Source organism: Polyodon spathula, chromosome 14, assembly GCF_017654505.1.
Source record: "Polyodon spathula isolate WHYD16114869_AA chromosome 14, ASM1765450v1, whole genome shotgun sequence".
Lineage (NCBI taxonomy): Eukaryota > Metazoa > Chordata > Actinopteri > Acipenseriformes > Polyodontidae > Polyodon > Polyodon spathula.
In genome coordinates, this window is record NC_054547.1 from 26,796,562 (window position 1) to 27,084,919 (window position 288,358).

The 288,358-nt window shown below is 36.6% G+C and overlaps 1 protein-coding gene and 1 long non-coding RNA gene across 2 annotated transcripts; one reads left to right on the forward strand and one right to left on the reverse strand.

Annotated features, from left to right (window-relative positions):
• Positions 1–30,467: 30,467 nt before the first annotated feature.
• On the reverse strand, positions 30,468–180,993 carry LOC121327322 (ephrin type-A receptor 3-like). Its single transcript, XM_041271280.1, has 17 exons — positions 180,868–180,993; positions 165,030–165,094; positions 157,835–158,495; positions 104,859–105,014; positions 92,345–92,680; positions 89,636–89,748; positions 87,043–87,205; positions 86,600–86,708; positions 69,317–69,384; positions 68,814–68,939; positions 64,741–64,926; positions 48,021–48,082; positions 42,594–42,803; positions 41,187–41,336; positions 38,961–39,154; positions 37,413–37,550; positions 30,468–35,701 (listed from the first exon to the last, which is right to left on the reverse strand). Exons 1-17 carry the CDS (start codon positions 180,953–180,955, stop codon positions 35,602–35,604), a joined length of 2,925 nt encoding a protein of 974 aa, XP_041127214.1. The 5' UTR covers positions 180,956–180,993; the 3' UTR covers positions 30,468–35,601.
• Positions 180,994–227,752: 46,759 nt separating this feature from the next.
• Positions 227,753–229,796, forward strand: LOC121327339. The gene is made up of 3 exons (XR_005951549.1): positions 227,753–227,919; positions 228,512–228,869; positions 229,554–229,796. It is a non-coding gene; the product is annotated as an uncharacterized LOC121327339 (long non-coding RNA).
• Positions 229,797–288,358: the final 58,562 nt, after the last annotated feature.

Consider the following 288,358-nt stretch of genomic DNA (forward strand, 5'->3'; position numbering starts at 1 on the left):
CTATGTACTATGTTAATAAATCATTATATACGGTTTATAACCATGCAATAGTTACAGTTTACAATTTATAAAGGTTTTATAAAGGTGACAGTTTTAAGCCACCTATTCTACTTTGGGATGTTTAACCATGCAACAGCCATAAACAAAATTATGTTTTTATAAAGGGGACAGTTTTTAGCCACTTCGTGTACTTTGGGATGTTTAAGCATAATTATATGGCTAATGCATGGTTATAAACCCCCTATAATGATTTATTAATACTATATAACATAGTTATTAAGCATCTATTATATATTTACAAAACATTAATAAGCTGCTTAATATAAAGTGTTACCCCCTTTTTTTTCTTAAAAGTTGAAATCACTCATTTGTCTTCAGTGAGTGTTATTTTGCAACCACTTCAATGTAAAGACACTTTTAGCCAAAAAGGCAGGCCTAGGATCTTATTCTGAGAGCCTTTCTCAGGCAAGTTGATTTATTGGTGGCCTTTGGCTATATTTAATTCCAAACTAAGTATACAAAACCTGGCTACATCTTTTTTTCAAATCAAGTTTAACCCTAATTTTAAAAATACATTTAAGTGGTTCGAAAACTGGCTTTTGTGTAGTTCAGCTCCAGATGTGCATAGTCTGTGAAGGATGTTTTGGATACAGATGTACTGTAGCAGGTAGGACTGCTTACTAAGTACTCAAGTATGTGCTAATTGCATTCAGTCTACTTACCACATAAAAGTTGTGTTAGTTTGAGCTGGTCTAGATCAGAACTACTTATCAGGACTGCTCTCCGACATCCACATTTTTGTAATTTTCTAGTGAAGATAAGCCCCATACTGTTTGAATTCTCTACCAGTGTGATCTTGTATGGTATTTAATTTGTTGTTTTACTGGTTGTTTTATGATTTGTATTTTTTAGCCTCTTTAGCACAAGTAGTGAAATGTTTGCTTTGTTTGTGGCCACAGCAACACGACTCGTTGAGGTAATGCAACCAGAAGTTTTTATTCTTTTAGTTTTGTTTTTAACTATTAAATATGTACGGTGGCATTCCTAATGTTGTGGTTTCTTTTGTATTTTAGGAGTGTGTACAGCCACCGTTTCATATACACTGGTTTTCTTTACTGTTTCTGTACACCAATTCCTTGTGCAGTTTTCTTCTATATACTGTACTGTTTTAGTGTTTTGTTTTCAAAACATAACATCGTGTGTGTTTATAATACTGACATTGTTATTGCCAGTTTTGTTTTGACCATCAGCAAGACGAGTTGCAATATTATTAACTCAAGTTAGCAACTCGTGTATTAAACGATTCAGGTAAAGTTCATTGTTCCTCTCCCAGCATATGTAAGGCTGCTTTGGAGAGGTGAGTCTTTTGTTTGCTATGAATATACTCTGGCACATTTTGAGAATTAGTTATTTTTGTTTTGGCTTTGTTGGCACTGTTTATGTATATAGCACAAGTTTGATCACAAGTTATTTTCTGTTGATGCACATTTGATTTCTTTGTACACAAGTAATTGTATTTTCTTTTTTTTAGTTCACCGCTCCTGTGTGAGTTATATGCTGGGAAGGATTCGGGTGTCATTCTAAGCTAAACATCCTTGCTTAGTGCTTACTGTCTTTATGCTTTTAAACTTTGCTTTCTTTTAATGGCTTTGCACCATTTTGTGTTTTGTAATAAAGCTTTGAAACTACATTCTTGTCTGTGAACTCATTTAATTGAGGGGGCCTGTTGTGGGAACCTGATAATAACTACATATGAATTTGGTATATAGGGTGTCCCTCTAGCTTGACAACATAAAATGCACATTAGTGTTTACATCCTGTAGTGGGGATGGAATTGCATTCCCTCTACAGTATGTATCTGTTTTATAGTCTTCCTGGTCTGTGATACGGGCATACCTGCCAATTATGCTGTTCCATTCAGTTTAAATGCATGCAGTGAATTCCAGTTTTTCTAATGCCTTATTATATGATGAACTCTGAATCAGCTTTGATATTTCTGGTTGTCCACTTTCTTTGTCATTTCAGTAGCATTAATGTATGAGGCTACACAAAGGCAAACAATGAAGCAGTATCATGATGGCCACAAAAAAAGCAATACACTAATGGGCTGTTTCTGTAACTAAAACACGACCTGAGGCTTTCAAGCAGGCAATACACACATTGCTTCATTATTTCATTGAACGATATTGCCAGGAAACATATGGAGCATATGTATCTCATATACGATAACCAATTAATATAAATTATTGTAGTTTAGAATCTTAATTGTAAGGGACGGCTGGAAGACATTATGAATTGTAAATATATATGACTGCTATTGGATCAAAATTAAATTTATATTCAGTAAAATGATGTTCATCACTGACATTCAGTATTAGATTGCTGTGAATCCATTCCATTCATCAGCATTTGTTTGGTCTGCATTGTCACAATTTAATGATGCAAAGTTTCTACTAAAATACATATATTATTCCTAACAAGTAACGGACTACTAGTATTCTACTTCTGCCTGCATGTCATTGAAAATAATAGCAGGTTATAAGATGGCTTGGAAGTGTCCACCATCCTGCTTGATGCGTTCATTCCAGTCTTATATGGTAAAAAAGGGGACAACCAATGGTTTGGATCTCATTCCATTCCAATCAGGAAAATCAGTTACATATCCATAATTGGCCTTTTTAAAAGGACAACAACATACAAGGCATGCCTCACACCTAACCCTTGTATTGCATCAATACAACCCACACCTTTTTGTGTGTTGTTCCTTACATATTCATATAAATTGTTCTGAATATGTATTTGAAATAAAGAAGTAACTAGAATGTTGTTTGCCCAACATGGTAAATCACAGTCACATTAATAATTTCACCAAGATGTTAATAGGGTTAAAAATAACCTTTCTGCTTTAACCTTTCAGACAAACAAGCATAGCAAGAAAAAAAAAACAAAGCACAGGACAGCAGTTTGGAAGATTTAGTTCCCCATTCCCATGTCGGTCTTCTATGAAATTTAACTCTTTATTCAATTGAAAATATTTTTACACTTACTTCTGCAGACCTGGTAGGGTAGCACATCTGTTTATTGTTATGTTTGCTTTTTTGTTTTGTTTTACTTTCATTTTGTGAATAGTTCATTCATTTTAATTAACTATACATTAATTAACATAAGTAAGCAGAATCAAGTAGGATCATCGTTCTATGTGTCACTGTTGGGTACCTTCCCTAATTGTTTTGCACAAGTTTCATTTCAGAGAAAATAATTTGGTTGAATTAAGAACTGGCATTAGGCAGATGTCTGGTTAATTGGATAATCATCCACTGAAGGAATATTAAGGGACAGCCATGTGGAAAAAAGGGTGTGTTTAAGGAAACCATTGTTTGATTCAAACTGCAATTACTTTTGTACTTGACTGTATACATTCTATATTTTTCTCTAAGTGAAGGAAAATGATTTTTTTTTTTTTTTTTATCCCTTTGGTAATATTTTAAATTACTTCAACATTAACACTGGCCAATACAAGCACTGTTTTTCATGCACAATATACAACAGTGCTCAGGGATAGGGTTTTTAAACTTTGCTAGACAGGTGTATTTAAACATATTCTTATGACTGCAATACAAGCAGCAGAGCTTTTGCTAGCTAAACTAAGCTTCCTCACCGGCCACCTGGCCAGTAGGTGTCACTGTAGTGTAGTGAGGAGGAGATCTTCACAAATGAGTGGGGGGAGGGGAGAATGGGGGGAGGGGGAGGTGGGAATACCTGCTGGATCACCAGAGTCATTGTGGAATCCTTAGCTCAGTGAAGGCCGTCAGCTTTGAAGAGGCAGGAAGAAAATCTGTGCTCCCTGACTGATTTTATAATTTCCTAGTTTAATCATTTTTCAGTGAAGTACCAAAACCACATGTGAGGGAAAAAATGATGTTGTATTCATGCAAAAGATAAGCTGAAAAACTCACACCCAACAGTGAGTTTGCACAATGTTGTTATTCATCGTATTTTATTTATTTTTTTTTTCTGTTGGTGTTCCATATTTAAAATATTCAAATTCAAAATCTTATTTGGGGCATCTGCTGCTGTAAAAGTTGGCATTTCCAAGTAATTGTGATTGCAGGTTTTTTTTCAAAATTAACGGTGTTGCTCTCAGATGTTGAAGTATGGCTGGGTAAGTTCTTTTTTTTTTCTGCAACCTAATTTTACTTGAATCGTCGAAAAAAAATCACAGCCATTCTCTTATAAAAGAAAATAATGTAGTGATTTTCATTTTTGTTTTTTTTTTTATATTTTTTTTAAGACAGAACATAAGTACATCTGGACTTTACCTACTAGTCCAAACTTTGGCACAGCTATTGTTTCACTGGACTCATCTAATTTGTATTTAACGGTTAGGCTGCAGCATCAAATATATTACAAGATTTAAGGACAAGGTCAAAACATTTAGTTTAAAGTTAATAAATTATCCTTTTTTAAAACATTCTTCTAGGGAAAAGATACTATGCAAGCACCTTTTTATTTGTAATGCTCTCTCGCTCACTCTGTTAATGTACTGTACTGTATCATTTTTGCATCCTAATTATAGAGATTTGACTCATTCAGCACTACATGCTACAATTACTTTCTATAAAGGACATGAGTTCAGTGTTCTAGGAGCTGCTGTATGCAAAACCTTCTCTTGAGCTAAATGTTATAGAAAAATGATTACAGCAAGGTTTTTTAGCTTGATAACTATATAGAATGAACTCATGTTTTTGGTTGATGGTTTTCCTTTTTAAAAAGTCCTTGATGTGGGCCATGCTCACCAGTTACCGCAAGAGCCTCCCTTGGCTGCTTTCTACAAAAAGGAACTGCTTAGTACAACTATGTTACTACTGCTATTCTACTATTATTGCACTTTATTTACTACTGATGCTATCTTAATGAACTAAACAAACTTGTACATTATTTGTTATATCGGTATACACTACACCATCTATTCAGTAACACCCTTAGACCTTTAGCCTGTAAACATCTCAGTTGTACCTGTACCTAAGACAGCAATTTATGTGATCATAGGTAATGTACTGTCTTTAATAGACACTCATATATGTCTTTAATAGAGACACATTTTTGCTCTCCAATATTACTATCAACTAATATTAGTAGCTAGTATGGCATTTACCCCATTGATAATACTGGATGTAAATCTACAATTACACAGCAGCGATTCAGAAAGAAAACATAAACCTTGATAAAGTCTTTGTACAGCTAAAGCCATCAATTAGTTTTAATCTTTTAATCTAATTCTTATAGATATATATATAATATAATATATATAATATATATATATATATAATATATATATATATATAGATATTATAATATATAATATATATGTCTGCCAAAAGTAATTTTCACACCATGAGCTATGTACACAAAATGTTGTGGCTCCCCCTTTTCTGAAGTCAGTAATAGGCAGAAAAAGCATCAACAAGCTATTTATCCTTATTTTATAAGACTCCCACTTGGATTTTTTGGGGGGAGAATTAAATGTCTGGATATATCCCTGGTGCCCAGTTTCCACCTGGCTTGTTAAATAAGTAGAGTAATTATATATCTTGTTTGGAAGCTAAACAGTGGAACAGAGTGCTTTTAGCGTTTTTAGTGCCAGCTCTAAATTAGACATACTATCCAAGCTAAGCTAGTAGTGACAAAGAGAACCATTCAGTTTATGGAGGCATATAAAAAAATATAAACAAAGAATGATACAGCACTTACAGTGATTGAACAAACATTGCTAAAATGTACTGTCCAGACATATATTATATTGTAATGGCATGAAGCTTTCTTTGTTTCCATGGTCCCAGTTCTATTGTATGGATAGCGGTAGTTTAGGTCAGTAGTTCAGGAGTTAACTTTCTCCTTAGAAAAAGAAGCAGATGTTTTTTTCCAAGAATGTTTTTAGTGACCTTTTTCATATTCAATCTATTTTGGAATAAAACAATTCTAAACCTTTGTAACACAAGGAAGTTAGGTATATACATATTTAAACACAACTATTATCTCCACTGGTTGTTAACCAAAAGACATTATAATAGCATACTGAAGCAGGCAACTGCCTCAATTTATAATTCTCAGTGGCCCAAATTAACATTCATGTCATGTGTATTTTCTTTAGAAGGCTATAGAACTGAGTCAAAGTGGCCTGTGTCTTACTTGCATGACGCTTGGAATGCTTTTTACACATATAAAGTAAAAAAAAATAATGAAAAAAGATAAAAAAAAAGGTCCAATTAAACAGCCCTTTACCTGAGGCAAGTCCGAAATCCCCTCTCGATTGAAGCTTTCCCTTCAGAGTTTTAGTAATCACTTGCAAATAGAGGTCAAAGGGCCAAATGGAAGTCTTGAAATTATGCCAGATGGAGAAGTAAGAGCTATTGCCGCCCTTCGACTGACAAAAGAGCTGTTGTTTACTGAGATTTCAAAGGGGCTGGGATATTGCTTTCCAAGGCAACTGTTGGTTTACACTGCTTTGTTTTCAGTTCAAAACAAGAACAATTCTAAACAAGAAATGATCCTAAATGATTATTGGTACTTGGACAGCACTGCTTACCCTTTTCCAGTGACTGCAAACATTTTTAGGCTATTATCTGGCCAAGTTGATTTCTTTTACCAAAGCTACAGCTCAATCTGCCTTTCATCACAGGAATCATGAGGTAAACTTCAAATCATGGCAATGACCCCAATACTGCACCAGCAGCTTTTTTAAAATGTGAAATAGTCATGTTAATCAATCAACATGCACAATTCCTGAGTACTCCAAAATGTCACTTTTCATGTCACTTTTCATTGAGGGAGGAACAATCTCCACTGCCCCTTCTCCCTCCAATTCCATTGATACACTGGTTCGTCATTCTCAGAACAAATTCCCCTTGCAGTGCTCATCCAGGACTTCAGGCCATCAGAAGGTCACCATTATTAAAACAGTTTTGTCATTATTCACTCGGTAGCCAAACATTCATTCCTATAGATTTAGACTGTCAAAGATTGTTCATCAACAGGGGTACAACCTAGTCCAAAATCGTCCAAATTGTCCAAATCCTGCTGATTTACGCTGTAATGTAGCACCTGGGAGGGATTACTGGTTCTTTCCAGGCAGAATATCAGAAGGAAAATAAACTAGACCAGACTATTATGTCATGATCAAGCAATAATTCAATAGTCCCAACCCTTAGAAAAATAAACTAATAATTTACTACTGTGCATAAACTGGGTTATTGATTTTACTGGGACTGTTTGTATTCTTATTAAGAATGCAATAACAACAGCATCACTATACTATTGTTTAATGTATTTATTTAAATGCACATGTATTGTTGTAAATTAGCGAAGACAAAGTATATCTATATATAAAATGCTGTACCTACCTGCGGTGTAGCGGGATTGATACCACAGGTGGAAGCCACAATGGAGAAAAACAAAGAATAGACACAAAAAGTGAATTAAAAGCAGTGCTATGTGCTTAGTGCGTATTTCCCTGAGAAGGTAGTTAGTTATTCCGTAACCAGAATTGTTTAAAAATAAAACTAAACCAAAACAAATATGAAAAGAAAATACTTACCTGTTTGGTTTGCTAATGGCATTTGTTAGATCAGTGTGGTGCCTGAGCAGCGCCATGTCTGTGCGAGCCCTGTGTTGCAGTGAGGCGCCATGTTTATATGGGGCGTATGATGCCTGGGTTCACCATAAGTCCTGATTATAGGCGCAAGTGAAATGTGATATTACCATTCTGTATTGCTGCATGGCAGATGGTGCCATTTATAAATTAAAGGGGTGTTTTAACTTGTATTAAGTTAAATGTAACACTATTATTCTAGGTGGGATTTTAATTCAAAACCTAGTGACTTTATACAATATCTGATGGTTCAGAAAGTGTCCAGAATATATTTTCTTTCTGTTTTCCTGCTAAAAAAAAAAATACCAAAAAACAGTTTATTCATCCTGCATTTAGGAATTTCTCTTTTACTTTGTAAAAACTTTATTTTGTGTTTAGTTTCTTTGAAATTGTTTTTTGTTTTGACACTATTGGTTCAATTTCTGGAACTTAAAGACCATAAAAAGGATAAAAAATAAGGATTGCAAACTTCCAACTTCTGTTGTCCATGTGCTTCCCTGCAATACCATCTTTGACCACTTGGAAAATCCTAACAGTGAATAAACAAAACCAACACTCATAATAAATCATAATAATCTAAATGATACTAAGTGACAAATAATATTGTGAATGTGCAAATAAACATACATTAAAGTAACACCGTGTTACATGTGTTTATCCTCCACTGACACAAATTATATTTAGAGATAATCAACACTTTAATTTTAGTGCATTGAACAAGCATTTGCAGTAATAAGTAAGCAAATACCTTTTTTCCATAAATATTTTTCAGGGTCGAGCAATAATATAACCTTGTTAATTCATGAACATCCGCATTAAAATAAGCATTAATTAAAAGTGAATTTCCTGTCTGACTGTAATTATGAGTATAGTTGTGGGTAATTAAATACTGCTTGAGAAATCTAATTGAACGTGTGACCTAAAGGTCTGCATCTTTAATGCATGCATGCGCTTCTGTGTACGAGCAATCATCATTAAGGTTCTACCATCTGAACTACTGTAGAAGGAGCTCTCAGTTGGGTTTTTTTTTCGTGTGGATGGTGTTGGGAATGGTTGAACTTAATCACAATAAATGAGAAGAATAATCTGCAATAATGATGGGGTCATGTCATGTCCAATATGTTTCTGAAACACGCTGCATATTTTCCGTCTTGTTTTTATTTTTATCCCATTACGTTTTGTGTTTTTCAAATACTGTTGTTTTTTTTCCACCTGATTTTTAAGGGCTTCAGTTATAATTCTTTTGCCACAACATCTTGTGTTCAGCCACTTTGGATCACTGTTGTCCTGAAATCATAGCCAAAGCATCTTAACTTATAAAGAGACTTGTTTTAATAGGAACCACTCAATTATTTCATACATCATACAAACAAACAGTAAAATGAAAAAGGAGAATGTCGTGTGAAAAATGTCAGTTAGATTTCACTCTACAAATGCATCAAAAGTGCCAATATATTTTTTTAGATCGGCATAGATTTGAGAAAAAAAATGCACATCAATGATAAGCCCAAAGAGCAAAAGTTTTACTGCATTCGATACTATTGCATTTTAGAAAGATTTTCAACCAGCCAGAAAAGACATTTGGAGAATTGCTTAAATGTATCAATATTAATTTACATTATAAATGCGACAGCTCTTTTAATTTACCGCTACTTTTAGAACAGTTATCAAAACCGGTATCACAAACACCAAAACAGTTCACACATTTGCAAAACCAGTGACACATGAAGGGTGCACATGGAGGGTGCCTGTGATGACATCGGGGCAGAAGCCTGTCAAGGCTGGATATTTCACAACAGGCATTTTTTTCCCTCAGTACATTGCCAGAGAGAACATCCGCTGTGATGTTGATGAAATAATGTGGCCAGACAGAAATGAGACTCGTGGTGATGATGCTGAATGATGTCTACACTGTACATTCTTCACCAAACTGTAAATAAATTATTTCACTTTGGTGCCTTTCCCTGTTATTTATTTTTTATATTGTATATCTGAATACAAAAACGAACTAATATGAACACAAAATAATAATAGTATTGTTAGTTTTGCAAGCAATGGTGCTATTTACAGATACATCCTTTAATGTATTGACTTCAATATGTTTAAAAATGATTGACAATAATTTGCATGTTTTTTTTAAAGATGTAATCTTACTACACGTATCTGCATATTCTACAGCGAGAAAAGGCGATAAAACTTTGTAGCTGTCGGTTATGTCACCATTTTAGACACCCTCATTAAGAGCTGTATCAATGCATGTTTTGGTTTCAAGTAAATGGCAATATCAAGTGTTGGTTAAAGATATGATTGAAAATGTCAATAATCATGATGATTTAGAATCAAATCCCCCGGATCAGAGGTGAAATAAAGGCTTATGTGCATAATAGAAATCATGGCGAATACAGGAAGTGTGCTTGAGGTATTATTTTCTACTGTTTTGTCATAGGCCTGTAAATGGGCTTAGGTGGGTAAACTACTTACAGTAAGCTCAACACTACTCTCACAGGTGCCGATAAGGACATTGGGCCAAATATTTAAAGATTTTGTGAATGAGTGCATCTTTTATGCAACTCTACTTGCACTGTGAATATATCTTGCATGCATTCACAAGTCTGTGAAATTCAAAAGAGAAGTGAGGATATTGCTAATATCGCAAGAGTGTAGAAATTAATATATTTAAATGAATCTACACAGGAAATGAATTGCATTGGCAACTTTACTTTAAGAGACCATTATAATGATAGCTGACCAAAAGGAAAAAATGAAATAATATTTGACATTAACAATACGAAATGTATTAAAAACTATACCACACGACTCTGACTATAGTCTACATGTTACAAATAATTATCATTATATCAGTTTCCAAATATTTTTTTTAATACATCAAAACGCTTCCAAACCAGGACAAACCTATCAGGATGGGCTGTAAATCAATAAGAAATGCCTAATTATACTTCACAATTAAAGAAGTAGAAACTCATATAATAATAATGATTTTTAATATATAGAGGCTGAGTAAGAGTGCGGTATAGTTTTCAAGTTATTTCATACTGTTTTAGTGCCCTGTGAAGGCAGTTTGATTTTCTTCCGACTTTTACCCACTCCCTAGGGAACATAAATAGGGGTCTACCTAAATCGCGATTTTGCGGAAATCATGAAATTGAGGATTGACAGTGAAATTCACCTCTTTTAGGGGCCAATGCATACCTGACAGGTACAGAAAAAAAGAAACCTTGTTTAAATGAACTACTACACAATGCAAGTGACGCAAATTATGTATCTTCCTTATTCCTTTGCCGTCCTGTGTGCATTGCACTTAGAAAAAAAAAAAAAAAAAAAAACATCCTTACAAAGATAATGTTTTCAAAAAATTTCTCCAATCCTGTTCAAATGACAACAATGTTTTAATCAACCTGTTATTTGTGTCTGTTCTGGATTTTCTGTGACCTGTACTGTACAGTAGGGGGTGAGACAAAATCAGTGCTGCATTGTTTTGATTTAAGTTGCTAAAATCTAGTTTTCAGCATTGGAGGTAAAATACCAGAAATGGATGACAAAGCAAAAAAAAAGCAAATCTTCAGAATCACACATTAAATGAAAGGCTACTACAGAGACTGCTGAACAGAATGTAAAATAAACAACTTTCAGAAAACAAACTTGACAGTCAGCCGAGACAAAAAGTATTTCTGTCAGTTGTAGCCAAGTTAAATCAATACTACAGGTAAGATCAAGCGCAGCCTCCTCGCATCAAACAACCTGCTGCTTGCTTTTAAAACGCAGTTGGAATTTTAGACCCAAATAGGCATGTTTTCTTTATTTTGACTGGGTACTAATGAAATAAATTATTGGATGGGACAAATAACATGACCATGAATGTGCTGCATATATTGCCTTTATTAAAGTATGCCAGATGCTCTTGGGTAATCGAGTTTTGGGGCTGTTTCTAATCGATTTCCACATCTGAACAACTTGGCAAAGCTTTGCCTTACACTTCTAACCAATTCAGTGGATGCAGAACGTGCAGTCCCAATGTATGGACAAGCCCACACCAGACAGAGAATGTCTGCAGCAATTACAGGAGGATCCTGCATGCTTGCCTTTAACAAATGTCAGCACTCTGTTTTAGTAAGGAAGCAAGTACCACTCTTTTTAGGCGTTATAGTGCTCTGAAATACAGTCTACTTAGGTTTATTTAATGTTTAAACAGGTCTACGAAATGTCCATGAAATCCTAATTTTATTCTGCAACCTACCTGTGAAAGATACGTAAATTTACCATGATTTAAGTAGACCCCTAAAAATAAATGCTGTTTCAAGTGTTCCTCAGGATATAGATGACATTAAGAAAACATATTATGATTTGAAATTTGAGTTAAAGAGAAGACCACTTTAACAATGAAAGGGTGTCCCAAACAATTCTCATAGAGGTTGGGAGTCTCTCCGTCAGTGCCACCAATATCTGTTTTTACTGTACTAATTGAAAACTTATCTGGGATATCAACATCTTCTGTTGCTGTTTTTGGAGCTGCAGACATCTTAAAAAATGTGTTGACACAGGCATTTATTTTTTAAATACATATTTAATAATGAAAATAATTTAAAAAATATATACATTTAGGGTTCATTGCATAACCCCACCCCACACTAGCTGCATTGCTTGTCTTGGTTTAACCAGTGTGGAAACGGCTGTCTCGAATGCCTTTCCAGCTCTTTCCTCAATCACCACGTGTTGATTAAGGAAAGACAATGTCAGCCATGTGTGAGGCCCAGCTGCTCATCCAAAACCTTTAATGTCAGGTGCTTAGTTACCTGCACTGCTGGGTGTTTCTCTTTTGATGCATGTCTGATCCTTTAATACTTGATCACTTTTCAACTGCCACAACATGTATGCCCTCAAAATGATTACTTACCTCCTGCAGGCCCACTAGTGTGTGGTAGAGCAAAGTGGGAGCACAGCTTTCTCTGTCACGTGTGTCTGAATATTAACTCACCACATGAATCACAATGGTTTGCAAAACTATTTTGCTTTTGTACAAATTTGATTTCCCAAGAGATACAATGCAGCATCTCACCACTGCTGCACATTTAGAAAAGTTTATGTTTATGTCTTTGCCATAGTGACACTGTATCCAGACTGCCTGCAATCAATAGTCTAATTGAATATAAATTCACTGTATAAAATTTCTTTAGAAACCATCATTTTCATAAAATAATGAATTGTTTAGTGCAACTTTCTTATGAACTGCCAGTAAAAGTTATGCCTTTTGGTAGTGAATTTTAATAACCTCAGTAGTTGTTATTTACCATTTATATAATTGGAGTAGAGTGCATTTCTGAGTTGTGTAATTATTATAAAGTGCCTCAATTCTAGACTCAAAACAGCAATATAACAAAAGCAAGAGCTGTTAACTATCATTTGCTTGTTCATATATACATTTAGAGAGAGAGAGAGAGAGAGAGAGAGAGAGAGAGAGAGAGAGAGGATTCTGAATGATAATTAGCTTCAGTAAACCACAAGCCTTGTTTATGTAAGCTCCTAAGGCTAACGATCATTCACTATTCTGTTTATATTTTTAAAAGTAAATAACAATACAATTTGTACAGATTGTACTAAATTAATTAATGCAGGGATTATTTTACCTTCCAGATTTTTACTTTCATTTTCAACAAAATATGCTTCAACTTTGATTCCTTTCGAATGCTGTTTATGGCCTCTTTGTAACTGTCTTTTTAGAGATAACCTTGAACTCAGTCTGTCAGTTGCAGCCTCTGCTGTTTGTTTCTTTTTCAATGGTGGTGTTTATTAGTAGTAGGTATTTTGAGGGCGGCGACCTTCTTTGACCTATATGCTATATCTGTTTTGTTTATTTGTTATGTACACATATTACATCGATCTAAGTGTTTTTGAAGTTATGGATGTAGTTAGAATAAACAAAATGAGTCTGTCAGGGAAAGTGCTCAAATAAGGGCAGATTTTGCATCTTATAGAAAGTATTTCCAACATGAGTCTTTCCAACTAAGTGTCACATTGTTTTAATTTATTAACAAAACAACAGCAGTTGTTCACAGTCCGTGGATTACAGAAAGCCTTTCTTCTCTCTTCTCTCCCAGCTTTGAACCACTTTGTGGTTAGAGGGTTTGGTTCACTCTAAACTGCTGAGGCAGCTAGAACCAGGCCTGGGATATGTTTATGGAAATCAAGGTCCAATTTTTTTTTTCATGCACTCTTTACTAAATACATTTTTGAAATCCTTCTGCCCACTCTAATTTTTTCTGTTGAACAGACAAAATAGATGAGGCAGAACAAAGTATATGTATTAATGTTGATGTGGGAATACGCACAGCTGTCTAGAATACTATGAACATGGGCGATACATGCATATAGTGCAATTGTCATTTTTTTTTTTTTATTATTTTTTTTTTTTTTTTTCACCTATCACCTACCAGTTTTTGGCATTATTATTATTATTATTATTATTATTTTTTTTTTTTTTTTTTTTTTTTTTTTTATTTTTTTTTTATGAGGATCTGCATTATAAAGCTACGGCTGATGCTTTATGTTGTATGGAATCTGTCAATATTGTTTTAATTAGTTAACGCCACAGTGAACAGCCCTTCAATAATGAATCTGTGTTTAATACTGAGAAGCATTTGGTTGTGACAGTTTTTTGTTGCTCAACAAAGAGCCAACTCCTTTACTGGTACTCTTTATAACAAAATAAAGTTAATTAAATAACAAATGATGTAGCCTGACTTCTGGGAGGTCTATAAACATTGCTGCCATAGTCAGTAAAATAAAGTACACTCCGAATTAATTCTAAGATGTTTTTCTCATCCATGTTTTTCTTTGCACGGTTGGGCTTTAGTTTTTAGGCCATCCTTGTTAGTGAAATTACAGTTTATTTCAGGGCATTTTTCAAAACTCTTAGACAAGAACAAAAACCACTAACTCTAGTGACAGAAGCCTGTTAAACACACAAAACCTTGAGTTTTGCATTCTGTTTAGTTAATCCATTTTAGAAAACAACATAGTTGGCTCCAAACCAGAATTTATTAATGAAATACGATAACATTATTAGTTTAGTCAATGAAACAAAAGAAAATAACAGCATTATTGGAGTGAACTCAAGAACAATAAACTCATGATACATTTGTCAAAATACAAGGAGGACAAAATCTGCAACAGAAATGAATACAAATGAATTATATAAACATAAACCATACCAGTTTACTCAGGTACATCTCGCCTCTCATGTACATTTGGCCACAAGTTCTCATTGACATCACAAAAAATGATTTTGTTTGCCATGCACCTGGGAAAAAGACCTTCTTGCATGCTGAATTCATGGCTGACATTGTTCTTGGGTAATGTCATCACATGCAGCATCCATGGCCTGCAGAAGGGTGGCGTGCCGATAAGGTGGACGAAAGGCGAGTATGGTGGCAGGTACATTACAATTAATTGCTGCTGTGCTACGAACCATTCCCACACCACCACTGCGTGATGGAAGCTAACATTGTCCCACACAATGACACATGTGACCTCCTGATAAGCTTGAACAAGGTTATTGTGCAGCTCATCTAGAAAATTCAGTAGATGTGTGGAATTGTACGACCCAAGTAACAGTCTACGGGCCACCACACTATCGTCTGAAATGGCAGCACACATGGTGATGTTGCTAGCACGGTGTCCTGGGACTTGAGTTGTCGCACACTGGCCAGTGATATTCCTGCCATGTATTCATGTTTTGGTCAAGTTGAAGCCAGACTCATCAACAAAAATGTATTTGTGCCGACTGACGTTCGCATCCATCTCCATTACCTTCTGAAAATAGAGATGCACATTTGGGTTTACTTATCCATATCAACTCACAGTACTACCACAGTATTACAGTACAACGTGAAGCATTTTGAAAAGCACATATAAAATATGTATTTCTGACTGAGCAAGTAATGTAGATAATTGTGAAAGTCATGATAGATTTTGTAATTTGTATGAATCAAATGCAAAAGTGTTTGTGTTTCCGAAACAATTAGATTCCTGCAACTCAGTTTTGTGTTAAGACTTGATTTTACCAACTGAAAAAAACTGTAACACAGCACTCCATTTTGTTTCATATAACATGTATGATGCATGGAAAAGAAAGTATGTTTAAAACAAAATTGAACAGCTGACTTCAAAGCATTTGTCAAAGCATCTTGCAACACAGTGTAAATTAGAACAGCCCCACCCATTACCTCTGAGGTTGAATTTGAATGAATGCAAGATAGATTCCAAAGTGAGATAGGATAAGAAAAAAATCTGTAGCATTGAAGACGGTATTCAATGATAGAACACTTGTACAAATGAAGTTATCTTTTATGCAAAGAATATAACATAAAAATGACAATGATGCCCATAAGTATTGGCACTGTGTGATCTCAGATGCTCAATCACTTATGTAACTGGATGAATGTACTCTTGCTTGTTAATTAAACTACTGTCAATGACAATACACATATTTTAACCAGTTATCCAAAATAAAAATAAACACAAATACATTTTCAAAAGAAAATAGTATTGCCGCCCCCTGGCAGGGATGTGGCTTGCCCCTGTAAAGAATATGTTTTTGTTGGATTTGTACATAAAAATGTTTAATTTTTGACAAAGTGTGCCTAATTGAAATGAATGTTTAGCAGGTGTTCATTTGTCCATTGAAGAATTGATAATGAATTAACCCTGGTCACCTGTCTTTAAAAAGGGGCTGGAAAGCCAGTACTTTGTTCTGTACTATTCCATGCTTTGTTTAAAAACCAAAAGCCTCAATGACCATGTGTACATCCAGTGTGAGTGAACCAACATCGAGGACAACTGTATGTTTAACTGGTATCCTTTGGACAATAGGTAGGGATTAATTTAGCAGATTTTAATCCCTCCTCAGTGTATTTAGTTTATGCAGGGAGAAGGTTCATGCAACCTGTGTTTTAGTAGGAGCAGTGCTCTGTCTGAGCTTGGTCACCTATTGTTTTGTTAGCTGTTTTCTCACTGTGTTTTGTTTTTGCTCTTTTGTATTTCGCTATTATGTATACATTTGTATATGTTGTTCTGCACCATGGCTACCATTGTTGGTACCCTAGTGGTGGCCACATACTCTTGCCTGACGCCTTTGATTCTCACAAACCCTTTGTGTCTCTCTTGATCTCTCAGCAGATACCCACAATATAACAGAACACCTGTTACACACCCATTCGGTGCATATTTATACAAATTTGATACAACCTCAAATTTATTATAGTTTCTAGAATCTTATTAATACAGTACCAAAACATTGTGAGAAGGTATGCAAGGTATATATGGGTTGCAGAGATTATACAATCTGTGCAGTATCCACGGGATATAGTATTTTATATACTGTAGTGTTCTGTTGTGTTTTTGATAACATAGTATACAAGAAGTCTGTGTTATACAAGGGATTTAACCCAAGGCTTCTCATGCATGCAAGTTATACACAGGTGCGTAATATATGTATGTATTTACTGTAAAAGCTTTTTGCAGTCTGGGTCGCTTTATTACTGTAAACTACAAAGTACACATTGATAATTGCCTCTACTGTGTATTTAAATAAATAAATTGATTAATTAATAAATAAATAAACAACAAAAACAAGTCCCGCACGGGGGTTGAAATCCCCTGGGGAAGGTATATTGCGATATTGTGGAGGCGGTTGTTCACACATACATTCTTTTCCATCCATCTGTAGACTTGCTTATCTAATTGCCATTAAACTTGGTATTAACATTTTTTAGCATAAGTCATTGATACTGCCACATTCTGGGTATATAGGGGGATGTTTATCTATCCATACATGTTGCCATCTGTATGTCACACTTACATAATTGTGATAAACATTGCCATTTCTTACTCTATACTGTTCTGTACATACTGGTATAATATTTCATTGTCATGTTTTTCATCTTACTGACCCTTCCTCTAATTTTGAATGTACAGCCATAGCGGGGGATGTATGTTACCAACATATTTGTTATGTTTATTAGTAGTTTCTAAGTACAATCTTCATTTGTCTGATATTTAATAAGTATATTTGCTAAGTGTAGGGGGTCTCTTATTGTAATAGAAATCATTTACAGTGTACTTTGAACAGAGAAAACTGCTGTGCTTCGCTTTGCAAAGTGCCTTTAAATTACGGTTTAAAAGGTAGACAATACATCACAACAAATGACAGGAATATAATCAGAATTCCACAGTGCTGACTCAAACCACATTTCCCTGAATGACATGTTCCAGTACAGGTACAGAACAATTCTAACAATATTCTCTTTTCATGATGATACAGCTACATTTAAAAAATACAAGCAGGAAAGCTTTGTATGAACCATCATAAGTCATCTCTAATCTCTTAAACAAATACATGTGCTCTAGACACATATTTATGTAAATTAGTGAATCTTTATGGACAGGTCTTTAGAAAGTCAGGGGTCTTGAGTTGTAATGCACTGTGAAAATCCAATGACTTTCACCATTTGAGGGAATATTTTAATATTTTAATTAGAGTGTGCTATCAAATAATTGGTAATCTGTTTAGTAATAAAAACAGCCCCCAATGCAAGATTTTTTTTCCAATCAACGTAATGTAGAGCAGGTATGACATTTCAGATCTTTCTTTTTTTTGTTGTTGTTTTTGTTTCTTTGAGTTATAAGCATGCCCGTGATGTATATTTCAAACATTTTGATATAACAGCCTCTTGGTGAATTATTGCACCTATAGACCCATAATAATTATAATAATCAAATGATACGTAGATAAAGTCATCATCTCCAAAATCAAGTAATCTGCTCTTTATTAAATAGTGGTGGAGGTTGTATTTATGTCCCATTTTTGCATATACAAACCCTTCCCAATGTGTTGGCATGTGGTGTTAACATTATTTAATGTAAGGTATTGAGAGTATTAGATTATGAGGATATAGAGTTGTGTCTGTGTCTGAACAGCCATCCATATTTATGCTCTACTTACATTTTTACAAGTAGAGTATCTTGAGAACATAAGATTATTCCACATACTGTGAATCAGTCATTTAATATACTTTAACATGATGCTAACACCTCAATTGCTTACCTAATGATATCGAGGTCTTGCATACCATACCACTTATCCAATTAACATGAAACTAGTCATGACCATTTCTTATGTTACACTGTTTTTTATGTGCTGTTGATATATGCCATGGTCCTCTTTTCTCATCATACTAAAGGCTGTAATTTTGAATTTAGCACTATGGCAGAGGATGTATTTTACTGATATTCAGTGTTTTTTAGATTGAATACCATTTTCAATGTTCATTTCAACTTTTCATTCACATTTTTTTTTTCTCTGAAAGCTCTGTACTACACTATAGAGCTCCCACCCTCTCCAATCTCCAAGTTGGACTGTACCTTTTTGGTCCCTTTGCTTTATTGATTGTACAGAGTATCCCTGTCCAGTGCAATATTTACATACTGTATGCTTGGTAATTGGTCCTTAATGTTTACTTAATTGTGTCCATAGTATGAGCATTTTGTGAACACCTGTTTTTCTTTTTTGTAGAGAATAGAGTGCTTCTCAGTTGTGATGAGGTTCAGCCCCTCTCCATGGATGGAACTTGTTAAGGATTTCAGTGGACATGTACAATATAGTTAACACCCTTACTGTTCTTGTGCATGTGCTCAGAGATTAAGTCTTCCCAGCAGATGTGGCTCCACGTTTTGAGCCTTAACCAGGACTCCATCTTCAGAGGCAGGGTAATTGCCATTAGCCCAGGTCTCCTGAGGTAACAATAGGGGATCTGAAGTTCAATTCACTGTAGCCCCAGGTTGTTCGATTTACTGTAGGTCTCCTGCTCCTAACGCTTGAGGCTACTCAAAAACGAAAAAGCATGTTTGTAAAACAGCATTAATGCCCATAAACATCTTCCAGATTTCGCAGGGCCACTGGATGCATAACATTTGAAAATGTTCACCACAATACAGATGTCGGGTTTGCCATCAACTAATCATACAACATGTGGTATTATGCTGCTGTACTGCAGCTGGAAGCTCCTTGTACAATGTGTATGGTGGGGGTTTAATTACAGTACATTGACTCCTAGATCCAATGGCTGACACAACCCCATATACAGGTACCACCCTGGCCTACTCCTCCCACTGGGCTATTACAGGCACTGCACATACTGTAATGTTATGTTAAACAAATACCTGTTTAAATAGATTTACAGAATCGGGGCCCAAAAATGCCTAATAATAATAGTATCCCCAATGTTTTGCATTAATGAACTTAGTCACGTTTTTGTTATTCTCAAATGCTGTCATTCACAATCACAATTGATGATGTAAAGAATGAGTCATTCTATCCTAATTTAATTTAAACCGACATGGTAATCTTTAACAAAATAAGAAAGGAAGGTTTGCTTTGAATCTACATCTGCAAGTGATTACGGCCCATCTTAGATGGAGGAGATGTTTCAATAGACGGAGTGGCATCCATTTCCTTTGAAAACAGAATTGGTGTTTACATCATTCCATAATAAACTAGAATTAGTACTTAGGTACAGTTTCCTATATTTTCTTTAAAAAAAATTCTTACTGTATACACATACCGCATATATAAAGATGCAATGCGTTTTTAAATTATCTCTATCTAGACATTCAGTTTGATAATGTAAATGTCTGCAGTCTGTGTTATATGCAGTATTATATCACCTGCAAAAAACTGAGCAGCAACATTTAAATCCTACCCTTAATGACTTAATTGAGCCAATTACACCTTTGTTCGGGTATTAATTGATGTTTGGCACTTGCAATCTGCTGCTTTCATTTTCATCAATATTTCCACACTGCAGAAGGATGCTGAATCAAAATGTACTGCTATCCCACGCAAGCAAACTAACAATAAAAATCAACAGTCCAACACATTCAAAACAGCTTCAAAATCCAGAGGCATGACATTTACTTTAAATTACGTTAATCAATGAAAGGCATTTGAATAGCCCCACAGTGTGGAAAGTATTGTAGTGGTGGGGCAGCCATGTCCAGACAATGTGACAACATGGAATGTATCATGGAATGGGGAGAGGAATGGAATTGTACTTTAAAATGCCTTGCCTAATGTTAAGTGTGAGTGACAGTGGGAGCGTGCAAATCTATGGAATGTGTAGCAATGGTGTGCTGGCACCTCTCTCTCTCATTTACTTGGTTGCCGGATTGATTTACTCCGCTCGCTGCTGTTAACCTATGTCTATGAGAGCACAGTAACACGTCACTGAACAGGGAGGAGGAACCAAACACCAGAGCCAATGGCTGTGCTGTATGTTGAATGGACCAATGGTGTGGAGCAGGGGTGGAGCTACGGCTATAAAAAGTGGAACTGCTCTGCCAGCTGGGTGTTGTGTTGTGTGTGTGTCTGTGCGTGTGAGCAGTCCGAGGAGGAGCTAAAAACCATTTGTTAAGACCCAATGAAACCAGCAGCTGCCGCTGAAGGTCAAACACTACAGTATATACATAGTGCTTAAGGGTTCATGCAGGAATATAAACTTGCTGTCATCAATCTTCACCTACCAGTGCATTAAATCATAAAATGTGCTGAAGAAAATATTAAATGATATTTCCTTGTGCATGAGGTCTGCAGTTGATGAAATAGGCATGATCTGTATCAAGCATGTAATATGTAGAGTTCAGTGCATTCAGTTTCAAATTGAATAAGGAACTTTGATAGCCCATAACATTTTTAAATCGGAAATTCTTTGATAGGCAATATAAATTCCAAGCAGGAAACTTTGCAATATGTGGTTTTCTTGAGCAAGGGCATATGAGCTTCAAAGGATTTGATTCAAATCAAAACAAACCCGGAATGATGTAGTGTAGCTAAAGAGGCAGAAATTGTATGCAAGTGTTTTAGCAACATTTTAAGTTTACGTTAATACAGTGAATGCAACTACTTGGCAAGTCCTACTTTTTAAACAGAATAACATTTTTTAAGTTTTTAACTGGATCTACTTCTTATGCTGTACCATATAGCACAGTTTGATATATTGACAGATAGAACTTCAGGTCTTTATACCATTAAATCCTACATGCTATCTGTGTCACGAGCGATACCCCATACCAACCTATGTAAAGTTTTTCAACCTGGTAAGAAATATGTTGCAAGTATGCATTTTCTTCCACTTTATAATATAAGCAAGTGTTCCAGTGTACAAACCACATAAAGCAAAGGTTACAGGGACTATACAGTAGGTCTGACTGCAAAGCCATTTGCATGTAGACTCTAGAATGCCTGTCACACTGTATATGAATCAGATAGTTGGGGTGCATAAGATTCATGACTTAACTGATGATCTGAGTGATTACTGTTTATGTGATACTACAGTCAGGTTGGGGAGTGATCCGAAATCATATACTTTAGCTGGGGTGAAATGTGTTAACTTTTAAATACTGGAATGGTAATGGCTAGGGGTCTACTTAAATTCACAGAGAAATTAAACATTTTTTCACCTTAAATTAATAATTACCTGATTACCTTAATAAAACAGTCTGTTTTATTTGTTAAACACCAGCATGCAGCACCACCAGCACTTGCAGTTCTGTGATGTGGATACCCATCCATACACTGAGATTACAGGTTTTGCATCCATGGAATTGGTTGGAATTGTAAGGTTGTGTTTTGCCAACTTGTACAGATTTGGAAACCGATCACAAACAGCCAAAACAGTTACTTTTAACGGCATCTGGCATTCTTTGATAAAGGTCAGGTAAGCAACATGTTCATTGTCATGATCTTTCTTGATTGCTTGAATTAGCTCAGGGTCGAAACACAAAAAAGACACCTGATTTGGGTCAAAAATGCAAATAGCACTAAAAAAGTGGTCAGCCAGTTGTTTAAACCGAAGTGGTAGTGACTGATTGTGCTTCTGAATACACCCAGAGTCACGTTGCAAGATTAAACAACTATTTACCTGCATGTAAGGTTCCTATTGGAAACTGCTTCACACAATCCAGAGCTGAAACATATTTAGCTTTTTTGTATTTATAGTCGGTCATCTTCAGCCTATTTAACTGTTTAATAAGCTAAATGTGTATGCAACAATGATCCTTTCACTCAGCCTGATGACTGCCTCGCTCACTTAGTCTATATCATACAAGTCGACAGACACTCTGAATCAATGATCTAATATGATGATTAAAGTGATATCACATGATTTTAAAGAAGTAAGTCAACTGTTTTTGCATTGCGATAACCACCGAGAAGTTTTAAAACAGGGTTATACAGTGAGTCAGTCAGTGACAGAGGTGAAATTTGAACCAGTGACCTTGTGGTTACAAGCCCTGGACTTTAATCACTGGACCACACTGACGCTTGTATTCAATTTAATGGATCACTATGGAAATTAGAAAATGTTTTCTTTGTGAACCATCAGAGGTATCCTGCCAGGAGTAATGCGGCCATACTGCAGGTCTTATTGTTCAAACTACATAACTGGAATGGCCAGATTTGAATCTGAGCTTTCAGATCCAGTTTGAATATCAATTGGAACCCTGTATAATATTTTGGCCAACAGCCTGACATTTATTATTGCAACCCCCCTTGAGAGAATCCCTGTAAGCTTTATGAAATTCATAACCACACTGGCATAGAAAAGGCATCTGATGTGTATGAGGCATCAGTGTGCCAGATTGCCAGTAACCAGTAATCAGGCTGAATCTTATTAGAAATTAGCAATTGCCCTTTCAGTAGAAGAGGACAATACTTCTAATCCAGATTTTCTATACTGTAACAAAGAGCAAGTTAGTCACACGTAAAGTATCAGTTTATTGTGTACCATTTTGCTAATTTCTGGTATGCATGGCTATTGTACAGTGTGGTTCATGTATATTTTATGGACCATGCTGCTCAGTACCTACCTGCCATGTGCTGCGAGTCATGTAGCCTCATGCGAAGAAACAAAAAACCTTTTTCAGTAAGCTATTCCTCCCTGGAGGTCGGCATGTTAATTGTCCTTTTTATCCATTTTGGCAAGTATTCAAGCGAGGCTCGGGTATCCCATAATGGGGGTACAGCAGACATTAAAAGAAAACAGAAGCCCATCAGCCCTCAGATCAGCTGTGGCCTACTGAGTGTAGGACAACAGAGAATAAAGTCGTCGTGTCCCCCCCCCCGTCCCCCCCGTCAATGGGACAGCTTTATAATATATATATATATATATATATATATATATATATATATATATATATATATATATATATATATATATATGATTGGAGCAACTTGTTTTGACTGATTCAATCACCCTAATCCTGAGTAAATGAGGGGATTGCATATGCCAGTTCATTTGTATGATGGCCCTGGCTTTCAATGCATAGTCACCCAAAGATGAATAACTCTGTCTTACTTTAGCTGTCTCCTTTTGAAGTAGTATACCTTTAACTCAGCCTGCCCCTTCACCTGATATTGTCAGAAATTCAGAATAAGTTTTGGATCTGGATTTCCCTACAGTATTTGTGAGTCATCTTTTCAGGCTATGAGGAAAGTAAAGCTACAGGGTATTCTGCACGTTTCATGTATAGGTACATTTAACAATGTCCCTTTCCTTCTGAGACACTAAACATCACAGGACATCATTGTGTGTTTGAGAGCAGACTAATGAATTGCAGGCTGGGGGCAGGAACATTTTGATGCTTGATATACATTATGTTTGTGTCTCAAAACTATAACTTTAGTTATGGTGTTCTTGCTCTTAGCCAGATTAAGGAAATCTATAAATGATAATGATGATGATGATGATGATGATGATGATGATGATGATGATGATAATAATAATAATAATAATAATAATGTACTTTTTTGTTGTATGTTAGTGATATAAGTCTAAAATGAAGCGTTAAAATTTTGCAAAGAATTCCCTGTAAGTATCTGTTATCCCTATCAGATCTTTCTTATCATTCCCATGGTAATAGGATTTAATGTAGAAACAGTTCATAGTGCATTTCAGACTTTATTCTCAAGACAAAGGATGTACATTTATTCTAATCATCATCAGCATCATCACCATAGCCTCTTTTCCATCAATACAATAGTGATGAATTAGACTGTTCAGCTTCATAGTGTGGCACTCAATGACTTTGATAGATCCTGTTAGAAAAGCAAAAGAAAAAACAAATATGGCATAATGGCAGTTCTATAGACTTCAAATCATGCATTGACAACACTAGGTTGTAAAGGTTAAACGAAGCACTGGGTCAGTGACCTGTATTCCTCCAAGGAGATGAGCCCCTTCACCAGGGACTAAAACATCACTTAGAGCAATCTGCACAACAGGCTCATCCAGTTTCCATGACCTGCTAATTAGCTGTGGGAGGGAGGTGAAAGAAAAAAGGCTTTGCTCTGATTAAAGAAAGGATGCTTGCATTTTGCAAAACAACAAACAAAAAAATTGGACAGTTTAGGCATTAGAATAAGGTATTACCTTTTACATTATTTATAAATAATATTTTCTCTGGGTGTCTCTAGTGGAATGAAAAATGTGATTTCAATCTGGAAAATACAGAAGAGCTGGAAGCGCGAAGGATGTGAATTGCCAATTGTCTGTTCTATCTGTAATACACAAGAGGAATTGGGGATTTAGCCATATTGTTTAATAAAAAAAAAAAAAAAAAACTTTCACTTTACAATGTCTGTGCCCGAGCCTACTAGTTTCTAGCACAGCAGTTGACAAAGTCTGCTTGTTTTGAAATCATGTACAATACTATATGTAACTGACAGAAGAAGCTATAGTAACACACATGCCTTGTAACCCCAGATAGCCATGAAGTTCTGCTGGATATTAAATGGAGCTAATTATTGAAGAACTCCCTTACTGAGCACTACATTAACAAATATACATTTTTGCTTTACCTTTTTAGTTAGCAATACTGTTCCCTTATATTTAAACCCAAAGACAGCATGAACACTGTATATCTTCTCGAAAGCAATTTATTGAAATAAAACTAAACTGAACCCAGTTACATGTATTGATTAACTGTATGCTTGGCTTTACTCCTAAAACATAGTTTGTCTGGGCTTTGGAGGATGGAGTGCATTATTACAGTTTATCCATTAGCCACTTAATCCTTTACAGGGTCGCGATGAGCAAGAGCCTAACCTGGCAGGCACAGGACGCAAGGCAGGACTACACCCTGGACAGGACAATTTAGAATGACCAATCAAACTGACAGCACTCTTTGGACTGTGAGAGGAAACTGGAGTATATATGGGTGATTCTACAAATAGAGTACATTTTATGTCCCTGGGCCATATTTTGGGTAAATTATAATTATGCAGGTACAACTGTAAAGTTGTTCTACATGGATAATGATATTGTAGAAAAAGCCACAAAATAAATGCCTACAGGTCTTCCAATTGTACCTTCAACAATGAAAATTCATCAGCTCATCACACTTGCTCCAGGAAAGCTTACATATCGAGATGTTAGCTGTTTGTGCTCAACACAACAGGTGCTAGAATGTCAATGCTACAACACACAAAACTTCAGCTTTGCAGTTCAACCTCTTTCTGAATCTCCAGAGCCTGCTGATTGGGACATTCAATGGCAAAATCCAGATGTCCTTGGGAAACGGTGTGTCCTTAAGTATGGAGATGAGCTGTATCCTGGAATTGTACTTCAGACTAAAGAAACATATGTACAAGTGAAGTGCAAGCATCGTGTTGGGTCCAACAGATTTGATTGGCCCAATCGTACATATTCAATCGCACATATTCAAGTTTTTGTGGCATCTTAGTACTTCTAAGTCTCAGTCACTTAGTCACGACATTTGTTTGCAATGTTCACAAGTTTTAAATGTGTTCTTAAATTGCTGAATTTAAAAGTTAAATTGTTTTCGTGTTTTAAAAGATGTATGATACAAAATGTTGTTTTTAAAAATGGGACAATTTATGAAATAAATATTTTTATTTCACTGATCCCCTCCCACCACCCCCGTCCTGTCAATTCTGTTACCACGGTCAACTATGTTACTGTCACATCAGCTATGTTACCTTTGAATTTATTAGTCTAAAACGTATTCAATATAGTTCAGAGAAAAGATAGCTTGAGTTGATTATGAACAAAAATCAAACTGAATGATACAATGCCCTTCAGATTATAGAAATTAACCTTATATTAAGACTTTCATATAAAAATTGTAATACCTCTGAATCATTTCTGCAGATCAACAGTATTAATAGATTTTAAACATAAGTTATTTACTTGTTAACAACTAGCTTTTTTTAAACTAAGATAAGGGACACATGAACTGCCATATATCCATGAATTAGATATTTAATAGTAGACACACTTTGCCGAACAGTATGCTACATGTCAGTAACAGAGTTGACCAAAAATACTGTTTTCATGTGGATTTTTAGCATAAATCTTCTGGGTGTTTTGCTGTTGAGCTTTGCAAAGAGCAGTTTCTGTATATTTGAAGGTTTATTTTTTGAATAAAAAAAATATTTTGAAAAAATATTTACTCTTGTTTTTCCTTTTTCACATGTTGCAAAATGTACCATAATGGTAGAATCACAATATATATATATATATATATATATATATATATATATATATATATATATATATATATATATATATATATATATATATATATATATGTGCATTGTTTAAGAAAAGTCCCTGCAATATGAACACAACACTATTGTTTGTAATACCACTTTGCCTGTTCCGCCTTTGTGGTTTGGGGAGAGGAAAACTCGTCATCCCTTCCGTGGTCATTATGACGTCACCAAGCATGTATCATGTAAACACTAAATGAAAAATGATCAGAATCTATTCGATCAGTCAGACCTGCGTCAGCTTAAGTCCGAGGTGGCAGTGTAAATGCAGCACGGGAGAGCTGGATGTAAATAGCACCCGTCATTATGAAGTGAGTGATTGACTTGTGAGAAAATGTAGTGAAACTGATGTAAGTCTGGAGGTGAAGTTATTGGTTTTATTTCTGAGTTGAGAAAATCTGATTGATTTTTCCTATTCCTCCATTGTATTGCATATTTCATTTGGTACAGTTTTTTGTTTCCTGTTTGGGTTTTTGTAAATACAGTTTATTGAATATAAGTGAGTGGTATATATGCTTTTTTGTTCTCTAGAAACTAAGTGAATGGCTACATATTGGCATGGGGACCCTCATTTCTGTGTGTTTACCTGGGGTGAGCAACTCATTCGATCATTGTGTGATTAACCGGGATTGGAGCTTGTAATTATTTGTATCTAAACCGTTGGCAACCACGTGTGTAATTGGGGTTGGGGTTTTAACCTAGTGTAAAGAATAGGAATTAGTCAGTGGATAACCACACCGCTGTTACAGGCAGTCAAATGCACTATTCAAGAAGTATTTGAATCCTGCGATTTTATTTCAGTTGCATAGTGATGAACATGATTAAGAATGTTTTAAATTATTTGACTTTTGCTTGTTGGAATATGGCTGTTCCAGTCAGTCATTTATGTATTTCTTCTCAGGCTGTTTTCACTTCCATTTGTCCAGGGAGTGTATGCATACTGACATCATTACATAGCATGTACTGTACAAGTGTTGTCCAACACCCACAGTCAATGGTTTCTTCAACTACCACTCATCTTCAGCCAGATGAATGCACTTGGTGCACATGCATGTAATGGGGGTATAACATGCTGTTATCACCACTTGGATTCAGAGTCCTGTTAAAGCATTCAAAAGCCATGTGTACTCACACAATCTTTAAAGGAAGTATAAATTTAGTATGTATTGGTAGCATCATTCAAAGATGTATCCAAGTTGCAATATTCTTTAATGCGTAATTTTGGCTTACACAAATAGTTTTGCAAGTTCTAAACATATTAATACCCAATAGTAATATTATAACATAAATAAATAAATAAATACATTTAATCTTCAATACAATTTATTTTCTTAATTATAGCTTTTCAAATTATAGTGATACAAATCCCACATCATTCGGTTGCTACATTCATCAAACAGAAATCTGAAGAGTGCCGATCAGTGGTTATTTCTGCATCATTTACTGTAGACCAGCATGTATAGATACTTGCAATTCCAACTAGATACTGGCTGATCTGTTTTGTATCTAAAGAGATTAAGTTGTCACATGACTTGACTGTACTGATACATAGTAGCACTTGTGTCTCAGTGATTGGCAATGCCTTCATCTAGTGGACAGTGGCTGGTTGAAGTGTTTTTAAAGGCAATATCATGCAAAACATATTGTTTGCATGAGAATTATGCCAGATCTTGAATGCATAATTACAAGCTGTCTCAATGGAACTTCATACTTTCACGTTATTTAGATGTGATCACAAAACACGTATGTTAAAATGAAGTTGGCCTGGATGTATCTGGTGAACTTGAAGTATCACAAGTATTTATTTTATGATTTTATTTATTTTTTGGCAGAACCGGGTATCTTAAAATTGTGTTTGTTTCTAAAACATGTTTGAGAAGACTTGTGTGTGAATATTGGTTATGTTTAGTCTGATGCATTTCAGACAGTTTTTTTTAATTATTATTTTGTTTACACTGTGTTTGTGTATTCTTGTCCGTGCATTCTACCGTTGCTGGTATTGTCACATGTGAGCTTTGTCTATAAATAAATCCTGTGCGTCTGAGTGGCGTACCAAAGACAACCTCCGGTCTCTCTCCTGTCTATCAATGGATAACCACACCTCTGTTACAGGCAGTCAAATGCATTATTCAAGAAGTATTTGAATCCTTTGATTTTATTTCAGTTGCATAGTGATGAGTATGATTAAGAATGTTTTAACTTATTTGACTTTTGCTTTTTGGAATATGGCTGTTCCAATCAGTTGTTTTATGTATTTCTTCTCAGCCTGTTTTCACTTCCATTTGTCCAGGGAGTGTATCAATACTGATATCATTACATAGCATGTACTGTACAAGTGTTGTCCAACACCCACAGTCAATGGTTTCTTCAACCACCACTCACCTTCAGCCAGATGAATGCACTTGGTGCACATGCATGTAATGGGTTGTTGTTGAATGCATTGTGTTTAACTTAAGGTATAATTCATTGGTAGTGGTAGAGTGTATGTAGTTTTGGGGGGATAACATGCTGCTGTCTGTGAAGTTTATTTTGTGCACTGAATACTATCAGAGCTAGATTTCTCCTGACACGTAAATGCAGAGCACCCACATACTTAAGTGTGCTCTCAGTAACAAAATAATTATACAAGAGAACCTCTCCCTTTCTAGCTGTGCCATGCAATTACGCTGGCTTCAGCTTAGGAAAGGCTTACGTTGTCACCACTTGGATTCAGGGCCCTGTCACAGCGGGATTTACTGAAGCACGCAGAGTCAACAGATGTATCCAGTATATATCCACTGGAAGGAATTACTTGCTATTCAAATGTGTTTCAAGGTCTATATCTGTAAACAATGGGAAGCCTTGCATAAATCATGTTTATCTTACCTGTTTAGTCTGATGCATTTCTGCTAAAAAAAAAATACTTATTTTTGTGTAGCACAAAACAAGGCTATAAACCCCCTTAGGTTTTTGTTTTTTAAGCACAATGGGGATTGCATTGATTCTTGTATTGCCATATCCTGGGTCATTAATCAATTGGAAGAATGTATTTCACTTACCAACCAATAACGTTTCTCCAGATAACATTTCTAGTTTGCCATGGAAATGAGAAATAATGTCAAATGCTTTATTAATAAATATTAGTGGCAAGAAAAAACACAACATACAGAAATAAGGAGTCACACACAAAGCCTTCAGGTGATAAATAAAAAATATTAGCATATTTATTACTGCAACATGAAGTTCAAAATCAACACACTTTTAGCTAGCATTTACAAGCCAGCCATGGATGAACACAAGTCCACAGGGTACAACAAAACACAGAACCAAACCCCCCAAAATAATGAGCAGGAAACCTTTACAACAGAGGCAGAACAAAGCCTGGGGTTTCATCTTGTCTTTATTATCAACTGGAGACAGTTTTTAGGTGAACTTTAATAACCAAAATATAAAATAAAATAACACAGACAAGACAGACTAACCTTTATTCTACCAGTAATGCTAATTCTATTACAATTTCAAACTTTTTTTTTCCAACTATGGCACTGAAAGTAATCTTTGTCTTGGAAAGTCAGCTAATTATACAATTGTGGTAGCATGGGATGATTTTATAGGCATGTATTTTGGAGAAAGAATATTGGGCCGTAAATAAAGTATGCACCCTCTTTTCCACCCCTTTAATACAATTTGAATCTTATAAGTTATAATAACATGTATAACATTGATGCTTCGGCCTCTGACAAAAATGTTTTTAGATTTGTAATTTACCAACTACAAATCTGCCAAAAAAACCATTTTATCAAAGTTGTACAGGTGTTATATCTGAAGCCAAGTCCACACCTACCCTCTTTGGAAGCACAGCCTATTGTTTAATGATGTATTAAAGAAGGATGGAGCAGGATTCCACTTTCAAACAACTTGTACTGCAAGTGTATGCTATTTTAACTGCCCACCATGCATAACAGGTTTCAGTGGCAACCAACAACTTGGTTATCCAACTTCTCATGCAATAAAGTTACTTTGCTGTTTATGTTGTTGTTTTAATCAAGAGCACTTTTTTCTAGTTAGGGACAAGCTCTACTCATTTGTTTCCGTCTCTCCAAGGCTGAAAGAAAGTGGCTATGAGCACTCAACACATGAGCATAGCACATTTTATTAATTAATAAAATGGGGGGAAGTTTACAGCAGGTGATTGGGTTATAAAAAAAAAAAAAAAAAAAAAACAAAACAAACAAAAAAAAAAAAGATGCATAAACTTGTCAGCACAATTTCCAGGACTGCATACATTTAGAGTGATATCTATAATATATGTAAAGTGGCTCACAGTAGCAAACCTTGGGCAGGATTTTCAAAAAACAGTGTTTGAACTCGTGGTATAGTAATGAGAGCTTTAGTAGCAAGTGATTTTCAAACGAAATGTGTTAATTGAATCAAACCGTTAATGCTTTAAATTAAGTTGATGAGGTCATTAATGAATGCATTTCTCGTTAAAAAGCTTATTTGTCACATGTCACGTACATCACTTCCTGTCTCAACAACTAAATAAAAAGGAACTAGTTAATCAAAATCCATGTTAACGAGATCAAGAAAAATTAATGAAAGCATAATTTGCTGTTATGGAAACTACCAGAGTACAGTGAAAAGGCTCTCTCACCGCCAACCAGCTGTCAAATGTAAATCTACTTTTTTATGTATTTCAATATGTACGATTGTAGCCTATAAATAAATACATTTGAAGTGTCATTTGTGTTTGTAGTTTGTAATGAACGACCCCTGATGGCTGGGTAAAGACACTACAAATCCGTTAGGTGGGATTCCCTTTGCAAAACTGTTGTGCGGAAGGTCAGCGGTTCAAATCCAGACCGTGGAGAAAATAATAAATAAAAAGTGATTTATTTATTATTAAATTATTAATTATAAATTATACCAAATCACGGTTTTATTTACAATGAAGGGAACACTCTTTTTCTGACTTTATAAGCATTAGGCGACATAGTATAAGTTACCGTCATTGTTAATAAAAAAAAAACATGATTTGGTATAATTGAAGGATAACGCTATTAATAATAAATTAATCATGATTATAACAGCAGTTTGTAAGTATTCTGTAATTGTTTCGTCTAATAGTTAAAAAGTACAATGTGGAGCTGTCAGGTCTTGTTTTAAAAAAAATATATATAGCGGCACAGACAGTATACAAACGAAAATAACGCAAACAGAAGAAATAGTCAAAGAAGCACTGCTCATTAAGATATTTACCTTATTTCATAAATCAACTTAATTTCAGAATATTTAATTAATAATGAAATAGCCATAGCTACCGCTTGAAAATTCCAAAATCAATATTCCATACCAATTTTTTGATTAACACTGGAGTTATCATTTACGACCTTTTGAAAATCCTGACCTTTGAACTAGTTCAATTGAAACCAAGAGCAGATGATTTTATGCACGCTATGCATTTCTCACAAGTATTAGTCCCTTGGCCTTTACAGCAGCTGGTAAATTTGTTATGAGCCTGCTTTTTATTTAGGGAAATCTGCATCTGTTCCACAGATTGCTCAATTGCCCACAGCCACACACAGATACTCTTCGTCAGATTTAATGAACCATAACTGAGCTTTAATGTAATGGTAATTCTTGTAATTGTTTCTGGAATATTTTACAAGATGAGGCGCAACAGTGGCTCCTTTTGGAGACTACATTTATCTAAAAATGTGATTATTTTATAACATGCTTATTCTGCATTCAGATTTCTCAACAAATGTAACTTTTTTTTAGTTTGTTTGACTTCTGTTTGCTTGCATACAAACTGTAAAAGACCAAAGTATTCATAGAAGATTGTTTTCGTAAACATTTGCATTTCAATTCTGCACAATATGTTCTACAAGGATCAAATATGTACATTGTTTTAAGTAATTTTAACATTTTGTCAACCAAAATGGGCTGATATTGTATATTCCAGATTGAAGATTTGAGATCTCTGGGGGGACCATCTGAGTAGTCACAACTGCTTTGTATTAATACAGTTTTTGCAGCCTTGTATAGTATGAAGTATAGTTTATCCTCTTCCATAAAGTCAGTGAAAGCTGTCTCCCAAAATGGCTACCTAAATCAGCATGCCTTATCAACACTCATAATAAATAAGTCTTTTGTGTACTTTTTTGTAATCAGTTTTTCTAAATAAAAGTTAATTATACACATTCTACGGTTTTAAATCAACAACACTGTACATGTTTTGTTTTTTTTACAATATGGTACAAGTTTTTTTTTTTTTTTTTTTTTTTTTTTTTTTAGTCTAAATATCTGTGTGCTGTAATAGTACGGAATTAAAAAAGAAGACAGCACTTTTGCTTCTTAGTTCAAATCTATAGGAGAACCTAGAAAAACATGGGGAGATACAGGGCCTTGTTGGTTTACTTTTAAGAGACAAAACATGAAAACTTATACATGTAATTACAGTGTCAAGCTTCGTTTTCCCATTTCAAAAACCTGACAGCACTTGCATTTAATTCATGTATTGAATTCTCCAGCCTCATTTCATCATGATATTTCACTGCATGCTTATAAAGTTGGTGTAGTGGTAAGGCTTTATATCCATCAGTGGATAATGACTACAGTTAGACCTGCCACAAGACCGTGATTGCATGTGGATTTGACTATTAGGTTTTAGTCTAAAAGATGATTAATAGCAACCAAAACTGGATCTACAAGATGGCTGTGTTGTTGCAGTGGAGCCTCTTGCCTTTATTTAGTTTCCTCTGGGGTCTGATGATTTATTTACACCATGGATTTTTTTAAAGGAAATTTTGGTAGCTCATATTGCAGAAATTCTTGTTAGCAAGAAAGGCCCTGCCCCCATGCAATGATGCTCCTTAAGGGAATGCATCCAGGGAATGTTGTTGGAAAGCATTACATTCCTTTAAGTGCTGTAAGTCCACTACTAGACCATGCTGCACCAGCACACCATGTTGACATGGGGGCTGGTGCAGCCATTCCTGGTTCATCTCTTAACTAATGAGCCCCCGTCCAACAGTCCCCAGGATTTTTATAGCGAGGACACTGAAATTAGCAATACAATAATCAGTAACGTGTCATTTCTTTTATCAGTAGTTTTGCAATCAGAGTTTTATAATTTGGTACAGTTAAACTTCTTTTGAAATTTAAGAGATCCAACCGTGAACAAATCAGGGACATAACTGTGATTGCTAATGCTTCTATAAGGAGGCATAATCTGTCAGCTCTTCAGAGTAATGAAACTGTAAACTGTGGCCATTTCCATATGTTGCAGATATCTAAGGAAGGTGAACTACCCCTTTAAGTTTTTTTTTTCTTTTTTTTAATGAAGTTATGAAACCATACCGGTTCTGGGTAGTAATTTGTTTCAGGGTCTCAGGATTATATGATTTTGGTAGGTGTTTCATCATTTTATATATTCCCTTTAATTCATATTAGTTGAGAAACTGTTATACAGTGAAGATGTAATTTGAGGTGGCGTGGCTGGTAATAAGACTATTACTGCAATATATAGAGAACATGGCATACAAGTTCAAAAAAAAAAAAAAAAAAAAAAAACATACTAAAAAAAATACTCATTATTACTGTTTGAAAGATACAGGTTGAAAGATACATACAACTGTTTCGGTTTTTCTCACACATTTCATTAGAGAGTAAATGTAGAACCTCTTGTTTTCATCCTAATTATTTCTAGAACTTTGATGATCAACCAGATACAAAAACCAATGGCTCTCTGCAATCATGTTACTATAAACACTTTCATTTGTAATAGAAGGGTGTATCTTTTGATTCACAGTAGTCTCTAAGCAGGAAAGCCTTTAAACAACACAGGTTTATCAAGGTCAGAACCAAGAATCCTTCCCTTGGAGCAGATTACCACTTCTCCGATACGCAGAACTGGGGCCATCTGGTGCAATGAGGTTATGAAACCAGGTCCAATTGAGGATATCTAGTTGAGCTTTTCTTGTGTGCACTCTTCAATACAGAGAATCGGGCAGGGATCTCCTGGACTCTTTTAGCTGGATTCAAAATTTTAAAGAAATTTTAAAAAGGCAATTTGTTGCACATTCTACGATATACTAATTTCCATAATGGTGAGATTTAAAGTACTTTCGTCGGAAGTCTTCAGAGAGACCTAATATAGATCAGCCTTTCACTCCTTTTGTTACTGGTGCTTTAAGTGCACGGAAGCCAGAGTGCTGAAGAGTTATATCCAGAACAGTTTGATTGGTGAAGCTGTTAATTAGGAATAACAAGCATCTTATTGAGTTCATTTAGTGTTTGTTCTTTGAGGATAAAATTGCTAGGTGATGTAATGTTACAATTGAAGATGTGTTCCTTGTGTCCGGAGGCTCTCTATACTGGAAAGGATCTTCTTCTGATGGCCGGCTAAAACAATTCCCAGTTTACCCAGCTCACTGCAAATAAACATTAAAAAAAACACTTGTTAGTCAGTTACTGATCATCAACAGGTCACATAGTCATGAATGCACTGGGAACTTCTCTGTTGCCACACAAAAAAAAAAGTTTTGTGCAAGTGGTTTGAGGTGTTTACATATTTATCATGCATGAATTTCAATAATTTTTAGACTTTTAGGCAATAGACTTTTTAGCATGAGTACTCATGGCACTTTTTTTCCCCTTTTCTCCAGGATTGGTTCCTTCATATTTTCCCTTGCCAAGTCGTTGCACCTGCTGATAAGGACAGAAGATTCTGCTGTCCATTCAGTTGCATGGCCTGGCTTAAGCAGTGTTGGAGGTCTGAAGTTCCAGTCCCTACATGCCAATGTAATTGAGGTATGGACACTTGCCAAATTCCCCACTGCTGGGATACATAACTCACGGTGCACTAAAGCAAAGTACTTGAGTGCATTGTGCCCCCAGCCCATTGTCAGATAATTCCCCTTCATACTTGGCATAAAGAATGGCATAAAAATGAGCTACAAATTATTCCCAGTTAGAGATGCCAAACACAAAGGCGACAAAAAAAATGACATACAAGATTCATGACATTGTGCATATAAATACAATTACAATTGGCTATCTTGTCCAACATCTTTTATGTGACCGCTTTCAAAGTCCTTAATGTTCAGTCTCAGTGTCATATCTGATATGTTAAATTACCAAGGATTCTTTGAGTTTCAAGGCCCCTGCTGTGCTATAACCCAGGCACTTAACCCCATGCTGTTCACGGTCGACTCTGGGCATACAAGCAAGCTAATGTTTTGTCGAAACTGAAAAGTGGTACAGCTAAATTTATCAGTTGTCACGAATCACCAATGGTAAACAGTTCAGAGTACCACTGGCTCAACAACAAGTGCAGACTGAAATACTGCACACCCAAGATAAATGCAGTTGAATGTGTTTTATTATGTCATTTTAAGGACAATTAGCAGATTTTCATTGGCCATATATACTTTTAAGATAATTTAGCTTTACCCTCACTTTCTACCAAAAACACAAACAAATATTACATAGTTATTGTGGCAGAGCAAAGCTCTGCCCTTTATAAATTGGCAGGGATGGGGTTAATTTCCCCTACCTGCCTGGGTTTATTACGTTGAGGTGGCTGGGGTTGATTAGTTGATTAGGTTAATTAATGATCAATCAGCACCCAGCCACCTGACATAAAAGAAGGCCTCTGCTTCTCATTTGGGAGGAGGGAGCTGAGGAAGCAGGTTGGTGGTTTTTTGGTGTGTAATTTATGAATTTTGATAAATCCAGTGAAGGCATTGCCCAGCCTGGAAATTGTTATTTTTGTTAGTTTTGCTTTTTGTCTTTCTTTTTGTGTTTAAATCGCTTTGTTTTGGCCCTTGTGCCCTTTTATTTTTGTGTATTTATAAAAAAATAATTATTTTATTATAAATATACAAAAATAAACAGTTATTTTGAACGGTCTTGATTTTAATACTTTACATTGTATTGTTAAGAAGATTATACAGATTTGGAGTTCAGGAGGTTAGTAGAGCTAGAGGTACAAGGAGTGAAATCCTTACCTTATTTGTTCTGGTATTGCAAGTGAGCAAATAAGTGTCCTCAAGCCTGCTATATAGCTGACATTATGTAAGAAAACAAACATAGTAAATTAAAAATACGGGTCTGTTCTATCAAGGTTGAGTTCTTTCCTACCTGATGCTTATGTACAGCACTGATTCCAGTGAGACGTAGCCCGCTGAGGAAAAGTTGTCCTTGTATTGGCCCATCTTGATGGCGTCCAGCCATTCTTCAACAGTGTTGACAGTGAAGTCTGGTGTCGTAGGGTCTTGCCTGCAAAGAGAAGATCACAAGAATGATTGTTGTTGGTGGCTGAGTATCTACAAGAATGGGACTGTGATAACCCAGACCTACTGAACTATCTTTCAACCTGAACAAATGACCTGCTCTACAGATCCAGATTCAATAGAACTTCTGCTGACACCAGTGTATTCAACATTCACTTCAGCCCTCTAACTGGATAAGACTCAATGCAACAAGCTTATAGTCGCATACAGTAGACAGAATCTGTCATGCCAGTCCACATTTAGCCATATCTGGATATCTGTATATCTATATCTGTACAAGCATATCTGTACATGTATATCTATATCTGTGCATCTACACATCTGTATATCTATGTATATGTACATCTGTGTCTGTGTGTGTGTGTATATATATATATATATATATGTGTGCAGCTGTACATCTGTATCTGTATATCTAAATCTGTACATTTGTACATCTATATCTGTATATCTATATATCTGTATATCTGCTTACATCCCAGTAACAACTTAAGCAGATAGGCTGCAAAAATGGCAGTGGCGGCAACAGAAATATTTCTGCAATCAATTTTAAAATTCAAACCATGTCAACTTGAGTCGCTGGAAGGTTTATCAGAGGGACAAGTGTTTTAGTTTTTCTCAGGTAATAGATTGTCTATATACCTACTGTAAGCCTAATTTCATCTACGCCACCTGGAGATGGTAGGAGTCAAAATGTTGTGGGTTTTAAAAAGCCTTTAGTTCATATCCTCCACACCAAGGTGTCAGTTGCGACACAGACATCTGTTCACGAAGAACCAAATAGAGAAAAACTGGATTCAATTCACAAAATATGGATGTGAAGACTTAGAGATACATTCTTAATCTGTTTTTACCAGTCTATCATAACACCCTATTCTTCGTATCTAAGAGCTTCAGTGGTTCATGGTGAAATCTTAGAAGTCTGAACAAGCTGCTTTTTCAGAGAGTTCCCTCTAAGTAGAATTGATCTATTTCAGACAGGTTTTTCAATAGCTCGGAAGTACACGGTTTATAATGGTAGAGAGTTTCTTTGTATCTGCAGTATTTAAGCTGACAGCCCCTGTCAGATTTCATCATGACAGAAACTTTGCCCAGTGAGATTAAGTTAAAATATTTTCATTAAAGTGTTTCAGTTAACTGTAACCCACCGTCAAATCCTTTACTCCCACCAAGATCCACAACTGCACATAAAGAAATGTTTCACAGCACATCTGCCAAGTTGTAACCCCAAAACCTCTGCTTTAATAGTGGCAAATACATTGCTGAATAAATATTCACATCTGGTTCAGATTGGAAGTGATGGATGTTCTAAGTGAAAATATTTATGCACCCAGTTTCTAATTGGAGTAGCAATGACACAACATGCTTCCAGACTGATGGCCCTGTAGTCTCTTACCACACTGAACTGTTGGCTAATTGCTTCAGGCTGCTGGGGGTTCGGATCAGCTTGTCGAGGGTGTTGACGATCTGCCCGAACTTGGGCCTGTCGCTGCGTCCCTTCTCCCAGCAGTCCAACATGAGCTGGTGCAGAACGACTGGGCAGTCCATGGGTGCAGGCAAGCGGTAGCCCTCATCTATTGCTTTTATCACCTATGGAGAAAGATGGAGACAAGTGTATTTAGTTGAAGGATTCTCCGCAAGAATGTTTAAATCTACAAGGTAAATAAATATGAAGCTTTTGTCAAATGCCAATTTAATATTCTATTAACATGCAGCAAGACTTATTTTTCTATTATCTCTGCAATTCAAACACAATATGAGATTAACTGATTGTTTTTTTTATTATTATTTGTAATAGGTGTGTAATTTTTTCATTTATTTTAATTTATATGTAATACGTACACCAGGTAAATACATTATTTTCCAAAATGTTTTAGCTGGGATGAAATAAATGTTTTTGAACAAACCAAATGCCTGTATTATTGCAAATGCTTTTCATTTCCTGCATCAAGGAAGTTATCAAACAGTGACAAAAAAAATAGTTCATATTCTTGCCTAGAGGGGTTTCAATTATTTCTTTTTTTTTTTTTTTTTTTTTTACTTGAAACAAGTTTGTGCAGAATGCATAATCCCCAGTGATGCATTGCCCTGGGTTTGTGCAGTGTGTGCTGGTGTAAAGTATTGTATATTACCCATCTAAAGGATCACTGTTAGAACTTTTAACTGATTAAGGATGCTGCACAGAGCTTTGAACCAGTGTTCTGGTTATATAAATCACACAATGCAGGCTACATTTGACACACCTATCCGTTTATATGGTTACAGAAATGTTCAGCTACTATAAATATTCCTTTTCCCAGACCTTAGCATATAACATTAGTTTAACCCTTTGCGGTCTATTTATTAAGCCCCTTTTACACACACTGTTTCTCACTCAGTACTGCATTTCCACCTCCGCCCCACCCCTTGTTCACTGTATTTATCACATACCTCTTCATAGTCATGCATACTGATAAATCATCTCCTAACCACTCATTTTATCACCAATCTCCTCAATAATGCGATCCAAGTCAATATTTTATTACTATAATCTCAAAAATCTCTGCAGATGTCTTTGATATTCTTTGAGAGCTGGATGTGGAAGCAGCTATCTCCTTTGTTTGTGTGCGTGTTATCTCTGTATGTTTATTGCTCAGATACACCTCTTTCTTTCTTGGCTTTTCTTGGTTCCTATCAGTCTCACTCGGCCATTGAAAGGTTTTCTCGGCTTTTTCCGGAGAAAAAAATGACTAGAGACCTGTACTTGGTGTCTTTTTGATGATGTCGGACAAAGTCTGACATCGGCTTTGTCCGACATCGGACTGGAAAGGGAAAATTGTAATGTTGGACCTGGTCTGACATAGGACAGCAAAGGGTTAAAATGATTTTACAACATATAGAAAAACTGCAAGGGGCTTAGTCTCTGTCAACTTAAAACAAAAAAAATATATATATATATTTTCCAGGCTGACTCACAAAGGATCTAAGTTCCAAACATTTGGAACTCAAAATATTTAATCTTTTACTTTTATTTTTTTAATTGCATGCTTTTATTATTTTACTTCAGTCCCCTATGTGTTCCATTTGATCATACATTGGCAAAAATATGCATTCTGATATACTGAGACTGTGTGCAAAAATTGAGGCTGAAGTATAGCTCAGTAAATTGATAATACCCTGGTGGAAAGCTAGGTATTTCAAAAGAAAAAAAAAACATCATAATGAGACCTGATGCAGGGACCTCACAATGTGAATACAAAAGTGTGCACAACTGTATGAGACAGCGTGTATCTAATTTGAATGCATAGTGCAGGTGCTTTTTTTGTATTTAGTGCCAACTCTGTCCTCCAGTCTTTTCTGAACAGGGACCCCTCCATGCATTAATGGGGAACCTCCTGTGGTGGTTCAGGAAACGTGTATCAGAATATCGAAAAACAGAAAAATTGGAGACTCATTGTAAATGCCCTGTGGTACCATACTTTAATAAAGAAGCAACCCCTGCCAGCAAGATTTTACTGATGAGCAAAGGGCATTTGTGCAGAAGAAAACTCAAACTCAGGATTGTATTCATTTATTTCCATTTCTAACGGACAAGTTTGGGAATTTCCAACTTTCTCGTTCTAGAAAGGACTTTGGTACTCACGTCTTGATTGGACATTTCCCAGTACGGTCGCTCTCCATATGATATCACCTCCCACATGACGATGCCATAACTCCAGGCGTCACTGGCTGAAGTAAACTTGCGGTAGGCAATGGCCTCTGGAGAAGTCCATCTGATAGGTATTTTCCCACCCTAAAAAGTACAAGACAAAGCTTAATGTCTATATATTTGGCTGCATTTCTAAAAGGAAATACTTTTTCTCCCACTGTGTCTTCATTGGTAAAACCAAACAGCCAAACCTGATTTCTCCATTGACAAAACAGGATCAAGTTGTGTACACTAACCTGTTTATAAAATAATCCAATCTGATCACCAAGCCATTTTGGAAATTTACTGATTACATTTGTCAGTTTAAGTTTCCAAACTAATAGGCTTGTGATCAGCTTTTCCAATGAATACTTTATTCTAACCAAGATATGCTTTTACATTAAAATATGTATCTTCCCTTTAAATGCTTTAATTTTGTGGATGTTTCTTTTAAGCAGAATTAAGATGTCACACATACACAACAGAAAAATCTGTTTTGGTTAACTAGCCATAGGAATTCCTTACAAATGCCTGCTGACAAAAATGACATACAATATGTATTTCTTGAATAAAACCTGATTATTTCCAGATTTTGTGCTTTTTTTGTTTTACTGATTTTGACGAGGGGCTATGTAGCTTAAGCTGTTAGCCAATGTGATAAAATTATTTACAACACTGAACCATTCATTTCATAACAACCTAGGATCTGCTGAAACTAAAAGTAATTTCCATCTGATGGATGCTATGGAACAGAAGGTGTTCTTCGCTCAGTCGCATGTGAAGTCACAAATTCACCACTCCAGAGTAGAAAAAAAAAAATCCGCCTTTCATACTGAACATTTCAGAGCTTCTCAGAAAGCAATCTAGTTGGTTGTGAAAAAAAAATAAAAATAGTGTACATCAAGATACTATTTACAACACCACATCTAGTTTAATTAAATTATATTAATCAAGTGTGAAAATAAAAAGCTGAGCCCCAAACACATGCAACCATTGACCAGAGCCAGCATTAGATTTGGTGAGAACTGAATCTTAAATCAAGAGATAGACATGCAACTGGGTGATGCTGAAATGTAAATACTGCAAAGAACACTAATCTGACAATAAATGGTTGAGGGGCAGAAACATAAAGCTCTTGAAAGGAAGATGCTTGGCCTATTTCAGTTTGTGCCTTTTTTCCCCCACACTGAAATGACCACTTCAAATGTCGCCTTTCCATTTTAACCCAGGAGATTGATCACAGTACTACACTCACACAGTAATGTCTTTATTGAATGAGACACCAGTTCATTTTGTTTCATTTACACTGCTTACTCATTAGCTCTTTATAAAAAAGAAAGGCTGGACTGAATGATAACCTACCCTTGTAGTATAAGCAGCCTCTGGGTCATCCTCGAGCACTCTGGATAGGCCAAAATCAGACACCTTACACACGAGGTTACTGTTAACAAGAATATTCCTGGCTGCAAGGTCCCTGTGCACATAGTTCATGTCAGACAAGTACTTCATTCCAGATGCAATGCCTCTCAGCATTCCAACCAGCTGAATTACTGTGAACTGTCCATCATGCTTCTGCACAAGAGAAGAATAGGGAAAAACAAGCTTTAAATCTCCAACTACTAGATTGCCACAGTAATTGTTATTTCAGCTCTGGCAGTGTTCATAAAATATACAGTGGCTCTTAAAAGTATTCACCCCCCCTTGACTTTTCCACAATTTATTGTGTTACAACATGGAATCAAAATGGATTTAATTAGGAGTTTTTGCCACTGATCGACACAAAAAAAGTCCATAATGTCAAAGTGAAAAATAAAATCTACAAATTGTTCTAAACTAATTACAAATATAAAACAGAAAATAATTGATTGCATAAGTATTCACCCCCTTTGCTATGACACACCTAAATAAGCTCTGGTGCAACCAATTGCCTTTAGAAGTAATATAATTAGTTGAATGGAGTCCACCTGTGTGCAATTAAGGTGTTTCACATGGTTTCAGGTTAAATACACCTGTCTCTGGGAGGTCCCACAGTTGGTTAGTACATTTCCTAACAAAAACTACATAATGAAGACAAAAGAACATTCAAAGCAAATCCGGAATGAGGTTCTTTAAAAGCACCAATCAGGGGTAGGATATAAGAACATTTCCAAGGCAATGAATATCCCCCGAAGTACAGTGAAGTTTATTATTAAGAAATGGAGAGAATATGGCACAACTGTGAATCTGTCTAGAACAGTCTGTCCTCAAAAACTGAGTATCCGAGAGAAGGGCACTAGTCAGGGAGGCCACCAAGAGGCCTATGGCAACTCTAAAGGAGTTACAGTCTTCCATGGCTGAGCTGGGAGACACTGTGCATACGGCAACAATAGCCCGGGTACTTCACAAAAATGGCCCATATGGGAGAGTGGCAAAAAGAAAGCCATTGTTGAAAAAAACTCAGCTAGAGTTTGCCAGAAGGCATGTGGGAGACTCTGAGACCAAGTGGAAGATGATTCTATGGTCTGAAGAGACCAAAATAGAGCTTCTTGGCCTCAATGCTAAGCGCTATATTTGGCGCAAGCCTAACACCGCACATCATCCTAAGAACACCATCCCTATCGTGAAGCATGGTGGTGGCAGCATCATGCTATAGGGGTGCTTCTCTGCTTCAGGGCCTGGAAAGCTTGTGAAGATAGAGGGTAGAATGGATGCAGCAAAGAAAAGAGAAATCCTGGAGGGAAACCTGTTGAAGTCTGCAAGAGACCTGGGACTTGGGATAAGATTCATCTTCCAGCAGGACAATGACCCCAAACATACAGCCAAAGCCACACTGAAGTGGCTTAAAAACAAAAAGGTCAATTTTCTGGAATGGCCCAGTCAAAGCCCGGACCTCAATCCAATTGAGAATATGTGGAAAGAATTGAAAATTGCTGTTCAACAAAGATCCCCATCCAACTTGACTGGGCTTGAGCAATTTTGCAAAGAAGAATGGACAAAAATTGCAGTGTCCTGATGTGCAAAGCTGGTAGAGACTTATCCAAATAGACTCATGGCTGTAATTGCTGCCAAAGGTGCCTCTATCAAATATTGACTCAAGGGGGTGAATACTTATGCAATCAATTATTTTCTGTTTTGTATTTGTAATTAATTTAGAACAATTTGTAGATTTTATTTTTCACTTTGACATTATGGACTTTTTTGTGCTGATCAGTGGCAAAAACTCCTAATTAAATCTATTTTGATTCCATGTTGTAAAACAACAAAATATGGAAAAGTCCAAGGGGGGTGAATGCTTTTGAGAGTCACTGTAACTCTAAAACACAACAGGTAAATGCAGAGCACATCTGTGAGCTGAATAAAACAAACTGAAACTTGTTCTGAGAACAAACCTTTATATTCCCTTATTAGAAAAGCTATTAATAACTGTGTGTGTGTGTGTGTGTGTGTGTGTGTGTGTGTGTGTGTGTGTATGTGTGTGTGTGTGTGTGTGTGTGTGTGTGTTGAACTGAAATATATCACAGGAACTAATCATGTATACAGTACTGGTTTACCTTTTCCCTTTTAAAAAACTTTCGAGGTAGCAAGAACTAAGAATAACTGACAGCTATGAAAGAACAAACAAGGTAGTTTCCATTGGTTGAGTTTTTAGTAAAAAGGGTTTAACAGTTATATTATAAATTGAATTTGTTTACATTTTATTTAGTTCTTATGACCAACATAAACATTTATTCTGTATTAAAGTATGTTATATTGCATGAACTCATTGTTACAATTACTACTGATAAAGATTTGTATTTACTGTATGTATTGCTCACACTCTCCTAAATTTGAAATTGACATTGTTTGGCAAAAATAATTAGATGACTTTCAACCACATTTAAACCATCCTGAAATGGCAGTCCCTAAGGTCTCTGTATAGTTGCATACAGGGAGCTGTTCATACATGTATTTTTTTTATTTACAGTGTTTTGGAGCTGAAAATAGTATCCTACAATAATGTGCAGATAATGCCGGTTGTCATTAGGCAATATTATCCAACACAGGGATTTACTGTACCAGTGATTATGTATCCTATTAAGTAATGGGCCCCATTATGTCAGCCCACTGTATAATCCCTGATAATTCACCAACGTGGAGGGTCTTACTACTCTAAATCAACGTTCTTGACAAGGAGCATTTTTACATTACTTTTATGGTGATTATATCTTATACAAGTTGTTAAGGATTATGGATATGTTTTTCTATCCATTAGATTCAAAATATAAGGTGTACTGATTTCTTTATTATTATTATTTTCTAAAAAATAAAAACATATAAGAAAAAATGTCAGTCTGGACTTTGTTCTGCACAAAATGATATGTTGATAAGGCTTTCCCTCAATTTTAGAAATATTCACCTAGATCTAAGTGCTGCTTTTCAGACTGTGGACCACTCCATTTTATTAAATCGTATTGAAAGCTCAGTGGGATTGTCAGGAGGTGTATTGTTTCAGGTCTTATCTTTTTGATAGGTTTCAGTTCATCTCTGTTGGGGAGGTGAAATTGGCATTGTCTGAGGTGATCCACTGAGCTCTATTTTAGGTCCTTTTTTTACTTCCATTATATACGTCACCTTTAGGTGGCATTATCTGCAGACATGGACTGAACTTCCATCGCTTTGCTGATGATACTCAGTTACAATATATTTGTCTTTAAAGCCAGAACAGGGGTTCTGGGGTGTTATTATCTGCTTGTTTTGCTGATATCAGTTGGTGGAGTACAGTGCTTTTTCATGTTGAATTCTTATAAAACAGAGGTAATTCTAATTGTCTCTCAGAACCAACTACAAAATGTTGGTTTACTTGATTTAAACTTCATCAGTCTCTCATCAGAACTAAAACTTGAATTTAGACATTTGGGAGTCATCTATCAATCTATCAATCGAGACTCATATTAGGAAAGTTCCTAAAGTATCCTTTTCTAATTTGAAAAATATAGCAAGACTTAATATTTCTGTACCTAATGATATTTCTGAGACTAATGCATGCCTTTGTTTCATCTAGAATTGATTATTGTAATGTACTTTTATCTAGTATCCCAAATCATGTGGTGTCTCGCTTATAACTCATTCAGAACACTTCCACTAAAATTCTGACTAAAACCAGAATAGATTAACATATTAGTCCTGTTTTGGCATATTTGTACTGGCTCCCTAATATTTATTTTTGTCCTTTATTAAATTCTAATTTTATGACATTTTGGTTTTAGACTCTTAATTGTTCTTTTTCCACAAACTAGCTTCGTTTTTGCAATTAGAACCACATTATTTATCTTAATCTTTTTTAAATTTCTGTTTTATCAAATTCTGTATTAGCCTTTTCACTTAATGGTTAATTGTCCATTTTCTCTGTGTGGGTAAAGCGCTTGCAGATCCTTTTGATGAAAGGTGCTATTAGAATGTGAACTGCTTCTGTTGTTGTAATAATAATAATAAATAATAATAATAATAATAATACTTCCAAATCATTTTCAAAATGTGTTTGAAACTTTGAAGAATCAATTCTTGTATTTTTAAAATTGACATCTCTATTAGGAGGTATAGGCTGATTTCAGTGACTTCAGAATCTGCAAGGCAATAGTTTCTTTTTGTATTATACCCCTCATGTTATTTATCTCCTGACCTAGATGTGTGGGGTATATGCAGGTCTCAAGGGCTCTGCTATTGAAAATCGCCAGACATTCCTCTAATGGCACACTGACTGATGTCCTCCAATACTCAATTTGCAGTCTTGCTTTATCAATCATGGCTGATGTCAATAGTTGCTCAAGTACTGTAAAAGTCTTAACATATTGAAAAAACCAAAGATGTTTGATTTTGCCTGTGATTGATGCTTAATTGAGCCAACCCCTAATTAAATATATAGATATGGCCACAAGTTTTGCATCACCCTATATAATTAAATTATTTTGCTTCATAAAGTCGTATGAAACCTGCTGATTAATGTGACTTTAACATATTGAATTGCATACCACTTTGTAGTTTTCCATATACTTCACAAAAAAACTGACAAAAAATTTACAATGTGATATTTTGAAATCTAATATGACATACTGTACTACTACTGGTACACTATTGCAATACTGTTTTGTTGTTTCAGTTCAATTCAGAACAATAAACTGAGAGCATACTTACATTAGCTTGTATGTGAGCAATGGAGAATATTTATGGTGTTGCATTATACACTTTGGGGAAATATATATTTTAGCATATCCTTTTATTTTACATTTCTATTTCTATACATACTGTATGTAATTAAGATAGCCTTGCAACAAAAGCACAAGCAATGCTTTCGATAATGAAGTTATTATACAGAATACAGTGATGCCATTTGGCAATGGTGGGAGAGTAACTGTGTTAATATAGTGGAGCCTGAATCAGCTTGAATGCTGAGGTTAAGTAGTGATCTCATCTATTGCACTTTGATATAGAGGTAGATGAGTACTACAATTGTATTACCAAACTAAAACAGGCTGACATTTTGGTAGATAGAGTTTCACAGAATATTGACTTTGATCTGTAAAACAATGATAAAATACGTCTGTGCTCCGTGAAGGCGTACGCTAACAGATGGTTTTACTGATCAAGTTTTGCCAATCAGACAGCACAGCTTTTCAGGTGAAGAGTCGTCAGGAAGCCACGGCAAGTAGCCAATGCAGCGGATTTGGCTTTTGAAGATTGCTCTGCTTCACGAAAACTGCACTGACAAACAACGTCATGTTCAATTCCCTGCAGTTGCTTATGGATAAAAAAAAAAAACTGTACATGTCTTACCTTAAGGAAGGAATCTAAGGATCCATTCTCCATGAATTCTGTTATGATCATTACTGGCTTGCCTGTAATAAAAAAAAATAAAATAAAAAATACAATAAAGAACTGTGATTTATCACACCTTGTGAAAAAGACTCAAATGGAAACAAGAGAACATGTCTGCAATTCATTTGTGAAAGCTTAAGACTACAAATGATAGAAATATTACAGGACAGCATAGAAGTGATTCTGAAGAGTGGTTAAAGTTTTAGTTTTTAAGCTTATAGGAAAGACTGAAATTTCTTGAACTGCTTTGTAATTGGAGTCTTATCTCATCCCCTGTGTTTTTATTGGTGTCAATAAAGTAATGAAAGACAACAGTAGAAGAATTCATACTTAAATTCTTAAATGTGTAAAACCATGGAAACCAGAAGTAATGTGTGTATCTAAATTACAAATATTCTTTTTTAATTGCGCAAGACACATTTAAGTTAAGCAATGTCATACATCTGGTAATCTGGCTACTAACAGGGACTTTAATATTGTTTAACTTAGACTATAAATAGTAAAAGCAATGTGCTGAAACATTACATCAATAAACAAAGACATGGATATATTTTACTACTGTACAAACTGACTTGCAATAAATCACTGACAGCGACAATAACTCCCCATTTGATTCAGTTAATGGCAACGGCATATTAAAATAAATAAATAAATAAAATACAAAAAAAAAAAAAAAAAACTAAATGCGCCTCATTTAATCCATCCTCTAACTTTTGCCTGTTATTCATTATGACAGGGTTTAATCAAAGCTTTCAATAAATGTCAAGAGATAATTAGAGCGAGCAATCCACCAAGGATATCTTTGTCCTGAAAAATCATGAATGTTAATGAGTTCCTGTTTAAGGGAAGAGGGGGGAGTCAAATGAAGGGTGCTTTTTGATGGATTGGAGCAATGGAAATAGCAGAGGCAGCAGTGGGGGATTCCTTCTGCCAATGGGAATACTGTTTACCCCATCTCAATATATGTCAGCTGCTACACATCATGCAGCCGAGCACCTGTGCTTACAAATGATTAAAATGCTCCCCAGATTTCACGCAGAGAAAACAGTGTCAATCATTCAATCAAGTGTGTCTCAGGTTGTCAACATAAACCACCGGAACAGATTTCTTGATTACCCTCACGAGCTTCAACACATTTCTTCAATTCTATACTTTTAACATGAATCTGCTCCACCCCTGCCCCCCCCCCCTTACTCAACTGCTAATCCTATGCATGAAACCAACAAACTGTGCAGAAGCCACTGAAGAAAATAATAATATAGTATATATAGGCAAAGGATGTCCTATCCTTCACACAAAACGATGAGCATGTTTATAGTAGAAAATCAGGTGATGGGAAACGGTTGGTGTAGTTAACTAATCCACTAGTCTTTCAAATCATACAACAACCACAAGATCACAAGATTGTGACACAGTTGATGGTCTTTGCTACAGAAAACTGCCATGATTTAATACATGGCAGGTGCATTGCTGGCAAACAAACCTTGCAGCTGTCTACAGTGTATCTGATTAATATATATATAATGAGTACAAATACTAGAAACCAAGCAGCATAGACAGATGTCTTCACAGAAAAAAGGAACGCATGTGTGCAATGAAGACATTGATTTGTGCACAGTATTTGCTGCCTGGCATGAGTCAAACAGTAATGAAAGTATGCTTGGATTCAAGCTACCCATTTGAGGAACTGATTCCCAAATTCTCTACATAATCTGCATGTAAACCAGAATTCAACTGCATATGTTCTGAAGCCATTTCCTTCGAATCCGAGTTTGCATGTAAACACTGTACATTTGTTCTTCTGATTTTAAAACACTCAATACAAAATATTCCTGTTCTGTTCCCTTCATGCATTCCCACTATGGCCTAATATTACAGCTCTATGGGTTTCAAAAAAACAGTTGGTGAATGTACTGGACATCTCATAATCAGTCTGAAGTTTGGTTTGCCACACCCTTAAGCCAGCACCACAGGATTGGATCTTACATCTGTTAATAAATGGAGGGTTTCATTCACCATGGTCATTGATTCATCACACTTCATGGTCACAAAATCAAAAGAAAACCACAGGGTGCCTTGACTGAAATTAGATTATGTTGGGCTTCCAGATATTATTTAATGGTACTTTGAACATCTAGCCTACTTAATATATAAAGAAAGATTCCAATTGCCCCCCCACCCCCTCTCCAGCTCAAAAACAACAGGACCCCCCTGACCACTCACTTTCTGTGCTATGAAAAGTAGAACCTTGAAAATCATATTTAGCATAAGTTTAATGTTAGACATTAAATGCTGGTGTTATATAAATGTTAGATCTCACCTCCAACACAGTTTTTCTCTTCCCTCACAAGATAGCTTTATTGTCAATTTGCTGTAGTAATAAAACCACGATTATTCTGTCCGCTTTACATTATCCTATATATCTCTATTTCACCTGGAAAAGCTGCAGGTTTACAGAGCGGTGTACAATGTTACAGCTACATTTTACATGAAGTAGCTGTCTGGGGCCGGGACTTGTAAATAAAGGCAATGTCAGCCATGATGAATTGGCCTCATTTCTTGAATCTGAAGCCGCTAATGCTATGAAGCGTGTTCGAGACGGGGGAGGTCAATAACCACGCAAAACCAGCACAGCAGGAACCGAGAGACTAGGCCTCAACAGCCTGAGTAAAGGCTGTTATACATCACCCAAATTAAATCACTATCTCACAGTGATAAATGCCCTCCCTCAGCACAAAAAAAAAAAAAAATCCAATTCCCTTTTACTTTTGTCTCATAGACTAATGTGACTGTCAGTCTTGCTTCAGTTAAGCGACCAAAGAGCACAAAGACTGAGCAGGCCTAATCTCTGATGTCAGCTCGTGACTGGTTTATCAAGGTGATGGATGGAAGACCCAATGCCTTTTAGCCTTACTAAAGGGGTGGTCTTAAACCTGGATCAGATGGCTCTGTAGACAATGGCCTGCATATGCCCAATTTATGCCCGACTTGTTTAGAAATAAAGTTGTTGCTATTATGAAACATAAAGTCTCAAAAATAGTTAACTGCAATTTATACTTTACAAAATAGACTTTACTGTAAGAGGCATCCGTCCATAAGTATGTGTGTAACATTTATTATAAATTTTTACATACATCTTTGTGAGATGCTTGTCTAATTCTGAAGAAACGTGATAAGGACATTCTTTGAGTTATTTAACATTTTAAATTGGAGGACATACAAATTTCCCTGTCTGTATGTGTATAACTTATTCCCAATTGAGATCAAACTTGGTTAGAGTATTATTTAGCACAAGATATTAGGTGCCTTGGATAGTATAGAGATGTATTTAGCGAGAAGGTAAGCTGTGGTGTTCTACTGATGACTATTTTTTTTTTATCTACTGTTGGTCTGTGATATACAAGTCACTGACATTCTTGTTAACTTAGTATAGGGACATTAATTTAATTAATTAAACATCAACATAAACCTACATTACTCACTAAATTAATTTAATATTTTCAGCAATATTGGCTGAAACTTCAAATGAAAAGCAGTCATCTTTGATCTTGTTCACAGTGATAAGTTACGTTGCATAACATTTGAAATCTGGACTCCAATTTCAACAAAACTACATTCAAAAGATTAGGATGTTTTTCTTCAGGCTACTGTCAAATCCAAGTCTAGTCCAGTCTTCTAAGTGAAAACTCTAGATCCAATTTTTCACTACATTTTTCATTACAATTTCCACACAAGGTATCTACCTAAATGTACCTTCAGTTGAAGAAACTCACTTCATAATGTTCATAGACAACATATGTCCCATCAAAAAGAAATCAGAAAATGTACGTGCTTAATTTAAGGCTTGAATGACAAATGCTATTCTATGCATTTTTGTTTATCCTTATTAGCTGGAGCCTCTCAGAAAGGCAGCTTAATGCAGACATGCTGTACCTTTGGACAGTCCTAGGGAAGGTAAATCTCACTTGGTAAGAATACAATTACCAGGAGGATTCATATCCCACAGAATGCAATGAGAATATTGTCACGTAAAAGAAAAACAGGTCTCAAAAAAGGAAAAACCAGGCTCCCGAGATGCGTCCTATAGCCTGGAGGTCGCCGGTTCGAGTCCAGGCTATTCCACTGCTAACTGTGGACGGGAGTTCCCAAGGGAGCGACGCACAATTGGCCGAGCGCCGCCCGAGTGGACGGGGGTGTCCTCAGTTCACCGCGCACCAACGACCCCTGTAGACTGGTTGGGCGCCTCCAGGCCTGCCTGTAAGCTGCCCAGAGCTGCGTGGTTCTCCGAAACTATAGCTCTGAGGTAGCTGCATGGCAGCTCTGCAGAGTGAAAAGAAGCGGACAGCTGATGGCACGCGCTTTGGAGGACGCATGTGTCCGTCTCCGTCTCTCCCAAGTCAGAGCAGGGGTGGCAGAGGTGAGCCGGGTTGAAATAAAAAAAGAGAGAATTGGTCTTTCCAAATTGGGGAGAAAATGAGAAAAAATAAATTGCCATTTCCAAATTAAAAATAAATAAATAAATACATTTTTAAAAAAAAATTAAAAAACAAGTATCACAGTACTGTTTATACATAACTAAACAGACTCACAGTTTAAGTTCTCCAGTAAATATATTCTGTTTAATGAATTGTTTTAAGTATCACTGATCTACATGGATAATCGCATTGTGGAATTGGAGCCAGATAAAATGTTCAATATGGATTAGCTGAGCAATTTACAGTTTACGCCTTGATAGATAATCCTAATCTTTCAGAATTGTGGTCCATGGTTTAAAATCAATGCGTGACTGTCGGCGAGTAATTACAGTCACATATATTTAATAAACCTGTGCAAAATGTGACCAAGGGGTTAACAAGATAACTGATAGCTAGTTATCCCTTGGTCACCACTATAAGAACCTGGAGCTTTTGCTGCACAGGGTGAAGTGTTCAAGAGTAGAGAATGGGAGTAAGAGGAGGTAACAATTATTAAAATAAACATTTGCTACGTGTGCTGGTTTTGAACCAGCACGATACTTATTTTAGTTATTTTCTTGTCTGTCTATTTGGTTTGGTCAATGCGTCATTTTGTTTTGTGAGTCTTTTGTTTTGTTTAAAACCTTTTATTTAATAAAAGAAAAAAAATGAGCACATTTGCGCCTCGCCCCGTAATACTGCCTGTGTGTTCCATTCATTTCCTAGCCTGACGTCACCACCAGTCATCCTGGTCATGCCCCCCCACCCCCGAGAGCTGGCTGAACTGCTAAGGTGATGATTTATGACAGCTTATAGTCAGTGGTCAGAAGGAGGCACCCTGGACTAGACACATTGCAAAGTGGAGGCAGGGGAGGGGGAGGACCAAACGACAAGGAGGCATGGGCAAAGGGCTTTGTATAGGAACATTCTGATTGCGTAAGTGAGCCTCCTTTCAGAAACACCCATAGTTTCCATTAAATATTTGTTATTACAGCAGTACAACAGGGATCTGTCAGAAACTTTACCTGTCTAATCAAAAGTGATCATTTTAGCTGTACGCTAGCCATGTCAAATAGCATTTATAATTGAAGGAATCCTACAGGCATTCAGTAACCACAATGAAGCAGACACAGATTTCATTCATGGTATCCTGTGAAACAATCACACAGTTGTAAACTTGTTTTTTTGTTTTTTCTCTTTTTTATCTCAAAATTGCACTAAAAAGGCACGTCAATCTAAGCATTGAAAACAAACAAAACAAATACATGAACATGTATTAACTGCAAAACATTCCCTTTAAAGTATTACCTACCAAAGAAATACGGCTTGACTAAAGGCCAGCTCCTTGATGATTTCATTATGGAAATGCGCTTTTATTCAATGCTTCATGTTATCAAATTGATGTATGTCTGAAACTAACATGCTCTATGTATACCACCTAATTATTCAGAAAGCACCAATACTGAAAATGTGTTTAAAACTGGCCTGCAGAACAGCTATATAAAATACAGCAATCAAACCAAAGCGTGCCACTGATTTTTAGTGTGATTGTGATGGGTGTGCATGTGAGGGTGTCTGTTTACAATATCTGTGAAATAAGCTGTCAACTAACAAATTCTATGTGAATATGTTTCAAATAAGTATACATTTTTGATATTTGCCTTAAAAAGACTGATCTACCAATCTGATCTTTTGCATCAAATTGAAAATCTACGTTAGTAAAAGCGAACGGAAACAACACAGTATGTACATGCCTTTACATCATTTCATTTCACATTTGTAGAAAGTTAGAAATTACTACTGTTAATGAAAAAAATAGGTTATTGGTGCTTAAAAAGATCATCGAATTTAAAATGCAAATTCTTGGCAGAATATGTGAATGTACACTATACACTATGCATGGATTTGAAACAAGTTCAACATGGATGATAGTTACACAATGTAAATATCCGTACAATGTAAATATCAATAAATCACCTAAAGGTAAATCACCATAATGATGTATTTGTCTTGCAACAAAATGTAATTAATTATTTTTTTATATAAGTTTGTATTTATCCATTCATCCTAAAAACATATACCAGAACAATTTTATATACAAAAACACTGAGGCCCAAATTTATAAAGGGGAAAAACCGACCGCAAAATCCCATGCAATATGCGTCTTCAGTACGGCTGCACTCATCGTCAAAATAACAACCTATTTTATAAGACTAATTAGGTAAAGCAGGCGATTCCGCAATCAACCAATTTAAATACCCCTCACTGCAATTAGCAATGGAGAATTACACACCAATAAACAAAAGGTTTGGGTCAACCCTGCTTGTGTAGGCTACACATTCCAAAAGAAAATGAATGGCACACAAAGACCTCAGCCTGGTACTAGCCATGGTGATGAGGATGCTCAGAAGAGAAAACTGAAATTTATCAATATGGAATTGGAGATTTTGGTACAAGCAGTACTTGTAACACATGACGATCACCAGACAAATGAATAAAATATGGAATGTGGGGTGGCTTCTTAATAAACAAATGTACCTCTTCAGAGTTTGTAGTAGGTTGCTTATACATTACAACGCCTCATTCAGTTACTGTGCTTCGCATATTACTTCAACTTCTTATTTCGTATAGAATAATTCCAGGCATATAGACTTTTCAAACTTCAGAAACAATAAGTTTTATTTACTTACATCAACGGCAGTCAAACGGATGGATAACCCTTCCATTGTTGTACAGCAATATGTTCAGCAACACTACATCTGCATACAAACAGTCTTCAGTTTAACTGCAACATATCTTCTTAAAGTCTTATGCAGTTACAACTCTTCTATTTCTTATGTTTGTTTGTATTTCTTACTCTATGTATGATGTATGAAGCATATCTGAATGTTATATATGGTCGAAAAACTACAAACTCTAGTGACAAACTAACTGCGTCATCTGTCCCTTTTTTCACCGTTTTCTTTCCAACTCGAATTTAACAGTACTGCCTGAACCAGTACTGTTAAATACCAAAATGCCATATTACAAAAAATACATTATGTAGACATTACTGAAATAATGGTGGAGGATGAGCCCTTGTATATGAGACTTTTTTTTGTGTGCCTCGGAAAATCGCTCCATCTTTTCTTAATCTCCACCATTCTTTTAATAATGCGTGCACTCCAAGACCTTTTTAGATGCTTCTAAGAATCTTTTTTTTTTTTTTTTTTTTTTTTACACAGATTCTATATTCTCTATTTGCAGACTTTCTGTTTTGTCATGTAAGCTGTGAAACATGTACTGAAAACTGGAATTTGCAAAACAATATGGTACCGGTATAATAAACCGTAATTTACAAACTGACTTTATCAGAAGGGTTAAAAAATGAGCTCTTTGCAAAATATTATTAAATGTTTCTTTGTCTTTGAAAACAATATCTCCATCTTGCTGCAGTCAAGTCTTCCACCTTGCCTCTTATATAGCCTACTGTCTGACTGCAGCAAATTAGCGCCTGCTTTTCAGAGTTCTTAAAATAATCACACAGATACGAGGCCAACAATTACCGGCAGCTTTAAAAAATTAGACAGAAAATTTAATAGACCTCATTTGCAAAATCTCCTCCCAATTTTAGCAGTTTCGTTCAGAAATGCCCCAGAATTACATATGCATATACAGAATTACATATGCATCAAGGGCTAAAGCGCACAGAGACATTGCCCTCGCAAATCACGTGTTAATTGCGTGTTTATACCATTGAGTGTATTTTATAAATTCCATGCAAGAATTCAGAACCCTCAGCGTCCGTTTTATGGTTTTAAAACATGCGCAATCCTTTTATAAATTTGGGCCTGACTGTCCAATATAAGTGTACTTTCTTTACCATTGACACAATCCACTCCTAAACTCCTTTAAATTTCACATCTGTGGAGGCATGGCCTTGAACTGAGAAGGCTATCCTTCTTATTGCCTGCGTTTCTGATTTAAAAAAAAAAAAGAGAATAAAATAAGTCGATTTATTTTTCTTTACTTATGCCAGAATACAGCTGTAACCTGGAATCAGGCTGTAATTTTCAAATTTTAAGAGCCAATTTCTGGCACCACTAACCTCGGTGTCAATTGAGTATTGATTTTCCAATCTGTGTTAAACCAGCTAGCAGAAAATAGATGTGTTATATCCTGGGTCTGTGTTTTAACAGCAGTTTATTCGCAATTGTGTTAAATTATCTCATTCCCTGGTAAAATTGCTTTTTTCAGAACTAATCCCTTGATTTATTGAATGTGAATGCAGTGTCTAAGAGTCATCGAACTCAAGGTCTGGCCTGGTCTGTAGCATTTCTATAAAACACATATTGAAATAGAAATACCCCAATGACATCATAGTTTTGCCAAGTAGAAAAGAGTACCAGAATACAGCTTTAAGTGTTCATTTTAAGAACATTTAATTAGTACTTCATAAACTGTAAGCCAAAATAACGTTTCTATTTACATAACTAATAGCATATGTGCAACTCTGGGTTTTTTTCATTAGAACTTTATCTTTAGCTTGCAAGGTTATTATTTTTTAATCAAGCATAAATGCATGTAATTGAATGACTGCCTGTCAGAGTTAGAGTATTTTCAGTAAAATATGTGACTGTACAGCAGAACTTGTGGAAAATACCTTATTTACCAATTTTGTTAAAAATAGAGTAATCAGTTTCTAGTCATGGGATGTTTTATTTTAGTAGTAGCTGGTATCTTTTCTAGTAATGTTACTCTGAATACAAACACCAAAGAGAATAATTGAGATATCAGTGACCAGAAGAATATTGGTATATGTGTAGTATGTTAATAGTTGCAGATCCAGATTGATCTGATGGACTAAACCAACCATCAGACAACCTACAGATAAACCAACAGATGGATAGATAACAGGTAACATATATATATATACACACACACACACACACACACACACACACACACACACACACATACATATACTGATATATACTATGTAATACCGAATTACAAATGGTACATTGAAATTTCATTCTGTTTGATATTGTATTTTTAAACACTGAAACTCAGAATCAATTATTGTGAGGTAACATTAGTTTTATGTTGGGAAATATTATATTATATAATTTAAGAAAAATAACATAAACTGAAATATCTTGCTTGCATTAGTATTCAACCCCTGTGCTGTGGAAGCTCCCAGTTTGCACCGATGAAAGGAATTGCCCTAACGAGGACAAAATTACCTTACCATTGGCCTCCACCTGTGAATCATTAAAGTTGCTGTCACATTTTATGGATAAAAACCCCACTGTTGAAGGATCATTGGTAAGGCTGTGAATCTGAAGGAAAATGAAGACCAAAGAGCATTCTATAGAAGTTAGAGATAAAGTAATACAAATGCATAGATTAGGGAAAGGGTACAAAATAATATCCAAGTGTTTGGATATCCCAGTGAGCACAGTTGGATCAATAATCAGGAAATGAAAGCTGCATCACACCACCCAGGCACTGTCAAGAAAAGGCCGTCCCTCAAAACTCAGCGCTCAAACAAGAAGGAGACTTGTCAAGACATATCAAGAGCTCTGCATAACACTGGCCTATATGGGAGGGTGGCATGAAAGAAGCCATTACTCAAAAAGCACCATCTGAAAGCACGTCTGGAGTTTGCCAGAAAGCATGAGAGTGACCCAGCTGCGATGTGGGAAAAGGTTTTGTGGTCAGATGAGACCAAGATAGAGCTTTTTGGCCAAAACTCAAAGTGCTATGTGTGGCGCAAACCTAACACTGCCCATGCCTCAACACACACCATCCCTACAGTGAAGTATGGTGGTGGCAGCATCATGCTGTGGGGATGCTTCTCATCAGCAGGGACTGGGCATCTTGTTACAATTGATGGAAGAATGGATGGAGCAAAATACAGGAAAATACTGCAAGAGAATCTGCTTCAGTCCGCTAAAAAACTGAAGCTTGGGAGGAAATTCACCTTTCAGCAGGACAATGATCCCAAGCACAAGGCCAAAGCAACATTGGAGTAGCTCAAGAACAAAAAGGTGAATGTTCTACAGTGGCCCAGTCAAAATCCTGATCTCAATCCCATTGAGAATCTGTGGCACTATTTGAAAATTGCGGTCCACAAGCATCGTCCAACCAATCTGAACAACCTGGAAATATATTTTTCTTAAATATACTTCCCAACATAAAACCAATGTCACCTTAAAGTAATTGATTTTGAGTTTAAGTGTTTTAAAATAAAATATCGAACAGATCAAAATTTCAATGTACCATTTGTAATTCAGTAATATGAGAGAATTGGTCAGGGGTCTGAATACTTTTGCAAGGCACTGTGTGTATATATATATATATATATATATATATATATATATATATATATATATATATATATATATATATATATATATATATAAACTGACTGACACAGGAGTAAATACATATTCAGAAAGACAACAAATTTGATGCATAGATTATTTTCCCCAAGAAACACCAATTTGCACAACAATACTTTATTTCCAAATTTTATATTTTAATAACACAAGACTATCTGAGTGTTGCTTTGTAAATTACAGTCCCCTGTTGGTAACTACGGTTCTTCCCTACAAAAATACTGTATATCTAAAGATTTATTTTTAATAATGTGCCCACTTTTATTTCTAAGAGTGGCATAATCGACATGTATTCATGGTATTATTATTATTTTCTTATTTATTTGCCATTTCTTCGTAACATTACTGTGATCTCAGGCTGTATATATTACAGCCGGGATATTGAAACCACAGACATATTTGCTTCTCATTGTTCAGTATCCCTAGTTACTCCGCATGTAGCTCCAAAATTGGATCCAGATTATGGATCAGTGGAGCCTGATCCAGATCCGCTTAGTATAACACCTTCTTACGATCTGACTCCAGTGAATTCGGATCCAATCCCATTGTTTGTTCTCGTCCCGTTTATTATTTAGTGTACAGTTCGGTACTGTACATACTCAGAAATAAAAAGAAGAAACCAATCTATAACGCAGTTCGTTAAGACGAAACCAACTGTAGGTAAGAATATTTAGTGACTTTATTTTTTATATTCATATTGTTTATCTGTTGACAGTCCTGTGTGATGTTTAGCCGCCATACATTTTGATAAATCAATGTTTTACCGATGGCAATGCCTTCCCCCTCCCCTGATAAGGATTAATAATAGTTGTTTGTTTTTCTCACTTTTCATGTATTGTATTTTTGTGCGATGGCTCTGCAGGAGTTGCGTTTTAGGCACCAATGGTACTTTAATTTTAATACTTTAATATCTGTCTATCTATGTTTTTCTGCTTTACAAAAGAAAATATCAGTCCTAATACACACCCTCTGGAATGTCAATGTCAGCGGCAGTGCAGGAAGGACAACAGCATAAGGTAGTCCCTCGCTAAAAAAAAAAATGGCATGCAAGGAAACAAGACAGGTTGTCCAACTCCGAAATGTCGATTTGTCCAGTTTAAAACAAACAGCACTTGTATTTATTTTAAATGTACAAGTCATTGTAATAAAATAACATTAATCTGTTCTCTGTACACATTACACAATGTACAAATGTAAAGCTGTAATAGGCTTATACAGTACAGTAGTAGGCTACAAATCAAATTAATAGTGCCCTTTCTTTTTTATTTTAGTCTACAGGCTACCAGTAATAAATTAAATACAAATACATCATGCTGATACATTGTTGTTCAAGTTAGGACTTAAAATATTTTAGCCTATTTCGTCTACAATTAGCCCAAAATAGATCACAGTGCTGCATTATACATGACAGGAAATATAGCCTACTGCAAACACTTTATAGATAGAAAATATTTTACAATTTACAGACACTTTGTAAAACACATCTGTTGAGTTTACATGCCCTTTATAAATCCTGTTCTTAATTTTAGTGATCTGTGGGCTGCTTATATCAGTTATTTAGTTTACTTTCTTCCATTTTGTGTCAGTGTACCAACCGTCACTTCAACTGTTGCAAAATACTGAAGGCACAGTGATTAAGTTTAAGTATAGCACATAAGGATACATTAAGTTTAAGTATAACACATAAGGATACATTTCCCCTTAACTGAGGTATTGACTTCAATGTGCTGAGCTCCTGAGCTTCTCAGCGAGTGAGGTAGGTAGGTATGTATACATATCTATATAAGTGAGACAGCATCTCCTGGAATCCACAAATTTATTTGATCAAAACCTTGTCACAAACAAAGTGGGCTGTAACATTGTGGCAATGAAATGTAACACGTAAAACTGCTAGCTAGGTTTTACATTTTTGGGACATACTATATCCTAAATTGTAAAACTATTGTTGGAATAGTACAGAAATACACTACACATTTAAAAAATGGACCTATTCTGTAATGGTAAAAGTATCCTAATGTTAAAAGTGTTAGTGTTGTACTGTTATTTCATTTATAATACACACATGACTTGGCACTGTAGGTTTTTTGACTGGAATGTAAGAGCAGGAAGGAGGAACATAGCGTGACAATACAGATATTGTTTGAGATTTTTCCGTATTGGGCCACAGTTGTTGACGGAACAGAGAGACGTAACACCATGCGACAGGGTCTTCCTCGTGTCACGTGTGTGGGTAGCCACTCATTAAGCACACAGAGAGACGACTGGGGTTGGAGTTGAAACGCCGGTATAGGCGGGCAGGATTTATTCACAAAAATAAATGAAAGTAAACAAAAGGTGGTCATGTGACGTTACCAGTGATGGTAAAGCACAGAGGATTAATACAGCAAGGTGTACAAAAATGCAAAACAAAACAGTACAAAATATACAAATAAAAGGCACCTTTAAAAATGGCTAGCGCTACTCCCCTAAACAGGAGGTACCGCTGGAATCCAATTCTCTCTATACTGTAGACTGTTGCCTGAAAGCTTCGTTGCCTGAAAGCTTCGTTCCTACCCCACCGGGTATACACATGACCGCCGGTGGCCGCAGTTTCTTCTTGCGTGAATGCTGGAACCCTGACCCTGGGTAACCCATGCAGTAGTCAGTATATATGAGTATACACAGCGCGCCCTTGTAGTATGGCATTGCAGTCGCCCAGAACGATCCCCATCAGATGTTTTTATATTGACGGACAGTCAGTCGAGACCCACCCACCTGCTGAATGAAGACCGGCACAGCCAATCACTCGCTGCCCTTCCTCTCAACCAAACCTAGCAGGCAGCAAGTCTTAATCGAGTGCCAGTCTGTAAACAATAATTTGATCAAGCACAAAACAAGCACACAAAACAAACCTGTTTCCACGTATAAATTACACCAACACTAATCGCCCCTGCGGTATGTTTATGAGAAAACAGCAAAGAAATGAAAAAAGAAAGAATGTACACTTACATGCTGAATACAGTAATTACATTTCATTTCTCTTGAAAAAAATATCCTCACGCCCATTGCCTGGTTGCAGTTTGTGTGAAGATGACAGACAGGCAACAATTACATTCGTCCTGCATCATTCGTACTACAACAGGTCATCTTTGAATTAGCGATATCTTTGAATTTGTTAACCACCTGTGTTTGTTATAGTGAAGTTAGCCTGTGTGTGTGTCTCTGTCTCTCTATCGTATTACTTGAATTTGGCGCTGCTGCGTTTATTTTAAATTGATCAGAATGACTGCGGCCCTTAAACAAGAGTGTCGAGTATACAAGGGTGACCTTTATTAATAATACTATGCTTTACAAACGCTGCAATATTTTATTATGTGATTTAAGGCATTTTAGAAGCGGCGCTGCGATAGGCTCTGATCTGCAACACTACTCTTGTGTGTTTTTGGGGCTTGAATACAGTACATTTACATTTGTTTGTCTTATCGAAAAAAATTATCTATGAATATCGGTTTTGATTTCTGTTAAAAGTAAAACATATCCTACTCAGTTATTTATTTATTTTTTTCTCACTGTAATTAACCTGCTTGTTTGTAATTTCTCTGAAAGAGAAACTGAAACTAAACCTTCTCATAGATAGTAAGCAAGTTGTTGTATAGCTATAATTGTACAGTACAGTAAAATTCCAATTGAATAAAAAACAAAACAACTAAACTCCCTACAAGAAGATATCTTCGGTCAGCTTTCGGATAGCGTGAACGGCAAAGCTCTAAGTTCCTCTGAGTTTAAGTTTTCACCATCCAAGCTGAAGTCGAGGTAAACAGACCGTGTTTATCCCCGGCTGTGCTGGCAGTGAACTCTGGATGTGAAGGACCTCTGTGCTGTAAGTAGTTTATCTTGGGTTGTCTGTCAGGACTGTACCATAAAATACAGTTTGCTTACTAAGATGTTTGTACATTAGTTTGTATTACATGGTGGATTGAGGCTGCAATCTCTTTGGGGGTGGAACATGTACATAGCAAGAGTTGCGTGTTTCTTTATTTTTTGAGCACATACCTTTATGTTTCTTTATTGAGAGAGGCGTTAATTAAAGGGCGGCATTAATTCTAAGTAATACGTTGTGTGTGTGTGTGTGTGTGTGTGTGTGTGTGTGTGTGTGTGTGTGTGTGTGTGTGTGTGTGTATATATATAATTTTTTCCATTTTAGATTTCCAAATAAGTCATTTGTTCTGATTCCACTTTTCCCACAAAAAAGAAAAAGATCCCTACCCATTTTTGTTTCAATTCTTTTTTCGTTTCAGTTCTTACTTCCATTAATTAAATGTGGGGATATGTGAAAATGACAGCTGAGTCTCAGTTATGTGCCAGAGTTGGCTGACCTGCCCACACATTCACTGCCACATGCAGCCTCCCCCCATTCTGGGTAACCTGTGCTGTGATCTGTGAAATTACTCTGCCTCGCCATCAATTATCTTTGGTATCAGTTCGCACTGGATGAAAGCCATCTCTCAACTGCATTCTCCCTTTTCTGGGGGTTCATTTTGTGTAGGTAACAAACAGTTATGCCTTCTATAAGCTCATACCATTTGCTCTCTTTTCTAATTCTTCTTTGGGATTTAGCCTCAAGTTCAACTTTCTAAATAATTGCTTGAAATTAAGTTAAAGTTCAAATGTAATTTAATAAGCTGCCTTATGAATATGTTATTGTATTAGTATTTAGTTGTGTCATCAAGTTTAATCAAATACTATTTAATACACTTGCGGTTTTCTTTTTATTACTAGGATATATGTGTGTGAGATAGTTAACTTAAGGTTAAACTTGCACATTCCCATTGCATTTCTCAGAAGTAACATGCCTAGAAAAGACATTGGGGAGAGTTTAAAATACAGATGTTCAGTTTGTTTTAGAACCTTCCTTTCCCTGATAGAATCAGTACAGATTACTATGCAAGCCAACATTTTAGAAGGCCAGCATTAGAGTTTGAGATCCAAGAAGAAAAAATGCAATTAGCAAAAATAAAAAATAATAAAAATGTAAAAAATCAACTGCTTACTATTCAATATTCATGATCGTAGAAATGCACCCAATTAGCAGTTTAAAATTATTCATATTCATCACATTATAAATATGCAAGAGAGGTGCACTGCTGTATAACTAGTTTCTGCAGGATTGTTGATTCCTGAGTTTGTAATAGTCTTTAGTGTCTTTGATACAGTGTAACCTATGCTATTCATATACTATCTGTATATTTGTTTTACCATCCCACTTCCTTTTCAAAATTGAAATGACTTTCTGAAGACAAGACTTTGATCAAGGCAAAAGTAAAGACAGTCTGTCCAAAACATTTTATATGAACAAGAAGAGAAAAGCTCTAAAATATACGCATATAAAGATATCTACAAAAGAAGTACAAAAAAGAATCAATAGAAACATTTATATTTAAAAAAGTGTTATTGTATGTTAATAAAGATGTGATATAAAAAAGGAAAACCAGACACAATTGAGACTTGTACTGCCATGTGTTCACAAGCTTCAGAAAGCAGGAGAAGGCAAAGTTAGTCCTTATTCAGTAGATCAGGACAAATCGGCATAACACTTGAATAATAACGTTTGAATAATAATAATGTGATTAAGCAACATATAGAATTAACACTTTCCTCAAACCAGCTTGGTTTGAGGGTCCACCACCTGGCCAGCTGGACAAGAATAGATCGCTCACAACAGATAGTACCAAGGGGTAGCCAAAAAGGTGGAGTTGGGGCATTGTGTATTGCTTGTCAGGACATTTTGTGGGGTTTCATCAAAAAAGGCCTCTTTCTGGGCTTGTACATTGTACTAAAAACAATATAAGCTTATTTACTTACACTTGGTTACGACTCCCTCCAGTCGGATAATGTTGGGGTGGTTGAACTGTCCCATGATGCTGGCCTCACTCAGGAAGTCCTGCCTCTGCTTATCCGAATAGCCAGCTTTCAAGCTCTTGATAGCCACGTAAATCTCCCGCTTGCTGGGAAGCTTCAGGCGACCGCTGCACACCTCCCCAAACTCGCCTGTTGAAATTGAAAAGAGAATGAAACAATGTTCCATTTGGACCTCTCAAAGTTCCATTTCTACTTTCTTCAACCCTTTGACATTTCTCGGAAACACAGGCGATCTGACCTGGAGTTCTTATACAGTTCTTATAGAATACTGATGATTCCACCATCTGTTCTTCAGTTGGGTGATCAATATTGAAGAGGTGCACAGCACATGTTTGGAAGTGGGCAAGAAATAACCACTTTTATATGATTTTAGGATATGTAATAAAGAAGATTAGGTAACGCTCTATTTTAAGCACTACATATTAGGCATTTATTATGTACTTATTTGCGACTAATTCACACATAATACGTCATGTATAGACTCCTAATAAGGGTTTGTTAGGTACTTATGCATATTCTCAAACACACCTTACTAACAGGTTACTGGACATTAATGTAGGATTTGCATGTCTTATACTGAAGTGAAGACCGTTCTTGGACATATTAGGTCCTCCTAGCTGCTTGGATATGATTAATACATTAGTAATAAGACAGCAAAACAAAGTGGACCATATTCTAAAGTGAAGGTTTCTTTTTAAATCATTACGAGCTTATTAGAAGCACACAGGTCATTAATAGAGTTTTGCAGCACCTATTCTTAAGTAAAGGCTGCTTTTACATTACTTAAGAACTTATTAGCAGCATATCAGTTATCAATAGAGTTTTGATCTAACAAATAATGCACAAAAAGCAATTATCACCAGTGTATCTTTAATCAGTTGTGCAACCTGTATACTGAAGTGAAGACTCCAGGCACCCCATGAAACTCTTACTCACATTAATGAACCTGACAATATAATAATAATAATAATAATAATAATAATAATAATAATAATAATAATAATAAATAATAAGTTGAAGTAAAAAAGAAAAACAGACAAAATCCTTTTAATTATGAATTTATTTTATTTTTTTTTTAAAAGAACTGTTAAAACTTGTAACAAATTGCTATATAATTATTTTCCCAGTAAAATTGGAAATATTTTTTTCCAGAAAAGGTCAGATACATTCTGCATTCCTAAACAGATACAGCACCAACTGGTGCAATGTATAACATTTTTCAAGATTTTCTATGATTACTGGGGGGGGGGGGGGGGGTGGGGGGGGGGGGGGGGGGGGGGGGGGGGGGGGGGGGGGGGGGGGGGGGGGGGGGGGGGGGGGGGGGGGGGGGGGGGGGGGGGGGGGGGGGGGGGGGGGGGGGGGGGGGGGGGGGGGGGGGGGGGGGGGGGGGGGGGGGGGGGGGGGCATCATTTTTTTTTGGGGGGGGGGGGGGGGGGGGGGGGGTTTTTATTTTGGCTCTCAGGTTCGGATTCAGGTTTCTATAGATTGGAATAAAATAATTTTAATTTAGCCTGTAGTAAGCGCCTGTGGACATCATTAATACAAGAAATATTTTACGCTATTTTCTAGCATTTTTCTCTTTTCATTTTCTTTTTTTTTTTCCTCATGGAGCTAAAGGCAATTATCGTTCCCCTAAGCACTACTTCGCAGAGAAGGTGAGCAATCAGGGGTATCATTGAATTCCAAGAATTCAGACCATTCCTTTAAGAAGTAGGCAGGGTCAGATAGTAGAGAGGTATTGAATCTCCATCTCACAGACCTATGTTGATATGAATTCAGGGATAGGATAAAACTAACCAGAGCATAATTGGAGATGGTAATAGGATGTATTATAGGGTTTATCAAAGTTAGACTACCTAGAAGATAGTGAATGCAGAGTATGACTAGTATGACAAAAGTCATACTAAAAGGTACATATCACAAATAAGTTATTTTTTCATGACCGCACCATTTTTGCCAAGATTTTTAAATATACTTAAAGTAAAAATAATGCACTTATGTTTGTGTGTATAACGTACCAACTATTTTTTTTTTTAAACATGTACTTCAATAAAAAATACTTTTCATAACAAAGATAAATTTGAACAAATGTTACAGTGCCAGTCATTCTTCTTTGCCTTCAGCTGACAAGGGATCTGCTGATATCCCAGCATACCTTTCTTCTTAAAGGAGACCACCTCTATAACTCCCCAATATCTCATAACAAAAGGAATACGCTTTTTTTACCTTCATTTTTTGGTACAATAATACCCGAAAATAAATCAAAATCTTTGCACCTGGTACATTTATAAAAAATTTAGATTTATTTTCAGGTATTATTGTACAAAAAAAAAATTATTCCTTTTGTTATGTTTTACTAGGAAGATAATTATATAACAATTTGTTACATGTTTTAACAGTTTTGAAAAAAAAAAAAAACACATTCCTAATTAAAAGAATTTTTTTTTTTTTTTTTTTTTTTTTTTTTTTTTTTTTTTTTGTCAGGTTCATTAATGTGAGTAAGAGCGTCATGAGGTGCCTGGAGTCTTCACTTAGTAGTATACAGTTTGCACAACTAATTAAAGATGCCCTTGTGATAATTGCTTTTTTGTGCATTATTTGTTAGATCACAACTGTATTAATGACATATGCTGCTAATAACTTCTTAAGTAATGTAAAAGAAGCCTTTACTCCAAAACCCTTTATTAATGACCTATATGCTTCTAATAAGCTCTTAATAAATATTAAACCTTCACTTCAGAATAGGGGCTGCAAAACTCTACTAGTGACCAACATCCTCCTAATAAGCCCTTTATTGAAACAAAGTCCAACTCTGGGATAGAGTGTTGTCAATGCATGGTCCACTTTGTTTTGCTGCTTTATTACCAAGGTATTAATCATATACAAGCAGCTAGTAGGACCTAATATGGCCAATAATAGTCTTCACTTCAATGTAAGATATGCAAATCCTTTATTACTGTCTAGTAACCTGTTAGTAAGGCATGTTTGAGAATAAGCATAAGTACCTAACAAACCCTTATTGGAGGCTATACTTGATGCATTGCTAATTAGTCACAAATAAGTAAATAATACATGTATGCCTAATATGTAGTGCTTAAAATAGTGTTACTGAAGATTTTTAGAACACACCATGTTTTTTGTTTAAAATATACTGTACATAATTGTGCAATATAATTGTACTTAAGATTTCTGATTCTGATCTACATTTTTTTTCATTGTTAGTTTGTACATACTGTAAGTAAATATATTCACAAAGAGACCATCTACTTCACTGATCCTAACAGTGACATTTCATAATATAACCATTATTTAACTGTATTAATGTGCTGGTGTTTTCCCCCATGGGTGAGTCATTAAGCCACTTACATTATTAACGTGACTGAAGTCCACAGCCCAAGTAGTCAAAGTACATTTAAACCTCATCTTTGATGACCTATCTTTAATGTTCAAGGCTATTCTTAACACTGATAAAAGACTGTTACACCCTGGAGTCAAGTCCTATTAAATCCTCTATTTTTTATTTTATTATTATTTTTTTAATCATCATCAGGACCCTGAAAAGAACTGGAGCCCAAGGACATTTTTTAATGAGTGTAACTGAAATATATGTTTGCGATTATTAACACACGGCTCTTGAAGTTGTACAGAGGTAGTTTAAGGGGCACGCCATTAAAACTACAGAACCATCATCATCACTGATCTATATGAGATACGGTGTACATCTAATTAAAAAGTGGCCTTGACAAGATCAGAATTGTACAAATAAAAAAAGTACAGCTTATGCAATAAAATGAAATAATGGACAAATAACATTAAGGGCCTTACTGGAAAAAAATACAAATGTTTAAAACAATTTAAATACAAAAATAAAACAAGCCATCTTAAAGGTGAGAATCGATTTGGAATGAAGCTTTGTTCATATGTTAGCACTAGTTATTGAAAGAATTAGAATCTGGAGGTACAATTCAATTTTACATAGTAACATGCTTTTGGAAAAAAGTTTCATATTGCTCTACCTGCTCCTATTACCCTCTCAATTCGAATACTAGATGCCTCAATCTCCTTGGCAAAATCTCGGACAGCCTGATTGGGGTCTTCGTAAGTGTGTGGGTGTATGTAGGTCCTGCTCCCAGGCAGCTTCACTGTCAAGAAGAGAGAAAAAAAAGAAAAAGAAAATGTGTCAGTCAGTCCATTACGAACCTGTTCATTTAGTCAAGGGAGATACAGCTTCATTTTCAACATCATTAAGCATTTTCTTGGGCAGGCATTAAACTGCAATTTTGTAATGCAAATAGGCATTAGAGAACAAGAGATTTCATTTATCACCATCTCTGCTTAAGTGCTTTGCCCCTGAAGATTTTTTTCCCCTGATATTTTGAAGATCCAATGCATTTTTCTTTCTTAGCATGTGCTTCCAATGAGCATGTGTGTTTTTTATTCAATTATTTCTCACGAGCAACACATTTGAAATGGTGCCTGTTTACAGTACCTCTTAACTTAACCCTACCTGAATGCTTACCTCGACCATGCTGGAATTGCAGTTTTTCCTCATCTGGATCTTGTTTCGCTTTGATGTAGCCACAATGCCTGCAAAGCAAAATATGAAGAAGGTATGCATCTGCTGTACCCCATATCAGTATTGGCTTATACAGTGGTAATGTTGTGTTCATAGCTTGTTGGATAAGACAAGGAAATGGGAGTAATTATAGAGGAGCTCCAGAGTGCTTTGTTACATACACTGCTTTGAAAGTAAGATAAAGCTTCTGTGATGAAAATGTTAAAAACGGTGTATGGGGATGTATGGGTGGTTCATCTAAAGAATAACAAATAGTGGCTTCTGATTTTATGAGCGTCTAAATCCTGTGGATCTAGATCACACTGTTTTGTTTGTTTTTTTATGGTTCTGCTGTACTGTATACACTATTTTATGGTTGTAGTTTTCTTCTGCTTTTACTCCATCAGAATAAATGTAATCATTCATTTAAACGCTAATGTCTACCCTGCAGCAGCAGAGACGATAAAACATGCAATTGCTCCAATACAGTATGTCCTTTTCGGACCCTGTATTTAAAAAAAATAAATAGTGTAAGATTCAAATTATGTATCAGCCACCCTCTTGCCTGCCTACAATTAAAACCCATGCTTTGCTTAAGTGCCCATTTACATTTTTATTAAACTTTCCTATGGATAAAGGTTATTAATCAGATGTATTTATTTTTGCTGTGAATGCTATAAATAATGCATAATTTTAAAACAAGAACAAATCTCCACACATGATATCGAAAAAGTCCAGGGTATTATTAGCATGGATATTTAGAACTGCTAAATAACACTTATGTCAAGTGATTTTATTGGTCTGGTGTTTTGTGCTGTTAATTCTACAAGAAATACCAATCTTAAGTAAAACATGTACAGTAACAGTATTTGTTAATTGAAAAGCCACATGATACCAAATAATCACCATCACCTTTTTTTACAGGTTAATTAAAAAATACAAATACTATTTAAAAATACATTTGTCCTGTTGCATTTATACATAAAATGACTTGTTAATGGACCAAATCCTGCTTTGATGAGCTAGATTTTTATTAAAACCACTGCTTCAGAATAAATGTGGCACAGAAGATCATAGATTTCCATATCCCTGTAATCACCTCCGATAATGTTGCTGTTCTCTACTAGAATTTGGTCCTTCATTCTTGCGAGCAGGAGTTCATTTTCAAATGTAACCCAATAAGTGAGGTTATTTTTCATTATGTTAATGTTTTATTGCAGATTTGGCAAGACACATTTACATTTTAAGATGTTTTGATGGTTCTTAGTTTGTACTTTCCTCTTCTATTTAAATATTTAAAAAACATGTTGAATGTCAGACAACCTGGGTTTGAGTGAAAAGTACCCCATTCTAATGAGCACATTTTTACGAGACTGTAGAAAATATGAGGAAGGCAGCAGATCCCCACTGTGAACGGAGGGTGGTTATAGTGCGCTCAATAACTCTGAGCTCAAATTTAATTTAAAATTTTAATGTACACTTGAAAATGACAGTATGACATAAGCCAAAAATAAAATATAACATAAATCAATTTTCTTTCTCCATCATTTTATATAACTTTGTTTCTCTGTAATCGCCCCAATCCAGTGTCACAAAATATTATTAAATGTTTCAATGTGCATTAAAGATGTAGATGTAGACAGAATAGTACAGTTAGTGTTCTGCATTCTTGGTTTTTATCTTTAAAAAAAAAAAAAAAAATCTAGGAATTTTTCGGAGTGTATTTTACATATACTAAAATAGGAAATATAGTTTTTAATTGAAACACCGGTAAAAATCAGGGGAAACGAATCTCAGTATACACACTTTACATGTGTAATATGTTGCATAGCAGTTCTGGTTTCTGATTAAATTTAATGTCCCTGGCATGTATGATGAAGCAGAATCTGTGCAAGTCGAGGCCATATTTTCCCATGTAGCTGGTACTTTGCGAACGTTTGGGCAATTGCTGTGCTGACGGAAATAGTATGTACAGAAGGTATGAACCTGACATCAGCACAAAACAAGCCAAGTTTATTCGCCTTGAAATCATGAAAATAAAATCAAATTGACAGAACTGGGTGGTGCAAACCATCGGGAGATGCTTTAAACATCACACTGGACATCCATCCATCACACTGGACATTCCATCAATGCGTTCCATAAGTTTACCAAAGCATCACCATTTTCTGTCAAATATTTACAATTAAGATTGGCAGTGTTTTAGCTGATAGACAGTACCATCGCACAAAGTCACCAATGCATACCTCTCTTCAGTCTGCAATAAACAGTGACTGTCCAGCAAAGCACAGCGCTCTGACAAACTCATTAACACAGTCATTCTGCACTTTCTTTATTAAAGCGTGTGTAAATGCTTCATAAACTGATTGCTTGTCTCTCAGTTCACTTTATTATTTTAGTTGAATGTGTTGCTTATGTTTCTGTATGTTCTTTTATTGTCAGCATGAACATCTACCTCAGTGCAGCAGTATTTGCACTGATATGCATCTTCTGCCTCATCTGACCCACTTGTTATTTTTGCTTTTTGTATACTTGGAAACATTTGTTTTCTTTTAAATATTCATAAACTGATTTATGTTTTCTCCCCATTCCTCATCCACTCAAAATATTATATTTTTGTGCATTTCAATTTAGTTTTTTTGACAAGCTAGTAGTTACCAGCAGTTGATCAGGTCATAATGTATTTGTGAAGTGACAGAGAACCATGTTTGAAAACATTGTGCATTCCCTAGAAAACAGTACCTGGAAAAGATTGACTAATAGACAATAGTAAAAACCTACTGTTAAAAAAAATCCAGCAATTTTTCGGTAAAATTTGGAATAAACCGGAAACGCGGAACACTAAGTATAGTGTACAGAATTAGCTGTTATAACCAGATAAGCTATTTGAGCTATAATATACAGCTAATATATACATTAACATATGACACCCATCTCCACTAACAGAGATAAAGTGCATACATGTGTCATTATTGCTCAATACAGTCCAATACTGCATCATTCAATTCCTTGACAAAACAAGCTTGTTGTGATTGAAACAACAATCCATCACCATTTTATAACATAAACTATAATTAATTTCAAATCCATTAAATCCTCACCAGAATCAATGCGTCTGGTACAAGCTGTCAGTTAAATAATAATGTTCCATGTTTCCACAAACCTGATCTATACTTTAGCTGCCTTGAGCGAGAATGGATTTTGAGCAGGAACATTGATGCTGGTTTGGAAGAAGAAACTTCTGCTGTGAAACTCTGTCTGGCATTCTGGATATTAAACTTTGAAATGTGCTGACTACTGAACAAAGTTGCGAGGAGGAGGGGTGGGCACGGGACTAAACTTAACTAAGCTTTTTTTCTTTTTCTTTTGCTCTTCGTTGTTACCTTTTACACAGCCGAATAAGCAAAACATTTCCGTTTAAACTAGAACAATTGGAAGGTGTCAGTTACATTAAGCAACTGTGGCAGTTCGTAATAATAAAGGTCTGGGTCCACTGCCATGGGCTTTAACTTGTCCCTCGTTGTTTATAATCTGAAATCAGAAGCAAATGGGGGTGGTTGGGGGGAGGGCATCTGTTTATTTGTTTCCCTCTTCCTTAAAACAGCATGTGCCTCTGATTACTGGCCATCTACCCCTCTCTGGGCCCAGCATGCCCTATTAGGCACAACACATTGCTACAAGGGGTGTCCAATTAGACCATTAATCAGGAGGTGACAATCAGACCTCAGGTGGGGAGAAACCTCAGAAGACCAAGACTTTGCCTCTTCTGCATCTACTATGTGCTGCACTGATGGTACATTACAGAGACACAATGGGGTCCAGCTCTAATTTACATACAGTGAACAATTGGCATCTGGAAAGAATACTTTTATTAACCACTACAGTGTCAGGTGAGAGAAAATAAGATTAGATTTAAATGGAACATTTATTGTGTTAAAATATTAAAGCTGCAAAAAATGGCAGGCATGCATCTTATCTGGACCACTGCTTAGAAATAATAATAAAAAAAAAAGTACTTTTACATTTGGTACATTTCTAATCTCACTTAAGTGGTAGGTCCTCAAGGAGCTTGAGTTACAGGTGCAAAAATATGCCAGTTAAAACAGAACACTAATATTAATACTATGAATAATGTTCATTTTGGAGAACAAATACTGTATACTTTCCCTGAGTTAGGAGTATGCTCCATAAAAATAAAACTACACATTGACTGGTATGCATTTAAAAAAAAAAGAAAAACATTGTTATGTTTTACTGGTAATATTATTAATTGGCTTGGAAAACCTACATAACAAAAAAAGGGCTTTGTAGTACTGGTACTTTTTTTGGCTTTGTGAAGGGTGATTTTTCGAAACTCGAACCATAAGGTATAAAAATTGTATTTAAATGGTGCGTTTTAAAACAAATTACCAATGATGATTATTGGCCATAGAGATAGGAAAGATTGATGCTTACAAAACAGACAACACCAGCCAACGGCCGCAGTTTCACGTTATTTAAGCTTGTAATACTGTTGTACATTTTGTTTCATTCATGCTGTTCACTGTACCCTCGCGCACAATACTCTCATGAGAACTATGTTTCACATATTCACAGCATTTCCAAATGAATGCAAGTAAAAACATAGATTGGCATATGACTTGGCGGGCCAATCAAAATGGTCTGGCAGGCCGGATTTGGTCTGCGGGTCACTTATTGACTACCCCTGCTCTACTGCACACCATACATTCTATGCCTTTTCTTTTTAATTTGCATACTAATACAGTTGTAACCAGCTTTAACAGCAGACATCTGTTTGTATTTCTGAATTTCAATTTCCACTATCTTGCGTTTTTTAGTGAAACTATAATAAAGCCTAGGTTCTGGTCATAATGATAACGCCAATCAGAGTTCCAACCCACAGCTGCCAACATATTACAAGAATAAGAGCTGGTTGAGCTAACTTGAGATAATGTCTTCCTGTCACTTAATTTACAAATAAAACAGTAATTAAACAACCACATATCTGCCAGTTATTGTAAAGCTAACAGTTGCTCTGTGCTAGACATTTTCTAATCCATTCCTTCTTCCATTCCTCCAGAGTCTACCATTGCAGGTTGTTTTTTTTTTCAAAATAAGGTGTTTTATTTACAGTATTAATCAATGCAAAGTTCCATCCTTAAGGAAAGAAACTAAAGGAAGGGAGTTAGAGGGCAGGACTAAAATGAAGGCATCAGATAGCAGTAACTGCAGAAATTGCATGTCAGATGGCCACTGCTACAAGGGCTTGCAAGTTTAATATGATAACCGTCTGTTTATTAGAACATTAGGCTTCACTTTACAGAATATGGAATTTATGTCTTAGTAGCTGATGTGATTGCACATGTCTGTTTTTATAATACAATCAACGCTGTCACTGTTTCTTGTGTGGTCTAAATAATTGTTGTATCTGATTTTAAAAATTACTTTGCAGCATCTTAAATCAAGAGTCAGCCATTTGATGAATTTGCTGCTGTTCTTTGGGCTGCTTGGAGTACAACTGTGTGACGTTGATCAAGGTAACAACCACCTTCTCCATAAACCTGTATGCAGGCTAGAAATAATAAAGGACAACCATTTTAAAGCTGAACCACATCAACAAGCCCTTGAATAAATGATCAGGCAGATTCATGCTTTTTCTCAACTTTCTTTTTTTTTTTTGCTTTTCATATTGAAGTGATTTGCCAGAGAAACATTCTTTTCAGAATTGCAAGGGATAATGAATGTTATACCAGTATTTATTCTGAACAGTGATCTGTTATGCTGTTTTACTTGCCTGGAGCCCTTTTTCGAAATTATCCCTTGTATTCCCCATGCTCTTAAATTTTCAATCTACTTTTTGTGCTTTACTTGGCTATTCTCATTTCTCTCTTGATATAAAGCTGAAATTAACCAGGGTCCATAATAGATCTGCATGTACTGTAGATAACACACATAGGAAATAGCACAGTAAAGCAGCTGGTAACATGAAAATACAGTATTATTTATGTACACAGTAATATAAAATCATAAATTGGTTCTTCGTAATTAGCTTTTCGTAACTCTTGGAATTTGACCTGAGGTTAAGAAGATATGCATGCTTATAAGAGTGAGTTGAACCCTAATTCCATTCAGATCGCCTCATTAGGTAAAACCTTAAAATAGGAACCTTAACCTTAGAACTAGACCTTCTATTACACTTGAGAGATTAGCAGTTTTCTAGTGAACTTGTATCTTTAACTTTGTATATGTAAAAAAAAAAACAACTTTAGGGGCAATAGTGTTTATATAAAAATAAAAAATAAATTAAAAATGCTTCGGGCTGATCACTAGCCTGTTTCCCTGTCAAATGCCTGGCTGTAATATCTGTTTATATATTCTCTGATGTTGTAATTTAACTGAGAAGTATAACAGCAATGCTGATTGGAGGATAATATTGCAACAACTAAGGAAGGAAGCCTCAGAATTGGGGACTTTTCCCTGGTTGAATTTTCAGTGTATTACTTAATTATACAAAAATGATACAGTAATGCTACAGTACTGAGAGAAAAATTAAAATGCATAACTGTGTTTTTGGATACAGCTGACATAGCTGTCTTGGTCTCCAGTGAATCAGTTCACAGATTTTACTCTGAAATGCCTTTTTTAACACCATTTTTGGCATAAGCACCAAGGAAAGATACAATGTAGTGAGAAATATAAAAAAGAAGTGCACTAAAAAAACTCAATTTTAACAATTGCCCTAAATGACAAAGAATACGTATGTCAGAAATAAACACACCGTTAAGAAGATATGCTTTGATCTTCCACTGACTGGAGTTTTACTGGAGAACTATTTTTCAGTTTTCCCCAGACCATTTTAACCATTGGTATGCAGAGTATCCTTGTGCTGTTACTGAGGACACAGGGTGCAGTTCCATTTGTACATAGTGACACCCTGCTGCCATCGTCCCAGATAGGCATACAGGAGCTGTGTACTGACAGCGCCTCTAGCTCACTAAACTGTTTGCGGAGGTGATAGCCAAGAGAAAGGCTGTTTTCATAGACAGATACTTCAACTCCATGGAGTGTATGGGCTTAAATGGGGCCTTCACGAGAGCCTCCAGTACAATATCGAGGCTCCACTTGGGGATAACGACCCTCCTTGGAGTTCGCCGAGCACTTTTAAGAAAACGGGTTACCAAGAAATGTGCAACCGGAGATACAGAGTCAAAGGGGCAAGGTACGCAGAAATGGCTGCTAAATACACCTTCAAAAGGTAATCTATCAGCATCTAGCAGTTCTTGCAGAAACTGCAAGTTAACTGGCACAGGGCAAGAGACTGGGTCGTGACCCTTAGTTAGACACCAGTTCTGAAAATATCTCCACTTGTAGGCGTATAATGACCTAGTGTTCTGCATCGTGACCACGACCGCGTCAGATAGTCCTAGGACTGGCAAGCAATCCCATTCAGGGGCCAGACTTCCATGAGCTGACTGTTTAATCCCTCGGCAGGCAGGATCGAAGATGTCACCCCAGGAATGGGCCTATCGACAACTCTGATATAAAGAGCTCAGTAAATACCTATATAAGTAATGTTTTAGTGGTCCTCTTCGAATTGAAGGGGAACAGCTGTTCTAGTTTGATTTGAACCCATGACAATACCTCTGTTTATTGTTTCTTTTAGTTTAGAATCTTATGTGGTACATTTTTTTAATCCTAAATGCTACAAAACCAAAGGAGATCCCACAGTTACTCCAACAGTCTTTCACCATTAAATAAAAAAGAAAGTGTGTAAGCATTATATTCATATTCAAGCAACATTTACACCCTATAACCAATTTCGTAATATTTACTATTATGGCCTGCCATAATATGATGACTGATTTATTTCTTGGAATACATAAGTTACTTTATACAGATTGGCATTCATTATTAATTGAATGTCATATCTTCTCATTTACAGGATCCAGATGTTGTACAATACAGTCCAAGCCATGGCAGGACTTGATTACTTATTTGCAGTGTAATGTGGTTTTGCTGTACACCAAATTAGAAAACTCAATTGGATATGGTTGATAAGTAGGGGTAGAAAGGGCAATGGCTGCAATATGCAAGTCTGGCTGTCAGGCTGAAAGATTTTCAAATGACTATGAATGGATATCCCATGTAATTTATAAACCAGTCAGACAGAATGGCACACAGATAAATATAACATATATTTTAATTTACATGTTTTAAATTAGAAACCATTCTTTATTAGCATGATACGGTATAGCTTTAAGCCTTTTATTATTTCATGGAAAAATAAGTTCATTCTGATAATGACACGGTATATGCTTTCAACCGTGTAAATAAAGAGAGCTGGCGCTGGTTTTATGATGAATTGGGCATGCTTCTACAAGTGTGGATGTGGACTATTTATCACCTTTGTATGCCACATACAGCATAGTAAGTTGTATCTAGACATCCCTCAAGGCTCTGCCTCAATTGATGATATTTCACAATGCAGTTTCATACCTAATCCAGCGCAGCGCAAGTCAACACTCAATTAAAAACAAATCTTTTTAAAATGGGAGATAATAGAATAGGAGATGACCCAAGAGGTGAGGTCAAAATCCAGCACAAGCACACTTGAATATCAGTTACATACACAAAGGCACTGTTACAAGACTAAATGGAACAATAGGAGTTCTTTATTTAGAATCAAGTCATTTTCATATGTTTTTGTATAAGGTTATCCCTTCTTTGAACATGCCTCTGTAATTATCTCTTATTGTGCAGACTTCCTAAGCCTATGCTTGCACTAACACTGACTCCATCTGTACGGATGGGAGAATACTTTAAGAAGATTTCTAATCATCTCTTTTGTGGTTTACAGCTAATAAGATGGAGTCGGAGCAAAATAATTTCTGTTTTATTTCAAGACTTTAATTAAAACCAGTGAGGTTGGAGATTAGTGTCACTCAATGCAACCCACTTTATTCCTATGAAAAAGCTAACAGAGTAGAATATGTATCCTATTATTATTCACTTAAAATAGGCCTTCAGATGTTGGAAACACCAATTGTTAATCTAATAAAGACAGAAAACCGTCCAATAAATCGTAATTACTAATCATTCAAGAACCATTTGGTGGACTACAATAAGCTCTATCATGCTTTTGATCATGTACCACAATAAAAACAATAAACATACAGATATATAAAATATGATACATCATGTAAAGAAATCATTGCAACACAATGAATTGTTATACCCTTAATGATAACCCCAGTAGCAGCACTTTATTCCAGCTCTTAAACATCCATTCTCCAGCAATCGGACACAGTGCCTGGCTGTGAATTAATCCTGACATCTGCTTCTCACACTTGGTGTTGTCTTGTCAGCTGGGTGGATAAGATGCCCCATAGGTCTGAAGGGACAAGACCATCAAGTTCAGCCCCATTTACCCCAGCAATCAAAGAGATGACAGGTGTCAAAGCTACAGCTATCCCTTGTTTTATTAATTGCTCTGACTGTTGTCTTTCTGTGAATTTTTTTTGCAAGCTCCACTTTTTTTTTCTAATCCCTCACAGCATTGCTACAATCGCAGTGGATGTCCCTTCTGTTGTAAAGAGTCATCATTATGCTTCCACAATTCTCTCTTCTTATAACGGCAGAAAAATGGTAGGTCAAAGCAAATACAATTACTTCACAATCCCATTAGGGGACTCCATTTCTTGATACAGTACAGTATATCAGCTCCTCAGACTAATTACGTCCAGCCAAACTCGTGTATCAAATACATATAGTAGTGTATTGTACTGCAGATAAAACTACAAGGCTATACTTTCTTGAGTCTGTGGCTACTGTTAAAAACTGAAAAGGAACCCCAGGAAATGCAGAACAAATCTTTCCTTTACATGTCAACACAATAATGAATGTATAGTGGTACAGTAATAAATCAGACCGCAATGACCAATGCAGAATGCCTCATTGTTCCCATTATAGCTTGGTTTGAGTTGATATCTCAGTGGACTATTGGCTTCGCTTAATCTGTAACCCAGCCAAAAGGATATGGAAAACGGGTTGCGACAAAGAGCGAATGAATCTGGATCAACAATCTCCCTCTCGACCTGTGAGAGCACTGCACAGCAGGAATTATGTGCCCCGTACTGAATGGTTTGGCAGTTCATTCCGGGGGGAGTCGGAAGCCGGCCATTCAGGAAAGGGACAACGTCATGGTACCAGGAGTCATCGCCCTAGTAAGGTGAGAGAAGTTTCATTCATCAATTGGAGGAGACGCTATTGAACTAGCTGTCGGAGGGGGCGGGGCTGTAGGTACTTTAGGGGGACGTGACGTCGTGATCGGTTCCTTTGTTGTGGTTGATGGGAGGAAATGAGGACTGTGTTTTGAGAGATGGAGCTAAGTGGGTGTTTGTTTTGCAACCGTGTGTGTTTTCTGTCACCAGTCTGATCGAGCACGGAGCTCGAACTTCTCTGCACCTGCACTTAGCCGACATCACTGTTCCAGCACCACACCTACACCAAGAGCCCTGTCCAGAGACGTGTCTGTTTGTGTTTTCTTTATTATTATTTTGGGACTGTAAACCTTCATTTTTACGCTGGTGATACCCATTGTTGGGTAGAGCCAGCTTTATTATTTCTGAACGGTGAAAGTGGTTGGAGGAATTAAACTGTGAACTTTATGTCTGTTCTTGCACCTGCATCACCCTATCACCACGCACAGTAAACCACATGTTCACAGGGGTTCATAACTAAATCCTGAATACAAACATCTGAGACATGTAAAAAAAAAAAAAAAAACAGGCCAATAGTATCTATAAAAGTCCATGCCATTTGGCATTTTTAAGATGTTTATCCATCGACCAGTGGGGGAATATAGGGCAAGATAATACATGTAAATTGCCAGTCAATGTGTCTATTTTACTCTCTAAAAATGCTATTTGTTGTTGAAGTAATTTATACAATATAAAATGTTAAACCTAGGCTTATAAAACTGAAACTGTATTTGGGGGTGTCTATATACAGTACTGTTACAGTGTAGACAAAATCTCTAGTAGGACTGCAATACAGATGGTCTGTACGCTCCGCAGGACTAATTTTAGGCTGCATTTATAATGTCTCAGTCTAAAAGACACCTGAGACAGCAAAGTGCCGTTTGGCTGGTATGTTAACATTTTTCAACCCGTTAACCAAGTGTAAACAAAATCATTAGCAGTGATGCAAATATATTTTAATTGCATTCTTAAAAAAAAAAATAATCCTTGCCATCTGCTAAGTTTATCAGGTGCCAGCCACTCTGATTGTACACCCTTTGTACTGCCAACCTGCAGGAAGACGAACAGCCAAATTAATATTACAACAAACCAAAATAACTTTTAATTGTGCAAAAAAAAAAAAAAAAATAAATAAATAAATAAATAAATAAATACTACAGTGGCCCATCTGCCTTTAAAAAGTGTTTGCAGGTAATGTTAGGCTTCTGTTGTGGATCTCATAATGACACCATGACAAGCAGGAAGGGAGGAAGCCTGTGTTCCTGCAGTTAAAACTACCTTAGGGAAATGTAGCCATACCAGAACCATGTTATTTGCTTGTATCTTTAACTGAACAATAAACCAAATGTTTTACACTACATACACAGCTGTTTATATTGAAGGTGTGATTGTGTTCAGCATGTGAGCCAATATAGCTATGGAAAGCAGGAGGTTTAAGTAAAGATGTTTCCTTTGGTGAGGAGAAAACATTAAATAGAAAACCGTCCACTGGTATTTTATGCTTTCTGCAAGAAATACCCAGACAGGAATTCAAAATTGTTTAAATTTTCCCCAGAGAGCAAAAACCTTTTTTCTCATCCTACTGTACATGTAATAAATGGGGTTTTATTTGTTGGCCTTCATAGTGTGTACTAAAGGGCTGGTATATTTGGTGAATGTAGTTGGGAGTTTCTTGGTACAGTTGTCCTGCGTTATACCACCCCTCTTTATAACGCCACCCATGCATACAACCAGCTATTCTCTCTGAACAAATGTCACCAACATAAAAACAGTGCTATTTGTATCCATCATATCGTCACCCTGATGTCTGCCACCCGCCAACTTCCCAAGCCAAGCAAACATAAATATAAGTATTGTCGTTTCCCTCCTTGTAGCGCCAGGGAAATAATCATGGCCAATTAAACAAAGTTGTGTAGTTAACCTCTGACTCGAGTCAACGCTACATTTAAAACCAGAAATGTTTGGAAATGTTTTCTCACCTAAGGTGAGGCACACTGTTAATCGAAGGACAATTGGAGACATCCTAATGAATAAAAACAAATGGCTTACCTTGATGGAACAGGTTGATTTGTTTAACCTGAAAAAGGCTTGACACAGTCTAAAATAAGCGACTTTTATAAACCACAGTAAAAAAAAAAAAAAAGTATGGTAACAGGTTTGTTTGTTTACATGCAAGTTTTGCACAAATGAAGGCTGACTTAAGCATCAGTTTTGTAAACAGAATATATATATATATATATATATATATATATATATATATATATATATATATATATATATATATATATATATATTACTTTTCGTTTTTAAAAAATGTTTACATATACATATTCACCTTTTAATTGCTTAAAACAGAATGCTGTTGAGCTTAAATTGCTTTGTGAAATAAATAGATGGCTTCATTCAATGGGGGATAATATTCAGCAGGTTTAGCAGTCATTTTACAAACAATACAGTTCAAATGACCAGTAGTACAGTTGAAATAAATAAATAAATAAATAAATCATACGCTTTTTTTTCATGGAATTGTTGTTTGGCTGATTTGACACTAAATGCGTGTTTATTTTTTATTTTAAGTAGAAACAGTTCCTCAAAAGTAACCATGTCTGTTTCATACAGATGTGAAAAGATGATAAAAAGTCACTAGTAGTATCCTGGCATGCTTCCATCTATACAACTAAAGTGAAACTTGGATTACACCACAAGGACTGAACCCTTGTGACTGCTTATTTAAGGTGTCTATTGAAAGAAAATAAATCCTTTTGGGTTTACGGGCTGTTGAGAGCACTACTTGCTTCGCTTAGGTGTTGTTTTTGATATTTTTCTAACTATGAGAGGGTTGTCTGAATGCCAATGTAATTCTCCAATATCAGACCATTACAGTAGCATGTTGGTTTTATGATGTAGCCACAAGCAACTGGACCTCCATCATGTATTTCAAACCGAATCAGCTTGAATCAATATCTACCTCAGTTTGAATTAAATCTATACTTAAAAGGATTCTGTAGCCATGATATTAATAATCTACACCATTTCCCTATTCATGTTAACAAAAAGCTGTCAATGTTTATTTATTTGTCTGGCCAACTGAACAACATCATTGCAAACATTGTATTGCATTTCACTCAATTTCTCTTGCACCTGCTGCTGGGTTTAATTTATTGTCTCTAACCCTATTGTGAAAAACAGGGATTGGAAGACTGCAAACACACAGTCTGCTCTTAAAACTATGCTTTGTCAAATTAAAAAAGACCCAATTTTGATTGGTCAGTCTGCCAAGAAAGAATGTGATGTCATGTCAAAAGGCCTGAAGTAATGACTCACTAGCAAGGTGAAACCCATCTGAGGTGCCACAATTTTATCTTCCCATGTGTAAGATATCATGATGGTTAAAGTCAAGCCAAAATAAAGTTATTTATCAAATACAAATGCAATATTGATGAAATTATGCAACAGTATCTTAAAGAAAATGCAGCATGGAATCGTTTTCTTGGTCACACTTTATTTTAAGAGCCTTTTTGTTGTTGTTTATTAATTATTAACAAACAGCTAATAAACATGTTAATGTACATTATTTATTTGTTTGTTAACTGCTAGTTAATGTAATATGCCAGCTAAAACTGCAAACACCAGAGTCCTATGGATGATCTATACCCAGTCGATCATATGCTTGAAACTGGTTCAAATTGTTACTGTAGTAATGTTTAGCAAATTAAATCTGTTTTTTTATTAACCCTAACTATAAGCTAAAAAAATTAGCAATATTTGTTAACAGTTAATAATCTTAAGAAACAGCCCTTAAAATAAAGAGTGACTGTTTTCTTTATAGTGCTTATGAGCTCCTAAAGCCAAGATAAGCAAGGGTTAATCCATTTTGTCAACAGTGGTAAGCAACAACAATAAAAACCAGCATTTAGATAAACATGGTGATGTCTGCTTTCAAATTCTGGCTAAATCTGCATATTGCAGTGTGTCGTTTCAACCGTATGTTTTTAAACAATCATTCCAAATATATGTAGGTGTGTTCAGCTGCCCTTTAAGCCAAAAACTGTGGAGTCAGGAACCTTAAACAAACTAATGAACATGCCAAGATGTGATACCCTTTTTACATTTGCCAGCCAAATCTAAAATAGTTTATCTTAGCTAGCTAGCCCACGCTGATGAGCCTTAAACATTTTATTTGTTTATTCTTTTTTACTTAGTAATTCTAGTTTTTCCTTTGTGTCATTTTATGGCTGGTTTTTGGTGTCTCAGCTTGAAAGTAAGTTTATGTAAGTAGTTTGGATTTTATCCAAATGAATTTCACTACCAAAAACACATTTGCTCATGCGTGCAGAGAAAGCTTTACAAGCTATGTATGTAAGCTTGCCCATTACGGTGGCTTTCACCATAGCTTGTGTTGACTTTTGCCTCAATTTGTAATCTTTGCCAAAAGTTTCTACCCTCCAGTGGTATACTGTATGCATTGTTACATTCATACAGAGTTTGCAAGTCTAGAGTTTAGTTTTTCTCTTTAGTCACTGAGACGAGCTGTTTATTAGCCCAGGTGACAGAGCTGAAAGGGGCTCTATTTTTTATTATTCATGTTTGTGCACTGTTAGATTCGTATTTTTGTGAAACCCCTACTAACGTAGCATGAGAATGTATAATAAATTGAAGGTGATTAGCAGTAGTTTAGCGCTGGAGCTCTGTATTCATCCATAGCCAAAATCCCCAGACAAAAAAAAAAAATGTGTGTTAATATTGGCACCTACAAACTGTTATACCCTAACTACATGTCTTCAGGGACTGGACTGGGTCCATCATTTACCAAAACCTTCAGCTACTAAGTTCAGAGGGAAGGAAATATGTTAGTGATAAGCTACCAATAACTACTTCCCAAAAAATCATTTTGTTATAATACTAATGATCTCACACTGTAGATCTATTTGAACCTGCAAACCTTGTTTTGCAAATTACACTATGATGTTTTGAGATGACCCTACTCAATCAAACACAGATGCATCTTTTCGATCTTCATCAAAAAAAGTCAACATCAATCCCTCACCTTTCTTCACCTTCCTTCTTAATCTCCTTAAACTCACCCACCTCCTGGGTTTTGCTTTTTTCTTAATGAAAAATAATGTATCGGCTTTCTTCTAAAATCAGGTTTGCACCTTTGCTCTTCAGCACACTATTTACCTTTGCTCAGTGCATCTCTCTCGTTGTGTTCTTTTCAGCTCTTGCTAATGAGCCAACACTTTCAATACCGACTGGTCTTGTCCTCATCTACCTTCTCTATAGTCTAATATACACTCTCACGCAAAATATATAATGTACATTGCGGCATTACATTTCTGTGTGATCAATACTGACTTGCACTCAGGCTGATAGGCAATCACCTTAAATCAATTTTATAGGTCTTAACTAGAGACCTCAATATTGGATTTCTTCTGGTGAGGAGCAGTACAATCTGTTACTGTTATTCCCAGGGTTTTATTTTAAAAGCTGTCTTGACAGTATTTGTATTATTGGCACTTCAGCATTGCTATTGAGCTGTTATATTTTGTATGTTTGTTTTTAAAATCTATTTTACTGATATCATTTCAGCAATAAAAAGAGTTGGGAATAATGATAAATATGTTATATATTCCCGGCAGGCATATATAAAACCCCAACACAGGTTTATAAAATGTATGATTGTAGTCAACAATTGATTTACAGTAAAGATGTTTTAATTTTTTTTTTCTAGAACTAGTATAACATGCTCTTCAAGCTGTTTTACATCTCAATAGATATTTCAAAAATTTTATAACCTTCTTCTCATACAATAGTTACATTATTGCTCCTCTAAAGTTGTATATATAAATATGGTTGATATTAAATATTTTTATGGATATAATTAAATAGATAAATATATCCAGATGTCTACAGTGAATTGAAACTGTCTAAAGTGAATTGAAACTGAACCGCAGCATCTGCCAAACTTCTAATTAATAGTCCTGCATGCTTATATCCTTCCGTGCTACTCAGATAACCTCAAATTATAATGCATTGTGAAACTCTTGCTCTTGGATCTCAGCAATTCCTTGGTTTGAAGTGATTTGATTATATCACCTTATCAGTAGAGAAATTACAAATTAAGCCCCTTGATGGCTTTTATGAACACACACACACACACACACACACACACACACACACACACACACACACACACACACACACACACACACACACACACACACACACACACACACACACACACAGTTTTAGAGGGAAAAAGTGATAGGCTAGTATTTCCACCTAATTGTACAAAGCATGATCCATATTTAATCAGGGCTCCTCATGTATAAATAGAGATGACTTGGTGGTAATAATAATAATAATAATAATAATAATAATAATAATAATAATAATATAATAATAATAATAATAATAATGTGCACTCCAATGTGCTGAATCCATTGCAAAAGTCCAGGCTCAGTATTCACATTTTCATTCACACAGCAGCTTTCTGACACTGACAATGACAATAACCCTGGGGCAACTGTCATTATATTTTGTGATTAGGCATTATCTTCAATTCAATTAACAGGAAGAACGAAAGAGCTCTATATGGAAAGTGGTGTGAACAATCACCACAGACAACTTCAGGGACTCATGATTTACATCACTCATCAGCCTTGCTATGTTCCTTTTATTTTGGTGTGTGTGTGTGTGTGTGTGTGTGTGTGTGTGTGTGGTAACACTGTGATCGTAAACATAAGAAGAGGTACGAGACTTCAGTTTAGTGGGAGAACTAAAATCAAAGCAACTTTACTCACACTAAACTCCATAGAGTTTTTGTGCCATTTTCCAACAGATTTTAATTCTTTTACTGAACTTTGGATTTGGGTATGCATGCTTTTGCATCTACAATGTTGGTAAAAGGTTATTTTGTGGGGGTGGATTTTGTTGATTCAATCATGAACAAAAAAAATATGATAAAAGATTAACAAAAATGTTTTACCTTCCACTGACCACAAAGCAAGCAACCAGGAATATGAGCAGCACTATCCCTCCTGCAATTGACACCGCAAGGATGGTGGGCTGATTTGGGTCTCCAATCGCAAGCATGTCTGCCGAAGGGAAGGGCAAGCATTGATGTAAATACTGCAGCACTTTAACTGTCTGGGATATAAATCATTTCGTAAAATGTGACGTGTCATATTAGACTCATGTAAGCTGTTACCAGCAACAATTGGAAAGCATTTCAGTGACATCACAAGGGGAATGAAGGAGAAAGACAGCTACAGTGGCTATTAACACTGAAGAAGGCACACCTGTTTCCCCTTAATAAATCATTAGAAACTATCCATTGTGGACTGTGGAAGCCAGTCATTCTATTTTTTATATTTTATGTTTCCTAGGCTGCCATACCCTGAACCACAGACCCAGCACACAAGCCCTCACCTTCACGGCTGGTCTCCAGTTCGATTTCTCCCCCATAGTTTCCATAGCCTCCATCGGTGCGCGCACGGACCCTGAACACATACGTAGTACCTGGTTTCAGCCCCTCCACTGTCATGCTGTTGGACTTCGTCTTCAAAACAGTGTAATTCTGGTCTCTTTGATTCTGCAAAAGAAAAAAAAAACAGTTATGTAAAATTATATTAATTTTGGAATGTTTAGGCTGCTAATACATTGTATGCTTTTTTTGCCAGTGTTAGGCATCTTTCCTTCATTTGCATGGAAGCTTTCCTCCCTGCACTGACCTTCCAGTAAAGCTTGTTTTCTGACTTGGAAAGAAGCATTAGTATTTTAAAAAAATATTAATGTATAATAAAATTGAATAAGGCTGTTAGATGCGTACTGGTATTAAATATATTTTTGATACCAGCAGAAGACTAAATAAGGATAATGTGTTGTTATAGCAATATAATGGAAGAGATCAGGGGCAGGATTTTCAAAAAGCAGTGTTATTGTATCAAACTGGTAGTATAGTAATGAGAGCTTTAGTAGCAAGTGATTATAGTTATAGTGATTATAGATTATAGAAAATAGTACCGGGAAAATACTGAAAAGTAGTCTAAAAATCACGTATAAATCTGTAAAAACCGAGGTTCAGTTGAAAAATAAATCCTGACATTTTTTGGTAAAATTTGGAATAAACTGGAAATGCGTAACGCTAGTTATACATACCGTAAAAAACGTTGTATAAGAGGATTTTCTAGGCATTTTTGTGGGGCCCATAAAATGGGGAACGATTAATACACCGGTGCGACGTAAACTATGTACCAGTGCCACAATGGGATTACTACAGCCATGATTATGGCTCATACAAACTGTCAACAACCCAATTTATATTTTCAGGATCCACTGCATTCAGGTCATGTAGCTAAGTGGAAACACAATACCACAGTTCTAATTAAAAGTTTTAATTTGTTACTCAATGCCCTTAGGCATTTTGAATGTTAAATGCAAGCTTTCAGACTCTTGACTGACCTCCTCTGGACCCAAACACGTGCATACGTGGAGAAAAAAAAAATAGCAGTTAAAGTTATCAATCTTTGGAATATGAAAACGTCACAGCTATACTGTTTCACTATTAACACAATATCTGTTAGTCTATGAATTTCCTTATTTCCACCCTCCAGAGCCATTGATTTGTCAACATTTAGACTGAACCCATCCCTGGGATCCATAGGAAACAGCTATTACTTAGAAAGCTGAGTAGACTTACCAAGTCTTCCATTCATTGTAACTGCAATGCTATAATAAAGCAGGTGACTTTGAGCCTGGATAAGGTAGGACAGTCAACCAAAAAATAAAAATGCTACTCAACAGGTTTGAAATTGCGTGTTGCTAAATTTGCCGAAATACATGTTAACAGCAATGCTGAAAAAAAACTGTACGTGACTGGCGACGAAACAAAGACATACTTAAAACGACGAAAGAAAAACGAGCCGATAGGAGGAGCGTGATTATGGCCCAAAGTAAAAAAACATTTGTTTTGAATGGAGTACTTTGAATGACTAATACATACTGTAACTTGTTCTACATGTACAGTGCAGTGGTACACTTATAAAGTATGTGTATGGTTATGGTTCTGATTAACAAAACCAAATTAATGTATTTGTACAGCTGGAAATTGTACTGCACCATATGTAACACTAAAATGTTTTCTTTACTGGTTATTAGATGGTGCACTGTTTAGTTTATTGTTTTGGTTTTAATTAATATAATGAATACAGCTGGAACCATTGTCTAAGTATGTTTTTGTAAAGAAATGTTCAGTAAAACAAAGTTCTTGAATTTGTTTTGGTACTTGACAAGCTAAAAAATCCATTAATTATTACTTTTTAAATGTTAAAAATTTTGAAAAAAACACTTTCTAGCAGTTTAAAAATATGCACTGTAAAATTATTAATGGAATAAAATGTTGCAAACAAGGATTATTTAAAAACAAAACATGTGTATCTATTTCTTTATCTTTGTTGAGCATGTAGGCAAAAAAGCGCAAATTGTAAACAATTTGTTTTAAACACAAAAAAGGTGTTTTCCTAAAATTGAAGTCTCAAAAAGGGGGGAGCAACTTTTACACCAGTGTGATATATAAAATGATTTTTACGGTAGCTGGTAATAGGTTTTCTACTTGTGTGTTATTCAAACTCTTAAAAAAAATTTAAAAAAATGTTTGGTTTGCAATGGATGCTCTGATGAACCGAGTAATAGGCACACCCCTAGGATAGAACAATCACATTTTCAGTGTGGCAAGACAGGGGGCCTTAATGGCTTTAAGTTACAAATAAATAATTAAACAAACTATTCAGTCCATCATTATAAAGCATCAGCATTGGAAAAAAAGCAAAAAAACACAAGCATTACAAAAACCATCAGCATTTATAAATCCCACTTACTAACCCTCTGGCATTGCCTCAGATCATAATTTGGACAGATTTTAATAAGGGTCATAGGATACAGAAAGTACTCAGTGGAAAATGATGCTTTCCCATGTGTGTAACAATTTAAAGTACTCTTTGGAGGTGTCTATATAATCACTGACCTTTTCATAGTAGATCACTTCATATTCCACTATGGCGCCGTTGGCTAACTCTGGTCCTTGCCATGCCAGGGTAATGCTGTCCTTGCTTTTCCTCTCTTTCAGAATCACACTTACTGTAGATGGGAAGCAAGCAGGCAGGTAACATATACATCATCTACTGATTAGGAAGGATTAGTGTTATAATGCACTGGAAAATGCTAATTGGCCATTGTGGTATTTTTATGGCAGGTGTTTGTGGTTAGCATAAAAAAATAAATAAATACACATTGCAATTACGTGACTCTCTTGCTGCTGATTATGATTTGGCATCAAGGTAGTCACCTCAATCTATTTTATTCCACATCTAGCTAAAGTGGATGTAGGGATGTACTCATTTACTCTTGGCATTGTTGAGGCCTGTTAACATGACAACAGGAACTACAGGCAATTAACCAATGTGTTGTCATTGTAACCTTAAAGTATCTTTTAATAGTTCACTCCTCAAACACCTGATTAGTACTGTACCCAACTGAGGTGCCAAGACGTTTCTAATTGTCACATTATCAGATAAGTCTTGTTAAAATTCAACGAAATTGCTTTAACTAAATTTTTTATTATTGATAATTTTATAACAACTGACAACCCACACTGCCTATATATATATATATATATATATATATATATATATATATATATATATATATATATATATACTAAGTGTATATCATAAAAATATTATATATATATATTTTTCATGAATATATGCTTTTTAAAACTTTAGGGTGCTTTTTAATTACTTGGCTGCCAAAAATCCCTTATCTGCATTAACCAGATGATCTATTGAAGAGAGGAAGTAGGGCATATTCATGAAACTCAGTAAATCAAAAACTTGCAGAATATAGACAAATACTTGTGTTAGTTAAATGATGGCCTATTTATAAACTGGCCAAAAGTTTAAATTACATTATGCATGTAAAATCTTTGTCCAGTTATGCAGATATAATTTCCATTTTCATAATTTAAATTTACAAAGTGCCACCCTATTCTCACATTTCCTCCACGATGAGAAGCTTACCAAGAGAATGACTCACTGTTGTCTTTTTAAACAATTACCCCCTAAGTAATCGTTTCTTGACACACACCTCTCTATTAAAATTCAAACCACTCTCCAAAGCCCTCTCAAGAAAAGCTGCTGTTGGTTCATGCATATTTCAGTGCAGCACCCCTCAAGTCAAACAGGGCTCAACCAGAATACAGTACCAAGGTTACCAAGGCTAGTCTGATCTGTCACCAGTCTGATTGCAGCAGGCACTTTACAGACAAAAAAAAAATAGAATGAGTGAAGCAGCTGCCGTCAATATCGATAACAGCAAGCTCCAGTTTAAAATCCACTAACATTAACATCCAATGAAGTTATATGTACCATTACAGGTTCCTGATGCGATTGTTAGCTTGTTTCATTTTAAATAAAGTTCGTTCATTATGGACTGGACAGGATTTATTAATTGACACTTGACAACAGCCAATAACTCGGCTCTACTCACTATTGGTAGACACAGGCATCTGGGGAGGGTTTAGTATGACCTATGGATTTCAACTGCTAGTACCATCAGGTTAGTATTAGAGTCAAATTAGACCTACATTTTCAAATGAGTGTCCAAAATAATTCAAAAGCATATCATGCAAAATAATTTGGAAGCCAAGTAGTAGTATGAGTAGAAAAATACATTAAAAGAACCACAGGACAAAATAAATAAATGAATGAATAAATAAATATGTAAGTAATTTCATAGACTTCAGGTTTATAGCTACAGACCTGTCCCTAGCTCGGCGCTGTCTGTCAATTTAACAAACTCCGTGGATGCAGAGAGAGCTGCATCTAAATATGGACAGGTATTTACACCGCAGACACAGTGAATGTTATAGTAAAATTACCCTGTATATATATGAAAGATGTTAATTCACTTGGGTTCATCTGGCCCTTCTAATGCAGACCCAGACACTGTATTTTAAAGTTTTCAGCACTTTCGTGCAAAATGTATTAAATTGTACAGAAATATTGGAAAATAAAACAAATACATCCAGGCTCCCTCCTGTGGCATTCTGGGTGGTGTAGTCTTTTGTAATCCCTCCTGGACTGCATTTTATTCCTCTTCCCCCCTCCGTCAAACATAGTGGATATATATATATATATATATATATAATATATATATATATATATATATATACTATATATATACAACAGTATTATCTATATATATATATATATATATAATATATAATTATTATAATATATATTATATATGTGGATATATACTTGCTTTGAAGCAAGGTTTTCAAAATGATGACTGTTTTTTTAAGGCTTAATTTAAGACAAAGCCACTGACCTTTTGTCTATAATAATGTTTTCATTGTATTGTTAGCAATTTGCTGCCAATGGCTCTTTACAAGTACATAATATAAAGGAAGAGTGTTCAGAGCAGAAAGGGACATGTACATTCAAATGCTATAAAATATTGTATTTGTACATCCTTTAAAACCAAAACTAAGGGAACCTCTGTGTACCTTTTGCTGCACCATACAAAGCTGCTTCTTCTACAGACAAACTTGTTGTGGAAAAAAATAAGGGCAGCACTCAAGCACCTTCCATGAGTACCAACAAGTTTAGTAGTATGCTAGGCCTTGTATCAAACCAAGAAAGAAAATAATGGTCTGATTGAGTAAACTCACCTGCTTGGCTTGTGGTGATATTGACAGAGATGCATTGTTTGGGGCTGGGACTCAGGTCTGAGACCCCGTTGACTGCCTCAATGTCAAAGGTGTAGTTGGTATGGGGGAGAAGGTCTGTGACGAGCACTTTGGCATAGGAGAGGCCGAACTGCCGCGGGACAAAGTGGAGGCCGTTACCACAGGGGCTGCACTTCCTGCCATCACTGGAGCACTTCCTGCAGTGGACACTGTAGCTGATGTCCCCTCGACCCCCACTCTCACGGGGAGGGCTCCATTCCAGGGTAACCGACGTCTCGTTAATGGTGGAGATTGGGTTTTCTGGAGCAGATGGAGGTCCTATTGGTGTAAGAGAGAGTATAGGCTATTAGGGTAGCACTTCCAAAGCAACCCTTACATTTCCTTAAAAAAGAAACACAGCACATCATGTGTTGTTGCTATAAACCTGTCACGACAGTTATCACAATCACTATTTAACTTTGGTAACTATGTGTGACATAAATACAGTGATTCTTGGTGGTATATCTCCCTCCCGACCTGTGAGGGTGCTAAGCAGCGAGAACAGAGTTCCCTGGACGGGCTGGTCTGGCAGTTCTTTCTCAGGATTCAAGGGAAGTCGGCCAGCTAGAAAGGGGGCGAGAATCTGTTGCAATAACGCATTGACCCAGAAGGGAAACAACATGGCAGCCGCAGATTGGAGAGGCGGTTGCACTCATTTACCAAGCGGTCATGTGTGACACCATAAAAGGGGACAGAGAATTGCAATCTGTTCCTTCGCATTGGTTTGTGTTTATGAGTGAGTGTAAGAGATCCTGTTAAGTACAGAAAAGCTCTGTCTGTTTACTTACCGCACTGCATCACTCCTGCACCCGTTTAACTCAGCCACTTTGCCACACTATGATACTCCAGTTGAAAAGCTGCCAAATTAGCAAAGCTGTATCAGTACTGGCAGGTGTGATTCTGTTAAGTTGTAAATTAGGTTGGTATGCCTGATAAAGGTTCAACCTCAGGAGACTGGTGAATGATAAAGACTATAATAAAAATGTAATTTGGTGCAAAGAGGCACTGCTACTGTGGGTTTTAGATCTTCTATCAGAAGACAGTGTTCATATGCTTCATCTGTGTTCAATATTAAATTTGTAGCACATCCAGTATTCACAGTCTCTGTCGCTTCTGTTACTGCTATTTTTTTAATCAAATATTTTGGCTTTGTTGCTGTGAGCCAAGATGCATATGTACTGATGAGGGCAAGGAGGGAAAAAGCAAAACTGCGGTGACGTTCTGGTTGCAAGCCTTGGACTTTAACCACTGGACTACACTGCCCCCTAAGAGTTAATTGTTTACCTTAATGGATCTATTTGTGTAATTGAGACTGGCAGCCTGTCTGATTTTCTGAGGTGATGGGTCTATTCTATTACACTTGCTTATATGAATTCTAAATATCAAAAGTCTTGTACTTGCCAGAATCTAATATTTGAGGCTTACAACATTGTCCATGTTTTACTATTTCAAAAGCAGCTTCTGACAACAGACAGGCTATAACTCAAGACAGGCAGCGGTGTTGGATTACATAGCTCTTTATAATAGCACTTTATGAGGACTATTGGGTACCATCACTGCTACCCAAAGCAATCAAATCAGATGCCCTCTGCATCTACTACCAATAGATGAACCTTGGAGGAAATTAAATGAATGCTAGACTAGTAAAAGGTAAATATCATTCAACATCATAACAGAATGCAAATAACATTGGTGTGTTTGGGTTAATTCACTTACAGTAATTGAAATGAGAAGTTCAGAGATTAGCCAAGTTGCAAACAGCATTTTGTTATTGACTCCTGGCTAAAGGTAATCACAGAACAGGAGTTTAGGCATAGGCCTCTTCTTTGAGCCTCCTGGTTTTAATTATTATGGCCTACAATCAGTTACTCTAACCAAGCCATCATTATTTTCTGGTAGCCAATACTGCATAAACCAACTTTCATATATTGTCTAGTGTCTTCATTCATAGTCAGTTTTCTTTTAATATATTGCATTATTTTAAAGAAATCGATAGCCTTATAAATAAAATCCCAGATTGCTGAGAAGGCTTTTTTTGTGTGTTACAGGTGGTAACACATGTATATATATATATATATATATATATATATATATATATATATATATATATATATATATACATTTTTAATTTGCTTTTCCGTTTTCAATCATTCTGAGTGGTTTTTGGTTTTGAATGGAATGAGAAAGTATGTTCAGTGATGGCACTTATATACTCAATACAAGCTCGAAGCCAAGTAAAGCCACATGTAAGCAAAAGTATGGAGGAATATTAAGAACATAAGAAAGTTTACAAACGAGAGGAGGCCATTCGGCCCATCTTGCTCGTTTGGTTGGTAGTAGCCTATTGATCCCAAAATCTCATCAAGCAGCTTCTTGAAGGATCCCAGGGTGTCAGCTTCAACAACATTACTGGGGAGTTGATTCCAGACCCTCACAATTCTCTGTGTAAAAAAGTGCCTCCTGTTTTCTGTTCTGAATGCCCCTTTGTCTAATCTCCATTTGTGACCCCTGGTCCTTGTTTCTTTTTTCAGGCTGAAAAAGTCCCTTGGGTCGACACTGTAAATACCTTTTAGAATTCTGAATGCTTGAATTAGGTTGCCACGTAGTCTTCTTTGTTCAAGACTGAACAGATTCAATTCTTTTAGCCTGTCTGCATATGACATGCCTTTTAAGCCCGGAATAATTCTGGTCGCTCTTCTTTGCACTCTTTCTAGAGCAGCAATATCTTTTTATAGCGAGGTGACCAGAACTGCACACAATATTCAAGATGAGGTCTTACTAGTGCATTGTACAGTTTTAACATTACTTCCCTTGATTTAAATTCAACACTTTTCACAATGTATCCGAGCATCTTGTTAGCCTTTTTTATAGCTTCCCCACATTGTCTAGATGAAGACATTTCTGAGTCAACAAAAACTCCTAGGTCTTTTTCATAGTTTCCGTCTCCAATTTCAGTATCTCCCATATGATATTTATAATGCACATTTTTATTTCTTGCATGCAGTACCTTACACTTTTCTCTATTAAATGTCATTTGCCATGTGTCTCCCCAGTTCTGAATCTTGTCTAGATCATTATGAATGACCTTTGCTGCTGCAACAGTGTTTGCCACTCCTCCTACTTTTGTGTCATCTGCAAATTTAACAAGTTTGTTTACTATACCAGAATCTAAATCATTAATGTAGATTAGGAATAGCAGAGGACCTAATACTGATCCCTGTGGTACACCACTGGTTACCACACTCCATTCTGAGGTTTTTCCTCTAATCAGTACTTTCTGTTTTCTACATGTTAACCACTCCCTAATCCATGTACATGTGTTTCCTTGAATCCCAACTGCGTTCAGTTTGAGAATTAATCTTTTGTGCGGGACTTTGTCAAAAGCTTTCTGGAAATCTAAATAAACCATGTCATATGCTTTGCAATTATCCATTATCGATGTTGCATCCTCAAAAAAATCAAGCAAGTTAGTTAGACACGATCTCCCTTTCCTAAAACCATGTTGACTGTCTCCCAGGACCCTGTTACCATATAGGTAATTTTCCATTTTGGATCTTATTATAGTTTCCATAAGTTTGCATATAATAGAAGTCAGGCTTACTGGTCTGTAGTTACCTGGTTCAGTTTTGTTTCCCTTTTTGTGGATCGGTATTACGTTTGCAATTTTCCAGTCTGTTGGTACCACCCCTGTGTCAAGAGACTGCTGCATGATCTTGGTTAGCGGTTTGTAAATTACTTCTTTCATTTCTTTGAGTACTACTGGGAGGATCTTATCCGGCCCAGGGGATTTGTTTATTTTAAGAGCTCCTAGTCCCTTTAACACTTCTGCCTCAGTTATGCTAAAGTTATTTAAAACTGGATAGGAACTGGATGACATGTGGGGCATGTTGTCAGTATCTTCCTTTGTAAAAACTTGTGAAAAGTAATCATTTAACATATTTGCTATTTTTTTTTTCTTCATCTACGATTTTGCCATTTGTATCTCTTAAACATTTAATCTCCTCTTTGAATGTTCTCTTGCTGTTGTAATATTGGAAAAACATTTTGGAATTGGTTTTAGCTCCCTTAGCAATGTTCATTTCTATTTCTCTCTTGGCCTTTCTAACTTCCTTTTTGACTTGCGTTTGCAGTTCCATGTACTCTTTCTGCGTACTTTCTTTTTGGTCCTTTTTTAATGCTCTGTAAAGTGCCTTTTTTCGCTGAATATTTTTTTTAATTGATCTATTAAACCATTTTGGCAATTTAGTTTTACATTTAGATTTGTCTACTTTAGGGATGTAATTGTTTTGCGCCTCTAGTACTACATTTTTGAAGAACAACCATCCTTCTTCTGTGGGTGTTTTCTCTATTTTACTCCAATCTACTTCTGTTAGTCTCTGTTTCATACCTTCATAGTTTGCTTTTCTAAAATTGTAAACCTTAGCTTTAGTCATTACTTTTGGGGTTTTAAAAAACACTTCAAATGAGACCATGTTGTGGTCTGAGTTTGCCAGTGGTTCTCTGACCTCTGTTTTAGTTATTCTATCTTCGTTATTTGAAAAGACTAAATCAAGGCATGCCTCCCCTCTAGTCGGTGCCTTGACAAATTGTGTTAGGAAGCAGTCATTTGTCATTTCCACCATTTCAATTTCATCCTTCATGCTACCCACCGGGTTTTCCCATTTTATTTGGGGGAAGTTGAAATCCCCCATTAGTATGGCTTCTCCTTTGCTACACGCATTTCTAATGTCATTGTATAACAGATTATTTTGCTCACCGTCTGAATCTGGCGGTCTATAGCATGCTCCTATTATTATGCCCTTTGAATTTTTGTCCGTTATTCTGACCCATATTGATTCGGTTTTATTTTCTTTGTCCAGGTTTAACACCTGGGCTTCAAGACTGTTTCTTATGTATAGCGCTACCCCTCCTCCTCTTCTGTCCTGCCTGTCTTTCCTATACAGTGTATACCCACAAATATTATATTCGTCCCCATCACTCTCAGACAACCACGTTTCTGTAACACCTATCACATCATAGTTACCTGTTAGTGCAGTAGCTTCAAGTTCTAGAATTTTGTTTCTGATACTTCTAGCATTTAGATAAATATATTTAATGGTTGTCTTACCTGAGTTGTTGTTCTTGTTTTGATGCGGTCTCCCTTCTGTTTTTTTGTTGATTTCTCCCCCCTTCCTTTCTAGTTTAAATGCTTCTGAACCTGCTCGAGGATCTTTTCTCCAAGTAGACTGGTTCCCTTTTTATTTAAGTGCAGTCCGTCCCATCTATACAGATAGTCCTCGTTGTAGAATGTGGTCCAATGATTAAGATAGGTGAAGCCTTCCCGTGTGCACCACATCTTCAGCCATGCGTTTTGATTAATTATTTCCAGCTCCCCTATGGTCCTTTGCAAGGTGCCGGTAGTATACCAGAAAATACCACAGTTTTGGTTTTCTCTTTTAATTTCCTTCCTAGCTCTCTGAATTTGTTTTGCAGGGATTTTGGTCTGTCTCTTCCAATGTTGTTTGTACCGATGTGGACGACTACTACCGGGTCGTCTCCTGTTCGTTCTAGGAGCCTGTCCACGTTCTCAGTGATGTGCTTGACCGAGGCTCCCGGAAGGTAGCACACTGTTGTAGTAAGGGGGTCCAAACTGCGAATTGAACTTGCTGTGTTTCTCAATATGGAGTCCCCAACAATCATGACCTCCCTTCTTTTTGCTGTCTGCTAACCACTGTCAATGGGGTCCTGGATGTTGTTCCTTTCATTCTCTTGTTGTTGGCTCTGCTCATCAAAATTCTGAAGTGACTCAAATTTGTTGGTTGTTTCGATTTCTGGTGGTTGTGTTTGACGAAGTTTCTTTTTTTCCCTGCTTCTGCCTACCTGAACCCAGCTGTTCTGACCTTCTATCTCCCTGGTGGCTTTCAGTCTGTTAGGGGTGATGCAGACATCCATGAATTGTGGGTGTGCCAGTTCCTCAAGATCCTGTTGCTGTCTCACTTCTTCCGGCTCCATTTCTAGCATCGCGTGGCACTTTACGCACAGTTGGTTTAGCTCTGCTGGGTTTTCTCGGATTTCCCACATCAAGCAGGTGTCACAGATTACTGGCTTGAAGACCATGTTGAGGGTTTTTTTTTTAAGTTTAGTTTCTTCTGCAGCCGTCAGCCTGCTTTCAAACTGCTTCTAAACTGCTCTGTACTTTTCCACGCCTGTACTTCTCCCACACGCTGTCGCTTCCACTCGCTGTCGCTGGGAAGACTGCCTCGTTTAACTCTTAATATTGTTATACTTCCATAACATCTAGTATATCCAGGGACTGTAAACAACATTGCATCTGGAGCAAGGGAATACAGTGGAGAGTGCACGGCCAAAACAACTTACAAGGTAGAGAGAGTTCCATTTACAGACCAGTTACTCATCCATACCAAACACATTAGGAATGGATTTGTTTATTGTTTTTTAAAAAAGAAGAAAATGACAGTTCCCTATTAACTGGTCAACTGTAGTGGAAACAAGGTATTTGCCAGCTGGTACTATTTACAATATGAACTGTACTGTTTGCATAAGAATAAAAGGGAATTCTGCCACTTTGATGGGAGACTCAGCCACCTTCCTGACAGAATGTTCATTGAAAGCAATTTAGAGAAAAGGTGATATGCACAAGCTCTGCACAACCCGAGGGCACTTAGACGATTCTTTTTTTTCTTTTCTTTTTTTTTTTTACATTACACTGACCCAAGACCCTTATTAAATGATCTCCTCTGCACCTTGGAGACTGATTAGCATATAATGTGTGTGTGTGTGTGTGTGTGTGTGTGTGCATGTGTGTGTGTATATATATATATATATATATATATATATATATATATATATATATATATATATATATATATATATATATATATATATATATATATATATATACACACACACACAGTGCCTTGCAAAAGTATTCAGACCCCTGACCAATTCTCTCATATTACCGAATTACAAATGGTACATTGAAATTTCGTTCTGTTTGATATTTTATTTTTAAACACTGAAACTCAGAATCAATTATTGTAAGGTGACATTGGTTTTATGTTGGGAAATATTTTTAAGAAAAATAAAAAACTGAAATATCTTTGCTTGCATAAGTATTCAACCCCTGTGCTGTGGAAGCTCCCAGTTTGCACCGATGAAAGAAATTGCCCTAATGAGGACACAATTACCTTACCATTGGCCTCCACCTGTGAACCATTAAAGTTGCTGTCACATTTTCTGGATAAAAACCCCACTGTTGAAGGATCATTGGTAAGGCTGTGAATCTGAAGGAAAATGAAGACCAAAGAGCATTCTACAGAAGTTAGAGATAAAGTAATACAAATGCATAGATTAGGGAAAGGGTACAAAATAATATCCAAGTGTTTGGATATCCCAGTGAGCACAGTTGGATCAATAATCAGGAAGTGGAAGCTGCATCACACCACCCAGGCACTGCCAAGAAAAGGCCGTCCCTCAAAACTCAGCGCTCAAACAAGAAGGAGACTTGTGAGAGAAGCCACAGAGAGGCCAACAATCACTTTGAAGGAGCTACAGAGTTCAGTGGCTGGGAGTGGAGTAATGGTGCACCAGTCAACCATATCAAGAGCTCTGCATAACACTGGCCTGTATGGGAGGGTGGCAAGAAAGAAGCCATTACTCAAAAAGTACCATCTGAAAGCATGTCTGGAGTTTGCCAGAAAGCATGAGAGTGACCCAGCTGCGATGTGGGAAAAGGTTTTGTGGTCAGATGAGACCAAGATAGAGCTTTTTGGCCAAAACTCAAAGCGCTATGTGTGGCGCAAACCTAACACTGCCCATGCCTCAAGACACACCATCCCTACAGTGAGTATATATATATATATATATATATATATATATATATATATATATATAGAGAGAGAGAGAGAGAGAGAGAGAGAGAGAGAGAGAGAGAGAGAGAGAGAGAGTGATGGATTGTCCTCTGGTCACATGTTTTTCTTTTCCAAATAAACACTTTAGACACAGGGTGCCAGGAAACGACGTAGCATGTGTTTATTATCTACAACAAAAAGAAAATAAACAAAATAAAACCTAACCCGTTCTCAGGCCCTATCTAAATAGTTGTTGTTCCTAACTAATAACAAGGCAGGCTAAGCCTGTTACCTCATCACCAAAACCGTAATCCAAATACCTTTTCCAACAGTCACAATAATCTGCTTGCTCTCCAACTCTCCCAACCAAACTCCTACTATCACCCACACGAAACAGACACTCACACCCTTTTAAACATTATTAATTAATCTGGTAATTAGTCTATTAAATAAACCTAGAGTTGGTCCCGACTTCTGTAACCACTACCGGGTCCTAATGCCCCACCCGCCCAATATGTATGGTCTCTGCTAAACAAGCCGTGTTTATTTTAAACCAGATTTAATTACTTTTAATCTTCCCTATTTAACACACCATTACCATTTACCAGTGTATTATTTAACACAATTTTATTTTTTAATCCCAAACACTTTACATTAATCACTTTGTTTACCAACCAGTTTGTTTACATTGTCTCTTTTAATTTTTTAGCTGGACCAAAACCCACACACACACACACACACACACACACACACACACACACACACACACACACACACACACATACATATATATATATATATATATATATATATATATATATATATATATATATATAATATATATATGTTATATATAATGTCTTGAGTGACTGATAACAGATGTTTTAGAACTGACTAGTGCTGTTACCTTCACCTCCTTTAATTGGTGTAGCCCAATAGAAAATGAAAGGGGGTACAATTTTTACTTTCAGGGAGGTGGGGAATTATTCTTAGTACTTCTTTGAAATGCACTTTAATACAGTATATACATATATACATAACATACATATGATTTGAAGCATTCTGAAGACTATCACAAACAGAAATAATAGTGCATCAGTGTCAACCTTCTAGCTCTGGCAAGCCAATGAAATAGACACCACTTATGGCCAGATGCTTATGAGTGATTTATAACAAGAGGACATGGATGGCTTTGCACTGTTAAACTAAGTAACATGATAAAACAGAGAGCAAAAGGGCTGAGAATCATGTGTCCCAATAGTAGAATTTGCAGGGGGAAGGGGCTTTGATTTTACCCAATGACCTGTGGTATTACACACAGAGTTTAATTGGGATGTGCTTCTGTACTTTAATCCATACTTGTTAACAGCCTGATTAAACTAAAAACATCTAGGGACTTTACACTGCTCTATTATCACACAGAATGGGCAAACCCCAGAATTTCTTCTTACTGAAACTATTTTGCATTTAACAATATGCTTTGATAAATTATGACATAAATTGCTGCAGACAGGCTATAATCTCCCTTAAAATTATATAAAGTGGCAAGATTTTTCTCATTTCTATCTTTCTATTATCCAAGCACCTGCTGTAAGAATGACATCAGTTTTGGATTTGATCCACTGACAATATACTGCAACAGTCTATTTCCTTCTGCATCAGTCATCCCCTAGCTTCAAAGGGTGCTCTTCCTTTGTATAAAGGGTAGGAGACTAGTGTATCCTTCACTTAAGAGGGACAGGTCTGTAACCTGTGGCTCAGGAATCACACAACATTCTCCCTGAGTGCTGAGAGGCCCGCTTTCATCCTTACTGCCAAATTAAAATGGCTTTCATTTTGATCCAAGGCTTTGGTGTTGCAAGGTACAACTTTTTTTTTTTTTTTCAGCACTGCAAATGGCTTGATCATATGTACATCTCCCTAACTTTTCTTTATACTGCAGAGGACTATCATAGCTTCACTAATGTGTTCTTCTGGCTCTTTAGAGTCACATTGTTTATCATTTTCTGTTTCAGTCATTACATTCTGTGACTGCAATATAGCCCTGTGGCTAGTTCTCCGCCCCATTGTATATAAATGTGTGTGCACCGAATATTTATTATTATTATTGCTGTTATTATTTTATATAAATGTGTATTATTATTATTTGCAGGGCAGACGAAAAGCTGTCTGCCATTATTTGGTATTGTTTCTTATAAAATACCCTTGCACTTGGATTAACGTTGTCTGTCTCTTTTCAATCACTGCATCACTCCTGCACCTGCACACTGCTAACCACTTTGAAACAGGAGTTACAACTGTGCAGTCACCGAAGCAAGAAAGAGGGGAGCTAGTCACAGTTGTTTGTGCAGTCAATGCTACAGGGAATGCAATTCCACCTATGTTCATTTTCCCACGTGTCAGATACAAGGATATTTTTGTCAAAGGAGCACCCACAGGGGTGGTTGGCTGGACAAATGACAAATGAAGAGAAATTTGTCCTTTTCCTGGAGCAAATCATCCATCACACAAACTGCTCTAAAGATTCCTAATTCTGCTTATTCTGGACAACGATGAGGCTCACATTTCATTGAAAGCTGTTGAAACTGCAAAGGAGAACGAGCCACTCAAGACATATGACAAATAGCCCTAGATGGTTGGATGCAATCAAACCCTGGAAAGATGGCTTCAATTTATGACATCCTAGCACTTGTGAATGGAGCATTCATGTCAGCAATGACACCAAGCAACATCTTGTCAGGCTTCAGGTCCACGGGCATCTTTCCTTTCAACAGGGATATTTTCTCTTGAGTCATCAATGGTCATGAACATACCAAACCCTGAACAGCCACCCACCTCTGCTGACCCACCTGCACTAACACCTAAAGTCATGTTGCCTGAATCCCCCTCAATGAGTGGCACTGCGTGTTCCCCTGATGTCTGCAGCGCGGGGTACGTGTCTCCAGAAGGTATACTTCCATTGCTTAAAACATCAGCAACAAAAGCAAAACAAAAACGAAAGAAGGTCAAGACAAGAATCCTAACAGACACACCTGAGAAGCTTGAGCTGGAGAAAACTCAGAGAGAGAGAGAGAGAGAGAACAGAAGAAAGCTACAAAATCCACCAAGAAACAATGTGTGAAAGGAAGTAAAAAACAGAACAGCAAGCAAACCACTGTTAAAGAAGGCAGCTCAGATGAGAGTGACATGAGTGTTGTGCTAAATGACACCCCAGATGACGAGAGTCTACAAGAATCAAGTGACGAACATGACTTGACCCTCGCAGTGGGTGATTTTGTAGTGGTAAACTTTGCTGGGAAATCCAGAAACTACCATTACATTGGTTTATTGGAGAAAGCTGACTGAAATGACCTTGAAGCAAAATTCCTGTGAAGAGGCCAGGGGCTTGGTCAGCCAACTTTCAAATTCAAACCAATGGATGAGGGATCCTTCCCAAGAAGGAAAAAATTGCCAAGACCTCTTACAGTTGGTGGAACAGCCAGAAGGGAGAAACAGTTAATCTTCCCCTGCAACCTGGACAAGTGGCATGTTGAGTAGGGCCTACTCAACCTGATAAAAATCGATGAAAAGTGGTCTAACCATAATAAAAGTTGTGTAATTACTGTTACACTGTTGAAATAAATAAGAGTTAGCCTACTGTCACCACGTTATAATGTTGAAGTAAAAGTTTTATTGTTTCACACTAATGATGAGGACACCTTCCCAAAAAAGAATGTGATTTAAAAAAAAAAAAAAAAAAAAAAAAAAACCTGCCCATATCTCAGTTAGTGGAACAGCCAGAATGAAGATAGAGTTTGTCTTCCCCTGCAACCCAGACAAGTGGAATGTTGGATAGGGCCTAGTCAAAGTATTGAAAGGATAAAACAAAAGTTAAATCTTGTGTAATCACAACAATACTAATTGTGTAACCATTATTACCTTGTTGATATAAATACATTGTTTCACAAAATGGTGTGATTACATTTTGTTTGGTACAGAAGTGTGGAGAAGTGGCACATTTTACCCCCACAGTGCTCAACTTACCCCGTCCACATGCTCAATTTACCCCTAACCTGGAGCAAGTTGTATGAAAGACCAACTTTTTTTGACAAGTCATAATTATAAAACTTTATTACCTAGATAAAATGTATTGATTTCTAAGGGTGTACAATAACATGAAGTATATATAGCCATCATGGTTAGAAAGAAGAATCACAGGTAATGATAATGGAACAAAACACTTTAACCTCACGCACTTTAATATAGCAAAACCTCAACAAATAATACTGCCCCACACAACAAATGCTTGTTTCTGTCACACACCACCCAAACGCTTCCATTTGTAAAGAAAATTTCCTAATAGATGGTTACAGAGTGAGATATACAGTTCTGGAGTATTAAAAACACCACTTAGAATATAACCAGCTTCAACTCTGACTGCATATGTGCTACTGCTGAATGTGCTTTATTTTAGCTTCAGCAATTCTGAGTAGTCATGACTACGTTAAGTATCCTGGAACTGGAGATGTGTGGCACCCTTGCTAATTACCTATTTATTTGTGTTTTTTATTAAGTCTACCCCAAAATGATATTGTAAATTGAAGATTCTTGTAATGAATAAAACTTACTTGTACAGGCCATAGACCTGGGGTCTGTATCTGCCCGGTAGTAACCTTTTTCACAGTTGCATTCTGAAGCACTGTCCAGGCTTGAGTAGCTGTATGGTGGGCATTTCACACAGTAGGCATCTATGGCTGATGCTTTGTAGAAACCAGGTCGGCATGCTAAAAAAATAAATAGATACCATCATTAGAAAACAACCAACGGCAGAAATAACTTTATATTTATAGTATATTTAGCACTAATCACAGCAATTTTTCCATAATGAGCTTTCAAAACCATTCCTGTTTATTGGTAAAAAAATATGGTACAGATTTAACGGTATTGCACACACAGTAGCAACAAAAGTGCTAGATACCTTTTCTTAATAGAGTAACAGCATTTAAAATATCTGCATAACAGACACATTTGATAGATATCAGACCTAATTATGTGTAACATCAACCAGTATAACTTTGCTTTGATTGTTCTATAACAGATTTTTTTTTTTAATAGGCAGTGAAAGTGATTTTATTTTATATCTGTTCGATGTACTTTAAAGAAACATTTCCTGAGGGATTAAAACAAAAACAAAAAAAATCTCTGCAATACTATGTCTAGTTATGTTTCACCGCAAAATCTTTTGTTGAAATTTAAAAGGGAAAACATCGATATTTTATATTTTGTTTTAAATTTGAAAACATTTTTTGTTTGTTTTTATGTTTCTAAAATACAAAAATTATATTGTAAAACTCACCCAAGGATTATGTTTGTGTTATGACACAAAATACAAATAAATCAGTAAGATTAAAAAAAATAAAAAAGTTTTTTTTTTTTTTTTTTTTTTTAAACATGTACCATACTAAAATCCCACCTACAGGGGTGGTCCATAATCATGGACTGGTTGCGCCAGGCCCCACTTAGAAAAAAGCCAAAAAAAATAAACAAAACAATTGTATATTTCAAAGTTTATAAACTGCATATTTTACATTTCGGGCATGACAATGTACTGTACAGTTCACAAAAGCGGATGCTAGTAACCGGAAGTAAACAAACCAGTAAGGTGTATGGCAAGCCATCAAGGTCATAAGGTGGTGAACGCGGTGAGCAATCGCAAGTGTGCCTGGTGGGGTCAGTCGCAGTGACTTCATTGAAGTCTGCACTGCACTGCACTGTACAGAAATACAGCAAATATGGTCGATCGCGCATGTGCTTTACTGGTTTCCATGAGGAACGAAGGGGCACTTCAGCTTTGGCCCCTTGCCTATTATGCCTTACAGCATGACAAAAATACGTACGATTGGTGGAGCTCCACAATAAGCAAGCAGAAGAAAACAGGTACTTGCTGTCAAAAATAATCGCCTGGATCAAATTGTGTGGAAAATGCGAACTTGCTTTGGAAAGTCATGACGAAACAGCAGTCTCCATCAATCCAGGTGTTTTCCGTAGCATTTTCTAAACAATTTGCGATGGAGACTCTAAGTTAAGTAAACACTACGAAAAATGCAACTGGATTTAAAGGGACATCCAAAAACATCTATAATGAGCTGTTAGATTGCATGTTTCAAGTGTACAGGGAGGGAATAAATAAGGAACTCTCTGAAACTACATTTGTTGCTGTGCAGGCAGACGAGACAACAGAGTCGCAAATGGTTGTAGTACTGCGTTACCTGCCGCCCAACAATGAGGTGAAAGAATGATTTTTAGAATTTGTTGAAGTTAACAATAAAACTGCAGAAGGTCTATTCAATACCATAAGAGATTTTGGAGCCACTGAAATTGCGTGACAAACTGAATGCTCAAATCTGCTATGGTGCTGAAGTAACGAGTGGAAATATATGTGGAGTACACACCTTGATGAAAGCGGTCTAACCCTACATTGTTCATTGCCACGCTCATCAAATGAACTTAATACTTCAGCAATTTTGCTCAGAGAGAAATACAGAACTGAAAGTATTTTTTTGCAGCGCTGTCAGGTTTTGCCAATTTTTTTCAGTATCACCAAAAAGAACTTCTGCTCTCAGAAGTAAGAAATAAACTAATTCCAAGGCCCAGCAGAACACGTGGAACTTTAAAGGGAGAACTGTCTATGGCTTTTCGGAGAATTTAGATGCTCTTAAAGAATACATGCAGAATATTTAAGAGCAACCTGGTTGGGACAGAAATACTATCAGTGAAGCATACGGTCTTTCCAAGCTCTTGCATGACTCTGATTTTCTGTGTTATTTGGAAGTGTTTGCTCTGATCATGCTAGAAGTTTACATTTTGTATAATGTTATGCAGAAGCGTGACATTGATGTAATTGGGATGAACACTGCAATAAACACCTTCAAAACATAGATTCATTGGCAACCATAAAGAAAGAGAGTCTTCTTCAAAACAATGAAAAACAAACATCGCGGCTTTAATGAAAGAGGCTTGTGATACTGTAATTGTCCACATGCGGGAGAGATTTGCTCAAAACGACCATTTAATGGCAGCAAGGCTAGCCGATTGCTAATTTTTACCAACTTTTGTAAAACCAACTATTATCCCATGTTGAACCAACCCAAGCTGAAAACAAAGCTTTTTGTCTTGTATCGACACAATGAGCTACACCATGGCAACACAGCACTTTCCCTGTTAAAATCGGTGTGTGAAAATAATCTAAACAAATCTTTGTCTGAAACTGTTAAACTGCTCCAAATTGTGATAACAACTCTAATGACAACCTCGGAATCTAGTTTTTACAGAAGATTCCAGAATTCGACAGTTGCTAAGTTTGGTCAAATGAAGAATAGGCGTGCTAATTTCCTCTATAAAATATGAAGTCAGCTAAGTGTTGTTATTTCAAATGAACTATTACACAGCTACTAAGGCTGAAGAGCCAGTTTCCTAAAATTTCAGTATGTTTTACATATCTCTCTCAGAGGAGCATAATGTTTGCATCAAAATAGTGGCGCTATATTTTTTAGCTATTTGATTTTGTTTTTGAAAATGGTACTCATTTCTATTATTATTTTTAGTCTAAGCTATATTCTTATTTGTATAATTGTGTTATGTGGGTTGTGACATTGTTGCTGTTCATATAATGCTTGCTCTGAAGATCAGCTAGTTTATTTATTTCTTTATATTTCTATTGATTAGTGTTTATAGTTAGGACACATTAAAAGCTTTGCAGCCATCTTTCATGCCCCACCAATACATAAACCCACGGGCCGCCACTTCCACCTAGGCCTCAAAGTTACCTGCAATAATAACTGCACAAATATGAGCAGGGAAACATGTTCTAAACAGCTTGTCTCACTGTGTAACTGTCAAATTAAAAAGTGCAAGCTACTGTAGATAAATGTTTCTTACTCGTAACAAAGCGTTTATGATTGGTATTATAACATTACAGTATTTGAAAAAGGCCAAATCACTTAGATTGAATATATACAGTGGTTTGCGGAAGTATTCACCCCCCTGCAAAGTTTTCACATTTTGTTGGCACCTGAGCGTACTACACGACACTTTCAAATTAGACTTTACATGTAGAATCTACACAAACTACACAAAAGTAAAAAAAAAAAAAATGCATATAGAATATAAATAAGTAGGATTTACAGGGAAAAACAGATTAATCTCAGTTGCATAAGTATTCAGTCCCTTTGCTACTGCAGCCCTAAATCAGCTTAGGTGCAAATGATTTGTTTGAAAGGTCACAAAATTATTGAAATGGTTTCAGCCAGTGTATACTCAAAGTGGTTTAACTTGTAGATAATTTCCCTTAGGTATATAAAGACTTTAAAGCTGCAACTCACACACTGATCCAACAAAGCAACCATAAAGACCAAGGAGTTTTCAAAATAAGTCAGGGATAAAGTGGTAGAGAGGCACAGAGGAGGAGAAGGGTGCAAGAACATTTAAAAGGCGCTGATTATCCCTCTCAGCACAGTGAAGTCCATCATTAAGAAGTGGAAGATGCATCATACCACCTACACACTACCCAGTTCAGGTCGCCCTATTAATGTTCTTGAGTGGTCCAGTCAAAATCCTGACTTGAATCCAATCAAAAATTTATAGCGAGACTTGAAGATTGAAGTCCAGCGATGATCCCCAACAAACTTGTCAGAACTGGAGAAATTTTCCCATGAAGAATGGGCAAAACTTTCACCATCCTATTGTGCAAAGCTAGTAGAGACCTATCCAAAAAGACTCATAGCAGTAATTGTTCCAAAAGGTGCTTCTACCAAGTATTGACTTAAGGGACTGAATACTTACGCAACCAGTAAATTTCATTTTGTACATTTTCATTGCAAGTTTGTGCATAAATAATTAGCAAATCAACAAAATGTGACATTATTGGTAGGGGTGAATACTTCTGCAAATCACTGTTTGTATGTATCCCCTGTGCGTTACCATCGCTGGTAACGTCACAGGACCTGTTCTGTTTACTTTTGTTTTCTTTTGTATTAATAAATTGTGCGCATGTTTCAACTCTACCCCCAATTTTCTACCTGTATTGCTTAAGCAGCGGCTATCCACACATGTGACACGAGCAAGACCCTGTCACACCAACTTATTTAAAAAGGCATTACTTTGTCTAGTTGAGTCTGAATGTGGATGCCAGCATGGTTTATCAACCTCTTGTGTTAATTAACTTGAATTCATTTTTTTTTGTTAGCATTTTTTTTATTCCACCTTCCAGTGTACACCGATGAAGGGATTAGCAATGTGTGTCTACCTGGCTTAATATAAACTTTATAAAAAGGTGCTTGAAATGATTACACCAGATATTGATAACAATGAATATGAGCATGGTAATCAATCTATTCCTCAAATATGTATTTCTTGAGAATGAAACACATGTTACCACACCCACACTCACCCCAACCACAACACAGTCTCAACCACTGATGATGACATTACAAGCAATTCCCAGTTGGAGCAGGATGATTCAGGGTTAAAATGGCTGGCAAAGTTAACCTTCTGAAAGTGCAAGCCACATTCAGTGATAATGGTGCTATCTCCATATCACAGAATGGCTACGGCAGCCATCTAGACTTCAGAACCCTCTGTGCCCTGTCTGGAGCTCTCCTGAAATACTTTTCACGAGCCACTTAAAACCCTTTCTCCACTTTATGCAATTCAACTGTATTCCCCTGGTGTTGGAAGCAAGCAGGCAAGGCACTAAAAAGGCTTGCATTTTGGTTACTCTCCAGAGGGAATAGAGATTTTGCTGTATCCACCAAACATTTCAGACAAAGTGTCCAGGGATTCAGTTTTCAAGGTTAGATTTTTAAAGTAAAGCAAGCAGACCTGTTCATGAATGTGCAATATGTATTTTGTATGCTGGTTTATTTATTTATTTTTATCCAAACTTGACACTAAACCAACTGTCAGAGGTGTGTGAACTTGTGGCACTCATACAGTGTAGAAACCCTATGGAAAGCATCTTCAAATAAAAATAGAAAGACATAACAAACAAAAAAAACACTCAGGCGAGAAACCAGTAGGGAAATTACAGGGAGAGACAATAATGCTGACAGTTGGAAATCATCCTAATTCTCTATACATATAGTCTTCACAGAAACATACATTAAACATACACACATACATGAAAACATACATTAGGATACAATTACAAAATTGTTGTAATTTAAAATATTCAATAACCAATATCATCTCCGTGTGATCATTTAACACAACTAAATAAGATACATTGTTAGTTTAATACTGCAAATAAATAGGGTACAGTTTTTTTTTTTTTTTAAGTAAAGAGACTCTGTTTTTACGAGGTGATTGTAAAGTCAAATGGATTCTTTGAGCCGTGTTGAGGAACTATCTACCATAGAACAATACAACACAGGTAGAGGCAATATGACAGGCAATCACATTCCAGCACTACAACCATGGACCCTGTAGCTGACACAACTCAGTGCTATACACCAGTGCTCTGGAAAGCAGCATTTTCACAGAGACCTACTTTGGCAGATGGCATCCTTCAAAATCGGTTTGAAGTGGCACACATGATCGCCATTTATATCTTTCATGTAATGTGACATCTTTTCAGTACATAGAACATTGCAAACTTTTATACCAACACTATTAAAGTAAATATAATGAACTGTATGGATGGATACATTTGGAAGTCTGAATCTCATTTATAAATGGAGCTTAATTGTATGTTGATGCAGTACATAGATCTTGTCTTGTTACATGTTGGTTTTGTTTCATTTTCAGGCCTAGGACTTTCAAGCCAGTTTCTTATTTATGTATTTATTTTTTATTATTGTTGTTTAATTAGCCTATTTTCTATGAACTCTGCAAATGACCCATTTCTGTCTCCCCTCTGGAATAAGAATAGATTTTGTAGGAGATACAGAGGTTTAGACTGCTGACACACTTAAACTCAAACTGCAGTGAGTGGCAAGAAGCAAACCCAGGCTGGGGAGTAAGAGTAGATTAAAATGAATTTGCCACAGGCAGCTATGACTTGAAGGTTGGTTGTTTTCCTCCCAGTTGCTCTATGTGTTTCAGTGTTACTGCTACAGGTCTGCTTGCTTTTTTGTGTAATTGTTTATATTGCTTTTTCAAGTGGTACAAAAGATGGATTTATGAAAATATCACTAAATTCACAACAAAGAAAATAAAATATTGGGGACGAGTAAAAACAAAACATACACAAAAAATAAACAAATAAATATACAATTAAATTAAAAAAACACAATAAAAATTAAAATAATAAAACAAAATATAGCTGTTTATGGGTCAAATGGAGTTCACAGAGGTCGTGGAGAGGTGTAACATGCCCTAGATCTCTATCCTTCCACCCCTCCCTAATTTATAAAGTGGGATATAAAAGGCAGCAATGCAGGGTTAAATCTATCAGTAAAACCTTGCAGGGTTTTGAAGTTTAAGGAATTATAAGATATCCCTGGTCCAGTGGGTAAAAGAGGGCGGGCAGTTTGCTTCCAGTTTAGCAATATGTGCTGTCTGGCCATTAAGGTAGCAAATGCAAGGTATCTGTTTGCATCTTTGTCAGCAAGACACTGCTGGGAATTACACCAAACAACACAATAAGGGGTGAGGGATCAATAGATACCTGTGTAATTTGTGAAAAGCTCTCAGAAATTAAGACACAGAAAGGAGCCGACCTGGGACATGACCAAAAAATGTAAATGACAGACGCTGGAGCCTGTTTGCATCTGTCACAAGTTGGGTCAAAGTCTGGGAAGATCTAGTCTAGGCTAGTTTAACATTGTACATATGGATTTGGTCTTGTTCCCACTGTTTTTTTTTTTTTTTTAACGTGTCTAATGAGGTTCACATAGGGTGGAAATAATACTCTATATTAAAGATATTGCTCCCTTGCAAACGGGATTTATTTTCAATATATTACCAATAAGGGATTCAGATGGTAGTTGAGGAAACTGTTACTCTATTTTGTATGAAGTTCTGAACTTGTAAGTAGTGGAATAAATTTGATCTTGGCAAGTTTAATTTTTTGGAGAGCTGGTCAAATGAAGCAAAATCATTATCAAAATTTAGATCTTTAAGGGAATTAATACCATTTCTGTGCCAGAAACAGAACATAGTCTCCATAAGAGAGGGATGAAACAGGTGGTAGGCGTTGATAGACAAGAACATAGAAATGGACTTCAGGCCAAAATGTCTCCTAATCTGCTACCAAATTTTAAGAGATTGCTAGACTATGGGATTGGCACTAAACTTAGAGGAAGAAAGAGAAAGGGGTGGAAATAATGGCACAGATAAAGATGCTGACACACATGAAGCCACTTCTATTTGTAGCCAAGAAAGGTCCTCCTCCAGAGGCTGAGCAAGATGCCAGAAAGCCATATTGCTGATGTTAGCTGACCAGCAATAAAATTGGAAGTTAGGCAATGCTAGACTCTCCAGGGGGTTTTGGTCTTTGTAGGAAAGCTTTACAAATATGCACTGGCTTTTTGTTCCAGATATATGCAAAGATCAGCTGATCTAAGGTGCTAAAAAAAGATTTATTCATGACAGATGAGAAAGAAATTTAGGGAGCATATTCATTTTAATAAAGTTAATGAGACCAGTTAGAGAGGAGGGGCAGAGCAGACCAGTGAGCCATGTCTAGCTAGCGCGCGCTAGAATGTGGGTAAAGTTTGATTTAAAAAAGTTGTAAGTAAGTGGAATTGTCAGAGGAGATTTTGAATGATAGTTTTGAGAGGGTATTGTTTTGCTAATGCATTTGAGGGGAATAACTCACTTTTGTTTAAGTTTAGTTTATATCCTAAAAACCTACCAAAAGTCATCCAATATGGAGAAGACATATTGGCTTTGGGAGGAAGGAAGCAGGATCTGAAATGTAAAGCAAAAGGTCCTCTGCGTAGAGTCAGACCTTGTGCTCCCTTCCTCCTCGGGTCACACCCCACACAGCCTGATTACTAGGCAGGGAAATAGAGAGGACCTCAAATGACAATAGCAAAAAGGAGGGGGGCTAGGTGACACCCCTGTCTAGTATCACATTGCAGGGGAAAGTATTTAGAGTGAGTGTTATTTGTGCCGACTGAGGCCATAAAGGCTAAATAATGAAGTTTGACCCAAGATATGAAATTAGAGCCAAACCCAAACCTCTGGAGGGTGTTAGAGATAATTCCACTCCACGCGGTCAGCGAAATCAGAACATTGGGAAGTGGTAGAGATGGAGGAGTGTATATAACATTGAAAAGATGCCTGAAGTTACAGAATGAGTGTCTGCTTGGAATAAAGCCAGTCTAATCCATAGATATTATGGATGGGATGACAGAATTTAGACGACAGGCAAGAATTCTGGCCAGGATTTTAACATCCATATAAAGAAGTGAAATTGGGTGATACGATCTGCAATCTAATGGGTCTTTATTCTTTTTGAGGAGTAGCGAGAGCGAAGCTTGACTAAGCGTTGGCGGTTGATTTAACAATGTAAAAGATTCCAAAAATATTGAGTACAACAATGGGGATAATTGCAGGGAGAATTTCTTATGCAATTCAATGGGGAATCCATCTGGGCCTGGGGGGTTGCCACTGTACATAGATTTAATAGTTATTTCATCCAAAGAGAAGGGTTTATCCAAATCAGCTTTATACTATTGATCAACACAAGGAGTTAATTAATGAGGAGTCAGAGGAAGATTCAGACCCACAGACCCATAGAAATGTTCAAACTGGTTATTGATCTCCTGCAGGTCAGACGAGAGAAAACCAGACACTGTGTTCTTTCAAGTAAGACCTAACAGAGGGCAATATCTGCATGTCATGTTAACTGGATGAAAGTGGAAGTCTAACTTGAAGTGTAAGAGCCTGGTTCACTGACAAAGTGATTCTGACAGAGGTTGAAATACTTTGAGAATGAGGAATTCTATGATTTGTACATTTTTAAATGTATGCATCACACATTTGCAAACACATCTGAGATGTCAATTTAACACAATCCATGCTATGCCTGACGAATATCACCAGTCTTTTTTTTTTTTCCAGTTGTGTTTTTTTTTTTTTTCCTTTTTGCTGCACATTTTAATCAAAGGACAGTACGATAAGTCAAAGTCAATGTGAATGCTTCAGGAAAAAAGAGGATAACTTGGTATTTTAGCTATCCACTTATGAATTTTCCAGACAGCACCTGTCTGTGACCTCCATGTAAATGTTAAAGATAAGAAGGTAAACAGCCCAGCCTAGAATGTAATTTTAGTGATTTACAAGCATCACCGAGTGCATTTAGTCTCCTAGAATAGAACACTGCTTGTCATAATCAGAAAGTAATATATTGTCTGATTGCAAACACAAAGGGCACTGTTTTTTACTGTGCTATAAAGATAAGACACAATGCCTTATTTAATTGAGTAAGGTCTCTTATATTGCATGTCCCTTAAAATATACTGTACATGAAAGACAGTATAACTTAGATGAAGGAAAATTTTCATCACAACCTAAAAATGAAAAGTTACTTCATACTGACAAATATGGTGGTTTTCTACTGCACAGTGTATTATTTATCCAGGGAGAACAAACATATGGAGTCCATTTCAGGCATTTATTTCATTTGGAACAGGTAGCATTGAGTCTTTTCAGTGTTTTTTTTTTTTTTAAAAAAACATTTCATGTTAAATGCTATATGGTTTTATTACAGGATGTGTGTGGAAAGTAAATCTTTCTATTTTAAATACTGTACAAGTATTTTTCACCTGCAGATGTAGTTGTCGTTACAGCTTTGTTTGAACAGGATCTTTTTCTTTCTAGCCAATTTCACTGTTAGCACATCTGGTTTCTCTTACGATATGGACAAATAGGGTTGCCTGGATACTGTCAATTATTTAGTTAAATGAAAGCTGCCAAATTTAATTATTGTATAATTTGCATACAAAAACTATTATTTGCATATGCTGGCATCATGCACTTAAATGTACAGCTGTTACTCTACTTTAGTATATGTAAATAAAATGCAAAAAAAGTAAATATACCTCATTATTTGGTATTCCCATAACTAACGTTAAGCAGTAAACATTTTCTAATTACCCCATTGCATCTGCTTAAGAACAGGAAAAGCTCATTTTTTGCAGAAAATACACAATCAGAGTGGGTTGGGGAATGACTGATTTACTTCTGAGACTAAGAGATTGGGAATGTTGGAAATCAAATTAGATTGATTTCTGCTTATTTTGTTTGCTGATAGGGGGTGCCAGAGGTCATGGTTTTAATCAGGAAGGAAAGATGCTGACACTCATGTGAATGACAGTATGCCATCACTCAAACAAGCACCTCTCATGAACAAGCATTCAAATATTGTTCTAACGGTGCCCAGCACCACTGAACCTATTCCTGCTTGCCCATAAAAGGTAGAGCCAAACACTGTAGGTTTGTAACAGTTAGAGTTTTTGGAGCACAAACTAGCTGCATTGTTCTTCCATTTGAATATAGGCTTGAATTGTGTCTCAAGTAAAATTATGTGCATAATAAGTGTCTTGTTTATGCCATTTCTCAATAACCTCAATAATAACAGGCCAGTGTTGGTATTTAATCATTGCAGTAGCTCCACATATTTATCAGGCTATTAAAATGAACTTCTTCACTAACCCTGGCTGGCTCTGGGAGTCTTTTGAATGCCCAGGAAAACCACAAAAGAAAGTGATTACAAAGCTTTAAACTGCACAATACTTGAAGTATCTAATTAAGATTTCAATGATTTTAAATCTGCAGGCTTGGTTTCAGAGGTCTAAACCCCACTTGAACTACTGGAAAGTCTGGCTCGCTGCTGCTGTTGCCTAGATGGTGGCCTGGCTTGCTTCTTCAGCTCTGTCTCTCTATTCCCATGCTGTCTGCAGTCTGGGGGTCTCTGACACTCTTTGCATGCTGAGTTCAATGGGCAACCATCTCCTTTCCAAATGGAACTTTGGGGACTTGTCATGATACTAGTTCATTAAGAACATCTTTGTAACCAAGTATATGAGACGTACTCTCTGCATTATATATATATATATATATATATATATATATATATATATATATATATATATATATATATATATATATATATATATATATATATATATAGTGGCTTGCAAAAGTATTCAGACCCCTGACCAATTCTCTCATATTACTGAATTACAAATGGTACATTGAAATTTCGTTCTGTTTGATATTTTATTTTTAAACACTGAAACTCAGAATCAATTATTGTAAGGTGACATTGGTTTTATGTTGGGAAATATTTTTAAGAAAAGTAAAAAACTGAAATATCTTGCTTGCATAAGTATTCAACCCCTTTGCTGTGGAAGCTCCCAGTTTGCACTGATGAAAGAAATTGCCCAAACGAGGACACAACTACCTTACCATTGGCCTCCACCTGTGAACCATTAAAGTTGCTGTCACATTTTCTGGATAAAAACCCCACTGTTGAAGGATCATTGGTAAGGCTGTGAATCTGAAGGAAAATGAAGACCAAAGAGCATTCTACAGAAGTTAGAGATAAAATAATACAAATGCATAGATTAGGGAAAGGGTACAAAATAATATCCAAGTGTTTGGATATCCCAGTGAGCACAGTTGGCTCAATAATCAGGAAGTGAAAGCTGCATCACACCACCCAGTCACTGCGAAGAAAAGGCCGTCCCTCAAAAGTCAATGCTCAAACAAGAAGGAGACTTGTGAGAGAAGCCACAGAGAGGCCAACAATCACTTTGAAGGAGCTACAGAGTTCAGTGGCTGGGAGTGGAGTAATGGTGCACCAGTCAACCATATCAAGAGCTCTGCATAACACTGGCCTGTATGGGAGGGTGGCAAGAAAGAAGCTGTTACTCAAAAAGTACCATCTGAAAGCATGTCTGGAGTTTGCCAGAAAGCATGAGAGTGACCCAGCTGCGATGTGGGAAAAGGTTTTGTGGTCAGATGAGACCAAGATAGAGCTTTTTGGCCAAAACTCAAAGCGCTATGTGTGGCGCAAACCTAACATTGCCCAAGACACACCATCCTTACAGTGAGGTATGGTGGTGGCAGCATCATGCTGTGGGGATGCTTCCCATCAGCAGGGACTGGACATCTTGTTACAATTGAAGGAAGAATGGATGGAGCAAAATACAGGAAAATACTGCAAGAGAATCTGCTTCAGTCCGCTAAAAAACTGAAGCTTGGGAGGAAATTCACCTTTCAGCAGGACAATGATCCCAAGCACAAGGCCAAAGCAACATTGGAGTGGCTCAAGAACAAAAAGGTGAATGTCCTACAGTGGCCCAGTCAAAGTCCTGATCTCAATCCCATTGAGAATATGTGGCACTATTTGAAAATTGCGGTCCACAAGCGTTGTCCAACCAACCTGAACAACCTGGAGCAAATCTGCCAAGAAGAATGGGCCAAAATCACTCTGACACTGTGTGCAAAGCTGGTACATACTTACCCCAAAAGACTTAAAGCTGTTATTGCAGCGAAAGGTGGCTCTACCAAATATTAATGTGTGGGGGTTGAATACTTATGCAAGCAAGATATTTCAGTTTTTTTATTTTTCTTAAAAATATTTCCCAACATAAAACCAATGTCACCTTACAGTAATTGATTTTGAGTTTAAGTGTTTTAAAATAAAATTTATACAACGAACAAAATTTCACATGTCAAGCAGCCACTGGGCGTTGTCGTTTGTGTCCACAGAAACACACACAATGGATGTCTATATATATATATATATATTATATAATATATATATTATATATATATATAGAATATATATATATAGGTATCAAAAGAGAAAGACTCCAACTTTTTTTTATGAAAAAAATTTTGGAGTTAATCCTCAATTGATATCTATCGATAGGAGCCATTGTGAGAGAACAACCTCTCTCTGTTGGGAATAATGGCTCCTATCTATAGATCCTAAATGTGAGGTTTACATCCAAGTAGTTTTTTTTCAAATAAATTAGGAGTCATTCTCTTGTGATACTACCTATATATATATATATATATATATATATATATATATATATATATATATATATATATATATATATATATATATATACACACACACACACACACACACACACTATATGCCGTATAATATAGTGTGTACATCTCAAATTACCTCAGCTAGAGTACTTTCCTATTAAATATTAATCTCTCACTGACTCAAGCCTTGTTTGTATGCCGATCAATATTTAGATGTAATGTTCTACGACTCTGAATCTGGGGAGGGGAGTAGAGTTCATTCGATACTACAAGAACAGCTGTTTATTTAATGGGAAGATTTGGATAATTAGTGTATTTATGGAATTATGTTTGGTGTGCCAGTCTTTGAAAGTGAAATGAAATCCTGAATTAAATGTACACTACTTCAAAGATGTGCACAGTTAGATAAGGCTAAATGACATAATATGTTTAAGTGATGAGTGACTATTTCATCTTATGATCAAGTCGTCTAATAAATTACATACAAATTAATAATTCAATATTTTATTAAGCACATTGTGGTTCTGTTCTTTTGCTAAAACTAAATGAGCAGTTTGTCATTCAGATCCTGTAGCTTGTATTTGATCAAGTCTCTTGCCCACAGTCACAATGCACACACATGCGATAATCTGATTGTTGTAGGGTCTCTTTGCTGTTTACATTTACGAGCTGTACCATAAATCACACAGTAATGAAAGGAACCACTAAGGCACATTTTAAAGGGTCATGAAATAAAAAGGACCAAATGCAGCTATGCAAGCCACTATAGCTTCCTTGTAGTCCAGGCACATGCTTTCATACACATTCAGATTCTTCTCTTTATGTTCTCTTTATTTTTTTTTGCGAAATCCTACATACATTAAGTACCATACTATTAGAACAACATTTAAAACCACAACAGTGTTGCTGTTTATCTATACTATACTTGCTACACATGACAAAGTTGGCTAATACTATTTAAACACCCATTATAGTCAAACTTGATAATTTGGTCATATACAGTTTGGATTAACTGACTTGTAAATTCATTCTTATTACAATTGGTCAATCTGATAGCAAAGAATGTATTATGTTATCATACACCCACATCTATTACTGGTAAATTAATAACAAGTGACACAACTTAGGTGCTTTTCCTATCATTGTTTTAATTGCATGTAACATAAGGCCTGTCAAACACATGTAATAAAACCCCAGTTCAAACAAATAGAAATGATCAAATTCCACCCATATTTTCATATGTGATGTGAAACACTGTTTAAAATGTGTTAGAAGCATCACATTTCAGTGCCATGTGTCATTCATGACAACTGTAACCAATGGATGCTGCATAGACTGAAGAAAACTAGCAACATTGAAGTAAGTGCCCTTAATTATACTGATGAAAAGCCCTAGGCAGTAAAATAGGCCATCGCTTTAGTGTTGAAGGTATAATTATTATTTCAGAATTTTTCAGGATGGTGGACATCCTATAATGTTTCTAACCCCTGATTGTGTTCTAGATTATCTGAACGTTCTAAATCTGTGCCCACAAGGTAATATGAAGACCAAAGACAGCCCCATGCCTCAACACCAAAACTATAAAATACAAAATAGACTTCCAGGAAAGAAAGTAGATTTTTACAATTCATAAGACTCCATAAACATAGTATCTGTTAAAATTAACTTAATTTTGATAGATGTTGTAGGGGAGACACTGCATTTAAAAGAAACTGAGGTGTTAATCTGCCAGGATCCACCACATTATCCCTGAAGTATCCCTAACAAATAGTGGTGATGCAATTTGTAATTGCTGCAGATTATAAAACATATCAAAATCTCCTAAACTCAGTATTATTTAAAAACAAGACTACAAAGGTAAAACAGACCACACATGGAAGTCAGTGAGAGACACTCATGGCCAAGTGTTGAAGGGAACAACTTTTCTTTACAGCTAGAACAGTGAAATGTATGTGGAGCAAAGTAGTACAAGTGAATTTGCAGCGTGAAATGAGAAGAAATAACTTCTACAGTTAAAACATGCTACCAAGAGTACTATATGGCTAAAATGGGGCTAAACAGCCTCTAATTAATAGTGAGTATGATAGAGTTTGTTTTGAAGTACTACTAAAACAAAAACTGTCTCTCAGATTGAAAAAAAAAAAAAACCTCTCCTTACAGCTATTCTGTATGGTTAGGGGTGCGTTTCCACAGTTATTTAAAAAGCAGAGGCAGTTCATTCAAAGAGGGACAGAGGGCCTTATAATGGTCACCATGGCAACATAATTCCAAAATGGACCCCCTTTTGTCATTGTGAATGTCTTCCTCAATAGAAAATGTCCATGGGATAACCAATCACTTGTTTTTCCTGCTTACTTAAAAATTGATATATCAAGCTTCAGTAAAAACAGCCCAAAACAGTGATTTGACGTCTTACAGAGAGTCCATTGGGGGATACACTTAAAAATACACTTTCAGCAGGGTACATTGTTGCCATAGCTTCAAGATATTAACTGTTCAAGCCAAAAAGCACAGCTATTAGTAGGCTTAACATATTATTCCTACAATGTTGTGTTAAATTGAAAAATGGGTATGTCATCTCAAATATGCACTGCTTATTTATCAGACAGGTATTTACATAACTACAACTTGAAATAATTTGAAAATTACTAAATATATATATATATATATATATATATATATATATATATATATATATATATATATATATATATATATATATATATATGTTTTTAAAAGATTCCATGACTATTATGTTTTGAGAGGCAGATTAAAAGCCTTGTTATAAAACCCTTTGCTTTACCAAGAGTCGTGCTGACAGTGTTCAAGTGCTGAACTACATATCTCCCTTCTCATTGTGAATCCCTGTAAAGGTTAAAATGAGCCAGTTTTTTCTTCTCGCATTTAAAACAGTTAGTACCAGCAATTATCCAGACAAAATTAGTAATAACCTTAATTCTACTAAATTAAATAATACTTATATGCTTAGAGAACAGGATTAGTGAAGAGTTGTTTTACACATCAGACTCTCTTCTGACTGCTGATCCAATAGTAATCCGACTTCCAAAGATTTGATTAATTCGGCACCAGTGTGTCAAGCTCCTTGGCTTGACAAAACTCTGGCCATGCTCTCCCTACAGACATCCCCTTTGATTTGGCAATCTTTCCTTCATAGCCCTGGGTAATTTGCTGCATCTCAGCAGATTACACAAACTAAGTGTTTTTTAAAGATTTCATTTGCCATTTATATTGATTTTAAGTGTGGGTGATAAGATAAGCGCTAGGCAACAGACCGATAGGAATGAGAAATAATCATTCCCTTTTGCATACGTTGTAGGTCGCCAGGAGAGTGCCAAGACCCATCCATCAACATAAACACCTTTTTTAACAGTAGATGATAAAACAGCAGGTTGTACAATGTGCCAAGCAAATCAGCACCATCACTGTAGGTGTTTTGTTGCAAAGCCTTAATGAATAAAATTACATGACTCCAGTGTTCTTTTTAGTTTGATATTAATAGCCTGACTGGAATGTTTCAGACATCTTTTTTGAGAGCCCAAAACATAATTGCATACTTCTTATCATGCTTCCCAATTTCAAGCCAACATCTACTTGAAACATCTATTTGATGTTTGACAGTTAATGGTACGATTGCTAAAGTGGAACAGACATGTTTCCTGTCTCTAAACTGTGTTTTTGCTAATATCTGTTCATATGATGCCAGCTTAAGAAAACACTTTTATTGTCACATTGAGTTGTTTTCTATTAAACCCTTATTTAACGTGTTATTATTGCAAAAGAAAATGGCTAAAATATGTTTGCTTGGAGGGGACTGCTTTAATATGTTAAGTGCTTTTGTCAGAGTGTTTGTTTACCCAAAGTTTTTGTTTTAAAGATTTTATGAATGTGTGTTTCAGGTTTAGGATAGCCTACTAAAAAGTTCTTTCATAACCAGGCCCCTGAGGTCAGCAACATAAATTTGATATGAATTTTTAATCCAGTGGTACTGCAACCATAATAATATGCTTGGGATCAAATCAAATGTGATAGTTACCCTACCGGAAAAGTTGACATTCAATAGTTTGATCTCATGGGGTGTTAACTAGCCTGTGAACTAGCGTGTGGAATGATTACCATAGTTCATACAGTATAGTATAACAAGGTAATATGTTAAACGTGGCTTTGTCATTTATCATCAGTCTTCAGATGGGCAATGGACCATAAATATGCTTGGTAAAAAATAAGACCCAAACCCATGACACTTTGAGTGTTACAGTAACTAAGCCTCAACTGATTTTAAACACCAAAACTGTAACAGCTGAATGGCACCAATACTCAACATGGAACATTACTGATTACTTTGTTCTATTGCTAAACACAGTTTCACTTTGGATAAACCAAGACCAAGGCAAATAGTGCAGTGATTTGTAGATTGTGTTTTCCCTCCAAAAAACCACAGTACACATAATTAACAGGCTTTTCATTGTTTTAATTACCATTATGTTAAGGCAACCGTTGAAAACATGACACCGGTACGATGATTTAAAACTCCCATTTAAATTACACATTCTTATTTCAGAGTCACACTTAACACAGAAGCTCATTTAAGATGCAACCATATGCTATGAAACAGAAACTTTCTGAATTCTAATTCATGGCAGAGCAGAGCCTTTGCTTGCATTAGCATAGTCATCACAGAGGGAGATCAGTGCAGGGTCACAGCTGAACACCAGGGAACTATCTTCTCATTGACATCTATAGAATGGATGCTGGGAAGATTGGCATTAATTATAATTAATGTCTGCATTTCCCAGACATGACAATGTGATTATGTATATCAGCTGACTTCTTTACAAGTGAATCTTTTAAAAGATCAGATAAAGACAGATCCAAAAATGTGCAACGCTATCACAGAGAAGCCTGCAGCCTCTCACTGCAAAGCTTGGAGTTTAGGGCTGTCTCTGTGTGCTTTACCTCCAGTTTCATTATAGACACCAATCTCTGTGGTATGAGGATTGTTTTAAATCAGAAAAGTTGCAAAGTATACCAGTTAAAGATTGATTGCTACTGGTGTCTGTGAAACCAGCCCCATGTTTTAATGCACTCTTCTCTTGTGTGTGACTGTTGATTATTTATGACTGTTGCAATGTCTTCAGCTTTACTACGTGTTGTACTTTATTTATGTTTGCTTGTGACAGCTTACATCTGTTTCTGTTGCCTTGTCAAGTCCTGTCAACATTTCTATCAATGCAGGTTCTTCTCAATTAAGTTTGATTAAATGTGTACAACATTAAACACTTACAGGGAATGTACTGTTGGATCTAGATGATACTGTTGCTCAGCTAATTGAAAGAATGTCATGTCTGTTGCTTTTAATTGTTCATCAACAAGCATGTAGATCTTTTTAGATTATGATCACGATCATATGGTTTAAATTCAATTCCGTTACACCCCAACACAGCCATTCTCCTCAGAGTCTACACATGTCACGTCTCTTAACACAGTGCATTTCTTTGTGAGGGGTCTCTATTTTTGGATGTAAAAAATTAAACCCAGCATGGGGTCTGAACATGCCTAAAGCACTGTGTCGTTGTGTGCTGACCCACTGCAATAGTTGACGTTGATTTTATGCCACAGTAAGGAAATGCAACATTACAATAACAGTATTCTTGGATGCCAGTTTTACTGGTGCTTTGGGCCTGTCTTCCTATGTGATGGAGCAGGAGAGTTCACTCTTGGACTGTGTAAAGCCCTCAAGCTTCTGTAATCAGAGACTGAATCAGTGAAGTCGTAACTATTTCACTGTCTCCTTGACCACTTTTCTTTTTTTCTGTTTGTTTGGAGGAGAATTATGTCTTTGTCACTTGACATCATTGTATTTTTGTGCAAAAGGTTTAAAACACGCTCACTTGTACTGTACAGTAAATCAATAAAGTACTACATATACATCATTGCTTTCCCTTTCAGTTTAAGAACTGAGACACAAGCAAAAAATGAACTCATAACTCCTTGTCAAGAAGAGCAGGAGGTAAAAAAAATAATCACACATGAAAGAAAATCCCTGGTTCCCATTAAGAAGTGTTACAAAAAAAGAGGTCTTTCCAACTGAAGCTGTGCTGTAATGTAAAATAAAGTTTATTCTGTAATGACTCAAATCACACTGTATATAGACTATATCAGTCTGAATGTCACTGTAGTGTGGCATAGGAGAGAATGGCTTCAAGCCCTGGCTTCGTCATTTAGTCTTTAGTAGATCCAGCTTTTGAAAGAGGAACACCATGTACACGTGAAAGAATACTTTAACACTGATTTTTTTTTATTTATTTTGCCATCATGTAGCATTAAGAAAATATATATTTTTTCAGAATTATTGTAAAGAGGCTATATGCCGATATATGTAACATAACTGGTTAGGATCCAGTCACCTTTTGTCAACGTATGTAATCTGTAGCATGATAATATTGCTAATTACAAAGTATGAGCAGGGTATTTCTTTTTATTAATAATTTAAAAAATGCTTACAACATAACATGTAAATAAACTGACATCTTTAAAATATTAAAAAATGAAAATATAAAACACCATTGTTCTGACTACAACAGTTTATAAATTGATTTCACCTTGGTCTTGGTGTGCTTGAGCTTTGTTACTGAGGCAACAGTAACTATCCCTCCAAGAGTGCTTTGTAAAGCTTACTTTACACTTTTCACCTTACACATCAGCATCAAAGGGATTATATTCCAAACCTACAGCAGTCTACAGACACAAAAATCCAACCTCACCAGGTTCCATCAGCACAGCCTGTACTCTGTGTCAGTCCAAATGGCAGGATAATAATTAGTTAATTATAAACTGCCAGCTGCTAATGCAGATGAGCTTTCTGTATTGTAGGATTGCTAACTGAAGAGCTCTAAAATAAGGAACACCATTCATCATCTCTCCTTGACAAATTGCTTTAATGAATATAAAAATCTCAACTATACCTTGGCTGGACAATTTATAAAAGTGCGGTACCTGGTTGCCTCAATAAGATAGACATCACAGTAAAAATGATTGTTTTATTATTACTGTGTACACTGTTACTTTTGAACGTGCATCCCTGCTAATGTCCGGTGTGCCAGACCCTGTAAATAACATCACTGTTGCTTGGACCCCCCTTGATAACATTTCTCTGCATTCAAGCACCTCAAGTTGTAATGGTTCCAATAATAATAATACAGATGCTTAATTCCATTTTGACACAAACTGTGCATATATTTTATCTAACACCTTTAATCTAACAAAACAAGCAAACATGTGTCTGGTTTGAAAAATGCTTTTTTACCCAGTGTAACATTTCAACCTTTGTTAGAAAATTATTTTTACTGCAATAGACATAACGTAATTTTAACATATACTTTGTTAAAGTTACCTAATGTCCCATTCATGAATCCATTGGTTAAGAATTATGTTTTCACTAAAACTAATTAAAGAATCTGAACAAAATGCATACAGTAAATGAGAATTTATACAGTAAACGAAATGCATTTATTTCTGCATCCATGTGTGAAATGGTACTGAGTTATCTTTTCATTTGTGTTAAATTCTCACAATAGAAGTAACACAGTGTCTGGACTTCAGTTAAAAAATTACACTTGGCTTAACACGCAAGACTATAAACTTAACAGACACTTATTTTTGTGTCTTTGAATATTATCTGTGTTGTGTGGATTTTAATTGATATGTGTTACCTGTGTTATGAATGTGCATCTCTCCAAATGCATGTTGTTTGACATTGGCGAGATACTAAAAACTTGTTACAGTCAACATTCTTTGAAAGAATTAGATCAAACAAACAATGTTAAACGTATGACCGCCATCGAAATGTAAGGGTCAATCTGAAAGCCACAGGGCTGTAAAACTCAAAAGCGCATGTGCAAGGAACTGTCTTGCTCCATTCTACTCTCACAAAATGAAAAGTGAAATTGAATTTTAACAGGGAATGTCAGCCTTATACAGTGTGGCACTGCTGTAGCAGGAGAAAAACATAAAAATACAGAACAAACCCTGTTCCGTATTAACTGGGAACAGAACACTGCATTTTACAATCAAATACGTGACAGTTCTGTAAAACAGACAACAGGTGACAGCATTACTGTATTTTGACAACACATTCATGCTTCCTTTTTCTCAATGCTGCCTTGTTCTACAGAGTGCACAGCTTCAACCCCTTTTGGATTTGGGTTAACCCGCCACTGTTATTGTGGAAAGAAGTTAAGTATTTAATACATTTGGAGTATGCACTTTATATTTTTCAGGGATAAGCATACTAAGTAGAGGGTCTGTCAGCAATTTGGTGAAGGAACACTATGTTAATAAGTAAGGTTTCTATACAATTTGGAAAGCCAGTAGAGATATTGCATGATATGTTACAACAACATACATTTCACATCAAAAGTATCTTCTTATAACGTCATCACTTCTTAACAAACAAACCATTTCTGAAAGCTTAACCAGAGCACAGGGTGACGAAAGATGGCAAACATACCCAACAAGGTCATCCTTTGGAGGCAATTTTCATTAAACTTGACTAGAAAGCAGTGTCTGTGGAAGCATTTTCAGTTATCAGTGAAACCGAGTTGGTTTACCCTCAGAAAAAGATCGCCTGTTCTTATGAAGAGTATTCACCATTTAAAGACATTTCCTATTAACTAATACCAAGTTAATTTAAGAAGTACAAGACTCATGGTACTGTCACAACGCTCCCTCAGTCTGGAACAAAGAAGGTTGTCTCACCAAGAACAAGTAAAAGAATTGTGAGGAAGGTTAATAACAATCAGAGATTGACTGCCAGAGATATTCAAAGTGAATTGACTGCAAGTGGGACTGGGGTTTCCATTTCAAACATAGGTCGAGTATTTCATGGTATCAATGAATAAGGTCTTAATGAAAAAGCTACTCTTAGGAAAACATCACAAGGAAAATAGCTTGAAGTTTGAAAAACGGCATTTAAATAATGGATATGAGTTCTGGTCAAAGGTTTTGTGGAGTGATGAAACAAAAAAAACAAATCTAGCTATTTGGTCATCCTGATAGTTATGTTTGGAGAAAGTCTGGTGAGGCGTACAAAGAAAAGAACACCATAGCCACTGTCAAGCATGGAGGTGGTAACATCCTTGTATGGGACTGTTTTTGCTCTAAAGGCACAGGGAATTTAGTTCCAGTACATGGTAAGATGGATTCCATAGCATACCAAGAGATATTGGGCAATCATCTGAAACCCTCCACTACAAAACTTGGTTTAAAGCGCAGCTGGATGTTCCAACACGACAACGATGAAAAACACACAGCAAAATCTATTTCAGAATGGTTTAATAAAATCAAGGTTCTGGAATGGCCTAGTCAAAGTCCCGATCTAATTCCAGGCTGTGCACAAGAGAAATCCTCAGAATTTGAATGAACTGGAACAGTTTTGCGTTACAGAACGGTCAAAAATCACTAAAGAATCAAGCCAAAAGCTCATTGAAAAATATCCTCCTAATTGTTTAAAAGAGGTCATTATTGCTAAAGGTGTCTCATCTAGCTATTAGTTTTATTTTCCTTATCAAGATATGACTACTTCTGAATTAGCATTTTTGGAGTTTAGCAAAACAAATTGCTTAAATAAATAAATAATACATTTCCATCGGGGTATGTAAACTTTTGACTACAGCTGTATACACTCAAAAGTGCTTGCACATTATGAGCTATGTAATTTTGTGCAGTGTATTATGTTCAGATCTCTCTCTCTCTCTCTCTCTCTCTCTCTCTCTCTCATCATCAATAGCTTCAAGAGGAAATGAGGTTAAAATACTGTAAAATACATTGTGCATGTTCTGAAACATGGTAGTTAGCAGCACTTTGCAAAACACACAACTGTGTTATTAATGTATTACCACTGATAGAGCATAATGAACAGCTTTGCTTTGATTCATTTTTGAGAATTTGTATTCAGTATTCAATTCTGGACCATGTTGCTGTCATCACTTTTTGCCTATGAAATCCCAGTTTTAAGTATCTGATGCTATTCTAACAGGTTCCACTGACACAAGTGTTCCATGCAGGGCTGTGATGTGCATGTGATGCATAAGAAAAAAATTGCCCTATGTTTAATAATAGTTGTTACATATACAAATCTATTGGTAGGGCACAGACTCATTGCTTGTAAAAGGTAAGACCCATCTAAAACAGATGTAGCGGCTAGAAAATTGTATGTGCCATCACCTCTATAAATAAGTAAATAAAGTAAGTTGCTGTTCTGTGGAGGGTCCTGTAGAGGGCGCAGCAGTTAGTCTTAATAGAGGAGGGAAGTGCTAATTTCTGGCTCAGAATAAACCAGATGCCTTTATTTTATTACAAGTTGGTAAATAAACCATTACTTTTCAGAAACACTATATACTGCACTACACATTGTTAGATCGCGAAATGGCGGAGTAGTATATACTTAGTAATCTTGTTCAATACTGAAACGGTTTTAATATGTAATAAATAACCGCAATTAATGCCATTTTGTTTGAATTCTGGTAATAATTGTTTAGTTTCCCTTGGTATTTAGATTATGTGTGAATGTATTTTTACTGTTTAATGCTTTATTGTTGTTTATCATTCTGAAACAATGGTTTATTCACACTGACATTATAAATCTATGGGCAAAGTACTCATACAACTGGTACTATGTTATTTTCTTGGAAAGTTTAAACAAAATACTGAGTGAGTTATGGTAAACTGATAATGTGTAAATTGATTTAAAAGTAAAAACTGTAAAATATTGTCACTAATGATTATTTGCAGATTATTGATTGTCATATACAATTTACACATAACGAGCTGCATGCAGTGGCACTGGAACAATTTTTAAAGTGGGAGTGCTGCTGAAAGCCATTGAACAAAACTATAAACACTAGAAGCCATGCAAAGCTAGAGGGTGCTACCACACCCTAGTACCAGTGCCCCTGCTGCATGCTGTTGATAATTAATTGTACTGAAACTGAAAAGTTAAGATATTGTGTGCATTTCAGAATAAACCAGATGCTAGAAGAGTAACCACACATATCAGTGTATGCTCTCCTTTATTTTATTTTTTGTTGGTTATATTTCGTGGTCTGGTTACCAGATTAACACTAGGGCAAAATTTTACTCAAACCCAACAATTCAGCAGCTATTCTGTAACCTGAAATGAGTTTATACAGAGAAGCTTTTCAGAACTATCTAACAATACAGCATGGCTGATAAGGTTTTTCAAGCACTGAGGTATGCAAAAGTGAGCTTAACTTCAAATTAGGTTAAGGAAGACTAATATTATTCTTTCTGCTGAGACTTCTTTATTTTTAAATTAGATTTAACTAATAAAATGGAATTCACAGGACCTTGGGAATTAATTCCGGTCTTCAATTTTAACCTAGAAAGTAGGTTGATTAAATTAAGAGCTAGCTTAATTTCAATAAGGCCATTTTATATTAATAACAAAGGTATAACCTCTAACTGATAGCAGTGTCTACTGTAATTGAAAGCTTTTAACATAAGTGTGAGCTTTTCAATAATGGTTACTTTGCTTTATTGAACAAAATAATAATAATTAAGTGTCGTCACACATGTGAAAACACCCACCTAGTCTGAAGTCACCCTACAAGATCTTTAGTCTGCATGTTTTTAAACAGCTCAAGATGATTCAATTTATATTTAACCCTGGTCTAACTCCATACAGTGCAACCTACATACAGTATACATTTAAGACATACAGTATTGTTGGTGTTATCTACCTGTCATGGCAAAGGTTTGCTAGTATAAAATGTCAAGTATCACACAAACAATAACAGATATGTGTGGGCATATTTCAAGCGTGTGTTCCTGCAGGAAAATGTAAAACATCAAGGCAGTAAAGAAAGTCTGTTCTATGACTAATTAGGACACAGAGTGGCTAACAGCTTGTAACGCAGAATCATTTTTCTGTATAAAATTGAATGGGATTGTGGGACACTGCAGCTTTAGCAGTACAGGCAAACCCACTACATATCACCCCTTTAAATGTCACCCTCCTCTTATTATCACCACATTGAATATAACGGGAGTCAATGGGAACAAGATCTTGATAATGTCACTGTGGTTATGATCTCACACTGGTTAATATTACTAACATTTAAAAACTTACTTCCACTCCACTCAATATCAATTGGATATTGATCAAATTGACACTGAGGTATGCAACATTGTATTCTTGTACTCGCTTCTCTGGAGAAAATGAATACATACTGAGTGGGCGCTTGGGTTACTGCTGTGTATCTGCACTTCTTGTATATGCTCTTAATTGTAACACATCTGTTTTGCAATTCTTGTATTTGCACAACTTGTACTTGCATTAATTGTAACTATATTGTAACAGCTTACAACTTACTTAATTACTACTTGCTAACATCTTACTTATAACTATAGTTACATTTTTGGACTTTATATTATTATAGTTTGTAAGTCGCCCTGGATAAGGGCATCTGCTGAGCAAATAAAAAATAAATAATAATTACCTTCTGTGTTTTTATGTTTCTTTTGCAAGTTTATTAGTGAACTCCTGATTAAGTCAGTGATGTTTGTTTTCACTATTTCTGCTCAGAGCGTTAGACTGAACATCTTTTTTTGTTGTTGTTGTTGTTGTTGTTGTTGTTGTTGTTCACACCTCCCGCGGGGACTGAAGCCCCACAGCCTAAGAACAGTTGTTGGTCCACCTACAACCTGTGAGAACCCGTTACACGGTCATCAGTCTGCACTAGCTTGCTGTTATTCTTTGGTTCCCAACTATGGAATGCCCTGCAGTTCAGACTGCATTTCAGAAACAAGGTCACTTTCTACGTTGAAGTGTGGTCAGTAAATTGTTATCCTTAGGAACATTTTAATGTCTTATTTTCAAATAAAAATCCTCACTGAAAGTGGAGTTCCTGCCTGCGGTATATAACTGATGCATTTGTATATGCTACTGTTTTGTATTTGTTCAAAAATCTGTATTAAAAAAATTAAATCACGGAACAAAAGAAAACTCATACATCTGTGACTTTGGTTAATGAAGTGTGTCAGATGATGTAGATGTATGCCTCTTTAACTTTGTTTCAATAGCTGTATGTCTGTTTATTGTGAACTGAAATGCATTTTGGGATCCATTTTACAACTTGTCCATATGAGAATACCTCTATGAATTACATTTGATGTTACTCCCCACTGCAATGGAAAATGCTGGAAAAGCAGTCCCATTAAATTTTGCAGTTGAAGGTGTCTAGACATTTATATTTTACACAAAAGCTTTAGGGGTTTAGCTGGGGGAGAATAGTTCCTTTCTGAACAGGGAAAGGAAATATCCAGTACAACTCGACCCCACCACAGCGGGACTCAGTACAGCCTCCCCTGAAGTAGCCCTTCTGAAGGGCAGGTGCAATTTCTCACTTATATCTGATAATGTGCCTCTCCTCTAAATGGGCTACCTCAGTTTAAAAATATATGGTAGCCTATTTGGATGGCAGCTATTATTTGAGCAATTCAATGGCAAATTCATTATTTTTAACGGCACTGTTTGTTAGTTCCATCACAACTTGTTACAAAAATGTGTTTTCTCAAATAACCTCAACATTATTTGTTGAGTAAGTTGTTGTTAATTTACACTGTTCTATCGTTAGCCTATTTGCCTTACCTAAAAAAGTAGTAGATGCTTAAAAGACCTGTACTTAAATTAAATAATAAAGGAATAACATGTATAACCAATAACCAGAAAAAAAAAAAGAAATCCTGCCTAACCGACTGTCAAAACTTCTAGGGTAGGCTAAAGTTAGCAGTTAAATAGAACCCTTCAGATATACGTTTTGTTATTCGTTTGTTCAATGCCAATCTTAAATTAACCACAGTATGCGTAAAGTAGCACAGAATCTGAATCATGTTTATTTGAAAAGCAGCCAAGATTATTATTTATTTATTTTATTTTATTTTTTTTTAAGTTTTATTTTCCAACCGAGCACATATTAGTGTGACACTGGAACTATTTTTGTTAGAGGGGGAAGCAGAAAGTCGTTTCACTTTGTTTTGACTATTTTTTTTTTGTTAAAAAACGTGCTTTGAACATGACTTGCTTCTGAAGTGTCCTTTATCGAAACTCTGCATGGAAAACTCTGCATGTGTAAAATAAAAATAAAAATAAATAAATAACAACAATAATTTGAAACAAACCATGCAGGTACTTCACAATAACTTAAGACCCTGAATTCATCTCAGGCAGGCAGCAAGTATAGCTACAAAGTTGTGTGCTGTGATGCACTGTGACGGGGCTCGCAGTGGTGGTCTGTCGCTGTAAAGGTGTCCTGCGGTAAGCAGTCCTGCAGTGATGGGATTGCGCTGTATTGTGTCACACTGTACCGTGCCACACGGTGGTGGGGTTGCGCTGTACCGTGTCACGTGATGGTGGGGTTGCGCTGTACCGTGTCACGCTGTGATGATCGCGAGGTGGTGGTTTTGTGGTAATGGGGGCGCGGTAATGTCCTGTAACCCTTCTGGGTATGTTACTTTATCTAAGAGACTGCTTAGTTTGTTTGCATTTCCCAAGGTAGTCTGGTTGTAGAGACGCACGCTTCAACTCCCCTTGAAACATGACGCTAGTTTTAGAAGTGTTATAGTTCTTAAACCAGACTAACAAATAAATGATTCCCTTGTTGTATTAATAACATTTTACAGGAAACTAATAGTAGCTATACTCAAGCTCCTGGTTCTTTTGAGACCTTGTCATTGGATGTCCCTTCCGATTGCACAACAGTCAAGCCTCGCTGCTTTTGAACCAGGCTCTGTTCAAAAGCAGACCTAGGAGGTAAAAGGCCAATGCATTAACAGGGAATCAATCACTGTGTGCCACCTAGTCCCTAGACAACTGTGCCATGTTTGAGATGCACTGTTTGCCGGCTTGTTTGATCAAATTGGACACACTTTTTTGAAAGAGATATATATAATTTCTATATTTAACATTGTATTGAATTTGCAGCCAGGTTTATCAGAATGTGCAGTCCATCATTGTTTGGAAGTTCAAATTTGATAAGAGAGAGCCTTGACCTGATGAGTATTTATTTTGCACTTTAGGTTTGTCTTACAGTACATGCAGAACGCACAACCATAGCAGAGAACAACTTGGGCAACTTTGTTTATAGAACACGGAAGAAGGGTGAACCCTGAAGCTCTTCAGAAACCTAAACTGTTCTTGATTGGTAAAACCAGCTGCTACTGTATTGCCGAAAGGCACTGGTTTAACATTTCCCTTTTTTCTTCAGTTGACACTGCTGGAAAGATCGATTGTGTTCCTCTTGAAAATGCACAGACACAAGGAAATAAAGCAATGTGCACTTAAGATTCATTCTAGCACTGAAGTTAAAAAAAAAAAAAAAAAAAAATTGGCAGTCTGCCAGACTTGTACAATTCTTTAAAAAAACTAGGAAACAGTATGCACCGTTAACACATCAAATCCCAGTACCTTGTATTCCAAGATCTGTGCTTATTTTGTGCCTGTTATTACTAAGTTATTCTAGATTGCTGAAAACTGAATGTTCTTGTTATTTACCACAGTCCTTTTTAATTTTACAATTAAATATAAATTACTCATACTTTACCTACAGTCTTTCAAAATGTGGACTGCAAGTAAAAAAACATATGGTTTACTTAATTGATCTAGTAACATAACTTCAATAACTGAAATGGACTGCTTTATGTCATGTACCAAGGTGAAGAAAAACAATGCATTTTTGTCTGTAAAAGTTTGCTGTGTATGCACATTTATTTTCTATTTTAAAATTGTAGCGAATATGTACCAGCCACAATATGTATTGTGAGACATTGCATAAGTTTTAGGGAGACCCAATTCTAATATTTTAATCTGTTCTATTGTTTAGATCAACTTTTTAGATAAATTGAAGAGAACCCATGGCGCGCCTACACCTGACCTACAAAAACTTAAGACAATCTACAAAGGACTTGCCATATTCTCTTAGCTTCTAACTAATCACCTTTCACATACTGATGGATGATGGCCATGTCCAAAAGCAATTCATCTTTAAGAAAATGTCAGGCACACAAGACTGCTGTAAGATTTGATTTAGAGTATTAGTAAAATGGTTTTAATGAAAAACGCTGAGGCGATTCAGCTTGTGTCAGCATGCATTTGCCTCTCGTCCTGACACCTAATACAGTGCAGAACAACAGCAAGGAGCTGCTGGCCTGTAGAAAGAGAGATAGACCCATAGCTGCTATCTAATCCCTGGTGCTACTTTACCCCCTCCCTCTGTCCCTCCTGCAGCTTGTCAGCAAAGTGCTGCAAATGATTCTACTGATTTGAGTGGTGACATGGAAATGGTTGGGCAAATAGAAACGTCAAGGCGTGCACCTTATATATGTATCTCAAAGCCCTTAATGGCAAGGGTCCACCAGGGACTCTAAATGCTGGGAGACAAACTCATTAAAGCGCTGTCTGTTTGCTTTATGATTGATGGATATCCCGTTAACATATGAGCATGGCCTCGTGCAAAAAGGTTTGCTCACCTTGTTTGCGTTTCCAATTCTGATTGTCTTGTGCCAGATGTGTCCTTGCCTGCAAACTAAAATGTCAGTCTTATTCCTTAGAAGTGTTTGCTTCCACCCTGATTTGCATTTGCAGTTTTCCCAGCATGTTGTCTAACCATTTAATTGATGCTGCATATTAACTCTTTTCATACTGCAGTAAGTGGAGAATTATACATGAACATCTTCAAACTCAGAAATAAAAAGTGGGTTGCCTTCCACTCCCCAAAACTGTTATACTGACAATGTCTGAAAGAACCTTTAATTCAAATCTAATGTTAAAAGCTTATATACACATCAAAATATGAACAAGAAAGTGTTTTAGCTACAGTTAACTCATTCAGCACGCATTGCCAAAACACCACAGAGAAGATCAACTACAATTGACTTCCTGTATTAATTTCAGGCAATACTGAATTCTTGTAAAAATGCATTGCATGGTGTACGACACTTTTAACCTCATAGGGTAGAGGTAAATGTGCTATGTACCGAGTAGCCAACACAGCCAATAGCTTAACCACATTTACAATAGTACTGTGGTTACCCAAAGCTTCCATACGTTTGACATACTTTACTAAAAGATTTTACACTATGCAGTGTTTGGGAATGTATTCATGTTTTACATAATTCAAAATAAAGCATTGTGTCTTTAAATCTAAAGCTTTACGCTCATGAAATGCCTCAAACTATTTTTTTTCCTTGGGCACAGTGTATCAATTATTGAAGAAGAACTAAAAATAAAGTGAGGATGACAATGAGTGTGACGCACAGACGAGGCGAGCAGGACTGCAGACAGAGGCACGTGGAGGCCGGCCCTAATACGGCGTGTCGTAGGCACCTGGGAGACAGAGTGCATTAAACTTGCAATAATATTGGCGAGTATAGTGCTTTCCACAGAACTTCAGTGTATCTTATGCCTGAAGGTGAAATGAACCATTACTCTGTCAGGTTCATGCTGTAGCTAGAGCTACAGACATATGTCTCTAAGTGAAAGCCAGGATCAATAAAGAAGTTCTTCAAGGAAAAACAAATCCCTCCTTTTCCCCCAAACAGCAATGAAACCTGAAATTGCTAGAGGTATTTTTCAAAACTAACAGCATTATCACTTGCTTCCAGGTTTTGGTTCCTTATTTGCGCCTTTTTTTAACTTTTTTTTTCTGTGCAGCCTCTAACCCTTTCAGCTACCGGTTTGACAAATGAATACAGAAATGTATCCTTCACTACTGGTTTAGGTATGCCAACATAAACCGAAAAAAAAAAAGTTATTCTTTATTTTATTTATCTTTTTCAATAGTGATGAAATGTTTTTCTTTTGTGTTAAATAGATGCTTAGCTTTGTTTCTTGTGTGGACATTAAATGATTTCATGGGACACTTTTGACGAAGAGTTCAGCCTAGCTATTTTCCAATACAGGTCAATAATACTTTGATGGAGTCATTTAATTCTATCCATTTAAGCAAATATCTTATGAAGGTTGGTACAAACACTGCCTTTCACTGGTCCAGGTTACTAAATCTTAAACCAATTCCATCTGCCAATGTTGGCACGTTGGACTTTGTGGCATGGGGACTTTTGAGAAGGTTTGACATCCCTTAATTTGTAAAACTCAAACAATATACAAGGATGGGAGTAAGGCTAATAATAATAATAATAGAATCTATAAGAATATTAAAAAGGAATTACTGTTAAAGGAAACCTAATTATAACACACACACACACAATTATGTATAGTACACTAGGCTTATGTTATGATGCCGGTGATATGTGTACATTTATTTACAAAAATCATAAACATACATCCAGCACGTACGTCCTTAGCCCTGACATCTAAAACCTTTCCAAGAAACATACAGAAACAATCACAGCATCATCAATATTAATTATCTGTCTGCACTTTAGCATTAAATAAGTGTAGCCTTTTCCCAGAGCCTGTGCACTGCATCTAGAGTGTAGACCTATTTCGCTGGGATGGGCTTCACAGACAGACTCATTATGCATTCTAATATGCTCACATTTGTCATCAGATAAGCAGAAACAGGGCACTGAACTGATTTCCTTAAATACAAAAGAAAAGAAAAAGAACAACCATGTCCCTCGTCATTAAAGCAAACCACTCCTGTACTCCTACTATAGAGGGATATCCATTGCTGGGCTTTGGAAATGCTGCTTTGATCTGCCATAAGTGGAAAGCTACCCACATGTACTATCCATATCATTTTCAAGCAGTACACATTTAATGCTCTACCTACCACTGCTGTTTGGAATGGAAGTGGAGCACAGTGCATAGGGCACAGGAACTATGAACAATAAAAACTGCCTTGAGCTCACAAAGAAGACCTCAGTCTTGTCCGTACCTTTCAATCAAAAAAGAGTTTGAAGACCTCTTCCTATTAGGACCATCTCTGTATTAAGGTTTTACTCCCTTTTAGCAGCTGTTGAACCTTTGATAGTCAGTTTAATATTGGAGTTTTAATAGATGTCAATGTGACCAGTTCACAGACATGTCAAGTAAGCTTAATAGAACAACTACCAGGTAGCTGACCATAGAGAAGAGGCTGTCACCTTGTGCCTTAAGGGATCGTTGTATCATTTAGACATGAAAAATATGGCAAATGTCCCTAAAGCCATTTGCTCATAAAATACAAATCTAATTCCACAGGACATAATCTTCCTAGTTACTACTTGACCATGACAATACTTTTAATGTCATTGTGGAAGCGAATGGTGGTCACATTGAGAACACCTGCCAAGTGTTTCCGTATAGTCCAGGTCTTCTCAAACTCTGTCCTGGGGATCCCCTGTGCCTGCAGGTTTTCATTCCAACCAAGCTCTCAATTATTTAATTAAACCCTTAACTGACCTGATAATTTGCTTAAATTACACCTTTTTACTTGTTTTCAGCTCTTGAACAGTCGCATATTTCAAGTTAACATTTGATAAGTAACTTGAACTTAGCTGAAAACAAGTAAAAATGTCGAAGCAAATTAGTTCAATTAAGGGTCTAGTTAAGTAATTGAGAGCGGAGTTGGGATAAAAACCAGCAGCCACAGGGGGTCCCCAGGACCAAGTTTGAGAACACATAAGAACATAAGAACATAAGAAAGTTTACAAACGAGAGGAGGCCATTCGGCCCATCTTGCTCGTTTGGTTGTTAGTAGCTTATTGATCCCAAAATCTCATCAAGCAGCTTCTTGAAGGATCCCAGGGTGTCAGCTTCAACAACATTACTGGGGAGTTGATTCCAGACCCTCACAATTCTCTGTGTAAAAAAGTGTCTCCTATTTTCTGTTCTGAATGCCCCTTTTTCTAAACTCCATTTGTGACCCCTGGTCCTTGTTTCTTTTTTCAGGCTGAAAAAGTCCCTTGCGTCAACACTGTCAATACCTTTTAGAATTTTGAATGCTTGAATTAGGTCGCCACGTAGTCTTCTTTGTTCAAGACTGAACAGATTCAATTCTTTTAGCCTGTCTGCATATGACATGCCTTTTAAGCCCGGAATAATTCTGGTCGCTCTTCTTTGCACTCTTTCTAGAGCAGCAATATCTTTTTTATAGCGAGGTGACCAGAACTGCACACAATATTCAAGATGAGGTCTTACAAGTGCATTGTACAGTTTTAACATTACTTCCCTTGATTTAAATTCAACACTTTTCACAATGTATCCGAGCATCTTGTTAGCCTTTTTTATAGCTTCCCCACATTGCCTAGATGAAGACATTTCTGAGTCAACAAAAACTCCTAGGTCTTTTTCATAGATTCCTTCTCCAATTTCAATATCTCCCATATGATATTTATAATGTACATTTTTATTTCCTGCGTGCAGTACCTTACACTTTTCTCTATTAAATGTCATTTGCCATGTATCTGCCCAGTTCTGAATCTTGTCTAGATCATTTTGAATGACCTTTGCTGCTGCAACAGTGTTTGCCACTCCTCCTACTTTTGTGTCGTCTGCAAATTTAACAAGTTTGCTTACTATACCAGAATCTAAATCATTAATGTAGATTAGGAATAGCAGAGGACCTAATACTGATCCCTGTGGTACACCGCTGGTTACCACACTCCATTCTGAGGTTTTTCCTCTAATCAGTACTTTCTGTTTTCTACATGTTAACCACTCCCTAATCCATGTACATGTGTTTCCTTGAATCCCAACTGCGTTCAGTTTGAGAATTAATCTTTTGTGCGGGACTTTGTCAAAAGCTTTCTGGAAATCTAAATAAACCATGTCATATGCTTTGCAATTATCCATTATCGATGTTGCATCCTCAAAAAAATCAAGCAAGTTAGTTAGACACGATCTCCCTTTCCTAAAACCATGTTGACTGTCTCCCAGTACTCTGTTACCATATAGGTAATTTTCCATTTTGGATCTTATTATAGTTTCCATAAGTTTGCATATAATAGAAGTCAGGCTTACTGGTCTGTAGTTACCTGGTTCAGTTTTGTTTCCCTTTTTGTGGATCGGTATTACGTTTGCAATTTTCCAGTCTGTCGGTACCACCCCTGTGTCAAGAGACTGCTGCATGATCTTGGTTAGCGGTTTGTAAATTACTTCTTTCATTTCTTTGAGTACTACTGGGAGGATCTCATCCGGCCCAGGGGATTTGTTTATTTTAAGAGCTCCTAGTCCCTTTAACACTTCTGCCTCAGTTATGCTAAAGTTATTTAAAACTGGATAGGAACTGGATGACATGTGGGGCATGTTGTCAGTATCTTCCTTTGTAAAAACTTGTGAAAAGTAATCATTTAACATATTTGCTATTTTTTTTTCTTCCTCTACGATTTTGCCATTTGTATCTCTTAAACATTTAATCTCCTCTTTGAATGTTCTCTTGCTGTTGTAATATTGGAAAAACATTTTGGAATTGGTTTTAGCTCCCTTAGCAATGTTCATTTCTATTTCTCTCTTGGCCTTTCTAACTTCCTTTTTGACTTGCATTTGCAGTTCTGTGTACTCTTTCTGTGTACTTTCTTTTTGGTCCTTTTTTAATGCTCTGTAAAGTGCCTTTTTTCGCTGAATATTTTTTTTAATTGATCTATTAAACCATTTTGGCAATTTAGTTTTACATTTAGATTTGTCTACTTTAGGGATATAATTGTTTTGCGCCTCTAGTACTACATTTTTGAAGAACAACCATCCTTCTTCTGTGGGTGTTTTCTCTATTTTACTCCAATCTACTTCTGTTAGTCTCTGTTTCATACCTTCATAGTTTGCTTTTCTAAAATTGTAAACCTTAGCTTTAGTCTTTACTTTTGAGGATTTAAAAAACACTTCAAATGAGACCATGTTGTGGTCTGAGTTTGCCAGTGGTTCTCTGACCTCTGTTTTAGTTATTCTATCTTCGTTATTTGAAAAGACTAAATCAAGGCATGCCTCCCCTCTAGTGGGTGCCTTCACAAATTGTGTTAGGAAGCAGTCATTTGTCATTTCCCCCTATATCAGGTAGACCTGTATGCATAAAATAGTAGTGCTGGGACAAACGCAGGATTTTCATGTTCAGATATTCGCTCCTAATTTAAATATTTATTTGGATATTCATTTGTTTTTCAAAAAATAATCTAAGCTATTATATTGCTCTGAACGCAGGATAAGGCAGCATAGCAGCAGGGGCAATATACAGCAATATACAACAAAAATATCCCAGGAGTACAGAATAAGTTCTGTAGGACTTACTTTACCCCAGTGAATTAACTACAAGATAAAGAATGCCAAATAACAGTTCAACTTAAATGTTTTGTTTATTCACAAAATAAATAGTACATAAAGTTGACAAAGCATTTTATTTAAATTTATTTTTCATTCCTTGCCATTGGCGTTTCTTCACAGTAAACAGTGGCCATAGACACATTTTCATAAACTAATAACACAAGGTTTACTTTTGCCTTTTTGTAGATGAACAAGCAAACAAAAACTGAAATTTAAACTTTGAACACTTCAAATAAAACAAACGTGGGAATGGCGTTGCAAAATGAAGGTGAAAAAAACTCATTTTCCTTTTTGTTTATTGCATTCTACATAACAGAAAATCGCAACAAGAAATATATAATATCAGGGCTAGAAGTTAACTTTTTAAGGGAATAGTGAGGATTTTCTACCTGCCTGAAAAAGTGGGTAGCAAAATGGTCTTATTTGGTAGTGGTTTATTCCACTAATTATATATAAAAATTATTTTAAAAAATAAAACACCCACTGTGACAGACTGAATGATTCTTGGTGTTCGATCTCCTTCACCGCTTGCAAGGGTGCCGAGTAAAGGGAACAGAGTACCGTGGATCTAGAAAGTGGACTGAGCTACGGTACACTAAAGCACTGACCCAGAAGGTTAACAGTGTGGCATCTGTGGATTGGAGGAGCAGATGCGCTCGTTAACCAGGGGGTGATGGGCAACGGTATAAAAAGGGGACATAGTGATGTGATCTGTTCCTTTGTAAATGGTTAGAACAAACCTAAAAAGGAGACTGGTGAAAACATGAGTGTTTTGTTTGTTTCTACTGTTGTGTCTAAAGACTGTTTGTTTATTGTGATTAGATGCCTAACACGATCTGGAGCTGTCACCAAAGGCCAGCACCAAACCAAACATCAATGCACTTGTATCACAGATAACTAACGATCTTGGTTCCCGCAGGTAGGGGTTTCTCTTTTGTACAGCGGTATCGGCGCTATGCTTCAATGCGCGAGGCCATATTGTGTTAACTCACATGTTTCACTAGTTAAACAGGAGAAGTAGGCAAGGTAGTGACAAAGTAGTATAAAAAGAAAACAGATAAATAAATTAATGCACCTCAGGATTGTATTTTCATCTATTAATTTGTACTGATAGTAGCACTTTATAGACACTGAATAAACTTAATATCCTGTTAATGTCATTGCCTGTTATCTTTTAAAATTGTAATGTTTTTAACAGTTATATTATTGTACTTTTGGTATATAAAATAAAATTCATACCTATCCACGTTGTTTTGTACTGTCGAGGTGCTCTGTATTAGCAATGGTTTCTGGCTTTATGAAAACGATACTATTAATGTGCGTGTATAAAAACTAATACCAGTAATTATGTAAGTGTTCACTCAGAGTTCGTCATATACTGCAGCGCAAGGTATCAGAAAAATGCTACTGCATAAAAAAAAAATTAAAAAATAGTTTTGGGTAGCAAAATGCCACCAAATGTACATTAACTTCGAGCATTGATGATACATACAATCTATATAAAAATCACTACACAACATTTTCAGGACGTTGGGTACTGTTTAAGCGAGGCATTTCAGAGCGTTTGCTTTTTTCTGTCCAACGAGGTTCTGTCCTGCTCTAAAATAGCACAATGCGTTTTTTGTCCCAGATGCTTTTCCATAGAGACTGTGACTGTGCACATAATCCTGTTTGTTTACTTTTTTCTGTCTAAAACTTTTAAATAGAGGTTCAAGAGCTGCTTTATATTATATACACACACCCCTCAGTCTCGCATATCGCACTGAGCTCTTTTTCATTTGCCATTTTTTTTTAAACTGTCGCGCAAATTCTGGTGAGGCGATAAATAAGTGCAAGGTATTTTTGTCATTTTTCGTGAATATGAACATCTGATTTTTTGTATCTGAATACATGTAAAAAACATTTGTCCGAATACCATGAAATAATCAGAGGATAATGAATGCACCATTCAAGATATCTTAACTTGTCTCGTCCCAGCCATGGTGCTTTCTGAACAAAAGCTAGAATGGCTCACATGCATTCATAATGTTCAAAGAAGCATAACTAAATGCTATACTGCGAGACGCTACTTTAAAAATTGTCATTGCACATGCTAGCAAATACTTTACAGTAGAAAATTACCCCTCTCCTTCCTTTTATTCTGGTTGCAACTGCAGAATCAGTAGCTATCAAACAGAACTGGTAAATCCATTTCACACCAGCCAACATCATTATACAGCACTCCCAGATACAACAAATCATGATAAAGTAAAATGCTAATGCATTCATCCCATTATTTTTTTTCTTTTCTGGTTTTTTCAGGCTTGGGGGGGGGGGAATATTTGTGACACTTTCTTAAAAAGGACTGGCTTGCTGTCTTTTGATTATCAGTTCTGCTTTTTTTTTTGATTTTCTGATAGTGGCAGCTCTGACAAAACTGGTTTTAGTTGTTTTCTATATCCAAAAGGACTAGCCTCCCACTGCAAATGATAAGGTCAGCTTGACATCAAGCACCACAACCCTTCAGAATGTGTCTTGATTAGAGAAATTTGGTTCAAGGGTATAAATGTTAACTTTTAATCTTATCACAAAACACAACAGGAGCTGAATGCTGTCATCATCTGAAGCAATAAAATGAAGCTTGAGGACATTTTACAGGAAAGCCACCAAACCGTGATGACTTTCCATCTGTGCTACATTAAAGAAGAAACAAAGCAGTTTTTAACCATTAAAAGATGCAGGTCTGTATGGAGACTGCAAACATGATCAAGTTTGGGACAATTATATATATATAATTTAGGTTTAGAAATATGTAACTTCAAATTCAGTCACTCATTCCGACAGGTTATGAAAATGACACTGGCCTATTTGACAGGTACTGCAGTATGCATCAGAAATGTGTACACTTCCAATCACACACACACCTGTACAGCCACAATACATTATTCAGTCATCTGGTAAGAGCCAAAGGAAGGACATTTCACACATCTGTGTACAGCAAGTTATCAGCTGTGTTAATGTTAAGGGTTTACACGTGGCTAAATAACAATTTAAATGTACAAACTGATTTAGTCAATTTACTGTACTTTTGTCCATAATAAGTCCACATTAACAGTGTCGGCATCGACAGTAGTGCAGTGTACTGTATCTCTGTATTAAAAATGCAGTCCAGGGGTCCCCCGAGTGGCTCACCCAGTTAAAGCACTGCCGCTGGGTGCACAGGATGAGTCACACAGCTTGGACGGTGCCAGTTCGCGTCCAGGCTGTGCAAAGAGGCCGTCACATTGGCTCTGAAGCTTCAGGGGTGGGTGGCGGGAAACTGGCAGGGATTGCTTCTCCTCAACAAGCAACAGGGAACCCTACTGGCCAGAGACCGAGCACATTCAGTGGATAAAAAGAGGGCTGATCTCTGTTCTCCGGGATCGGTAGCATACCCACCTCTGCTCTGGATTGCTCGCTGTAAAAGCGATTCCGAGATGAGACCCACATGCCCTCAGAATGTCCGTGCTGTGTCGGGACTCACTGAGTAAACAAAAAAACATAACTGGACATTCCAAATTGGAGTAAATTAAATAAAAATAATAACTGGTCACTAAATATATTTGAAAAAAAAAAAAAAAAAATGCAGTGCAGACTTATGCCCTTGAGAATTTGTCAAGTTTATGAAGTCAATAGCTAGTTTCCTTGTTCATCCATTTACAAACGTACTCTCTGTCTCTCAAACCACAAACCAGACAACTGCTTAATCCCACTCTTTGAAGACAGAGAATTGAGTTCACAGCTCTTTCTGTTTCTGCGAGAAGAGTTTAAGTATCAAAAGAGTTTAAAAATTATATTATATAATATATATATATATAATATATATATATATATATATATATATATATATATATATATATATATATATATATATATATATATATACATACACACACACACACACACACACACACACACACACACACACACACACACACACACACACACACAAAACTCTCAAAAGGATTCACCCCCTTGGTCTTTTCCACATTTTATTGTGTTACAACATGGAATCAAAATGGATTTAATTAGGAGTTTTTGCCACTGATCGACACAAAAAAAAGTCCATAATGTCAAAGTGAAAAATAAAATCTACTAATTGTTCTAAATTAATTAAATACAAAATAGAAAATAATTGATTGCATAAGTATTCACCCCCTTTGCTATGACACACCTAAATAAGCTCTGGTGCAACCAATTGTCTTTAGAAGTCACATAATTAGTTGAATGTGTTCATCTGTGTGCAATTAGGGTGGTTCACATGATTTCAGGTTAAATACACCTGTCTTTGGGAGGTTCCACAGTTGGTTAGTACATTTCCTAACAAAAACTACATCATGAAGACGAAGGAACGTTCAAAGCAAATCTGGAATAAGGTTCTTCAAAAGCACCAATTAGTGGTAGGATATAAGAACATTTCCAAGGCACTGAATATCACCCAGAGCACAGTAAAGTCCATTACTAAGAAATGGAGAGAATATGGCATAACTGTGACTCTGTCTAGAACAGGCCGTCCTCAAAAACCGAGTATCCGGGCAAGAAGGGCACTAGTCAGGGAGGCCACCAAGAGGCCTATGGCAACTCTAAAGGAGTTACAGTCTTCCACGGCTGATATGGGAGACACTGTGCATATGGCAACAATAGCCCAGGTGCTTTACAAAACTGGTCTTTATGTGAGAGTAGCAAAAAGAAAGCCATTGTTAAAAAAAGACTTGCATCAAATCTTGGCTAGAGTTTTCCAGAAGGCATGTGGGAGACTCTGAAACCAAGTGGAAGAAGATTCTATGGTCTGATGAGACCAAAATAGAGCTTTTTGGTCTCAATGCTAAGCACTATTTTTGGCGCAAGCCTAACATCACACATCATCCTGAGAACACCATCCCTACCGTGACGCATGGTGGTGGCAGCATCATGCTATGGGGATTCTTCTCTGTGTCAGGGCCTGGAAAGCTTGTGAAGATAGAGGGAAAATGGATGTAGCAAAGTACAGGGAAATCCTGGAGGGAAACCTGCTGAAGTCTGCAAGAGACCTGGGAATTGGGAGAAGATTCATCTTCCAGCAGGACAATTACCCCAAACATACAACCAAAACCATACTGGAGTGGCTTAAAAACAAAAAGTTTAATGTCCTGGAGTGGCCCAGTCAAAGCCCAGACCTCAATCCAATTGAGAATATGTGGAAAGAGTTGAAAATTGCTTTTCACCAAAGGTCCCCATCCAACTTGATGGAGCATGAGCAATTTAGCAAAGAAGAATAGGCAAAAATTGTAGTGTCCAGATTTGCAAAGCTGGTAGAGACTTATTCAAATAGACTCATGGTTGTAGCTGCTGCCAAAGGTGCCTCTACCAAATACTGACTCAAGGGGGTGAATACTTATGCAATCAGTTATTTTCTGTTTTGTATTTAATTAATTTTGAACAATGTGTAGATTTTATTTTTCACTTGGACATTATGGACATTTTTGTTGATCAGTGGTAAAAACTCCTAATCAAATCTGTTTTGATTTCATGTTGTAACACAATAAAATGTGGAAAGGTCCAAGGGTGGTGAATACTTTTGAGAGCTACTGTATATAATTTGCAAAAGCTTTAACTTCAATTTAAGCTGTCTAAAAAAAAGCATAAAAGCTATCTTTTTGAGAAACGTGTTTAATGGTGGCTCAAAGATCAGCCTACAAATATCCAATCCTTTCACTTATACATAATATAATATATAATTATATATTATATATATAGATCCTATATATATATATAATATATATATATATTAGTGTATTCATTAAAAGGACTCAAAGTATGAGGCAAATCCACGCTGTAACTCTGAGATTTTCAAAATGTTTCAATTCTTCTTATGTTTACTGCTTGATCTTTAAGGTGCCTAGTGTGCTGTAATAAATCAGGAAGAGGCTGGTACATCTGGCTGGAAGCAGAGCACTTCATGGAGATAACCACCCACGTTTTGAATCACAAGTGCTCTACATTTTTAATGCCTTTGATAAAGTGGAAGGTAAATTGTACTCCATGTCATGAAAGCTATGTAAACATGTAGCAAGTGCCTCTTGTTTTCTTGCAGCTTGGGGGGGGGGGGGAAATCAAATATTTACTTGATATTCTTTTTTTTTTTTGTGGGCAAAATACTTCCATGTGTATTGTCAACAACAACAACAACCTACAACCCCTGTGACCTTTCTGCGTGATCTTAAATTTGTACATTGCGGATAACTTGCATGTTTAGATCACTTGGGAAATCACAACCAGCCTTTGACTGAACCATGGATCAACACCAAACTGCTATCCAAGTAATTGTCTTCTGGGTGAAAGATATTGGGTGCGACTGCGTTGTAAGTAGTCTGTATTACTCAGTATGCCTAGACACATGGAGAGTGTTATCATGCTTAACAAATTTGGATTCACATAAAAAAGCTGTAAACAGACCTTATGGTATATATTTACTAGCCATTCAGACTGCCCAAGCTATTTTGTACAATAATTTTAACATCTGTTAGAATGTGCATCTTTACCACAGACTCACTCACCACCACCTCCTTTAAATCACTTAGGTGGAATTGAAACAAAGGGAGGTAAAATGCCACTCTGTAAGGCTGCAGCAAAACTCAAAGTGAGTTACAGGAGATAGATGGAGATCACTTGCCTGTAGTCCATTTGGTGGCCAGCTCCAGCCAGGGGGCATGGCCTGTCACAGGGGTTGCATGAGAAAAGAGCTTGGTGATCTCAATAGTTGGCACAATTGTGCTCAGATCAGGGTTGTGGGAAGCTCCATAGCTCAAACATTGAAAATAATGAGAAGATGCTTTTGCTAGCAGAAACTTTTTGTAATTCAACCATATTAAAGCTAATTTGAAGATAGCTGTGAAACATAAAAATATTTAAAATCAATTTATACTTCAATGGAAAGATTCCCTGCCACATATCCTTAATCCCTGGTAAATACCGGCAGAATGTTTACAGACTGAATCACAAAACAAAACAAACATATCACATTGCAGCTGCATTAATAATAGAAGGCATTTGCAATCATTCGCTTGTCTTCAGTGAGAAAAATAAAAACTTCAAAAGAAACACCGTCTGGTCAGAGTTCTTTTAAGTGAATGCTTTTAAAAGTGAGGATGACTTTTTTTCTTATTTATTATAATTTCTACAGGTCAGATGGCAAAGTAAATTAAATATTAAATGTAGCTTGGGTCTTATTACCAGCAGTTGAAATTCCCCAAAAAGTATTTGTCCTTTCTTAACGCACCTCGCGAGTTGCTCTTTTCCATTTCAGCTTCTCTTCAGTTTAATTCCTTTTTATTTTGTATTTGCTTGGCGAATGGCGTTTTAAACAGCATCAGTCTGTTTGCATGCAGCCTTGCTGTATTATATATTGCAGATAGAATAACCTTTTATAAAACCACTTTTCACTGCTGTCATCCAATTACCCCGTGTAACAATTATTTCCCAATTGCTTATGCCTCAAAAGTATAGAAAATGGCTATTATTCCCCACTAACTTTGCTTTTGTGACCAGGACAGTGATATTTCAAAATATCACTATTTCCGATTGGGAAAACGGGCAAATGTGTGTCTTGTCGTTCACATGAAGTCAGAAAAAAACAACATACGAATCCAAATTAACATGTATTTATACTAAAGTAATAAAAAAATGACAACAAAAGATTTAGAAGCGAGTAGTTTTTCGAGATTTATGATTATACTGTAAATTTACAGAAAATAAACTACCATAGGCTGTTTTTTTACAGCCTATGGTAGTTTATATAGCAATCTTTAAATATAAATGTTTTAGGGGGTGTAACAGGGCGAGCAGCCCTGCACAGTGTTTATTGTAGAACGGGGTCTTCCCCTCCGCCCCTGTGTTATTTTGTATTTATTATTTTGTAGTCAGTCATGCATTTTTGTGTTATTGTTATAAAAATATATTTGTTTATAAATGATGGCGAACCGCCGAGCGTTTTGTTTTGCAGAGTGGATGGGAAGCCCCATCCACCTTATTAAAACCCGTGCAGAAGGTGGCCATCTCCCGAATTAAGTGATTCATTTATTGCTAATCGGGAGACGGTCACTTGTATAAAAAGCCTGCAGCTCTCCATGTTAGAGGAGGGATGTTCAGAAGTGGAGAACGGGAGAGCGAGAGGCGAGAGAGATTTAGAAAGAATAAGGATCCGTGAAGGCTACTGCTCAGCCGGACCTTAGCATTTATTTTGTGTTCGTGATTTATTCTGTTTAATTGTTTTATTTGTGCTCTGTGAGCAAGTGTTTATTTTTGTTCAAATATTTTATTTATTTCTTTTTTTTGTTAATTAATAAAACTGCGCATGCGCCACTGCACCGTACCTCTGTTCTGGTTGTGCTTTCTTCTGGTCTGGGTCCCCGCAACGCCGTCTCTTTGACGGGGGGCGTGACAGAAATATAATGAATCTTATTTGTAAAGTCGGTCAGTCTGGAAGGCGGCAAGACCCGTTGCAAGAACGTATTGACACGGAAGTGAAACGATGTAGCAGCTGGAGATTGTAGAGACAGTTGCACTCGTTTACCAAGGGGTCACGTGTGACAGCATAAAAAGGGATGGGGGAATCACAATCTATTCCTTCGCTTGGATTTTGTTAGAGACTGGAAGGATTGCGAGAGACCCAGTGAAAGCTGAAAAAGAGTGTTCCTGAGTGGTTTGTTTGTTTGTCGCTGTTAGTAATTGTTTTTGTTTGTGAACCACCAGATGGCTAACACATATCCGGAGCTGTTGGCCGGTCTGGTGACCATGTCTAGTGTTATTGTGGGGCGGATAGCATGTCATTATTATTTGGGCTGCAATTTTGTCTTTTCTACCTCCGTGCATTACATATTGGTGTGTAATGTCAGAGCTTGTTGTTTGGTCGCCAGACCGGGAGTTACAAATAAAAAGACCCCTTTCCAAAACGGATTACAGTTTCCTGTCTGTGTTTGTTCTTGCACTGCATCACCTCTGCACCTGTTCTCACTCAGCAGCCAATTTGCCACAGGTGGTCATTTGGTATAATTTCTATAATGGAAGCCCAAACATTACCTGCAATAAAAGGCCTCTATTCATAAAACAAATAGTTTTTTCCCACTGTAATGTTTGGGCTCCCAACCATTATAAAGTTCCTTCGTTTACTCCGACACACCCAGACATTTTTCTTCAATTACAATGAACCCTAACATTTCATAAGAACAAGACCATTATTTAAAAAAGTAACTGCATGTTTAAAGTGTAAACACACAAAACAAACTGAGGTTAACACAAGGATATCTGCTAAACTTTCCTGCTAAGTCAAACTTCAACCACTGGTTTTAATAGAAACATTTCCCTGCTGTAATTTACATGAATACAGTATATTACAGGGTTATAGGATGACCAATGGAAGCTTTTAATTTAAATAACAACAAAACGGACATTACATTCAGCATTGTAACCAGAGCTGCTATTCTACCGAGGTCTAACTGAGGTTTCAAGCCATAGCTGGCAATATTTATGACTGCTTAGTATTTAATATTCAACCTCCAAATCTATGTTACACAGCAAACCAACAGAGAAAATGTTTTACATGAGCACCAGCATTGATGATGCAAAAAACAACCGAGGACACGACCTCTGTGTCCTTATAGCTAGTTAAGGCCATGATTACATTACTATATTAGATTAGTTTACTGGCATCTTTACTAAACTAGTAGAGTGGTCTGCGATCAGTCATGTACTAACAGTCGTCTGTAGTCTCATGCTGAAAGAATTAACAATTGTTATATATATAATATATATATATATGTAGATATATATATATATATTATAGATATATATATATATATAACATATAATTGTGCCTCTCCACCACAATCTCAAGGCCCACTTTGCCCCAGCAGAGAGAGAGAGAGAGAGAGAGACAAAGACCAGGAACAGAGAGAAAAACTGGAGCCCCAGAAAGAACTATCAGAAATTTAGCGGGTCATGGGACAGAAGCACTCTGAGCTGACAGGTACCTGGGCTGCCCTCATTTCTATGCCGCAGAAGTAATTGGTTGTGACAGAAGACGACGGGATGGATGCTGCAGTGCAGTCCTCGGGGGTCAGATCTCAGGAAAACATTTCAGACAGAGCTGAAAAGTGTACATTTTAACCAGATGAAAAAGGGGTATAATATATTTACCTAAAATTTAACTAAGTGTTACATCTGTTGTAATACCCAACATAACCAGTAGGTAATGCAGCAGTAATAAAGAAAACTTTTATAGCAGTCTTAGCTAAGGTATAAAATAAAAATCAGTTCTGTGTCCTGGCAAGATATGCTAACTGAAGCCTATCCAGGTCTATGGCAAAGCGCCCCGCCCCTGTGTGTATTTTGTGTTGTATGTTGTGTGTTAATGTTGGTGTATAGTCATTGGTACACGGGATATATACGGGTTTGTGTAACACAAGTGTTTAAAATGTATATTTGTATTTAGACATGAGGATTGCAAAGCACTTCCTGTGCAAGTGAAATGTAATAATATGCGAGCAAGGGGAATTGCACTTTATTAATTCACGTGCAGTTGTACCGCGATTCGAATTTAATGATTGATTAGCAACCAAGTCTCAGTACAGTTGCATAAAAGCAGCATGTTTTCACCCACTCGGGGTTGTATGTTTAGCGAGTGAAGAACGGGATTAGAGACGGAGGTTATAATAATAATAATAATAATAGTTAATAGTTCAAATATCAGCTCACCGTGTTTATCTGTGTAGTCCGTTTTGTTTGTCTCTTTAATTTGGCGAAAGTTCCGTGTCCTGTGTTTTTGTTTGTTACAACCTTTTTATTTACTGTTCTGTTCATTCATTAAATGCTGAGCGAAACCAATCGCTCAGCTCCACCCAACTCCACCTTTCTGTTGTTTATTTCCTGGTTCCTGTTTCTGGTCTGATGTCACCCACTACAGCCGTCTTTGTGACAGGGTCTAATAGGTAATTCTTTAAACCAAAGTGTATACTATTGTACTAGATGCAATGTTTACACAGCCTCAGCATTCTTCTGTGCCTAACACATTTTTGCATTCACTTGTACAGAATGTTAGACTTGGTTTGGTTTTGGGATGTATTCAGTAACCTTCAGTAAATCATTGCTTCATGTGGTAACCCCATCCTCTGCTTTGAGATTTGCAATTGTAACAAAGCATCACTACGCTTTCTTGACAAATCCGATACAGCAAACATAAAGCACCCTTTTATAAGGTATCTGCAACTCTCCTAACCTGTGCTTGTAGCTCATCAGGTCAGCTCTTTTCAAACAGCTTCAGGCAAACCTTTGTTTATAAATTTCGAAATGAGAGACAAATGCCACAGATATTAAACAGCTTATTTTCTTGTCAGGCTGCCCAGGGCCCCACAGTTTTAAGCTATTTCAAATCCAATAGAATGAATTGTAGTGCTTCACAAAGAGAACCTGCCTTCATAATGCAGAACCATTTTACAATGTTGTTAAGATACTGTATGTAACAGATCTGAAATTAATCTTTTAGATAGTGTATTCCTTTATCATTTAAAATCCAGCCATTAGAAACCTCTCAGAATATTAATGCAGTCTGCATAGATCGACTGGAGAAAAAATTTGAAACACTCTGTAATCCTTGATATGTATTCTGTAATATATAGCTGTTGCATCTCCCTGTTGCAATTACATAACACGCATAATTCCAGTGTATCTGTGATAGTTTACCCACTACTGAATAAATGATTACAACAGTCAATCTAAAAGAACATGTTTGTCTTAAGATTTTCAAATCCTGCAGGAAATCAGATATTCATTATATACTGTATGCTTATTATATTCTGGTTATATTTTATTGCTCCCATAGTCTAATTTGATTTGATGGTCTGTAGCGTCTCGTCCGATTTAAGTGTTGCTGGTCCTGATCACATTTTTTATGATTTAATTTCATGTATTGCCTTATAGCAGCAGGACTTCATTGTTATCTAGCTTTTAACTAAATTGGGTTATCTGGTTTAAGCACTCAATAAACACTGCAGAGGCTGGCTGAACTGTTACATACTATTATCAAAATTAAAACCGGATCACCAGCAAAGCACAACCGGGTCATCAGTCTGGTTGGCCTGGAGGACACATGCAGACAAGTACTGCACTTATATAGGCTTCAAAACACACTGCACTACCATTCAGATTTTGCTTATATTTTGTGTAGTGGAAGATACAGCTCAGGTATGTACCAGGCCAAATATTTAAGCTCAATGATGAAGATTTGCAGAGATTCACTTCCTTTTGTGTGTGTGTGTGTGTGTGTGTGTGTGTGTGTGTGTGTGTGTGTGTGTGTGTGTGGGGGGGGGGGGGGGGGGGGGGGGGGATACTTAAAATTCATCTCATTTTGGAGTGATTTTAGGAATCTAAAAATGATATTTAGAATGCCAGTAGCCCTATGAATTCTACAGGGCTATTGTAGCTAGCCAGATAGGGCTTCTGTAGAATTCATGCAAAATAAGTACCACAGTTTTAGTATTTCTGCATTGCTGGAGGCCTTATAATTGAAAAACTGTCAATTCTGGAGTGATTTCCAAGTGCAAGTTCCTTCTAAAGTAGAAGAGATGTGATCAGCACAGTACAGAGACGGCCCTGGTGAAGATGTTAAATGACCTTTTGATAGCTGCCGATTCTGACCTTATTAATATACTTGTCCTCTTGGATCTCAGCACAACATTTGATACAGTTGAACATGAGGTTTTAAGGGGCTGTCTTGAGAATTATGTAGGCATCTCCGGCACTGCACGCCAATGGTTTCGATCCTACCTATCTAATAGAAGGCAGTTTGTGGCAATGGATGGAGCCAGGTCTAACACAAATGTAATTTTCTTGTAGTGCTGTTTTATTGCTGCTTTTATTATTTTGATTATTGTCATTTATGTATGTAAAGTGCTTTGTGATCCCCAAAAGGCACTATATAAAACCAATCAATTAATTATTATTATTATTATTATTATTATTATTATTATTATTATTATTATTATTATTATTATTTTGCTTAGGTGTGCTCATAATTTAACTGACTTTCTGTATGCAGCTCTGCTACTGTCTACCTACCCACAAAAAGGCTTCAGGATGAAAGTATCAAAAATGGCCCATGTTTGCAGGGCTGAAGCCCTGTGTTAGACACGAGTTGACAAACTGACCTTTGGTGTTCTTATAGATGAGGATTTGAAGGACTTGAGTTAACATAATTGACTTTGTAATCTGTCTCCTTCACAGTATGTTGTTTTGGGTTATATTGTACAATATTAGCAAATAGTTTGAGTTTAAACCAAGAGAAACACAAAACATGTATAAATAAATGAATCCATACAACTAAAACCATAAAATGTGTTTAATCTTTATATGCAAGTGGTTTGTCATAGGGCTACAGAGGTACTGTTGACCTCTTATTTCTTCTTTGTTGCCATCAGTTTGAAATACAAGCAAAAACATTTTTCATTTTAATAAACTTGTTTTTTTTTTCTTTTTATCCAACCTATCAAAACATGTAAAAATTGAAGTTGTCTCTGACTAAAAAGCCCATAAGCTCAAAACCTTGGACTTTACTGAAATTAAGTCACTAAAAGGATAAAACAGCACCCCTGAATAGGAGTACCTCATACATGGCTAGAATATATAATTATGATTTGAAAACAAATAATCCCATTTAAAAGAAACCTACAATCAAGATGCTGCATTTTTCGATCACTCTAAAAAATAACTTGCTGAAAAAGCCATTGAAATTTAAATCTATTATGGCGTGAGAGGTTTCTCAATTGAAAATGCACATGGTGTCTACTTTTTCTTTGAATGTCAAGACCTTTTGTTTACAGTGGTTTCATTCAAGACTTAAAAGGCTTGCATCCACACCCCTTGTGGGAGACTTGCATGCAAGAAAACTGTTTGAAGTGTTTAATGGACTCATAATTAACAGCCTCAAGTATCATGCTTAATGTTTTTGGTAATTATTTGAAGAGAGGAAACAAAGGGCCAAAGAATATGGAACAGCAAAGGATGCCAAGGTGTGCTTTTCTTTTCTTTTCCGTCTCATCTGCAATTCCTCCTATACCAAAACACTTGGCTAAATATACATGCTTCAACCCAGCACATAAATACCGACCCAACCTCTGCTATGCAATGGGAGTTGCACAGTAAGTAGAAAAATGTGTAGAAATGTCTGCACTGGGCAGGTTTTCAAGAATGCCTTCATTTTTTTTCTTAAACAGCAGGGAACTGAGCCATTTGAAAACCATGTGTACTTGAAACTTTTGCACATGGTGAACAAAGTATAAAAGATGAATACATATTTGCAGTACAATAAACATTTCGGAATACATCACAAAATAACCACAACAGCTTTCCTCATAGCTATGCTACATACACTGATCCATTCTATTAGCCTGCCATCTGCTCTGGGATTCCACAAGTATTGGTTAGTCCCTTCTTCATCTATTTATATGACTACCAACATTTAGCAGGCCACTAAAGCTTTTATTCCTTAATAAACACCCTGCAGGGATGAGCAATGGTCTCCTTCATCAGTGCCATTTATTTAGATTTATATTTAACCCTAGTCACTGATGACTGTGGCTTGCAGATCCGTTGCATTTACCTTCAAAGCACAAACAATAAACCACATCAAAAATGAAATGTGGGAGCTTTTACAATTGTAAAAATAAAAAACAAAAAAAACATAATCATGTAGTAGGTTTCAGGAAATGAAGGGATACTACATAAGCAACTTTCTCCAGGATAAAGAGAAAGTTATCTGCATATATTCGTAAGTCTTGGGGCTATAAGATGTACTGTAATAAAAACCTCGAGGTGGTTGGTTTTGGTAGACATATACATAGGAATACCATTAGATGTTCCATTTATTTAGGGGATCAGATACCCAAATAAACTCCAGTAACAAGGTTGAGTTTTCTGGAAATGTCAATTAAACAATGCCAATCACAAAATCTCTCTTCTAAACTGCAAAAACTTCTAAAATGTATGTACTTGTGAATAAAATAATTTCTTACAACTGTAATCTATAGGCTTGTAATGATACACTGATGTCACAATATGTATCACGATGCGTAGGTCACAATACAATGCATATCATGGTACATGTTAAGGTCTTGATGAGCTACTGTACTTGTATGATGTATAAAAAGATCAAATGATCATTCATGGTAAAACACAAAAAATAAATGACCTCTACCTCTATTACGCTGCATCTAGTAAAGAATGATTACATTCTTATTAACCTACTGCACCCCACCACAGCACATACACACATGGTCTCTTCTTATAGGTGCACTATGTTAATGTGGAATCCTTAGCTCTTGCCCCAGCACTGACAGGTAATCTGCTTTATACCATTATCCTCTGCTTCATTGTATCCTTTAGAAGAGTATATTTTGAATCCTGTTGATGCCTTTCCTTTGTTGCCTGCTTAGCTGAGTGTAATGAAAGTGACACGTCTTCTTTTTCACTGGGCTTGTATGACCCACAATGCTCCTTTTACACTGTATCTCATATATGAATTGCTCTCTGGGGCTTTCGTTTGAAATATATGGGCAAAGATATCTTGTCATATTGACATGTGTTCCTAAAGTCTGGAGACGTATTTTACGATCTGTATAGACATGCATATTAAGAGATATGCAGTAGACTGACCTGGTCAAAAAGATTCCCACAGTTTTAAACCAGATGGATGGACATCCTCTTTTTTGTACCACCAAGATTGTGGAATCTATGAACATCAAGTACACTGAAGCATTCATATCACTGAGCTATTTGAACCCAGTACCTCCTGCAAACAATATAGCTTATCATGGAGTATATCTCATTCAGCCACTTCTACTCAAGCACAATAACACCTTTTTCAATCTGTGCAGGATTGTCATTCATCTCCTGGAGTTATGTCATGTGAGGTTTAGCATCTTGGAATTGGTGTTATCCCTCAAAGTCACATATTGTATTTCTCTGTAAAAACCACACTACCTGTAAAGTTCAGGATTACTTTCAAAATTCTCCTGATTGCCTACAAGGCCCTCCATCACACAGGTCCAGAGTATCTCTCCAACCCCGCTATGTAATGCACACAAGCTGAGGTCCTCTGACTCTGGCTTGCTTGTCTTACCCAAGCAAAAATGTATCGCATTCGGGGAGAGCTCTTTTAGCTTCATGACCCTGACTCTCTGGAACTCTCTACCAGCTTCTGTGCGTGTAGCTCCCATAGTCACTCGCTTCAAATCATCTCAAGACCCACTTGTTCTCTCTTGCTTTCAATGCTGTTTACCCTATATCTGTTATTAACTGTTGTCTAAATTGCTATCTCAGGGTTTTCACTGTATCTTATTCGTATGATTCTGTATGACACATGCATACACAATGTTTAAAATTCACACCCTATCCTTGTATTTAATGTTTTTGCATTGATTTGATCCGTTATGATCCTAATTAATGATAACTTATTATACATTTTGCAGAAGGTTGAAAAGTAATAGATGTGATCATTGGATAAGTTTCCTGCCATCTCTTCACTGGTACACTAATCATAATCTCATGTTGAATTGAATTCACAATTTGAACCCTTATCTATTAGATAGATTCTGGGTTTCAGAACATCTCTGGTTTAGGTATCATATTGAAAACACCAGGTAGCGGGCATTTGAACAATCAGGCACCTGCTAAATCGGATTTCAATTGATTACACCAATTGCAGCATTAACAAGTCACACCCAAGTCTGTAGACTTACTAATTGGAATTGTACATGCCGTTATAAGGGAGGAACAATTTAACATCAACTATCGATGATACAATATATCCATCAGCAAATGTCTTTAAGTCATGTTGATCTAAGTATTTAACAACATCTAAAACACAGAAAACATTATTAGAAATACAGTATTTATCATATCTCTTTGTCACAACTCTCAAACAAAATTTCTCAACCTGTCTAGCTGCTCAAAGCAGAGAGTAATATTAAGCATCTACGACTCCAAGACTGCACATTCTACCCATTGGGTCTTGAATGCATAAAAACAGACTTCAACCACATGACTATTCTAACCTGGCCACCTCCACACCGCAGGCTATCACGCCAAACCCTTCAATACAGGTACTATGATCAGTCACAAAGTATTTTCTGTAAATTATTAGGTGGAGGCACTTCAAGCTTTAAATCAAATTAGCAAATGTCAAAGACGATACAATTCTCCATAATGACAGATCCCAGCATTCACCATATATTAAAAAGGGTTACTCACGCTGACAGATGTCTTTGCGCTCTTCAAACCCGGGCTTGCAGGCACAGCGACCGATGGGAACCAGCCAGCCACCGTCGGCGCTGCAGTACATTTTTGGCGTATCAAACTCCTCTGAGCTGTTGACGCATGATCCGCGAACCTCCACCAGGGCAGAGTCACCTCCGGTGACGGTGTCGGGAAACTGCGCCAAGTTGCGCACTGTGAGGGGACATTTCTTGTAGAAGACCCTGACTGAAACCAAGGCAATGCAGGCCCCCACATCCTGAAAGGCCAGATAAAAACCTTTCTTGCTCAAAAGGCTGATATCCCTCACTTCAGTGTTGAGTTTCATCACTCTGTCCCCTACGTCCACTTGGGTGAAACTCTCGTCCGCCGCGATGGTGTCTATTTTGAGGTACTGGCTCTCCTTGATGAACCACAGGTTACTGTTGTTAGACTCGTAGTAGTACATGTTGAAGGTCTCTTTGCAGCTGCCCGGCACTCCTGGCAAGCTGTTGCAGTCACGCAGAGTGAACTTGATCTCGATGTAGATGCGCTGGGCGCCATCTCGGGGGATCCAGCTGGTGCGAAGCCAGTTGTTCTGATTGGCTTCCATCACGTTGCACACCTGGTAGGTGCGCATGGGCGTGTTCCTCTCGTCCATCACGCTGATCTCCTCCCACTGTAAACAGACCATTTTTTAGTTGAGATATCGCTACATTACAGCACAAAAAAAAAGTGAATTCTTCTGGTATTAAAGAAGCAGTTAACTACAACTGCATTCAATGTCACACTGAACTGATTCCTTTGTGTCAGTTTACTTCATTATTCCAAAGTATGGGCAGATTTTTACCACATGGTATTTTACAGGTATTATAAATGTTTACCATAGTCTCTTATGAGTTCAAAGTCCCATAAAACATGCTAATTTTAAAACTGTATGGAACTGTACACTTTTAGGCTCCACATGGGGTTAAGAAGTTTTATATGTATGCATATTGGCACAAGTCTTTATAACAGAAGGCTCTATGCAAAAAAAAAAAAAAAAGAAAACCTTATAAATGTTAATGACTCCTCTTCACAGGAACAAATTGTCAAAAAAAAGTTTTATTTTTTTTTTTTTGGGGGGGGGGGTGGAGTGTTATTATGCACACCAAATATTTCTATCATATTTTATTTGCCAGATTTTAATCTCATGCATTTCCCCCACCCTCCCTTTCATAACTGAAAAATACTTGTTCTTTTGCCTCAGTGGCTCTGACTGACAAGTGACTGACAGGTAACAGAAAAAAGGGGGTTCAGCAGTTGGTAGTCACTGCTTAATTGTGCATGTGTGTGTAGGGGGGTAAGGGACTGTAACATCACTTAGTCAGATATGATTTCACCCCATCTGTTTTCACTTCTGTGCTTGTCTGTAATTGAGAACTGCAAAGAGTCTGAATTGTTAAACTGTAGTGTCAATTGTTGAACATAGGGCTGTCAAATGATTAAAAGAATATATTGCGATTAATCTCGCAATTAAAAAAAAAAAATCTTAATCTTGGTTTTAATCGCATATTTATTGATACATTTCTGCATCAATATCATTCAATTGTTTTATTACTGGTGCTATTATTATTATTATTATTAGTAGTAGTAGTCTTAGTAAAGACAAGTGATCAGCGAAAGCCCAGTTGTATAAAAAAAAAATTGTGCTTCCGAGATCTCTTGATATCGATTCCGTAGGGACAGGGTAATATACCACATAGCACATAGCAGTGGCATCATACAAAAAACAGCCCAGCATAAATAAACCTGTTGTACTATTCCTGGATTCATATTGTTGACCTTTCTTTATAGTTTTATATTTATTTCCACAGAATTATACAGAAAAATTCCAGCATTTGCTGTTTCAACCAACTGCTAAATCACAATGGAGTCAGTTTATTACTCGCCTTAATGCATTTCAAATTATACTGTATATTTTCTTAGTTTCATATTTTATATATATATATATATCATTGTTTATAATAATAATTTTATTTAAAAAATGGTAGTAGTCATTAGACAGATCATCGGCATTGCTCTCCGTTTCATATTGGTGCTGGCTTGCTGGCACATTACAAAACACTTTATTTGACAAGTACATAAATGTTGTGGATGAGAATAATATTCTGTATAAAAACAGGCGATGCTACGTTTAGGTTTGATTCTTTTGTTACATCGCATATCACTGCCTCACATCAGCTGTGACAGAAAGAGACACTTCCTGCAAAGCGGGAGATTTTCATTTTTTTTTTGCACACACTTCCCTGTCCCTCTTTTACCAGAGGAGATCAGGAAGCAATCAGCACAGCACACAAACAAACTACATGCTGATAAAAGCCTAGTGCATTAATACAAAAATAAGTTTAAAAAAAAAGAAATAACGATTAACGCACGCTAAGAAAATTAACCTCTGATGTTAACTGCGATTAATTGATGGCTCTAGTTGAACTTAATCATTTTAGGAGGTTTAATTCAAAACCGTGTAAAAAAAAGGCGGGGCTTTCTCGGTAACAATTTAATTTAGAGAATGGAAAACTTTCTAAGACCACCACAAATTTTAAAGGTAATTTCAAGATTTTATTAGCTGCTGGTACCAGACAATACATGTGCATTCCATATTATATGAAACTTGGGCTGCAGCACATTAAAAGGCTTGAGTTTTATATATATTATAGTTTTATATATATTATTTTCAATAGTTTCTCATGGGATACAATTATTACCAGAGGTTAAAATTAAAGTTTATTACAAGGATTATTTTAGGGGAAAAAATTATGCAAACATTGCACTAGAAAAATTATTTAGTAAATTGGTTATTTATTTTAAGTGGGGGTATTGAGGAAATCAATTTCAACATTCCCCTCACTAAACAGTTAAGGCATGTGGTTGCTTTGAACCAGAAAATATGTCAGACAAAGGGTTTAGTTAAACCCTTAATTGGTTTAACTTCATTTTACTCAGCAACCATCCATTAATGGTTTGAAATCCTGGAAATGCCTTACTTAGGGAAAAGCCCACCTGTTTGAATGAAATTTTCCACATCTGCTACTGGGCCATTCTGTATAACTTGACCTCCAGGTCAAGTGGCAGATGAATCACTGGCCAAGACAAACATTCACTGGAAGTGGTTTAAGAGCAGAGGGGAATGTGTATCTTTTTATCCATCAGAAATTAAGTTGTCTCCAAATCAGGTATCAAAAGTGAATAATTCCAATCTCCCAATGAGAAATGCAGAACTCTAGAGGTATTGTCTGTCACTTTGTTTAGCATGTAAAAAAAAAGACTGTCTTCGCGTGGATTTACTGTATGTAGAGATCGAAACACTTTTTTGTTGGATTCAATACATTGACATTTGTAGTGCATTCAGGGAGTCTGTTTGTTAAATTGGTAACTTTAGACAAGAGGGAAGAGCATCCATTTTGTCAGATAATTGAAAATGTCTGGTAGGTTCCACATTCAAAATGGTGACTCTTTAGCACTGTTTATATCCATCAGTTCAACTGTCTTGAACTTTCACAATCTTCTTCAGGTGACACTTCTAGTCTTCTATACATTTTTGGTTTACTTTTGGTTATAAACTGCTGATTATAGATACAACCTCTATTAATAAATGTAGTCTGAGATTAGACTACTTGTGTACAATGCCTTTGTTATGGCGTCTGTTTGTCATGCAACATGACTTAAATACTTTTCGTAGATTAGTACAGTCACGAGTCCCAAATACAAGCAGATACAAAGCATACTGCTATCATGAGCAGGCCGGTAGCATGTATATTATAGATAGTGTTCCGCATTTTAGGTTTTATTTTTTAAAAAAATTGTCCGGGAATTAAAGAGTTTATTTTACATACATATGAATCAAAAATCACACTGGAAATTTCCATCAATGTGTTCCGTAAAATATTTACGATTAAGATTGTCGGCGTTAGGCAGTGTTTTAGCTGATGGACAGACAGTACTGTCACACAAAGTCATCAATACATACCTCTCTGCAATAAACAGTGGTTGTCTAGCAAAGCACAGTGCTCTGACAAACTCATTAACACAGCTATTCTGTGCTTTCTTTTTATGAAAGCGTGTGTAAAAGCCACACAAATGGATTGCTTGTCTCTTTTTTCAGTTCACTTCATTGTTTTAGTTTGTGTCGATTACACTATATAACACAATTTTTGTTCCTGGGTAGTAAGTGTTATTTCCTAATTGCTTATGCCTCAAAAGTATATAAAATGACTATTATCCCCCACAAACTTTGCTTTTGTGACCAGGACAGTGATATTTCAAAATATCACTATTTCCAATGGGAAAACGGGCAAATGTGTGTCTTTTCGTTCACATAAAGTCAGAAAAAAACAACATATGAATCCAAACTAACATGTATTTATACTAAAGTAATACAAAAATGACTACAAAAGATTTAGAAGCGAGTAGTTTTTCGAGATTTACTATTTGATCCTCTGACGTATAAACATCTGCTGTATCCTAGGATATAGTGAAGGGCTGCTTATTACAATGTCAGAGTCAAAAACAAAAATTCTTAGAAAATAGTACCTAAAAATATTGAATAATAGACAAAAATCGGGTATAAAATCAGTAAAAACCAACCTGTAATTTTTTGGTAAACTCTTGAATAAATCGGATACAGAACACTAATTATAGAGAAGAGGGTAAATGCATTATAATCTTTGAGGAGCATTATATCAACTATCACCTCTGCTGAAACACCTCTTGAGACATTATAGTAGACTTCTTTACTTATTACAAAGCCATTTTCTATTGAACTGCGGTGACTGTTGCATAACAATGACCTCCTGACCTGAAACTGGCCTGCATGACCTTAAATAACCCTTATTGTTAAGCGCCTGCAAGAGTATCCGACTGTAGTGGTACTGATTTTTCATGATGGGGAAGAGCAAATTCTGTTTTTCAAAAATGACCAATTCTGTTTTTTCACGCTTTATTTTTTATCAATTTATTGATAATTAAACACGGCATTTGAACATACAAATAATGTTGATAGTTAAAATAAGTAAATCTTACCTATTTTATTAAAGCCAAGATTTTCAAACAGACTCTAGTTGCTGTAATAGTAAGTAAAGCACATGAAGACATTTCAAAACATGTCGTAATGTTTATAAACATCACATGGCTCAGTGCTGACATTAAAATAAGCAGGAAAACTTAATTATATCACAACAGTTCAGAAAACAAATGTCCAGCACAGTTGTGGGAATCATATTTACACTCTTCCACTAACACTGTAGTTCAGTCTACAAATGAATATATTTTAGAAAAGATCCGTTTAGCTTATTGCTGGCATTACAATAACAATAAAAACAATATTAAACAGTTTAGTTACAACAATGTCATGTGAGATTAATCCTGTTTACAGCACTCCACAAATTAAGTTTTCCGTTGTAATGGCATTGCATTAACCAGAATAAAATCTGGTCACATTTTGATTAAAAAAAAAAAGCCTTTTGACCGACTTGCTGCTACACAGGTTAATTTCCATAATCATGGAAAACCAGTAGCCCTACAACTGATGTTAATGTTCCTGTGAAAAACAAATGTCTCCATTACCACTACAGTATGTTCTGCTTCAATGTAATTGCAGATGATTGTCTAATGATACAGCTCTCTGAAACTCTGGGAAGTCAGTCTTTTTTTTAAGAATCCCCTGCAGGGATAACAAAAATCCTCGGCTTAGGCACAGGCAGCTCAGTACCTCTCTTTACAGTCACCAGGTCGAGTCAATCCACCAGCTTTGGACAAAGCAAGAAAAATATGACATGGTGTGAAATTAGTCAAGATTAGCCAAGCCAGAGACTGAAATCATTTCAGAAGGGCTGCTTGTGGCACTGGACAAACCCCACAATGGCAAAATGCTGCCCGAAAGCAATACAACGTGTAGATTTCACTCCAACATTGTATGTCCGTATATGCAGTCATAAGATCTTTGTGTGTTTGCTCTTCTGTCTATTCATCAATCAATCTATCTAAAGTGTAGCATTAAACAGCCATTTCCTAATGACATTTATGAATGAGATGTTCCACACTGTACTGCCAATGCACAGAATAAGGGTGATATTCTAAGACCATCACCATCGAATGTCAGAGAGCCCTGTTATTGCAGCACTTCTAGATATATGGCTTCCTTCAAACTGACTTGTGTCCATCAACTTAAATGTGATCAATAAATCCACATATTCTCTTTCTATTTTTCCACCTATTTGATCTACTGTATCTCTGTATTTAACAGAACTGTCTTTAGTAATTCAAACTGTCATGGTATCAGTTAGGATGAGGGTCCCTTCTTGTAAGAGCTCAATGTATAAAGAATGTTTCACTTTGATTAGTCTGTTAAATATGAGTGATTAGAATAGGATAGAAGAGACAGGAGACCAATGGCCTGATCCATAATGCAGTGTGGGATTTAGCAACTTTCAAACTGTTAAGCAACTACAGGTGACTCTGACACTGAGTGTATAGACTGGCAAACTACTTTTGCCATTAATTATCATGCCAATACCTTTCATAATGTTTATCCTTCATGCAGCCTAGCATATTTAATTGGTTAATGCCATGGACGGTACTGACTTGAATTTGTTTTACATGTAAAAACACGATCTATAAAAGAATTCTAAGGGAATAATATAATTAAACCACAACATTTGTTAAATATAATTAAACCAGAATTTATATTTTCTGCTGTAGCAATGGCCACAAACTTACTTGCTTCTGTTTGTTGTGAATGCCAGCAACAATCTCAGTGACCATGTAAACCTGGTGATGTTAAACCTGTATAAAGTACTTAAGCACTGTAATCAGGCAGCCTTGTATTGCATTAACACAAATGTATTATTTACATTAACTTGACTACTGAACGGATTTCCTTGGTGTGAATCAATATTTTTCCATGCTGGAGTGGACCAAATTTCAGGTGAAAATCTGTATTAGAAAAAGCTACCTATAGTTTATGTAAAACAAAAAGGGCCTTGTATACTGCATCTGTCAGTATATATGTATTTGATTCATCTTACAAGATATGATATACTTTATTTACATGATCTATAATTCTACACAACCAATGCTGTACTGTTACAAGTTGCAGAACCCCAGAGGTTTACAGGCCATGAATGCTCCACTGGCCTATGTTAGTTTGCTCAAAGTTGTGAAATTAGTTACTTACCCCTTCAGATGGATATGCCACCCAGCCCAGGTCTCCAAGCGCCGACATTGAGTCCAGCAATGTCACTGCAGATAGTATCAAAAAAAAAAAAAAAAAAGCAAAACACAATGTAGTTTAGTATCTCTGACACGATATGAAAAAGTAAATTTGTGCATAGGTCGGCCTTCTGGGCAACATATGTTATTTATACATTCACATATACACGTCAGCCCCATGAAAAAACTATCAAATTACATAATTCTGTTCAATATGTGAACGGGTAGCTTGACCAAATGTTCAAACTCTCTTTTCAGGGATTTTCTGGTAATTGATTTATACACTTGGAAATCACAGTGGTCTTTTCAGCAGTACCCATACTTTAAGGTTCCAATACAATATTTTCCACAATACAACCAATCATAGCTGTTACTTTCACAAGATTTGGTTTGAAATATCTTCCTACTGTTTGTATACTGCCTTCTAAAATTACATAATTCAAATCAGGTTCTATTAAATATCTAGAATAGACTGTCTTTCTGTAGAACAGGTTATGGAAATAAGGTACAACAACTAACTTTAGGTAACGGATGTAACCCCTGTTCCCTGAAAGAGAAGACCCATGACATAGCCACTCCGCTGGTAGAGTGCACGGCCACCCGCCCAGGTGAGGTAGGTAGGTATTAGTATATGCAGTCGAAACTGTGTCCACAATCCTGTGGGATAGTCGCTGCTTCGAGAGGAGCAAGGGTCCTTTCACCATGATAGAAGAACAGCTAGTCAGAATGACGCACCTCTCTCGTCCTATACACATAACTGCTCTAACTCCAGAAAACTTAGTGAGAGCTCTTTTACAGACTCAATCACAGCAACTGGACAGGTTAGTTATACTTATTCCCTCGGTAGACTGGATCAGGGAGCGACGTCCTCAGGGCCTGTCGGCAGCTCTGACATAAAATGCTCAGTAAATAACTGACATGTGGCAGGCATATCCCAAAAGTATTGTTGTTGATCGTCTTCTAATTGGAAGGGAACTGTAAATGTGATAGAATAATATAACATGCTTTCAAATTAAGAATTAAAAAGCACGTGACCATTGCACTGTTTAAATTGCCTTTGACAACCTCATACATACCAACAGTCCCTATATGGTCGAGACAGTCCCGATTTCCTACCAAATGTCCCGCGTCCCGATGCATAGGAAGAAAGTCCCGATATTTACCCATAGAAAAAAAATGCATTTATTCGGCACAGTAGAGTTAGTGAAAACCACACGCTGTGCTCTTCGTGCGGCTGACACACCTGCTGATCACTAACTAATACAAAGGTAAGAACACTTCGTTATGTCTATTTTTACTGGCATGATGTTCGTGTGGTGTCGAGTTGGGGGGATACGTCTATTATATGATAGAGTGCTTTTTGTGTCTGACCCCTCCCATGTGTGTGATACATATGACACCCCCCCCCCCCCCATGCATATGACGAGCGTCCTGCTGCAGTTTCCAAATGTTGGCAAGTATGCAACCTGTAATTGGTTGCCTTTAAGTTTCAGAACTGTATTTGACTGACAACCTTCTTTGAGCCACTGAACCCTTGCTAATTCATTTTTAATTACTTCTGATACACAGCTGTTGATTTCAAAATGCGACATTTTTCATTCCATTGAAAACAAGGACAAATGTTTCATTCTCTTCTGGATGAGTACCAACACTTGTTTTCAAATTCCCTGTGCTGATGACCAGCTGTGTTCAGCTTCTCACAATGGAAAAAACAGGATTATTTAAATAGACAGATGCATAAAGAGAGCAGCTCCTAGAACTGCATACAGGATACATTTGATGATAATTTTTATTTATTATGTACTTATGTCAAATGTGTTTGCGGAAACTGTAGACAAATTAAAGTTTGGATAGTTTTTTCAATAGAAATTCAGCACAAAAAATAAACCTGTTGCCAAGTTACACTTTTGCTTTGTCTTTATTAATATTTTTTTTAAATAAAGCTGAATGTGCTGGTTTAAAGTAGACATTAAACTGTAGAGACATAACTTATCTGCATATGCTTTCCTTCATTTTATAATGAAATATTTTGTCAAATAAAATATTGACCATGTATTATGTTTAAACTTTACTAGGTGTCAAAATATTGACTTTATTCAGTTAACGCAGACCACCTGCCACCCCCAAAACGATTAAGCAGCTCATATGATGCAAGAACCAGAGATACACTTTTCTAGATCCTTGATTAAACAAAAAAAAAAAAAAAAAAAAAAAACAGAAATCACTGCTCACTGGAAAAAAGAAATGAATACAATAGCCATTGGTCACACTGGTCAAGGGTTTTAACTGGGAACTCAATTTGTGCAGCAGCCGAGTGCTTTATGAAAGGCTATCTCAGAAAGATAAAGTGGAGAATAGTACATGCACACAGCCGAGACAGCTGTTCAAACAGAAGGCAACGAGGGACTCTTGGGGAAACTTGAGTGGATATTACATTTTTATTTAAAAGCTGCAGAAATGCCAGCCTCACAAAAACAGTTAATGATGAGCTGTGGTGCGGTGACTCATTTGAAACCGTTTTATTTTGGCAGCCAGGTTTTAACTCTTGGATATTTATAGTAATTCTCCTGGCAGACAACTTTTTGACAACCTGCGAGTCAGTCTGCCATCATGACTTCACAAACCTCTGCTAAGTAGTTTGCAAAGAATGCCTTAAGTCCCTTTCACACTCCTACCTTGGTCCCAACCCAGGTTCTGGCTACCCAGGTCAAAATATCAAGTAGTGTGAAACCTGGTTAGCAGCAACCCACCTCAGGATGTGGGTCAACACGCTTTGACCCAGTTTGAGTGAGACAAAATACATGACAGCCGTTCATAAATTGACAAATTAACATACAGCCATGCCTGCTTGAAGGTTTCACTTCCGCAAGAAACATTTCTGTTTATTACTGCTGGGACGAACACAGGATTTTCATGTTCGGATATTCGCTCATAATTTAAATATTAGTTCATTTTCAAAAAGTAATAAAAGTCATTATTTTGCTCTAAACTAAGGCAGAGAGCATAGCAGCAGGGGCAGGGGGCGTGGCCACGGTGTGTGTGTGTGTGTGTGTGTCTTTATTTTACAGCAAGACCTTACAATATGTAGCACGTTAAAATAGAAAGATATCCCAGGAGTGAAGAATACATTGTGTAGGACTTACATTAAGTGAATTAACAAAGAAAAACAAGGATTCCAAATAGCAGCTCAAGTTACATGTTGTTTTGTTTATTTCTGAAATAAATAGTACATAATGTTGACACCGCATTTTATTTATTTATATTTATTTATTTTTTTTCATTCCTTGCCATTGCCATTTCTTCACAGTAAACAGTAGCCAGACACGTTTTCATAAAGTAATAACATGAGGTTTAATTGTGCATTGTAGCTGAACATGCAAACGAAAACTGAAATTTAACTTTAAACACTTCAAATAAAACAAATGTGGAAAGTGAAGGGGGGAAAAAAAACAATTGGTTCGTTCATTACAATCCACATAAAACAAAGCTGAAACAAAAAACATAATATATACAATCTACTGTATATAAATATCACTACCCAACATTTTCAGGAAGTTGGGTACTGTTCAAGCAAGGCATTTCAGACTGACATGATTGCCTTTTTCTGTCCCATGAGATTCTGAACTTTTAAATAGAGGTTCAAGAGCTGCTGTATTGATCATGTGTTTTTTTTATATATAGTCATTTCACATATCACATGGAGCTCTTTCCATTTTTTTCAACTGCCGCGCAAATTCTGCTGAGATGATAAATAGGTGCAAGGTATTTTTGTCATTTGTAGCGAATACGAACATCAGATTTTTTAAAATCCGAAAACATGTAAAAAAATATTAGTTCAAGGGCTCCCGAGTGGCACATTCAGTAAAGGTGCTACACATGGACTGCGGAATGCGCCCTATAGCCTGTACATCACCGGTTTAAGTGTAGGCTATTTCACTGCCGACCGTGGACGGGAGCCCCCAATGGATAGCGCACAATCCCAGCAGGGGGTGGGGGGGGGGGGGGGGTTGGCTTAGGTCAGCCAGGGTGTCAACCCCTGTAGTCTGGCCGGTTGCCTCAGGGCTTGCCTGTAAGCTGCCCAGAGCAACGCTGTCCTCCGACGCTGTAGCTCTGAGATGGCTGCATGGTGGGTCTGCAGTGTGAAAAGAAGCGGTCGGCTGACAGCACACTCTTCGGAGGACAGAGTGCGTTCATCTTCGCCCTCCCGAGTCAGCGCGAGGACGGTAGCAGTAAGCCTAAAAATAATTGTCTATTCTAAATTGGGAGAAAATGATAAAATAAACAATTGCCGACTACTAAATATTAATATTTGTTCGGATATTTGTCCCAGCACTACTGTTTATTCGGTTTATCTATATATTTTTTTTTGATTGAGACAGACCATACACCAGATTTCAGCAGGGATGAAGAAACATTTGCTGTAATCAACATTTGGGCCAACGATTCAATCCAGAGAAGCTTGGATGGCAGTGTCTGTAACAAGCTGCTTCCGGGGCATTGATACGCGCACTGTGCACTTGCTCCTGTCACCCAGGTCGACTCTGCTTCTTCAAAAAGCAGTGTGAAATTGCATAGTTGACCCACAGATTGAAAAGACTTTAGCTGGCTTTATGAAAAAGGTTGGTTTTAAAACAAAGGACATTTTAGTTAACTGTCATTTACAACTGTACGTTCATACTTTTAAACATCTAATAATTTGATATTCAATAGCAATTATACAAAATAGTAATACAATTTCATAACACTGGACTGTCAAAGACTTTTAGACGATACACCTTTAGTATGACTTTGAATGTGCCAGCCATCTGAGGCAGGGATCTCGAAAGTCAGGGGTTGGAGGATATAACAAATAAAGCACATGTCACTGAAAGTCTTTTACACCATTTGCTATCAAAAAGGATTACAGGTGAATCCACTTGTAAAATTAAAGGACACTACAAAATAAACATCTTTCCCTGTGAACCAAGCTGAACACTAAGTATTGGCTATGCGTTGCTTAGAATCTCATGTTGGAAGCTTGTAGCTCAGCAGCCATGAATCAACTGTAAATGCAAAGCTGGAATCTAATTAGAATCTTATGCCAGTGAGCCATTTTAAGGTAATGAATCTAAGAGACACCCCAGACCGTTTCTTAAGCAATCTGGATGCTTAATGAATACTGTGTTTATACAGATTGCTAAAGCAATGTTTAAATGGTTTTTACAGAGGGATGACCTTTAAAATGGATGAATGGCAAGCTGAATGCTGGTTGCAAAGATGGAATTGACTTCCTTTGTATTGGCCACAGTACTGTATATCCTTATTTCAGCTGAACTATAAAGCAACTTGAGTATTTCTAAACATAAGCACTTTAAATGTATCTGTATCCAAGCTGACTGCAGGTCTATTTATAACAAGCAGAAAAAGGCAGGCAGATGCAATGGTGGATTTTCACAGACTGTGAAGCTAATGTACTGGGGTAAGAGTAAAAGGAATATATTAATGATGTGTTGTTCATGCATTCCTTGGGCTTATTTAAGGAAATTGTAGCTGTACAGTATGTGAAATAATTTATACCCCTAAAATAAAAACACTTCAACTCTGATCTCTCGTTTTCTTCATGTATTAATTGCGCTTGTCATTTGTCAAATAATCCAAACACATCTAGAATTGTTTTTGCAGTACAGGCTTCAGAATACTGCATAAGTAAAGTAACACTCACCAGGCATTTGCCAAAACCAAATTTTATTTTACACGGTAAGCTTATGAAGTTGAATTGTGTATCAGTTTTGTGATTAGTTCTTCAAGCTTGTTGCATGTGATTTGTGATACAGTACACTGTACGTCTGCCTTAAGGGATTGACCCAAGGCCATCAAGCTCACAGCAAATGTAACCTAAACCAGATTAAAAACCCTTAACTCAGAGGTGAAAGACCACTGCATTAGCCACTCTGTCACCATATCAAAATTCAAAAATGATCTACTACACACTATCAAACAAATCACTGTTCCACATTAACTAAAGACAAAATGTTAGGATACGGACATAACCCTGGTTCCCTGAAAGAGAAGATGACCACCAACAATAATTTTGTGATATGCCTGACATAGGTCAGGTATTCACTGAGCATTTTATGTCAGAGCTTATGTTGACGCCTAGTGGACCATCAAAGCAGTGGAGGGAGAACCATAGGGAGCAATGAGTTGTTTCTGCCATGGCAAAAAGATCGACTGGCTTTGCCAACCGCTCTACTACTTGAGGGTGGAGCCTCCATTCTGACATGTAAGGACCTGAGAGAGAGAGAGGGGGGGAGGGGGGAGGAGGTCCACCGACTGATTCACTACCCCAGGAAGGGGTAGCAGGTTCTGTTTTGCCCATGTCCATAGTTGGAAGGCATTGGACACAATCAGCTGATGGTGCTTGTCATGCTTGGGGTGTAGCTGGAAGGTATTGAGCCACACCTGGAGTAATCCTAGCTGGAGGGCTAATGAGGCTGCGGCCATCAGACCCAGCAACCTTTTGCACAACACCAGACGTACTGTCGATCCTTGTTAAAAAAGGAATAGACAGTTCTGTACAGTGTCTACTCTGTCGTCTGATAGGTAGTCTCGCATTGCAAGGGATTCCAGTCTGATTCCCAAGTAAACCATATTTTTTACCGGTACTAATTGGCTTTTGGCATCATTGAGGGTGAGACCCAGCCTCGACAGATTCTCCGTGAATTGCAGAAAACTCAAGTGAGAGCTCTTTCATACAGGTCTCAATCACAGCAACTGGTTTGGTAGTACCTTACCTTACCGCAGTGAGAAGCAAAAGAGGAAGTGAGCTCAGTGTAGCAACTGTTTGTTCCCTCAGAAGGCGGGACAGAGGACATCACTCCCCGGAGGGGAAATAAAATGCTCAGTGAATACCTGACCTGTGACAGGCATATCCCAAAAGTATTGTTGGTGGTTGTCTTTGAATTGAAAGGGAACGGTTTATTAAGCACCTCAAAACAAAAGAAATAAGAAAACCACACAGCCAGGAAATATGTCCTGCCTGCATCTCATTAGATAATACGGCTGAGTTATTTCTAGACTGAAGCAAACCACCCTAGTTTTTGTAAGCGAGGAGCTGTAACATGAGAATGTGGATAATACCTACTTGAGATTACATTAATAAGATGATATAGGGTAATATTTCCCAACTGGTATGGGATTTGGGAATATCATATTTAGAAGAAATATGGACCATTTTATGCTTTATTGATTATAGCTGCTGTCACTATATATGACATCCATAATGACTTGGATAGCCTACAAACTCATGACATTGCTGCCTCAGGATTTTGTCCTCCTTTAACATGATCTAAAAAGAATCATTCTGCTTCCAATCATTTTTTTCGTCAGTTACTGCTCTTTTTTGGGGTTACTGAGACTTATTTTTATTTTTCCCTCAAGAGAGTGGCTTAACTTCCTTCCGTGTCACACGATTAAAAAGTTGTATTGAAATTGAATTAGTTCAATATATTACACCATGTAACAATTGTTAACACAATTATCCTACCACCGTCCACACAGACAGATTGCAGATAAACACAACAATATTTACCACCTTTCAGACCAGAAAGGAAAACTCCACTGACTTCCAGGATTGTTTAGATTTTTCCTCAGAATATTAATGTTGCCTTATAAAATCATTCAGGGATTGGCTCTTGTCCCCCAATTTATTTTAGATCTAATATCCAAGTACGTTCCAAAATGTTCCAAAACATATCTTCTAACCCCTTCCAAATGTCTGTTTATGGCAAGATGGTATGCACTTTGGATTTCACCTTGTGTTATGACATATTTTATTTCAAAATCATCCTTTAGGACACTCCAGGATGTTGAAAATCCTTGGGACTTCTTTCAGAGCTGCTATCTACTCTTCTTTGAAATAGGAGGCACCGGCACAGAAAACGAGTGGAGCTGAAAGCCCACGGGATGAATAGCTGGCTTACACTGCCTCTAGTATATTCCATCACTGGGTATTTCTAAAAGTTGTTAAAACAAAAAACACAACAACTTCAAAATTAACAACAAAAGTAAAATATTATCTGTATTACTATAGCAGTTTAATTTAGTGCAGCTAGATTATTCTATTAAAAGTGTATTTGATATCAAAGATTAGCTACTCTCACTATTTACTGTACTATTGTTAACAAGTGCCAAGACTGTACTAGAAATAATTGCAATTATTACCCTACAATTTGAATATTTTGCCCACAGTTCAGCTAAAAATTTAATATTCTACAACAAATCTTCAGTTCAAATATGAAAAGCAGCATAGCATTTCTCACTGTTAATAACATAAACCACCCTCGGGACCTGGGATGAGTCAGTGGATTAAAAAAAATTAATTAAAAAAAAGATTATGTATGAAGTATTTCACCTTTACTAAATCAACAGTCCAGCTCAGATATAGCTTAACATGTGGGACCAGTTACATTCAATCTTATTAAATCCAGGAGGGGCAGAGTCTCTAATGACGATAACAGCGCCACAGTACAGTCTGGAATGCTAGGTCTATCGTCATGTTATCAAACCAGGGGAAAAAATCTTAAATTCCTCCCATAAGCCATTGGCAGCAATGTCGCTCAGGCAGTCTTTCTAGCTGTTTTTTTTTTTTTTTGTATTATTTTTATATATATTTATATGGGCACTGCTGCTATCTTTGTCTAGTCCATTTGTGTTGCTTATTGTGACTTAAATATCAGATATGGTTCCACGAAGGGCAAGCTATCAATTGATAAAACAATGGTGAAACTATGAAAGGTTCCTTACTCTGTGTGTGTGGAAAGCCTACTGCAGTGCACCCACTGTGAATTGCACTCAGAGGATGCACACGGCGGGACAAACAGTAGGTAATGAGTTTATGAAGATATTTTTCAAGTGAAAAGTTGTCTGCCCCAATATTAACATCAGACAACTCAAATTCCATTGGTTTTACAATCATTTCTATTGACAAATACAAGACTCTTTGTTAAAACACTCCGTCTCAGTGTTTCAGATCTGCAGCTCTCTGTACTTTCCCGTTTAATCCCCAGCCATGTCTAAATAAAGCTGCTTTAATCTACCTGCCAAACTGCAAAGGCCCCTGCCAATACCCCAAGAGATTTAAAACATGACAAAAGTGGAATCAATCAATTTTCTTTAACTAAATCCAAGTTATTTGAAAGATACTGTGTGTATATTTTGGCATTTTGTGCTTTTTGTATGCAAAAGGCCCAAAACCTCTTGTTAAAATTATTAGTAGACATTTGGCAATAGGTGGGTCGACCACGGGCAGGAGCACTGGTCATGGCTTTGTGCCACTGTGTAACTAGTCTGCATGCAACTGGAGCTGTTGCAAATTTCCAATCCCAAACACATATACCAAGGCCACTTCCCACAGTTACAGGTTCAGTTGTCACCCTCCAGGGTAGAAAGAAACAAATGTGTGGTTGACTACACATCGCGTAGGCATCGGCTTTCCTTTTTTAAATCTGTCAGGCTTACAACGTAATAGCAAGTGTTTCTAGTCATCCCTGTCCCTCATAAAGAGCTTATTTTTTATCAAGTAAACGATGTGGCCTTTCAGTGTTCGATAGAAGGAGCTGATGCTGACAGGCAGTTTCCCAGACATTCATTTACACTTTTGACTGGCCTTTGCCTCCTCACACACTGGGGATTTAAAGCTTAATCATCGGCTAAGCTAGAGTTTAATTGCAGAATGATTCTTCTGTCCAATTACAAATCCAGGCAAATCTAAAACATGACTGTTTGATTCTGGTTGATGATTGATTGTGTATTGTTTTCTGTTCTTATTGTAACATAGTCTTTGACCCTTTTAGCTGGACTGTGAAAGAATTTCACTCCTTAAGTGCTGCCTTGGCTGCTGTGCAATTAGCATGTCTATTTGAAACCCCAGGTTTATACGGTGATCCAGGAGTGTCGGGACACAGTATTTACCTATGATATGTGGTCGTAAGAGACAGTGCCATCGGAAGTGTAGTTGTAACCTTAATAAGGTGTCCTTATAGCTAGTTATGGCTGTGACAGCAACGCATAGATTTTTGCTGTGAGTTTCTGGTATACTATTTTTCACAACATTTAAATACTAAGAAATGATGTACCTGTAGTGGAAACAAGAGTTGATTGTTATTTGAGTGCGAGTATAAGCTGCTTAACATTTAAACATGGATACATACTAAAATCCTTTTACAATTTTAAATGAATTATTGGTATTTGATACTAATATTAGACCCTGGGTGTATGGCATTTCCAACAAGGTTTATTTATAACCAGATAGCAACCAGGTACATTTTAATTCTGTTTGTTCTGCTTATTAGCATTGCAGATAAGACAAGTAAGATAATAGTACAAACTGGTACAGTTGCATAAGCAACCCTGCTGAGCTGTTTGTAATTTATTTCATTCTCTGTCTTACTTTTTACTTTCCTTAACCACAGTGGTAGCACTGGTACTGTTCCTATAGCAATTACGTTGCTTTTGTTTCAGTGGCTCTGGGACAAATGTGACTGAACAGACTGGGTGGCCTAGGGATTGTTAGTCTTGAGCCATGAAGTATTGGGTAGTGTTGGTTAACACAGCTTCATGTGTCTTAGGTTCCCAAGGCACCATTTGGACCCTTTGCTCAGTACAGCCTTGAATGTAAAAGCTGATTGATCGCGTTATTCAAGGAGAAGGTGATTGCACAAAGCCTTGAGGCACAATGACAAGGACTGAAAAACAAGGCATGGCAGTCTTTTGTATTGTATCTTCTGTCAGATTAATAGATGACTTCAGCCTCTGAATATGGCAACCCTTAATCCATTTGCTAGTAGTATACTGCAAGCTCTCCAAGCAATTTCCTGACACAAAGTAACACATCTTTGTAATAGCGAGGGTGAACTGTGAGTTATTTTTCACATTCACAGTGAAGTTTGAGTCAGGTCAATGTATATTATTGTACACTTGCCTGTTCTGAAATCTATATTTAAAAAATTATATTTTGTTATGCTTGCAATTTCAGAAAATGAATAATCAGTTGAGTCTTATACCAAGTGTTTTTATTACAATGCTAAGTAACTTTATACAGAAATTATACAGTGTGACCTCTGCTCTGTGTTGTCTCCCATGTGTGTTGAAAGACAGCATTACATAGCCTAAAACTAGCTATTTCTCTTAGATGTGTGGAGAAGTTATGAACTCAACCTGGAAATTGTGTATTCAGTGACAATCCACTTCTGTTCAGCACATCAATACACCATCTTGAACAAGATGTTTACAATAGTAAAACATGTCAATCATTTCTTCAAAAAAAGCTTGAATCAACAAGAACTGTGATATTTTCCTTCTGTTCATTGTAATTGCAAACAGTTCACCCATTGACATATAACTCAACTGACAATAACTGGAAATCTGAAGAGCAATAAAAGAAGACCATAAAAAGATCAATGCTTTGCTTGCAACTTTTCAGGGTCGGGGATAGAGAGAGAATTAATATTGTCCATTTAATTAGGCCTGTGTGATTAATCATATTGTAGTTCACATATGTATCTGCCAATAAGTACATCTATTATAAATTAAACCAATTAAAATAGTGTTGACCTTTACCTTTTGAAAATGACTCTGGACCCTTTGTAATGGATACTAATAATGTATACCTACAGTGCACAGTGTTGTACATCTGCTCTGTGGTATTGATGTTGGCACAAATATTTAAAAATTGGAATGGGTGGATGATTTTTCAGGCATTTCTCTATTTTACAAACCCAACAACAGGCTGTTGATCAGATAAAGGGGTTGAACAAAACAACGAAAAAGAAGCACTTGCCATATCACTGTCAGAGTGTACAAGGGCCACCATTCCAGTTCCCAATAGATTCAATACGACACCCTATACTATGCATTTAAAATTGTATTATTGGACTACACAGCCATTCCAGAATGATGGCCTCTAATTCACACAGACAAGTTAGTCATCACTTTTGAGACTTACTTTTGAAATATCCTTGTCAACACTTGTACATTGTGTCTTTGCAACAGGGAGCTGCAGTTTTACATACTCACGTCAGGGGTTGAAACTCGCACTAGCCCTGCACCGAGTCCTGGATGTCAGAACCCTTGTTTAGGAATATAATATAATGACTAGGTGCCAGGACTTTTAACAAACAGGACACTGGTAAATCAGCTCTGAACTGATTGCACATATTACAGCATGAATAAGTTACACCCGAGTCTAGAGGTTTACTAATTGGAGTGTGTTCATACAGCTATAAGGGAGGAATCATTTATTTAACATTAAACACATGTTCATTTAAATAAAATACTTACCTGAAGGTAGTTCTTAAACCAGGGACTGGGTGCAGGGCTAGTGCATATAACAATTGATTTATAAGAGCTCATTTATGTAAAAATGCGCTTTTTGTTGTTGTTGTCAAAACTCCTGCATCTGATTATTAAAAGAAAAAAAAGCACATGAAATCCCAGAAAGCGGTGGAATCAATAACAGCATCACACATTACTATCCCAAGCTGCAAAAACTGGTGCCCTTGGGATTCTTCTAGCACAAGGGAGCTTGCAGATTGCAATTGTTTGGCTGGAATAAAAGACTTCAAGAAAAAGACTATTTTCCTTGTGAATAGTGTGTTGGAGAATAGGGGAAATGCACATGCTGTCATCATTTGTTAAACAGAGGTTCAAGACAGAGTTCCAAACATATTTCACTATACAAAAGACAAAGATGGGAAATGTTGTGCATGCTTCTATGGACATCAAACCTAAAACATATTTCTTTAACATGCACGTTGTTGAAGAATACAAGGAAAATGGCTGGTGGTCCTTTTTTTTTTAGTTCAGAAAGCAGAGTAATTAATTGGACAGCATTTAAGTTTAGAGGTTATTAATGGAAAGACGAAACTTAAGTGACAAAAGTATGGAGAAAGAACTACAGAGATCCTGACTAGAAATTGTAATGGTAGTGTTGTGTGCTTCTGGTTATAGAAAGACGATTGCAATGCTCTCAGATGTTTAATGTATAATTTAAATCACATGGATAAGGTTCATGTCAGGCAACGTGTTAAAAAAAAAAAAAAAAAATACACTAGCCATATAACTGCTTTTGCCAAGTGGTGCACCAGGTCAATGCACTGTAACATACATAAATGTATTTTTTTATATTTGTATATTAAACTATAATAAATTTACAAATAGGCTTGTGTGTATTATAGTACATGTGTGTATAAATAGATAAATAGGCTTTAAAAAAACACTATTTGTTTTTGTTTTTTATGGCACTGTGAATGGCTTCTTGGTGAAATCTAATTAAAATCTACCAGTTCCTGTACTCATCATCATATATTATATCCCACGTAACCAAGGTGAAAACAACTAATTATGGATGTCACCCAGGTGTGATGATGTTAAACCTCACTAATGAGGTGCCCCTTGGAAATGGGCTGCATCTGGTACCAAACAATAACACTGTACAGCAAAAGCAGCCAGAACTACTGGTAAGAACTATTGGAGCGCCATCTACAGGTACAGGATATCAAATGCAGTAAAATGCATTTCTTGCCTTGTGCATTTTAGACCAAAAAGGGGTAAACCTTGACTTAGACTCGCTATACTTTTCTACTTGTTTAAAAAAATAAAATGTTACTGTTGAAATCAAAACCTACTAAAATAAAAACTACATTCAGAGTTAGCAACCCCCCCCCCCCCCAAAAAAAAAATTGACGTTATATATATACATTTGCGCCAGCCTGAACTCTGCACCCCCTTTTCCACCAGCCTAACAAACACAACCAGCTCGTCTCGCTGGAAAACCCAACACATGTATGATAAAAGCGACTCTGGCTAAACTGTAATTAATTGATCTCATTCACAAAGAAAATGTTCTAAATACAGCCTGAACAGGTGTAGCCTGTTCTCTGATTCTCCCTAAGTAGGTTACTACTGTTCTTTCATCGTATGCACATTTACCAGTTGTGTAACGAATGTCACTTTCAATGGTGAAGAAGACGTGAGAAAAACGGTCAGATCTGATCAGGCAGTAGAGCATTATCAATTTCTAATTGTAACGAAGAAACGTGCAAATGCTTTCCAACCACAGATGCGAAAAAGTCCAAAATGTTCAACCTAACTGCCACGGTAGTACGTACTGTGGACATTTACAAATTGTCAGTGTTTGAAATAAGTAAAGTCATTTCAACATTCGGGAATTTCGGGCCGGTAAGGTGACATTTACCTCCGACGGCAAGCGAGTCTATTTAAAATGTACTTTTTACAGATACTCTTCTTCAAAGCTTCACGGTCTGAGTCACATTTCAACAAAATGCAACTTCATTTTCTAGTTTAATAATATAAAAAGATCATAAGCAATGTGACAATTGTGAATGTCAACATGTGAAATATGTTTAAAATTAAAAAGTAAATACCTGGAAATGATTCTATAAAAGAACACCTGAGTATGCACATTTTCATTAGGAAATGCCGGACCTCTAATTCATTCCCAATAGTTAAATATTTTGAACGTGCAAATCATGTATGACAATTAACTAGCATTCCTATACCAACATATCAAACAATAGTAACATTTTGATTTACCGATTTTGGTTCTACATCTAATGAATACTACTTATGACTAATAAGGATCGAATGCACTTGCTAATAAATGTGTTACACATAGTCAGTAAACTAATAACAAAAATAGCTTTTTTGTTTGTTTGTTTTTTTCCTCTAGTTTTCGCCAGGTAGCAGAGGTTGTGATGATATGTGTTTTTCTAAGACAAAATGAAACCGAGCCTTTCAAATATTTACAACAGCGTGACCTCACCAAGCAAGTCCACTGTAGTTAACTTTTCAGAGAAGTCCAATTATAAAATTGTCATAATCGTGTTCCTAAAACGAAGTAACACCCTTAATAAAAACTTCGTGTTTAAATAAGTAATGCATCACAAACTGACTAGACATGTTGTAAATATATAATTCCAAACACTGAATCACTAACAATATTTTACTTTTTACTTTAGCTGCACCCAAGCAATTTTATTATTATTATTATTATTATTATTATTATTATTATTATTATTATTATTATTATTATTATTCAAATAAACTTCAACGTCACACTCCACCAACATCTGTATTTGCGCGTTACATATCCAAAGCATGCAGAATTCAAACGATTCTTTTAAATTGTCTTACCCCAGGGGTTCTCAAACTCGGACCCCTGTGGCTACTGGTTTTCATTCCAACCGAGCTCTCCATTACTTAACTAGACCCTTAATTGAACTGATAATTTGCTTAATTAGACCATTTTACTTATTTCCAGCTCTTGAACAGTTGTATATTTCATGTTAGCAGTAACATTTGATAAGTAATTGAACAAATAATGTGTTAATCAGACATTTTTACTTGTTTTCAGCTATTAAATAGCTGAACTGCAGCTATTTAGGAGCTGAAAACAAGTAAAAATGTCTAATTAAGCAAATTATTTGTTCAATTGAGGATATAGTTAAGTAACAGAGCTCGGCTGGAATGAAAACGAGCAGACACAGAGGGTCCCCAGAACCGAGTTTGAGAAGCCCTGTCTTAGCCTAAGCAAATACAATTCAAATGTAACGCAAGTGCACTAGGAAAAAAAAAAAAAACTTGAACAATTTTTCATGCTTCTATCCTGCTCCAAATCTTATGCATCATTCATAGCAACGACAGCATCCAGAGTGACAAATGGCACACAAATAAAGAAAAAAAAATATTTGTGGCAGAAAACAATGTTATTAATTGCATTAAATAACTCATTTAACGAGCCCTACCTTCATTGTCAGGGTAAGTCCTTAAGGCCTGGTTTGGTGTTAGCAAGTGAAGAGTGAGCAGAGAAGGATATATCCATAGTAAACTCATTTTCAGGCTGCACTGTGCGCCAGCATCCCTGTGTACAAAGTTACACACGCTGAAAGAATGAGGGAGAGCGAGAGAGATGAGAGCAGAAGGCTGGAGGAAGGAGGATCCACCGAGAGCTCGGGCTGTCAATCACAGCGGGATGGCTTACAATGAGACCCTGGGAATCGAGCCATATCCTCTGTTAAAGGCACATGTTTCTGGGTCGTTGCAACCCCTGGGTGCTGAAGAACTCAGTCAGTCTCAGATCACAAATTATGATTGATACGCGTTCTGATGGTCCCGAGCGCTTAAGATAAAATAGTGTACCATAAATGGATTTTTAGTACAGAGGCGCGCAAACTTGTGCTTATCAATCAGTAAACTATTTACATTATCGTTTTATTCTCGTCAATAATTTATGCGTCAATAAAATACGATAATAGTGCAGTTGTTGTAGTTATTTTCCCCAGTTCTGCGTCGTTTAGTGTTTTTTTCCCCAAGTCCACGTTTTCCTTATTAATGCACCAGATAATGTGGTAAAAGTTTTCTTTTGTTTGATTTTTTTAATTTTTTATCATTAATAATAATAATAATAATAATAATAATAATAATAATAATAATAATAATAATAATAATAATAATAATAATGTATTAACCACTTATTCCCAGAGTATTATCTTTTAAACATCATAACCATTCATAATAATACATAATATTGTAGCTTGGTATATTTGTAAATTACATGTACATACAGCATTGCATAAAGTCAGTAGGTCATGAAACAAAAGATACTAACATTTTGGGGCCTATTATGTGGCAAAGGTACTGTAGGAACTGTAAATATCAACATCATTTAGATCTAGGTCAAGTTCAGTGGGTCCTAGAAATGGCAATATATATTATATATATATATATATATATATATATATATATATATATATATATATATATATATATATATATATATTAGTGTGCTGTAAGTTGACATATACCTGGAACTGCTTATCCAATTATCAGAGAATTTGCTATTAACAATATTTAGCTAAGTTATTGAGAGTATCAGATTCTGGAGATGTACAGATGTGTCTGTCCATTCATCCATCCATTTCTATGTCACTTTTTAAACTGTGATTAAACATTTCATTGATAATTCTTATTCTATATTATTCTGTACATACTGTTGATATATGATAGTACTGAGACTGGTATTAACGTTTTCATTATACAGAGCTGTGATGGGGATGTAGGTTGCTGAAATTCCTGTTTGTTTATTTAAATATGTGTGCGTGCATGCATGCATGCGTGTGTATTTACATATTACTGATGTTGTTTATTTGTACCCTTGATAAATCTACATTTGACTCTGTGGAAATGTAAAATTAACAGCACTCTTTATTACTTTTTAATTTTTATTATTAATGAGTTTGCTGTAATAGAAATGGAAGGTACCTCTATTTCCATCATCTCTATTATATCAGATGTTTTAGTCAGGCATTCAAAAGGGCTACATTGCTTTGAGGAATAGCTGACAGACATTGAAGCATAAGACAAAAATGTTTGAAGCTCACCGGCATTTGAACTAGATAATGAAAAATGTATAACATGCTTCTCATATTTGCTCACCCTGGTTATTGCACCAGACAGGCGTTCAGAAAAGACAGGAATGAACCATTCAACACCATCCCTATGCAGCACTATGGAGCCAGGAGATTTCTGAAGCCCTACATTTATATATTCCTCTATAAGTGTTAGATATTTCAGGCAGTATTACAGAACGCCTTCACTGTTGGTTTATTTTTCTATGCAGCTAATCAACCATAGGCAATTAGACTTTAATCATGGTGTTTTAATTGTCAAAGCAAGTAAGCAAGCCACAAAATCCCATGCTTGTCTTATTAGAGGTCTTTATTAGAAACAAGTGATAGAACACAGATACACAATCAAATCAAAATAAAAAAAGTTCACCTTCAGATTATTTACAGTACTGGATACAGCCATCTTGTTTACAGTTACAGAGGTACATTAACTTTAAAATTGAGTGACCAACTGCCAGCAAACAAAATCCCCAAAATTGTAAGTAGACATGCTAATTTAGAAGAAAAATAGTTAAATTAACTAGAAGATAGCAAAAATGAAAAATATATCAATAAACAAATACATAAATAAATAATCACTGTCCTTCAGGACTGGCTGAGACAGCGGAATATGTACATCTTAAGAAACCCTTAAGAAAATACAAAGGGATTTCTATGGAAATGTAAGAAATGCCCAAGGAGAAGAATATAACATTTCAAACTACATTGGTCTCCCCAATGGAATAAACTGCTATCTAAATTAAAACAAAACTGGGGAATCTGTCAATATACACCCTCACCCATACTTCAACACTTTGATAATGTATTTTTATCGATTTGTAAATGCTACAGAAAAACACAAAAATGATACCTTTGCACATGATCTACCCTCTCCGAAACAGACCTTGAAAAAGTAATGAAATCTAGATGGCATTGAATTTATTTATTTTTCCTCCAGTCACGCCGTTCTCCTGAAACAACAGCGTCTTGCACAGTGAGAAAAAAAAAAAAAGATTTCAGTGCCATCTCAACACTGCCTCCTAGTGGATATTTTCAATGCCAATGTACAGTTCACACATCAAAAATAAATAAATACTTACTTTTGCATGTTTAAATGAAATACATTTACTCAGCTTTACTTAGTGTGTAATTCAAAGTTATAAATGGGACTAATTATTTGATCCCTTTATTGGCGTAAGGATACTTAATTTAAAAAAAGCACTTTTACCCAAATCTACTGTTTGACCTGGATTATAAATATATATATATATATATATATATATATATATATATATATATATATATATATATATACACATACATACAGTGTCTTGCAAAAGTATTCAGACCCCTGACCAATTCACTCATATTACCGAATTACAAATGGTACATAGAAATTTCGTTCTGTTTGATATTTTATTTTTAAACACTGAAACTCAGAATCAATTATTGTAAGGTGACATTGGTTTTATGTTGGGAAATATTTTTAAGAAATATAAAAAACTGAAATATCTTGCTTGCATAAGTATTCAACCCCTTTACTGTGGAAGCTCCCAGTTTGCACCGATGAAAGAAATTGCCCTAACGAGGACACAATTACCTTACCATTGGCCTCCACCTGTGAACCATTAAAGTTGCTGTCACATTTTATGGATAAAAACCCAACTGTTGAAGGATTATTGGTAAGGCTGTGAATCTGAAGGAAAATGAAGACCAAAGAGCATTCTACAGAAGTTAGAGATAAAGTAATACAAATGCATAGATTAGGGAAAGGGTACAAAATAATATCCAAGTGTTTGGATAGCCCAGTGAGCACAGCTGCATCAATAATCAGGAAGTGGAAGCTGCATCACACCATCCAGGCACAGCCAAGAAAAGGCCATCCCTCAAAACTCAGCGCTCAAACAAGAAGGAGACTTGTGAGAGAAGCCACAGGGAGGCGAACAATCGCTTTGAAGTAGCTATAGAGTTCAGTGGCTGGGAGTGGAGTAATGGTGCACCAGTCAACCATATCAAGAGCTCTGCATAACACTGACCTGTATGGGAGGGTGGCAAGAAAGAAGCCGTTGCTCAAAAAGTACCATCTGAAAGCATGTCTGGAGTTTGCCAGAAAGCATGAGAGTGACCCAGCTGTGATGTGGGAAAAGGTTTTGTGGTCAGATGAGACCAAGATAGAGCTAACATTGCCCAAGACACACCATCCTTACAGTGAAGTATGGTGGTGGCAGCATCATGCTGTGGGGATGCTTGTCATCAGCAGGGACTGGGCATCTTGTTACAATTGAAGGAAGAATGGAAGGAGCAAAATACAGGAAAATACTGCAAGAGAATCTGCTTCAGTACGTTAAAAAACTGATGCTTGGGAGGAAATTCACCTTTCAGCAGGACAATGATCCCAAGCACAAGGCCAAAGCAACATTGGAGTGGCTCAAGAACAAAAAGGTGAATGTCCTACAGTGGCCCAGTCAAAATTCTAATCTCAATCCCATTGAGAATCTGTGGCACTGTTTGAAAATTTTGGTCCACAAGCATCGTCCAACTAACCTGAACAAACTGGAGCAAATCTGCCAAGAAGAATGAGCCAAAATCACTCTGACACTGTGTGCAAAGCTGGTACATACTTACCCCAAAAGGCTTAAAGCTGTTATTGCAGTGAAAGGTGGCTCTACCAAATATTAATGTGTGGGGGTTGAATACTTATGCAAGCAAGATATTTCAGTTTTTTTATTTTTCTTAAAAATATTTCCCAACATAAAACCAATGTCACCTTACAATAATTGATTTTGAGTTTAAGTGTTTTAAAATAAAATATCGAACAGAATGAAATTTCAATGTACCATTTGTAATTCAGCAATATGAGAGAATTGGTCAGGGGTCTGAATATTTTTGCAAGGCACTATATATATATATATATATATATATATATATATATATATATATATATATATATATATATATATATATATATATATATATATTCTGTTTAAAGTGCTCAATATACAACATGGGCTTCAGTACACATAGGAATGATCATCCCTGAGGAAGCCATTTGTGCTGGAACAATAAGCAAGCATGGTTAATGATGACATACTCAAAAATGACAATAGAGAACCATATTTTAACCATTTAGGTGGCTGTGTTACCTAATAAAAGCAACAACAACAAAATAAAAAAAAGTAGAAACAACTGTGTGTCATTTGCAAACATATTATGTTCCAACTTTTTCAGTGAGGTCCTAGGAAACTGATATCACCCAGCAATTACAGTTGATACATAGGTACAAGGGTTGACAGCTAAAGCTAATATAAATTAGTTAGCACCTTTAATTGTTTTAAATTTAAAAAAAAAAATAAATCTTTCAGACTTAAAATTGAAAAAACAACATATTTTAAATAGCGGTAGCTGTATAATGTTCTTTCTTGGTGTAAAAAGGTTGCACATTAATGACAGTAAATGATTACTCACTTCTTGTCTTAGTAAGTTATTGGATATAATCCTGTCCACTGGTATTAAAAAGGAAGGCGAAATCAATATCAAATCAAATAAAAAACATTAAGGAATCACAATTTTACAATTTTCAGACATACTCACATGTGCACAGACACAGCTGTCTGACAAATGTGCACACACCATCTTGAAAACGTTCACAAGTCTCGCAACAGCACAGTTAGAAATTGTTTTTCATTTGTCAGAATTCTGTCACAGAGGCATGAATGAGACATTTCAGATATTTACTTTGTCTGACGGACATTCAGGCTGAAGTGAAAGAAATCTATTTCAAGATCACCAGAATTTGATCCTTATAATGAAAAATGTATAAACCAACATGCTTTCTTGGCTGGATGATGGGTTTTTGGAAATACACTTTTGCCTTTTTATATCATTCTGATTAATGACAATATTGTACATGCAAATGAACCCAAAGCCAAAATGCAGTGAAGGTGAAGTTTATTTATTGTACCAGTCTTGACTATATATATATATATATATATATATATATATATATATATATATATATATATATATATATATATAGATAGAGATATAGATCTGATATAGATATATATATATATAATAGTATAGATAATATATATAGATATATAGAATATATATATATATATATATTTATCTTTATGAAAAACAGTAATGAAAATGATCAGATTCTTCCTTATAGTTCCCTATTTGCTTATGCAATTGGTATAAAACCTGGTAAGGACAGTTATTCAGAAATCAGAATATGGGATAAGGAGCTGCCTGTCTCTCACACTTACATTTTTATGATGGGTGCACTAATAGGTCACGGTGGATACAGATCACTTTCTCACGATACTGACTGCACTAATTTTGTATCTACAGCCATTGCAGGGGATGTACTGTATGTTACCAACATAGTTGTTCACATCTCTTACGAGCTTGATTGCTTTGTCTGAGCATCCTGAAATCAGAGAAATAATGCAAGAATGTGACCATTCTATTCTGTTGGCAAGTGGAGTTGAAAGGTTGCAGTGTCAAATTAAAAGCATCCCATATTGAACAGCACGACCAGTTGAATGTTTGTGTTTGAGATTTGTGAATGTGTGTGACAAATCAAGACTCAATTATCTCTTTATTGTTGTTGGCTTGTTTGACTATATATTTTCTGTTTGCATTTTACAGTCTGCCTTTTCACTTCATATTACCTGTAAATGAATGAATGAATGAATTAATTAATTAATTAATACAACGGTTACTGACAAAAATGCTTGCATAGGCAACTCTCATCATCTGCCGTCATCATGGTAACAACACCTTCCAATGATGATGTAACACTTAAACATCCACTTGGTGTCAACTTTTATATCACAAACAAATAAAAAACAAATAACAACCAGTGGCAGACTCAGTTTGATAGTGGAGCAGGTCTATATTTAAAGTATGGGTGGTTGTAACAGGGATTCGTTGCGTGTGTGGAACGTCACTGAATAATCCTGAATAAGACACAGAGCAGTGGGTGTTGATACGTCGCAGAGGTGCACATATTTAATTACAACATAGGTGCCGCCTCTAGGGTACCACCAATAGTAGCCCTAGTGACAGATTTAATAAAGAAAACAAAACAAAGCTAAAAATGAAAGTTTGCAAGGCGAGCGCTAGTCCCACTAAAAGGAACATCCTGCTCCAGGAACCTACTCCATTACGCAAACCATCTCTACTGCTTGGGACTAGCATTCCCTGAACTGACTTACTTCTGGGCTTCCAGAGTCCCAGCATCCTCAAGGCAACTCCTGCTTCTTCAAACGATGGAATGCCTTCACGAGCACCATCTTGGAGTGGAAGGGTTTCGTGTAGAAGTGCTCTCCTTGGAGCGGACTCTCTCCTTCTCGATGTCAACAAGCGCAAGCTTTCGTTCAGCAAAATAAATTTATTTTCGCCATATTGTCACTTAAATAAGACTGCACTGTTACAAAGGAAGCTTAAGGAGACTGATTTGGGTCATGGCCATTTTGAACTGCTTGCACAGAGAAGATCCACAAATGGTCTCCATGACAAGACAGGGCATAATTTGTGGTCTGTGTTTATGTAACAAGCAATGTTGTGTGATGCTCTACCGTTAATGATTCTGACCCCTGTCACTGAGAATAGGTTAAAAGCTCAAAAAACATGAATAAAGACTAGCCTGGTTCTTTTGTATTGAGGTTAAGTAGTGGTCACTGGTTCATTCCCAGCCTCTGCCCTGTTACAATATTTAAAACCTGCCTAGTCAAAAAAACAAAAACAAAAACATATATATTGTAGTCATTGCCACTACCATATATTAAATGCTCTTTTTGAAATGTCAACAGAATCTGAATTCTGTAATTACCAATAATACTTGTTAATGACATTTCATAACAGGCCATGTTGTTCAAACAGGAGTCAGTGATCATGTGCTTCACTGCTGATCTTTTTAGCCATATACCACTAGAGGGGGTTGCACATATATACTATATATATATATATATATATATATATATATATATATATATATATATATATATATATATATATATATATATATATATACTGTTCTGTTGCTGCCACAATAAAAACTCTCATTTGTATTAAGAAAGTATTTAATATCTCTCATATTCAATAACAGTCATATTTGAGGAGTTGTACTGAGACAGTATATAGTATTTCTCTCACTCTGTGTGGCAAAGTATTGAGTGAATACAAGTGAGTGCAGTGCAGAAAGGATGATTAATCAGACAATTTGTTTCAGGTGCAAGGGTGTTTTATTGAATAATGACAATGTCCAGAGCCCTAGGGTAAACACCTGTACATAACAAATGTTGGCGTGATACAGCAGCGTGTATCACTCGTAATTGTAATCCCCGGGTTTGACCCGCAACCAAAAGTCCAAGTTTTACACACACCCACACTAAACACAAAACACAAGGCAGTGAGTGATATTAGGTGCTAGTGGTGTAATTACAGTTCTCCGTGAAATGCAGGGGTGAAAGCGATGTCCAGGTTGATGCTTGATTGAGACAAACAACAGCTACAGCCGACACTAACAAACACAAAACAAACACTCATGGTTTTCAGCACAATGCAGTTTTCCTTCAGGTCAAAGCCAACCATTTATAAAGGAACAGATTACTTTACTACGCCCCTATTTTATACCCTCCCCCATGACCCCTTGGTTAACGAGCGCATTTGCTTCTCCAATCCGCGGATGCCACGCCATTTCCCATCCATGTCATTGAGTTTGGGTACTGTAGCTCCGCCCCTTTTCTAGCCGGCTGACTTCCACCTACCCACTGGAATAAATTTGTCATACTTGCAGAGATATTTTGAGGAAATATTTGATATATTTACAAACTTGCATTGGGGTCTTTTATTTTACTTGCAAGTCTCATGGATTGTTTTTTTTTTTTCATGCCCCCCACATAGCTATAGGATTTGTGCACTGAAAAGTACAAACACATTTCCAACTCTGTCAATAGCAGAACCTTAAATTGGCTAACAACTAAACATTGAGCTGCAGAAACTAATTATGCAAACTAAATGAACAGAGTCTCTGCGAGGATAATGACATCGCTTTGGCTAATAGAGGATCTATTGAATTAAAATGCAATAATAAATGCCAGTAAAATAAATGCACATGGTGTTGATTTGTCAACATGGCTTATTAACTAATTTGTAAGATTTACATAAAACATGGACATTCCGTCAGGTTTAATAGGGGCAGTCACTACATAATTGATGGGAACTTTTCATGTGTACTCTATTGCTTTCAATTATCTCACTATTAGCTGATATATGTAGGCTGGGGTCATCATAATGTGATAAAGAAATAGTTTTGGTTCTCTAAAGATATGATAAATTTGATTTTTTAGGCTTTAGGAATTAGAAAGTTGGATGTTAACATTATTAATACAGAATATAGTATGCATATAACACAAACAAGGTGCTGACTGACATATAGAAGGTGTTTTTTAATTTAAAATGTTGATAAAATGTGTGAAAACATTATTAAAAATTACTTTGGCAGTTCTCGCAGCCTGTTAGGTTTGAATAATATAGAAAAAATAAATGTAATAAATATGTAGGCTGGATACATTGGGGTATATTTAAAAAGAGTTCACTCCATTATGTATGTAATTTATTTCTGTTTTGTTTAAAGTTCTTATGATATTATGAATATTAATTTATATTTTGTTTGGCTCTTTTGAAGTTTGGGTTTACCCTGAATAATGTGTTTATATAATATATATATATATATATATATATAATATTATATATATTATATCTATATATATATACATATATATAAACCCCTAACTTAAAATTATTTTACAGACAGTTAAAATATAAATATTGTATTGGGCCAACTTTTTGCTTTTAAGCTACCTATGTTGTTAAGAATCATTTGTGTACTTTTGTATAAATTAATTTTGACAAATGTATAACAGTAATTGGTTGATTTGTTATATGTGATTTATAATACAGTGCCTAGTTTAAAAATGTAACAGTAATGTTCACAAAAAAAACAGTGCAGAAACTTAGCAGATCTAACCCATTGTGTTACAGCGAGGCTAGATGACGAGAATAAAATTTTGACTTTCTAATTATTCCTTTCCAACACGGAAGGAACAGTTCTCACTTCTCTCCCTGAGATCTACAGTATGTTTCCTAAAGTGATGGCATGTAATAAAGCTACACCTTTTATTATCCGTAAACTGCTGGCTAGTTTTTACTCTCTTGCTTTGCGATCATAATCTGTGAGAAACTGGCAGTACAAGAGGTCAAACAACCTCTTTTCTTTCCAAGAGGCAGGGGACAGCAGAACAGTCAAACTGTGACACAGCTTCTCATTGTGTTTCACCAGATTCACACAGAACTGTGTTTTCTGCTCAAGTTTGAAAGCAGGATATCATTGCTCTGTATCATAGCGATTAGTCCAGACAACTTCCCAAATCTGGAGCTGTTAATTCCCTGTAATTTTTGGCTTGTAGAACAAAATTGAAAGGTCTGAAGCAAAATGAAGCAGCTTAGTGACTCTCGCCACCAAGCACATTATTGTTGGGGTGGATTATCCTGCCCTACCATCATCCAGGTGAAGCCAGTCGCGCTTTGAAATGTAAAGGTCAGGGGTCAATGAAAAGCCTCTCTTCGTTGGCTAGTCCTTAAACATATTCATCTCTTTCAAAGCCAGTCACTCATGTGTTAATGTCTCTATTGTCTGAGGCAATGCTTAATGGCAAACAGCTTGGTGTTCACACTTAAGGAAAAGAAAGGGGGGGGGGGGGGGGAGGGTAGTCATTCTGAACTTGCTTGCAATGCCTTTATTATATCAAAACCTGTCAGTGTCCAGTGTGCTGGAGGTGGCCAGAATGGGTCTTTTTACCCACTAAAAAGATCCTTTAGTGCCTCCAGACTAGCGAGTATGAAAGCAGGCAGGCTAATTCATCATGTCCCAAGCCAAACGACAGAAGGTGAAAGGGAGTGTGGGAAAGCAGTGTGTACAATACCTCCAGCTCGTTTACTGCGCTGCTGTGAAGGCATCCTTGAACCATCTTTCTGTCCCGTGGAGATATTTATTGAGTTTGCTCAAATTAGTGTCACTGGGAGAAAGGGTCCTTCATTGTAGAAATTCTTTAGCAAACCATTTTTAAATGGTTTTGAACTGGCATTGCAAAGTCTCCTTATGGCAGAGAATACAAATTTTTTGAGCTGCATTTACTATTAGGGATTCATTATGTTTACATTGTGCACACCAGAAGAAGATGTACACTTGTTTTTAATAGATTTTTCCATTACCCTCAGGAACATTTTGTTTAAAGGTCATTTGTCAGTTTAGGCTTTTAGTGATAAAAACAATTGATGCTGATAAGACATCGAGTAAGTACTTTAACCTTATTTCCCACTTTTAATTTTTTGTAAACACGTTAGTTATCATCTTTATTGCAGTGTGTTATATTCAGGCATTTTATGTTACAGTTTTAATGGTATTGATTGTAAATTGTTAAAGAATAAAACAAAGTAATTGTGCAATGTACTGTGGCACCTGAGGATGAGTAGTGGATGAATGCATTAAAGTTTGGCACTAGACTGTTACTGAGTGGGAGATTCTAGCTACAAATACAGAACCCCCCCTCCTCAATAACTTCGCATTGGTTCTGGTGCCTGCGGGTTACAGAGACAAAGTTGACAAGGGGTTGACTCATCTCATCGTGACACAACGGCCCCTACTGGCTAGACGACTGGTAAGCAGAAGAAACTATACATATTTGTTTTAACCTTGCCTTAAAGAGGCTCATGGACTAACAGGTTTGGAGAAATGAAACAATTTACTTTAGAGTGATCATTGATTTTTTGTAGAACATAGAGTTCTCTGAGGATAATGTCTGCAAGGCAGTCATGTAGTCGTAGCAAAAGCTAGTGTTCAATTCTTTGGCAAATCAACATCCAGAGGAGAGGGTGGGGCTGATGATGTGCAGCTGTGATTAGTTGTTTTGATAAATCTAGCTGCTGCATCCTGATGCTTGATATGAATGTTCTGTGTGTACAGGAGGACATGCAGTTTCTTTAGCACTAGAGGTTTTAATTCAATCAATCAATTAATCGGAGCATGTGAATAGTTAGGATAGTAATTATAGCAGTAGTCTAGCATTCAAGAAAATAAGAATGTTTTCACTAAAACTCCATAATTCCATATAAATTATCTTGGAGTCACAGGGTTGAATGGCAGTCAGTCAGATTAGATCAGAGAACACCTGATCATTAAGCCATCTTCAAAAATCAACAACAAAGACTGTTATTCTGTGCAGGTAGTCTGGGGGGGGGGGGGGGGGGGGGGGGGGGGGGGGGGGGGGGGGGGGGGGGGGGGGGTGCTGAATATCTGTTTCAACTAAAACGTAAAGGTACAATGGTTTGAATGGAGCCAAAGGGTCTTTATTTCAAATCACTAATATCAGTCCAGGTGGCAGAAGGACAGTATCTCCAGGCAACATATAAACAATGGCATGTCACAGATTTGGTATATTTCACTGACACTAGATCTCTTTTCTTTAATTGTTGCTATGGGATCTCTCTCATCCATCTGCTGGAAGGACCTCCATTTTCTTCTCAGTTGATAAATAGCATCCCCACTACATGCAACATTCTGTGTCCATTGGATGCAGGATTTTAACCTTTGACGGTCATTCCCTAAGGAAAGTTTGTTATCGGACAATCTTTCAACACACCAGACCCAGAATTAAATTAAAATGTGTGAGTTTGTTTAAAAAAAGGAATAATAATAATACTTCCCCTGCCATAGTGCCCTTTTGAAAGAAGAAACACACTGAAAGGTTAGAAGCTAAAATGGTTAAACCTTTGTACAATTGTATATTTATGAAGTGTTGTGCTTTTTCAGTTTAATTTCAAAGCACACTGAGCCACTAGGGACGCACCAGCTGCATTAGTGAGGTATGACCTTGCAATTTTCTAATTGAGTTGCGTTCACAAATAAAAGGTCAAATAGGGTCATAATTAAAGCCCCTTGATTTGGGAGAACCTGCTGTTTGTTTTAGATTAAGTGGCAAGAGGCTTAAAACTTGACCTGCCCCAAACAAGGTTTTTGACATGTTTGGAAACACTGCTTTTGAATGTGTCATTAGGTCTCAGTAGGGTTGTCTTCTACCTCCTAGTGGGTGGGAAGTCAACCAAACCTTGGGTTAACCAACTATCAGTTGGCCCAACATTCCCAAGCCTTTAAGATATTCTCAGTTGGTTGAATAACTGTTGTGCATGTTTCAGATAAGAAGGTGGGGGGACTCAATCTTTTCAACCTAGCGTTAATGATTTGGAGCAACCCAAGATATCCTGGCTTTGAATTCCATGTGTTGAAGTTTCTCCAGGTTCAAATGTGATAACGCTCCTTACTGTCTTGTGTTCATAAAAGCTGTGAGCATGCTTGGCAATAAAACATAATGATTGTATGTTGTTTGGAAGATGCACAAAGAACAAAGCAATAGCAAGGCTATCTGGTCTCTTTATAACACCATGTCCTGTATGGCCACCTGTGGAGGGCTAATGTAACAAGTGAGTAAACAAATGCAGACTTCATTAAAAAAAAGGATTTCTATGGAAATCTGCAAGGTACCAATTCCTCAATGATTACTGCTCCTAATTCCTTTTCAGAAGTTGAAGTAGGAAATAGTGGTATTCCAGAATGGCCCTGTGTGTTACAGGGGATGTGTTAAGTGTGTGTGTGTAGTCACTGGAAAATACTGACACAGACAAAGCATTGGTGTTGATATGTCGCCCAGTTAGTGTGTCACATCTAATACAGAAACAAAAACAAAACAAAGCTAAAAATAAAAGTTTGCCACACAAAATGACGAGCGCTAGTACCACTAAAAGGAACGTCCCACTCCAGGAACCTACTACTTTACAGTAACCCTTTGTATACTGTTTTGAGATCCACATCCCCTAAGCTGACCTACTTCTGTTCTGTTGCTCCTGAAGTCCCGGCCTCCCAGCGACTCCGGGCCATTCCAATGGTCCTGGCTGGGCAAGCGCCTTCACAGGCACCATCTTGCATTTAAAGGTTCCGTGGTAGTAGTTCCTGCAGAGCGGATGCTCCCCTCCTTGATGTAAATAAACTTTACCTCTCCCTGCGCCCGTCTGTGTGTCAATTGGCATTGCAGTTGCCCCGAGCTGTGGCGCAGTATCCACGGGGTATGCCCCAATCCAGACCTCCTGATCCACACAGGTCTGGGCAAGCCTACCACTCAGCCATTTGCTTAGCAAACGCAGATGATTTCTCCAAGGTACACATACTTGCACAGGAACCTCCCTGTCACAGGCCCATATAATTATACCTTTTGAGACCGTCCCCTTATAAAAGTGGTAAATGGTAAAGCACTGACAAGCACAGTAAATCAGAACGAGGTATGACAAAATATATTATGGTAAATTTGGTCAACTGTAGGAAAAGCATGGCAAAACTATAAAATCACAGTACTAATTTATGAGTTAAAAATGCTTTGGGCTTTCATTTGTTTCAATGCATTTGACCTGTACGCATGTACATCGAGTCATATACAGCACTGCATTTTATCTCACAAAAACTGTATGTCTCCCACTACCATATAATTAATTATTGAGTAGAACAGGATGTTTGTTGAATGATGTAACCTGGATACCTAATCGTGATCATTTAATTTGTGTTATTGTTAGGTCTACAGTGCTAACATAGGTAATGCAATCAATGGGCAACATTATGTGTTTATCTATCAAATACCCCCAGTCTCTGTCTGCACTGGATTTGATTTGTCTGGATAGTATTTGAGGGAGACTCACACTGGCGCTCGGTTCTGTATTTCTGTGCCTTATTATTTAACATTGTGATTTGTGTTATTTAACATTATCTTTCTGACCAGATAATATCATCATTTCCATCTGTAGACATTTGAAAGGATGTTGGGATTTCCATTACTTTATGTCTTTGGTAGGGATTCAGTCAGGGAAACTTCTGTTAAAGTGCATGTAGCTTCTATTGACATGGAAAAAACAAGAAACAATCCCCTTAGCTTGATTCAATAAAAATTGTATAAAGTGGTCTAAGGTCAGGTGTAGTGTGAAAACAGTTTTAGTTACTGCTTATTATTATGTAAAAATCATTGGTACTGTACAGTACTTGTTGAAATTGTTTTGCTCAGTTTCTATACTGGCACTGAGATTTAGCATCCAGAAATTTTGCACACTATACTGGCTCCCTCAGCAAAAATAGCTCCTCCTATGATTCAGTTGTATATTCTGTATCTAGGACTGTATGATCCATTGCGGTTACCTTTACCAGTGCATGAGCCACATAATGACAATGCAATGATCATGTACTAAGGGCAGTGGTACTGTTGCACAAGGGAAGCTACAATAGTATGAGTCATTAGTGGTAACATTTTCTGTTGGTAAACCAAAACTAGTAATTACATGCTAGTAATTAATTACTGGACCACACCAGTGTGCTACAATATCATACTTTTCAATATATGTTTGCTGATTGCACTGCTGAGGGTTAGGGGAATACACTGTATTATTTATAATGACACCCCATTTTAAACACTTGTGCAAGAGTACTGCTATCTAATTTTAGAGGGAAAGCTTGTTGTTTGAATATGGTTCTACTCAGCCGTGTGTTCAAGTGTAAAGTCCATTTTCTGACAATAAGGTTGCTGAATACGATTTCCTACAGCTACTGTATGGATGAAATGAATATGTACTGTAATTATATACAGTACAGAATATCTCCTTTGTTAAAAGGAATGTCCTTTTTTTTTTTACACCTTGATGTTACAATATGAACAGGCTGAAACAAGGCAGGAGGACATATCAAAATGACTGGTGTAAATTATTTCTCTAGATGTGTGAATTACATGTCCACAAGCACCCATTCATAACCTTGAACAATCAAACATGCTATGTTCCATTAAAGCTCTACGTGTATCTACACCTTCTCAATCAATAAATGCACTGGTGTAAAAAATAATTACATTCTATGCCTCTGTCGTTAATGCAGCTTAATAATTTGTTTAGCAGAGTGGATGTCCATTAAGATTGTGGTTCCTAGGTCTGAGGTCTGAAATCTTGGCTTAAAGATATTGAGTAAGACGTGTAAGAAAATGGCGTTCAAAACAAGGCAATATTCAATATATTAAAGCAAATTGTTAAACTTTAACATGTGGTGGAACTGTGATTTCATATTGTTTCATAAATTACAGAAATGGAATCATAATCATATATATATATATATATAGTATATAGATTTAGAGATATATAGATATATATATTATATATAGATATATAATATATATGTATATATATAGTAAATTACATTTTTATACAGAAAATATTCAGTAATACATTTCAAATGTGCAGTGATGATTTTTATATGTGCAATAAGTAGCCAGAATACTGTTCTGATTGGCCAAAGATGGAAACTGTGGGTTATGATTGGTCAATTATAGCACATAACTAAAAGGTAGATTTTGAAAGTTTTGTATCATATAATTAATATTGCACCGCAATCTAATACGTTTAAAAAATATGCTCAAAATGTTTTAAGGTAAAACTTTAAGAAATATAGGGGGGTAATTCAATCAACTGATACTGCATTGTTTTATGACCAGCTTTGTTTCACTGTTTCATTCTTGTCACAGAAAAACATGCTAACGAAGCAACAGCTCTGATCAGGAGGATTGATAGCAGGCCTGTCATAGCTTCCAATTCTCCACTAATTACTGATGCTTAACAAGAAACAATGTCAAACGCAATATCAGAATGTGATTCACTCCAGAAAACACACTTAATATAACTGCAGAGTTACACAAGTTCCTGTAAAACAATATGAACAGGTTCATTGTTTAAATCTACAGTACTGGAAAGTCAATCCAGGGCTGCTCTGTTTGCCCAAATAAGCCAATGTTATGGCAGATGTTTCTACATTTTCTTTTTTGAAGCCCATGTTGAATCAATTCAGCACACAATTATTATTTGAAACGTAATTGTGTAGTGTAAACCTGAAGTTTATTTCTATCAATGTGGTACACTCAGAACGTTACAGCAGGTAGTGCTATTAACCAATGCCAGGGTAGTTGAAGCCAGATTTAAAAAGTAAAGAATGTTCATGATACAAATAGTAAGAAACCACTATAGGTGCAACAATCCAGGTATTTTATTTGAACTGTCAGTGCAAGTGTTATTTTCTTTTGAGAAAACTTAGGTGAAAACTTGAAGACATTTAAAAGCAACAGACTTAGTTCCCTCAAATATAGTTCTGGTTTCTGTTTGAAATTAAAATACAATGATGGTAATGGTATGGTGAATCCTGGAAACAATTTTTGCTGCAGTAAATGGATTTATGAGGACATGAAATTATTTCTAATGGCAATTAAATGAGTCCCGAATGAGTGATACAGTGAGGTCCACAAATAAAGGGATTCAGACCAATCGGAAGACCCCACACTGCAGGCCAGGAATACAGCCCTGCAGCCAAAGTAAATTACAAGACCCCCTGCTGGTTTGCAGTGCTTGGGGTGGGACATTAATAGACTCAAGACCACTTTCTTACAAATGTCTTATCCCTGAATAGTTTACTGTCAACATCTTAACGAGCGAACCATCTACCAAGAGCAGTTGTTATCTATTTTAAAAAACAAATTAAAAAAAACTGGATGGGACTCTGTGGCAAAGTGATAAGTAGTGCACAGGTGTTCAGGTGACGCAGTGCTCAATACAACGACAAACAACAATGTACAAAGTAAGGTGAAATTATGTTGTTTATTTATAATCCAAATGTCACTTGACAACAGCAATAATAAAGGAGCACTGGCAATACACAACGATGTGTATTGCTCAGTAAAATAACCACAGGGTTCAGTCCCAAAATAATAAACACTGTATATATAAGACACACACAGAACACAAACATGATCAAAGTCCAGAGTGAGTACTCAAGTCAAGTGGTGTAATACAATTTATTAGTGAATTGAAGTCCGGGTTGGATGCTGGCCTTAAGCGACAGCTCCCAGATTGTGTTAGCTGTCTATCACAAACAAACAAAACACAATAACACTTACGCTTATTAATTACATCCATTTTCCCACAGGTCCTTTAAGTAACCAACCAAAGCAACAGCTTGCTGGGCCACATCCCCTAAATACTCTCCGTCACGTCCTTTTTCGGTTGCGCGGCCAATAACGTATCCTCCAATCTGTGACTGACACATCACCTACAGCATTAAGGCGATGACTTCTGGTATAATGCCCCCCCCCCCCTTCCTGGATGGCCGGCTCCTGACTGACCCTGGAATGAACTGCCAAACCATCTATTAAGGGGGCACACTGCTGATTATATTGTGCACTTACAGGCCGAAAGGGAGATTGTTGGCTATGATTCATTCGCTCTTTGTCACAGACCCGCTGATATTGCCCACTGAGACCCCTTGTTTACTAAATATCGTAATATTCCTGAAGACATAAAATCCATTATTAAAAATTAAGCAAAATGTTGTAATAAGCAAGAGGTCCCACAAATGCTGTGTGGCACTCTTAAAGTTATCCATTTACCAGTAATGCACCAAGACTGAGTAGAATATTCTTCACTTTTCAAAAAGGGGAGTCTGCAATGGTAAGTAACAAGACAGGTATAGGAGTCAGTGTTGTACCAGGACACTATATTTATAGTAGGGGGATATAATCTACTGTACTGCTTGGCGCACAAGAGAAAATTTGATTTTGTGCAATAAAACAACAAGGCTTATATTATTTTAACCTGATAATGAATTATAGTGATGTACTATTGCAGGGCATCAGATGAAAAACATAATTATTACTTTATTGTTTTCAACTGTGTATGTTGAGGTTCTATTTGATATGACTACAGGAATAGCAACAGTTAAGAAGAAACAAGCATCTCAACAAGAAGCATAGACCTCAAAACAAGCTTTGGAGTTTTCTATTGTTATTATATTGTTTTGTTTGAGAAGGAGGTCACCTTGTCTTCCAAGGGGATTTCTTACATCCGTGAGAAACATATCAAAGAAAAGCAAGTCAAGCGGTAAAGCTCTTTATCCAAAATGATCATTTCTGGATCGGCTGGTTCTTTTATCTGCTGTGAAGCGTATAATCTCAGCATGAGAGCTTCAAGTGCAAATTAAACTGCTTATTGATTATCGATATATCCTGTAGGAAGGCTCTCCCTGCTTGTCACGCACAGAAGAGTACTACAGATCAGTCTTTGTCACTTCAGCCTTATCCATCTTCCGCCTCTCAATCAGCACTTTCAGCACTAGGGAGGGAAGTGATTTCATGTGAACCTTAAGTGTTAACTAGCTTGGCAGTTCTTGTTGCATGCCACCCTGTTGGGCACTACATCAGTTCAGGGTTTCTAATGAATTGAGCTGTCTTAGACCCTTGAACAGTTGCTAGACAATTAATGGCATGTACATGCTTTTTAGCACAGTACTTAAAACACTTCAGAACACCCCCTGACTTTAATAACATCCACACTCCTTACAATGGCTGTCCCCTGTGTGCTACATAGTCTTACAATTGTTTTTTTTCTTTTTTTTTTTAACTCAGTTTTTTTTTTTTATATATATATACAGGAATGGAACTGGAATTAAATTAACCAGTAACCAAGGGGACTTAACATTTGTAACAACTTAAGATCTGTAGCTCCTTATCCAGTGAGGAAGTGCATATCATACCAGGCCTAAAGAGGTGTCAAACCGCTACAAAGATGAGACCTATGATGTACTGTTTAACCTAAAATTGATGGAGTTTATTTTTTTGTTTGTTTTGTTTTGTTTTGTTTCTTTGGGGTGGGTGGGAGTTATTTGTTTTTGTTAAACAAAAAAAGGAAAATCTATCTATTCTGAGGGGAAATTATAACAAAATGTTATCGTTCTTTTGTCCTGTAGTGATTTAGGATTTAGAGATCCAAAGGTCTATAGCTAAGGAAAAAATAAAGGTCTGAATACAAACCCCTAAGCAGACAAGGCACAACACAGGCACGGAGATGGTTTGGGCACTAACAAAAAAAGTAGCGAGCTTCCACTATAAGTGGAATTATGCAATAGTGTGCTGCATTGCTACATCACTGAATAATGTCACAGAATAAGACCAAACACAAAGTCGTTTTGTATTCATGGGAGAAGTGGCAAAAAAAAAAAAAAAAAAAAAAAAAAAACAAACAAACAATGACAGGTGATTCTGTGCAGATACTTCCGAATGGGGAACACCAAGAGTTCAAGCTCAACACCAGGACAGCAGTTAAGGCAATTCTAGTGAGAAACTCAATACTTAGACAGCTTAAACATGTTCCAGTAAAGTGTTGTATGTAACAACTTGGAATTCATTGTCAGTTTATGGACACACCAACAGTGAAGGACAATACTACAATTCCGGGTGTATATGTGGTTTTCAGACTGTCACAAGCATATGCTGGAGCAACTACACCTGAAACTGGCTTCTAGACATGAAACAAGATTTCCTTGCCAGTTCCCCATTGTTGTTCAAGACTGCAGGGAAACTAGAAGAGTCACATAAGATTGAGCTCGAACCAGGGGTCATCCTGAGAGAAGGTTACTGGGACGAATGAAAGATTGCGCGTGAAATCCAAAGTGATAGACTGCAGAGTGGTGGGAAGAGCAGGAATCGTGGTGGTGCTGAAGATAAGAGTTTGCATTGACTTTGCAAGTGGTGCCCATAGAAAACAACACCAGTAGAAAACGAGACTGCTCCTTTTCAATGGCAAGTTAAAACTGATGTCCATACAATAAACTTAAGTTACATTATTGACCTAAAATCAGGTACATCCCATCATGAGCGGATGAACAATTTTAAAAACTGTTACAGGATTCCTACAGGTAATAAGTCTTTTTTCAGCTATATGAAAAGATTTTGGATTTTGACTGATGAGAAATGAGTCTGAATATTCCTACGTAATGAAGTTTAAGGAACTGCCATTGTATTTTGCACCTGTGTGACCAGACGACGGTGTTTGGAAGCACAAAAAGGCCATTTTGTGCAGAATGATGAAAGTTCATACATTAGCACACTACCTTCTTTTTCTAAAAAATAACTTATTTATGCAGAACTTACAAGTGTTATGCATGTATGGTATACACTTACATTTGGATCAAAGTTGATCAATTCTTTTTTGTTGAAACGTTTCTCTGCCGTAGCATTGTTTTATTATTACTGAAGAAATAGGGATTTGTACTTGTTTTATATGTGTGTTTCAATAACCAGCCCATACAAGCATCAGCCAAATATTGTTTTTTATTAGATTAAGGAAGGGAGAGACAAAGAAACACAGTATAATAATGTTCTCTTTTCCTCGTCTGTTATCATCAATTTTTCATAGTTAACTTAACCATTTTATTAACAATAACACAATTCAAAGAGAATGCTCACTAAATTAGTATTTACATTGTCTCTTTGTTTAGAATGTATCAGGTCTTCTTTACTGTTAATGACTACATGATCATTTCATTTATATTTTCTGCAAGAAAAAATTACGTATTACGTAATAGACAAGGTAAAGCTACCTTGAAATAACATCATTATAAACCCTTAAGATCTCACTAAAAGTGTGCCATACTACAGGAAGCTGGGTATACTTGTCAGCTGGCTTACTGAAATACTTTCTCATAATGAGCTATTCACTGGAATTGAGTAAGATAAATTGCCAATGCAAAAATAGGACTTTTTTTTTCCATTTGAGCTCATTGTTGTTACTCTCAACAAACCTTACCAATGTGTGTCATTTTCCAAAACAACGGCATTTGTTACACATTTGTATGAAATATATAATGGCTACAACCTTTTTTATTTTTATATTAAAATTAGAATAACCAAGTACAGCACCTCACAATCAACATTCCACAATTGCCTCAGTACTGGCCCCTGGAGGACAAAGGCCAGCCCTGCAGTTATACACTAAGACCCAAATTATCAAGGGGAAAAAGCGACCGCAAAAATCCATGTAATGTGCGTGTTCAGTACGGCCTCACTCAAGAAATATTTTATAAGACTAATTAGGAGAAGCAGGCAATTCCGCAATCAACCAATTTAAATATCCCTCACCGCAAGTAGCGGTGGAGAATTACACACCTCTCACAATAAACATCAGGTTTGGATCAACCCTGCATGTGTAGGCTACACATTCCAAAAGAAAATAAATGGCACACAAAGACCTCAGCCTGGTACTAGCCATGGTGATGAGGATGCTCAGAAGAGAAAACTGAAATTTACCAGTATGGAATTGGAGATTTTGGTACAAGCAGTACTTGTAGCACATGACTTGTAACACCAGGGCAAAGGAATAAAATATGGAATGTGCGGTGGCTTCTTAATAAATAAATGTACAACTTCAGAGTTTGTAGTAGATTGCTGATACATTACGATGCATCATAAAGTTACTGTGCTTTGCATTTTCGTTCAACTTCTTAATTCGTATAGAATAATTCCACGCATATAGACATTTCAAACTTCAGAAACAATACGTTTTATTTACAAACATCCATGGCAGTTAAACAGGTGGATAATCCTTCCATTGTTGTACAGCAATATGTTCAGAAGCTGCATACGAACAGTCTTCAGTTTAACTACTACTTGTATCTTCTTAAAGTCTTATCTGTATGGCATATATGGTCGACAAACTGTACTTGCTCTAGCTACAAACTAACTGTGTCATCTGACCATGTGCCCTTTTTTGTTTTATCGTTTTCTTTCCAACTTGAATTTAACAATACTGCCCGAACCAGTATTGTTAAATACCACAATGCCATATTACAAAAGATCCATTCTGAAGGCATTACTGAAATAATGGTGGAGGATGAGCCCCCACTGAATGACTTTTTCTTTCGTGTGCCTCAGAATATCGTTCCATCTTTTCTTAATCTCCTCCACCATTCTTTTAATAATGCCTGCACTCTAAGTAAAGGCTCTCATTAGGACCTTTCTTTGCCACTGTAGGGAGACCTTTTTAGGTGCTTCTAAGAACCTTTTTTACATGGATTCTATACTCTCTATTTGCAGACTTTCTGTTTTGTCATGTAAGCTATGAAACATGTATTGAAAACACTATGTAACACAATTTTTGTTCCTGGGTAGTAAGTGTTATTTCCTAATTGCTTATACCTCAAAAGTATAGAAAATGGCTATTATTCCCCACAAACTTTGCTTTTGTGACCAGGACAGTGATATTTTGAAATTGACCTATTTCCAATGAGAAAACGGGCGAATTTGTGTTTTTTCGTTCACATAAAGTCAGAAAAAAACAACATATGAATCCAAATTAACATGTATTTATACTAAAGTAATACAAAAATGACTACAAAAGATTTAGAAGTGAGTAGTTTTTCGAGATTTACGATTATACTGTAAATCACTTTCACGAATCAGCCCCCAAATGTAGTCTCCCATCATGTTCTCGTTATACTGTTCTTGGTAGCGGCATTCAAAGTCCAGTATATCCTGGTGGAAGCACTCGCCTTGCTCCTCCGAGTACGCTCCCATGTTCTCCTTGAATTTATCAAGATGAGCATCAAGGATATGAACTTTGAGGGACATCCTACAGCCCATTGTGCCGTGGTTCTTCACCAGAGTCTCAACCAGCTCCACATAGTTTTCGGCCTTGTGATTGCCCAGGAAGCCCTGAACCACTGCGAAAAAGCTGTTCCAAGCCGCTTTCTCCTTACTAGTGAGCTTCTTGGGGAATTCATTGCACTCCAGGATTTTCTTTATCTGTGGTCCGACGAAGACACCGGCTTAGACCTTTGCCTCAGACAGCTTAGAAAAGTCTTGAATGTACTTGAAGGCTGCTGACTCCTTATCTAGAGCTCTGACAAATTGTTTCATAAGGCCCAATTTGATGTGCAGTGGTGGCATCAGCACCTTCCGGGGGTCCACCAGTGTCTCCCACTTGACGTTGTTCCTCCCCTCAGAGAACTCGGTCCGCTGTGGCCAGTCCCGCCTGTGGTAGTGCGCCTTGGTGTCCCTGCTGTCCCAAAGGCAAAGATAGCAGGGAAACTTGGTAAAACCGCCTTGGAGACCCATCAGGAATGCCACCATTTTGAAGTCTCCTATGACCTCCCAGCCATACTCATACTTCAAGGCGTCCAGCAAGGTCTTGATGCTGTTGTAATCCTCTTTGAGGTGCACCGAGTGAGCCAGGGGAAGAGACGGGTACTTGTTACCATTATGAAGCAGCACGGCTTTGAGGCTCCTGGATGAGCTGTCAATGAAGAGGCGCCACTCATTCTGGTTACAGGCAATTCCGATTGCCTCAAACAGACTGGTCACATTGTGGCAGAAGCAGAGCCCATCTTGACGGGTGAAGAAGCTGGAAAAATGTTGGTGACGCTTCCTCTGATCTGCGGCTTGCACACTTTCATCCAACAAGTTCCACTGCTTGAGCCTAGACGTCAAAAGCTTAGCATTGGACTCGGTGAGACCAAGATCTCTAATCTAATCAAGTCATTGAGGTCTTTTTAGTTGGGGTAGTATGGGGTTATCTCCTCAGCTCCACCTCTGAAATTGTCATCTGGATCTACAACATCTTCCTCGCTGTCTGACTTGCTGCTCTCTTCTAAAGACGGATGCTCTCTCTCCGGAGGAGTGGGTACGGGGAGCTCATGGCAGTGTGGCACCAAGGCGATGGATGAAGGAAGGTCCGGATACATGATAGCAGGTACATTCTTGCCAGTCCGATGTTTGGAAGGGTCCACCATGCAGAAGTAATAGTTGCTTGAGTGGTCAGTGGGTTCTCGCCAAATTCTTGGGATAGCGAACTTCATGGCTCTCTTTTCCCCTCTGTACCATCCTACAAAAATACATTTATTTCACCCATGACTAATGTGTAAGAGATTCTCGCAATATTTTTCATATATGATATATTTTTTCAATAACATTGAAAATTGTAAAACATTTTAAAATTAAAAACTTTTACAATTTTAAAATTTTTTACAAATTTTATAACATAAAATTCCGAGCAACAATTGTCCATCTTACCTTCCAGAGTTTTTTTGCAGTGCTCGCAGATGAAATGAGGTGCCCAGGGTTTGTCTTGATCCCCGACAGGCATGCCGAAATATGCCTTGTAGGCCTCACACATCTTAGCAGATGCTTCCACGGAGCACTTTTTCGCTCTTGTCTTGATAAATTGGCCGCAGACATAGTAAAATGTGTCTGCCGGATGCTTGCAGCCTCTTGATGCCATCTCAGAAAAATGCAGATATGTATCCACTTAGGCAGTTGGAACTAAACTGAACTGGTGGGCTTAAGGCCCCTGTATTTATAATACTATTTATATTACTGGAAAGTTCTAGAAAGTTCTAGAAGTTACTTTAAGTTTACTCAGCACTGAATCTATCTGGAATGTTCTGGAAAATAGGTCAATTTCAAAATATCACTGTCCTGGTCACAAAAGCAAAGTTTGTGGGGAATAATAGCCATTTTCTATACTTTTGAGGCATAAGCAATTAGGAAATAACACTTACTACCCAGGAACCAAAAAAAATAAAAAAATTGTTACACTGTGAAATTGGAGTTTGCAAAAACAATACGGTACCGGTATTATAAACCATAATTTACAAACTGACTTGATCAGAAGGGTTAAAAAATTAGCTCTTTGCAAAATGTTATTAAATGTTTCTTTGTCCTTGAAAATTATGTTTTCTTGCTGCAGATCCCACATCACCTTGCCTTTTATATAGCCTACGGTCTCACTGCAGCGAATTAACTTCTGCTTTTCAGAATTCTTAGAATAATCACTCAAATAGTAGGCCCGCAATTACCAGAAGCTTTAACAAATTAGATGGAATATTTAATAGACCTCATTTGCAAAATCCCCTCCCATTTTTAGTGATTTCATCGCAAACGCACAGAGATATATCCCCTGTCCCCCGCAAATCACGTTTATGCCACTGCATGTGTTTTATAAATCCCATCGAAGAATTCAGAACCCTCAGCATCCGTTTTACAGTCTCAAAACATGTGCAATCCTTTTATAAATCTGGGACTCAGACTTAACATGGGTCTGGGTCCTGTCGGATCCTCAGTCAAGAACGCAAAGTGACTTGCTCAAGGTCATACAGTGAGTCATTGAGTGAGCCGGGATTTGAACTGGGGACCTCCTGGTCACAAGCCCTTTACTTTAACCACCAGACCACACAGCCGCCTACAATTAAGACCACATTTTAGGTGTGTATCAAATTTTGTATTAGACTAATGGTTTTATTGTTTATTTTTCAACTTGTTTGTGTGTGTGTGAAACACTTCATCTTTGTGATGAAAAACGCTATAAAAATGTAATATATCCTATATAAACTTTGTATGCTGCCTCTGCAGATTACCTCTATCATTCATTATTATTAAAAAATAATGAAAAACATATTAGAATCAAATAGTGCCTTCAACAGGACACTATTACTATAACAAAATCTGAATAGGTTACAATTGCAGTGCAGGTGTTAAAATGGTAAGGGTAGTTCTGTCTAAAACCCTATTCACACTACCTAAATAATGATTAGTTAACAAACACTGAAATTACAAGATTGCCATTCGCTCATTCACATTTAATTAATCAAATCATAATGATCATTTTTTATTTAGGTAGCCTGAATACAAAATCAGTTTCAATGTAGGCCTAACAATTCTGGTCTGGCAAATGCAATTCAATGACAGATAATTATCGCACTAATTAACTAATTGTGTTTCCTTTGAATTATTTACTGCTTTATACGCTATAAACCCAGTTTTCAGAAGTTGGTTACCTAATTTTATTGTAAACTAACATCAGAAATGTACTTTCATTTGCACACCTTGTTCTTTGCACCTTCTTCCAGACACCTTTTGCTTACTGTATTTGCATGCATTATTAAGGTATGGAAACGCTTTATAAGGAAATACAGTAAAAACATGGTAGTAGTACAGAGGCATGGTTTGATTGCTGATGTGGGAGATAACTGAGATTTTACTAAGACTTTGACTGACAAGTTCTCCCAATTCTACCATAAGAGGTTATTTTCAATATGTCTTCTTAGAAAAGCCTAAGATCCTTCTTAATACAGCACATGTCAAAAAAGTGTACATGCTAGCTGTTTTGCACAGGAGACTTTCTCTAGTCAGCAGATTTCATGAAATGATTTGTATTGACGAGGGATGCAGGAGTCCCCAAAGTTTAAACGTTCCTTTTGTAGAATCAAGTATTATGGCACACATTATGTTTCCCAGAACCTGTGCCAGCTTTCAAAAGGGGCATATATATGTACAATTCCTTGATCAGATTAAAGGCATCAATACTGTGCTATCATATGATTTATAGCTGGTCCTCATCTTGTTTAATCATCACATTTTCTGCCAAAGCTGAGGATAATTGAATATGCCTAATCTTGTTTTTGTTGTTATGCAGGGTGGCTATATAATCACGAATAGCACTGAAGATATGGAAAAAATCAAGCTAAAAGATGCCATCTCTTTTGGTGCATGCAAATTTAGTGTTCAAGCTATAGTCGCAGCTCAGGCTCACAATTCTGCTGTGTGCACCTCCTGACTTGTCATTCAGTCCTTCTCATCCAGTCTCTCTCAAGCAGTCACATGTGCTGAATTGTGTGGTGTTTGTTGTGAAGTGGGCTTCAATGCCTGAGTTGAGATGTTTGTTGCATTCGACGTGCTGTTAACTTTCAGTAAAACAGTATAGATGGAAATGGTAAGAAAAGTAACATTTCTAGAGATGGTTTTTCCCTTTTTAAATGTACTTCTATTTGTGTAAACTGTGTTTTATATATTTTATTGTAATCGTATGCACTTGCAAGTGTATACAGCAGGTATGTTTCAAAATGGTAAATTTCTATTAAACTAAAAAAGCAAGTCACATTTTTGTACATTTTCTTCAAAACATATTTAGCTTTCTGGTTAGTTTTCAGGTTTACTGTTCAGTATTCAAATATATTTTGTCTTTGTCTTTAATTGTGTTGTTTCCTTTGCGTATAGCAAGCCATCTGATACAAACTGCCTGGTACAAGGATATGTCTCATGAGTTTATCTGTTTCATTATTATTAGGGACTTTATAATACTAGTTTAATATTAGTTATACTTTATAACACAAAAACACTTCCATGTGTCAAGTACTTAACCTTTTTAGACAGACACTTTTTTTTGTTGCAAAAAATGTATCCCACTTTGTTCTTCTTTGTTCCATTAACTGGGAATGTTTATAGTTTATGACTCAACAAAGTCCTTTAATTGTATGAGTGAAATAAAGAAAGGCCATTGAGTTTTGCACCCAAATAGTTAATTGGTGGCAGTGGTGAGATAGCGCCCCCTAGCAACCCAGGGGGCAAATTGCACCAAAAAAATAAATACATTAAATACTGTCATGCCGAGATTCACTGGAGAGGACCCCCTAGTGCAGTCTTTGCATATGCTGCTGAGAAGAACACTGTGCACATGGGGTTACAATCCCAGACCTGCAAAATTCCATGTGAAGCATGTGGCTGGGCTCTAATTGATTAACTGATGATCAATCAGATCCAGCTACATGGTATAAAGGAGAAGCCAATCTGTGTTCTGGGGCTCAGTTAGCTTAGAAAAAGGTCTGGCTGCTGACTCTGCAGAGAGCTTAGCTTGGGTGCTATATTACTTTATTTTGGATATTTTCTTTAAATATTTTGTTTCTTTGTATTTCTTAATAAAATTGTGCAGCAAGCAATGAACTGCAATCCTCTGCCTCTACGTCTTTTATTTCTGCTGCTAGCTGACAGTGACCTCAAGGCTACCCGACCACTGTAGGCAAATTGATTTTGACTTTATGTGGAATTTGCAAATAAATGCTATCTTGTAAAAGTTATAAAAGGGAACGGGTCAATGAACAGAACATGATTATATTAGGCTTCCAGACTAATGCTACACTCTGGTGCGATAAAATATTTTTTATTTTTGATTTTACAATATATTAAATATCCTGACGACGAAATATATATCATATATATATATATATATATATATATATATATATATATATAGATAGATAGAGAGAGAGAGAGAGAGAGAGAGAGAGAGAGATTCCGAAATCTAGGCTTTATAGTAATTCAAGATGACTTTTTGTACTAAAAACATAATAATTTTGACAAAATTACTTACTGTTTTTACATAGAAAAATTGTAAGTTTTTTATTATAAATTAAATTAATTGTATTTTCGTAAATTTGAAGCTGACATATGTGTGTGTGTGTGTGTGTGTGTGTGTGTGTGTGTGTGTGTGTGTATCTCTAGAGATATATAATATTCACCTTGTGTGTTGTGTGTGTGTGTGTGTGTGTATATATATATATATATTATATATATATATATATATATATATATATATATATATATTATATATATATATAAATACTTATAAATGTTCTTTGGTTGATTCTAAAATCCAGAAATAAAGAACTTTACTTGTTATTGGGTCATCTTAAATCTCTTTTAAAAAAACAAAGAAACTCGTGTTGAAGTACTGCATTTATATGTTGGGTAATTCATACTATGGGAACAAATTCTAAAGGTTTATCTGATGTGCAATGTTGTCTAATACTCTTGCTGTCTAAAATGGAAAAGTGTTGTTGTTAGTAAACATCTTTGCCCTAAAAAATAATGAACAAAACTAACAGCACTGGAGACTGGAGTATTCCCCTGACATCTCTAACATTGTTACTGCTTGCTGGTGCTGATCCTGTGTAGCAGGTTTGACCCACAGCTGGCTTGAAAATCAAAATCAAATCTGTATATAAATCAGAATTTGCACTTCATAGAAAATAATCCTTTGATGCTTGTCTAGCAAGTCACTTAAGGCTTGGCTAGGCACTTGGTCTTAACATTGGTGCAATGGGGAAAATGCATGCATTTGAGCTGTGGTTTAAAGCTCCTTGAATCACGCAGGTGTTTTTTTCTGTATAAATGTCAGCTGGAAGAGGACTAGCTGGAAAACACATCTGTGTTATAATTTATTGATGGACGACATCTTCAAATCTCCATAGAATTAATGTTCAAGCCTGGTTGCCTAGCCCAGTTTAAAGTGTCAGACAAGTAGAGAAACACAAGCTTCAAAATGATTATTTTCCATGAAAGGGCATTATCATTCAACCATCGACATAAATATTTAGGGCATGATTTGTCAAGGTTATTTACACCAAAATACAATTTGCAGATTTTTTTACAATCTGTTATTATTAATTAATTAGTACGGTAATAAAACAAAGAAATTAGAGCAGATTGTATTTTGATGGCCTGATAAATTGGGTCTTTTTCGTAATGTATATATATTATATATATATAAATATATATATATATATATATAATATAGATATATTATATATATATATATATATATATATATAATGCAGGCAACCAGCCAAAAAAGTACTTTATTGACAAATGGTTCTTCTTTTAAATAAGATAGAAATTGTTTTAATATATGTATCCGCTTTTCCAGGAATTGGTTGTTTGATTGCAATTTACTTGTACTGTTTTTGGAAAAGATCTTTATTGCCTGTCTAGACATGTGTATTGCAGCTCAGTCCTGTGCTCTAAAAACACATTGGCACATTCAGTCACATAATAACCCGCTTCTCCAGAACTACCAGTAAAATATATTACATTTTAAACATTTTAACGCATTAAAGTCTAGCAATGGCTGGTTACTTCAGTCCACTAAAACCTTTTTAATCTAGCGGCGTGAGAAAAGCTCCTCGGCTTGAAAGTCTAAATTGGATACTAATCTGTAAATGATCTACTTACTGTGTTGTAATTTCTTTAGAGAGAGCTGGTATTTTTGAGAAAATGCTGGCCTTTCTCGGAAATCTAACTTTTAATAGGTTTTAGGTACTAGTGCAGTAGAAATATATTGATTAGTAAAAGCTGAACAAAAATCCATTCCTGAGTCTTAATTTAGGCTTACTGGAATGTTTGCTGGTACTATGCATCACTTACAGATCTAGGATTCACAGACTATAAGAGCACTATAGTGGAAATGTGCCTGTCAGGCTAAACTTAAAAACATAATATCTAGAAGCAGTAACCATTTTAAATGTGCGACAGTAACACTGTTGAGACACAAGTGCCAATTTAGTTCAATTACCAATGGATAGGATACCAAACCATTTTGGAGATCTTCATTAAAGTTTGTGTTATTATTATTATTATTTTTATTATTATGTTGTTATTATTATTATTATTAATATTATTATTATTATTATTAGTTAAAACCAAATGATTTGAAAACTAAGGTATTTACAAGAAAAAAGAAATACTTGTGGATTTTTTTTTTTCCAGTAAAGGGACACTGCATGTAGCATATTATATGACAAACCTATTTAATGTAGGTATTTAGAAATATGACAAAATAATGATATGTTGCATGTGTTCTCTTTAGACTCAGCCCCATTAGTTTAACAAGGATTTAAGGGCATATTACTCAGGCAATGTAAAAGCCACGTATGTGTTTCAGGACTAAAAAATACAATGACCCCTGTGCCTTTGGCCAGTTCAGTTCTGTTGCCAATTCAACACTTGTCTTCTTTCTATTCCTTAAGGATATTACCTTCAAGTATTGCTCATCCTTGTTAGACAGCTTTTTGGGTCTTCCAGTCCTGGGTTTGTCAATTACAGATTATGTTTCTTTGTCCTTGTTGATTATGTTTCGGACACCACAACTTGAAAATCGAGTGATGCAAGCAATTTCACTCAATGTTTTTCCTTCTTTATGCAAGTCAAGGTTGTTATAATAGTAGAAAGCACTAGTGGAGGTTTTTTTTTGTAAATTGTTGATGCATCAGAGTAGAAAAATGCAACACGTCTAAGTTTTTTGCACAGCAGTGTGTGTGTATATATATATAATAATATAATATATATATATATATATATATAGATAGATATATATATATATTTATATATATGTTATATATATATATATATATATATATAATATATATACTATATAAACATTATATATATGTATATATATAATATATATAATATATATATATATATATATATATATATAAGTATATATATATATGATATATATATATATGGTTTATAGCTATATATATATAATATATATACCAATATGGTTTATAAACATAATAAAGCGTTTATTTAATTTGCAGTTGTTCGCATTGCAGATGCACTTGCATGCTTGCCAACACACAAATATCGATGCATACAAATTCAACAGAATGTATTTATTCCTAATTGGAGTATAATTGTTTTGAAGCTAGCCAGGTTTCTTAGATCAATATCACTGTTTATGGTCCAGAACTGACCGAGAGATGCATCTGTTTTAATATTTTAATCTATCTAACCTTAGAAAATACTCAGCACAACTCTGTTTGTTTTTAAGCTGTAAGATCCAAACTCACAGAGAAATGAGGGAAGAGCAATCCTTAGGAGTTGTAACCGAGAGATTTATTATTATTATTATTATTATTATTATTATTATTTATTATTATTATTATTATTATTCTTAATATCAATAATTTCAAAAGTCAGATAGTCAATATGTTTAGCTCAGTGACCAAGGTCCAACCAAATTCACAACCAAATTCATTTTTTCACTATAAGGTGACCTTAACAAACTAATCATATGTTCATTTAATGCAAAAAATAAATAAATAAATAAATACAATTATTATTTAAATAACTATCATAACTCATTTTCAATGGAAAACTGTTACAACATTTTTTTCACCATATTTTTCGCCGCTGATTATTACCAGGACCTTTTCCAAATTGCCTCACACTTCAGTGGGCTCAAATTAAAAGCAATATGTGCTGAGATCCTACCTTTGGTGACCCTTACCAGCTGGATTTGAGTAATTGTTGCCATTCATAATCCCATCCCAATGAATAGCCCTGCTGCATCTCTGTGACTGGTCAACCAGCAATTAACTGGAGCACCTTCACGACATCTTCAGCAATGGAGCCACACATGTAAATAGTAATACAAGTGTGCTGATCCATGCATGTGTGGTGTAATTAACATATACTGTATGCTGTACATATACAGGGTCTGGATAATACAGGGAGGCAACACCTGCAATATGTTACACTTTGAGCCTGATTTTCCAAACTTGGTAGATTACTCAGAGTAGGGGGTTAGGAACCACTTTGAAATTTGTGTATGGTCCTTAACTTGTAAGTTTCCATTGAAAGTAGTGTAACTTTACAATTTAGTAGTGGAATTTACAGCTGAGGATAGACCTACTACTTTAGCATCCTAATTGATATTCATTTGAGGACAGACAAAGCACTTTCATGAGGTTGAGTAAATGCAGTATCTGAAGTTTTTCAGAATAAACCAAGTCAAGCTTTTAGAGAGCCTACCCTAACCAAATTAATTCATAAAAATGATTCATGGTATTTTTATTTTATTTTATGTTTTTTTTTGTCATTGTTTTAACTGCTACAAAACCACATTAAACATTGTCATCTGCAATAATATGGACTGGGCTGTCTTGTATATGAGTTGGACTGTCTTTTCCATCGTATGACTGACTAATATGTTATTGAAATGGGGTCTCCGACATGTGTTCTTTAACATATAAAGGCTGCATCTCATCTGTTGCTAATCAATTTAATTCACAATGAGAAAGACGACCGATGTATCAGTCTTTGATTGTGAACTGGTAGTAGGTTGACAGGCATTCAGTTGACATGTCCATGCCTCCAGTCTCTTTGTCGTAACTCTTTGGGCCATTCTGGAGAACAGATTTCACCCACACAACTGGATTTATTAGAGATGATAACTGTTGAGGAATGGTCCCTCTTCAACAATTTAAACATCTTATAGACTTGAAGAATCAGTTCCACCCACACCCCCAGAATTAGTGCTGTCAGGGCTTCCCTTGGTTGCTCTACACCCCATTGACAGTGGTATGGCAGGTGTTTCTAAAGTTTGTCTACCCCTCTGAAGGTAAAAATGTTAAAATAGAGAGCCAGACTGTAAGGTAAGTGTCAGTTTCTGGGATAATAATATTGCAAGGAATCATATTAATTAACACAGAGACAAACAAAAGTGAGTTTATACAAACACAAATGAATTAATGAGAACATTTGCAAAGCCTAATTATAAAGTCGAAAACTGATATAGCCAGATAGAAATGATTACAGGATGCCTAAAGGCTATTATCTTGTTGAATATTAAGCAATGACTTTTTTCTTCAGGGGGCTTCTACCACCCAGTTTCTGAGTGCTGTACTGGATTCTGCAGTGACGATCACTGGGAAGAAACAAGTTGGTTAAAACTAAATAACAAGATGCAAGTAAGCAAAGGAATAATATACTAGTTTAAGAAATGTACTATATTCATTATTCATTTCATGTTTAAATAAAATGTTTAATCTAATATTCTGTTAGCTCATTGCATTATGTGTGTGCAATCTGATACCTGTGCCCTGTACCATTCCGAATTCAGGATATTCCTTTCTATATATGCATCTGCAATACATACTATACAACAAATACAAAGGGTAACTAACATTACACAATTCCTCCTTAAAATGCAAATTAATCGGACCCAAACCAAACAAAATCCAATACCCTGAACTCAAGACAAGCCCAGTTCTATATGCACAGCTATAAAATACAAATTGTTAGCTTGTAAAAAGTAAGGGGTTACATTTCTTATTACATATTGGATATTGATTATGGAACCACATAGGAACACTGCTAATTATTTAATATACACTTTTCCCATCTATAGCCTAAAGGAACAGAAATCTTTAGTAGTGTTTTTTGGAAACCACTGGGCACAAACGTTGTTTTGGGGTTCCTGGACAATAGTGTAATCCCAGACTCAAACCTGTAACCTAGAAACAAAGAGAGACGCCAATACTTGGTGGAACTGGGCCAACAACATTCAATTTAAAAATATTTCTTCCCTAACAATATGTGTTGTGTATTCTCTTTTGATTTGCTCTTTCCTTTTGACCAGCGATGACAGATTTGTTGTGCAATGTATTCTTACATCAGTAGACAGAGCTGATGGATTGCCTATTTCTAAAGTGAATCCATTCCCTTACGCTGCGGCTTTAGTGTCGTCTTCAGTTCGATACAGAGCAATTTTTTTTTATATTAGTTTGTTTTGATGAGAAATCAGTGTTGGAGCTCAGCGTAGCAGGTATCTTTGTTTCACTGCTTGTTCTCCCAGGGTGAGGTCTCTGATAGCCCTGCAGCCCTGAGATGGAAATCATTGTGAAAACATCACATTAAATTACACACAGCCTGGTCACACAGAGGAATCAATCTGGGACTAGAGCTACACATTACTGTCACTTCACCCTGTTGAAGATGAAAAATCAATGCTAGGTCATGGCTGAGTTCTCTGTCTTGTCACGAACTGGCCTCCAAACTATGTATACACCCTAAAACAAAGGGGAAGACAAACACATATTCTAGAAGTATTTTAGGTTTCTTTCAAGACTACCAGAAAATGTGTGTAGCTCCATATGTTATTTTAATTACTATTTATATAACAAGTAGTTGTGCTGTCAAACACTTTTAAATACCTCCAATATTTTGATTCAAACACAGGCTCCCATGAGAAAGATATGTACAACATATTGAAATGTTGGGCAGCTGGCTCCTTGAGCTAATATTTCCCTTACCATTGTATGGCCTTTGCAATCATTCAGAGTGGGTCTGTTGGTAGAATTCTGAATTATTATTTTCTTTGTATCTGCCTTTAGTTTTGAACGTTCATTGAGCTTGTCTGAAAAATCCTAAATGCTGGAACTTAACATATTCCATTTAAATCATGTGACAATATGACCTTTTAATTCGGCAAGCACCACCCTCTCGTAATATAATGTACTGTACATAGACAGAGAGAGAAGCATGGGCTGGCAGAGAAGAAAAGTAACATTGTGACAGGTTGGAATGGAACGAGGAAGGTTGTTCAGTCCTGGCACTTAGTATTCTCCAGACAACATTAAAACAGCTGAAAGTCAGGTAAAGGCAGATTTAGAGAATAATTATAATATCTCAATCCAAACCACTCAGTATGACTGCAAACCTGATAAAATGCCATAAAAAAAAAAAATAATAATAATAAAATTACGTTTAAAGGTACTTACTCTTTAAGTACATATAACATTTATGGTTGATTGATGGATAATTACCATCACATTGTTTTCAGTATTTGTTCAGATTTTAATATTTTCAAATTTTTATTCTCGGTTAAAATATCTTGATGCATATAATATCAACTAAAATGACCAAACTACTCTATAACACAATACAAAAAATACAAATACTGTTTTTGTACTGCATTGCTTATATTATTCTGTGGTAGTATTTTATTTTGAAATCAATAAGAATTTGGAAGACAAGCATTTCAATTAAAACAATGACATTTGTGGACACTATGGTCTTGTCTCACACCTCCTAATTGGTCTTTAACAGAAGATTAATAAAATTGATCATCTAACTTTCTTTATTGCTTTGCCAGTGTATGTTGGTTTTGTGTTGGGGTGTAATATTACCTGTGCTGATTGTTGTTTCATTGTCCATTAGCAGGTTTGAATGGTGATCTTTTAGGCCATGTCCACCTGTGTCCTGTTGGTGTCTCTTTGTTCTTTTGAGTGACGAGAATTTTTATCAAGGAAAGAGAAGGCCATCTGGACTGACAAAAAGAACCATACAAACGGACACTGTCAAAATTATGGGGTGCCATGTGTAAAAAAATATATATAAAGCTTTAAAATTTTAACATGTATTTTTTTCCAGATTAAACTTAAATCTTCTATTTTTTCTCCAGATTTATAAATGTGAAAATAAATATATATTTTTAAATGTGTACATTCAGATATAATTTATAAATCTAGTTACAAGATTTAACATTTAGCTAAATATTTAACTGGCCAGCTAAATCTGGAGTTTGTATGCAAATGAGCTCTGCCCACTATGTGCTTTCATGCGATTTGATTGGCTCAATCAAATTGCGTGAAAGCACAAAGCAGGCAGAGCATATTTGCATACAGACTCCAAATTTACCTGGCCAGTTAAATATTTAGATTTAAGATTAAGTTAAATATTAACACTTGTTTTTACACATGGCACCCCCTACAAAATACCACCTCTGATTATAAATGAATAATATTTGCTGGATTTAGATTTTACTGTTAGTGTTTTAGCACAATAAAGACACAAACATTTAATAGGGATTCATGGTTTCTGCAGCTGCTGAAAATTCCAGCAACATCTAGTTGGGAACAGATATCTTCCAGTCCAGCAGGTTTATAAAATCACAAACAAGGCTTACAGCAAATGTATTACCTTAGAAGTGCAAACAACAAACATTTGACTTTAGAACTCTACAGTAATGGGATTTTAATTGACCTATTTTTTTCCTGGACCAGCTTAACTAGCTCATTAACCAGCACCAAATCTCCTGACCGAGGATTACCATCTGAAAACCAGCAAACCGCCAGTATTCACCACTGCTGTCATTTCCATCAGGGAATAAGAGGAGGGAGTGTAACTGCTTTATGGAATAAGAGGAGGGAGTGTAACTGCTTTATGGAATCGTACTACGGTACTTCATGGAACTGTAGCCACAGAACAACAGTTAAGTAGGTAAGAGCTGGCTATGGTATTATTTATTTTTCTCAGAGCTCATAAGTCAGAGCGTGATTTTATAGTGTATGCAATTGTCATAACCATTGGCGATGATGACTTCATATTGTGCCATCAGATGGCTGCCATATTCTGGTCTCATTAAGACTAAGGGCCTCATTCACAAAAGGTTATTATGATTTAGTGTGCACCTCACCCCAGAATAATGTATGTGCTATGTCAACTCCAATTCATCAACGTGGATAAAGTGAGCATGAAAGCATCTAATGAATATGAGTAATGCATGGTAATACATTTAAATCATGTGGAAAGATGGCACTAATTAGAATAATGATATTCACACGGCATTCACTAAACCATGTTAACTATAAAGTACCCCTTAAACCACGACTGAATGGGGAGAAGGCTTTATGAGCTCAGGTCCGTCTCATAAAAGCTGCATGTCAGCAAAGGTGTTCAGTCAAAACATGGAGGTGCTGCTTGCGAACAGAGAAAGGCAAAGACTTCAAAGGAGAGGAGAAGAGGAACGGAGAATAGCACAAGGAGAGTAAGAGCCACAGTTTATAATGTAAGGTTAACCAAGGTATGTCGGAGGAAGAAATAATCACATGATACAGACTGAGTACAAGCGCGATACTATCCTTATAAGAGAATATATCAGACAACATTCAATCTCCCACTGGCAGGAGTCACACTGTTCCTAGTCTAGTGAAATTATTTTGCTCATTACATTATTTAGCCTCTGGATCATTTCAAACAACTGTGGCTGCATTTGGTGACATATCACAACCAACCTTCTCAAGGTAGCCATATATCACGTTTCCCACAGAGAGGACAGCCTTGCTGGAGCTGAAACGCAATTTCTACCAAGTGGCTGGCTTCCCCAATGTGATGAGAGCTATAGACTGTACTCATGTGGCTAGCTCACCACCATGTAAGAAGCAGCATGTCTCCCATAATCGGATGTATTTCCATTCCATCAATGTGCAGATGGTGTGTGATTTACATATGAGAATTCTTACCGTATTTTGAATGTAAGTATATTCTGTTTCCATTGTTCATTTCTTGCCAATGTTCCTGCCTTTAAAGTTGCAACTAAGCTGTCGGAAGCCATGTACAATTTTTATTTAACACAGTCATCTACTAATAGCAAAATATTTGTAAGCCTTTTTGCTACAAGGTGTAAAGGATGCTTGTTTTCCTTTGTGTAGCGATTGTTTTATAGCCTAATGTAAAACTTAATTCTGGAATTGTCCATGTTTAAAATCGGATGACATAATAATAATAATAATAATAATAATAATAATAATAATAATAATAATAATATATATTATAATAATAATATAATAATTATATATATATATATATATATATATATATATATATATATATATATATATATAATTATATTCTTTAAATATAAAGTAATACCGTTGTGACAAAACAAAAAATGCATGTCTTGAAGAATATATTTATTTAACATAATTAGAAGGCAAAATAAAATGTTATTTACATAAATCATAACTACATTTATTAATATTAGGCTAATGGAATGCGAAACCAAGAAAAGTAAATTAATAATGGCCTAGCTTCAACATGCAATGTAACATAAATAACATTTTCCAGCATACTGGAAAACTGATATACTGTAATTACGTCTTTGTCTGCGTGAGCCTCTCCTCCAATACCCTGATGGAGTCATGGTCTGTGATGGCTTGATTGCTGCTGGATCCACCTTGTCCTTTGGACATGTCAGCTTGTTGGCTAACAGTTTGAATGAATGAACAGCACTTCTTATGGTAATGCTAATGTCTGCCATGCACAACAGCATTTGCCTATTGTGCTCCCTAGTACATTCTTCCAAGGTCTAGCAGATTCTGGGCTGGGTAATAGAATTGTTTGGCATATGCTGATTAAGACATTGTAGGGAGTGTCACATCATAATGTATTGGAGACTTCGTTGCTTCAGGATGGCAGAATCGTATTCTGCAGATGCAGCTGGTTGTACCCTGGGTCTCTGTAGGGTAGCAGCAAGTGGAGGTGATATGATGGGTTCTTCTTCAAAGGGAGGAGTTTCCTCAGGCGTTTCAGGCTCATCAACATTGTCTTCCTCAGCCAGGGCAGTAGGACTGTGCATAAATGCAGACTTTCCCCATTCAACTAACCTACAATGTAATGTCAACATGACATGTATTTTATAAAATGTTTACAATTGCGGAGGGAATAAAATTGCATTGATTTTAATTTTCTAGAATGTGTGTTACAAGAGGCTTCTCATTTATTTGCACCAACAATACCCACAATTATTTATAAGCAATTAAAACTGTCACAAGCCGTGCCATTATATTTTATATAGAGAAAGATATATGGAGAGATATATTAGTTGTGTAACTATATTGTAAATTAGTCATTGGCAATGAGGAATATAGCTTGTATTTCATATTATTTGTATTGATTACAGGTTGAATTCATGGACCTATATCTATATATATATATATATATATATATATATATATATATATATATATATATATATATATATATATATATATATACACACACACACACCCACACACAGTGCCTATAGAAAGTCTACACTCCCTTGAACTTTTTTCACATTTTGTTGTGTTAGTGCTTCAGAGTTTATGCATTTAAACTATGATTTTTTTCTACTTATCTGCACATCATACTCCACACTGTTAAGGGGAAAAAAGCTTTTATTGAGAAAAAAATTATATATTAAAAATATAAAACTGAAAGATCGTAATTGGATAAGTCTCCACCTCCCTGAGTTAATACTTGGTGGAAGCACCTTTGGCAGCAAACAGCTGTGAGTCTGTTGGGATAGGTCTCTACCAACTTTGCACACCTAGCTTTGACAATATTTAACCATTCTTCTTTTAAAAACTCTTCAAGCCCTGTTAAGTTCCTTGGGGAGCATTGATGGATAGCAATCTTCAAGTCATGCCACAATTTTTCGATTGTAATTAGGTCGGAGCTCTGACTGGGTCACTCAAGGACATTTATCTTTTTGTACCTTAACCACTCCAGTGTAGCTTTGGCTGTGTGCTTTGGGTCGTTGTCATGCTGAACTGTGAACTTACGTCCCAGTTTCAGCTTTCTTGCAGAGGGCAGCAGGTTTTCCTCAAGGACTTCTCCATTCATTTCCCCTTCTATCCTGACAAGTGCTCCAGTCCCTGCCGATGAGAAACATCCCCCTAACATAATGCTGCCACCACCATGCTTCACAGTAGGGATGGTGTTCTTTGGGTGATGCGCTGTGTTGGGTTTGCGGCAAACAGAACGCTTTGCATTTAGGCCAAAAAGTTCCATTTTAGTTTTGTCAGACCACAAACCTTTTTGCCACTTGACTACAGAATCTCCTGAGTGTTTTTTTTTTGTATACTTCAAACGTGATTCAAGGTGGGCTTTCTTGAGTAATGGTTTCCTTTTTGCCACCCTACCAGACAGGCCAGATTTGTGGAGTGCTTGGGATATTGTTGTCACATGAACACTTTGACCAGTCTTGGGCATAAAAGCCTGTAGCTCTTGCAAAGTTGCCATTGGCCTCTTGGTAGCCTCTCTGATCAGTCTCCTTCTTGTTCGGTCATCCAGTTTGGAGGGAAGGCCTGATCTAGGCAGGGTCTTGGTGGTGGCATACACCTTCCACTTCTTAATAATCATCTTGACTGTGCTCCAAGGGATATTCAAGGCCTTTGATATTTTTTTATACCCATCTCTGATCGGTGTCTTTCATCAACTTTGTCCCGGAGTTCTTTCAGCACTGGCGGTCCCTCTGCTTGTTCTCTGTAGAATGGTTGTCAGGGACTCCTCCTTAGAAGGACCCCCACCAGTGGCTGTGGCAGAAACTCTGTTTTTGGCCAGCTTCTCCTCCGTCCTTCTTTTGACATCAGTCCACCTTTTCTTCAGCATTTCCACCAAACACTGCGCAATCCCTAATGCATTTATGTTGTTTTGTATGTCCCTCCATAGCTCCATCTTTCTTCCCATACCTGTTTGAGTGGAGGAGCTGCCAAACAACACATCACGGTGGCAATCACCATGTCCACTGACATCTCCACTTCTGTATCCCTCAGTTTCAGGCTTCTCAGTCTGGTTTTACCCTCTGCAGACTTGGACATTTTTAACTTGCACAGCTGTCTCTCCTGTACCTCCCCACACTTCATCTATTTCAGCACCGTGTTATAGAGGGCGTAAGCCCTTGTGCAGATATATTCGACTTCCTAACTTACTAATTGTAAAATGAGGTCTCTTGCCTTTTCAGTTATTTTCAATGCACACACATTTGTTGTTTTTAGTACCAATCAATGATTACGAGAAGATTCTCACAATCAGAATTAGATCATTTTTTGTTCTTTGTGGTTTTTAAAGGGAAGTTTTGAATCCATACACCGGCACTGGTAAAATTCCACAAATGCAGGCAGTTACGTTTACTCTTAAGTCAGTGATAGCGTTTATTTGATCACAAAACAAATATGATTTAACCATCCTTATAGCCACACATTGCGTAATTTATGTCTAAATAAATAATGTATCCTGAAAAGCTCAACGATGTGACCTAATTCAGATTGCCAGAAGATGCTTCCTCAAAATTATTGATTGGTACTGAAATAAATGTGTGAATTGGCAATAACTGAAAAATAATTGAAATCTCATCTCACAATTAGCAAGTTATGAACAAGTTGCTTTCTGTTTAATGTGATATATATGGGCTTAAAACATTCCTACTCTGTATGATGTTATGTCCTTAAGGCTCACCTGATATTTAGACACTATAGTATTGTAATGATATGTTAATTTCTTCTATAATGAACATTTTAATAAGGTTGATTCCCCTTAGTGAATACCCCCTTACTTATGGAAATAAGTTGCATTTTACGGGAGGGTGTTAACACTCACCTTATTTCTACTCTAGAAGTTTTTGTGAATTAGGCCCTTAAAGCTTTGACACATTGACTTCATACGCGGTACATAACCATACTCTATGATTCTCTTGGTAAAGTTCAATTATGGGTATTGTGAAAAAAAGCATATTTTTTTGGTAATATTTTTTAAATGCTTCCATCGAAGCCAAACCATCATATCATATAGAGATGACTGAAGTAGTCACTTCATATTTGCAGGGCTACATTACATAAACGCTGTATGCTACATGTTAGGTGATCATAACATCGACATTTGACCTAATATGGCTGCCATTTTGAGGTGTTGTAACTATTACATTGCTTGCATATAGACAAATACACTTCATATTTAGTACACAGTGTATTCTCAGATTTATCTCAGTTAAGTTCCACTACCAGTGTTGTCCAGTAACAATTATCATTCAATGACGTATGATTTTAACCTCTGGCCATATCAAGGATAAAGACTGAACACTCTAAGGTGTTGGCATTACATAGCTTTTTACTAAGGTTCTTCAATAGAGTTCCTTTACTGGTGTTGTCCAGTAAAATAACACATTGTTTTAACCATAGTCACCTTTTTTACATCTAGTTCCTGTTTACTTTCATATCCATTACTTTATTATTACAAACTATTCCTTCAGAGATAACATTCCTTTTACATTATGCACCCAGGGGTGCTTCTTTTGTTTTGTTTTTGTTCTGTTTTCTTCCCAATTGTATCCCTATTAGGTGTTGGTGTCACATTAATGCCAATTGTAAGTGCTTCTGGTCTTATTATAATTGAATGTCATTTCCTAAGCTGGTTGGTTTAAAAATATGTCCTTTTTTTATAAGTTCTCACCCAGAATAAGCAAAACATGTAGCACTGCAGTGCAGAGGTTAATGCATTAATGGATTGCCCTTTCGGATATCAAGATCCTGTGTGGTGCTTAAAGTTATGTCTGGAGGCGGCAAGAAATAATGGGTGTTCTTCTATTATATTTCACAATAGAGTAAACTGGACAAGGTTATTACCAACAAGATGTTATTAAGCCTGGTTTTATTAAAAACCTTTTTAAAAAGCCATGTTTACATGGTATTTGGAGGCAAAGGTTATCACAGTATTTCTATAGTTGCTGAGATTCATGTTTTAGCTACTCAGCAGAATAAGACATGCATTAACCTCTAACACTAACCTTTAAAGGGGAAGCTTTTAGGATGCTATCAGCAAAAGAGCTCTGTGCTAACCTCAAATACGTCATCATTGAATCATTGGGATACTAGAAGACCCGGCAAGGTTTGGAGTTCAATCACATTCAATCTTGGAACCAGACGAACACAGACGGGCCGAATGGCTTGTTTGTATATTTTATAATAATGTTATGTCATAGCGGAGATCAATAGAATACACAGGGACGGAAATGAGACCCCATTGCATAACAGTTCAATAGAAGTCTTATTTCCACCCCGATGCATTACTAAAATAGGCCACAGTTCTGTTTTTTAGGGATGAACTAGATTTGCTTTCTTTGTCGTTGCTGTAAAGACAAGGGACTGCATTCCCGTCCTATGCATCCATCCATATTCTAGCAATTTTTTAGCACACCAACTCTTTATGAATATAGCTCAAAGTACTTAGGATTTGTTGAATAGATGTGCCTTTTATTTAAAACTCATATTAGCACTAGAGGAATACCACGTACACCATTTTATTCAGTGCAATTTTGTATTTAATTATTTTATTTGGTGTGTGTAAAATTTGTGTGTTATTTTGCATGCGAATGTATAGTAGCAGAAGCTTTTACTTCTTGCTTTTTGAAATATCTGCATTTTCCTAATTAAAGTATACAAGAAAGAAAAATAATATTTCTTGAACAGAAGGAAAATGGGGACAAATCATATTGTTTCAAAAGCTAGCTAAGACAACGAATTGTAAAACCTTGGTTAGGACTTCTCTTTGTAATCTAGTAATAGAAGGATTTAGCTAAATCTATATCTGTGTGGGAAATTTCTCATCAACAAAAGTCAATTCAGTCTGGTGTCAATGGCATAGGCCTCTATGTTCTCTATTTATAGATACTGGATCGCAGACCAGCTAATATTTTTAAACTGCATTGATTTATATTATGTAACTATTTATTACCCCCAGGCCATTTAACAAGATAGTTCTTTTTTCCCCACAAATGTTTTGCTGCCTCTGCTATACCATGTTCTCAATAAAGCGACTTTTTTTTACAGTTTTCCTGCTTAATGTCGGAAAGGTTGAGGTCAGGTCACTAAGTGACCTCCTAATACAAAAGCTGTTCATTCAGGACCGATAAAGGTATCTTCATTATTGGTTGTTTAAACCATGTCCTTCTTTGACAGAAAAGAGAAACTTGAATGACTGCTGTGTTGTTGAAAATACATTTTAAAAGAGATTGCTTGCATGTCTCGGATAGAAAATAAATAGAAGCATCTGTGATATGCAGCGTACACGTCTGTGTAAATGTCCCTCATGTGACTGGACTTATAGAAATCATGTCACGTGTAATATATCCCCTTCAGTTACGATTTTTAAATTACATTTTTAGAAATCTGAAAACAGTTTTTTGTGAACTCTATGGAATTCAAGAAGTTGCCCTGCCAAAACATAAAAAAGGGTATTACAAAATAGATACATAGATAATAAACGTACTGTGGTACAATTATGCACACAGTGACTGAAGGGGGTATAACTGTTGCATTTCCCTGTTGCAAATCAGTTTCACTCTAAATGTGGCACACAAGATATTGGGTTGATTGTAGATGCTTGGTGCAGTAATGCATCTGTTGGCTATGAACCCAACTTCCCTAAAGCAATTAGAGGTGGCAAACATTGAGTGAATAGACACCTATTCTTCCAGAACAATTTAAGCTCCTTGAAGAGTTGTCACATCGAATCAGTGCAGTTCATTTGGAAAAACCATAGCCAGGGCACTCCAGTATCTTGGAGTCTTTTAAAATCCAGAAAGCAGGTGGCACTTATGTTAATATCATGTCTGATTATATTTATGTCTGATCAGAAGGATGGCAGCTCCAACAGCATGAAGCCTCCACACACTGTAATATGGTGTTAGTACATGCAAGTCCGGACATTTCAATGACATGTAAATGGAACTCTACTACCCCCTGCTGTTAGAACATTATACTTATTTATTTATTTATTTATTTATTTATTTATTTTAACGTATTCATCTACAGCTATTTGTTGATTTTTGTCTTCCTTTTTCTTTGATTAAAAACAAAATCCTTTGTTGGGTTTACTGGTTGACAGGTTATATTGTACCATGCTAATATAATAGGATTGGATGATCATGACAATTTCAACTATCATGGTAATCTCAATTATCTTAAGTCATGTTTTGTTTTTGTTTGTTTTTTTAACTCCAAGATGTGGAGACTTTCTCCCTAGTAGTCTCTCTCTATCTTCTTTTCACTTATTGGCTTTTTAAAATAAAACTAGACCCCTGTTCTTATCCAAATAGACATAGGACAGAATTAAAGTGCTTTTCCTAAACCCAGTTTACTTACAGGGCAGTTAAGAATGGCTTTTGAAACCTTGGCTACTACACTTTTAAATAAATAAATATACATATAAATATAAATACACAAATAAACATAAATGAACTAATACACAGTAAGGCACGTGTTTTCAGACCATAAAACTAAGAAACAAACAACCTGAGAGTGCTTGAAAGGCCTTCATTTCTATTACTTGCTGTAGAAGTTTAATACCATTTTTCTAAAGTCAGTAGGTTTTTTCTACTTTCAGATAACATATGTTAAAGATTGGAGAGAACTCTTTGAAAATATGGCCCTAAATAACATAATACTCTTATTTGGCATTGAAAGGGGCCTTTCAAACTAAAACGGCGCCTCTAATTCTATTATAATAAGTCTTCTTTTTGAGCGTTTGTCACCTTGTTTATAATTCCCCTCAGATTGGTGCGTATAGCTCAAAAATGTACACTGGTAACATTACCAATAAACAATAAAAGATACTATCTTGTGTCAATGTGGTGAAAGTGTCACCACATAGTTTTCAAATTACCAAGAAAACAAAAAAACCCTTACAGATAAGCACAGCATTTGTTTTAATCAGTTACCAGTTTCCAGCTAGTCATGCTAAACAACCACCCTGTTGAGCAAAACATTAATATTACACAGTCTGGCCAGCAAACAAGCACTCACTCCACCTATCATATTCATCATTAGTCTAGAAGTACTTTAATATCTTTGTTGATAATATTTAATTGTTCTTATATTTATATATTGCATGACTTTACTAGTTTTCAGCATATACAATGGTACGATCAAAGTAAAGTAAATGCTTGGTGTATTACTTATTGTACATGCAAGCACAGGAATTACACAGTATTGGAAATCATTATAAACAAAATTATAGTTCATATGGAATTTGTTGACTTGTATAAAGGTTTTAGGTAGCATTGCAGGACAAGACATGGGTAGCCATGCACAGTAAATTCATCGTAACATCTTCTGTGCAATTACATGGCCTAATGAACAAGAATTTGTTACCTCATGTAATGGCTGTACTTCAACACCATGGCACAGTTTATTCATACACATTATACACTTCCTTCCTATCTTAGAGCAGTGGTGTTTACCCATTAACATGTTTTTAGTTGGGTATGTAAGCCCTATAAATAGCACATATTCTTCAATAGCATAGTCCAAGGTTACATGCTAGTGTCAGGCGTTATGTTTATGTGACTTTACAGGTAAGTATATATTTTTTATAATAACCTTCTCTTCTATACCCCATCGATTGTTTGGACTGACCACCAGACCACCCCAGGAGCACACAGGAACCACACAGACAGGTATGTAAAATGGTTGTTCTTTATGCCAAACAAAAAAAACAGAACAGGTTTGTTTGTTTTTTTGCTTTTTTTTTTTTTACAAAAAAATGTGAACAACAAGAACACTTATAGCCCCCTAAAATAACAATGGTTTTCCCAAGGATACTAACATTTCATATCCACACAGTAAGTATTCAGGCAAGTAAAAAGTATAGTCCATCACTTTCAATTCAAACACAAAATGTCTCGTTTTCAATCACTCGAAAAACACAAGGTACAGAAATTTTCATTAATGCTCAACAAAATGAGAATATGTTAAAAAAAAAAAAAAAAATGTAATGTGAGTACATTCATATCTCAGAGAAACTGAAGTAGATGGGAAATTAAAACAAGATAGAGGATATCATCCAGATAAAGCTGAAGCACGACAGGTTATTATTTGACTATTTAAATATGGTTAGAATTGTCATACTATGTACAAATATTACCGTTTCTACATTGTCAACATATATTTTAAAATTGGATTTATTTAATTTGTTTTAAATATGTTTTATGTTTTCATATGGTGTATTAATATTTTCCATGTTTCTGCCTCCTGTCTTTTTTCATACAGTGACACCTATGGAAGGCAAAACAACTCGGTCTCTCTCGGAGAATTTATGTTATGTAACATATTTACCCTTGTGTTAGTTACTGCAATGATGTTATCTGATGACTTCATCAAAAGTTCACAGGGTGCCTGTCCAGATGGGTCCGCTGTAGCACAGTAGGGAGAAACAGTTCCTGTCGATAACGTTCCCTGTAGAATCCCCAGTGAAGATCAGTAACTTTGCACAGCCAAGACTGGAACCTGCACTCCCCTTGTTGACTCTCCCTGCACTCTACCTGCCTATACCGGGTGAACCACATGAGGACAGCTACAATGAGCTGACTTCTTGAGCAGAGTTGGATTTGAATCCAGACCTCCAGAGGTGAGAAAAGGTGATTGAATATAATGTGTTGTTGCATGAAGCTCCCAGCTAAAAAAAAAAACTACCCTCCTAAAATTTGTGACACTAATCTCTGGCATTTAAAGTTACAGGTTATTGCCTTTATTGTAGATGACTTCAATGACAAAGTGCCAAGCAAGTTTCAATGGTTTCAACACTGCAGAAAAAGTTACCTTTTGGAATTGCAAACATGAGGTCTTAATTACTGCTGTACAGAGTAAATCTACAGTCATATCTCAGAATATTATCCCTGTGGAGAAATGTATTTAATGTAACTAAAAAATAAAGTATATTGCTTAATATGATTATCCTTTCAACTAGAAAGTTTTTAATTAGTACATGTACAGCTTTGAACCCTCAATATTTTGAATACATTATTGATTAATGTAGTTGCTTTATGTAGCTCTGTACAATGTTTATCCAACAGTTCTCCATTTTAATAACATTTTGAGGAGAAAAAAAAAAATCCATACTGGATGAGATTATGAAACATGTTATTGATTCAAATTTCCTGAAGTGTTCTGAGAAAAAACAAGCTTTATTAAGAATGTAATTTGTGTCTGACACGGGTTAGTGAATTTTGCTGAGAGAAAAGAAATAGCTAAAACCCTGTGCTAATTAATAAGCTTACAGTTGCTCCCTTTTAACATATTGCTCATTCTGAAGGAGTGAAGGCATCTCTGGTTATATAAAGAGGATAAAACTGAGAACAGCAACAACTGAACATATTGAAAATGGCAAGGAGGAATACGGAGAACCCATTGAAAGGAATGCCATTCTAAGGAGCAAATATCTTCAGATTACATTTTCTTTGTTTGTGTTTATGCCCCTTACCTATTTGGGATGTTTGCTATCGTTCCTAGTGTTTCTTATTGTTATTACCCAAATACAATAGTATGTTACCTGTGAGTTTGGAATTTGCACTGCAGTTTTCATTGCCTGCCAGACATCTGTAACTAAGATTAGATTTGCCAAAGTATCATTCTGATTTTCAGAAATTGGATTAGTATAGACAGCAATCACTCAACATTTGACTGGATTTTCTTTGTGTGTGAAAAAAATCTGGTGAAAAAAAATGACTTGCAGTTATATGCTTGGGGTGATTCAGAACATCCACTCACTACCTTGTCCTCTGATCAACAATCTAATCTAATTTCCAATACCCATGCTAACAGTATGTTCCAATATACAACACAGGGGGGTGATTGTAAGGAAACGCAGTTTTATGGAATCATTTGGTGATGGTCCTCAGTCTGATGTCACTGGGAGGCCAACAAAGTGTGAGAATGTTCTATGCAGAGGTAATACAATACAATCTTTTTCAAAATCCGTGGTTGTATATGTTACATTTGGGTAATACATTTATTTTTTAAAGTTATCTCTGAAGTAAGGCCTACCTAATTTCATCATTAAAAATGAAATGCAATTTACAGAAAATGAAGGTTGCTCACAGCTACAATGAGCCCACTCCACTACTTGAGCTGGGTTGGATTTGCATCCAGATCTCCAGAGTTGTAAGTTGTGAGCTTGTTGCTTAATGAAGACCCCAGCTATCTACTCATATTTTCCATGTTGTACATGCAGGTGATTCTTTAAATAATCACAATGCAATTCACCCCCTTATTAACAATGCACCAAAGATTCCCCCTTCCTTCCTTTAGACAAATTGAAAGGTCGATTAACTTAATTTGTACATCCCCCCCACCCCCCTCTCATCTCAGTGCTTTTCAATACATTCCAAATCAAAGCACCCACTATGGAAACTTTTCATAGCCTTACTGCCTACAGTCAATAGCAACTTATGAGCAAACCTGGAAACAGCACTCACTGACCATTATTTGGTGTAAGCAACTCTTTATGACTTTAATGTGTAAGGGGCATCAAGGTTTGAAAGTGTGAGTAAGTGTCAATAATTATTAATACAGTTGCACACTATACTTAACTTTGGGTGAGTCTAGCCCTTGTCTTTAACTACCTAAACATACAAACACAGATATATGGAATATACTCATTACATATTTAATAAAATATAAAAAGCACTAATTACTAACAGCTTACTGATTTATTACAACTGGTTACAGATCATAGAACTACACTTTCTTCTATTTTCAAGTCAGTACTACAGTCAGCAGTCGTTTATCTACCCCCCTCCCCCCACATGTTACCCTGACATATATGAGAGAACGGTTTTATGAAACGACCACTAGATTACTTTTTAAAAGTATTGAAGGGGTTTCTATGTTCCTTTATTGATTTGCATTAGAGTTTGTGGGGCTTATTTTTTAATCTCACTTTGTTGTCAGTATCAGTATCTTCAACAAGCTTGCTTGCAAGGTTCCTGAAAGATATTGGTTGTTATTTTGGTGTAATTAATTAACAAATGCTTTCTATTTAGCACCATGATACAATATATCAAGAGAAAGTGTTGGCAGGATGCATTGTACAGTGTGTAAGTTTAGACAAAATACAGTATAGCCTTTAATTACTTTATTTTTGTATTTATTAATATGGATGTGTGACAGGGAGTAACCTGTCACTGTTTCATGAGTGATTGTGTGCCTTTATGGAAGCGGCTTGGAAATGCAACAGGAGATGTGTTGCTAGGCAACTAATTGAGCAGGTAGGCTTGTCCGGTGCTGAGTTGATCAGGAGATCCTGATTGGCTGGGGGGCATGCCCAGATAGCCTATTCGCAGCTCTAAAAGTGTCTGCGCCACAGCTCGAGGCTACTGCATGGCCATAGCTATACAGACAGAAGCCATGCTGAGCGAAAACTTGCCGGGTTGACAATGAGGAGGAAAGCGTCTGTTCCATGAAGAGAACTACTAAACAAAACCCTTCCACTCCAAGACGCTGCTCGTGAAGGCATTGCTCTCGCATTTGTAGGCAAATTTTTATTTTTAGCTTTGTTTTGTGTTCTTTATCAAATCCAGTGCTCGGTTTACTGTTGTTGGTACCCTAGCATCGGGGCCTGTGTTGTTATTAAATCTGTGAGCCTGTGTGGCGTGTCAACACCCACTGATCTGTGTCTGCCTCTGTATAATTATTCAGTGACAACCCACATAGGTAACCTCGCCCTGTTACAGGGAGTCTCTCAGGTCTTGTGCTATTTGAATAGAACTTCATGGTCCTCACCACTATTACACCCCCCCCTCACGTTTTCAACAGTTACATATGTTCACACACCCACGTTCTCTTATTGACACTTACTCAAACTTTCCAAAAACTTCCACCACTAAAAGGAGAAGAAGACATTACTGGGGCACCTTCCAAAATACAGGTACATTAACCACATTGCATTTACATTTACACTTGTGTTACATTATTTCACACATGGACTTATAACAAATATGATAATGAAAATGTTGATGTACTTTATGTTTCAGGAAATACAAATGATATCAATCAATCAATCTTTAGTTTATATAGCGCCTTTCATAATGCACCACCACCACAAAGCGCTTTACAAGATATAAATGCATAATACATTAAATATAGTGAGATACAGGGCATAGTCCATTAAATACAAACAGTAAAAAAAAAAGCAAATACATTAAATACAGGCATAATACATTAAATAAAGGCTAGTGTGTGAATTCTACATTGCAGATTTGTGTGTGAAACCTGAAATAGCAATTTAGACAACAGCTAATAACAGATATCAGGCTTAAAGACATTGAAAGTAAGAGAGAACAAGTGGGTCTTGAGAGCTGATTTGAAGCACTCGACTGTGGGAGCTGCACGCACTGAAGCTGGGAGAGAGTTCCAGAGAGTCAGGGCCATGAAGCTAAAAGAGCGCTCTCCGAATGTGGCACATTTTCCACCTTTTGCTTGGGAATAACAAACAGACGTGAGTCAGAGGACCTCAGCTTATGTGTAGGGACATGGCGGGTCAGCAGGTTGGAGAGATATTCTGGACATGTGTGATGGAGGGCCTTGTAGGCAAGCAGGAGAATTTTCAAAAGTAATCCTGAACTTTACAGGTAGTCAGTGCAGCTGGGCAAGACAGGGGGTAATGTGATCATATTTTTTACATCTGGTAAGGATCCTAGCAGTGGCATTGTGAACCAACTGGAATCGGTTTATTACGCGTCACGGAGGTGATGAATGCATGACAGAATATCTCTGCATCAGGGAGGGAAAGGTAGTGATGGACCTTTGAGATATTTCAGAGTTGGTAGAAGGATGATTTGACTACAGAGGAGATTTGGGCTTCAAAGGAGAAGTTATTATCCAGAAGTACATCAAGGCTTCATACAGTAGGGGAAGGGAGCAGCAGACAGTTTCCGAGGTTCAAGGCAGCAATGTTGAGATTCTTGAGTTGAGTTTTCGATCCTACTATTAGAAGTTCAGCTTTGTTGTTGTTGAGCTGAAGAAAATTCCACAACAGTTCCAAATGCATTGACACTGGTGGTAAAAGCATGTAAAACTGCAGTCCCAATTCTTATAGTGGGAGTAGGCGTAATGGCATATTTTATTGAACTCTATATAAATTGTGTTGTGTAGGTGGCTTTACAGTGCAAAACCATAATAAGTAAGTAACAACAAAACATCAACTGTCTTTGTAGCTCTTTGAAACAGTGACAGTTTTTTTTTTTACCTACACACTCTTGACATGATGGCTAAACTCTATATTAATCTGTTATTAGTCTTCATCCATGGAAAATGTACTTTACTCAAAACTAGGGTCACAACTAATTGGAAAAATCTACATGTTCCATAATGAACAATTTAAGAGAGCTGGCCAACTTTTAAATAGGTTTACCATTAAGACAACACTGTCAGCCCCTTGCAATCAGGAAATCAGAAGATTTTTCTCTTTCAGGGCCGGCTTTGTATTTTTTTTCCATCAATAATTGTGTATTGTTTTTTCAATAATATCTTACAGGAATATAATAATAATAATAATAATAATAATAATAATAATAATAATAATAATAATAATAATAATAATAATAATAATAATAACAATAACAAATTCAAACCATGCAGACAGGAAAATACAAGCTTGGATCTGCATTATTTATCCAGACTAAAACTGGAATATATCCTTCACATATGTAACAAGACAACAGGTATTACAGTAGTGGAGCCACAGAATCTGGGAATGCCATGAGTCGTAAACCTTCGTAATATGCAGGAAAGGTTTTCAGATTTTTTAAAATATGTATTCTACCCATCAGAGAGTCTGGCTAACATTTGTTCATAAGAGGTGTGGTCTGTGTCATAGATTCCATTTTTTTGTTTTTTTTTGGGAGGGGGTGGGCTTAGAGCAGCAAAAATAGCATCAGCTGTAGTTAAACTTAACTCAAAATCTTTAATATCTAGAATCTCTGATCTTTCACCCCCAAGAGCCATACCCTGTCCAGCCAGCCTCCTATTTTATGAATCACTTTGGACTAGAATGGAGTAACAACTGGGCATTCCCAGATTGAATACTAACATACCAACTGCTTTTCTATTAGCAATATTATTGATTATTGGAGCCTAGAGGGAAGAAAGTCCAATAGTTTATGTGGAATATGTTGTATTAAAAAAAACATTATACTCAGTCCCAGGGTTGGTTGCAGTTGAGAGATTCAACTGTAAAACTAAGCTGGTACTTTTTTGTGTGTTTTATCTGTTTTTATAGCTGCACATTTGTACAGGTAATTTTGGGCAGTGTAAAAGGGTATTGGGATCCATTTGAAAGATAGACTGTGGTTTTCTTTGTAACGCCACTCAGGCACTTAGGTTTATTATACACTTTAATAACTGGAAGTCGTCTCTGTTGCTAACAATGCCACAGTAGTCCATAAGTGCTTCATGCAGGTTACAGAGATCTCAAAACAAAACACTTTCAAAACCCAACAAAAGCTAAAGTTTTCCATAACAAAACTAAAGTTAATTTCCATCACAAATAACATGACAGGCGCAGCAGCACAGTGTATCAGTTAAAAATAGAAGAAAACGTTAGGTTATAGATATAACCATGGTTCCCTGAAAGAGAAGACGACCACCAACCAATACTTTTGGGCTATGCCTGCCACAAGTCAGGTATTCACAGAGCATTTTTGAGATCCAGATCCTTAGGGCATTGGCGCTTCAACATATTCGGTGTCTAAAAGCCCCTTCAACCAATTACATCACTGCTTCAGTGCACTTGGTGCCTCAGTACCCTAGAGCCTTGGTGCCTCGGGATCTGAGAGACGTAATGCCAAACTTTCAACCTTGCACATTCTGCAAGCTGAACCTTCCCCCACAGGACAAACACACATTGTGTGTCCGGTGCTCGGGCAGGCAGCATGCCTCTTCTGCCTTAGAAGATAGGACGTTCTGCCCCATTTGTGCCCAATTTGTGCCAATTCCAGTGGATATAGACACAGATATATGGAATATACTCATTACATATTTAATAAAATATAAAAAGCACTAATTACTAACAGCTTACTGATTTATTACAACTGGTTACAGATCATAGAACTACACTTTCTTCTATTTTCAAGTCAGTACTACAGTCAGCAGTCGTTTATCTACCCCCCTCCCCCCACATGTTACCCTGACATATATGAGAGAACGGTTTTATGAAACGACCACTAGATTACTTTTTAAAAGTATTGAAGGGGTTTCTATGTTCCTTTATTGATTTGCATTAGAGTTTGTGGGGCTTATTTTTTAATCTCACTTTGTTGTCAGTATCAGTATCTTCAACAAGCTTGCTTGCAAGGTTCCTGAAAGATATTGGTTGTTATTTTGGTGTAATTAATTAACAAATGCTTTCTATTTAGCACCATGATACAATATATCAAGAGAAAGTGTTGGCAGGATGCATTGTACAGTGTGTAAGTTTAGACAAAATACAGTATAGCCTTTAATTACTTTATTTTTGTATTTATTAATATGGGTGTGTGACAGGGAGTAGCCTGTCACTGTTTCATGAGTGATTGTGTGCCTTTATGGAAGCGGCTTGGAAATGCAACAGGAGATGTGTTGCTAGGCAACTAATTGAGCAGGTAGGCTTGCCCGGTGCTGAGCTGATCGGGAGGTCCTGATTGGCTGGGGGGCATGCCCAGATAGCCTATTCGCAGCTCTAAAAGTGTCTGCGCCACAGCTCGAGGCTACTGCATGGCCATAGCTATACAGACAGAAGCCATGCTGAGCGAAAACTTGCCGGGTTGACAATGAGGAGGAAAGCGTCTGTTCCATGAAGAGAACTACTAAACAAAACCCTTCCACTCCAAGACGCTGCTCGTGAAGGCATTGCTCTCGCATTTGTAGGCAAATTTTTATTTTTAGCTTTGTTTTGTGTTCTTTATCAAATCCAGTGCTCGGTTTACTGTTGTTGGTACCCTAGCATCGGGGCCTGTGTTGTTATTAAATCTGTGAGCCTGTGTGGCGTGTCAACACCCACTGATCTGTGTCTGCCTCTGTATAATTATTCAGTGACAACCCACATAGGTAACCTCGCCCTGTTACAGGGAGTCTCTCAGGTCTTGTGCTATTTGAATAGAACTTCATGGTCCTCACCACTATTACACCCCCCCCTCACGTTTTCAACAGTTACATATGTTCACACACCCACGTTCTCTTATTGACACTTACTCAAACTTTCCAAAAACTTCCACCACTAAAAGGAGAAGAAGACATTACTGGGGCACCTTCCAAAATACAGGTACATTAACCACATTGCATTTACATTTACACTTGTGTTACATTATTTCACACATGGACTTATAACAAATATGATCATGAAAATGTTGATGTACTTTATGTTTCAGGAAATACAAATGATATCAATCAATCAATCTTTAGTTTATATAGCGCCTTTCATAATGCACCACCACCACAAAGCGCTTTACAAGATATAAATGCATAATACATTAAATACAGTGAAATACAGGGCATAGTACATTAAATACAAACAGTAAAAAAAAAAGCAAATACATTAAATACAGGCATAATACATTAAATAAAGGCTAGTGTGTGAATTCTACATTGCAGATTTGTGTGTGAAACCTGAAATAGCAATTTAGACAACAGCTAATAACAGATATCAGGCTTAAAGACATTGAAAGTAAGAGAGAACAAGTGGGTCTTGAGAGTTGATTTGAAGTGAGCGACTGTGGGAGCTGCACGCACTAAAGCTGGGAGAGAGTTCCAGAGAGTCAGGGCCATGAAGCTAAAAGAGCGCTCTCCGAATGTGGCACATTTTCCACCTTTTGCTTGGGAATAACAAACAGACGTGAGTCAGAGGACCTCAGCTTATGTGTAGGGACATGGCGGGTCAGCAGGTTGGAGAGATATTCTGGACATGTGTGATGGAGGGCCTTGTAGGCAAGCAGGAGAATTTCAAAAGTAATCCTGAACTTTACAGGTAGTCAGTGCAGCTGGGCAAGACAGGGGGTAATGTGATCATATTTTTTACATCTGGTAAGGATCCTAGCAGTGGCATTGTGAACCAACTGGAATCGGTTTATTACGCGTCACGGAGGTGATGAATGCATGACAGAATATCTCTGCATCAGGGAGGGAAAGGTAGTGATGGACCTTTGAGATATTTCAGAGTTGGTAGAAGGATGATTTGACTACAGAGGAGATTTGGGCTTCAAAGGAGAAGTTATTATCCAGAAGTACATCAAGGCTTCATACAGTAGGGGAAGGGAGCAGCAGACAGTTTCCGAGGTTCAAGGCAGCAATATGTTGAGATTCTTGAGTTGAGTTTTCGATCCTACTATTAGAAGTTCAGCTTTGTTGTTGTTGAGCTGAAGAAAATTCCACAACAGTTCCAAATGCATTGACACTGGTGGTAAAAGCATGTAAAACTGCAGTCCCAATTCTTATAGTGGGAGTAGGCGTAATGGCATATTTTATTGAACTCTATATAAATTGTGTTGTGTAGGTGGCTTTACAGTGCAAAACCATAATAAGTAAGTAACAACAAAACATCAACTGTCTTTGTAGCTCTTTGAAACAGTGACAGTTTTTTTTTTTACCTACACACTCTTGACATGATGGCTAAACTCTATATTAATCTGTTATTAGTCTTCATCCATGGAAAATGTACTTTACTCAAAACTAGGGTCACAACTAATTGGAAAAATCTACATGTTCCATAATGAACAATTTAAGAGAGCTGGCCAACTTTTAAATAGGTTTACCATTAAGACAACACTGTCAGCCCCTTGCAATCAGGAAATCAGAAGATTTTTCTCTTTCAGGGCCGGCTTTGTATTTTTTTTCCATCAATAATTGTGTATTGTTTTTTCAATAATATCTTACAGGAATATAATAATAATAATAATAATAATAATAATAATAATAATAATAATAATAATAATAATAATAATAATAATAATAACAACAAATTCAAACCATGCAGACAGGAAAATACAAGCTTGGATCTGCATTATTTATCCAGACTAAAACTGGAATATATCCTTCACATATGTAACAAGACAACAGGTATTACAGTAGTGGAGCCACAGAATCTGGGAATGCCATGAGTCGTAAACCTTCGTAATATGCAGGAAAGGTTTTCAGATTTTTTAAAATATGTATTATACCCATCAGAGAGTCTGGCTAACATTTGTTCATAAGAGGTGTGGTCTGTGTCATAGATTCCATTTTTTTGTTTTTTTTTGGGAGGGGGTGGGCTTAGAGCAGCAAAAATAGCATCAGCTGTAGTTAAACTTAACTCAAAATCTTTAATATCTAGAATCTCTGATCTTTCACCCCCAAGAGCCATACCCTGTCCAGCCAGCCTCCTATTTTATGAATCACTTTGGACTAGAATGGAGTAACAACTGGGCATTCCCAGATTGAATACTAACATACCAACTGCTTTTCTATTAGCAATATTATTGATTATTGGAGCCTAGAGGGAAGAAAGTCCAATAGTTTATGTGGAATATGTTGTATTAAAAAAAACATTATACTCAGTCCCAGGGTTGGTTGCAGTTGAGAGATTCAACTGTAAAACTAAGCTGGTACTTTTTTGTGTGTTTTATCTGTTTTTATAGCTAAACATTTGTACAGGTAATTTTGGGCAGTGTAAAAGGGTATTGGGATCCATTTGAAAGATAGACTGTGGTTTTCTTTGTAACGCCACTCAGGCACTTAGGTTTATTATACACTTTAATAACTGGAAGTCGTCTCTGTTGCTAACAATGCCACAGTAGTCCATAAGTGCTTCACTTTCAAAACCCAACAAAAGCTAAAGTTTTCCATAACAAAACTAAAGTTAATTTCCATCACAAATAACATGACAGGCGCAGCAGCACAGTGTATCAGTTAAAAATAGAAGAAAACGTTAGGTTATAGATATAACCATGGTTCCCTGAAAGAGAAGACGACCACCAACCAATACTTTTGGGCTATGCCTGCCACAAGTCAGGTATTCACAGAGCATTTTTGAGATCCAGATCCTTAGGGCATTGGCGCTTCAACATATTCGGTGTCTAAAAGCCCCTTCAACCAATTACATCACTGCTTCAGTGCACTTGGTGCCTCAGTACCCTAGAGCCTTGGTGCCTCGGGATCTGAGAGACGTAATGCCAAACTTTCAACCTTGCACATTCTGCAAGCTGAACCTTCCCCCACAGGACAAACACACATTGTGTGTCCGGTGCTCGGGCAGGCAGCATGCCTCTTCTGCCTTAGAAGATAGGACGTTCTGCCCCATTTGTGCCAATTCCAGGGACAAAACCCTGCGCAAGAGGCTGGCACAGTTCACTGCCAAGACCTCTATGTTAGCCAGATGAACTGTCTACGGCCTTGGGGTACGTGTTCTTCCCCCTCCTCCACCTGCCTTCGAACCCTGCACAAGCTCCAGCTCCTCAAGCTCACAGTCGCTCGGGCAACCCTCCAAGGAGCCGCAAGCAGTTGAGTCATTTCAACCAGGCCAAAAATGTTGCAAGCCTTTAGAGCCAGATGTCTCAGTTCCTGGAGTACCTGGTCAGGCAGCAGGCTATTGAGCCTGCTCCTTCCTCAGCTCTGCCTCTGGCACCTGCCCCAGCTCCGTCTCAGCCACTTGCTCTAGAACCGACCCCGTTTTCACTGGTGGTCGTCTCAGAGGGAGACGAGGCCAAGAGCACGGAGGAACACGACACAATCTTCATCGAGGTGTCCTGGGTTGGGGACTCGATAGGACGTCCAGAGCCAGAGGTCCAAGAGATGACCAAAAAGGCAAGCCCCAGCTCTGAGGTTGTCTCAGAGACTGACGTGACTCCTCCCTCAAGCTCAGCTAATACACAGGGCTGTCAGCAAGGACGGGGAAATGCCAGACGTGGGGCCCCAGCGCATCCAGAGGAACCACTCCAGGCAGCCTCCAAGACAGGCTTCACCCCAGCATCAACAGCCCCAGCTGTAGCCCTGAAGGCTTGTGGACTCAGACCCCCCTGTTCACACAACACCAGACTCCTGGGGGTTTGCCACCATACCGCAGGGGACCGCCTCCATTTCAAGCAATCATGGTTACATCCGTGAACGACCCTCTCCAGGTCTTGACTCTCAGGCAATAAGTAGAAACACTACTTCTCAAACATGCCATCTGTCTTGTAGAACACATCTCTGAAGGAGAAGGATTCTACTTGAAATACTTTGTAGTGCAAAAAAAGGACAACAGCCTTCGTCCCGTCCTAGACCTGAGACACCTCAACGGATTCATGAGGAAGAGGAGGTTCCAGGTGATCACACATCGCCACATCCTCTAGTCTGTCCAGCCGAGCGACTGTCTACAAGAGTGGACTTAAAGGATTGGTATTTTCACGTCCCCATTCGTCCCACGCACAGGAAATATCTCCAAGGAAGCATCTTCGAGTTTTCTGTGCTGCCATTAGGCCTCTCCTTAGCCCCCAATACATTTTTGATGCCATCCTAGCTCCCTTGCAGCTGCAAGGGATCAGGGTGATGAACTACCTGGATGACTGGTTGATCTGCTCCCAGTAACAGGAGGGAGCAGTGGCCCACACAGAAATAGTCACAGAGCATCTGGTGAGACTGGATCTCACCCTCAGCAATGCCAAAAGCCATTTAATACCTGTGCAAGGTACGGTCTACTTGGGTCTCTGGCTGGATTACCTTATGATGCGAGCTTATCTGTCAGATGACGGAGTAGCTGCCATTTGCAACTGTCTGTCTGTTTCAATTGTACTGTTTCAACAAGGGTTCATAGTACAATTGGGTCTGATCCCCTCTACATTGAAAGTATATCTAGTAGTCATATCTGCATGCCATGTCCTCATTGACTCGGTGTCCCCAGCCACTCATATACTAGCGTCCCATTTCTGAAGGATGCTCGGCACCCAGAATGGAGTCTAGAGGTGGTATTAGTGGCTCTTACGAAGGCCCTGTTTGAGCTTATACATTCCATAGTTGAGATATTTCTCTATGAAGACAGCCTTTCTATTAGACATCACCATCGCTAAGCGGGTCAGTGAGCTACAGGCTCTGTCCGTGCACAGTTCCTGTATGCGTATCTCAGATAATGGAAACAGGGTATCGTTACGCACTAACCCTGCTTTCCTCCCTAAGGTGATTATGGCTTGTATGCCACAATATGTACTGCGGCTAGCTGGGCTGCTCCACATACATTCACCGGGTTCTACCAACTTAGTGGTAGATGTCACAATGGTCGCAAACCAGTTGCAAACGAATCTAAAGTCTAGGAAATGTACTAAACATGCACAGTGCTGTTAGCGACTTTTTAGGGAATGTTTTGCGACACCAGTTTTTCTTTGCAGTTCAGCCTTATATGTAATCATGGGCGTCCTTGCATAAATTCAGCAAAAGGGGGTGAAGATAGTGCAAATGAGGGTTCTCAAATATTATAATGAGATGTACTAAAGTTGCCAGCAATTGCAACACTTACACTTAATTGTTAAGAACTTTTGAAAGCATATTTTAATCAGTTGCAATTGTTGCTGGCATTTCCCAGTCCACTTTTTCTCTTCAACTGCTAGTTGTGCTCAACGCATTTTTGAGGCGAACACCCAAATACTTATATTTACCTAAAAGCAGGGTGTACTTACAAGCCTTGAACATTTCTGACATTTCTGGTTTCCCCAATGTATTGGGAGCAATAGACTGCGCACATGTGACGCTAACCCCTCCAGCTCATTCTGAACATCTGTATAGGAATAGAAAACATATCTATTCTATACTGCAGGTGGTTTGTAATTGTGCACAATTTAACACTGCACCACTGACTGACTTAAATAAAAACTGACAGTATACATTTGGCTTATAGGATACCCATGATAATACAAATTAGTTTTTTGCTGGTCCCTTGAAATTTGTATTAACGAGAATTTACTGACCTCCTGTAACTATCATAACTTGTCAATGTGGCACACTAAAATCATTTAGTTTCAATTTAAAATATTATTTTATTCACATTGTACACCAGTGTGTACAGTGCAGTAACATAATTTATTTTGTGCTGTCAAAGTCAAGTGCGCAAGGTATTCATTTTACTACTATGCTGTATACTGTATAGGCATACTGTACAGATTTATATTTTTTTCATAGTGTAATGAGGCCTACCCAAAAGACATTAGTGTTATTTCAATGCAATGATTTATACATTTAAAATACAGTGAGCACTATACATTTTATTGTATTTTTTAAAGCCCGACACCTCCTTATGTCAGACAAACATGGCTACTGTACGACTATGAAAAGCTTTTTGATAGAAACACACTTTTTTTGGGGGGGGGGGCACTATAGAATCTGATGGGATTCATTGTTTATTCGAAAAAATGTCACGCGACCCTCGCAATGTTAGATATACAGATATTTAAATGAGTATATTGCGGCTCACTTTATTAACATATTTTCTCTTAGTACATACAACATAATGTATATTTTGTGAATTGTTGCAACAGAAATGCAAATTGCAGTATGTTTGCGCTGAAACTGGGCCATTTTAGTACATCGACTCCTTAATGTGGTAGATCCCTTTATGCCTTCATTAGTAACAAGGGTCCTTGAGGTTGCATACTCACACCACAAACTTTAGTTTGGGGGTAGTGAGATGTCCCTCGTCTGCTGTCCGATCACGCTCCCTTGCGACAGCTTTGGTATACTTTCCCAAAAGTGTTGTTTGGTGAAACCAACCAACCGTGGAAATGTTTTTGACTTTCCCTTTGAATGCAATGTCCGTATAGGTTTTAGCTTAACTTTACCTTGACCAGAAGTAATTCTGTACAACGTAAAATGATGAGACATATATATATATAATATCTATTATATATTATATATATATATATATATATATATATATGCATTCATTACAAACATTTAAAAGGACATAAAGTTAAAAGTGTAATTTAAGAATATTTCTTGTGACCACCTACTTTAGTAAACATATCAAATTAATTACATTCTCAAACATATTTATAATAGACAAAACTGATATTGAAAAAGACATGTTTGTCTACTGGACCTAGTAAGAAGTTTAACCATAGGTCCTCTAGCCTGCGGCCACAGGAAAATTACAATCTTTAGGTCTAGTGGTGTCAGTTCTTGGGTTCAGTAAGAAAATCCTAGGGCTACCACTTCCATGACGAATCTTATAAATATATTAACACAGACATTACTGTTGATGTTAACATTGTGAATAGAAATGTTAAGCTGTAAGAGCGCAAAGCAAAAGGATACAGATACATATTATAAGTGGCATTAAAAATTCAAAATGCACTGATCAAACGTGTGTGCGGTAAATAGGGTATGATGAAAGGGTCTAGTTTGAAAATTGTCCCTCTCTTGAGGATACACTGGTTCCTGCAGGTTAGTACTTGTCTAGCTCAGTTTTGTTTATTTCTGTCTCATGCAGATGTTCTTCTTTCTGTTTTGTTTTCTGGCCTTTCCCTTCTTTTTTTCTCCTCCTGCTTTTCCCAGTTTCTTGATTGCTTTCTTCACCCAGATTTCTGTTGGATCAGAACAGACTTTTTTCCCTTTGATTGTCATGAATCTAAAAAAAAAAAAAGTAGCACAAACTGAAAGTGAGGACATCTCTTATGCCATAACAGACAGCCTGTTAACTATTTGTTTCCATGTAAAACTATGTATATATCAAAATGACATGTACTTATAAAATGGATTATACCTTGTATAAATGGTACTGTTATTAAACAGTATATACATACAGTAAGATACACAATTATTAATCTACCTGCAAAAATGTTGTTGCCTCCACACAGCTCTATCTCTATCTCTTAAATATCTACAAGCAACACTATTTAAACTGTTTGAAGTCACTCACAAATCCATATTTTAGGAAAGATTTGGTTTAAAAATGTATATAAATATGATATATTTATTGTTCACATGGGCAGACTGATTGGAGGTTAGACTCCAGTCATGAATCATGTCTCCTACGATCAGTCAGTGTCCTGTGACCGTGTACCGTGTCCATGGCAATCATAATTGGTCATCAATGTCTGCTTCCTAATCTCTATAAATTGTATTTTATATTGTATAGATGGAAATAGACTAACATATAATGATTACACCGTGTAACAAATTTTTTTTTTTTTTGGTTCCTGGGTAGTAAGTGTTATTTCCTAAGTGCTTATGCCTCAAAAGTATAGAAAATGGCTATTATTCCCCACAAACTTTGCTTTTGTGACCAGGACAGTGATATTTTGAAATTTACCTATTTTCCAGAACATTCCAGATAGATTCAGTGCTGAGTAAACTTGGAGTAACTTCTAGAACTTTCTAGAACTCCAGTAATATAAATAGTAGTATAAATACAGGGGCTTAAGCCCACCAGTGCAGTTTAGTTCCAGCTGCCTAAGTGGATACATATCTACATTTTTCTGAGATGGCATCAAGAGGCTGCAATGGTGGCATTCCTGATGGGTCTCCAAGGAGGTTTTACCAAGTTTCCCTGCTATCTTTGCCTTTGGGACAGCAAGGCACACTACCACAGGCGGGACTGGCCACAGCAGACCAAGTTCTCTGTGGGGAGGAACAACGTCAAGTGGGAGACACTGGTGGACCCCCGGAAGGTGCTGATGCCACCACTGCACATCAAATTGGGCCTTATGAAACAATTTGTCAGAGCTCTAGATAAGGAGTCGGCAGCCTTCAAGTACCTTCAAGACTTCTTCCCTAAGCTGTCTGAGGCAAAGGTCAAAGCCGGTGTCTTCATCAGACCACAGAAGATCCTGGAGTGCAATGAATTCCCCAAGAATCTCACTAGTAAGGAGAAAGCGGCTTGGAACAGCTTTGTCGCAGTGCTTCAGGGCTTCCTGGGCAATCACAAGGCCGAAAACTATGTGGAGCTGGTTGAGACTCTGGTGAAGAACTACGGCACAATGGGCTGTAGGATATCCCTCAAAGTCCATATCCTTGATGCTCATCTTGATAAATTCAAGGAGGACATGGGAGCGTACTCGGAGGAACAAGGCGAGTGCTTCCACCAGGATATACTGGACTTTGAACACCGCTACCAAGGACAGTATAACGAGAACATGATGGGAGACTACATTTGGGGGCTGATTCGTGAAAGTGATTTACAGTATAATCATAAATCTCGAAAAACAACTCACTTCTAAATCTTTTTTAGTCATTTTGTATTACTTTAATATAAATACATGTTAATTTGGATTCATATGTTGTTTTTTTCTGACTTTATGTGAATGTAAATACACAAATTCGCCTGTTTTTCTCATTGAAAATAGGTCAATTTCAAAATATCACTGTCCTGGTCACAAAAGCAAAGTTTGTGGGGAATAAGTCATTTTCTATACTTTTGAGGCATAAGCAATTAGGAAATAACACTTACTACCCAAGAACAAAAATTGTGTTACATAGTGTTATAGTATTGTACTGCCTGCTGGTCAGAATTGACATATGATCAAAAGCATCATAATGAAATGCATGCTAATAGCAACCATAGGAAATTCAGTCACTTATTGAGTTAGTAAATGTGTAAAATATCAGTATGTTTTATTCAAAGAAATCTTACTGATTTTGATGAAATGTAAGAATAATGATGTTTGCCAGTTAATGCCCTGTCTCTGCCATGCTACATTAATGCCAGACCTGGATGATCGTAGATTTGGGGCTGTAGATTGCCATGGTTAAGGGGGTAAGAGTAACTGGCAATGCTGTGTGATGCTCTGCCATTACAGATTCTAAACCCTGCGGGCTTAACAAGCGTGGCTCTTTCTTCTGTTGGTGAGTGTGATATCGCCCCGGTTACACTTGTAAAGTATATCAGGCACTAATCATATTTGGATTTGTACAAGTACACATGTTCAGGTATACAGTATTACTTACACAACAGCATCAACTGGGCACCTGCCATCTTTTTTTTGCTCATGAAACCCTTGAATTTGTCTGAGTCTGAGGACTGTATTTCTCAATCTCAGGCAATCGCATTTAGCAATTGAACCCACTGCTGGTAAGAAACAACAAACAAAAAATATTTATTCAGAGCTATTAATTAAAATAAATGTGTTGCCCCAATACATTGATGTGACATTTGAAAAATACTTTTTTTCTTCTGTATGTACACTAAATGTATTGCGATATTTAAAATGTATAAATGTATTGTAGATTACCAAATATATTGTAAAAGACTGTTGTCTCCAACTACACTAGAATGTGTCCTCTAGCTATAGCTGGTATATGACAAATACTTTGGTCTTTACTTGTTTTAAGGTCCTGGATAATGTTTAGTTAACTATCTTTTGCTGTGTCATTTAGCATGGTAACATGTTACTGTTGCTATGCTCTAAAGGAATTTTTTTTAATGTGTCATGTTCACAAAGGAAAAAACTAAAATCCCAATCAAAATGAATAATAAAAATATGTCACTTGTCATACAATACCATGTATTTACTGAATATTACAAAAAAATAACGATATACTGCATTAGAAAAATGTCAATAATTTGGCAATTTATTAGAAATTGTAACACTTTACATGAAGTGTCTCTAATTAATGTGCATTTACATATTAGTTACTTGGTACATACATGTGTATTTATACCTAATTACAATATTATTATGTATAGTTAAAATGTACTTAATGTGTAAACCTTTTTGCAGGCTATAACCCTATCCCTATCCCTAACCCTTTTCTAATACAATTGTGTACTTGTATATCGTGCAAAAGGATTTAAACATTAAGTACATTGTAACTATGCACAATAACACTGTAACTATGTATAAATACACATGTATTTACATAATAACTACTATGCAAATACACAGTAATTAGAGACATGTCATGTAAAATGTTACCTAAAAAATAAATTCAAATAAAATAATGTATTTTCCCCATAAGGGACATATGTAAGACATTCTGAGCAAAGTCAGCCAAAGTCTTCAAAAGTTTTCCAATGTGTTTAATTTCTATTGAAGTTCACTAAAGATAATTTCAACTAGCAGGACACAACCCCACCTCACCCCTCTACTTGTGAGACAAATAGACTTCTGCTGCTACTGTGCATCTATCCAAATTGTAGAAAATGTACTGTACTCAATAATGGCCATTCTATAGGGAAGCACTTTTAGGTGAAGTTGCTGGACATGCATTGAGCAACGTATGAGAATCACTTGATTCTACAGGGAAGCACCTGCCAACCAAGTAACCTACTATAAGCCCTGCATTAAAATCTGTCAGATCTACTGTGTTACCCAAATGACTTACAACAATGCATGTTTTAGTCATGTGACAGACCCAATAACTCAAAAATGTGTACTACAGATGTTACGTGTTTTGTATTTGTTCAACAAACTGAAAGGTATAGATAGGAGTAATAAGAGCTTCCTAGATCTGATTAAAGCTGCAGTCAACATGTGAAAAAACAGTGGTTATGCCTTGCATTACTCACAGTTAAATAAAATAATACAAAGTGTACATGGCACTGGTTATCAATTACTAAATTACTAAGCATCATAAACTCCAACTGGAGTGTGCTTTGTAAAATGAACGCGTGTTAAAAATAAAATAAATATAAATAAATATTCCCAAAAAACAAAGTTAGTCTACCTTTGAATCAATATTAACCCTGGGACTCTTTACTCAGAACCCAACTCAACTAAAATTAAACACCACAAGTCTTCAGTACTTCGTGTACTACAATAAAAAAAATAATAATAAAAAAAAAAAAAAACTTACTTGCAAAGGTGCATGCAGCCAATGTAGCAAGACAAAGGAAGACAAGTATACATTGCTTCATTTTCTTAGAGGGGCTTCTTTCCTCACAGGTTCTGTCGTACTCAAGCTCAGATCTGATCTTTTTACTTGTGTTAACCTGTGGTCAGCATTGTTTCCTGCCCTCCCCTCACTTGCTCGTTCAGACGTTGGAGGAGTACTGTAGCACACACGTGGAAACCCATGATACTAATGTTGGAAAGATTGAGCAGGTATGTGGAAAGCTTTCTGAATGAAACACCACTGACAAAGGCTGAGGGTCTTGACCTCCCCCTCCCCAAAAATGTAAGAATGGCACACAACTGTGAACTAAACCCTTAAACCCTGTTCTCCATTCTCCATATCCTGTGTGGCCCATTATTCTAAAGGAATTACTAATGGAATTAAAATGAATTATTATTTTTCTAAAACAAGAACAAATCATTGATGTCCCAAAATAACCCACAAGAGTTTCTTTCCTTTCTTTGTGAATATGGCTCCTAAAATGGTACTGATATGTTTTAGAATTAAATTCCCAAGTTTAAGAGCATAAACCATTGACTTTCTTTTAATTATTTACAAACCAACTCTGTGGTGTGCACTGGCCTACACATTTAGAAATGTAGGAAAAAAAGGTATTAAAATATTGTTATAATATCAAGATTGTATTGAAAAAACCAAAGGGGGGACAGGGGGACGGGGGGACGAGGCCATTAATCTTCTGTCAAAAGGGGCTACCAGGATTATTTGGTGTGGTCTGGACTTGCATTCTGATTTATTCCCTTTATGTTTGCTTCTGTTGGCCAACCATAGCAAAATAAATAGTGGCCCCATGTGTAAGTTTTAGTGACCATACCTTTCCTTTACGAACCACTATACCACTAAAGTAATAGACCACTACACCCAAGATGAATCCATGTTACCATAGTAATGTGCCATATGAATATATACAGTGCCTTACAAAAGTATTCAGACCCACTCACAGTTTTCACATTTTGTTGCTTTAAAGCTTGCAGTCATGACACTTTGAAGTAGGAATTAATATGTGTTATATACACAACCTACTCCACACATTCAAAGCAAAAACAAAGAAAGAAGTAAATAGATAATTAATATGGAATACAAATGGAAAAGTCATGATTGCATAAGTATTCAAACCCTTTGCTGTGGCAAAGTTAAATTAATTCAGGTGCACAAAATGACATTAACGAGCCACACAATCAGTTGAATGGCCTCTGTCTGTGTGCAATATTAGTGGTTCTCATGATTTCAGAATAAAAACACCTGTCTCTGTGAGTTAACCTTGTTCAGGTAGTGGATTTCAAGCAAAGACTCAAAGCAAGTCAGGGATAAAGTCATTGAAATGCACAGATCAGGAGAAGGGTACAACAAAACATCGAAGTCTCTGAATATCCCTGTGAGCACAGTCTACTCAATCATCAAGAAATGGAAGGTGCATTGTAACACCCAGACACTGCCTAGATCAGGCCGTCCCTCCAAACTGTGCAGCCGGGTAAGGAGGAAACTGATGAGAGATGTCACTGTGAGGCCAATGACAACTTTGAAAGAACTACAGTTCGATGGCTGAGATGGGAGAAAATGTATATCAGTCAACCATATCCAGAACACTTTACAAAAGTAGCCTGTATGGCAGGGTGGCAAGAAGGAAGCTATTACTAAAATAAGCCATCTCAAAGCCCGCATGGAGTTTGCAACAAAGCACCTGAGTGATCCTGCAAAAATGTGGCAAAAGCTGTTGTGGTCAGACGAGACCAAATTGGAACTTTTTGGTCTAAATGCCAAGCATTACTTTGGCGCAGACCCAGCACAGCACATCTCCCAGTCAATACCATCCCTACACTCCAGCATGGTGGTGACAGCATCATGCTATGGGGATGCTTCTCCTCATTAGGGACTGGAAAGCCTGTTAGGATTGAAGGAAAAATGGATGGAGCAAAGTACAGGCAAATACTAGAGGAAAATCTGTTTCAGTCTGCTAAAAAGACCTAAAACTGGGGCGAAAATACACCTTTCAGCTGGACAGTGATCCACAGTACAAGGCCAAAGCTAAACTGGAGTGGCTTAAGAATAAGAAAGTGAATGTCCTTGAGTGGCAAGTCACTATGTGTGTGTGTGTGTGTGTGTGAGTCTTTGACAATTATATCTAGTCTGATGGAAATCAGAAAGTAAATATATACATAAAAGATTGGCCATTTAAAGAGCACCCTGAGAATGTGTCAGTATATACAATACATCACCACAGGCATATGTATTGAACAGTGCATGCATTCACTGTTTCTTCTTATTGGCTTTTTACTTAATCATAGTATTAGCAATAACCAGAGAGATGGAGCTGTATCGTTTTTAACCCTTAACTTTGGTTTTCTGAAGGAAGCTACACTCAAAAGTGGAAAATAGAACAGAAACGGTGACTATAAATTGATATTTGCATCCACCCCCCTCTTCATATATTTGTTACACTCCCACCCTTCTCTAGGTTTAATGCACTTCAAGAACCAGCTCTTTCAAGATGCATGCATTTACTCAGATGCCTCTGATTGTAGTTTGTTGCATGTGTTTTGAATATTTTACACACCTAAACGACTTCTGGTACTGCCTCCTCAGGCCACTAGCCTATCGGCTTTCACAAGAGGAAGATGGGGCCTTTCTTACGTATTACCAACAAGGCACACCAGCAACCATCTAACAGAAAAAACAGTAGGGGAAAACCCGCTTTAAACTGTAGTCTCACAATGGGCTTAAAGCTCACCATTTTTCCCCATTTTGGTTAAGGCGGCTAACCTCGGTGCTGGGAGACTGTGACTCTCGTCTGAAGATTAAATGTGTAATTTCATTCTAAATACCAAACAAAAATGATAGTAAACTTTTAATAGTTGAAAGGTCATTAAAAGTAAACAATGAAATAAAGCTACCTTATAGGTCACAGACACCTGGGTACTACATCTGTTATTACCATTACATTAATAGTTGTGTAAACTGCTGAGTCTTCTGTTTTTCTTTATAGTTTCCCAAGGTTATGATAAGTGAATTTAAGTTACTGTTGAATTACTGTGAGTATAAACAATGCACATTACACAGGAAACACGTTGTTTGCCTGTTTCTAATTATAATAAAACCCTGTTTATCTGATGTTATCTTTGTAGCTGACCTTGACTCTCACCTTCCCAGCACTATCAGCTACCAGGCAAGAATACCTCTATTCAGGAAAAACATCTTGAGATTTGGTTTCTTGTTTACACCAGAGTTCTGAACTCACATGCTAGATTGAATTCTTAATATGTTGCGCTATACAATACAGTAAAATTTGTCTCAAGCTCTGTTCTGTTTAGGACATACATTGTATGTGTATGTTAATGGAAAAAGGGGAATCACCCTTTACAGCTACTGACATTATCAGCATGTTAAGTAAATGGTTGTGCTTGTACTGTATTGTAGTTCCAAAGTGAAAGTTTCTGGAATTTGCTTATACTTTTTTTGTAACGGCTTTTACAGTGCAATGCTTTTACATGTAGTTGCATTTATAAAGTAATTTATTATAGTCACATGTATCGCATGACAGCAGTGTAGTTATTGTTAATTAATTTAAAGTTACCATGCTACATAAAATAAAAAAAAAAAAAAACCTTGATAAATTATTCAAATACTTTATTTAAATAACTTTTCCATAACAAATATCTTTAAGTGGCTTATATTTACATACATTCACAACATACATACAGTAAGCATTCAATTCTAACACAGTGGCCAGCTAGCAACAAACAACTAAATACATTCTTGTCAATGTAAAGCTTATTGTGACAAACAAATACCTAAGTATTTTATCATTTGTGTCATGAGAACTTATAACATGGAAAAACATTACCGATTTCAAATTTTAAGATGGACTCTTTTGGATTAACCACATACAGTGGAGTCCATAAACTTTTTATTCATTTAAATATTGAGTTGCTATTCATTTAAATAAGAAAACATTCAAGGTGTGACAATACATGTAGTTTACTGTTAGTCCTAAAATACTGAAAATAATACATTTAGTGAAGAAAAGTCTTGATTATAAGTATGGATGCCCATTCAGTGTATCTTTCATTAACATTTGGTACAGTTACTGAATAAGTAATATTGGCACCAATGTATTTATTATTAGAAAATCTAATAAGATCAGTCTAATATGATTTGATATTTCATTTACTAATTCATGATAAATATAGGATTACAAAGGAATTCAAACTGATATATAAACACCACTTGGTTAGCAGTCCGGAGTATGGGAATGCCGTTGTCCTCGTGTCACTAAAGTATTCCTGGCAGGGCTTGGATATTCTTGTGTTGATTGATAAACTGGGCTTTTAGTTGTCATTTCCTGCTTCTTGTTTTCATTGATTTGTTTGATTATTGTCTTTACCCAGGGTCTTTTGGGATCAGAACAGACTATCTTTCCTTTAACTGTGGTGAACCTGAAGAAGACAAAAAAAATAACCCCATTAATTTACTACAGCTATATAAACATGCAACTTAATTGTGCGGCTTTGAATTATTAGATAGTTAGCTGTACTTAAACAGCTAATAACAAGACATTCGAAAATGTTTAGTTAGCGAGAAACAATGGTATATTACTCAAATACAGCATACAGATTGGTTGCTGCTGTAGAAACATCTAATTATATACTAGCAAAAAAAAACAGTACCATATCATGTATTTTTAATAGTCATTAATCACATGTTCCAGTGTATCTTCACACAAAATGTTCACTGAAAACACAGTAAATAGAAACAGCAGTTTTACTTACACAACAGCATCAACTGGGCATCGTCCATCCTTTTGTTGTAAATAATGACTACTGACTTTATTTATGGACAGAACTGTATTAGACACCTTCAGACAACAGTTTGGAATTGTGCCTCCATCTGTAGAAATCAAATAAAGAAACTGTTAGTTTAAACAGAAAGGTTGTATAACTTAACATTGATAAACTGACAGAATGCTTGGATAAAGTTTGTTAATTCTTTTCCTTAGTATTTATATATGGTATCATTTTAAAATTGGATATTCAATTTAGTTTTCACTTTTATTTTTAAATAGAATCCTTAACCCAAAATACTCAACCATTTCTTTCAGTATTACTGAGAATGTATTTAAAAACAGTCATGTAAAGTTATACTAAGCATACAAAGTAAAGTAAAATGTCAGTAAAATAACGTACCTGCGTTTACAATGGTGTGCAAAGCCAATGTGCAGAGACAGAGACATACAATAACAATTTGCTTCATTTTCAGTGAAAGTCTGTGTTCTCATTCTGAACTCAACATCCTCAACACTCTGCATTTAAGCGATTGTCTTCCCCACATCATAGTGGAACATGCTCAATACATCAGTGGAAAGTGTAAGTAATGCTTCCTCCCACAGCCCCCCCTTCCCCCACCACAGTGATGTATTTGGGGGCATTAAAAAACTCAGTGGGCTATTCAGCACTGCTGTTGTAGAACATATATTTCTAGCCAATTTCGAGGAAGGTGTCCGAGCTTGTCTTGATGAAAACACGGAATTCTGGTTTGTTTTTAATACTCAGCAAAGTAAAACTTCCTTGAGACATGTTATGCCCATATTAAGCAGTTATTGTATGTCCTGGTGGTTTTTTAATCTTCCCCCCCCCCCCCCCCCCCCCCCCATTAGTGAGAACATCTCTAAATAAGAAACTTTCTTACCCCTTTAGGTTCCCATATGTTAGCAACCTCACTTGTGTTAATAACTAAGGAAGGCCATGAAGGTTAGAGGATCTGTTCACAAATTTGAAAACAATAAGCATATGATCTAATTTCATTGGATAGGCCAGAGGAATATTATTTACAGGCAAAACGTTGTTCGGTGTCTGTTCTATTTTTCTTAAAACAATGAAAATCCAATCAAACATTTTTCCAGACCCCTAAAAATATTCTCAGAATAACAAAAAGACCTGTCCTTGCAGAACTGAACTCATTCAGTGAGTCGGCTATAAACAAACAAGCAATACAATGCAATAAATAAAAAAAGAAACGTCTAGTTTGTGCACTGCTTTCTATGTGTTTAAATTTGTTTTCATGTTGTGTATAACACTTGCACACACACACACAGCTTGGATTTTCATATAAATACAGTTAAAACATTTTATAAATTGTCTTTCTTACAGCAACAGTTGATGATATCTTGACCAAAATCTACCTAGGTTCTTCTTTTTAGATTGTATCAAAACCATGCTCAGCATATCAAAGGCTCGTTTCATTATCTCCTGGTTTCTCTGACCCCGGTTAGCATTTATTTTGGACTACTGGTACTTACTGCCTCAAGTAATATACATGCAAAATAATGGCAATTTTATATTTATTTTTATTTATAATTTGTCAAAGACTCAAAAGGTAATGGTTTAATTTATTGTTTGTTTTGGAAGAGTTGACAAGATCCAGTTGCAAGACTCTCTTAACCATTCAGGACACATTTCAACCAACTGAATCTAGGCCGGTACGGTTTCTGCGGTTTGTCGGGCATGTTAATGTTTCTACAGTTTCAAATAAATACCTTTTTAAATTACCTTTTTTTAAATGCACTCATACAAACCACAACACTTGCACTGAAGAGATGTAAAGGGGCACAGAGCTAGCTGTGATAGCTTTTGAAGTGATCGTTTACAGCTGGTGGAATGTTCCCTCTGATGCAGATGCAACAAAAAGCCCCCTACCTGTCTGCTTAAAATAGCAGTTAATGTAGCCATGCAGTATAACGCACTGTTGCCTCTGGACACTTACCATCTTTAACACTCACACACTATGAAGTATTTTGGTTCAGTGGTACTTGTGGCTCTTTCAGTCCATTCCTAACCAGGATCTTCTTCTAACCAGTTCTTTAATTGATTAATTGCACACCCAAGTTAAAAAAGCATTACATTAAAGTCCAGTCTGAACAGATAAATTCAACGCCACATGTTTACATCTTTTACACAAATGTGCTAAAGTAGGGGTTCCCTACCTGGGGGCCATGACACCTTGGAGACTATGGCAAAGCAATGCCCTCCTCCCTTATAGAAATATACCATCATAAAACCACAGCAAACTGTAATAAAGCATAGTGAAAGCATGGTAAAGCATAGGTAATATTCTAAAGAATAGCAAGGTATGGTAAAGCATATGAATAAATATGGCAAACCAGGGGAAACTATGATAAATGCATAGGCTCTCCATGGGAAAAGCTTGATAAAACTACAAAAACACCATGCAAAAATATTGTGATCAACTTGTATAAGAGCAAGATGGAGATCAGTTACACAAATGCAGCTGTTATGTGCTTGGGGTTATTTGAAATGTAACACTCAGTGCGTTTACCTGAGCATAAGAATGCCGATATTTTTCGGAAAATAGCACCTAGAAATTTCCGATTAAATTCCGAAAACTAACAAAATGTATATCATGTAAACACAGTTTTCTGAAAACTTATTGAAATAGCATACTGCACATGTGCACACTTTGACCCTTTTCTCCTGCATGTGGTTTTAGAAAACAGAGAAAATAATAATCTGTAGTCAGTCTGCATGCATCCATTTGTCTAGTTAGGGATAAAGTAATACATTTGTTAAAGTCTGTATGTATTTGTTAATAGACCATACTGAAGCAGCAAATGTTTTCCAGCTTTAAAATTATGTGATCATTTAAAATATAGAACTATAAATATAGAATATAGAAATACAGAACAGGATGAGCTGTTGGAAAGGCTGATTGCACATTGTGGGGAATCTGAGGTATAGGATAGTCATTTTTTAATTTAAACTTGATACTCGATAAAGCACTATATTGGATTGGTCTCCATTCTATCGCAGAAATGTCCGGTCTTCAAATTGTACTTAGGCTACAGTACTTTGCATGCAAAAATATCCTGTGTTTTCTGAAAATTTCAATCCATGTATACAGTTGAATTCTAATTAGATTTTCCATCGTTAATCATGTAAACACAGAAAAGTGTCATTTTAAGAAAATCAGTTTTCTGATTAAGTTTTCTGAAAACATTCATTTTCAGAAAACGCTTTGTCATGTAAATGTACTAACTCACGTTAGCTTGTGCCTGGGCTAACAGTATGTGCCATTATACAACAAAAGGGGGCGATTGTAAAAACGAAATAGGCAATTATATGAATGCACTTTATAATTATAACATACATTGTTTAATTTAAAATAAATCAATGAATGCAGGATTTCTGCCCATGTATGTTTTTTAACCCATACCACTTCTGCTTACTTTTATAGGCAGGTTTATGTTGCATTTGCAGTCAAATGGTCTACAGCTGAGTGCAGCAAGTATGGAGCGGTTTCTCAAACGTCCGAGAAATTACACTGAACATAATGAAAGCAGTAGCACTACCAGTGCTAATGAGCAACTTCTTTCAATAAAGCTATCAAACACCTCAGTCATAATGCCAAATGTCATGGGTGGCCTTGAGCCAAGAAATGAACTCGTACACTGTTAGGTTTTTATATTTTATATAGCTTAGAAACCCAAATTTTAATTGCATTTTCTGTAGGTTGGCCACTGTTTTGATCAATCGTAGACCTTTTCACTGTAGGGAAAGCCAGGGAAGAAGCTCCTGTAAATTAAAACCACACTTTCTCGAAACTAGACAAATATGGAGGCCAACATGTGGAAATCATGAAATGGCTTTCAGATTTTTCAAAGAGGATTGAGAAATAAAGTCTCTAAAGGTCCAACATAATTGATGACTAAGCCATTCTGGGTCAGTTGGAGTGGTGGCGTTTGATGTACGTTTTGGCGGCTTTCTATCATAGATTGGAAACTGCTCAAGTAGCAATGCATAGGAAAGTAAAAAACCTCAAGCATGAACCTAAGCAAACAAAGTCATTATGTGGGCCTAGAAATGGTTGTGCTGATTGCATTAACCTGAGATGCTATGCATTGGTTAGAATAAACACAACACAAACACAGAATATGTGTGTAAAGATGGTAAAACTACTGTCTAACAAAGGGAAATAAAGCATAGTAAAAGTAAAACGCTTGGTAAATGCTTTTTACTGCGATATACTGTTTATAAATTATACATGTATTATAAATACCTTGTGGAAAGTATGGTTTCAATAAAGAAAGGTACCCAAACTTATGAAAACTCCCATATATACAGGACATTCCTCTAATTTCCTCCACATTAATGTTTTACTAACTCTATTAAAAGAAAAAAAAATGCAGATCCATGTGCAGACCTGCACTACCATTCTACTGTTTTAGCCGATTTTAGTATGACAAGTTAGGCATGAAGGACCTATGTTGCAGTTCTTAACTGTCAGGTAATGGCCTGTGGGGTTCTCAAGTTATTAACACTAATATAAGCTGTATTGTTTTTTTGAGTCCAGACAAAGTGTATAATGTTAAATAAAATTTTGGGGATCAATTGGCAGCTGTATAAAATATACAAGTTTTACATTTTTATTTGCAATGCTTATTTAAGCATGATATACAAGGAGTATTCTGAGTGAATAAAACCTGAGATAAATTATACTGCATGCACCTTGTAACTATAGCTCTTTTATGACAAGAGTTTTGGTGTTTTGGTAAAATAAAGAGCGAGTATGGCAGTGTTCAAAACCACGAAATCTATTAAAAGCTGAAGATTCTGTAGCATGAACTAGCTCCTCTAAATTGTTCATGCAATGATGTGCTCTTCATATATGGAAGAATGCTATCAAACAGCACATGAAATGACCATTGTAAATGAATTGGGGCCTATTTGAAGCATGGTGCAAGATAGCTGTCCTGGTCTTCCTCTTTTGTTCATATATTCATTTATATATTTAGCCACAACATAATTTCATATTAAATAGACTTTATATTGGGAATACAAAGCAACCGTGTCCCACAGCGAAAAACAAAGCATATATACAGTTAACAAAAAAAAAGGCTTTTATTAGAAATGAATATTCCTATGACCTCACTGATGTGTCACCAGTGTAGTTATTTCAAGTTTTGATTAATGTCCTCCAATTACAAACACATACCTGCGTGAAGAGACCCCCTTAGTCAAAGGCTGTGGTCAGTGTGCATGCGAGTGGAACAAACATTTAGTTTCCTCTCCCCACCAGAGCTACTGTATGACTCCTAGTCTATAGTAGATGCTGAAAATGAAAGTATTTTACTTTCTGATTCATATATTCTATATGAATTCTAATACAACAGCTGTCATTCCTATGGTGTTGCATTTACACCATTATCTGTTTCAAGCTATGAGTATAGAAAATGTATTAGAAGTTATCAGAAACTCGAAAATAACCATACAACATAACTTACACTATATACTGTAGATTTTACTCCAATAAAGATTATGTTGGATTTCATATGATTTTGTGGCCATTATTTTACACCAAAAAAGATTTAACACATGTATGTGAGAGAGTATAAGGTTATTTTGGCGGCTGTGTGTTTTTTTGGTTTAGCTTGGATTTTCCACTATTCATATTGTCATAGATGACTGAACAGTAACAGCTAGTGATGAGAAATCAAACCTTCCTCAGTTACTGATTATAATCTACCATTTCAGACATACTCATTTTTTTTCTGAGAGTGCTATTATCTCCAGTGACCACAAAACATACTGAAATCAAATGTCTGCCAGTGAGACAACTTGTTAATACGATGCCAGATTTATCCAATTAATGGAAGAAAGAATTCTCATTAATGGTCATAATCAAAATGAATTAATCAAGTTACAGATGTTAATTTTTAATTGTATAAAACGATTTTGATTTAAAAAAATAATCATCATAATACTGAACATGTTATGGCTTTTACAATAACGCATGGGCTTTGTAGTCTCACTATTCATGGTCAATTAAGTATGGTCAGACTCTTAGTTCCACTTAAAACATAAGATATGCACAAACGTGCAAATGCCAGTCAGCATCCATAGGGAGGAATGTCTCAGAGGACTCTATCAGGAGCAACGTGACTTGAATGAAGAGCTAGGATAAATGAGTTAACAAGCATGCATGTAAATAGATATTTTTATCAATATTTTTTTTAACAAGTTAAGGTGAGCAGATAAGGTGAAAACTACAACCAATATCTATGTTTTTGTCCAAATGCATTCACCCAGAGAAATCTGTAATGCTCTGGCTGGTTCACCATGCTTATTTTGCTGTTAGAGAAATGTCAGTCACTGACAGTATTTCAACAGGAATATAACACTGGCAGTGATATCTTATAAAAGGAAGGTAACACAGTGGTTAACATATTTATAACTTGGCCATTTGTTAAAGTGATAAATGTGATAATCTTAGCTTTACTGTTTTAGTTCTGCAGGATGATAGAGCTTGTTGGCTCATAGACATAGTGTACATTGCTATTGAAGGTCATCTTGTATGATTCCAGTAAAAAGGTGGGATGTGCCCTATGGCCAATTGGCTGGATTCTGACCACAGATTGGTTTGTATGGCAGAAAGTTTCCGGGGTAGAGACTCTAGTTATAGGATGGCTTACACTAAAGAGAAGGAAAGAAATGCTCAATTTTTTCACTTTCAAACAAGGAGATCTTAGTGAATTAGTATGACAAGTTATATACTCCTAAAAAGGGAAGTCATTACTATGACCCCCTCCCCAAAATAAATAAATAAACAAATAAATAAATAAAATATTTTAAAAAGTGGTCCCAAGGAAAGACAATTATACAACAAAAAGGCTTATGGGTATTGTTACAAATGATGGACACTGTGAAGTAGCATGATTGGGGAAGTGACATCTGTCCACAGCAACACTTCCTACATAATTAGTCAAATAACATGGAAAAAAGACCAGTGGTCAGGCAAAGGCATGTGAAGTTGATGATGCAGAGAGGAAGATCTAAGAAGCAAAGCTTTTTTTTATTGAGATTTTGCGGTGTCAATTATACTCCTTTAATATAAGAATATTCACACTCTGTGTGACTAATGTGTGACACATATGTCTAAATATAGTTACATTTGTGCTCTCAGAAACCACTTTGATGTCAGGTGTTCGTTAATATAGGTGGTGCATTGAATTGAAACTCTTACTCACAACAGTTCAGCTTAAAAGTCTCTAATATTACCTTCAAATAAAGGGGTAAAACCAAACGCCTAATTTGTAATTACTAAAGCATCAAAACCCTGGTCATTACTGTCCAGTAGCTGACCATGCCAGTATGGTGAGAGCCCAAGCAGTATGTAATGGCCAATAAAAAGGGCTCTATTGCTATTAGAACCAGTAAGCAGGGGGTCAAGAAGAGCTACTTCCTTGTAGTGACCCCTGGGCAACATCTCTGACGGCAAAAAACTCTTCAAATCGAACTTACCATGCAATGCTTAAGCAAAGCAATGTTGGGCTTGGTTAGTACTTGGATGGGAGACCACCTGGGAATACTGAGTGCTGTAGGCTGCATGTTAAGCTCATATGAATATATATACATACCAGTAAGCAGTTGCTTTACAATGTATTTTTGCAGAACTACAAACTACCACCAGGGTGCAATCACTGACTAACTTTAACCATGATGACCTATATACCAGTAATTAAAACACATTCAGACAGATCATTGTAGCAAAGAAGCTAAACTAGTTTGAGTGTTTCACACAACTTATTAGAATTTGGGTTGATGTGAAGACTCATTTTTACATATAGAGTATCAAGATAAGAACATATTCAACTGTGCTGGATTTTATTTTTGCATGAGACCATTAAAATGCTTAGACTTAAATCTTTACATATGAATACAGTGGCTTTATACAGTTTTATTTTTGTATTTATAGCTATGGCAAACAGTATACCAAACAACTGAAATATATATTGCAATACATTTATTTATCTATCAAGTTTTTTATACAGAAGGTGATGATTTGTGCGAGTTGGGCTGGGCTGCTAGAAATGTGTCTTCCTGTCCAGGAAGCAAGCTGAGCAGGGGGGATGTCACACCAAGCCACTGCAGCTGCAGCAGCACAGCCTGTGGGTGGGGAGTGTGCTCTTACCACAGCAGGGTACAAAGGTAGCGTGAAGTTTCCTCAGAAACCCTCTCATCTCAACTAAATCTATTTAAAGTTACTTTTAAAAAGTGGTACAATTATTGACCTGTCACTTCAAGCTCTTCAACTCTCAATAAAAACAAGACATTTCATTGAACAAATGTGTTGAAAGAGTTTTTGAGTTGCCATGGCTCCTTGATCTATTCAGAACAAGATATTTTGAGAAATCTTATGCAACAGATTATAAACAAAGTTAAGTTGATATACTTTAAGTGATCGTCTTTATCTTGGGATTTGTTCTGTGCTTATGATCTGTTCCATGACAGTTATGTTTAATTCAATGTTTGGTTGTACAGTGTATGCTGATATTTTGCCATACTATACACCCATACCTTTATTTACTGCTTTAAAATATAAACATGTATTATTGCATGTCACACAGTACCTGTGATATTAACATGGACACAGACTAATAAAATATTGTCTTTTGAAATATGTAATTTATGTGCTGCTTTTTCATCCAGTTTGTTTGTTTTATTCTCCATACAGTCAGTCAGTGTCCTAGTTTACTACAAACCATACAAAATATGATTTCCATTGTAGAGTTTATCCAAAGCCCAACAGCAACCTCCATAACTGGCCATTTAATGATGTTTTCAATCATGCTATTGTTTATATTAAAGTACTTTGACCTGAGTTCAGAAGCTGCTCTTAGGTTCCAGTTAGCAACCATAGATATAAATAACAAAGGCTAGAACATGGCGGATATAGTTGCAAGTCTGGAGCCACAGTCTCATTAAGCAGTTTGAGCCTACCCATTCTATTTGACAAAAGCAGATCTCTGTGCCAGTGGGAATGGCATACAATATTTTGAGCAAGATGCCAGAGAAGTAAACACATAAATCATCCAATTTGAGTTGTCATTTTACCATGACTTACTGACTTACTAGTGTCTGGGCATGGATACATGGCAGTCTTTATTGCACAATAGCCCAGATGTTATTGGATCTTTTTACAACATAGTCTTCACCCTTCGTCTGCAATGAAGACCATCAGATATATATTGCATTGGGGTCATGAAGAAGCAGTAATTGTGTAGCCTGTGTTGTAACTTCCATGAATGATACATCTGAGAATGAAAATTAGGGTCATGGGCAAGTTGTGGTCCAAGTACATTGCCATTTGTAACATTCTTGCAGTGATAAAAGCTGTTTGTGGCAATGGGCACAGCTTGCAAAGTCTAAGGGCCAAGCATTTGGAACTTTTTGCTTTTACTTAGAAAATTACTTTTGTAATTTGACTGTGAGAGCCCTGTACAAAGTGCATTTATGTTGGGCTTCATAGTGATTATTAGATGGCAGTTAACACTTCTTCCTATGATTTGTAGTAGCTTTAATAAAGTAGTTCTAGTAGTTTTTAATAAATTACTGAATTATGGCAGTTTTAATTTGATGGCTCATAGACTGCTTTGTAAAAATAACTTTATATTGTATATTTATTTGTCCCATCCCAAAGATAACCCTGAGAAGGAAGGACAGCGTGCCCCATTTTCCACTTCCCCGCATAAGCTGTGTGGTAAGCTGACAGTGTCACCGCACCACAGTGCCCCTTAACTTTGCTGTGCCATTATCCATTCACTCTTAAATGTGTTTGTTACTTGGCATGAAACAGCTGTACCTATCAAAAAACATGATTTATCAACGCAATTGCAGATTTTAATAGCATGATAAATTGATGAATTTGAAGCAAACCAGAGGTTTAGGGGCGTGTGAGTTCTCCACTTGTAAATAATGGCTTTAGAAAGAGGGACTTAAATAACTTTTTTATTATTTATTATTATTATTATTATTATTATTATTATTATTATTATTATTAAGTATTAAAAAAAAATCATCAATATTGGTAATTGGCTTTTGTAAGGTGTCTGGTTTCAGTATTTCAAAGTCATATTTTGTAAACCTAAATATACAGTTATATTGATTGATGACTGATAATGTTTGAATGGTATGATGACACAATCATCACTTGATACCTCCCTATACAGTATACAAGATTTTAAGAATATAAAACTGGGTACCACGGCCACACTGGATATCATCACATGTATATAGAAGGTGCTGGAATCAACGTGGAGCCAGGCTAATAGCCAACCCATTGCAAACATTCTCTTAAACATTTGGCCTTCATCACTGACATTATCGCATTGTGCAGTAAAGGCACCATATCCATTTATCCAAACATGGTTAATTTGCTACTTTGATCTACGTGATGTATTTCTGCTCCTTCTAAGCTAAAACCTGTGAATTATTTGCATTTATAATTAAGCTGCAGGTAAAGTGACAGGAGTTAGTTGAGCCTTATGCACACTTTCTTGCAAGTTGATCTAGGAACATGCTATATTATTAAGTTGACTTTGCAATGCAGAAATGGACAATGCAGTAACAGTGGCTGGATTGGGAGCAGTGGATGTTCTTACGTATAATGCTTGTATCCATGTGAAAATGGGTGTGGATTTCCTGTATATATATATATATATATATTACATTTTTTTTATTGCATCTTAAATTCTAAACAAATCATCTCAAAAGTATGTCAGAAAGTAAATTGTCGTTTTTTTTAATGGCTTAGTCTGTTTGACGACTCTGTTTTTTTTTTCTCATTTGCTAATATTAAATGTGTCCATTTCTTTACAGGAGGAGTCAATTAGTATGCTTTTAAAATGTTCTTCCTTTTCTCTTTGCTTCTGTGTCACTTTGCTTTACTGTGCAAGGCAGTCAATCTGTACCTGTGTATAGCTGTTGCCTTTTGTTAGTGGGCCATTCCAGTTCAGGTGGATGAATAGGGGGTGAAACTGAGGTTATAGGTCATGAAAATATGACCACCTATAGGCACTTTCTCAGAATCATGAGTTACATGGCTCTTCTTCATACTACACATATGTTCTGAATTATATGTGGTTTACGTGTCATCCACAAATGGAGGAAACCCTCCGTAGAATTTGGTCGACTTAAGTTGGAATGACCCATATGCAATTTCATTCAGAGAAAGTGTCCAGCCAGTTTTGAACCCCATAATATTTCAATTACTTGTGTACTATTTCTTTTTATTATTATTATTATTATTATTATTATTATTATTATTATTATTATTATTATTATTATTATTCATAAAACCAGATCTGCTTCAGTGAGAGAGAATGATTCTGAGTTGTGTTGCCTTAAACTTTTATTACAGTGGTGACTAGACTTCAAATCTTTACTACCTGCCAGCTGTTTGTCTCTGTAAAATATTTCTACCATGTTCACATTTAGTTTCTTGATGAAAAACGTGTTTACAGCTTTGTACCGTGTTTCTCAGTGAAATGGAACTTAGGCTTGCATAATAAACTGGTTAGTGTATTTCAGACGAGTGCATAGCATATCTTGCTTGTGTGGTATTCATAATACATGTAGGTTATTTCTATACTCCACCACTAGATGGTGGTGAGTGACTATAGCTTTAACTATTATATAGGAATAAATAAGGACCACACATTTCCAGATAACTTGCTATTGCAGATAAACTGCCAATAACTGACGCTGTGGCCAATGTTCATTTTCAAAACTGGCGCTAAGGCAAACATCAAAACAGGTAAAGTATGGACCAGCTAATTTGACATTAATGTTAATTGAGTGTGGTGGTAGTAAAACAGTAAATGGAAGCAAATGAATATGCAAAGAGGGGCCCAAAACGATAACGGCCCCTGGCCCCCAATAAACTTAAAACGGCCCTAGCTTTGGCACAGTGTAAGTGAAAACCCATAAGCTACACATAGAATACCCAGAGGGATACTATTGATAAAGTACTAGAATGCAGTAAAAAGAATAATGCTTTTGCCAACTTTTCTGTTGTCCAAATGTAGACACAGATACAATATAGGCACTAGAGAAATACAAGGTGTGTTCTCAGTCTGCCACATAAATAGGCTAGGGTGAGGAAATAAAATACACTCTGTTTTTCTGACCATCTGTTTTCTAGTAATTTAATGTTTCAACCTAGTGTATTGCGATTGAATAACACATCTATTTTTTTTCCAAAATAGTTTATATTATTGCTAGCTGCCTATTATCTTTAGTAAGGGCTTCCTTCCATGGTAAGATGAGCAATCAATACATTTTTGAGAAGAAGGTTGTTATATTGCTACAGTGGATGTGTTTGTGGTGGGAGCATGATATTTTTAGAGTGGTTGGCCCCAGTAAAGATCTGAAGTTACATCAGCTGATTGACGAGTCAGGTTATTTAAAAGAAGTTCAGCAAAAGGAAATACCGAAATACTAATTCTGTGCTTGATGTTCCTTGGAGATGTCTGTTTGTTAAACATTCCTTTTCTGTCTCTTACATTGGCTGTCAAGTTATGTATTTAGGTCCAAGTATGTAATTCCATATATATCATATATAATAATGTTAACAGTTTATTAAGTAAAGACCAATGTAGTCATTTTAACTGCCTGACAGGTAAGATTTCTGCTATATTCTGATATCTGATAAACCACTGTTTTAGGTGATTAGACTACTGTTTGTTTGTTTGTTTGTTTTTCTGTTTGTTTGTTTTGTTTTGTATTTTTTGCCTCAGATCACAATTTCAAAATAACATTAAGCTATAAATAGGAAATACACTTTGTATTTTTGGAACAGATTCAGAACACACTAACACTATACAGCATAGCATCTGCAGGCCAGTAAACTGTAGACATGGCCAGATGGACTTTCACCACGCGGCATCTGTCCTAAATGTGGGAGGAACCCACCCAGAGAATGGGTTGGATTCTAATAATGGGGAAAGGCCAGCGTTTCATTACAAAGCCTAAGGAGCCTTAAACAGCAGTCTGGCTGCACTTGTGATGATATTTTTTGTGACTGGGTGTGCATTTCTGTTGAATGGTAGTACAGCCAAGTCATTAACACATTTTCCAGAACTGTGGCATGTCAGAATATCGTTGTGGTTTCCAGCCCATGATACACAGTGTAATCAAGTTTCCGTGGTTTCCTTAAATTTAGCTGTAGAGTTTGAACCAGATAGGTGGTGGGGGCTGCGTTCTACATGCTGGCTGTTCTAATCAAATGCAGTGTATTTTCAAATCTAATGCTCTGGGAATTGAATGTATTTCTGAATTTAAATTAAGTCCTATGCTCCATGTTGACCAGATCCGTAAAACAAATAATAATTGATCATAATCCTCAGGTTACATTAATGTGAACCATCAGTAGTTTAACACCCTTACACTTTAAGCCAGAAATAGTTTTAGCTCCCAAAATCATTAGATGTGACTGATCATCAGTAGAAACACTATAATTATACCATGACTTCTGCTAAATATAATTGAATGACAATGCACTTATTTAACTAGGTTGTGGTGTTTTCAATACACTGCTTTTTTAACTGGATTTGTGTGAAGAGCACTGGTAGGGAAGTCCAGTATATGCATTTATTTATTTATGTAAAGAAGGAAAAGGCATCCAATATCCATCTGCAGGTTTAAACAAAAAATTCCTTGGGCAAGTCTATTTATTGATACATTTATTAATGTGTCAAACAGCAGTCTTTTCTGGGGAAAAAACTGGATAATTTATGTTTGTTTATTGTCACCATGACAGTGTTCTGTAGCTAGTGCAGTTTATCAGCTGTAAAGACATCAGAGTAGGAGATTCTTCAGCTGGCTTTATTTGCTGTTGTTTAATGTGTATCATTCTATTTCCTAAGCAGACTACTTATTTAAAGTAACATCTGAAGATAGTCAGGGTCAATGAAACCAGAGACACAGCCCACATTATTTGTTATGTTCAGCTTCTTTCTTCTCTCACTTTCATAATGGTGCAATACTCATTTCTTGTAAATTCATTTTGGTTCGCCTAGTCTGTGGTTACCTAGTAATTCCTGATAAATTAAAATTAGATTTTGGCAATAAATGTTACATTGATTACTGTATAAGTGGCTGCATACCCCTATGTACAGAGCTTATACTACATGAGCATATGTGCTTGTATGCTGGATTATTTTAGAAAAGAAATCCACTTTGATATGGTTTGATATCAATTTCTCTATCTCAATTTACTAAGCTATTTTAAATGAATGCAAATGTTTAAACATCTTAGCCCTCATGTCTTGCATTTGCATTCACCTTCAACTTCAGTATACCAGTGTGACAGAGATCGAATGACGCTTGGTGTTAAATCTCCTTCCCGACCTGTGAGGGCACTAGAAAGAAGGAACAGAGTACCCTTAAGTAAATGGCAAGACAATTTATTCCATAGGGGAGGTGGATGTCTGCCATTTAGGAAAGGGGCGGAACTACGGCACCCAAGCTCACTGACCTGGACTGTAGACGACGCGGCATCAGAGGATTGGAGGAGCAGATGCCCTCGATAACCTAGGGGTCATGGGTGAGGGTATAAATAAGGGGCGTGGCTTCAGCGATCTGTTCCTTTTTTTTTTTTTTTTGCATATGGTTAAGCCAAATAACCTAGAAGGAGCCAGTCTTGTGTGTACTAAAAACCGTGATTGTTTTGCTTGTCTGTGTATTAACACTGTTTGTCTTGTGTGTCGTTTCTCACCAAGAATATTGAGCACGATCCGGAGCTGCAGCCTCAGGCCAGCGTAAAACCCAGACATCACCACTCATCTTTCCACTACAGGAACTGTCTTTTTGCACCACTAGCACTAAAATCACGCACTGTCGGAATTGTGTCATTGTTTTGTGTGGGTGAAAGAACTGGACTTTGGGTTACGGGTCAAACCCGAGGGATTATAATCAGAAGTGATACACACCGCTGTACCACTTCCAACACTATTATTGTTTGCAGGTTTGCCATAGGGCTCTGGACATTAAAATCATTTAATAAACACCCTTGCACCTGTAAATCATTCGTCTGTGTCATTAATCCGCTCTCCACTGCACTCATCTGCACGTATTCACCTCTTTGCCACAACCAGTCTGTAGCTCTCCTCATGATTCTGGTTTATCAGACAATTATTTTGGTCATAAGGTTGTTGTGGTCCATTAATGTTGTTTTCTTCATAAAGCAAACACTGGCCACTTGAATCACACAAAGCTTCAATTGAACACAGGTCTGTTTTAATCACCAAGCATGTCATGAGCTGTTAGGTCTTTTGAATAGTTTTTTTTTAGAGCGCTTTATATTAAATCAGTAGGAATTTAAAAATGTTCAATTCTCTTTTCTGCTCCAGTATTGAATATTTTTTCTCTACATCTGCCAATACCTGACTTTGAGCTGCTTCGAACTACTATCAACTCAAGCAGCCCCACCCATTCTCTGTCTAACAAAGGTTACATTTTCACATGATTTGAATGGCATAAAGAAGACTGCTCAGTTCCAGCACTGAGGGTTCCCTACACAAGTTCAAAGCATCTCCAGGAAGATTTAAAAGAAAAACAAAAAACCAATAACTCAACATTGGAGCAATAGAGCACATACCGCTCAAAATGGTTGCAAACACAAACTAATTATGGACCAAACTTACTACTGCTTAACTACAGTACAAGAGAACTGTGCTGCAGGGGTCCCAGTGTTTGTGAACAGTACATATTCAATGTTAGTATTTTCTTTTAAGTGGACAGTTATATTTTAGGCACAGTATTTATTTTCAAGAAATACAGGATGTTTTACAAACTTACACACAAACTTTTATGAGCAAGGAATCAAAGTGCAATTGCGCGATTGAACCCTTCCTCTTTTTGAGCAGGTAGGGATCATCATGAGAAAAATGAAGGGCTGAAAGAAAGTGGCACAGCACCAATTATTACATAATAATCAATATTAAACTTATTTTAATGATTGTATAGGTCTAAACAAGTAAGCTACCACAGCACTCTTTTCTATGTTACATCGGTACGATGAGGGCACAAGGCTTTATTTTATTCACTATACTTTGTTTTGGTTGTATAGTCTTTATCCTCCTATTCCATTTGATCTTACAAAATTAAATGAATACAATAAAGGATTCATTGAGAATAAGAAAAACACAAGTTTGAGCTGCTCATCATACAGTATAGTGATTATAGGTAGCCTTAATTGGGTTTTCACTACAAAAATGTGGCATCAACTGGGTTAAGAGCTAAAGTAGAGTCTAGAAGGTTACTGACCTGGCTTGCATCTCAACAGTCATTACCCTAAGAATGTAGTTCAATTAAATGAGACCTCTGCTAAGTTCAACATCCCCGCAATTTTTTGTCTTGTGTTGCGTGATTTGGGGATTAAGCGTCATAGATGCATTTTTGGATTGTTAGTGACTGACTGCAGCTGGATGCCAGGGACATAGGAGGAACAGTGTAGTGATTGGGTGGAGAAATGCTAACCAATTAACCTAGGGAAAAAATATGGATGAGGCCCTGTAATCTTGTAATACTGATTTTTGCTTCTAAAAATAGTTTTTTGTTTCCCAGTCTATTTCTGATCAATATTTCAACCAGATAAACCAGTTATTTTTACTGTCTAGACAAGAAAGCAATACAACTAAATCAAGCTTCAAAGCCTCTTGTACTGACAAAGTTCATATTTAAACGATTATAAATAATCTTGTAACAGCACTTGTACAAATTATGAATGGATTAGGTGTCATTATTCTGTTTATTCAAAGCAACACCAAAGGGAACACCTCCTTTTTTCATGTCCATTTTTGTTGCTTACTGTATAATTTCCACTCTCCTTCCACCTTCCATTCTCCACCTTTAAAATTAATATATATTTTTAATAGCTTCAAACAATAAATGATTATTGTTTGCATACTGTATGTGGCCAGTTGTTGTGTTTAGGGGAGGGAACGTAATGACCAGGTTATAGCAGATTGTTCTTCCACACTTGATATATTCTGAGCTTTGTAGAAAGAAGGAGGTGAACAGTTGATGTACTTTTAGGGTTTATATTAAAGGAGCTTAAATTCAATGACAAACATTTAGACTGGAAGTCTTTTCCAATGTCTATTGCGTGTTTAATAGTTATAGATGATCTTTAAGAGACAGTATTAGAGAGTGAGGCTCTTGACATGTGGGGTGGACGTCATATATGCATTCTGAATGAGGCAGCGACAAGTTGTTTGGGAGTTCTTGCAGTTCAATGTTCAATACAATGCTTCCAGTAAAGGGCTTGTTAATGTGAGCCACTGATCAGAGTTATTTGTATTTGTCACAACACAATTTAATCATTATAATCTTTCTATATAGCAAGCTAAGAACACAAAGCACACCCTGGATTATGTTGCTATAGGACTAATAAGCTGTAAGAAAATATATCTCAAGATTTGGTTTTCACTACTTTAATGTATTTTTTTTTTGTTAACTGGTATTTTGTAGACTTTCCTTCAAGCTGAGGTGCAGAGCTTTATCCAGCCCGGTTGGACTGAAGCTTGATATATACCTTCTGACACTCAATGGAATCTGCCTTCGGGGGTTTCCTTCTATTGATGTGAGTCTTTCTGAATAAGTCATCCTATGTACATAGTGTGTTTATGAATCAACGTTTTCCTTTGTGACCAGAAGATGAACATGTATACTGCTCCCGGAAGGGCAAGAACGTATAAATATAGCCATAATATGTAACATAAATGTGACACTCGTGCTCCAGTTGGGCAATTATAAATGTAGATGTAGCTGCTTAGAATTAAATTCTCTGTGTTTTTTTTTTACAGCTCTTGTTTCAGCTCTTTCAGGAAATGTGACCTTTCATTTAAAGAGGGCCAGGAGTTTAAAATCATATTTACAAAACCTTGACGCAAATTACATGAAATAGATATCATGGTACACTAACACAGAAACTTAAAGAAACTGAAACTTGTCCATATCCATACAATACCCCATGGATATTTGTAATAATCAGATATTTACCACAATGCAACAAACTAAGAGGAAAAAATATTTTTCCAAAATTAATATATTGCAAAAGCAAATGCTGTGAATATACAAATCATGTAAAAATATAAGGATGATGACAGATCTATTGTTTAATATACAGTGCCGTATTTGGTCTTTTAAAATGTTAGTTTACCTATGTATGTCAAAAATATCACCTTTCCCATTAAAAATAGAAGTGACACAGATATTACTAATAATCTCTAAATTCCTCTTCCACCCCTTTATAAGGAGAGCATTTCTGCACACTGAGTTTATAGATGATATTAACTGATACTTGTGAACATCAGCAAAAACACACTAAGGCTTTTGCCATGTATCACTTCAATAACAAGACCTTTCAGCTTGCTTTAATTGTACTATTCTGTGGATTGGTCTTGGCAGCAAGTGATTTTAGGTTAAAAATGTGCTACTTGTATTTAGCCTTTAATTCTTGTTGAATTATTTGCATATTTTAAACATAACCTGTGCAATTATTACTCTTTTTTAACAACTTGTGTAATAGCAACATTTAAGTTTCTATTTTTTTTTTAATTATGTCATTCTAGTTTGCTTCTATTCAAGTTTGCTACACAACAAAATATTTTTTTTCTGATGTGTATGTTGTAATGAATGTCACCATATAATAGTTGATGATGAACTGTAAGTTAAAGTTTGTAAGTCTGCCTGGTGAAAATAGACATTGTCTCATGACCTCCAGTCATACTGAATCATCCTAGAGATACAGGTGATGACACCATGCTTTGTAGGTTCGTAAGCAACAGTGTTGTCAATCAGCACCTTTGGTCATCTTATGACATGTCCCAATGACGTAATGTGGTATTCTGTGATGTGGTGAAGTTCAAGGGACTTTCTTTACCACTTTATGTAAAACTTAAACTAATTTCTAGTGACCCTATTTGAAAGCAGTAGGCACATTTTCTGACATGGCTAAAACCATTATATTGGTTTAAAACTGTAAACAAACAAAAAAATCCTTTCAAAAACATAGCTGTTGCAGCCTTTGTACGTGCTTTAAAATAGGTCCCAGGAGTTTTGGTTTTTATATATATATATATATATATATATATATATATATATATATATATATATATATATATATATATATATATATATATATATATCAGTACCTATAAAAAGTCTACACCCCCTTTCAAAATGTTCACATTTTCTTGCCTTACAGCCTGGAATTAAAATGCATTAAAATAGTTTTTTTTTGTTTTTTTTTATTTATCTACACATTCTACTCCACAACTTCCAAGTGAAAAAATATATTCTAGAAATTTGTACAAAATTAATTTAAAAATAAAAACTGAAATAGCTTGGTTGGATAAGTGCCCACCCCCCATGTAATAGCAATCCTAAATTAGCTCAGGTGTAACCAATCGTCTTCAAAATCACACATCAAGTTAAGTGGCCTCCACCTGTGTTAAATTGTTGTGATTCACGATTCTCAGGATAAATTCAGCATTTCCTGTGGGTTCCCTCTGCTCGGTAGTGCATTTCAAAGCAAAGACTCAACCAGGAGCACCAAGGCACTTTCAAAAGAACTCTGGGACAAAGTTGTTGAAAGGCACAGATCAGGGGACGGGTATACAAATATCAAAGGCCTTGAACATCCCATGGAGCACGGTCAAGACGATTATTAAGAAGTGTAAGGTATATGGCACCACCAAGACCCTACCTAGATCAGGCCATCCCTCCAAACTGGAAGTGCATGTGACAACAGTATCCCAACCACTCCTCAAATCTGGCCTTTATGGTAGGATGGCAAGAAGGAAACCATTACTCAAGAAAGCCCACTTTGAATCCTGTTTGAAGTATGCAAAAAAAAAACACTCAGAAGATTCTGTAGCATGTGGCAAAAAGTTTTGTGGTCTGACGAAACTAAAATGGAACTTTTTGTCTAAATGGAAAGTGTTATGTTTGGTGCAAACCCAACACAGTGCATCACCCAAAGAACACCATCCCTACTGGGAAGTATGGTGATGACAGCATCATGTTATGGGGATGTTTCTCATCAGCAGGGACTGGGCCACTTGTCAGGATTGAAGGGAAAATGAATGGAGCAAAGTACAGAGAAGTCCTTGAGCAAAACCTGCTGCCCTCCCTTCAAGAAAGCTGAAACTGGGACAGAAGTTCACCTTTCATCATGACAATGACCCAAAACACACAGCCAAAGCTACACTGGAGTGGCTAAGGAACAAAAAGGTAAATGTCTTTGAGTAGCCCAGTCAGAGCCCCGACCTAAATCCAATCAAAAATTTATGCCATGACTTGAAGATTGCTGTCCAGCAACACTCCCTAAGCAATTTGACAGAGCTTGAACAGTTTTGCAAAGAATGGTCAAATACTGCCAAATCTAGGTGTGCAAAGTTGGTAGAGATTTATCCCAACAGACTCACAGCTGTAATTGCTGCCAAAGGTGCTTTCACCAAGTATTAACTCAGGGGGGGGGTGGAGACTTATCCAATTTTGATCTTTCAGTTTTGTATTTTTAATATATCATTTTTTTCTCAATAAAAACATTTTTCCCCTTAACAGTGTGGCGTATCGTGTGTAGAGAAGTGGAAAAAATCCTCATTTAAATGCATGAAACGCTGAGGCACTGACACCACAAAATGTGAAAAAAGTTCATTGGGGTGGATTTTCTATAGGCACTATATATATATTGCTCTAGAGTAATATGCTTTCGGGTCTTTTTATCCTTTCTTTCCCCATTTGTTGTTTGTGAGTGACCCTGCTTTGTCGTCACCATAAATATACGTTTTACGTTGTATTTATTTATTTACAGATTCACCAGTAATGGTTTGAAGTATTGCAACAATCCAACAATGCCCTGGATTAAAATAGCGATTAAACAGCTTCAATAAGTTTAAAAAAAAATCAAACTGAATTGATTTTTGTAAGAATAATAGTTAAATTGAGCAATATATGTAATATTACTATATGTAAAATACATAGGATAGATATGTTTTAATTATGTCAGCAATTCCTTATTTTTTTTAAAGTTGCCTTGATCACTTCACTCACAACTCTAAATCCAGCCGAACATCTTCACAACAAGAAGCCTCCCCACTACAGCTGTGCTGAGGGGAGCAAGCCTTTCAAGATGAAGTTGCAAAAGTGACAACCCACAACTCAAACTGATGTTGTATTAGTCACCAGGTACAGCAGAACAAGGGACCCAACTGTCAGAAAACATATGAAACTGGAACTAAAATCATTTGTGTAAGACAAGCTAAGGAGTTTCTGTTTTAAAATATGTCGTTATTTTAGTACCTTTGTTACCATTTGAATTGTTTTATGAATTTGAACTAATTTATTATTTGTTTGGCAAATGTGTAATGTTTTATTATTTGTTTGGCAAATGTGTAATGTTTTATTTTTTCCTACCAATGTAATAAATATCACCCAGCTTGGGTTTCTATGGAAACAAGATGAGTCTATTTCATTCATGTATCCCTGATTAAAAACATAATAATAAAATAAATACTATACATTTTTTGTGATATCTAATTTATTATAGTGTTTAAATGACAACTAATTTGTTAATGGTATTACAATGTTAATCCTCTCTTTAATCAATCAATCAATCATTTTTTATTTTATATATTAACAGTTTACATTAAGGGCCCATTTTTCGATAGGTGTTTGATTTTTAGTGGAAATGGCAACCTGTGTTTAGAAGTAAACTTTTATAAATTGCAGTATTTACATGGATCATAACATTTATATGCTATTGTGACAGACAGTGAATGCATCCAATTCATAAATCTCCCTCCCTACCTGTGAGGGTGCTGTATAACAGGAACAGTGTGCCCCAGACTGGATGGTTTGGCAGTTCATTCCAGGGTCAGTTGGAAGTCGGCCATCCAAAAATGGGGCGGAGTCACAATACAAGAAGTCATCGTCTTAATGCGGTAGGCGATGTGGCAATCGTGGATTGGAGGAAAAGCAACTGCACTCGCTACTGAAGGCGTGACTGAGGGTATATCAGGGTACATGTGACGCGATCTGTTCCTTTTGTTATAGTTACGAAAGGACCTGTAAAGGAGAACCAACTGTAAAATAACCTTGTTTTGTCTGTCTATTAAATAGTCACGTTTGTCATTTATAGACGGTTAATATATCCGGGAGCTGTCCCTAGAAAGCTAGCCCCAAACCCCAGATTACACTGCACTACAGTTATCACTGATCTGGTATAAATTCATCACTTGAGTTAGGAGCACTCACTATTGAACTGGTCATTGTGTATGTGTATAAAGTGTGTGTTATTTATTTAATTATTTCTTATTTCGGGACTGAACCCTGTGGGTTTTGACTGGGCTTTACACATTGCTGTGTATAGCCAGTCTTATTATTTAAGCAACAATAAAGCCTAGTTTTACCATGAACTGTTGTTGGGTTGTGATACCTGAGCACTGCAAACCACTTTGTGAGAGTTACTTTTTGATGTGTTTGAACTAAACTTTTATGGTAAGCATGTTGTAAACATTGTAGGAAGGACTATGGTTAAGTGTTTTTGTTTGTGTTGCAGGCTTTTTTTATTAACATGTTTAACATAATAGCAATCGAATGCATGGCCTCCATCATATACAGGGGTTACAGTTTTGTTCAATGGCTCCCCCAAATTTGTCTTGTTTTGGGTTTATACCGGGTTAATGTTGTCTTTGGTGGTTTGGTTATTTTTTGGCAATTTTTATCACGCATTCTTTATTTCTATTCCTTTCGATTCTGTCATCACTAGCACAGAACTTCAATCACCACAATGCCCTATAGTATTAGTATATCACATCCCCCCTGTCTTTTTTCTCTGCTCTGCATCAAATACATTTTATGAATCACACAAATGCTCAGTTATTTTTTTATTCATCAATAATTTAAAAACTGTATCAGTACAATTACATTTTTTTGGGTTTTGAAATGTATTTTTAAAGACTAACTGCTGACAGTTCTGGACAATTTAATTGTACACTACATTCTGATTTTATTTTTTTGTCGATCATAAAAAAAACAGTGGTTCTGTTACTGTAAGTTGTGAGAAAAAAAACAAAATAAGCAAAGCAGATAAATAAACAGTTTATCACATTACTTAGCATTTTTTTTAAATTTTTATTTGAAATAAATGTGCAGTTTGTAATATATATATATATATATATATATATATATATATATATATATATATATATATATATATATATATATATATATATAATCTGAAAAGCAAGGGCTGAATGAACGATTGCAAGAGCAGGCTTTATCTCCAATCCCTGGGTCTCTGTGACTGATGTACAAAACAGCTTTAAACCTATGTTTATGGCCATAGTCATAGAATGCACTTTTGCTGTCAGCTGTCTGTGTCAGCATTTTTTAAAAAAAAAACAGCCTTAACGTAGTACTGTAGATTATAGTTGGCTATATAAGCATTTTCGTAACAAATCAGTAAATGTTCTTAAGGTAAATCTTAAGAATTCTTAAGGTTCTGTCTATAGAAAAACACATTCCAGCTCAACTACACCACTGACTGTGATTCATGTGTAGTCATGTTTTAATTCAGCTACAATACATACCAACCACAACAGCACGGTTTCCGAATATTACTGGAATTTGGTTTAGGAAACCCAAACCACTGGTATGGTAAGACAATGAGTGCTGCTGCATGGCTGTAATTTACAGGAATAGCTTTGGCAAGGTTAATCAAGGGAGATTAAAAAGTGAAGGAGATCTTTCCATAAAAAAAGTAATTGAAAAGGTATTTGATTTTATATTGTGGATTTGAGTTTCTAATAACATTTTCCTTGTATTATTTAAATCTTCTACGTGGCAGTTAAGTTTCAACTTACACTGTCAGTATTTCAAGGTAGTAAATATATTGGTAAAATGTGTGTTTGTCAAATATATGTATAGTCAAATACATCCTTAAGACTTTTTGTACAGCAACAATGTCATAGGATATATACAGCATTGGTGTTGGATACATGCAATGGGATACAGAACTGGTTAAAACAAAGTACAGTAATTGTGAGAAGTGTGAAATCAGATTGGATTATACTTGGGCCCTTACTGTTCCTCATTTATACAAACGACACACACTGCAAGATTATTAAAGATGCATATAATACTAAACCTGGGGGGTTAGTGGAATCAGGAACTGCTCTCCAGATAGTTCATAGAAATTTCAACCACCTCTGTAATTATTACATACTGTCCAGGATCTCAGAGTAGCTTGCCAGTGTGGTGAGGCAGTCTAGGGATGCTATGCTAAGATTACACAATGTTCTAATTAGACCCCACCTAGAATACAAAAAACATTATTGCACTTGAGATGGTACAGAAAAGGGCAACTAGCATGATACAAGGACTCAATGACATGAGTTATGAGGAAAGGTTAACAGAAAATTAGATAAAGTAAACCCTATTCACCTTCAAATTGAGCGCAGAGAGTAGAACAACAGGGCATGCATGGAAGCAAGATTAGGACGGCAGACACTTTTTACACAGTTTTAAATGCATGGGATCAAAACAATGGGATCATCTGAGAAGCATCTAGATTCTGTCCTATTAAAATAGATTCCCCTAGTAGGGCAAAAAGTAAATGAATAATTGAATGCAAAGTAAAATTATTTAATACAACTTAAATTGATTATATGTAATGGTTTTGTGGAGAACTTGGAGTTTAAAAAGATGTACTTACTGTCAGATGCACAATGCAGTATATACACCCCACACCTGATAATTGGAAATACATCTGGAAAAATGCACATTGAAGCAAGCAGATTTTGCTTAAATGGTGCACAATATAAGACTGGAGTACTCATAGATTGTATAGTTGCCCAGCTGTAAATGGTCTTATTCTGGCCCAGGTTTGAAACAATTTTTGACTAAGCACATGTGGAATTTCTGATGCAGCATTCCGGGAAATATGGGGTACTTTATTCCAATCGTTATTTTAATGCAAGGATGTAAATGTGTCTGAGGTATTATACGCTTGCATTTCAAATAATTCTGAGGTCAGTTTGAGCTCAGCTTTTCTGGGAAATGTGTACAGCATCATACATTAATATGTCTCTGTGAGTAGTTTCCTAATTGCGCAATAAAAATTATGGATATTCAGTCTTAGCCATCCTATAAAAAGTTGAACATCACTACAGTATGTTCATAGTCAAAATTGGAAAAAAGATCAACTAACATATTTAGGATTTTACCATGCATCACTTTAATATTTCATTTCAACTTGCTTTAATTTTAATAATCTGTGGATTGGCCATTGCAATAAGTGGTAAGTGTGTAAGACATTTTGATTATATAAAAGAGGGCCTGCAACCTACAGACAAGTCTTGACAGCATGGTGCAGTATAAAAGGAATTTGATATTGTTTTATTTCATGATTTTTTTGCCTTTGAGAGGTGACATTGATTTGACTGGGGTAAGCTATATTTTTTAAGAAAGATTTTGTAACTACAGTTTAACTTTTAGTGTGACTTATTATTGCTCTGCAAAGCTATTTTCAAATACTTTTATTTTAAATTACTTTTCAAATATAGAACACTTGAAATAAACAATCAAACCACATAAAAGGCAGTAAATGTAAATTATTTAATTGAATTGTTTTCTTGATGTTTTGTATATACCTCTGATACACATTTTATAAAGCTGTATTACACTATCATGTTATTCAAATTAGTTGTGTTATCAATATATATATATAATAAATATATTCCTTTATTAGTGGAAGATTCTATATGGCTGTAATCAACACTATTATATTATATATATATATATATATATACAAATATATTTATATTCTGTATAGATGGTGCTTATATGGAAGTGTTAGTTAGACATATTTGCTTAGTTAGGAATTTCTTTAGTACTGGTTCTAATTCATTTTAATAGAGCATGGTATTGAAAATAAATAAGCTTTAAGGTGCCACATAAAAACAAATGCAAACTTTAGTTTTTCTTTTAATAATAGTCATTCCATAAATGTTTAGATATTCATTTGTTTTAATTGTTTTCTAGAACATGGTCTAACTATGAATGCATCCAATTACTAAATGAGGAGCTTTGTTTTAAGAGAGCAGTTCGCTCACACTGTTTCTTAATATAACTTCACTAGGTAGCACTCCTTTCTGTGTAGCTTTTTATTTACACTATGGTTTTTACTATCATGGGGTTTCCATGCGGGTCAATTTACATGTGAAATGATCCCTGCTGTCCAATTGAAACTGACGGCTGAGGTAAGCTTCTCATTGGGCTTGTTTTTTTGAGAGTCTTGGGTTGGAATCTGCATAAACACCTATACTCTAACATGGATTCGCTTATTTTGAAAGGCAATGCCATTTTTTTTTCTTGTGAGACTTGGCAACACTGGTAACCTTTCCCGTCTGTCTCACAGGCAGCCACTGATTCCTGAACACCTCATACTTGTTGGTCAGTTTCATTTTATACCTCCAAGTTTATTTTTAATTAATGAGTCGTAAGATAAATGAGTTGAAACAATATTTACTACTAACTAACTAATGACATTTGAAAAACAATTTGGGCAAGAGCAGTAAAACACGTTATTAACCAGCCAGGCACAAGGTATTTTCTTTTATTACAGCAGCTTAGAGTCACTTGTGTACCAGTTCTCTGCACATGGAAACCACATTTTCACAAAATTTCACTAGTAATCTTCAAAAACAGCACAAGTACTTTATGCATACCTAATTTACATATCAAGCCCCACCTTTCCCATTCATTTACATGGCCTTGAGTAAAATTAACTGAGCAACTGGAAAGCCAAAAAAGCATTTTACGCAAGAAATTTTTTGTCGAGCAAATGTCTTGAGGTAAAAAAAAAAAAAAATGCATGGAAACCCCATGTATGTCAGTATTTATTCTTTGTCCTCTAGGTGCTGGAAAAAGAATACCTTGTTGCCAACAGACTACCAGACAACGGATAAGAGGTCCCATCACTGGGTATACATTCCAAGAAGAGGCACTGCCATGCGTCATTGCTGTAATGTAAGAAGATAAATATGTTCTAGAACCCTCTGCTAAAGCCAAAGCACTAGGGATTACTCTGGAGTAAAAGTGAACTTGTTTTCCATCTTGTCTACTTGTGAAAAGTGTTGTTTTAAACTAAGAATATACTGTGGACTGTTAACCTAATAACTACTGTTTGGGTATGTTTTCTAAAAGCTGTGTTCGCCTGACTTTTGAAATCAGAATTATCTTTCAGAAATCAATAGTTAATTTCAACGTACCCTTTAACTGAACAGTTGCAGAATGTTTTTCCTTTGTCTTGAGCATTCAATGTTTTTCTTCCTACAGATTCTACAGTAATGGAAAAATCATTTGTAGCAATCCCAAAATGCCCTGGGTGAAAACAAAGATTGAACAGTTTGAGTAAGTCACATTAAATATAATAACAGTTTAGTTCAATGAGAAATCTATGTAATTTACAGATACTGCATTTTCCTTACCGTACATGATTTTGTTTTCTTTTAATTGAATGCATGTATTTGTATTATTTTTCAGAAACAGTCAATAAACACATGTGCCTAGGCTTCAAGACAAGCTTCCAGCCTCCATCATTAATACCCAAACAACATCATTCAACTCCTATAACCATTATATATTCAGGAGGCAAGATTGGTTTTGTTTTTAATATTTGGTGACTATGCCACAATATTAAACATGGTTATATAGTAACTAAAGCATTGTTATGGCTGGAAAAGACCAGTGCAGTTGTTCCCCAAAATGTGGACCATTTAGGTATACAGAACAACCAGAGGTGAGAAGTTTACTTCTTTACTAATTCTTGCTATAGATAACAATCCCCTCAAAGATAATAAGCAAGATCCCATGATTGCAGTGGCAACTCCTATGTTATTCACTGTTATAAATGCAGAATAACTGGATATCTGTACTTGAAGCTTCCTCAATAAATTGAGTTTCAGTGAGATAGCTGCCATTTTGTGGAACAGCTGCATTTGTGAGTTGGTTTTCTCATACAATTCTATTGCTTATATATTTAAAAAGGAGACAATTATCTAGCCATTTTTTTATTATTGGGGTCGTGATTTAAGAATATATGTAATATGTGACAAATTACATATATAGAATATATGTAATTTGTCTCTTCATAATAAGTGCTTTAAAACATCACATTTATTTGGATTAAACAAAAAGGTTGGTATCTGTGGCGTTGACTAATGTTGTGTGGATGGAATGGATTGGGTTGTTAATGTTATGTGATGCACATATCTTTTTGTATGTAATTGTTCTTATAATTAAGTTATTCAATTCAGAAGGTATTTTCATATGCAGAGATGATATGAATAATGTTGCTTTTCGATGACAATTTTATTATGCTATTTTTATATTTATTTTTTCAACGTGTGTCCTTGTTTTTACTTTTACTGATTTGTGAATTCTAAATTATGAAATATTTATTTGTATGTTTACATTGTTTGTTCTTGTGGCAAAGTGCCCGCCCCTGTGTGTATTTTCTGTTATATGTTGTGTGTTAATGTTGGTGATTAGTCATTGGTACACGGGATATAAACAGGTCTGTGTAACATGAGACCGTGATTAAAATGTATATTTGTATTTAGGCACGAGGATTGCACAGCACTTCACGTGCAAGTAAAAAGTAATAATATGTGAGCACGGGGAATTGCACTTTATTAATTCACTTGCAGTTGTACCGCGACTCCAATTGAATGATTGATTAGCAATAGAGTCTTGGTACAGCTGCATAAATGCAGCATGTTTCACCCACTCGGGGTTGTGTGTTCGGTGAGTGGAGAACCGGATAAGAGACAGAGGTAATACTTGTGATAATAATAATAGTTAGTTAAATATCTGCTCACCGTGTTTGTCTGTATAGTCTGTTTTGTTTGTCTTTTTGTTTTGGCGACGAGTGCCTTGTCCTGTGTTTTTGTTTGTTACAAACCTTTTATTTTCTGTCTGTTCATTCATTAAATGCTCAGCGAGACCATTCGCTCAGCTCCACCAAACTCCACCTCTCTCTCTGCTTATTTCCTGGTTCCTGTTTCTGGTCTGACGTTTTCCAATAAAAGCATCAATATATCTATAAAATACCAGACTGATTTATTTATTTTCTATTCTAAAAAGGCTGCTTTCTTCTGTATCAATTGCACATCACCAAGGGCAATACTTTTGATAATGATATATAAGCTCAATTTACTAAAAGTAGTCTCCCATATGATGATGAATTTCCAGTTCAATATGAATTAGAGTGGCAGATTGTTGAATGTATCAATCTTCCATTTTCTTCCTATTTGACAATACTGATACTTCTGGAGGTGGATAGCTTTGCATGTTGTCGCTGGTGGTAACAAATACAGTTTAGTGTAGTTAATTGTGTCATAACAGGTATTGATAAAAAGTGACCTGATTCAGACAAGGACAGTCTCAAGATCACCCTGTAATATTGACACCCCTTTTTGCTTGCTTTCATTTGTGTGATCTGCACATCTCTTAATAGAGTGTCAGCATACACCGGTAACACCGTGTAACAATTTTTCTTTTCTTTTTTGGTTCCTGGGTAGTAAGTGTTATTTCCTAATTGCTTATGCCTTAAAAGTATAGAAAATGGCAATTATTCCCCACAAACTTTGCTTTTGTGACCAGGACAGTGATATTTTGAAATTATTCCAGATAGATTCAGTGCTGAGTAAACTTGGAGTAACTTCTAGAACTTTCTAGAACTTTCCAGTAATATAAATAGTAGTATAAATACAGGGGCCTTAAGCTCACCAGTTCAGTTTAGTTCCAGCTGCCTAACTGGATATATATCTGAATTTTTCTGGGAGGTCATAGGAGACTTGACTTGAAAATGGTGGCATTCCTGATGGGTCTCCAAGGAGGTTTTACCAAGTTTCCCTGCTATCTTTGCCTTTGGGACAGCAGGGACACCAAGGCGCACTACCACAGGCGGGACTGGCCACAGGGGACCGAGTTCTCTGTGGGGAGGAACAACGTCAAGTGGGAGCCACTGGTGGACCCCCGGAAGATGCTGATGCCACCACTGCACATCAAATTGGGCCTTATGAAACCATTTATCAGAGCTCTAGATAAGGAGTCAGCAGCCTTCAAGTACCTTCAAGACTTCTTCCCTAAGCTGTCTGAGGTAAAGGTCAAAGCCGGTGTCTTCGTCAGACCACAGATAAAGAAGATCCTGGAGTGCAATGAATTCCCCAAGAAGTTCACTAGTAAGGAGAAAGCGGCTTGGAACAGCTTTGTCGCAGTGGTTCGGGGCTTCCTGGGCAATCACAAGGCCGAAAACTATGTGGAGCTGGTTGAGACGCTGGTGAAGAACTATGGCACAATGGGCTGTAGGATGTCCCTCAAAGTCCATATCCTTGATGCTCATCTTGATAAATTCAAGGAGAACATGGGAGCGTACTCGGAGGAACAAGGCGAGTGCTTCCACCAGGATATACTGGACTTTGAACGCCGCTACCAAGGATAGTATAATGAGAACATGATGGGAGACTACATTTGGGGGCTGATTCGTGAAAGTGATTGTGATGAGTCAAAGGGATTTCGGTCTGTGATTCAGCCTCCCGACAGTAGATGGCATCAAACCAACTCGGGACTTCCCTTACCAAGATCTCGTGACCATGGCAAAAGTCATCTTTTGAGGGGCGGCACCTTGGTGAGGGGCGGAAGTACGAGTATGTAAATTTCAGCCACTGGAGTCAAGTGAAGGATAAGGACACTTGTCAGTTGGGGATTGGTGTTCCACTGACTACAGAGGTGGGACATTACATACTAAAGGGAATGTACTACTGTGTTCGGGGTTGGTCCGAAAGTAAAATAGGAGGAGTAACGGGTGGAGGGAGAGACTGGTTTGGTGCAGCGGGATTTTTAAAACAAAAAACATTAACATTTCTTTTGTCTTTTTTTGTTTATGTATGGTTCGCCACGAAGACGATTAAAGACGAGTCATCACGGTTTGTTTTGGATTTCACCCCTACACTCCTTCCCTCACACCATTTTGTTTTCTTTTGTTATTTAATTATTTTGTTGTGTATAGATAATAAAAATAAATTATTTTATTTCTGTACACATAAATTACTGTCTGGACATTCCATTTAATACACTCTCGCCTCACACGTGGTGTCAGAAGTGAAAATGGATCCAGCTACAGTTTTGGCAATGTTTAGGGAGCAGGAGGAGAAGCGAGAGGAGAGAGAGACACAGCACCAGGAACAGCTCGCCCAGTTCTTTGGACAGCTGGTGGAAAAACTATCAATATCAACATCAGAGAGAGCGGTTGCCCGGATGTTTGCAGCTCAGCCTAATCTTCAGAAGATGACCTCGGAAGATGATCCCGAGGCTTTCTTGATTACTTTTGAGAGAGTGGCAGAGGCTGCAGAGTGGCCTAGGGAACACTGGGCCATGAAATTGGCACCCTGCCTGACAGGGGAAGCTCAGGCAGCGTATCGAGCCCTGACGGCCACGAATGCAGGGGACTATGTTAAAGTTAAAGAAGCCATTCTCTCACGCCTCGGGATCACGGAGGAAACATACCGGCGCCGTTTTCGGGAATACCAGCTGTCCAAGGGGATGCGGCCCCGGGTTGCGGGACAATATCTTTTAGATCAGTGCACCCGGTGGCTGCAGCCAGAAGAACATACACCCCAAGAACTGGTGCAGAAAATAGTTATAGAACAGTTCGCGTCTATACTACCGCCAGGGAATCGAGAGTGGATTAAGAGGAATCGACCTACCACTCTCGAGGATGCCATCCTCCTGGCGGAGGCCTACGAAGACGCAAACGAAGGCGTCGGGTCAGACCCCACTCCTGCCCCTAAACTAACTCGGACCAACCAACCAATGAAGCCCAGAGGGGGTAACCAGACCTTCAGACCATGGAGGTCGAGGTTAGCCCCATCCTGGGCGAGAGAGAATCCCCCTAACCTGCCGGTCGCGGACTCGCAGGACAGATTAACTCCGTTGATGCCTCCTAACCAAGTGTGCTACCAATGTAATGAGCCTGGACACATTGCCAGGAATTGTCCAGTAATAAAGGTGGACCTGGCGACAAGATCCTGGTCAGCAGTAACAGGTAGGAACACTGGGGAATGTCGGGAGGGCCCTTATCAGTTAAGAGTACAGGTCGGGGGAAAGAGTACTTACGCATTTGCGGACTCTGGGTGTGCACAAACATTGATTCGGCAAGCTCTCTTGGATGGGGTAGCCTGGGAGCCACAGGGTAAAGTGGCTATCTCCTGTATTCATGGAGAAACTCGGGTTTATCCCACCACTAAAGTTAGACTTATTGTAGGTGATTATTCAGCTTACGTTAAAGTGGCTGTAGCGCAATGTTTACCATACCCTGTTCTCCTGGGAAGAGACTGGCCGTTTTTTGATCGTATTTTAGGTCGGGAAATGGTCTTAGTTTCTACCAGGGGACAATTAAAGCAACAGGAGAAAACAATTGGCGAGATTTTTCCGTTGCAATCCGACCTGTTTAACCCTAAAATCCGCCCAAGAAAAACAAAAAGAGAGCGTCGGGTGGAAAAATATAAGGGAACTCTGAGACGACAAGGGGAGGGGTCTGACACAAAAGTAAACCAATCGCTTAAACGGCAAGGAAAGGGAGTAGGTATTCAGTGTAACCGGGGCTGCGAGGTTACTGAGGTGGAAGGTCATGTAATAAAAGACACTCCTCTCTGTGTACCTAACCATTGGGACCGAGATATTGACTTGGGATATGAACAACAAAATGATCCCACGTTACAGTATGCTTGGAAACGGGTTAGATATATCGAGGGGAAGGATATGCAGGAAGGACAACCGGTGGTATTTCCGCATTTTTCTGTATCTGGGCACTTATTATATAGAATAACCCGGGCTCCCGGGACGGGACAGCTCGTAAAACAGTTATTGGTTCCTAGGCCTTTTCAGTCAGAAGTCATGAGATTGGCGCATGACATTCCATTTTCAGGTCATTTGGGAACTGAAAAGACTCAGGAACGAATTCTGGCCCGTTTTTTTTGGCCTGGGGTTTATGGTCTTGTGCGGAAGTATGTATCGGAGTGTCCTGAATGTCAATTAGCTGCCCCTAAGTCAGTTCGCCCCGCACCTCTGGTTCCACTTCCAATTATTGGGGTACCGTTTGAAAGGATTGGTGTAGATTTAGTAGGCCCTCTGGAGGGAACAGAGTCAGGATATCGGTATATTTTAGTAGTAGTGGACTACGCAACGAGATATCCAGAAGCTGTTCCCTTACGCTCTATGAATGCAGTAGCTGTAGCGAATGAATTGGTAAAAATATTCTCTAGGGTGGGAATCCCGAAAGAAATTCTCACTGATCAGGGCACTAATTTTATGTCAGACTGTATTCAGCAACTATATAAATTATTGAAAATCCGTTCAATTAGAACCTCAGTTTTTCATCCTCAAACGGATGGGCTTGTTGAACGATTTAATCAGACTTTGAAAAATATGTTGCGCCGCTTTGTAGATCAAGAAAAACGCAATTGGGCTAAACTGCTTCCCTACTTGCTCTTTGCAGTTCGCGAGGTACCACAATCCTCAACGGGGTTTTCCCCGTTTGAGCTCTTGTACGGTCGGCAGCCGCGGGGTATCTTGGATCTCATAAGAGAAGGCTGGGAAGAACAGTCAAAGGAGTCTAAAAATGTAGTAAAATATGTGTTGCAGTTACGCGATCGCTTAGAATTAGTCGGTCGATTGGCACATGACAATCTCAAAGCGGCACAGCAGAAGCAGCAACAAAGCTACAATAAAAATGCGAGAATTTGACTAGATTAGAAGCCGTCTTACAGTCTCTGAGGAGGGCGGGGCTCACAGCGAACATGGCAAAGTGCGCTATTGGAAAAGAAGAAACTAAATATTTAGGTTTCATAATGGGTAAGGGTAGAGTGAAACCATTGGTTTCAAAAGTCCAGGCTTTGTTGGATTCACCGGTACCTACCACGAAAACCCAGGTGAGATCACTGTTAGGGTTGGCTGGTTATTACCGCCGCTTTATTCCACACTTTTCCACTATAGCCGCCCCTCTCACTGATCTCACTAAAAAGAACGCTCCAAATAAAATTAAGTGGAGTGCAGAGTGTCAGACAGCCTTTTAATCTATTAAAACTAATTTGAGTCAGGCCCCAGCATTAATAAGCCCGGATTTCAGCCGAGAGTTCGTCCTGCAGACAGATGCATCGCAGACTGGTCTGGGGGCGGTTCTGTCCCAGGAGAGAGATGGTATAGAACACCCGATACTATACATCAGTCGGAAGTTACTGCCCAGAGAACAGAGGTATTCGGTAGTGGAGAAAGAATGCCTGGCAGTGAAATGGGCAGTGGAATCTTTAAAATACTATCTTCTGGGACGACCTTTTGTACTCATCACAGATCACGCTTCTTTAAAGTGGTTAGACACGATGAAGGATTCAAACGCTAGGATTACGTGGTGGTACCTGGCGCTCCAACCCTTCGCCTTTCAAATAAGGTATCGTGCAGGTAAGTTACGTCAAAATGCTGATTTTTTTTCCCGGGAGGGAGGGAAAAGGAAAGGGTTAGAGGTTTCCGGGTGTTCCTTCGGCTCTACTCTGAGGGGTGGGATATGTGATGAGTCAAAGGGATTTCGGTCTGTGATTCAGCCTCCCGACAGTAGATGGCATCAAACCAACTCGGGACTTCCCTTACCCATGGCAAAAGTCATCTTTTGAGGGGTGGCACCTTGGTGAGGGGTGGAAATACGAGTATGTAAATTTCAGCCACTGGAGTCAAGTGAAGGATAAGGACACTTGTCAGTTGGGGATTGGTGTTCCACTGACTACAGAGGCGGGACATTACATATTAAAGGGAACGTACTACTGTGTTCGGGGTTGGTCCGAAAGTAAAATAGGAGGAGTAACAGGTGGAGGGAGAGACTGGTTTGGTGCAGCGGGATTTTTAAAACAAAAAACACTAACATTTCTTTTGTCTTTTTTTGTTTATGTATGGTTCGCCACGAAGACGATTAAAGACGAGTCATCACGGTTTGTTTTGGATTTCACCCCTGCACTCCTTCCCTCACACCATTTTGTTTTCTTTTGTTATTTAATTATTTTGTTGTGTATAGATAATAAAAATAAATTATTTTATTTCTGTACACATAAATTACTGTCTGGACATTCCATTTAATACATTCTCGCCTCACAGTGATTTACAGTAAATCTCGAAAAACTACTCACTTCTAAATCTTTTGTAGTCATTTTTGTATTACTTTAGTATAAATACATGTTAATTTGGATTCATATGTTGTTTTCTCATTGGAAATAGGTCAATTTCAAAATATCACTGTCCTGGTCACAAAAGCAAAGTTTGTGGGGAATAACAGCCATTTTCTATACTTTTGAGGCATAAGCAATTAGGAAATAACACTTACTACCCAGGAACA

Coding starts and splice junctions, on each gene's coding strand:
- LOC121327322 (XM_041271280.1), bottom strand. CDS start 180,955: ATGAGTTTACTATGGATATATCCTTCTCTGCTCACTCTTCACTTGCTA. Junction 86,709..87,042: donor ACTGGAGACCAGCCGTGAAG/GTGAGGGCTTGT, acceptor TCCCTTCGGCAG/ACATGCTTGCGATTGGAGAC. Junction 68,940..69,316: donor GCAATTCCAGCATGGTCGAG/GTAAGCATTCAG, acceptor TCTTCTTGACAG/TGAAGCTGCCTGGGAGCAGG.